Genomic DNA, 288,358 nt, shown 5'->3' with positions numbered 1-288,358 from the left:
AAAAACTATCAATGTTATTATTGATATTGTTTCACAGAAATCGGCGGGCAGATACAAGAAAAAGAGATTCGAAAGACGAGTAAAAATCCATAATAGACGCTCACGCCATTATACACGAACGCGAGATTAATAATAAATGGTGGCACCACATCACTTACGAAACGCGATAATGAATACAGGGCGAGATGAAAGCACTCTTGTTAGAGAGAAGACAAAATCGAAACAGCGAGAGAGATAGGAACAATGTCTGTATGTGTGTGTGTGTGTGTGTGTGTGTGTGTGTGTGTGTGTGTGTGTGTGTGTGTGTGTGTGTGTGTGTGTGTGTGTGTGTGTGTGTGTGTGTGTGTGTGTGTGTGTGTGTGTGTGTGAGTGAGAGAGTGTGTATGAGAGTGTGTGTGGATGTTTTGTGCGAGAGAGAGAGAGAGAGAGAGAGAGATACGTAAGCGCAAAGAATGTTGTGGTGAGGTTACATTGACAATAAATGGTAAGGAAGAGTGGACGTGCAAGGGACAGAGAGAGAAATTATTACGTACTAAAGTTGACGAAGGCTGCAGAAAAGAAGATAAAGGAAATTTAATGCTCGAGGATTTTAATTCTTCTTAGCTAGCATTGTAAGCATAAAGTTAACGTATATATATACGTATATATATATATATATATATACATATATATATATATACGTATATATACATATATATATATACATATATATATATATATATATATATATAGATATATATATCTATTTATGTGTTCCCGCCATTTTCACCGTTCGACGATATATAGATATACGAAGAAGGCAAGCAGACAGGCAGATAAAACTACACGCAAACCCATTAACACAGCATAAAAATAGACTATAGAATAGCAATTGAGCAAAAGAGGTTGCGAGAAGGTACGTGAGCAAGAGAGCGAAAGAAATAACAAATGTCCTAAATCCTTCAGAAACAATTGCAGGTTAGGTAATCACAAGAAAGAAGGTGGAAGCGCGCGCGCGAGAGCGAGAGAGCGAGAGAGAGATAGATAGAGAGAGAGAGAGAGAGAGCACGAGAGAGAGAGAGAGAGAGAGAGAGAGAGAGAATAAAATGCAGATTATGAAGATGGAAATAGTAAACATAATGAAAACAAAATACAGAGACAAGGATGATATATACGAGTGCCCACTTACCCACCGAGGAGACGAGAAATAGCATCAACTTGGACGGTTGATTGCCAGCAAACAGTGACTTGATGATGAGATCGCCGACGCAACAATGACGATTACATGATTAACATAGACGACGACGACGACGATGACGACAACGGCGACGGCGACGATAAAGATTAAACAATGGTATAGCGTTACTGGCAAATTGAGAAAAAGCAAGCGAAATATCGACGGTAGGCATGACGATGATGATGATGATGATAAATATGGTGATGCTGAAGAAGCCACGAATGACGATGATATCTTTATCAAAATGTGAATATGAAATAAATGAAATTTGTTATCTCTCGGAAGAAACATTTATTTCTTGCTTATATATATATAGGTATGCGGAAAAATATGTGACGTAAACATAGGTTTTACTAATAGTAGTAATGAAAATATGTTATAAGAAAAATAACCCTGATTTCACAAACAAATTAGAATGTCAATATGTTAATAAAATTACGACTACATATATATAACGATTTGATAAAAGTAACCAAAATGTAAAAAAAGATCGTAAACTGTTCTATTCAGACAAGGCAAATGCATTCTGGCTGGTGGTACCTACCAGCTTGTTTGGGTTAAGTGTCAATATGGAAGGTCCTTAGCGCCACGTTATTCGTTACACCCTGCTAAGTTCAACAAAATCTTCCACAAAAGACATTTAGTTGGCCGACTTTTTCATAAAAGTACACCTTTAAAAATAGGTTTAGTTTCGGACTCAAAAGGTCATTACTAAAGAGGGCCTGTCTGTTAAATAGGTATACGCTAAACGTTTTGCCGTACTATAATTGAACCCAGCAGCAGCTAAATATGAGCCAATTTACAGGCCGCTGTTTGCTTCACCAGTCCTTTGGGTGTAGTAATGCGGTATACGCTAACTAGATACGTTGCTTTACATACATATATACATATATATATATATAGAACCTCTTGTCCATTTAGACATACATCATGTTGTAAGGAAAAGAAAAATTAATCCAAATTGGTGGAGCCTTGGAAAGATATACACGTTGCATTAATTGCCCTGTATTTTGTAACATATTATGTTTGTAAATATAGGTATATAAGGATATATATTCTTTAGCGATGCTTAGATATTTTTCAAATGATCATTGCAGATTATTTTCGAAACACATGAGGCATTAGGGCACGAGCATGACTTGCCACAGCCGGTTAACTTTACTGATTAACTATCGCCTACAAAAAAGGTATGTTGCCTGCCGATTCACATACATTCAACTTTCTGTTGTTAGAATCATATTTAGGCAGTATATCGACTTTTTGCTAGTTATATCTGTCCTTGGCAACCTTGAGGATATCCAACATAGGTTAACACACTAAAACAAAAGTTTTGGCTTCAATATCTAAAGCCTTCTATCGGACATCGTGGCCTTGAGCCCTTCTGGCAAGGTTGCACAGAAAAGGGTCGATGGTCGTTTGATCGCTGCATGCCTTGATCTTTGTTTCAAAAAACAGTATCTCTAGACGAACAGGGACCATATGGCGGATGGACCAATATTTGTTTTCGGATGATGCATACAAAATGTACTCCTTAGCTAATCAAGTGGTATCCATTATTAGTAGAACTTGCATGTACGAACGTAAACAGCTTATATGATTATTAATAGTTGCTAAGTTCGCTCATGTGGCTTCGCGCGTACTTGTTCGTTGTCATTATAATTCTTGACTCAAAAACATACATAATCCAATAGAAATTGTGGTAATGTTGCTGTTGAGATAGGAGGGCGCCGGAGGCGGTGATGGCTGTTGTGGTGGCAATAAGGACGAAATCAATAATAACAATGACAACAGCAGCAACAACAACACTATGAGCCGGGACAACGTCAATAGCGACAAAGACTCTCGCTACTGCTTCTGGCGCAGGCCTTAAAGAAGCTTCTTCGAAAAATAGAAGGTTTCGTTTGCTGAAGAATCCCCACTTCTTTCATCCTTTTGGCTCTGCCTATCCCGGCTCGACAAGGCTCTCCAACCGCTGTTTTGTGTTTCGAGGTATTGTCCGCACATTCAACTGAGGCACTACACCCCGACATCCATGTTGCCTTGAAGGCTGGACAAAGCCAAGCAGGAGTCTGCGCTGGCTGCCAGGGTGACGCAGTAAACGCTTCTCCGAGTTACGGCGTACACAATACAGAAAAGAAGTCAGGAGCGTTTTTGGCAGTGTTTGTGTGGGCTGTCTCTTTCCTTACACCACCCTCCGTCTTAAGCACTGATGGTGGCGGCTAGCATGGGTTCAACGCGCAGGAGATGCCCAAGCGGATTGGGAGTATGGGGGCAAAAAAGCGGCCTGGCTGGGCCACAAGCGCATGTTTGTGGCCGCATTGCTGTCATTGTTGTTCTCCTTAAGGAAGCCGGCTTGCAAGTTCATTGGGGTAAAGCACATCGTCAGCAGGCAGTGGCAGACAGTGGGGAGCGACGAGGATGGTGACCAAAAGTCCCGCATGGTGCACTTTGACAATAGCAATTCCAACGAACGTCGGACGAATTGACTAAACGAACCAACGACAGTGGCAGCGGTTGCGTCAGTGGCAAGTGGTTCTAAAGCTTCGTGTACACCTTCCCATATTTGCTGTCTACGACTCAGCAGGTTCTTGCCTTTCAAGCTTCGTCCCGTCTAAACGAAATGCTTAGGCCCTCTGCTTATCTTACCCTTTTCTGCCTGCTCTTTCTTTACCGCTGGCCAAGCTCACCAGTGTCAACCTTCGTAGCGTTTTGTGCGTCCACTGGCAGGCACGGGCTCTGGAATTGGTTGACGGATGGACTAACGATCTAGCTGCTGCTGCTGCTTACTGCTGCTTTTACTGCTGGTTACAAAGCTGTTAAGTTATATTGTAATGTATCAATTCTATATGGTCAAAAAAGCAGATTTGTTTGTTTCTCCTCCTCCAGTCAGCTGCCGTTAGTACGTTTTTATGCTCGTCGTCATAATCGTTGGCGCTCCGTTATTGTGGTATGCGTCCTACCTTTGTTGCTTACCGGCATTGGCATTACCTGTATCTCGATTATCGCTAGCAGCGAAATTACCTGGCGTGGCTACTGGCTTTCCATCTTGAGCAAGCGGTAGATGGGAACAGCGGCATGATGGTCATAGCAGTGGCAAGGGTCCAAGATGCCTTTGAATTGAAGGAGTTCTCTTGTAAACGAAGAACTGTGAAGCTGGTAGAGATTGATAGTGCAAAAGCTTGGATAATGCCGGCCAGTACGATGCCGGTTAAATCCTTTGACTCATGTTCCGTCGGGAGCAGGCCTCGACTGTTTCTCAGTGTTACTCTTTCTCTTAAGGAAAAAAATATATATTCCCCATTAAGTGGAACATTAAGCAGCAGGAGAACCACCGACGCAAGGACTAGCCTTTAAAGGAGAATAGCTGGGATTTATTGCTCGTTATTTGTGCTAGAAATAACCATAAGATATCTTTAGGGATCTATCTGAGCAAAAAGACCTTATCAGTACACATGATATGGATAGCATATGCACGACATACAAGAGTGTAAGTGCTTCATTAAGGAAATCGGGAGTTGAATTTTGGCCTTAGAAACTTCTTTATTGCCGCTAGCTCTCAGCATATCGTCCTGATCGTCTTTGGGTCGATGTATAGGCTTCTATATATATATATATATATATATATATATATATATATATATATATATCTCAACACATCGGTTTATACTCACTTCGTCACAACATATACAGAGAGGTCAATTCTGCACGAAAAACAGACGGTGACGCTGCTTTTGTCTTTGTGTCTTTTCTAGTTACCAATCTGGCGAACAGGAACTGACTACTTTTCCTATAGCGGGCCTAGTTACTACCTAAGAACAATCGAATTGCACTGAGACCATAAATTGTCATCAGAAAATTAGCTTGATAAATAGCAGAGTATGAACATAAAAACAAATTAAGCATACTTAAAGGTAGGCAACGGTTAAACGCATAGAAGATACAAAACGACATTGCGAATAAGAGCACAAAATCAGGTGAGAACGAAAGGAGGCACTGTGTAGCCTCCTCCCTCTCTGTTGCCGCACCGTCGTCCGCAGGAAGCGCTAAAAGGGGCGCGTGGGCGGACAACAGTGGATAAGAACACCTACTTGCACAGTTCTCCCTGAAAGACGATAGATAGCCGAGTTTACTCAGCTAGCATTCCCATTTTCACTGTCAGGTAAGGTCAATATGGGCAGGCCCGAATTTGTGTCTCTGTTCCTCTCCGAACAAGCTCGAGGTCTGACTAGGTTTGTTGGCAGGCTCGTCGTACGTTCTGTTTAGCTCTTCACTGTTCATTCCAAACAGATACAATCGAGTCCACTCCGCAACATAACTAGTAGCGACGGTGAAATAGCATGCCAGGAGCGCTATTCTCAGTTTGACGATAATTGAAACTCGTCGTTTCCATCTTTGTACACTCTTCCGATGGAGCAAAACGCCCCGAACTTTATCTAAAACGATTTCAATCTGTGAACTCAATAGATGCTCATTTGTTGTAAAATGTAACTTTCTTTTTGTGTATATGCATTGCACTAAGATTGTTCAATAAAGCAAGTTGTATCATAATTTAGCTTTTATAAACGTTGGCCTGTGAAATGCACCAACTCTGTCTTCGACCAATTCGATCATTGAAATAAACGTTTTACAAAAACTAGCCGTTAATAAATTATTTTTACTACTTTCAAATAGTAGGGAATGCATGTGACCCAGTTAACTTACAAAATACTTACGGAAACTTGTACGGCTTTCACCATAGGACTCTTTATTGCTGACTGACATAGAAGCATAGTTTGTTTCCCTAATCGGTTCAGTTTCAGAGATAGATCTAATACCAGTATGAGCAATCGTAAAAAAGACTCTCCCATAACAGGCTTTTTGAAGTACTAACTGCGAATTTAAGTTAAAATCCGCTGCTGGCATTTTTGCTTACGAGCAGCTTAACTTAATCAAATATTCTCCTTTAAACTAATTTGCCTTTATCTAACATGTGGAAGAGTGATGATAATGGGCAATTTAAGACGTTTCTACAAGTAAATTTTTACGTTCTTAGTTCTTAAAAGTTTATTAAGACGGAACGTATTCAGATCGGTTACGTAATTGTTTAGTAGAAATTACCATCTCTTTTTGTGATCTTCACGGCTTCAAGCAGCTGTGGACGACAGCACTGGCATCGTCGGCTAGTCGAACGTTGAAGTTTAACCTTCTGGTTGTCAGATCAGGACCACATCTATGCAAAAGTGATGGAACATCTTCATGGTCCGTCCGATGTAATCTTCTCCTGTCCATCAATAGTCCTTGCTTTTCTTTATCGAATATTTTGAAGTTTGTTAGGGTTTTAGCAAAAGCCAACCCTTCACCAAACCAACTAACAATTAAAATCGTGTATTATACATCTAAAATAATAAAAAAAAAAAAACAAATTCATTTCAGATCCTCTATAGACGTATGTCGATTTTTTGTTTAATGTATATTTGTCTTGAAAATGTATATCGTACTACCACAGCTATAAGTTTCCAAAAGACAAAGTTCATTACGTGAGTCAGCCTCGGACCGATTCGGCAACGATTTCCACCACTAAATACATGGTTTCTTAGCGTATGGTTTGAGTTGAGTGGGCTGAACCGTTGACTACGACCGTAAAAATTTCTTTTTATTCATAGATCAATTCAGGGTATGTAACGGGGCGGATAGCCAAATTTCAAGGGCATACGCAAGTCCATGACTGTTCAGGAAGAATTCTAGATCAAATCCACCTAAAACAGGTGCCTAAGCATTGAGATATGTATCATCAGTTAACGTAAGATGAAGCTGTGTAAGACCTATCTTCATAAAAACAAATGACGATGTCTTTATTCTAACCATTCTGTGTTATGGAAGAAAGGAAATGCCTACTACACACCGTCGCTACTGGCTGGGGAAGTTCATTAAACCCAAAGCAGTACGGGACATGATACCGGTAAAGAAGGCTGGACTTAGTTCCGCCGGAATTCTACCGACTAAACTTAAACTTAGCCTCCTTAAGCTTTATTCTCTAACAGTCCGGATCCTAATTAACATTACTCCGAACTAGCATAAAGTGGCAGTTGCTTACCGGGTCATTTGACCGAGGTCATCTGTCGAGTTCTCCACCCTGCTCGACGCGTTGATACCCATGTGTCTTATTCGTATCTTCTGCGTCGGCACGCTCTATTATTCTACGGAGTCTTCGTATTCTTATAAGTTAGTCCCTTTGCGAAAGAAGTCCTTTGGGTTGAATGGTTCCTAATCGCCAGTCCTTCTGTGATTCGTAAATGTGTCGTACGAACTTTCGTACTTTCGAGGTCTTGATGAAGCGCATGCCGCATGCTTGACCCTGTTACCATAGTCCTCAGCAGTTGGAGTGCTTCACAGTCGACGAGAATGTGAAAGGTATCGTCTTCGCCCCGCTGTCATGCAATGCACACCGCTTCAATCAAAACTATTTCAACTTATCCTGAACGACAAGTACCTATTTCTGCGATAGAGTATAGAGAAAAAAGTTGGTACAGTCAATTTCATTTAAACCCCGTTAGGACTTTCGTCAAACCTTATTGATTGTCTCATATAAAGCGAACAAAAAAAGTGACCGAAGATAAGATTTGAGATTATTTCGAAGATCGATTACACCTTCGTGAGACCTATTTTTCTCGGTTCACGTAATATAGGCCAACGCAACACGCATACGGGTTTTCATCGTGCATGTCGTGCGAAATTTTCACATCGGAGTGTTCAGGTCGAAGGGGACTTTTCGAATGGTTATTGTTGCAGTGTCTCTTGTCTTGCACTTCTTGTAGTAGGAACACGTTTCCTTATTTTTGCCGTGTTCGTTTGCACGGAAAAAAACAACACCCGTATCAACGCCGTCCGACTGTCCCGTGCTCTCCGGCCCGCCTAAAACCTTTCTAGCATCGAATGGCCATGCTGTACTGAGAGGAAAAGCAGCAGAAGCAGGAAGAGATGAAGGCGGAGAAGAAGCAGCAGCAAGGGATACTGTAGTTGTAAAAAAAATATTTTAAAAGTTGAAATTGTTTTCGGCTCTGTCGAGTTTTAAATCCAACGACATTTTGCAGCAGGCTGTAACCGCCCGATCCGGACTCATTCCCTCTCTTCGAAAAATAGAAGGAAACCTACGTTCTAAGGAGTCGGTCGTTCCCTCAAGCCCTACTTTCTAAGTTGTCCTGTCCTTGTGCCATCCGTACTCCGAACCGACTTCGCTGCACTTCTGATGCTTTCGGCTAGTGGCCTAACTTTTTTAGAGCTTTATCAGAGAATAGACGATTCCACGGTCAGCAACTAGTTGTGAAACTATTCTCTTAGTTTCGTCCACGCTGTTCATGTACTGTGCGCCATAGAGCTGTGGCTGGGTGCAGTGGATACGCGTGAAAAATATCTTTAAGACTTCTCGGAATATCGCGCAGTGATTCTAAAAAAATGATTCGATAAACCATCACGATTTTCCCATCCTTTCTAAGGTTTTGTCAACTAGTACTATTATATTCATTCTGGACCAACAGTAAACATCGAAGGCTCGCAATACGGCTTCAATATTCTTAAGAAGACACTTAAAAATAAGCGTCTTTCGAAATCGAAATGTGCCTGGCCAATGAATCGCACTCTTCAAGAAAACGACACCCACACACGTAGCTCATGTATTTCGGCGACAAAACCAGAATTCAAATTTAACGACTGAGCTTCGTTCTTTACTGCGGATCATAAATTAATCGTATCTCTAAATAAACCAAATACGATATAGGTATAAATGAAAATAAGATACTTTTATAGCTGCAAAACTGAGACAAACTGTAGTCGATGCCACTGTAAAATTCCATTTTCACGGGCACCCTAGCCTACGAAATAACTACTCGGTACTCTTACGGTAAAAGTACTCGGTAACATAAGCCTAATGCTAATTCGCCACGCCCAGACCGTGGTCTTTGCCGAATTCACGTTTAGCACATTAGTTATACTTCAGACATTGTTCATATAGGCAGGTTCTGGTGGAGCGTTAATGAATTGCTAAAGAAAGACTCACGAGAGCGAACTTTTCCTGGAAATATGTACGCCAAGATTGATTGACTTTTCTCAATGCCCCTTCAAAATACACCTCACCTCTGACGGGGCAACCCGCTAGCAATTGCCCATATATTTCATAAATATTTTCTAAAAATTACTTAAGCCCGCCTCACATCTCGTCAACGTTTCATTTGTAGATAGGAGAATGTTGAATAGTCAGATGGTTCCTCCTGTAGTGCCGCGTACATATACATAAGCCGTGACCAAAGTTAGATTTGGATGGTACAATGTTATTTGCAAGCAATTCATTTAAAAGGGTCAACTTGGAGTCCCATAGATACTTTCTACTTATGTATGAGATTCATTGCAAAATCCTTATTGCAAGTTCATCAAAGTGGCGTTCTCATTACATGTCTTCCAAAGGCCGCTAGATACATTTTAGTGCTTGATCACTTTCATACAGTTGTGCCAGCAGCGGTGCTAGCGGTAGTTAAAGTCACGTGCTATGAAGCTTGTAAGTATCATAAAGCGAGAGGCAACATTGTCCATGCTGAACGGAAGTCAGGATTCGAATGCAGATCTAGTTTTTGTTCAGACGGGTTACCTTAGGCCTGTTATTAAAGAAACGAACAGAGTATTCCAGCTGTTTGAGTTAACCAGTATAATAATGAAGATCCGTTTCTAGTGATCCAGAAATCAGTATCTAGAAAAGTTCTTCCAAAGGCGAACGTACTCATCTCATTCGGTCAAGGGAATCCTCAAGCTTTTTCGTAGAAAGCCGACGCGCTATTAATTCGAGACACACAAAAGGAAATCTCCAGTCTGAAAAAATAGTGACGTGTATCTGGGGTTCGTTAAAAACTGAAATTGCCCATTTATACCTGAAATGTCGAAGTTTTGTTTAAGACTGGGGACCGCAGTGGCCGAATGGCCATAGGCAATACCGTTACTAAATATACTGAGCGGGCATTCTGTAAAAACTGAAAATTACTGTATCAGGAGACGATAGTCGTCAAATACACCTGCAATTATTTGTAGTCTTATACTGGTAATTAGCAAGGGGTCGTTTTTTAGATACCCACTTTGAAACGTCACGCGCATGAATTTAATTGGTTTAAAATCAGCTTAAAATCTGTCGAATATAATCTAATTAGGTTGACTACCGGGGGACCAGTGTCCCTCGTGTTTCTTAAAAAATTTCTTAAAAAAAAATTCTTAAAAAACTAAACAGTATTCATTCAGTACAATTTTATCCGTTTTATTCATCGTGCCATGTTTCAAAAAAAAGGGTTCTTCGATGAAGTTGCATAGAAAACGCACGTGATAATCTCTATGATTTTCTCAAAAGCTATAACGCAAATGTGCTTGTTCGTACTATTCTAACGAAAACGTACCGCGTTAGTTTGCGTATGATTACAGTATTTTTCTGGATTTTTAGCCCTTTTCTTTCGTTTATCGAAAATCAAGACGGTAGATCTTAATCAGGTCCAACAAATGTAGTAGTTGGCCCTTTTTTAAGGCCTAGGGTTTGTTGACTACAAGCCACTGACCAGGTTCGGCGTTCGGTTGCTGAGACTTTTACCCAGACGGTATGTATAAAATCCATATTGTGACGGAAGGCTTGACTGGGAAGCCTGCGGCTTCGGCTGCTTGCTCTGTTGATGACAGCGATATACCTGTCCGGTTCGTACGGCTCTCCTGCTGACCTACTTGACGTTAGACCAAACCATTCTTCTAACCTAGACGCGGTTTAATCCGGCACAGTCCTACGAATACTGCGCCATTTTCCTTTTTCAGTACATTTTGTCACTTTGCATCGTGTTCGCATCATACTCTAAAACAAAAAGTTACACTCGTAGAGCGCAAACGTTCAGTAGTTAGAACATGCATAAATTTGTACATATATAACTCGATCCGATATCAAATCTCAGATCTTCTGCGTCTGTTTAATAGTAGACATCTATACCATTTTTTTTTAACAAACGTTAATAATCTATCATTGGCCAATTTGTTAAATGCATGAAATTTATTATAGAGGAAATGCTGTGTTCGACATTTACGCAGATCCATTGTTACCTGAACAATAAATGAGAGCATAGTAAGAGGATATCAATCGGTGACTCCTAGGTTAGATAAAACGAAGTCTTCAGGAAGCCTGACGAGATTTCACAGGTTGCTTAACGCTGTGCGAAGTTCTCATAACGTAGTCTCTAAACATGTTACACAGAGTTTGCGTATATTCGAAAAGTTGCACGATTTCATTAGGTTTAAGTTAAAAGACGAAGCGCAACATCGTGACAATTTTTTTTTGAAATTTTTCCACCCTCCGCATCGTATCTTCAGGTTGCATAGGTAATTTGGACGTTAATTTACACGATTCTCCAAATAGTTTGAATTTTATCTATAAGATATTCGGTCGTGTCACCTTGACAAGAATGTACTTCTATAGTATATGGCTCTTTATTGCTATGCTAAAATGTGATCTTATCCTTGACGCGGTACTAGTAACGTTTCCATAAGTTTTAAGAGTTAAATCAACGTGATCATTATACGCGCCAATCTCTCTGGCTAGCTAAAATGGCCGTCTTTAACGCCGATTTGTTCGTTTTTCGTGGAAACAAACTAGAGCAAATATTCAGCCGTGTTTTTCGTCTACTCACCTTCAAACCCGGTAAAACTTCATTTATGTTTTGAAAGTGAGGCAGTAGCCTTCGTAAAATTATAATAACTCTATGAATAGATTTATATTTTGAGCGAGTTAATTTGTGCTGTATCAAGTAGGAAGGCAGACTATTTCTACTGATGGGGCTCAACTGACATGGCCCAACTGAAAAGCAGAAGTGGGTCCGTTCAAATAAACCGTACGATTACTAATCACGTATTCTGCATAACTAATCCAACGCTGAATGGTCGAGAATATTAGCGTTATAGCTAATCTAGATGTGAGTTTCCTGTGTTCGCCATTATGCTTTCCGGCTAATCAAATCAAATGAGCAACGGCTGCAACCCATATTCGCTGGCCAGTTTAAGAATAAACAAACAAAAGAAATAAATATTCTCGTAACTGCGCTTGCAGTCACACCGGTATGACTCGTAACATCGCAGACGTAACATTTAGACGGGCCAAACGCATTTAAAGTGCCCGGGAGACACGAGCTGAAATATAGAAAGAAGAAGCAAGGGAGAGGGGAGGCGACAAACTGGGACAGCTTCATAACAGCCTGACACCGCGTACATAATGTACCAAGACGTAAGGCGGCAGACAAGCGAGCCGCAGCAGATAGAGTCCCGCTTGGATAAAGGCTTTCCCGCCGACTCTTGCAACGCCACCACGGCACATCAGAGTTTATCGTGCATCGGCGTTCGGTCCGGCAGCACTGACAGTGCCAGCATCACGCTGTAGCGAATACTCAACATTAGCGCGTGCTACGTTCTCTGTCGCTTTACATAGCATCAACCCGAAACCGCCGTTCACCAACAACAAAATGGCGTCAAATGCTTACCGGCAAGCGGCGGCACAAGGGCCGGTTGGCCATCTAGACACGATACATGTGTTTACACTCGCTCGCAGTCATCGTCGTCTGCTCGTCTACATCTGGATACCTGGCTGCAAATGAATCTGTGACTTCGTGGCTGTTTGGTTGGATGTGACCTTGTAGCAACCTTGTGGTCGATGCTTTGTATCTGCTGTTTCACATAGCCGAGGGCATCGATGTTGTCGTTATCGTTTCGACGCTGCTACCCTGTCGAATAATTTATCAGCAAGTTGAGAAACAGCACGCGCTTGCATTGATACACACTAACCCGCATGTAGTGTCGGATACATACGAATAACGAATTATAACATTATTCTTACATACAAGCACCCTATTCGCACGTACAAACGGAGAGCAGCGATGGGGGTTGGGGGCGACTAAACAACAACAACAGCAGCAACAAAAATTGTAGAAGCAGTGCAAACAGCGGCAGCGAGCGAAGCAGTATTGCTTGCTGTTTGTATCGCCACCACACCGTCTGCGTCAGCGTCCATAACCCAAGGGCCTCTACTCACTCTGCCCCCTCCATCCCGCGTCTAGCCGCCCCCAGGGCACAAACCCTTCACCCATAAATCATGCCTTGTATTCACGCTCGGCTCTCGCATGAAGGAGATCTCTGACATTCGCTGCCGGCTTGGACGCCACGCTGCTCGAAGGCAGCCAGGTGGGCAGACGGCATTTGATCATGCAAGATTTACTGCGTTTCTTGTTCGAAGTGGCGCCGATTCTGTCACTACAGCACCTGAGCATCTGCTGCTTCTGCATACTAATATTCGTCGCTGTCGTTGTGTCAATTATACGTCAGCAGAACGTTATATTCCCATTCGACCCTGTTCAAGAGCACTCAACACCGAGCGGGACTAATGTTTGCTCGTCGCTAGCAGTAGAACTCGTAGTACAGAATTTATTAATGAATATTTTTTTTATTCTCTTCAAGACTTAAGTGACCCCATTCGCCCAGGCAACGATATGGATTACGACCGAATAATTATTAAACGAACAGCGGCAAGCCTTTAATCCCAGTGGATAGAGGAAGTGGTCTTGACGCAAGATGGGTTCATGACGTTGATTCGTTCGAAGATGAACTTTCTTCTATTAGTGTAACATTTCTTCTCTCATAAATACGCTAGTCATACGCCATTTATTAAGCAATTAGATAGGTTCATTGACCGAATCCTTTTCGCGGTCTGCAATGCCATTGTTCGCTATATTGGAGGCTGACCATAATCCAATCATAATTGAAATTTATTACACTTTTCACTGAGTTTGTTGCCGAGTCGACAAAGGAGCCGATGCTAGAGAGAGCAGTTTTGCAACAACAACAGCAGCTTGGAAGCGTTGGCAAAAACGGGCAGCGAGAGACGAGCTCTGGGCACAAAAACCTAGCGATTGTTATGACGCCGAAAAAAGCAGCTATCGGTCACGCACTCGCCTGCTAAGTCGATGTCGATCCACGATTTACTGCGGCAGAAAAACAGACATACGCCACTCTTCCATCCAACAAACATTGAATCAAAGTGGACATGTTACTAGCAGCAACGTTAGCATCAACAACACCTGTACGAACTACAGCTGCTGGGCGCTTTAAAAGTTTCATGTTTGTTGCCGACATGTCATCTACACATGGACCCCGAGTTCTAGGATGTTCAAATTCTGGGCCATTCCTTCATTTCCGCATCCCTACCGTCACCAGTGGTAGTAGTAGTTTAACTCATGTTTCCCATCCCGCCTTCTCTGCCATCGATAGGACGTTCCGAAGTCCACACAACCGGGATGGCCTGTGTTCCGCTGCTGACGGGGTGTCATGTAGCTTCTGTAGCCTCCGGTTGCCGTTAGTGCTTTCACGGTGCGTTGCACTCCCCGCTGTCTCCTCTGCTATCTGCCTGTAGAGCAAAGCCGTAAACAATGCAAGCAGGGGCTATATTTGAATTTTATTATACCGTGCCTTTCTTGTGTGTGCGGCGGCCGGCAGCGGTGGCAGATGTTGGCCGAAGAAATTGTTCCTCGAGCGCGGTTGCGACGACAGCAGCGACAATACCACTGGTAGTTGTAGCGGCTGCCCTCTCGGCCTTTTCAGCCTTCCCCAACGCTTTCCCTGAAGTCTTAGTCTTCAGTGGACGTTGCTGTGGCTGCTGTTAGCAGAGACGCAGATGCTGTTCGGCGCGTAACGGCGATGTTGGTCGTAGTGTTCTTGGGGTTAGCGAACAGTGCGAGACGACACTATGTACGTTGTTTGCTTGCTGCCCCCGCCATCTGCCTTATGTACTACTGCTGCTGCTGCTGCTGTCCCATCTCTTCGATCCCGCAGGCCGCCATCGTTGGCCAATCCGCTACAGATTCAACAAGAAGAAGAGGCTGTCGGAGAAGCTCTGCTATAGACGACACTGATGGTGACTGTGGCAGTAGTAGCTTCCTTTGGCTCAAATCTTGGACGCTAGTGGCTGCCACCGACGACTACTCGACTGCTGGAGTTGACACCTGAAATATGAAACAACGGCTGCAGCCGGCACAACAATGGCAGAAGCGAAAGCCCCGTAACGCTTGTGCAAAGCTGTTCACCGTCGTCATTTGCGTGGGCTGAAGGTTCTCTTCGTGGGATCTGCACTGTTACCCAAAGCCCAATATATGCTTGGAAACTAGATAGCATGTACAAACTAAATCAAATTATCTGTAAACACCGGCTAGAACAGATAAGTGAATCTACTTGTTATGTATTTATTTACTTTACGCTATTATAGGCCCGTGACGTTAGATCAAACACTTTTGAAAGTGAGCAGATGAATAGGTAGCTATTGCTATTATATTTTAATTAATATATGTCCACGGGCAAACCATGTCATAAGGTGCTAACTAACATTTGATATATTTGCATTTGGTTTACGTGGGTAGCTATACATTTTTATTCATAGCATAGTTAACTAAGCGGCGTGGTTGCGTTTGCATATGCTCGTTGGCCTCTGCCCATGCTTAGGGACTTCTAGGAAGACGTGCTAGGTAAGAAGTGAGCTGTCTCCCGGATACCCCGAGAGAGGAAATACCGGATATTTACAGCGAGTTATAAGCCCATCACCTTACAAACGAATTGATCAACCTTATCAAGTCAGCTTACGCACTTCTTTTTATTTTTTTAATTAGAAAGATAAAACGCAGTGTTGTGACTTGGCTTCATCGATTACGCATAGTGTACCCGCAATTGCGCACATGGACGATTTTTGGTACACCTTATACGATAGGATGGCGAGATCTGCCCGGCCCAACCGCAGCATCAATAGAATCAACAACAAACGCAAACGTGCAGGTATTCCATTAGATCCAAAAACAGCAATAGGCGATGTACGGCCTACATTTGCCGAAGTATACATTAACATTCGAAAAGGGACGTGTTCCCATGAAACAATCGCAACAAGACAGTGTACATGTTTCCGCGCACCGCGTTGTACGCAAGGCAATACTTGTGTGTTGTTCGAAGTGTAATAGAGTAATACATGTCGCCTGTAAGATAAGCAATGAAGCTGGTCTGCCAATTGGTCCGGCACGCAGATGCGTTGTAAGATGCGCTCAGTGTCAACATCAGACGGGTCAACAGAACAGCTTATGAAATGTTTGGACATGTGAGCGCTGGAGAATGAATCGAGGGATGGAGCCGGAAGAGCAAACATCAAAACTTACAAACAAAACAGAAACATTTGGCCCCGACGGCGGTGGCTGACCACAAAGTGCGAGATATCTCTTAGGCTCACTTACGGTCTGACTCCTCCACTCTTACGAAAAGCAGAGCTAATGGCGTGCGGCAGCATCGTGCAGCCTTTCGGTCTCGCGCTAAAAGTGAATCTTTTAAAAAAACGTCAATGGCTATACGTGCAGCGTCGAAAATGGACATAATATTATGTGTATAGCAATGAAGTTAATAATTAATAGGCCCAATTTCAGTGTTTTTATGGGCTGGTTATCGTGAATGCGTGAAATTTAAAAAAGGATAGCTATTTCCATAAGGCGGAGAGTTTTTCGGGAACGTTAACTGGTACCTCACTATCCGAATCAGAAGTACCTGTGCTCTCCGTTAGTTCCTTCGGGCAAAGCGGCGAATGATATTGTTAAGAAGGTAAGTCAAGGAAGTGCGGAATACTCGGCTTTTTCACCCTCGACATCACAACACCCGATCGTCAAGAGTGGGCTCTACAGCCATAAAGGTGAAATGGCCAGCAAGATTGTCTACAACATTGCAAGAAGGATAATACCTTTTTAGGCCCAAAAATCCGGACAAGCGAGAGAAGCCGGAGCCAGGAGATACTTAGCGAAGGGCCATCGATGACAACAGTACAGGAAGCCTAAAGCAACCAACCCAGCTAGCTCAAACGGACCCTTAGAGCTGGACGTTCCAGCAGACGAAACAAGTTCAAAAAGACGAATCACCGCCAGCGAAGTCACCGGTAAACAACTGCTGATGAAAAATGCAACACGAAGGCAAATAATTAGTCTATGACCAACGGATCCCACCAGCTTCAACGGTCGAGGACTTTGTGAAGTAGACTTTGTACGGAGGCCGGCTCCGGTATGCAACACCATGAACGAATCGCCCCCGCTGCTTGTGAAAATGATCATGATGTTTGAAACGAGCTCGGATTTTAAAAAGACGCTAAGTATTACGCTGTAGAGCAGTAAGGAGGCTACAATTCTGGTGGTCTCCTCCGCGCAAGCCCCGGGTGACATAAACATCCTCATGTCAACGGAAGCTTGAACTACCAGTCCTTTTTGACTTCGCGCATTTCTGACGTGTTTATTATTCTACTATGAAGAGCAATGGATCAAGCTGTCCTGATGGAAATATCTTCGCCTTCTGTAATCATAAGATAAGCGAGCGACCTTAGGGTGTGTCCAGTAGAGAGAAACGTCATTTCCTTGTATGGTCAGCAATTGAGTCTCATCGCAATTCCTATTCGACGTGCTGATTCAGAATCAACGTACGTGATGGCGCAAAAATTCGTCAGTTCAGTGAAGATGCTGCGTTCTCATTTCGCTACTTCTCTGCTCATTTCAACGCCCACTTCGATCAGCGACATTCGAGCCGCATTGCAACTCCTCAAGGTACGATTGCAGACTGTGGTTGCTGGGTAGACATTCCACCTCGACGACGACCTCTCTACGACATGCCTTATTGATATATTTGTGACAAGCGTTGATGGGATAGGGTAAAGTTTTAGGGCGATAACCATTTATTGTCAGAGGCCGTAAGCATTCGTGCCGGCCGATGGTGATAGACCGGATTATCAAGTTGCATATACGCAAATGTCAAACTTCGCAACACCTACATGTGGACAAGCTTCTGGAACGCACCCACGAGGTTCTGTTCTGTACCTGACCTGCGGTAAATGGCGAAGCTTAACTGCAGTATTTGTTTGAAACCCTCCAGTCTGCAGTGTACCCCCCCCCCCCGAGAAGCTCAGATTCATGTCCGAGAACTACCCTTTAAGGCCTGTTTTCAAGGTGATCTGTCAAAGAAGTATGCACTATACAACAATACTTTAAACGCCTGGAAACCCCTTCGATCCAGGACGTCAGCCATGCAAGCAACTAACTCGGCAATTTGCTCGATTAGCTCCTTAGATCTCATAAATCACTTCTCGAAAACTCTTGCGTCGAAGGATACTACGTACGGTGCCATTTTTTGCCGCACCATGAGATCTTAATGTAATGCAGTATCCTTTAATAAGACTTCGCAGTGCGAGAAATACAGGCTCCTGGGAGTCCACGCAACAAGAAAGCCGCTGGTCCACATATAATGCGCAAAGAGCATCTTGAATATGTTGTCGTTCTAGCATCGGGCTGTACGGCAGTCTTTAATAAATGTTTGTATACTCATAGGTTCTCAGCCCAGTGGAAAAATGGTACCCTGCTAGTGGTCGCTGAAGGAAAGGGTGATCCAGCTGTGCCATCATCGTGGCGAAGAGCAGCAAAGAAACGCGTTTGTTATAAACTGCTTTTTGGCTTACTGGCTAAAAGATTGGAAAGCTACTTAGAAAATGTACACATTATTCTAACGACGCGACATAAGTTCTAGAGGAAACCCTCAATAGAAACGGTGTACAGGATTCTGATGGTTGAAGTCAAGAGACCTCTGGCCAAGCCGCGTAATTCGCTATACGGGCTGTTCGTCAAGTTCAAGGCAGCCTTCGACTTGGCGCACAGAGATAAAGTTATACTTACGCTGGTTGAAGCGGTTGTTCCTATGGATGTGCTTAACCTTCTCGCTGCAGATATATAGAAAATAAAGTAACTATCGACGATGGAATGGCCCAACGCTCGCCTTTCAGACACCCAACTGACTTTGTTTTAGGGATATGACCTGAGCCTATCCTTTTTTCATTTTACTGAAAGGCCTTTTTGATCAACCGAGAGAGCGAGGAAGTTAGTCGAAGCCACCTCGTTTGCAGACGACTTAGCGGCTGATCGAATTGGTTCCAAATGCAGCCCAACTCACGCGGAAGTCACAAAATTGGAATCGATCGTTACGAAATGTGAACGATAAGGTTCCGAAGGGAGGCAGCATAACGGCTACTGACACCTCGTATCTCGCCACGTCGCCTCTGCTATTGGCCTTCTTTGCAAACGACACTGTGCACGTCACTAAAACAACTCAGAAAGTCAGAACAGACCGCATGGACAATCAGGTCGCTTGTCCTTCGCAACCGTTCTCAGCGTGGTCGACAGCTCCGATTGCAGCGTATAGAAAATCAAGAACCTCAAACAATTAAATTGCGTCAAAATTTTCATTACACAGTATCGATGTTGCGTAATACATTATTCGGCGACAGAAGCTTCTACCAAGAGCTCCTCATTCATTTATTTCTTCTCTATTTTAATGCTACCATGCGATACTTTTAAGCGTAAACCATGTATTCCGCTATGAAAATTGAAGGAGAAAATAAAAATAAGTATAGAGTAATTTTAGACTTAAGTAAAGATCAAGAATTGGTTTGCAGTTATAAAAATATAGGCTACAAGCCAAACAAAACACCCACAGCTATTTTCTGACCGAAATAATATTTTTTGCCTTGTCTACTCACGTTATTCGTAGTTTTAGTCCTTTTATATTCCTCGTTGCCCCCATATATAATTTGTATAAAATCATGCTGAACGATACATTTAAACTACACATTTAGAAAAATAGCATTGAAGATTTTTAGATGTTTGGTTACCTTAATATGACGAAATTGCTTGCAAGTTTATTTAACCTCAGAAGATAATTTCTGTTGCTTTATCTACTTTAACTGTACCCTTTTCACTACCACTTTGCTTGATCCTCTTATGTCTCAACTATTTTTATCGGACATCCATAATCACAATAAACTCCAAAACCTATTCGACACGTACCGCCTAACCTATTATATTACGCAGGCCATTAATAAAACTGTCATAGCAGGTTATATATATGTAAAATACCTTCCCTTCTGCCCGCGATCGGTCTCAGTTCAACGACAATTCGGCCATGTTTTACGAAGCACCAAGTATGCGTAGTGGATCTTTGGTTTTACGGAACTATCGTTGGGGTCAAGAGGCTCGAATATCTACTTAACCGCACAAGGACTCACGACGATATTTCGGTATATCGTATATGTGCCTTCTTGTACCACCTAATAACCAACGCTCTGGGATTAACACGCTTTGTCACATACATGCGACTGGCGTTATTATATTTAACTCTGTGAACGAAAACTTGCTTGAGTAATTTGATTGTTGGATATTTTACACGATCTATTGATGGTGATCATCGAATCTGCTGATATCATCGCTCAATTTTGCTGAACATCTGTGCAACATTCGATGAAGAAGTTCGAAATATACGGTAACACTGATATTCTCGTGACAGCAAACACTGCCTCAGATATTTACTGCAGGTATACGCGTCCCTGCCATTAAGATCGCTTTTTCTACTGCTGAACGCCATACTCTCTCATTTGATCCCGCTCTGAAGGACGCCATAGGCTAATCCATGTTTCGCGAATGGTGACGGCGTGTTCTAGGTCCTCTAATTCTCGCGTAAATTATTTTTAGAATGCATGGCACCAGGGCCAGATTCCATCTGTGCTGGACTGAAATGACGAGGAACACAGTTCTCCAGAAGCTCGTTGATCTTCGAGAAACTACAACTAAATCACTGGGTGTCAGTCTTTAGCGCTAACCAATATCTTTCTTTCTAAACTCATTCTATTCTAATAACACTAAACCACCTTCCACGGGTAAATAAACGAAGACTTCGTGATACGCCAAATGTCGTCTGCTCGTGGCGCCAACGCCCCCAAAAGAGCTTCGAAAAAGCTAAGCGAATTCCGTATTGGTAGAGCTTATCGAGCCAGTACTGCTTACCTACCCTGCATGAAGGAGATTTATTCTGTACCTATCGTAGTACGTTTTGCTTTCTAAACTGATTTCTTGTGTGATGCGGATAATTAACATTATTTGTACAATCTATGGTTGATCAGCTTCGGTTATTGGTGACGTGATAAAAGCTGAAAGTTCGGTCTATTCGGAGCTACATAACAATAACAAGTCGGCCCTTCTCGTAGGGACCAGTAGGATAGGGGGGCACATGCAGCGATAAGAAACATAATCAAAAATAGTATGCTTTGCATTCCTCGCGCTTGTCTACGGACAATCTAGGTCCAGATACCGTGATCTAATACACAATAGTGTAACATGTAATGATGAATAAGTATTCAGAGTGAACGGGGCTCCAATATTGTCGTTTAAGGATCGGATACGGTTGGCACATTGGGCCTGAACCTTTCGGAACTCTATCTTGAACTCAAGCTGTAGTCGGAATCTTATATTGTTTCCACCTAGTATAGTTAGTGGCTGAACAATACCATGCAATAAACCATTCAGCCTACATTGCATGCTTGATTCGAGTCGGCTGATTTGTACTAGTCAGATTTGAGATTGTAGTAGAGGAAGTACAGCCCTGGTGGGCAAGAGGTTTTTCTCAGTTGTTGCATCGTGCTGCTGGGTTCTATGTGTACTTTTATATTTCTAGTTCAAAACCACTATTAAAAGCAGTGAATTTGGGTTCATCTGACTGGGTCTCGACGTTTTCATAGACCTCTGTGATAAGATGTAACTTGTTTGTTAGTTCGTTTTCGAAAAAGCGCGCATCGCACTTGTCAAGCTTTTTACGCTTTGCTTGTTGAATTTGAGACTGAGAATATTTTATCTATATAGCTGCTGTTTAGATAACTCAATAGCCGCAATGTCTGCTTTCCGTCGGAGACAAACCCCGTACCCTTTGCTAGCCCAGTAGACAAATTTCTACCAATTCTGTACCTGTACGAAAGTGTCTCATCTCTATCTGTGCGTTCCTTCGGCGTTTTATCACATTTATTGGTCATGTACGCATAGATATTTGCTTCGATAGATGTTCTACTATTTGGTGACATAGCCAGTGTTTTCCTGATGTATCCAATTTGATAGTTCTAATAGCATAGTTATTACCCTGAAGCATTTGGATTCCGTAGAAAAAAGTGAGGGTTCGATCGTACTTTCTTAAAGTCGCTGCCAATGCGACACGGTGGTTTGTCGGAAATACTGTAGTCGAATTAGTTGGTTAGTGTCGGGTCGGAAGCTGCTTTTCAAAGCCTACATGAAGTATTGCTATATCACGTTGCTATCATGTCTGTCTCGTTAGGTCACCCTCGTACAGATCGCATCTTGTGCCGAAACAATGCCCGATATTTATAAACAATTCTGAATCATTTACAGATCGATTCTCTTTTCAGTACTTAACTACGTTATTTACCGCGCTGCTCCACGTGGGTGTCAGGGGTTTGGAGTCAATCGTAGGAGTACAAACAAAACTGGGTTCGCTATTTTAGTTCGGCTGACCTGTTTATTTGGAATATGTACCGAAAGGCTACTCTCAGTTCAACTTCGCTCTTAAGCAGGAGTTTATGAGCCCTAATGTTGTAGCTCTCTATACCACCTTCAGGCTCTAGCGTCGAAATACGTTTAGTCTATGGGAAAATAGTCTATAGGGTATTTATTGTTTGCTTTTATAGATTACACTTTATGAAATCCTGTGTATTCAGTCATGGTCTATATGATAAAGCGATGTCCTTCTCCGTTTGGCTGTGATGAACAGAATTCAGCCTGTACGGTTTATTTGAACAATTTTACCTCTGAGACGCTTGGCTTTGGGTGGCGGTTAGAACTTTACCTTCAGTCTAGGCGGCACTGAATTCGTTGTCATATGTCCAATCCTTCTTTAGCTAGCCTCCAGAATCACCTCCATTTATGGATGCTCTCAAACGTCCTACAAATCTTTTGCGGCTTCATTCCGTTCTAGATAACGAATGCGATCGGGTACCACCTTCTCACTGATGTGGACCCCATCGTTTATACAGGTATTTGAGTTGGCTGGTTTAGACTTGCACAACGTTATTTTGAAGTGCTATATGGTTTTACGTTCACTTCAACAGCCCAACCCTCATTAATTACTAGAGCTGGGTATAGATATTTTTCTTGAACGAAAGGACTAAGAGTACGTTCCAGTACGGAGACTACTATGGATTTGCTTCCTTTGCTCATCAGAGTAAATTCATATCGTTTAGTCTGATTGCCTTAATCTGACGATGATCTGCGACCAATATTTTTTTGGGTTGACTCAAATGCAGCCTATTTCGCATTTACTTCCGAAGAAAAAGTAACTGTGAAATGATTCGAGGCATCATTACCCAGAAGGATCGATTTTCGTGACTTGTCCTTATTTAGCAGTGCCGTTGGTATTTCTGCAACCCGTGCTTGATCGACTGCCATCTGATCCTTTGGAAAAGGAATCTTTCTGGTTAGCCTTGTCCTGCTGTTGCTTCGTCGGTATTCTCTGGATTCACAGTTGTTGATCATCATATAATGCTTTATGGAAGAGCCGGAGCAGCAGGTATGTTTGGGTTTTTCGGGATCAGTTAGAATCTTCGTTTACTTTTTCCCGTGCTTACTGAGAGCTTCCGGGCGTAGAGAAACCATTACGTACTCCGTGCTCTAATCGCTGCATCCTCGGTGAACTCGGTTTCTAGAATACTGAAGCCCTCCAGAGTGTGGAATGGCTTTATTTTCATCTACGCTGATCAAGGGACCAATCAGATGCAAATGACACAATGACCAGCTGACCACGTGCTGCAAGCTTTTATCGAGTTTGATACCGAATTTTTATGTCAAGTGTTTGATAATAATGTGCACTTTTTGTTAGGTAGTGCCCTTGAATAATGGAACTGAGATCTTCGAGAGATCATCAATATTAGCGGTCATTGTCACGTCTGCTGATCTTTTCATTTCCCGAAAGCTTTACCTTGTCTTTTGCTCTTCAGGAGTGCGGGATTCATTTAGGTACTAATGATGATATTGCATGCATACTTTTCTGTCTTAAAGCAAATCCTAGTTGTGATTTTCCAGACCTGTAAGTCTGTGAGACGGGGCCACATTTAGGGTTATTTGTCGACTGTGCTACACTTTTGTAGTCCGTGTTTCTTCTGCAATGTTGATGTTCCATTAAATAGTCCAACTGCTTCAAACGAGATTGTACATTAACGCATACGATTCACTGTCGGCTCTCGATTTCGCGTATTTTGCTCAGCTTGGATCATATTGGTGAACGTATTTTGGCAAATAGATGGGGGAGAAAATAGCTTTACCTTTTGCTTAACGAACATGGTTTAGGATTTGATTATTGACTTAATAGGCAGCACCTAGAGAGAAAAGAGCTCATTTACTTAACTTCAGTACGCAGGATCGGCTCACTGTGCATACGAGCAATTTGTATATCAATAACTTCCCGCTGACACATATTATCGAATTACGCTGTCTAGTCGGTTTATTTAAATTAACTTCTTTTTATCTAAATTGGAATAAAATAAACCAGAGTTGTTTATACCCTGACGACCGGTTACTGTAACGAAGGGCCTGACAGTACTGTCTCTGCGTTTGTCTCTGAAGAGCACGATAGGACCGGGCTTAATCTGAACTCTCTTCGCTACTTCCCACGGTCTGATCGTCAAGGTTCGGTGCATTCAATACATTTAGCTACGCTTAGTCTTACGACTACCCAATTTGCAGAAATTATTCCCCTTGTTAATCCACATTCTCTAGCTATCTAGGCCGTTTGATAGTCTATGATGAAGAATAGCGGACGTATTGACGATGCTTTATATCAATTACGCAAAGTTAAAGAAAAAAAGTAGAAGAAAAAGTAAATTGTCAACTCTGCTGGGCAGGTAGAAATTGATCATAGATAACTGTAAACTTACCCTTTGAGAAGACGTACAGAGCATGATGCATCTTGATTTCATCATATACTTCACAAGCGATAAATAGATGAACCCTATCTGTAGCAATAGCTAGGTTTCTGAAAGCAGACAAAGCGGTTTTTACTTTGAAGCCATGCTATTATAAATGTTGAATATTACATCATACGCTCGTCTTCACACGTAGGCCATGCTGAGAAAAACTATTTCAGTCGGCTTGTATATGAAACACATACAGGATTTCCATCACGTTCGATGTCACACTCACCTTAGACAAGCGTAATATGATCGCAGTGCTGTTTTTACCTTAATTTTTTGTCAGGTTCTCCCACTTTACCTACCTAATAACGTACATAACGCGCTCCTACTTTGTGCAACGTATTACCCATATATTGGACCTTAATACGGCATACATGTAATCACGTCTCGAGGTGAATAAGTGTTCGCCGCTTGTAGATTGGCATGCGTGTGGGGCAGGCAGGGGTAAATAGGACAGGGCAGCATGGTGGGGTCGCCGACGAGCGGTAGCCATGTTGCAGCACGAACCGAGCAGGCCTAGAAGTGTTGAGGGCAAGAATGTGCTAGAAGTAAAGGTAGACAGCAGCAGCAGGCGCACTGATGGCAGTAGTGGTGGTTCTGGGGGCTATCACGAGCAGAATCGCGTAGAAAGTGGCTGCTGGGGCAGGAATGGCGGAGCAGCTAACAGTCAACACTTAAATCCCCCATTAAGCCGAACTAAGTTCACCTTCGAGATACCCTATACCCAAGCCCCCATACACTGTCATCTTCTCTCGCCTCCGATCCTGCCCTGCCCTGGTCGGCTGAATCCACTACCAGCGGCACCACGTGCTTACTCTGCAGCTCTCCTAGGCTTTTAGATACAAAGGCCAGTAGGCAAATAGTGTGTATGAGGTGTGTGTAGGCCAGGCTGTACGCATTTGCCAATGTGGCTGTGAGTCCTGCCGTCCGGCCTAGCAATTCCAAAGTAGGACATTCAAAGTTTCCCGCACCGCGCCACCACTTCTGCTGCAGCCATCCTGAGGTTTCAACAACTGCATGCTTTGTTTTGGCTTTAGTCGAACCTGTCCTGGTCCCGGCTCTAGACGCGGCTCCAACTCTCACCAGCTTCACGCACAAGCCCGTTATCTTGCTTGCTGGCTGACTCATGGGCTCACCCACTCCCTACCGTCGTCCTCGTCGCTGCCTCTGAAGCTTCCAAAACTGTAGGCCACGAAACACCGACATTTCCCTGCCTCGACCACACGATCACCCACTATGGTCCTTTTGCCGCAACCTCTGCTACTGCTCCTCTGCCTGCTTGCCTAGACGGGGATAGGCGGTGATGTCACCTGCCACCATCTACCCATCTTCTTTGCTTCGTTAGTTGGTTGGTCTGTTCATTCATTACTTCATCGGATCCTTTGTAGCCAAAAGGATTGGAAGGGCAAGTACCACAGTGAAAGAGCGAGAGAGAGAGAGGGAAAGGGAGAGAAAGCGAAAAGACAGCCATTTTCTTTAAGCACTACGTTCACTACTGAAAATGTGAGTTAGAGCGGGTTGCTCGGCTCGACCCCTCACGGCCTTCTTTTAAGCGGTCGCATCCCCAACGGCCTCTCGCGCCGACCTTCTTTTCCTACTATCATACCACATCGTAGGACGACAAATTCTGTTTATTTCAAGCGAACGAACAGTGCATAGGGTTGGATTAGCCGGGTCGAGCTAAATGAGGAAAATGTACACTATTGGGAGACCTCGATTACTTTTCTGCAAAAGGAAAAGGGACGTGAAATGACTAGGCAGATAGTAAGAATTATTGACGGAATAAGCATAGTTTAGTAACATGAAAAAGGAAGCTGGAAACTGGGGTAGTAGGACAGTAAAGAAGAATAAAAAGCCAGCATCGGTGGCCATAAGTGTATACTGTTCTTTCCAAACAATCATTGTAGAGCTAAGCACAAGGACGGGTTAAATGTGCTAGGGAATGTTTACGACTTGAGGAAATATTACTATAGCAGCAATGCGGTATTTACAGATTTTTTAAGAATGACCTCTATTTGCTGCTTCTTTATTGCCTTTATTCCAAACTGTTAATCCGCATTGGGCTGGTCCTTTCTAACATTCTGTTGGGCTATGCTGTACAAACGGCGTCTGCTAGTCATACTCATGACACGTTCACCGCTCAAAAAGGGTATATAAATCATGATTCATTTTCTTGGACGTATTTTGTACACAATAGACCATAACATTGCTCACTTTTTCAAATAAATGGGCACAATGATGCGTGGAACACGTTTCTGATACACTCGCGTAACTATTCACGTTGTGTGGGCATAACCATTGAATCGTACTAGATAGTCAAAATATTCTGGAAAAACATTTTTCAACGGCATATTCATGGATAGGTTACGTTCATTATCCGATAGGTCTAATCGCAACAAATAAACTATCTATCGGATATTTATTAAGCAACAGTAGTTACTTGATCACTGTTACTAAATAAAAGCTCATCCGCTGCCACCATAGTAACACCGACTCAAAAACTCTACTGTCTGTTTAAATACAGTGCCCTTCAATAAATATAATATTATAAGTTTAACATACACGGTTCAGCTTACGTTTAGGTGAATCATTTCCAAAAACGAATGGTGAACGTAAACCTCTCTTCGATACGGTGGCGGTTCGTCTCATCATATTTTGCTGAATAGAAAGGGACAGAGTATCAAAGAGTTGCTGCCTACGACTCACCGTCCTTCACAAAAAGCGGGGAACTGCCGACACCCTCCAGGCTCTTTTTTCTACATTCAGCCTCATTGCTTTGCAGAAGCAGGACACGACGAGGCGTAGAATTGCTCAAATACCTAAGAATTCGTAGTGCACGTTTTGTTGTATACGATGTTGTATGTATACGACTAGTAGTGTTGGACATAAGGAATTGTCAAGCTCTCTGAATTACGCCCAGTGGACAGTCATGGCAGTAGCAAAAGTAGTTGCTGCGACGGCGCTCAGATGAGGCGAACAAGGCTGTCTAAGGCCAGTCCTCCAGCAGCTTATCGGCTTCTGCAGCGGCCACTGTTGAAAAAGTACAGCAAGTTGATGTATATGCAGGTACTTAGATTTACTGATGTGGAGAAGAGGAAGAGGCAAAACGGTGAAAGGCGTAGCTTTTGAGGTCCGTATCCCCAAGATTTGTAACCCTGAAAATCCCACGCATCGACTTTTGTATGAAGTAGTCTTCAGCACTGTCGCGGTGAGGTTGTCTATAGAATAAACAAAATTTCGTCTCTGTGGACCAGCGTTGACTGAGCGACCGTATCTCCGCACTTCGTTCGGCGCCGGCTTTCCGCTCGACAAGCCGTTAGCCCAGAGTAGAACGGCCTTCGTAGTGGCATACAACATACCTCTTGCATGGCGGCCAGCACGCGTGATTTTAGATGGAAAGCTATAGTTGGTGGCGTGCCTTTATGAGCATCTGATTTGGCACCAGTTCTTCGTTGCCGACGAATGACCAAACGTTAACCGCCCGTCATCCACTGCTAAATCCACTCTGCTGAGGGAGACGCAATCTTTACGGTGAAAGGAGCACGGCTAACGGGTACTCGGAGGATCACGGGCAAAATAGTAGATGAGCAACTGGGGTTTTCGAACTCTCGGTAGTGGTGACAAACGGTTAGTGGTAACGTAAGTACTTTAGGGGATTGGCCTGTTAGTATGAACTCGATGGTAACGACTGTAGCCTGCGATTGTGGTTAGTAGGGCGGGTGCAAGGGAAGAGGAAAGGCGGGCCATCGCTGGCATTTTATGCACTCCATAGAGAGGCGCGCATAACGCGTCGACCACGACACCACTATCATCGTACAACGTTGCCCCGGCAGCCGTCATTCCATCGCGTCCAAACTACTGCAAACAAATCAGTGGCTCCATTGTAGCCGAAACCAAGCGATTGATGGCCCATTTACTTTCTGCCTCTTTTCCTAGCGTTAAGGCCTTGGACTTGGACAGTGCTGGGGCTGCCTGCCCGCCCGCCCGCAGTTCGTACATATTTTGTATGGTCGACAGCTTCAGCGAGACCACCCAATCTCAGCCAGTTCTCGGCAACCTCTATTCTCAGAACTAGTCTTTCTTGCCAGCTTGCCAACTCTTTTTCGCTTTAGCTTTCTTCATCCACGCTAAGTTAGCCCCTACCATAATATACCTCCTTCCCACCGCAAACTCCCCTCGTCCTCCCCCTGCACCCGTGTGCCTCTTCGTTTTTCCGTGTCCTTACCGCAGCATACTCATCATACGAGCAGTTGAGTGTGAGCGGACCCTTGTCCGAGAGAGAGAACGCAAGACTCTGAGGCGAAAGCGCCAACAGGAATGTGCGATGTTAGTCTTGCGGACACTGTCAGTATACAGAAGCGGTTGATCGATGCCCGTCGTGAGGGACGGAGCCAGGGAAGATCTTCATCTAAGGTTGTAATAATGTGAAAGCGTAACCGCCCGAATATGTAGATGATTGTATGATGTAAGAAATAGAGTGATGCATGCAAAAGTTCTTGTTCGTTGAGACCATATTATCTCCTTGGTAAAGCCGTAAGACTTTTCGTCCTAATTGTGGTACGTTTAGCTTCAACTATAATTCACATAGACAGCGTGGAAGATCTTCGCACACTGAAGACTACAAGACAACTGGCCGCATTCCGCGTTTAGACCTTGTTGTCTCGATTTTGCATGCCCAGTGCGTGCTAGTTTGTGTGACGTTTGCAGCTGTTTGGAATGACCTTTCATTAGACCGTCATTAGAAACACGAATCGAATACGTATGTAGTTGGCTTCTTTTTATAGCTCGGCTGTTCTAAAATCCTGAAGATGAATACTGTATACTTGTCTAGGATTAGATGTGAACCACAAAGGATAACTAGTGTTTAGCATTAAAGAAATCTAATTGAAGAAGAGCGCTTCGGTTATATAATTTTATTTTAGTCATCGAAATTTAAATTGCGCGCCACACGAACCCGACAATGGTATTTGTATGTACGTGCTCCACAATTAGAACTGGATGTGTTTCAAATACACGGCTAACGTTATTTTGCTGAAATTCATTTTTTAAGGTATGCAAGCTGGCAACTAAGACGGACGACTAGATAAATTTAGAGTTTTTTTTTTAAGGACGATGGGTACTGTCACAATGGGGCGCGTATGTCAACATAAGCAGCTTGCTTTATTCACGCCCGTAACGATATAGATTGCTTAGTAGTTGCTGGAATAGTACTGGCAGAGAATATATAGTCTGCATACAAGCGTTGTTTTTACAATCCATCAATGCTCAACGTAAGTGTCGACTATCATTTATCGGCCAGCTAATTTACAAAGAGTCTCTACAACTTGGTATCGTGCAGATTATGGGTTTTAAAAGGGCTCGCACGAGCGCATAGCAACAACGAGATAGCTAGAAAAAGGACTGGGTGGGAGCTTAGAACTCTTGTCAAGTTTGTCGATGAGTCCGCTCGCGATTTTTAGCATAGTAACACGTACGCTCGACAACGCACACGTCGTCAATAATGCATAAGATAATATTAGGGCACGCGTGCTACAGCAATGTTTTTTGCTTGCGTGATAATGAACCAAAGCTAGGTGAAGTTTCGTTGATGAACAGTCATTGCGTGTTGTGGAAAGTACATCGTAGAAGACATTGAAATCCCAGAATATAGAAGGGCAAAATGCCGTCCTTCAAAACAAAAATGTAGTGGCAGAATTAGCAATATGCACACTAAGCACGCTTAATCACTGTGTTTGCAGCTCGATAATAGTATGCAAATATTACCACTTAGTTTTAATATAAGGCGCGTTATTTAATGATGTAGAACAGTTAATTTAGAAGCAAAAAATAGGAAACACTTTAGCGACAGCAGGAGCAAAGCAAAGAGCGGATTTAAACATACAGATTATAGGCAATAGACATATATGTCTAAGTTAAGTTTAAGAACCACACACAGAACACACATGTTCTGCATCACAAAGCTACGTTATGTAAAGGAGGACTAAAAAATAGTCGAACCACTCAAGCCTTAACAATTCGGATGGTTTAGAGCTACTCTTGATATAGATGCTTATTTTCTCTAATACTTAGCCTAATCACCTCAGAAAAACTTTTGAAACTTGGCCTGCTTTTCCTCTCTTTGTTATCTGTCTTTCTGTCTGGTTAGAGTCATCAGAGGATCTGTAAAACCTAAAGGACTCGGGCGCATGTTGCTGAAAATAATGAAAAGCATTACACAGATACTTTTGTCAAAAGGGCAACATTTCTAGCTCATTGCTCCGCGTGTGCATTTAATCTAGCACTGACAGGAATCTATTTTTAAACACACTTCAGTTATTCAATCGTGAGGTGAATTGTTGCTCATCATTGAGCTGAGGCACCGCATCCTTAGGACGTGCGTTTTTCTTGGTAGTAGTCGCGCCATCTGCAACTGTAATCATAATATGAGTAGATTCAACTAGGGAATAGTTACCATACCATCAATCCACGTAACACTGCCGAATGTTGTTGATGGTACGAAGCATGCATGATAGTCTTTTCCTCTAAAGAGCTATTTATGGGTCCTGCGTTAGTAGCTTTTTTTTATTTCTAAACTGGGATAGGCGTTGTTATGTGACTAGGTAGCGCTCCTAATTGAGCTAAATTAATATGGCAGATAGAAATTTCTTGCTCGTCTATAAAGTAAGAGCATCTTTTTTCTAGTTATCTCCGAGGACAAAGCAGTGTCTGAGTTCGATAACCTCGAGCGGCCCACCAACCCTTGATGGTTTGTTGCCAATGCCCTGTTAGCTCCATGCTGCGCACCTTAAGCTACGTTTTCCAATAGGCCACTGCCCCACCACTACCATCCCGAGTTTCGTTCGAGACAGTGTTAGAGGCAGAAGCGGCTACTAGTACAGCCGCAGGCAGCACCGGAGGCAGTCGGAGCCGGCCATTAAAAGTTGTGCTTCTTTTCGCCCCGTCGTCCTCCGCCGCTTGAACAGCTGGTTGCCTTTCGGCTTCAAGCGACTTCGCTAGCAACGGCTCCTGCAACGACTCTTTTGCCGTTGCGTTGCTTTGCTCCTGCTGCCGGACGCTACTGATCTATTTTAGCTACTTCACACGATGAACGCTGTCGGCCGTAAGCGCGGCACTATAACCCTACGTCCCCCTATCGCTTTACCCTTACAAGACATCGCTATGTGCGCGTTAGTTGTTTAAACTTGCGAACGGCAAAGGAGGCTAGCTGAGAGGGGGCAGCGGGCGGGGGCCAGCGGCCCTGAGCCGTCCTAGTAAGACCACCCAACAGGATTCTGCGCATCACCCTAAGCAGGAAAGGCGGCAAGGCAAAGTAACAGCCGACCAGCTAAAAGCAGAGGAGAGATCTTGATGTTTACCAAGAAGGCGGCTAGCCAAGGTAGCGCGAAGAGGCTTAGTCGTACTTAAAATAAAGAGGTAGACAAAAACGATAGCTCCACCAGCCTTTGTCCTTTGCGTAAAACGATATGTAGCGCTCTCACTTTCCGCCGTCTCTGTTACTGATGCCGCTACTGCTGCTATAGCCACTTTATGAACAGGCTTCTATGGGAGATACAGCCTTTTTTCACCATAAGCACCCCACTCACCTTCTGTTCGCTACTTTCTGCCTTCTGTATGTACATAGCCTAGGCAAATGAATGGGCATCTATATATTATGATTGCGGTGCGTGGTGACTCTGATTAGTATTAAGACTTAGCTCATGTTACTATCATTCTACTTAGTTTGTCCGGACCTATTTAATGGATCGTAAAATTGGACTAACTTTCGGGTTAAACACACAATAACTGCAATATGACTGTGTGTCATTACCGAGTAATGCAGTTAGAGGGAAAAACGTTTTTTGTTGCTGAGAATCAATGCTTAGTTATTAACGTTCTGTTTCTCCAGGGCAAGTCGATTGAAGAACCCCGCCGAAGAACAAGAAAGCCTTCAGCACTACAACAATTTTTTAAGCTAGTCAATCACAGAACATAGATTCGGAGGTTGAAGTGTCCAGAGCTGGCTGCACCTTATGAACCTAAACAGAAGCGGCAATCACTGTGATCAAGGTAACTACCGATAAACCCTGCGCTGCCTGTCAGCTCAATATGGAATACTTTCTTGAAGCACGTATTAGGACATTAGAGCGAAAGTATTGAAGATGAAAAAGAACAACAGCAACACTGTTTTCTACGAAATGAGTGTAGGACAAATGGAAACACCTGTGGTGTACTCTACGTAGATATTTTGGATAAAGCATGAAATAGTCAATTCCGTCCACCACAGGCGGATGCTCCGACGACAGAACGAGGTGGTAACGCTCAGTAGATTTCAACGTATCGGAAGGACTTGTTATTACTACATATTGCTACTAGATATCTCGAATTCCTAAACAGCTTTACGGATAAGTGATACGACAATCGGTAGCGGATTCAGGTCCATATTATTTCGGTTTCTCCCGTGCCTTAAAGAGAACGAGAGGTATCGTAGCTTATTTGACGGACGATGTTCTCAAACAAGCCACCAACAGCAATGTAGCGTAACTCAAATTATAAATGTTTAGCTGTCAAGAAGCGTGGCTTTCATGTTGAAATAATAAAAAAAGATACATTCAACATATACCAAAATATCATTATCTTATCCCTGCGGAGTAATAGTTATGCAAGTTTTTCGAGCCGTTAAAAGGTTCCCGATAACCCGAAAGGCGCATCCTCTTTATAGTCTTTGTATAAGACAAGCGTATAACATCGGCCAGGAGGACAGATGTTAACAACACTTCCACTTCAACGACGGATTATTTTTCCGTAATTTTTTTTTGTCTTCGAGCCGGGCCTTATGAAATCGAGCTTTAGCTCTTTAGAAGGTAGAACTTGATAAATGTCGCCATATCGCCAATTGTATCTAGATACCTTGCTGTTCTCCGTAACGTCAATTCAACGAGAATATTCGAATAGTGCTTTTAAGTACAAAGAAAAGATGCAATACATCTAATGCTTTTGTAGACTTTATCCATGTTTCGCGTTTACAGTTTTCCTCGGAACTGAAGTTACTTTATCCCTAAAACAGACGGATCATAGTTTGTCAGCAGGCATGTGCGGATGACGAAAGATTATTGCCATAATCTATAAAGCGACAAAAATCAAATGCAGTAAGAACTTTCATTTTATTTAATTAATTTAATCAGATTTGAACAACAGCAAACGCCGGTGGAAACAGTATTTACCCGAGCTCTAGTGGACATTTTAACATGTCGTCTCATGCCACATGTCGTTTTCATTCTATCTAAACATTTGAAATGATAAGTATACGCGTACTGTCAAACTTACTAATACATAATAACATTGATCATCTGCAGGACCATTTGCAGGATATCGGCCAGTACGTTGACATGTGCTATACACACATCATGCTCCCAATTAAATGAATATAGGTCGTCATAAAAAGAATACTTTATCATTGGTACTGTCATTACTGTGCCTTATAACTGGGCCGCGCTCGTTTCGGGTGTTGACTTGATCGGATTCAATTAAAAAAAAACACCCTTATTTACGTGTACACAATAGATTACATCGTAGCTTATGTCCTATCATGATTTACGTATAGGGCTTTGCAGCTGTTGTTGATGAATTCAGCGCATAGTACCTCTAGGAACAACGAAACGTGCTTAGTACCGAGGTATTAGAGTTTGCTGTTGCCGCTCGACTCTCGCAACCTACAGACGCTTTCAGTATCTTGCCACAAGACATTATGCCATAGTAGTTACCCTAAACAGCTCAAATCTTCTTTAATCGTAATAATAGTTATGATAATTAATAATTTTTCTAGTAAAAAGTTTGTTTTTAATAATGCACGGCTGTACTCTAGTACCATTGCCGTATCACGATGCGATGTGGTTTGTTCGTTGCACTTTTGTCAACGTTTCGTTACTACGAGTCCTTTGGCCAAGCCGCTTGTCTCGAGATCGCTGTTCAGTGACTGCTACTTGCTAAGCGAATGAACGTGCATGATCTTGGTGTGTGGAACGTGCAGCTACCAGCCGCCATGAAAAAGGTAGCCACCGTAGCGCCGCCACACGGCAGCCATTCAACTAAGGGATGCGTACAGGGAGAACATACTATAAGCTACCGTTAGACAGAGAGGCGTGCTTGACACACGGAGTAATTAGCGAACCTCTAGGCTACCCAGAATAAACGCTCATAGGTGAAGCACTAACCGAGTTGTCTGATGGCATCCTGATGCTTCAAATGTGGGAAAGTCGCCATAGTCACAGACCGTAATTGCGCTAATTATGAAGCTAGCAAAATCAGCAAAGCTATCGCACCTGAATCACAGACCCGGACGAGGAAATTATGCCGAGTGAAGGAACGCATTTTTAAAGATACGAGGTCAATTGAAAATTTAACCTAGCAGTTACGACGAGACACTTGGTGCGCACGCGCACAAAACTGAAGGCCCATACAGCGAGAGCGGTGTGAGCGTAGACGACACGAACGATTATTTCCTGTGTGAATTGTTGCCCGAATAACAGTCCGCTGTTAGCAGAAACTAAGCTCAGACAGCATAAAGGTATGTAGGCATGCTTAAGGAATTGGAACCGACATGGGTATTACACCGGCAGAGATCAGCGTTTATTTCGAAAATGCAAATGTGTATGACTAGCAGCACGTATAGGTAAAAGATGCAAGTATTTTGTATTTCAGTTGTAACCAAGTCGAGCATAGAAACTTTGAGTATCCTGACCGTCATCAACTGAGCACTGAGCAGCGGTAGCAACGAATGCTAATGACACCGTCGCGACCGGGTCAGCAGCGTTCGACGCAGCCCAATGTGCGGACGAAATGGCGGACTGGGGGCAAGCATAGGCCTAACGGTTACACTGCAGAACGCCGGCTGTCCACGTAGGGAGTGGGAGGACAGAAATTAGACGGACCGGAACACCTTGGCGCCAGTCTGCATTAGATGCCATTGAACTCGACAATGTACCCAAGTGTGTGTGACCGCGTCGCCGTTCAACGGAACCTACGAGATCGAACAAGCCGAGATTAAGATGGATATCATCGATAACAAAGAATGGCCGGTGAAGCTGGTCTCACAGGCGGCCATCACCATATTGGCACTGAAAACGGCTACAGGAACGAAACTAGATTTGAGACGAATGCGGCAGGACAGTTCCAAAAGGATCAATGGACCGTATCGCCCCGTAGGCAACTACGAAGTCAATTCGGCGGTGGACGGTTTGACTTCTTGTGAAACCGTGCTGCCTGGTGCGGTGTGTGATCATCCAACGCTGCCGAGTTAGAATTTATTCTACCACGAACGTTTGATGACAGAGACTGCACACTTGTCATTAGTTGTCAAGGGTACCCAGAACTTGACGCAGTTCTCTTCTACCAATCGACCGCTATGCTTTTTCGCAGAGGGACGTTAAGAAGGACGTTACACTGTTGCCGAAAACGGTGCTGCGAACGAGAGCAAGGGTAAATTCGGGGTACTGTGTAAGAGCGGTGTTACTCGTCGTGAACGACGGCTGAGTAGAGATAATGATTAGTGAGGGTATACTAATCAAGCGAGACCAATTTATCAGTAACGCTGGTGTTGTGCTATTCGCTGGGGAGAGCACCCGCGCTACCGAAACTAGTCAAACAACAGCCATGCGCGCTTATAAACAAATACAGAGATGTATTTGCAACGTCGCTGTTGGAGCTAAGACAAACGGAGCTAGCTGAGTTCGACATAGAGAAAGTTGAAGTAAGCCGCCCAGTAGCATCAAAGCCTTACAGACTGACATTGGACGGACGATAGGCACTGTGCAAGACCGTCAACGAGGCAGACATTGTCTTTGCGGCTTGCAAATGCGAGTCCTGCTTTTACGCCCGGGAAAAAATGGCAATTTCAAAATGATGACCTATTATCGCAATTTGAATGCACAGACTGTAAGGACGAACTTTCCGATGCAACTAATAGGCGATGTATTGGACACAGTTGGAGCAATAACTATCTATAACACGACTTGGCGTGAGCCTACTTCCAGACACCCATGAACTAGACCCAACAAAGGTAGCATTCATCGCGTTAGATGATTATTATGAACAGACAGTTATGGGCCTCTGTACTGCGTCTAGTCAGGTTCAGCAAATGGTGGCTGGTATCAAAAAGAAACTTCGTGACAATGTAATAATCCCGTCCATCGATGTCCTTACCATAACCAGCGACAGTTTTGATGAGCAACTTGTGACTACTGACCCTGGCTCTAAAAACGTTAAGTGCAGCGTAACCCACACTGAGGCAAGTGCCTTCAGGTCGCGCATGTCCGACGATTTTTCGGAACGGCTAGGTTCTTTTAGAAGTCGATAGAAAAATTCCCCAGGACCGAGTCGTCGCCAAATGCGCTGTTGAAGAACACTGCGAAAGTCGATTAATCAGTTCCATGTTGGCGGGTATTCAAGCGGTTACGGAAATGTTTGCTAAGCGATTCAGTACCAGTGAATTTTGAGATAGGACAAATAGCCGAACTCCATACGGATAGAACTAGTTTCGGTCTGTCGGTGTCATTCGGTTGTCGATGCAACAGGTGGACGACGAATGGTGGCTATTATACGCCATCAGCCGTTAGTCAAACTAGCGGTCGACGAGCTTCAAACAGTTAACGGCCGTATAAGCTGTTCAGCGGTTCTGTCACTTCTAACAGTTTACAGCAATAGTTGACTCCGCCACACCGCGAGCGTTGATGTCGGTTACCCCCCAGCAGACAGATCGCTCGGTTGTTGGACGCATTAGCGGAGTTCTCGTTCAAAGTCAAGCATCGATGGGGCATCGGCGCAGGCAGAAGTCATGACACTGCTTTTGCTAAGCGAGTTATGTTTGTGATTTTTGAAGATGGAGTGCCAACAATCCAAGCAGACGGCGAGTACATCATGAAAAGGATGGAGGCATTTAGGACAGATAAACGGCACAGGACAGCCAACGGGCAAAGCATAGGACAAAGCTTCGTTTTGGCAGAAACCGTGTTATATTAAAAACTAATCTATATGGACACTAGACAAAAAAGCGACCATTCATGATACCTAAGGTCATGAAGAGATATGTATGCATGATTTACCACGAAAAATCAAGACACCATAGCAAGGAGAACATGATAGGCGTTGTGCGTGAACGTTACTGCTTTCCAAAAATGAATTTTTTTTTGTCGCTCATGTGTGTGCATGCGTCGATTGTCTGTACGAAAGAAAGCCCAATGCTTAAAAGAAGGACCCCTCAATCCTAGTACTCCGGAAGAACGTTCGTTTAAAAAACTAATTGTCGATCACATAGAATCGTTGTTTAACTTGGACAGCAAAGAATACACTATAGTGTCAATCGGTGCGCGCCTAAAGTGGGGCGATTGAGGTCGACCGCGATAGCGTAACTGCTGGCGTTCCGGAAGAAACTATTCTTAAGGTTTGCGATGTTATAGTGCTCACCACGGATCACAGAACCACTTTAACGGCCAAGGCGTTTCAAGAGGTTATGCAGCAAAAAAGGGTACGGTACCGACGAATTTCGAGACAAGCGGGCAGACAGGTGAAGAGGCAAGTTCGGAGATTGCATATGAGCTGTGAGATCTCGAATGTTAAGGATCCGACATTTCGATTGCCAAGAGTGGAAGTCGTTCTCCGCGGTTACTTACCTGGAGGAGACAATTTCTTAGCGACCATTGACGAACAGCAAGATTTCGTATGGCAACCAGAAGAAGGAATTGAAACCAAAATCTGAAACACTATCACCGTAGCGCGAGGAAAATACAAGGAACAGTACGATAAGAAGAGGAAGCCTCATCAGAGCCTGATACGAGGCTGGAGATATAATCGTGGTGTAAAGACTACCCGTCATGGTGACATCCAGAGCTACCACGTCGCAACCGAGGTTTAGAGGACTCATGGTTATAAACATTCTGTCTGTTATCACACATTTCCTGCAAGATCACAGATTTGAGCGGTGAGCAAGGTCGCATAGGTGCTGCAAACTACTCGCAGATTCGACTATTTAAGGTTAAAGGAGGGAGGCAAGAGCCTCATCGAAGATGAGCGACAAGGGCAAACTAAATCAAACAAGCGTATTAAAGGCAAGTAAACCCCAATATAGATACAGCCAAAGCAAACACAATTGCCACTCAACACGACGAAATGCGCGAGCAGAAACGATCGGCCGTGAGGGAGGACGAAGTGCGATGATCAACGAAACGAGTGTCTGAAAAATTCGAGGCTTATGTTACGAAGGAGAAAAATAATCCTAGCAATAGTGACAACAATACAATTACGGACTGTAGTAATCATAACATATTGTAAAAAGGTCTTAACTAACATTGCAAACTCGTAGTATGATTTTCTTGTGATGATAGGAAATACGAAATATGGTTGTAGTGGCATAATAAGAAAGACAGTAACGTAAATAATTCGTCACGGTGCAATGATTGCCGAGAGAACTGATGAAGGCTACCAGTGCTATTCGAAGGGTCAGGTACAAATCCCCGTGGTAGATTAGTGCATGACATATTTGCCTATTAATCTTAGGGACACGTTAGGACACGTCTAGATTCGAACTCGAGCACAGACAGATTTCGTTCCGTGCTGGCAGGAGCCAGTCGTCTGATGAGTGCTTAACGACGATATCGGATGTAAAACTCAAAACATAAAGGTCTATCTACTAGCAGTATAACTGCGCAGCTAGAATTAACCTGATGGAGTCTAGCTAAGTAAAGGATGTGCCAAACATGCAGGCTAGCGGGTGCGGTCAAGAATGGATATTCGCGTTACGAGACGGCAAAAACCTAAGAATAAGTCGATATAGCATATACTGATACACCATTTAGGTTGCTGCTAAAGGACCTTTGAGTGATTCCCGAACATGTAAACTACCCAGCGTAATTCAACCGGTATCGTTGCAGTATCCGAGCCCTTTCTCCGGCCTAGGCAGGTATATACAGCCAGTTGCAGCGGCCATCCTTCATCCATCAGCCGTAGGCAATTTAAAGCAAAGGAAAACTCCATGTCCCATAGAAACCCTATCCTCCCCTGCCTTGTTCTGTTCTATAATTAGCAACGCACTTTTGACTTTGTCGCTATCCCTGTAGCTAGCTAGCTTTGAAAAAAAATTCCCCACACGAAAGGCCTAACAATTTTTACGAGTATTGTTATAGTTGTTTTGGTTTCCGTAAGTGCAATACCATCAAAACTTACATTTACATCTAACGTTTCAAGGCTGCAAAGGAGATCGCCTTTCGGCAGATAGAAGTGTTCCGTTTATATTTTATAGCCTTGTAGTGCTCATGCCAGCATGTTTGAATCGCTATGCCATATACCTGTTTATATTTGAATTTTTATTAACTCGAATACTTCTATGATAGAAGAATACATCAAGTCTAAACTAACTTAGCCAAGCTTGCTACATCGAGAATAAGATTAAGAGACCACACCGTAACGAAACATCTATAGTACTCTGAGGCAGAAACAGGTATAATTTTGAGAGCGTCTATATTTTGCTGCTTCTCACGCAATTTGAGGCGGACGAGTCTTTTTCAATGATCTGAGAGGAGCTTTCGTAAAGCTTCATTATAAACGTAGTATTTTTCGGCTCGCGTTTGGCTGACTTCGGACAAGTTCATTTCGCTACATCCTCCAGACTAGATTTGTGGACATTTCTGACCATCTAAATCAAGTACCCCCCGAAATAGCCAAACGTTAGATGATCGATAACTAGCTCAACTTCCTGCGAGAACTACTCGCAGATATTTGTAAAGACAAATCGTTCGCTCAAAAATCTCGACGCTCCCGCTGATGAAGAACTGCATAAAAAATCTCAGGGTACCACGTTGATGTCTAGTAGTCTATAAGATAGTTTTTTATTTATGAAGATGTTTTTAAATATGTAGTTTTGGCTTATCTAATACATATTTCAGAGAATTCAGAGAGTTCATTCACAGTAGAAGACAATCCCAAAATCCCTAGAAATAGCAAATAGAATTTGTTGAACCTCTTGAATACTACGATACGAGCTACAAAGTTTGCATTGTGTTCGGCGACCCCATACCTACTCGACTAGCGTTATCACATTCTGAGTCGGTTGAAGTTGACAACATTATTCGTGTCTTATCCATGTCTGTTTAAAGTTAGAAGTTAATAACTGCACGATGCTCACTTCAGCAGTCGCTTTCTATCTTTATGTTCGTAATACGCTTATGTGATGCTCACCCTTGTACAATACCTTTCGTGCAGTTCATCTCGTTGCCTGAGAGCGGTAGATTTTGTCATGAAATGGCAGAGAAGCATATCAAGTTGTGGGAGCTGCACACATTTCTCTCGTGTCCTCTATTCAAATTTTCTACTCATTTGATAGTTGTATAATGCACGAAAATAGATCACGTTTCGAAAGCGGCCATCATATGTAACATACTTCATATGCAAGTGCAACACCTAATGCTGCTGCTATGGCATACTCTCGCAGCATCTTGTACTGATGCAACGGGGCGGAGAGGGGTGGGGCAGAGTAGGCCGGCCGGCACGCCGAAGACCCGCTATTGGTACACCTTTTGGGCCATCATTGGTCGTAAGCTGGATGCTGTAAGCTTTACTAGCAGCATTGAGCGCCGGATGTGAAAATGTATGTCATGGCGCCTGCTCTTAAAAGATAGAAGCATAAGAAAGAACGAGGGGGCGGGTAGTCTCGATGGTTGGCGTAAGCAGGAATAGACAACCGGAAGCCCTCAGTCACCATGATGTATGAGACAGCGAACGTTATGGAGATATTATAATAAGATATGTGTATAGGCGTTTGTCGTGGATGTGCGGCTGTCCGCCTGTGCGGCGTGTTGCTGCGTATGATTTGCCCGCCCAAGGTACCTTGCTGCCTCAGGCAAACCGCACGACTGATAAGTGTCATTTATATATGAAAGGATAGCATAGATATCTGTATGTTTGTACGTTAAAGAGAACAGAACGACCAGGAAAAAAAAACATAAGGAGAATGGCAAAATAGGGTCACCTGCCTGTTTGCTCCGTCGGCCTAGCAAAAATAAGTACATCCAGCCATCTACCATCTAGACAAGGCTGCCGCAGAACTTCTTGCCACCCAATATTGTCAATTCGCGCCGCAGCCTTAATAGCTTTCTCTACGCAAGCCTGCGGCTCGCAGTCCTGACGAGATGACTCACAAGTATACCTGGCTGGACCGCAGGCTGACGCCTACTTTACTTAAATGGAGGTTGAACTATGTGCGGGCAAAAGCGACCCGAACCGAGTGATAGCTTGTGCCAAGCGCTACGAATGGCAATTTCGAATACGAGCTGAGAAACGACACGGTGTGTCATCTGCGCGTCACCTTTGTTCGGCTTCTCAGCGTCCTACCGTTGGCCGATTTCCCGACATGACCATGCCTCCGGCGCGTCGCCTCTACTGGCTGATTCTGGTTTGGTGGCGACCGCCGGTACCTCGCAAAGTGTTAATATACGACAAACACCGATCCGAAGGCAGGATCAGTCTAGCTTCCCCGCTGCCTGCCAACAGACAGGTGCTTGAATCGGACACGCCGACAAATACAAAAAGGCACGAACGGATGAACGTACTCGTGCAAACATATGGGCAGGCATTACATAGATTAGAAAGACATTGAGTAGAAAGTTGAAGTTAATTGAGACAAGCGTGCGAGCTAGCTAAGGCGGGCTGCTCGGTGGGCGGCCGAAGGGCAAAACGAGCGGCCTCTTGCAAGCTCATTGAGTCAACCGTCGTCTAGCGTAGTAGCGCGAAGTAAGAGGAGGTGAGGGACAAAAGGAAGCTGGAAAAGTTTCTCTCTAAGAAGTCTTTGGGATCCGTATATGCTGCTCGTCCTCTACCGTTCACAGCCACTGCTTTGTCAGATCTGCTGGTGTGTTACGGTAAGTGTGGCTATTGCCGCAACAGCAGTTCCTGCTACGACGTTTGTTGCCATTGCCTGTTAGGTTGCTCGATTGACACCTGAGAACGAGAACCGTTCACCTGAGTCAAAGTAGCAAGTTAGTGGTCGAGTTAAGAACTTTAACGGACAGCAGATCCGACTAGCCGGCCAAAAGGCGCGCTGCGACTTTTAGATGGAAAGGCAACTTTCAGTTTCCCTCAGTCCATCTTCCGTAAGTGGCCGGCCTGACAGCACTGGCAACGTGTTTTATTACACGTTTCATCTTACCTCAGCTGCGCCTGTCGCAGCCTCCAGCCAGGCCCGATAATCCGCGTGCTGTTTTTTTCCTTACCAGTTCATCACCGGTGTCCCCTAAGAGCAGCGTAAGTGCCTGACGGCTAAGCGGCCGAGTCAGCAGCTGCAATTGCGTTGCTAGGTGCAAATGCATTAGCATTCCAGATCTAGTTTTCCTTGTCATACAAATATGGCTGCTATTAGAATTCGCTCTTTTGACTTTTCAGTGTATGATATGATGGATACGCTATAAAAAAGACCGTACTACAGATTTGTCTTTCGCAAATGAACTACACGAGAACGGGCGGAGCAGACGTTCAGGGAACATCGTGCGAAGTGAATGGTGGAAAATCTAGTGTACAGAAGCGTTTCAGCGATGCCTTTAATTGGCCTTGGCGATATTCAGAAGAGTAAAATCTTTTCCCAAAATTATAATGCTTTCCTCACCGCTATTTCGAATTATAAACGTATACATACTTAGCAGAGCTGTATGTATGTAGGAAATTTCCAAAATTTAATTAAATCATTTTCGAGCATTGGATTTCATTTTTGCATTTTTCCCCATTAGCCTGAAGCAGATTACCGATGAAACACTGACGGAAAATGAACTAGATAAATGCAAGTATTCTTTTCCTCCAAACGGCACTTATTTGGAGCTATATCAGCGTCGAACTAATAAAAATCCAAGAAAAAAGTGAAGCTAGAAGGAAATCTACGTGAAGAATAATCGATGAAGTATCATCGTTTTGAATACGTATTTAACTGAATATTCAGTCTATAAAACTGTCAATTTCGGGCATACCTCTTAAGGAAAATATATATATGATAGCCAGTTGCATGTAATACTTATTCCGTTTGGAACTGTTTCTGACGGGTAGTTTTAGCTTGAGGTCAACTGTGTCTACGCCTGGACTCGAACCCAGATCACCTAACATATCTCTAAATCTAGCGGAAACTCAGTGCGCCGTTCCGAAGACAGGCTTAGATGTGCATTAGTCCGAAGACTGCCCGCATAACGCAAACTTCTTGTGAAGTTCAACAAACATCGATATTAACAAAAGCAGCGGCAACGTTCCTCCTCGTATATATTTCCACATGCATAGAGCCAAAGGTATGCATAGTCGCGCGAGGAAAATGTTGCTGGGTACGGAGGAAGCAAACGGGTAAAAGGTGGCTCGAGGTTCTGTTACAAACTGCATCCGTTTGCAAATCACTGCTTTCGCTCGGAAACGGTCAGCAAGCCGGGTCGCTTTCTCCTGCATATACGTTGGCGGGCTCAAGCGAAAAGAACAGGGCGAAAATAGTGAGTTAGGTATTCCGAGGCAATACGACGAATGGTGAAGGCCGAAAAAACGCACGACAAAGCGCTGAAGGCAAACGAGAAGAATGAAAAGAAGGAACAAACTCCCTGAAGTCACCTGATGATTGTGCTATGCCCCTGTGGTATCGAAGGTTAGATTAGCGCTAGGGTTACGAGATAGCGACCCGGTTGATATTCGGCGGTTGATAGTAGCATCACAAAACCAAAGTCATAGTCATGTAAAGTTTTACTTTTGCTTTCATTCACGCCCTATCTTTATACATCTTTCACTTTCCCTTTCTAGCCCATTGTTGCTTACTAACCGGGTTGGCCGAAACACCTGCTACTTTTAGGTGCTACGCTTTGCCTACGACTGTGCTATAAAACGCTTATGCGGAATCGTCAGTTTGTGAATACGGCTTCCTTTGAGTATAACGCAAGTCAAGAACGAATCAGCAAACCGCAAGTCAGCCGGGGCGCCTACCAGGAACTGCCACTGCTGCTGATGTTGCTGTTCGCGCTGTTATGGCCAAATGGCGGTGGTAAGGCTGGTTTTGCCCCTCGCTTTCATGCGATCATGATCGTGCGGCTTGGAATACTTGCGCTGCCTGGTGTTGGCCATGCTCTTCGTGGTAAGGTTCCTGTAGTTGCGCGTTGTTGCTGGGTGTTGCCGGTGGTAGCGTGTGTACATAGCTGTCGCAATTGTTTTTCTACATTTGTATGTATGCCGGAAAGGCAAGAAGGCAAAAAGGGGAAAGTGTGCGCTTTCGTAAAGCTGGGTCGGAGCTAGGCTAGCTAGCTGCTGTTAGTAAGCCAGGCCGAATTTTCGGCCGTTCAGTCTCTCGTCGATTTCAGTCAACCGTGTCATTCGCAGTGACTCTGTGTCCGTACGACGAGCAGCATCACAAGAGCGACCTGAACTAGCAATGAAAGTAAGCATCAACGTCAACCAATCCGTGAAACAGCTAGCGGTAACAATGATGCCTTACATGGAGGCCGATGTAGACGGAAAGTAGAGGGTAAGGATGCCTACTGGAGAAAAAAGGCGACAACAAGGGCAAGCATATAAAAATACTGCGGGCGCCTGCACTTCCAACGGCGGAATCGGTGGAAAAAGGAAGAGATTTTTAATGTGCTTATGTTATCGTGTTTTATTTACATAATGTACGTAACTGCATACATAGCAATAGCAGTATTTGCTTGAGTAGTATGTTTTGTCTCCTACACGTGGACGTCTGCTACTGCGACCACCATCATTTGTATTTGTTTACTCTGTATGTGCTGTTAAAGGCGGCTTCTCTTAACTACTTTACACGTGCTCATATGCCATGAGAACGTACGCTTCTAAAATAATAAATGTTAGAGAGGTACTTCTTGAGAGGTTCGATTCCCTTTCTTGCAGCAAACAAGAACACAGCTGCGATTATCGATCGCCAAAAAGGCGAAGCCTGCACAGATTTCGTCGATAGTGGTTGCTATACGGCCTGAGCAAAAGCCGACCCACGCTTTCACATTAGTTTTTAATTGATGCTGTTAATTGTAATTGTGAATCTAATTAAAACAGAACCTCACGTAATTTTCATCCATGAATCGAACATCTCAACTGGACATACATAATGATCGTTCTTCCTTCATTTCAGTAAGTTTGTACACCATATTGCGAAATACGCACTGGGTAGCAACTCGTTCAACGGATAAGTAGCTGGGTATAGTGGTTCTACAGTTGTTGCGTCTTATCATGTGAACTATGGTAGAGTACAAACAAGAGACTAGCAGTCAATACAGAGTTTCAACATCTTGCGACTTGATCGTGAACTTCATGCTTGTAAGCTTTTCCCCTCATGTTGGTTTGTATTCCAGCAAAATCTAATACTTAGATTGCCTAGATTGACGAGTTGGGTTGACCTTCGGGTGCTATAGTGCCGTATGCTATAGCTTGCTTGCGTGCATTCCAGTAAGCGACAGCAAGTAATCAGAGTGTATACACGTTCACATACACGTGCAGACACGCCTTGAATGATTTCGTGTTGTGAAAGCAGTAAAAGGCTGAAGGCCTAACCAGCGGATCGGCTTGCTACAAAGTAATATGTGTGTCGCAACTGTCGATACAGAACCTGCGAGAGTGTGTGTTCACTCAAGTTTTACCTATAACATGTTAACAACATAAAAGGTTAACGAAAGCTGCTTCTTTACCAGAAGCATTGGCATAAACGTGAAAATTCTAAGTTCCCTTGCCCCCTGGGGTCCTTTCACTGGTCGCCCCATCTTTTCTGCTAGTTCATGACTGCAAAATGAATGAGAACAGACAGAATAAAAGACTTGAGCAGACGAACCAGAGGAGTTGTGCTACAGATAAACAATGACGGCAGCAACAGTCATTGCTGCGATAACTTTACATTTCGCATGCCTTTGCTGGTGCCATTCGGCTTTCGTTCGGCTTCGGTAACGAGTGAACTAGAACAGCAGGTGATGAGGCGGATCAGGAGGTACACCTTGCATCTTGTCCTTTTGCGCACTTGGACCTGAAGCGGACAAACGGAAACACGTGACACGGTCGCTGCTAGGTTTATGCTAGTTATAATCAGCGGTGACCAGCGACCTCCGCGAGCGGCCAACTAGGTACATGTGCTGGACTTGTTTTCCTGCTGTTCTGCAAAGTAAGAGACTAGAGGCTGAAATAGCCAGCTTGCCTCACCCACTCATGCTGGGAAGACTGTTTTTCCCTACACCACCATCTTATATGACCCTATACTTGTACGATATTTAAAGGATTGCTTCATTAGCAGAGATGGGAGCGTCGATCTAGTGCGATGCGTCGCTGACTAACATGTATCAGGTGTTTTTCTCCGAAACGAAGCAATATCACAAACATAACTGGTATTGATGTCCATGAAGTTCGTAAAGCTCAAATACTCGACCATCTAGGCTGGTTTTTCCGGCACCACATGGATATGCAACACGAAGATTTGGTAAAAAAAAATATGATTTGAACGTCGCGCCGTTTCTGTTCTACTTACGATTGAACACAAATTGTACCTATCACTAAAGCCACTAAAAGTAAAAGCTGGATACCGCACACGATGGTGACTAGTTCATTGCTAACGAGCGAAATAACAGTACTTGACTTTTACTATCCAGTCATGCCGTAGAATGCAATACGAGTATTTGCAGCTTTCCTAACAAACTGTCAATAAAGCGATAACATTTTTCTGTTCACAACGAAAGTAACTCCCTTAAGAACTGTTCCATATGTCAAAATATAATCCCAAACAGAGTACACAAAGATGTCGTGGCGCGCAAAGTAAACTTTGTTTATCTGAGTATGTCGTCGTGACGGCACAGGTAAGATCCTGAACTCAATTTCCAGCTAAGGCATACATTTTCTTAAATATTCTGACTCCTTAATATAATTTTATATGCGTTTTTCAGCCGTACCATTAACCTTGCCATGTTCAGCTCGTTCAAAGTATCATAGCGCAGATATAATCTGAATTGTTTGAATAGGGCGCTCGCGATGATAGCTAAATCTATTGGATACATGTACTCGACCACATGCCGGGAATTACGACCCACTCGCCATGATCGGGCCTAGCTTTTCTTCTGTGGTTAGCTAAGGATACCTAATAGCAAACTCTTTGCAATAGGCTCCAACTCGGATATCTACCGGCTCAAAAACTCAGTAGATAGCCCACATTCTTATACGTACACTTACATGTTACACCTCTATTGCCCTATTGCCAAAAACAAAAAAGTTTGTCTAAATCTATATATTGGCCACGTTAAGAGTGATTCTAATAATGTTTTGTCTTATTTCTATTAAAAGCGCCATATCTAAGAGAAATCGGCTCATGCTCGAAAGCAAAGACGTATTTCGATGTTAAACTTTATAAGTGGAGTTCTAATTTGCGCGAACATCCCTAGATAGTTTTTATTAGACTGTGTACGAATATTGTAAAAGCTATATTCAGAGCTTCAGTCTGAGATAACAAGCAATCATACTGGAGAAGAGAGTTGGATCATTTCAGTAAGATAAAGAGTTAGCGGTAGCACTAAAAACTGGCGATGAGAGCACGGAAATGTAATAACAAACGGTGACAGGCCGCAGAGATCATAAACAAAGCAAGGTGTGAGATCAGCTCAACGAGATAACCAAATAAATCAAGTAATGCAGTGGACTAAACGAAACACGGTTGGGAAAAAGTAAAACTACAGATATCTAACAATAGCAAAAGTACTAATATTTATATACGAATAGGCGTAACAGGAACAGCTCAACAATGCAACGAACCCCCGCCATAGACTTAAACTTGGACTTATTCCTGTGTATAGTTCCACGCAGAAGTAATAAGTTACGTTACATAGTTTCTGCTGTATTCTACGTGTAATGTGAACCATGCGTGAGAATAGGTAGATGCTAAAACGTGTAAGTCTTGGTATCCATAAGCTTAAAAAATTGCTACATATGTGATCCGCTCAGTTGTTACACAGAGATAGAATGGCCTTAGTCGCTCGATCCATATTCAATAATGCCCCATGATATGCAGACTTCATGTCAAACGTATACTAGCTTCAACAGGCGCCTTCACCGTGCACGACTGAGCCCCGAGGTAGTATAAAGCGATATTTATGTCGACATGAATGAAATATGTTACATCAAAAGACCACGTTAGGTGTAATAATCCATGCAACGGTACGCTTTCATATCGTATGCGTCGGTTGCGATCTAAGCGTTGTAGGTGACGGCCGGCGACTAAGGTGGCTTGCTTCAGATTTGAAACAAGTCGCCGACGCCGGTAACGTATAGAGGGGTTAGGAAGCGTACTCTGCTGCAGCTGCTTGCCAACTGCTCAGCAAAGACGAAGAGGACTCGGTGAAAAAGGCAGTAACGCACAAGAAGGACACCACTTGGCTTTATTTGTTACCCCTACTGCCGGCCCCCTGAAGCACGCGCGGGTGCAGCAGTAGCTTATACGTACTAGAAGATTGGCAAACATGTTTCCATGCTGGACCAGACGTGTCATACTTAACTATGCTATTTGCTCATCATATACACATGAGCGTGTGAGTGTATGCTTATCATCTGTGTTTCCGTAAGGGTGCTTGCTGGCAATGGCCACCACGGCAGTAGCTGGAGGGCAGTAGGGCTTAAAGCGGAGGGAGAAGAACGTGCGGGAAAGGAGAATGTACGTAGATGATATGAAATGGAGAAAGTGGCAAAAAAAATAATATGAAAAAAAAAGAAGAAAAAAGGAAAGTGGACGGAAGGCTAAAGAGCAAGACTAAACCCGTCCAGCGAGCTAGCTGGCTGACCATCAGGAGCTGCTGCTTTTCAGACGCTGGCTGGCCTGAGACAAGAAGGCAACTCGGAGGCTAGCGCCGGCGGAAACGCGTAGAACGGTCATCGGTCGTAATGGGAGGAACCAAGAAAGGATGGGACGGCCAAGACGGTGACGGCAAGCGCAATACTGGTTAGAGCAGAAAAAACAGTTGCGGTAAGAGCAGACGCGGATTGGTGATCGGGAAAGTATACGAGAGATTCAGAAAAGATACAGAGAAGATTGCGAGACTACGTGACTCGACGTGCGACCCCACAAGCGCACTCACATAGACATACTCATATACATAAAAAGGAAAAGAGACAGTAGGAAGCACGCAGGCACTGGGTTGGGCGTACACGCACCATCCGTTTATAAGAATAGAGACAGCACACCAACGAATGAACGAAGGCCAAGAAACATGCTGGGCCATGGCGAAGCTCAAACTGGTTCTGTTCATAGCTATCTATAGACCCTATGACTGTCACCGAATGTCGCACCAGGCCAGTGGTAGTTGGATGAGCCTCGAGGGCGCTGGCAATAGGGTATTGCTTGACCTCCGTCTCCCAGCTCGGCCGGTCAGACACTAGCATATGACTGCCCAGCTGCTGCTCTGTGACAGTCAGACGAAGAGAAGGCGGATTGATTTACTCATAATATTGTAAACATCGTGCAATATTAATTAATAAGGTTTGTCGATCTGCTCCTCTCGTCCGAGTGCTGCTGCCAGAATATCAGACGTGGATATAGATATATGCGAGCAAAAACGGTGGATAGACGACGCAAGAGAAATGAATCGGAAGTTACTACAGAATCTTACAACCAGTATCATGCTGCTTCGATCAGTACCTATTGCTCGATGCCAGTCATTTTTCAGCGATACTATAGAACACTTTTTGCAATGCAGTAACGGCATAAATGATATACTCTTCTCGAATTTTCGAAAAATCTAAATGGGTTTTTCGGTAGCTTGGCAAAGAAACCCAGTCATTGCTGCCTCTAAAAATGCAACCCCAATCGAAATTGTAAGATAAGCCATAGATTGAAAGACCGAATGAATCTTCGCACATTTTATTTCTAAAATGAGGACAAAAAGATTACAAACAGCGTCGAAAATCAATAATACTTACCAGAAAATGGGTTTAGGCTCTAATACGAGGTTGTAGCGAGCTATTCTTATTTTAGGGTATATTCATTTTAGAGTAGTTGAAAAAAAAGTACGCGCGCCAATGCAGTATGCAAGACACTGCTTACTGATTTTATGCTGTATAGATAATGTTTGGTAATTTGGGAGCCTTTCTCCTCTGATCTGTTCCGATTAAACATAAAAATAATCGTATGGCGTAGGATATTCTATTATTGATCCGTTGGAAGAGATCGGACATAGGTTGCCCTGTTGCATTCCGTTTGTCGTGTAGGAAATCTGTCTAGACACGAGCGTTAGATGATTTTACCATACCTATTTATATTTAGGTCGAATGATAACGATAGTAAGCAGCAGTTGTCAAATCGTTTCACCCAGATATCTAAGTGAAAGTTTTAACACTAATATTAAAACTAGACCTGTACAAATAAGCAACTTAAATAGCAAAATAAGTCACTTAGGTATCATACTATTACTTCAATAGCAAATAGCCAATAATAAAGTTTATTTGTTCGCCTGATTAAATGCAGTTAAACACCATCCGTTTTATCGTTTTCGACCCTGAGAACGCACAAGGCTTTTGCACGCTAGGATGAACTTTGCAAATATCGTCCAACACTCTACGGGCTCTTGCTGGGTCAGGTCGTCTTCGTTAGCATTTGCAATAATGTACTTATGCCCTCGACCCATCGTTTTAAAATTCTTCTTTTGACGTCAATATTTTGCGTGCGGAGCAGCGTTTCTAACTTCATCGTAGCTTTTCCAGCGTGTGTGTAGGTAACTTCGCATGGGATACTATCTCTGTGTGCCTATGTAACGATTAGTAAACAATACCACAAAGTGGCCGTTTTAAATGATGAAGCATGCAGGCTGAGCTTTCGATCAGTCGACTGTAACAGACTTTGTCAACGGTCCGGATGGATGTTGTCGAGGGAACGACGAAAAGAAAAATCCTTCATATCGTTTCGAAAGGAACCCGTTATTTATAACTTTTTAAAAATTTCTTCAGCTTTTACTTAGATTTTTGAAGGTATGTTACTGCATTTGTACATAGCGTAGAAAAGAAAATGAGCTGTTACAGGAGGAGCAGATAGCTAAGGTAAGGATCTGAGAGCAGCCGTCACCAAGCAGAAACCGTTAACGTCACCGGGCGATCCCAGTTCGAAAACACTGATAGAGAACGCGCATTCTGAGAGTAAGAAATCGTGGAGAGTGCACTCGTTCGAAGTCTGGATGCGGTAAATTAGGACACTCCCGAACGCAGGCCTAATCGTTCAACAGCTTATCGTTTATTGCTTGAGAAATTAAGTGAGACCCACATGGTAGTATACAGCTCTGTTTCTTAATTGGAAACAATACGGGTTCATATGTTCATGATAAACGTTTAGATCTATCTCGCATGCTGGATTACCAACGTAAATTATACGTGTGCAATTAATTATAATTAACGGTAATGTTATAACTTATAGCGGTACGGTGAGTGAAGTCTTTGTACCAGTCTAATCTATATGAAATACAGCAGTTTCAGACAATTTAAGCCATAGCCAAAGGTTTGACAATCAATGCATCATAATAAATGCCTGATTGTATGCTAATTAATTTTTTTACTTAGTTGAGTAATGGACTTTCTAAGAGTCTAGCTTGAAACATGTATCGAAGCCCTACATGCGTTTCTTTCGTTTGTTCTTTCTGACTAAACAAACGGCGGAAACCGATTACCCTAATTATCAAGTCGTTTCACCAGAATCGGATTTAGTTATCTCATAATAAATGCCTCACCCTAATGCCTCTTTCGGTGAATTTCTGATATTGTTGATTATTTGGACGAAACGACGTTAGCTGTTACGGGCGGCCTTGTAAAGCTAACAGTGGGGAACGACAAAAAGTGTTCCTTTTCTTAGAACACAAACGTTTCCTAATATTATCAGCACTATATTTCGGCTAACTTATTAACTATATGAAACACTGACATTGCACTTTTTACGATCGCCAAAATATGATCAGAAGTTGGTGGAAGTGTCGTACGAGATGAGATAATTAATTTTGCCATTCGGGTGTGCCTATTGTAAGTGATAGGCGTTCCATGGTTCGGGCGTCTGTGACAAAAAGGAACAAGCTGGTCGCGTCACGTGTTCATGTTGTGGCCCGCCATTCTACGTAGAACTTGTCTGGTAGTTAGGTGTTATTCATTAGGAGCAAAGCTCCCTACTAACTTAACCCACGATGAAACGTTCATCCAGGACGCAGAGCAGTTACATTCGAAATCGCCAATTGATGAACGTTTCCCACAGTGCTAAGCTAATCATTAGATTCAAATAACGCGCTTGATATTACCTAGCTCTGCATGGCACTTATCAGTCAATGGCTACTAGCACGGGATGCAGGCAATCGTCACTCGTCTACAGCACTACAGTATCCCTAGTTTTCATCATTTAGCATATCGACTACGGAGGAGACGTACGTAAAGCTGCCTTCAAAAAGCTTCCAACAAACTGACTAATACGCTTAACATCTATGGAAAAAGCGGGTGTTCTGGCTCGATAAAAAAAATTCGTCATCATCTTTCATTTGGGCAATTAGCCTCTCTCTGTGAAAATGCGATTTCGATTGCCACCTAGTGCTGGTCAGGCTGGCGCTTTTCTTCGATTCACCATTCATGCACCCCTGACACGCTGCGTACGAAAACATTGATCAACTGTCTTGGCGGCCCAGACTATGTACGAACCCGCAAACAGTATTAAAATCAAATAATAATAGCAGTGATAGCTATGCATTTTAGTTTTTATAATATTTGTTTTCAAAAAAAACAGAGTGGGCCGACCATGCTTGATATAGGATAGTGCCGACATGGCGCTGTGGTCGGACCCGGTTATTCGAACCCATCGATAATGTGATTTAGGTATAATATGAATGAGATCTCTGTAATACATGTCTATGATTATATACATAATCTATTATGGATAGCTGGATTCCCCGTTAGAAATAAGTAGCGCACATAGATAAATAATCGAGGAATCGACTATTACATTAAGTGTTACATAAGTGACGCAATTGAGACTCGGAAACGCTCAGTGAGGATGATTGACATCTGCATGGAGGGCATACGACTAGCGATAGACACCAATCAAATAAAGACCAAGGTAAATACTGCTCGGCATGGTGTTTAGGACTAAGTAGAACTTCAGAGGCAACTGAGAGATTATTAAGAGATTGAAATACGGATTCCTTCCTCCGGCAAGCTAATGCCATGAGGTTCTTTCACTGTTCTCAACGTTGTTTCATTCGGCAAATCGTTGCATTTTTATTACTTTATATCTAGTATTTCAACGAAAGATTACTTGAAAATGACATTTTATCTCACTAGATTGTGTGCTTTATTTTTTTATTTTATTTATTATTACGCTTCGTTTACCTAAAAACAGTTCTCAAGTTATTTTTAGTCCGGTTGGCTGATATATTGCATATCTAGACAGAACACAATCCGCGAAGGGTTAAATGGACTAGAGCATGTCGTACATCCGTTTCAACGTCATCTATGTGTGGGTATTATCCGTACAGGCCTATTTTTAGGACCACTTCCCCTCAACTGGCCAAATCTGATGACATTTTATTTCATCTGACTTCGCATCGGCCAGGGGCTAAATGATAGTCAACAGAATATTAACTCGTAGATGTATCTATATCAACTACTCCCTTTTCTAATGTTGCTATGGTTGAGGCGCTGTCTCGTTCTAATTAGGGAACGGTTTAGATGTTTGCGTATCAGCCAGGCCAGATATGTAAGTTGAATTTTTCTTGGAAAAGCCTAAAGTAGTAGTTGGGCACGGAGGATAAAAACAATCGAAACAAACCAACGAAACTAATAGACGATCGGCCAAACAGCGGAATAAGGCAAGGCAATTAGGGACAGAGAATTACATGGCGTACAGTTGGTTCATACAGTATTACCATATTCGTTAGAACTTCCATGATTATCTATTAGCTGTGAATGCATATAACGGTGTACTCCAGGAATAAAAGAAAGCCAGTATATGCTAAGCGCTCATGCCCTCTGCATGACGCACAAGACACCAGTCCTGCTAATTCCTCTGTTGCATGAACATGTAGGTAAGCCCAGAAGAGTATGAACGCAACTTTACATCTTTCGTTCCTAAGTCACGTTCCGTCGTCAATTCAATATGGCGACTATAAGTATAGAAATAGATTTATTTGCCTTTTCAAGGTGCATTATTTTAAACAATATTTCTACAATCGTATCATGGCCACTTAATGCATAGCGAGCACTTTTTCTCAGTGAGCTAATACCAGAAAGAAAATTCCCATTCTCTCTGTTCATCATCTGCTCGGGCCACTGATTCAGAGGTTTGCAGCCTGGCCAGCCATGCTAGTTAGATTCTAAGCACTCATTCTTTTTTTACCATTTGACCAGACGGCAAGGCCAAATTGGTTTGTCTCTATTGTTGATTGAATCTGTACGCAGTGGTAGTAATGCAGGAAATTTACTACATTGTTCCGCCATATGCTACTCGTCACTAAGCACTTGGTCCGAGCTGTTCGGTCCTGTATGGAGTAGTGAAACGCCAAAGAACAGGGCTCTATCAACTGACTCGTTCCCTCAATGAGCTCGAGGCTTCCAATAGAGCAATGGAATCGAAGTACTTCTCTGCAGATGTTTTTGTACAAGTGCGACATTTGCTTCTGGTCCAACATAGTGCAGCAGGCGGTAGGCAGTCTTTAAATTGAGCCGGAATGTGAGTGCGCAAGTGGTAGGGAGCCGCGAGACAAGCGAACTGGCGAGGACGAACGTGAAGATGGAACAGCTTGAAACAGACAGGGACGCACGAATGGATGGACGAACGAACGAGCGGTTGGCGTGGAGGGGGGTGGGGGGTGGGGTAGTGGTGACCGGGCGCGTCGTGTCACAACAGCGGTGGGCACTGGCAGCGGCGCTAGTAGTATTAGGCTCAGCTGTCGTTGCGATTGGCAGTGTTTAGAAAAGTCGAGCAAGTAACAGTAGTAGCGGTTGTCGTAACAGTCATTTATATGGCCGTCAACTCCGTCGGCGGGTGCTGCCCGTGCTAGTGGTGGCGACAGTGGGAGTCGCTTAGAAGCGGAGCCCACTCGACGGGAGAACGACGGCGACCTTTTGAGAGGCTTTGTTATCCTCATGGACCAGGGTACGCCAGAAGGGGGTAGCGGTGGCGGTGACAAACGTTCTGCTGGGGAAGAAACCCTCAAAGCTAATTAACTTGCGGTAAGTGGCACTCATCCTACTGCCTCTTCTCACCATCTCAGTCAACCCTGTTAACCCTGGGCTAGCTCGTAGTTAGTTGGCCCCCGTTATTTCGTACCTCACCAAACAACCGACCGATTGGTAGGCAGATTTTTTCGACCCCGATGTCCCTGCCATTCCTATCTCGGCACAGAGAGCCTCTCTCTTGGTCGTCTGTTGAGCTGCCATCACTTCTGCAGTGGCCGTCGTCGGTTCGCTAGCTCACTTTGTGCTTCGAACAGCAGCGCGTTACTTCCCACTCACCACCACGATCGTTGCTTCTATTACTACTCCCACAACGTCACAATCCCCCCAAACCCGGTCGAACGCTCGTACAAACTTCCTCTGCGCAAAACTCGCGTCCAAACGATAGACAAACACATCTAGGGAAACGGCGAAGGAGAGACACGCGGTGTTTGGCATCGTGTTCCTGTAGTACACACAGAAAGCGCGGCACCGCAGCGTATAGAACTAGCACTCGAAGGAGTCACTTAGCTTCGCGGTTGCCATCGTCACTGTTATTCTCCTGCTTGTCATCGTCTACTGCACCAATAGCTTCTCCTTGAGTCATTGCCGCTCTCACCAACATTCTCTGTCTAATAACGCTCATTGGCTGGATGGGAATAAGCCGAAGGAGGGCGGTGGAGCAAAGGACGAACAACCAGGAAATGCGGGGCTTTGAAATACACGTGAAGGGTGACTATGGGAAAAGGAGTACTAGGGTTGGAGGCTGGGGCAAAACGGAACAGCAGCAACAGTCGTAGCAGCTAGTCGTCTGGATGTTGGATGTCTTTGTCCGTTAGCATAGTCTCCAAGTTCGCAGCCAAACGGCATTTTCGGCCTTTCTTTACGGGCTTTTGGGCGGCGGCTAGAGATAGGCAGAAAAGAGATGGTCATAGTAGTAGTAGTAGTAATCAGACAGGAGGGATCCTGGATGCGATAGGGCAACTTAGAGCGAAGAGGCCGTTGCGCGATTTCGGCTCCTTTTGGGAGTCCGCAGTGGGAAATGCAGAAAGTGAGTGCAGAACAGAAGGGGAAGTTCGAATGCAAAAGCGGATGGGGACGCTTTTGTACCGAGTGGATATCACCTTTTTAAGCAACGCGGCCCTCCGCGTTTTTTCTTATCTCTCTTTATATTTACCTCTTACCAGCATACCCTACCGCAGAGAGTCGAATCTTTAGTTTCCTCTCCTTTGCCCGCTCTTCCAGCCCAGCGGTCTTAGCAACCCAAAGACACCGAAGCAACGGTGGCAGCGCAGCACTCTGTCGCTAGGGGCTCATAGGCAAGACAGCCTCTTCGTAAGAGGACGGAGACTAAATCGACTACTGCTGCCACTTCTATAAGGTAACTAGCAGTCTTGCAAACAAACTTGCAAGACTGCCAGCTGCATCGGCGAAAGCCGAACGAGTAAGTTGTGCGGTGATGCAAACCACGCAAAAGAAGTAATGGAAACGGCAAAAGCAGCAACAGCAGAATAAAGAAGAAACGCGGCTTCCAGCAAAACCTCCACCATCACTGCTGCCGTCACAGCCGAGGTGGCAATGAAGAAAAAAGAGCTAGTTGGCAATGTATATGGGCATAGAAGGCGGCAACGACGCTGATTGGTAACAACCAGTGCAAACCAGCCGGAACCACTCTAAGAGCAACGAGAGTAAGAGATGAAAGAATCGCGGTAGAACATGCTCGTATTCAGGAAAAGTAGAAAGCATGTGGATAACTGCTGGGGCTGTGGAGGCTAGTGCAAAGTTTTTCGTGGATGCGGAGTCGGTTGACTGGTTAGATGGGCAGCTATTGCGTGTCACACGTGCCGTGCTGGTTACCTAGCAACCTACCAGACGGTAAATGCTTTTACCTGACTCATTCTGCTGACAGCCCTTGCTTGGTGAGTCCGCTGGTCTCTAGGTAGGTCAGATAAATATACGAAGTTCATTTTATCATTGAGGATGAGGTATTACAAAGAAAAGCGAAAAACGTGTCGGTCAAATTCATGTATCGATTTGCTTGTAGCTATAAAATATGGCAACCTCAAGGTATACGATGTCATCAGATCCATGTTTCAATCAATGCGTGGCTTAAAGCACTGGATCAAAGCTAACTTTTTCCTATAATAACGAGGTAACTTTTATTAAACATGAAGTAATGTCGACTCTATTTGGTACTGCTTGGAATAGTACATATAATTATACTTAACTAGGTGGTGTCAGCTAGTACTTTTAGATAAGGTCTGATAACTAAGGCAGTTTTGCTTATTCAGCTCACTGCAATACTACGATGATTTTAGCTCGTTTTTAGCCAAGGACAATTAAGTCTGTATGCAAAATAAAGAAAAGTCTTTGTTAAGCTAAAATAATGGGAGTACAAATAGAAAGACGTAAACCTAAAGTCGATTTCTAGAATATACTTAATTAAATAAGATATAATCAAGGAACAAAAATTATTAATTGAAGGTGTGGGTAGCAGAAAAGTTACACAGAGCTCGATGACTGATATTCACAGAATAACCACCAGCTTAAACAAGTCACCATCACAACAGACGTGGGATCTTTATTATTTTCCACTGGGAACGCCTGTAGCACCTTAAAGTTTAGTATTAAAGAACGTTGATCCACATTATGCAATACCTTTGCGTTTCTCTTTCTATAATTTGCGTCACCTTTCAGATAGATCAATATACACTTACTTTACAAATTCACAAATTAGAATCCATGTTGAACAAAAATAGGTTTGTACTCGAATTCGTTCTACGCGCGATGCGTTTTGCCCCCCTTAGATATTTTCCTTGTTTTTCATTAGTTGGTAGCCCTCTCTATTCTGAACCATACTCCAAAGTTCATCAAAGCCGTTGGGATAGTACTGAATAAACTCTCACTGGAATGTGTTATCTTTCCTAATCCTTTTTTACTGTACTCTACCAGAGAGCTTTTGAATGGCTACGGGCACCGTCACCAGGAATACGACGGTGTAGCGATTTTTATAAAACTTAACTCGCAAAAACAGATAGCTTTGAAACGTGTATTTTTTTCCTATTTATTACCTTTGGCCATGTCTCATCAAAGGCTTTGCTCGTAACGTTCTGCTTCTGAGGGCCGCAAGTTTGCTCGAAGAAACCCTATTTCGACCACACGTCACCTGGATACTTCGTTTCTTTAAGCCTCATCACAGATTTTGCCCCAACAGGGGAGTCCTTCGCAGAATTTGCTCCCATTTTACCTATTCCTTTTACGGGGACACTTTCGTCCAGTCAGTCAGCCAGCCAGCAGGCGTACCGAATTGCGAAACCTAAATAGCTCAAATAGGAGATCTGCCCTTGCAGATACGGCAGGAGTACAAAATTTGAATTTCATATGACCTTTTGCGAAATCCGACCCGCGCGTCAGCTCCTTGGTGGTCGACTCGGTATTTTCAGGTACGGAGGCAGCTTAAAGGATTTGAGCAGAAAGGCTGTCTAAAATATATTCACTAGAGGACGAACACGATAAAGAAATAGAGGAGGAAAAGTACTTGTAGCAGATCTACAGCGCACGCAGGTTGGGGATAGGTAGTAGTTGATATTCTTTTTGTACTACGACAAAAATAATAATGATAATAGTAATACTAAAAAATAATGCCAAAACGTAATAGTCCCTGACCAGTATGAAAGAAAACTCCGGAGGCCAAATCAGCAGGGTAATCAGATCCTCCTTACTTTAAGTTCATCTCTTAGTATGCCAATATTACTTGCCTTTTTTTTCACAGCTATCGATGTCATGGTATGTTTCGCCGACCCACTTACAGCTTTAACGCATGTGGCATAAGAAAAAGCTAAAGGCAAAATATTGTTTCTTGTGTGCAGTGATAGTGTACATTACGTTGAAGCCGAAAGGGCATGAGGCTAGACATGGGTTCCGAGGCTCTCCGGAACGATGGATGGGGCATCCTACACCCGAAGATGAACAAGGTAGCAACGGCAGTTGGATACGAAAAACGTGAACAAATAGCGTCCACCAGGATGGCTTTAGCACACCTTTCGTTTCTTCTAAGTCACCCGAAAGAGTTTATACATATGCTCCTCCCAAAAAAAGAAGTTCGTTTATTACAAAATAACTACGCGGGTTGGAGTAATTTTGCTTCAGTCGTCTATAGGGCTGTGTCAAACTCTCTTAAGCTTTCACCTTTTTTTTTTTACATTGACAATGTGCAAACATTTTATTTTGTTACCTCTGCGTGATACAGGCCTACATTCAGCATACTGGCACACAATGGGATGTCGTGTGATTTCTCAGAAATCTTTCCAGTTTTGCGTCCAATACTGCCGTTGAGCATTGCTTCAAACAAGTGGTTCCTTGCGGCATGAAGCGTGTTTAGGCGAAGTTTTGAACCTGGACCACTCTATGTGTCTCTCAGCTTAGTGGATGTTAATTAGCACAGCGTCAACTGCGGATATTTGCGACGCTTGGGAAAAGATCGGTCAAGGAGTTGCCGAAGACGTAGGGTCAAAGGAAATTGAAGGGCGATTCGTTCCAAGAAGTATTGGACCTTCGAGGATGCTAACGTTAAATGCTCAAATACAAAGGACATACATCTTAGCCGGTCAGTCTTTTACAGAACTGTTTATTTTAAATAACATGAGAGCGGAATTTTCGGTTCTATTATAATTTTATCACAACGATAACTAAGATCTTTGTCAAATTTGACCATTACGTACAATTTCCGGCACGTAAAAAAAAGATGAAATTCTACGGTTGCTCCGTCACTACTCAAAGCCCCCTCTGAAACAGGCGTTAGCGTGGCACTTACAACAGCAAGCAACAACGGAGCTTAGCGTAATCCCTACTGCCCGCGGCGGTACTGGGATAAATTTAGGACTGCATACACAGTGGCAATGGAACGACAGGTTGTTGAAATTACACCATACTGCTCGATACTGATAGTATCTCACAGTGAGTTAATACGATATTTACCAGTAGACAAACAAGTCTACTCCTTATACAACTATTCTACCGAACGCTCTATTTCAACACGTGTATATTGGCGTGTTAATATCTGATTATTATAATGTTAAGCATTAATAAAGATCATTCTATCATTACGCGCTAGAGTGACAAAACGACCTGAAACGTTTCTATTGTGCAACGGGTTTGTAGCATAGAATCCCTCTAGGAAGAACTATCGAATAAGGTTTTCCCTATTAAACCTAAGTTAAACCCTAGGTTAAACCTAAGTAACTTCGATATAGTTTCTCGACATTTCCTAAAAGCGTAACACACATATATATATATATATATATATATATATATATATATATATATAAAATTTCATTAAAAATCGTTGTTTGTGATGTTAAAGATCTAACATGTTATAAAGTTACCTCTAAGATTTGTTGAAAACCGAAACTAGAACTAAAGCAAATTTTTGGGTTTGCTACTTAACTCATGTACGCATACACAATCGGCATGTAAATTTCGCTCTAAGATTATTCAACTTAATAATACATAACAAGATGCAACCGCTGCCACATCGAAACTTCGATGTGGCAGCGGTTGCATCGATGAGCTTCGATGTGTGGTTTTGTGTTTAAAAGCTTGGACTTTACAGAAGAACAACACCGTGTGGTGAGCTTCCGTACTAAGATGTGATATATTTAACTGTCAAATTATACTATTTGTCGTGAGCTATCGACCAGTGTGTTTGATTCCGGCTAAGCGTTTGCCGATCGAGCCAGCAGATTTTCTAGGTGATCGATTTGTCTACGAGACACGTTCATCTGCTTTTTCCTGACTCATCATTATTGGGTTAACCTGTTCCTCTTGCTAGCCATGATTATACGAGGCTGTCCCTTATGGCTGTAGTAAACCAATTAATAGCAGAACATTAATCTGCAGATGGCCGGAATGAATCTAAACTACTTGTCGACCTATATGAACCTAAAATGAGATTAAGTAGAAGAACAAACTAAGCGATGAATTACTTACTTAATTACAGACTACTATTACACTAAATAGAATTTGAATTGGCCTAATTTACAGACCGTTTAGTACTTAGAGGCAGTCACCTCTGTATAGTGCCTTACGAGATCCCCAATGCGAACTATAATATTGTCAATATACGAAAACCAACATCATCTCACTGCATCGAACTTATCCAAGCACCCACAAAGCCACCTTAGCTCTTCCCGTAGGTAAGATGCTGCGTATAATACGAGAGCTTTAGAGAGGATAGTGACATAGTCATGACAGAGGTGGGCTGCTGGTATCTGGTAGCAAAAAACTAAGTCGAGACACAAAACGATCAAGCTAATCAACTCTTGATATCGTTTTCTGCGTATAATGCAATGTATAAGGTACTAAGGTATAAAGACGATGGGCGCAGAAAGCGTTTTATGGCATGACTCTTTAAGTTTAACCATAAGGTATCGAACCTTCAGTTCAATAAGTTATGTAGTATTTCATAGGCAATAATATATTTGCCAGAAGTTACCTCAGACCTTAACGAATTATGGTTACGAAACGGGGGTAACATCGGTAGAGATACATCAGACAAAAGCAAAGAGTATCGGTCAATTTAAATATATCAAATAGATAAAAACGAATGATAACATTAACAATATGTATGCTAAGCAATTATTGGGTAAATTTTCAAGAACCGCGTAACAGCTTGCTAACTGGGACACTTGGACGTAATAGAAGTATAATGATAAATAAAAGCGAACATCGTAAACATTTATATCTGTAACGTTTTGTTCCTTTCGTAGTTGAATTATGCATGTTAAGACGGGAATCGAGTTAGAAAGGTGAGGCTTTTAGCCTTAATTATGGTGTAGAACAAAGCGATGCAAATGAAGTTAGAAACGTAATAGGCCTAGTTCAACTATCGCAGGGATACATAGGAAGCGAAGCACTTACGAAGGCTATGGGATTGTTAGTAAAGCCAGTTAGTACTATTGGTTTCCTTCAGAAGCGGCTGCAAACAGTTCCCTGTTGCGCTTTAGGTAAAATCATTTCTGACGATAAAAGTACACGGCCCTGACAGAGGTGAAAATATTCGCATATTGCTCTCGGAAGATAGTAATAGTAGGAAAAATCGTACGGTTAAGAAGAATGCAATAAGTTTATTGTGTACGCAGACTGTTGCGTGTACTGCAGAGCCTTTGTCAGGTGGTACGCTGTCGTCTGCTGGCCTATGAAGGCTGGCTTTACTATTTTAGGGAGAGTGAAGTGATGTTAGTTTGAAGGTCTCAGTCAAATCGGGTCGACCATCTTGGTTCAGTTATATCACTGCTTTGTTCCCTTCTTGCTGCTGCGAGACTTCTTTTTTCTATAACATATCCACTTTCCTCATGGCGATGACGCAGCAAACGGTGCGGCATAGTTCTACACTAGGCCTCAAGGAAGGGAAAACGTAACGCGCCTGCTCACTTTATTGTGAGTACCCTTCTGTCATAGAGAGCGCATGATGGCAAGCTGGAGCCGACCCGTGCATCTGATGGAAGCCCGTGCTGTCCTCAGGCCATAGCCTATCGTTCTGAAGGGTCCCAGAGGACAGACCGCTTTGCAACACGCCTACCTAGGCAAGGCAAGACAACTAAGCAGAAAAGAAATGCGGAGCAGAGAGCAACAGCAAGGGGGCGGTGAAGAGAAGCGGCGCGATTTGACCAGCTCGCTGGCCAAGGAGCTGGCAAGGCAAGACATAGGTGAACTAGCCGTTCCTGCTCATGGGCTAGGAAAAATAGAAGTAGTCGGAGAAAAGTGAAGACACGAATTGCCTACTTGGAGCGATATTTTTTGTATGCAATACGCCGGAGAGCTAGAAAGCGGGCAGACAGCCAAATAGGTAGGCGAGCAAGCAAGTAGCTAGGCCGCAAGTCAAAGCAAAGGCGGGTATGGCAAGCCAAGCGATATCGTATTTGATGTAGTCGACCTCGACACACATTCGAGTGTTCTTGCATTTTAGTGCCTACGATAAAGCGGACAGTGTTCACGGAATATGCAGCAACGCTGAATGTAAAGACCCCATTAGGCTGCGGGGAAAGTGAGTTGGTACAACGGGTGGGTGTTACCACTACTACTCAAAAGGGCGGTGAAGTTTAGGGGATTTTCAGCTGCTACTGAAGGGTATAAGAAAGACTGGAAGGATTCCCGTTTGTTTTGTGCACGACCACTTCTTTAGTGTGTTGCTGAGCAAGGAATGGAGCAGATTGCACGAGCGAACGCGCTCAACTTAGCTCAATGCGAACTCACCGATATTCCAACTCTCTCCTCCCGCCACCCGCATCGTCCTAACGCAGGCACCTCCTAGACCGGACGTATTATATATACACCCAGTGTGCACCGGCATACGGATACAAATGCACCTATTCTTCCCTATCGCATCTCATATCGTGATTTGGAAAAGGGATGTGAAACCTCGTCGGTATGCTCCGCCTGCAGACCGCTTTTCGTCACTGAGCTACCACTGCTCGTTCGCCGGTTTCACCCCTCTTTACAGCCACTTTCAGCAGCCGTCCCCTCGCTCCATCAAAAAAGAGGCTGCCTCCACACGAGATTCGGCATAAACAGAGCTGCGGCGGCAGCCTCACGGGCCGAGAAGGGACGCATCTGGCCGGCTTCTTCGTTGGTTGCAAGAAGTGTCGAATGAATATAGCCACGGGAGGGTAAGCGTCTGAGCGACCAGCGTTATTGGGACCACTGCTACCCCATCGCATCCGACTCTACCTTAGCCATGTTCTCTCTTACGATGCTTCCCCATCGCGTTCCAACCGTTCATCGCTGGCTAAATTTACTTTTGTTCGTCGGTCCCCGACGAACCGTCTGCTGATTATAGATCTGTCTCCTGAGAATTGGCAGGTTCTAGTTGGTGTGGCGTCGTAGAGTAAAAGACACCGGGAAAAATCGGGAAACTGGTTTCCTCTCGAGCTCATATATACATATGTATAGCAAGAGAGAAAGAATCCCAGAGACAGGCATACAGATTTTTCTACCGACTTCTTACAATGGGTGTACGAGAAAATCTCAATTATTGTTAATTTTTTAATATATTGAATCTGTCCAAAAATATGTATTTGTATTTTTATACAGTAGACTAACTTTTTTAACTATTTTATGATGGCAAAGCCACTAAATTTTCACAATAAAATCATCGCGACGAGCGAATCTTTCCGTAGCGGTATCTTCGACGAATACTGTGCTAAGCAATTAAGGAAATCGTCTTTGTTTAGTAAGTACAGTCTTGGCAGCGTCCCGCACCGTAAACGTTGTATCGTCCTGTCCAGTAAGCAGCAACCTTCTAACAATAGCGACGAGGAAAGCAATTAAGCGTCCCGTTGTACAGGAAGGGCCTGCTAGCATCAAGCATATCATAAAAGATAAATCGTTTCAAAGTATAGTAAAGGATCTCTTAGGCAGTGTGTATACCCACATGCCTATCAAGGGTAAGAGCTGCACTTTTCGTTACATAAGCATCCCGGTAAAAAAAAGTCGAAAAAAAAAAAACGGAATTTCGTTGCACTTTTATTATTAGCTCTCGATACTTCGGTTTAACCGAAAGACAACCTAGGAAATGCACATAGTTACTATATGTATAGAAGCCGCTTTATTTGATGTGATAACAGCTTAATTTCGCCTGATACAAGAAACGTGTGTCTAGCTACGAACATCGTGAAGCCTAGGCCATTGACGCACGACACTAAATATGGTCATGGCTGAATTGCTTATTGAGTTTTTTGACCGTATTTAATTAATCATTTTTGGCATTTTGACTACAAATCAGATCAGTCGTAATATCATCCTTACATTAACTGACTTCTTAAGTTACACTTCAACAAATATTCTCACTGATTTGCTATTGTATCTATATGCAGAGGCTGGAAGGCATCGATAGGTTGTGTTAGGTCTCACTTAACCCCTAAATATATCCTAGTAAATCTTACTATGAGCACAATTATGTGTCTAGTGATACGTGCGTGTGTATTGCGTGGCAGAATCACGACGCTAGATGAGGTCGGATGTTCATTGTTAGTTGTTGTCCAATTTTTTGTAAAGTCTGTCGTCCCGGGGGAAAAATATCGCCAACGTCATTCTGCTAACTGTTTCAACTGTTTGGGGTCGTATTGACGCTTTTCTGTGTAGCCTGGTTTCAAGTCACAGGAACAACTTCGAAATCTTCCGAAAAAGCGTTTTCATCCACTAGCTTTCAACGTTGTACAATAAAAAAAATAGGTTGAAAGTTATTCTATAAATGCACAATGATTGATTCATTTACTCAACTTACACACGGTACTAATGGTGTTACAACGCTGGCTTCGGCAATGACGGTAAATGAAGTCAGTTCGTGACTAACGTAGATATCGAAGTTAAATACTGCGGATTTCAGATGAAGGTATTTAAATAGTGTCTGTCTAGTAGCGTATGTAGTTGTGCATACACTGATACGCGAGTAAATCTTGATTCTTATCTTTCTTCGTTTGTACGAATTCGGATGAAACGAGGTGAGCGCGTACTGCTTGAGGCCATTGCAACAAAATTAGAAAAATCCAAAAGTATATTAGTTCTTAATGTTTTAATTTATCATAACTACATTAAATGTTTAAGGGTAAATTCAGAAATAATGTGGGCACATGTGAAGTCGTTTACAGGCATACCTGAATACCCTTTACTACACCAATATGGATTGCACGAGTTGGATTTCTTTAATACGCCTGGGCAATATGGATTATTAAGATTGATAATTTTGGTCAGTTAAAGTGATTTTCAAGTTGGAGATACCGGAACGTTCAAAGTGCAGCTTCTCATGCACGTTGACTTCATGTATAGCAGTTTTTATTTATCTAAAAAAATTTATCTATAAAAAATAAAATTAAATATAATAGTAAAAAATGACGGTTGGGACGTCTAATTTGAGCCATATTTTTTATTTTTAGGATTTGCCCACAAGCAAGCTTGTGACATTGCATATCCCGTTTAAACGTGACCATTTCAGTGAGAAAGTTTTTATAAACTTTCTCTTTAAATAAACTTTAATACTAAAACTTGTATTACATGTTTTATTCGTATTAGCTTTTAGCCCAAGTGATCAGTGTAAGGTCCGGAGTACGAGAAATGGGTAGGAAATGTATCAAATTAAAAGTAACATCAACATTCTTGTACATATAAAAAATAGTTTTAAAATGTTGCCATTTATATTTCAAACTATGGCAAGACGGAATTGATACTCTCGAATCTAGTTGATTTAGTCAGATGATTTCGTTTTGCTTGAGTAGCTCAAACTGATCCAATAATATAACTTGAAAAATCTAATTCAAGTTACCGAAACCAGTAGATTAGTTTGTCCCATTAATGGCCGCGGCTGTAGCAAAGCTGATATCACAAACGGGTTTTACGTAAGTTGCAAGTTTGAATCAGGAGACAGCGCTTTGATATGGCCCAGAAAGACTCCAACGTCTAAAGTTGTGGCGCATTTTAAGGCAGAAGTGAATTAAAAAAGTAATACACATATTTCGCTTTTACAGAACTTAACGGCGGGATAATGGAAAAAGGGACAGCATTGAGCAGCTTGGCCTATCTAGCTAAACATCATCGGGTCAGATAATTAGAAATTCAAAGTTACACGCAGGCGTGTTTGCATATTTTTTTTTGCTATATAAAATCTCTTACGAAAACTGCAAGATAGAACTATTTAGGTAGTTGGACATGTTTAGGAGAGCCTGTTAACTATCCATACAATCAATTCTGTCCCGTTCCCTAACAAGACTAAATAGTAACTTCACACGTTCAAGGACTGCCGTGAGATGAAGCAGCAGTGAGACCAACTAAGGATCGCATTTTTCGTATACGACAGCTTCATTAAATCCCTTACGTTTGTCGTGCTATAGTAATAATAAGGAAAAACCTAGGCATGACAACCTTACATTATAACAGCTTTATGCCCAACGTGTCAACTTGATTGATTCTAAAAGTGAAGGTAATCTCAGCAAACTGCGTTTGGCAGGCCTTTATAGAATTCGTGAAAATTATAAATATTGCATTTGTCGCCTACACAAGGTATGTAGGGATAAGTACTTGTATGTACATAATTAATGAACGAGTATACAAAAAGCAAAGTAGTGTTTTTCTTCTTTCGTTAGAATGGCCTACTTATATTCGACGTTAAAAAAGCTGCAAACGCTAGTTCACTTCAATCATTTTGAAGAATTTCAAGGCTTCACCAGCTGCTGCTAGTGCTAAACAAGCCTACGTATCAGGCAGTAACCCCAGTAGTGCTGTTTTTGTACCTGAAAGTTTCATCTCCGCTCAGAGAATTGCAGACCACATAACCACGATCGAACCTGATCAGGCGATTACCGTCGATGCGGCCGGTCGACGGCCGATCGCATAGGGTCATAGGTTATCTGGTGCTCGGTCGCTCTCCTCAGGACCTTCTCATGCTAGCAGACTTAGCGCGCACTCTTCGAGAAAGTGTTCTCAAGTTAGCCCATGCGCCAAAAGGGAGAGTCTCGGCCGTCTCCGTACGAGGTCTTAGAGTCTTAGTTGATGACGCTGTCGAATGTCCCCGGCGCAGATTCGGGCGCGCAGGTCGTCTGGCCCTGTTTTCCCCTGCTTTTCTGCCATATTACCCTCCCCTTCCACTAAATTGGAGCCTGTTCGAAGGGCAGGTATCACCGGCTGGCGTGCGTCGGGCACATTTTGAGTGCGCGTCGACTTGCGATTTCTGATACGGACATCGAGGTAGCGGCGACTCAGCAAAGGCACGTCTAATTTAGATCATCGCTTCGGCCAGCTTATATCCGCCAACTGACCATGCGAATCTACGGCGGATGACCTCGGATCGAAGATTCAGCCTAGTGCACGCGCAAGTTGCCGACAGATTCCCTGCCCCCGGAATACTTCGTTCTGCTTTCCCCCTCTAGACCAGCTTCTCTCCCGTGGAACTCCTGTTGAATTTCGGCTAGCAAGCCGCGCTTGTCGACTCGATGCGCTATCGACAATCTAAAGTTATACGGCCTAGCTAGCAGCTTGACGTTTCCAAAGTACATACAAAGTATGGATGCATAACTGCCAACGAGGAATGTAAGCCGTTTACAACTAGCATATGAAAGGAAAATAGATAACGCACTACGCCTAGGGGTGTTTAAAGGAATATCCAAGTCGATGATGACATTCAAATTCACGACGCTTTTAGTGGTGGTAGCTGTCGTAGTACAGGTACTGGCGCAGGATGACCTAGGAATTTGTAAAGTTTGGAAAGATGGGACTGGAGACCGGAAGCCACTATGAGCTTTGAGGAAACGAGCAAGATTGCGAAAGGTTCAAGCTAAATTGCATGAAAGTACTTAAGAGAAATAGATGCCTACGAGGAAGATGTAAGCGTCAGAGGGGAAAGCGCGATCACTAATTGCGTTGGACGAGAAGGGCGCCTCGCATCCCCTCGGGCGCCGCCATCATTGTCTGAAGGACGCGGCTGGCATCGCTGCCGTTGTAGCAGCGAGGAAGAAAGTGAGGACGGAAAGATGGGACACAGGCGTCAAACAGTCCCTTCGTACTTACCTACTACCGAACATCACGAGCCGACGCACGCACGCCAAAGGGGCATATGCAGCCATGAAGAAGCACACGGGCAGCCAAGAGGGCAGACAGGTGGGAGCTTCTTGATGCTGCAAATACTGACAACCAGGTTTCTTTAGAGACTAACTGCGGGTTGATATGCGAGGCAGGTTAGTAACGGGCACCTAACCTGTCTCGTCTCCGCATGCAATGTCTACGGGCGGGTAGCAGCTGGTGGCAGTAAGCTGTCTAGCCTAGCAAAGTAGGCTTAACTGTAAGGCGTTGGAATAGCATCTTGCGTTATGCAATGCTGATAAGATAACTGCCGCGGCTACTGTTGCTGATACTAACGGCACGCCACACCACACGCGTCCCCACGTTTTCACTCCTTGCGCCCTGTCATCGTCAGCTATCCTTGCCAACACTGCTTTCCACATACACGCAGGCACCCCTGCTGGAAGTGTCCACCGGATCTGGCTGCTCTAAATTTGTCGACCTCTTAGTTGTACCTATGCACACATATAATAATACACATACACAGCGCAGGATAGTACAAATCGGACCCACTTAGACGGACCCTTTGTCATAATGGGTACATGTTTATTTGCTATCTTCGAAACAAGAATAAAGCTAGTTCCCTCTAGAACAAAACAATACATTTTTCATGACAAAAACAATGTCTCGCATTCGAAATGTCGAGTAAGGACTATCTATTGTTCAAAGTAGGTGCGCGAACTAAAGCATGATCGAGTTTAAAAAAAGCTCCTCTTTCCTTTTTGTTTTAAAGCTTAAATTCAGTGTCTGAGAAATGTTTTATACGTGGCGTATTTGAGAAACACTTCAGCCAATTTACAACTACCAATATCGCTACTGTTAAAAAGGTGTTTATGGGTTAAAGAAGGCGGATCAGTAACGTAGCTTAAGACCTACTATGGTAGTTGTCATTGTAAAGCATAATGATTATATTAATTACGTTATGTACGATCTTTAGGACTTAATTAATGAATTACTTCTATTCACTGGCTTCGTTTCCATATATTCTTGGGAGCTGCAAGAGAGGTTCGTCCTGTATAAGAGCTGGAAGGCTAGAAATTTCAAAGAGCACTACTAGAGAGAATAGTAATATTGTTTATCAACTATAGTGTTCAGACAGTTTGATTACCATTTACACACATAACGAACAACTAATACTGCAACTTCCGACTTTAGACAAATAGGATGCTTAGCGCTTATATGTATATATATATATATCTTATCGCTTATATATATATATCCTCTAAGTTAGCAACTCACACACACACACACACATATATGTGTCATAAATGCTATATTCGACGGTCTATAGCTCATTAAAAAATAAACAAAATTTGTTTTAATAAACACGAGTTCGCCCATGCAAAAACCTCCCGATTAAATTACCTTCTGCTATTACTTCTTATCCTATTGTAAATTCACGTTATGTTCAAAGGAGAAAGACACACGGTAAGCCTTAGTAAATCACACATACATAATCACCTTAATTCGGAATGTGCACCTTTTTTTCAGGATATATATAGATATATATATATATATATGTATATAGACATTTTTGTTTTATATAGTTTTTCCTTATTGCTTACGTAAGGATTGTGAGCTCAATTTAATGTATCAATCCTAGGAAAGCTGTCGAGGTAAACATTTTATGAATTTCCCTGGTTGAGTTACAACCTGAAAACGGATATATATAATTGGTGTTTGTAATTGTTTTAATACTAGCTCTTTTCGCGTAAACACAAGGACAATGTTCTCTTTTTGTGCCCCCCCTCTTTTCTCTCTGTAATACAATTAAAATATGAATGTTGATAATTAACGGTGACACTTCAACTGTAACTTGTATTTATGCAAACTTCTACTAAAGGCAGAATCATCCAGGTTTAGCTTTGCCTAGAAATATTCTGTTATGTAGTCCCTTCCACAGGCTCGTAGACGCTTCCTGATCTAAAGATTTGGATTTTATAGAATTCCAATATTAATTCGTTGAATCCGCCGATACGTGTAGTGGACTTACCAACAAAGTCTCGAAAAAGCTTTAATTATATTGGATGAGCTTTAAGATGAAATGGGCTTGTCTCTTTTAGCAAACTTAACACGGACGATACCGTTTGTAAATCCAATCCGTGTACCGTTACCTGATAATTCCGTTCCTTGGGCGTAACTGGCTCGAAACCATTCTTTGGCCATAAATGTTATACACAGTCTTTGGTTTGTACATGATCGGGCCGAAAACATTTAGCATACTACCGTGCTTTTTTTTTATGCTAAACACCAATGTGAACGTGTCGCATGAGAATCGAACAGTATCTAGTAAATGAAAACACGTACGGTTAAATGGCAGAAGATTAATACAAAGTTCCAGCCACTTTAATTTCATAAAAAAAAAAACAAAAAAAAAAGCTATTTTTTGTCGGTCGCTATCAGACTGTACAAAGGCATACTACAGTGAAAAAGAATTGAAGATGGCTGGACAGTGTTTGCTTGCGTCGCAAGTACGCAGACAAATGGCCGCGCGTATGAGTAAGGCGTTTAAATATTGCGAAGCTACGTATTTTCACAACTCTGAACAGTTAACGCTGGACGAATCATGCTCTCGAAGTCGTCCGTAAAGGGAAATGGTCATAGCTTCACGTTATTCGAACTAAGTAATGCGACAGATTAAACCCTATTGCAGGACGCTTTGTAAATAGATGAGGTTTTGCCGGTAAAATGAGCTGCAATTGCAGCGATGTAGTATACGCTAACTAAGAGGTAAAGTACAACTTGGAACAACTGTACTTTACCGTGACTCTAGAAATTGGGCTTGTTTTAAGTCTGGCCTAAATAAACTAAGCGGAAACGAAGTAGGGTAAGATTGAGATGACCTTCAGTTATTTAGAACCTCCCAATCTGAACTGATCAAGGAGACGAGCACGCTCCTAGTTTAGATACATGTATTTATGCACTCAGAAACATAGTTAACAGCAGATGGACGCCTTGAGCGATTTTTCGAATGAATACGCAGTGTTGAATTATAAACTTGCAGCTTCTAAAGGATACACACTAAACTTTTAACGATGCGACAGTTCTTGTAAAGTTAGCTTAAGTTAGGAGAAATTTTGCGTCGAAATCGGAAAACTTATTCAATTAGGTAAAGAAGTGCACTGTTCATCGATACCACCTTACCCAATAAGGATATTGGTGCACCTTACCGAAATTCAGCTACATACAAAATACGATCTAATTAAATTCGACATGTGTGCTTTCGACAGCCTAAGAGCTTGTATGTCAAATATAAACATTAGCTGGTCGACATATGGGCAAAGGGCCCAAAGCGTGATCAAATAATTGCTCTTTTTTTAGCTCGGTAGCATGATGTTGCCTTTTCGTTCTGATTGCTTACTAATGTGCTGGCTTTGGTTTTTCCCCTCTGGTTAAACTAAAAATAATCTGAGTGTCGAAAGCTCCAAACCGGGGCAGCCGGTGCCGAGCTAACTTCAGTACACCTTTGCCATGCATTGGGTCCTTGGCCGGGAGCCAAGACCGACTCGTCAGGCCCGATGGACTGTTTCCTTCCACAGCTTCGAAGGAGTCCATTAAGAGACAGCTCACGTCTTTGCGACAACCCAAGTAAGCAGTAGTCGATTATGTGCTTTCAACTTGGCCATCGGAGCGTGTGAGAGAATATGTGTCGATGCTATTGATTAGGACGCGGAGAGATGCGTACTTGCTGCTTCGCGAGAGAGCAAGACATATGTATGGAGAGGGAGGGAGAACGAGCTGAGGGAAACAGACATGGGACGTCGGAAATACAGAGAACCCGCAACGCTCCGTCCAAGCACTTTTATCCCTGACACAGCACCAGATCCCTGCAGACAGACCTTTGCCCGACCACTGGCCTTCAGACGGCCATTGGCCCACGGACACTCCTTTTCTGACCTCGACTGATGGCAGCGGTGGCGATGCTAAGGCTCATGTGCGTCAACTCGACAAGAGTGTCTATACGACCGTTTATGCCTCTGCTGTCCCTGCTCGTACCTAAAGCATTATATGAGTTCTCTGTATATGCACACATACCTACGTGCATAGGTTGCGCTCTAGTATCGTCGTACAGGGCGTAAGATGTGCCAGTCAGTGGTGATTCTGTCGCTACCGCTATGGCCCGCTTCTCTTCTTTAGATACATCGAGGGGCAGGCATTTATGTGTCCGCAAAGCGAGGGTGCTCGCTGGTCATAATCGTTGGTGTTGCTTCTTTGGGCCTGCGAGTCTGTAGGGCTCTATGGTACGTTCCTGTTCGCTTATGCGTCGTGCCCTCTGTTTGACGACGTTTTGCGTGATGGACGAAGGGGAATCTAGTCCGTTATCGCCGGCTGGCGAATGGGGACTGTCGGTCGCCGGCGCCTGTCAAGCAGCAACATCTTGTCGGCGACCACCTCCAAAGATTCTGCCAGCATCCCACATTCGGCAAATTCTTTCATTTTGCGTGTTGCCTATATTGCAGTATGTTATAACCAGCCCTACGGGCCTCGCGCCCGCGCTTCCGTCAGGATAAATGCGGGACAGGCAGCGTAGGGAAGAGTAGAGGATGAAACAAATGCGACGTTGAGCAAGCGAGCATTTTGTGTACAATGAACCTAACAGAGACAGGCATATGAGCGGCCAACGACTATACTAGAAATTCTGTTCATCGGCAAAGAATAAGAATCAGAAGGACGATGACCGACGGGGGAGATCTCAAGTTCGCTCCTGGTAATCTCAGTTGTTTCCTGGGAAATGGAATGTGGTCCTCATGACCTCGCCCTTTGTCCTCCGTGTTAACTAGATTCTCGGTCGCCGACAACAACGTGTCACTTCCTGGGGGACGTAGAGGGGATCTCATTGCAAAGAGAGATTAATGCGTCGAAGGGAAAAGAGATACCCAACACGGACATTAATGCCGACTTAACGAATCTTAGCCTGCTAATCGCCTCTAATGAGAGCTTGCCCGTTTGTAGTGGAACTTGTCGTATCTTTGACGTGGACATATTTTCTCTCCTTTATTTTGTTGTCTCATGCCATACAGTAGTTTCGTCTCTGTCATATTGTAAAATCGCATGTTGGACTATAGAATCAACACTTGTGTAAGGAACGTGCGGAACACGGTCAACGATTTCAGTTTAGATTGAAACCGCAAAGAGACCTCAAAGAGCAACCTCTTTTGGCATACTTTTATTTTCAAACTCCCGATGAGACGGATCTCTCACTTTTAGAAAACGAATGCTATTATGTTTTTCTTAGAAATAAATGTCAAACTCGAGTGTACTGTTTGTAGGAAAGTAAATATCTTAGAGTCAGCACCCTGTGGGTTTACGATGATATCTTTGATTTGATATAGGCGAAGCCCCACCATACTGAGCTTAGCTTTAAGGTGGATCAATAGGATATTGTCTACGCGGAAAAACGATTCAAAATTGCATTTGGAACTGTTGTATGTCTACCGATACATAAGAGGTGAGCATATTTATGAGATCTTCGTATACCGTACTGGAGGTTATTATCGCGGTTATTCTGGTTGTGGCTTTCGTCTAAAGAAGAGAAATGGCTGAACCAGTTGACCTTCAACGGATGGTACGGGCCTCCGAAAGTCTACGTTACGACACTGGAGTATGTTACGAATGCCTGATCGATGGTTCGTATGTCAGGTTTTATACGTTTTACGCTTGGCTAGTCATGACTTTTGGAGAAACGTCGAAGCTACCATATTTCTGTATGCACTGCGTAGAACATACAGCACGCTCCGGCGGCAATGATGGCTACCTTTTTAGTTGCGTTGACCCACTCCGTTTGTCTCATTCTAGTAAGACGAACTAGTTCTTTCGAGCCGCATAGGAACTGTAATATTCTATCCCCTGCAATCATACTCGTATTGAATTGAAACCAAAATGTACTCGCTCTTACGAAAGCGTGAGCGCTAGCCTGAAGCCACGAGCAACGCACGACATCCATATCGCCTCGTCTTTACCGAACTTCTATGCAGTCCATGGAGATGCCACAAAGAGAGTCGTCCTGTAGTGCCGACACCGCCGGAAGTTTTGAGCGACGCTTCCTCCGAGTTTTTGTCGTCTGGCTCCTTTTCACTCTTCGAAATCTTTCGTCTTCGCTGTTCCTACAACCTGTCTGTTGGATATTTGTATCGCTTCCTTCAACAGCGAGCAGCAAAGAAGGCTTTACAATCAAAGAAAGGCGGGCGAAGGCCAGCGTGATTCTTGACGGCTAACCAGTGTCAAGCAAGCAAATGCGGCCTATAGCGCCGTAAAGTAACAAAAGGAGGTACGGTATGGCACTAGCGGAAGCATACGCGTTTGCTCCAACTTTGGAAAAATCTTTGTCTAGCCGTTGTGAAACACTACCGGGATTCCCAATGGCTAGACAACGGGATTCTGGTGTACGACGTTCATGTGACCCTATGCTAGGCTGCATCGAGCCAACTGTGAATACATATTTGTCATGTCGCTTGCCTCACGCTTGGCATTTTTGTCTCTCCGATTACTAAACTGAACGACTGGGTTCATTGCGGCCGCCTCGCAGTTTCGCGGGCTTTTAAATTTTCAGTTTTACCCGACGTAACCATATCGAATAAAACACCTCTTTTCGTGGCAGCTGGAGCACAACAGCATTGAACTTTTACAGAAGTAGTGTCCGGGACATCAATCTGGGAACTTACGTAGTGCATTCCTGTATGTTTATTAGTAGGCGTCTTACTGTGTGATCTACTTAGGTTCCAGCTGGTTGCTTGAATAATGGAAAAAGCTTCCGATGTCTGTACCCAATATCTCTGTAGGCATGGTTTTAATAAACAGGAATAGCTTCGCAGATTTCCGATATTCAGCGATCTCAAGCGAAGTGTGAGACGTTATCACGAACATTTAAAGTATACCCTACCAACTAACCTTTATTGCATTTATCTTAGGTCAAAAATACCAAAGCCTAGTGGCGGATTAATGGTAATGGCTGAGATAAATCTTGCCACTTCATTAAAGCTGCCCTCAAAATAGGGGAAGAAATTGCAACATTTCGCGCTCACCTCATCTTAATCAACAGGAGAAATGGGCAGTGTGAATCTTACTTCTATATGTAGCTTTTTGCTAGAATATTTGCCGTGCCTAATAATCTATGGTACGGAAACGTGTCTCTTCAAAGGAAAATGTGTGACACACCTGTTACTTCGAAACAAATGCCCTGGATAATCGGGATATTCCCTTGCTAATAACGAGATGTTTCATAATATTACATGCTGGTTCAGGCTGAACCCGTTATTACTTATTGATATTTATTAGTCAAGCAAATCAAGTACACTTAGCTGCTTCCCTTAAATCGTGCTATTCTGAGCTGCAGCTCTATATGGGGTTCTGCTGTACATGATAATATTGACCGACTCAAATAAGGCTACCTAGAAATATTGCGTAGTGTCGACTTTAACCCGCCTTCCCGTTCACACAAAATATCTGCATGGGGCTTTCTTTGAATAACAACTGTCTCCTTTTCTCTCTAAGGTATTTCGAAACTGCTGCAGAAGGAAGGGCATTTACCGATGCGCGATGCAATGGCTTTTCATCACGAAACATATGAAGGTTCGAACCGTCATGTAAAATTCAGCTATCAGATTTTGTCTTCGTCTGTTTATGTAGAGTGGCACATGATTCGAGTTGTAGTATAGCAGCTATCGTTCACGACTTATTTTGAACCAAGTTACAATAATTTTCGTGCGCTTGTGACCATATATGGGCTCGTATTGAAATTACGAAAAGACGTTACGGAAGAGGAGCGGACTCTAATACCCAGATTCATTGAAAAAAAGCGATCGCGATGAAAATTCGTTGAATGGGTTGGAATATCGAAGTATGTTGACCATATAGATCAGAAGGTGAATGATAGGGCGTCTGTGTTGTGAAAAATAGGAAAACGGTGCAAAACTGCAGTAAGCAGGCAAGCTTATTATGACGGAGCTTCAAAAAGGCCCATTTATAACGGTTTCTCAACGGCGTCTGAGGCCGCGTCCACAAAAACCCTTTAACGTCGTATCAAGATAACTGTTGAAAATCAGTCAGAAAGCCTAGTTTACGGAACTGCTAACAAAAGTACGCGCGCTTCAAATGGGCTAAACTGTTTCAAACTTGGACAGCCGAAGTCTAGGAAACGGATTATTTTTAAGACGAATCGCATTTTGAGTAGTAAGTCCCCTAATAAGACGTTCCGACGAAAGATTCTACGAATTCTCTGTAGTTCAATAAATCGAAACATCCGATAATGTCGGTCATGATTATCTATCAACGTCTTGCTAACGAAGTATAGGGTCTGTGCCTTAAATTTCGTCACCAAGATTACGGAAAAGTATAGAATAATTTAGAAGAAAAGCGCTGCTTCAGGTACGGGCATGGTGTCTGGATGGATGCTATAAGCTCATGAATAGCAAGGTAAAGTGTGCCTTTGAAATAGTTCACTATGTTGAAGTGTATGGCTTCGAAATTCACTTCAATTTGAATCCAACCAGAAGCGGGTGACATTATGTCAAAGGACGATTCAGGCTCGGGTAAAGGACCACGAAAGGATTGCAGTTCAAAAACATAGTGTTCCAAGTACGGGTGCGGGGCTCCAATGTATCGGATAGCGGAAGTGCGTTTGGAATATCCGACACCTAATTGCAACATGATTGCGGTCAGGAATGGGCTACTAAACACTAGCTTTAATACCTGTCTATTCTTCTAGCGCAGTTAAAAAATCTTCTCTAGCGGCAGGGTCACGAGTGCCATCACTAGAAAGCAGAGGGGGCAGTTTTTACGCATAGACAAAACGCACATAGATATTTAGTTTGGGTGCGAAACTATCTATCTTCAGTACAACTCGATAATGTATAAACATTCTAGTTCGCCTTATTCTGTTCGCAAACTGGTGTCTGTGCGATTTTTTCTGTGCTTGAGAGCTTAAATCGATCTAGCTAGACATCTACTCACCGCAGTCGTCAGCTCTCATTTAATTCTATATACGTTTCGCTTAGAAGTTACGCTATCTAAATAATCTAATAGATAGGCAGACAGACAGACAGCATATCTTATAAGGCATAAACACACAGTTTCTAGATTCAAACGGAATGGAAAATAAACACAGTTTGGATTGCAAGATTGTGAATTTTAAATCACTGTTGACAGTAATAACGCGCGCCAGAAGCAGCTTTGCGAAAATTACCCATCTTGATGAAAAAGTTCGACCATCGTGTGTCGATGGTGGTAAGGGTCCGCCTTTCGGGGGCAAGACATTTTTGATCGTGTCTAGCATCACGGAAAGCTACTTCACACCGTACGTCTGCATATGCTTGCAAACATATTCAAGCTCTTGATAAAGATAGTTTGCATAGGGAAGTTCAGAAGTCTCTGAAGCGCTGAATTGCTAAGATTCGAAAACGAATTGTGAGATTATGTCGTTGAAGGTGGATAGTCGAAGGCAAACGAATTCATCAGACGACCAAGAGAGTTGGGCGTGAATCACTACGGCAGGTTTTCAACGATCCCGGAAGCGTGTTCTCAGATGCTGATGGTGATAGGAGCTAGCAAAGAATGCCGGTATATAGCGTGTTCTATTAGGTTGTTAATGAGACCGTGAGCCTTGAACATGGGTATTCAATAACTGTTCCCTTCAAAAGCAGTACCGTATCGGCTCAAGCCTCAAAGTGTTTTTTTCCTTTTTTTCCGATGATGTATTTATGCTATTCATATTTAAACGTACTCATGCAAATAGATTGCCATAGTTTCGCATTCTACGCCTAGAATAGTTGTTTTGAACTTCACTTTTCCAATGAAATATCATCATACGCCTCTGCGGGTGCCGTTGGACCGCACGGCCCCCGTCCGAACAACTTTGATGACAGTAGAAACTTGTTTGAATCTGGTATATGAAATCGCGTATTATTTTTATTGGGATGGTTTTGCATGGATTCTTTGATGGGTGGACCGTGAATCCCCTATTCTTCAGCATGGACAAGTGCTGATGCATTAGGCCATTTAAATAACAAGATCCTAACATTTCAGGGGGTAGCCTCATCATACGCACCTCAGTATAGAAGGTGCAATCCAAATTACGATATTGATGACACCCGTCTTATAGTTCCACTAGTGGCTTCTCTCCAGGAAAATATTCGCTCGCGACCCAAGATATCGCTGCTTAACGAGGCAAACAGCCATACGCTCTATCAGTAATTTCAAAGACAAAATCACTGGCAAGTGTTTTGCTTGCTGCGCACATATATTCCGCTTACTCAGCATATATGTTAATATTACTTTGTCGCGAGCACGGATATGACAAGATTTCTCTAACTTGCTTTAGTCAAACGTTATTTAAATTTGTAATAGCCAAGCAGTGCGGAAGTTATTGACCTGCTCTGTCGTGTGATGGAAAACGTTGTGGGATTTAATTGCTCAGCTGTCTATTCTTCACTATATTAGCCATTATCATGAGAGCATTTAGCCTTTTGTTGAAGTTGTGCTTAATCCTAACATTTCTCGTCAATCTGATGAGTTTGCCAGACTGGTAGACAGATAGGTACGGTGACCGCTGCGAGAACAGTGGTGTGTCAGGGATTCGAACCCGCTAAACAGCTCAGCTCACAATGCAATCATTTTTTTCACGCCGAAGATACGTAGATTGAACGAATCGCCGTTCGTGCTCGCTGGCAAGCCTAGTTTTTTTAATACGATCAATCCGTTTAGGACGAAATGTGCCTGAACCATTGGAAAGTCCAATGGACTCGTATCAGCCAATAAATGACCCTACGCTCCATCCGCCACTTCGAAACGCATCTGATAGACTGTGCCTAACGCGATGTCGTGATAGAATGACGAACATTGGCTGGCTGCCGGCGGATCTGGAAAAGATTATTAATCGAACTAATTGTAGGCAATCGCTTTGGTCTGCACTTAGCTAATGTTTTGCGGCGCAATTCGTTCTGCGCCACTACTGGCCGGTGTGTATTTTGAAGCGGCGGCGGCGGCGGCTTACGCTTGGTTTTCCACCATGGCCGCCCAGTGACGGCGGCCGCTTTGGTGGCGCCGTGTGTTGCTTATACTGCATATGTAATACCAATAATATCGCGAACCTTAGCTGTAAGCAGACGTCGCTCAGTTACACGTGCGCTACATAGAAACACTGATAAGTATCTACAAATTATAGATGTAGGTATTTGAGATACCATGAACAGCACGAGTCGCCAGCGACTGATTACCGGCTAGCTGCCGCAGGCCTGGCATAGAGCGTAATCATGAACTAGCATAGTTCAAGGCCTTTACGATAAGCACGGCGCCAGCGACGGGGCAGTAGAGCCAGCCAACTTCCAACATCGCGACGGTAGTAAAGAGTACCGCCAATGGCAATGGCGGCGTTTACGTAGTGACGCTGTAATGCGACATATGAACGACCTCATCTTCAACTTGTCTGTAAGCCATTTTAATGAGACTTGTAAATCAAATCGGCCAGGATATCATTACGGCAAAGCTGGAACCATCGCCTGCCAGATAGGAACCTGTACATGACTGACATCGTCGACACCATTTTTGAGTGTACGCACATATGCATAGTGTCGAATGAGTAAAGCCCCTTCCTCACGCGTGGCTGAGTCCGAGTTCGGACTTGCACATGGCTTAGAGCAATCGTGTAGCCACATTCATTTCCAACGCCGTACCCATCGCATAGCCTCATTGTATCCAAACCGCTCCCGGCTACCTTGTTCCTACACTCTCATCTCGAAAACAACCAGCCTGAACCACAAAATAATCTTGATCACGGAACAAGGAAATACAAGAACGGCATGTCGCTACTAGACACGTTGGACGAATCTAGACGTTATCTATTTATGTAACATTTTAGATGGTGCAGTGTGGCTTAACAGAGGCGAATTATTTTTTGCTATCAATAATAGGTACGGTAACGAACCACGGTGCACACGTACAGCATCCGTAATAAAGGCTTAAACAATTTTTGGCCAGTTCCTCACACTTGATTCGGACGATATGCATCTGTGTACATATTAGGCCCTACCTTCCATTATTGAGGTACTCGTCTAAATCGAACATAAGCCGAAATTAGACGCGTTCGGCCTGAACCTGAGTTACGACGGCGAATTTGTTGCGGTTTTTTTATGACCTCCGTTAATTCACTGCATTTTTCTCAGCTACCATTTCTATTTCCCTATTGCAAACCAGACCGTTTCACTAAGCCGGTAAATTACTCTATTCAAATAATTACATCACACAATTTCGAGTAGCCTAATAATCTGTCATTCAGATGTCCTGCTATAGTGTTTTGGTCTTGTTACTGCCTTGTAGCAGGTGTCCTACTTCACAGCATCGGCTAATCCGTCATTGTGGTGCCGTTAAACTATTACCCATGCGTATATTGCGCTATCTCAACAGGAAGCTAACCATGAATGTTAGGCTGTTCGAAGAGCCACGTAAGTCAACATACAAAAGGGTGGCTGTTTTCTTAGGATTTCCACCAGAAAATGTCACATTCGGCCTTATGGCAGGAAACAAAGTTTTTTTTTCGAAGCTAGTTCATCTCTGTACCTGCTGTGTTGAACTGAAAAGAACGCTTAGTAGTTATCTAAGGTGATATCATTTTAGCCTCACACAAAAGACACTTCTTATCCATGGGCTTCTCTTATCGAACTATGTCTAGCTAAAAAAAATACAAGAAAAAAACGTCAAAAATCGTTTTCAAGATGATCAGTAACTCACACATAAGTTCTCAAATGCTTGATTGTCTAAGATTGCTTAACTTATCGTTTTTTTTTCTCAACGAGCGAGGTCTATGACGACGAATAAGCAGGTGACTAACACCTGTTACACGGACCCCTTCATTACCTAGCTAAGAATAGCAACATATTTTTTCGGATCGCCTATCCATTTTCAAGCTATATAATAAATTACATAGCTCTATTTATGCTTTCGTCGTTTAACGATTGAAATACAGGGCACTCTTCAAGGTCGTTTGTGAAGGAAGATGTGTGACTTGCTTTGGCTTGAAGGCGGCTCAGAGTTTCATGAAAATCTCCAAAAAGTGCCAGTACGGTCTGTAGCATAAGAAAGCTCTCCGTTCTGTATGGATCCTACTCGAACTCACAGTTGCTACGAAAGCAAAAGTATCCGCGGTCATTTAGGTTACTTGCTATCCTGTTATTGAGTACCATATACACGTGTTTGTCCTAACCAAGGCAGGTTTTAAGAAAACATTAAGCACAGCCTAAAACGTTAACGCTTAAACGTTTATGTCGGTGTTTACCTGAATTGCAGCATCACTCTCCAGATCAACAATGTCATTGATGCGCCATGTGCAAGCAACTTCAGTGGATGTAGGAGGTACGTAACCTGGAGATGTCATTTTATTTCCACTATCGTTTTCTATTCGAAATATGAATGTAAACGTCAGCACTAGCATTTTGCCGTCATATTTTCGGTAGAAAAGCTTCTGTGCCTCTTCGGAAAGCGTAGGTTCGCTTTATTTGCGAAAGATCGGCTTCGGCTTCAAGAAATTGTTTCTAGAGATATCAATAGGCCTTGCAAAGGGGTAAATACGTCTGAATGCGCCAAAGGCGTACCTAACGTCAACACGAGACAAAACAGTATAATATGATAGAATATTCAGTGTAACGCACATATAATTAGTGAGGCGTGGGCTGGCTTGCCAGCACCATTATTCGTGTTTGTCAGATGAAATTTCAGTAAATTATTAAGTTTAGTTAATAATATCAAAAGCTTTTTTTCATCACATTTTTCTATTCTGACATTTTCAATAAACCTTGTGATTTTTTTTTGCGATGCACGTAATACTACAGTAAGGTAAATTCTACTCTAAGAAGAACGAGACTGAATAAATTACATAATATGTTGCAGGAACTGGAATATATTTACTGAGTATAGACCATTTTCGTATCATTTTGTTTTAAGATTGTATCTTTGATGAACAGGCCGTTTCGTCCTTGTATCGTCTTTGTGCATTGCTTTCGGTAAATCAGCTAGTATTCCGTTGTGCAATATTTGCTATTGAACGATGGCCGTGCGGCCGAATCGTACCGACGAATTGGCATACTAATTCAAACATCTAGCCTTTTGGGATAAAGTGAACCGTTACATCTGTCATAAACGCTATAGACGCGACCGATCACTGCTTTCAATCATTAGGTCATCGTGCCCTTCACATACTTCAATCACCGTGGCCCGACCAACAGACGAACTGCTTGTATTGGTTCCGAGTTTTTTCGGAAAAAAAAACGACTAGAAAGTTATCTGACGGCCATTGGTCCCGCTAAATCAAATTTGCTAGGTATACGGTCTTCTGTCGTCGACGTAACGACACTAGCCATTCAATATGTGCTTGAGAAATTTCAGTCTCAACTATACTGAGTTACCCTTTGCAGTGTTATCTTCGAGGTTACTTTAATAACTATGATGTGCCGCAGGAACATTCGTATATAATGAACAGTCGACTTCGCAGTAATTGTCTTTCTATAGATATACTGAATGCGCCACTTTATCATCAACAATCGGTCCTTGCGTACCCATTCTCTGAGCACTTTTACGTTCCTGTGCTCCGCATATATGTCTATAAGTATCAGATATATCCACACGTCTCAAAAATTACCTTGGCATAGAATCAGAATTATCTATGCCACAGTGCCAAGATAAACAATGAACTTAAAGGGAATAGTGAAAGCGCTATTCCAATGGAAGCTCAACCTACTATGGAGCATAATCCTATGGAATCTATAGCGTGGATTAGGAAAATCAATTATTTAAGTATCATTAGCACTTTTACGTTTGCATTTCCTGTATCTTGCCCTTGTTGGCCAAGAGTCTTACACAACTGACACACACGATCGCGGGCATTTTACCACCCTTGTCAATGTAACTATAAGCAAGTAAAATTCAACCGTCGGAAACTAAAAGTGCCCCTAATCATTGCAACGAAAAAGCACGCTATTACTCTGACGCTCTGATTGTAAGGGGCTGGCAGTTTATGCTTGACGTCTTATCACACATTCGCTAAATATTTCCATTTCCACACCAAACGAGACTGAAAGCTCTCAACGTGAACACGCCGCTTGTTTACTATAAGTCTCTAGGCAAGCAATATGATGCGATATTTCCTGCAGATTTTTCAGACAATGTCTACTGGTAATACGAAGTGATACGTCAAACTGAATTGCGGGGATGCCGTTCAACTTGTACATTATATGTAGATTCGTACAACAAAACATCTAAAAGCTTAGATGAAAGATTTTCGTCTGCAGCCGCTTCCATAATAGGACGAACAACTAGTGGCCGGTCGAGGATGGTCAAACGATTGACGAACCAACCCGGGCTGTTTGACAGCCGACGGGCCTAGCGACTAACTGACTATTGGACTTCTGCGGCAACTACAGTCGAGTGGAAAGCAACACGAACAACTTTAGCCCTCTATCCTTCTTCTCGGTTATCTTCGTCTTCTTGTCAGTCTTTGAGCTATTCCGCCACTTGCAATGTTCTTGCCGTCCATTGGCCGCACAAACCCCTCTACTCTTTTAGTCTCACGAAACAAGCGAACTATCCCATCGACGGGCCAGCAGCAGTGACAGTAGCCGCAGCGACTTCTTTCCTTGGTGTTCTCGTGCTTCGCCTGCTCTCACTCAGTAAACCCGCTCCCTCTAGAATCCCCTCGATGGTACCCTCCTTCTGCAGCAGTATGTTCACCACTTCCATCCACTCGCCGCCGCCGCCGCCGCGGCCACCGTCAGCGACAGCTAGCAGGCAATAGCAGCAGCTGTGAAACAGGCAATACTACAACCCAATGCTATGACGCCCCCTTCCATCTGCTCCACGCCCTTCTCCGCAATCCTCCTTCGCCCCCAACGCCTATACGGCTATACCGGGCGATTCCGCAGCCCCGAGGCTGCGGCTGTGTCAGCCGCCGTCGCCCTACTTCTGTTGTTATCGGTTGAAAGCAAAGTTTTCTCGAACGGTTAGAGTCTTAGCGAACGCTACTCGTTTTGGCCGCCCAGCCGATGCGGATGGAATCGGATTTGAGTAAATCCCGCCCGGCCGTCGGCCCGTCTGGCAGCTGGCCGAACCGCTAACTCGTCGCCCTCTACTTTGTAACGTTCGTCGGGATAAGGGTGGAGGGCCGGGCGGTTTGGGAAACAGTGAGGAAACCTCTCATTTGGTCTGAGCAGGCTTACAGCAGAGAGCTTCGTAGGCAACACTGGTGGGGGTAGAAGCGGAAAGGGACGAGACGAAGCCGGGGACTAACGCTTCAAAGGGGGTATATGATGAACAGAGTGGTGATAGCGTAGAATCGGGCCAACTTGGAGTAGCCCACTGTAGCGGTTAGGCAAAGGGTGAAAAAAAAATTTTCTGCCGTTGCTGCTACTGTTGATGCTGAGAAGGGAGAGGACAGCCGAATACTACGATGCACAACAGTAGGTTGGGTCGTCGACAAACTCCAACAACAACAACAGCGGTCGCAGCAGGAGCAGAAACTTCCAAGAGCTATGCTGCACCGTTCCGCCGGCGTAGCTACCCCACCTCCTGCTTCTCTTGTTCTGCAACCCTCATGTGTCGCAAGATGTGTTTACTTAGTAGTCGGTAGGAGTGGGTGAGAAGGCAGATGCTAGTAAACTCCACGACGCAGCGGGAATCAGCGAGAGGCTGGTAGCACTGAGACGGGAAGTGGTGACCGTGAGTGGGATGTCATCAGATGGCGAACGACTTGTTGCTGCTGGTGACCACAGACCAACTGACACTTGAAAGTACCACTTCAGCTGCACCAGCACAGGCGTTAATGCTAGACTTCCGTTTCTTCCACAGCCGGTCAAGGGTTCTGCAGTGCAGCGGGTGGAAGAGCGACCGGAAAGATTGAGCGATACGATCGAGCGAATCAACAAAAGCAATCGTAGTCTTGTTGCATGTTGGCTGAGTTGTCGAAAACAATCCATTGGAGAAATTCGATGATCGAACGCGTGATATTTTTTCAAGTTTAACATACGTCTAGGGAAGTGACGCCAACTATTAGGTAGTATTTTATCTATACGTGTAGAAATCGATCGTGATATGAGCTCTCCCGATCTGCAGAAGGCGTCTCTTATGCATAAATCTGCAGAAACACAGATGGAAATATATAAACTGAATACTGCCGAATATCTAGCGTGTGCATACCTTTAGTTTTTGTCTTCTAGTTTTGCCCGACGGCGTAGCCAAAATAAATGTACTCGTATCTTAGCTGTATAATCCGAAACCGAAATAGGATTGGTTTAAGTCCGACGGGCCGCACCGCGGGCAAAAAATTTGCCCAAAAAGTAGTATAATGAATAAGCTTTGCGTCGATGAGCATTTTCTTTGATTACATTTACCAAAAAGTCTATGTAAATTTATCTAACTATGTTCACGCAATATACATGATGTTAGAGGAAGCTGAATTAAATAATTGGCCTTAGTTATTAACTGGTTTTTTTTTAAACTGTTTCATTCACACGGAGGAATCATGAACAAGTTATGGCTGTGAAAAATATATTTAAAATAAGTGTGTATTTTTAAAGTTCTCTTTCCTTTATATGGATACAACCGATGTACGTTCGTTCTAGTCGATAGGGTGCAGATGTCAAGAAAACCAGAAAGCCAAAGTAAGTCTGCGATGAGTACTGTGTTTTATAAAGTTCCAGCTTCAAAAAGGCAACAGATGAATCACCTGTCAAGACCATCTATTTATACTTACGTTCATATATACTTATCGTCCACGTGCATATGGCCCTGTATTCACAGACACCCATGTTCACATACACAATAGACACACGGCAAATGTTATACTCTGCTAGAGGCAAACATGTTTCTTTTGTATCTAGAAAGTTACTTAGCTTTATGAAAGAACAACCAGGCTTCTTCCAAAGACGTCCTTTGAGAAGGAAAGTTCTAGATAATTTTTTCTTTTTTGCTTCAAGATGGATGTCGCTGTCTGAATTTACTAGAGTAAGACTAAAAGTGAATTAGAAGTAACGTCTGCTCGAAACCGTCATACGTTGCTTTCTTTTATCCCCAGCGCTACGGAACGTTTTATATTGTATTTGGCGGAATAAAAATATCCACGAGTAACGGCAAAAAAAATTCGTATTAGAAAGCGACTGCTCTGAGCACAGTAGCTAATAATGCTAGCAGTGGCAGAAGAGATCTCATCTTGCTTCTTGTGTATACTACAGAAAATAGTGGTGCAGTGTTATAGCAAGCATTGCTTAGACGGGTGAAAACTGCGCCACGAACAACGAAAAAGCAAGGAGTCCAAGATGAAGCCTACTCCCTAGCACTAGCTTTTGGCTTAGCAAACTTGGCTGTTAGAGAAGGACACGGTGACTGGCTAGGTTGTGGCGTGTCTGGGCCGTCTTGGTCTGACGGCTGACCCGCCCAACTGATCAAGCATAACCTAAGTTTGTTTGTCTGTTAGCCGAAGTAGCTGGTTGTTGGCATCTGATAATGACAGCGTCCAACAGACGATGGCAGTAGCGACGGCGGCAGCGCTGTATCGTTATGCTTCGTATTGTATCCAGAGCCATCTGCGGCTAGACATCTGCAAATAGAGACGGCCTGTATAGGCGCACACCGTACTGGTATGCTGCCGTGGTGTCGAAGCTGGGCCTTACGAAGCAAACGATAAGGCCGCAGGTAGGACTGCCGCTTCTCCTACTGCAGCGAAAAGCCGAGATGCGATTTGATTGCGAGCTGCAGACTCGCTTCTGTCGTTGCTGCCTTCGATGGTGGAGCTCCTATTCCTGCTGCTGGCTGGGTCGTTAGCACAGTAGAGTGGACAAACCAACGACCGAACGACATAATCTCTCTCGTCAGCGACAGAACCAGTGGCGTCAGGCCATTGCGGCGACAGCAACTGGAGTCGGAGCCAAGAGTAGAAGTATGAGAAAGACGCATACCGACAAAGAGATCAGCAGCAGCAACTCGTTTCTATTCGCACCATTACCCGAAGCTTCTGTCAACGACTACGTATGCGTCGGAGTTCGGCCGTACACTTCTGTCAGGTTGCAGTAGATGTGCTCAGGTATTCGGCAACGCTTATTGCACTGCTGGTAATTATCTCCGCCATCTTTGCGAGCGCCAAGAGCAAACACTATTATACAGACATCTCTTTATAAATACTTCACAGTTATGGATCGTCGCTGTTACCTGAACCGTGTACTACACGGCAATATAATCGCCAAGAAACTTCATAAAGCATACGACCAGGTCTAGATCGGTTTGGGAAGTACATGCGACATCGTCATTAATTCGTACGAGTTGAATGACTCAACTCCGGTACCACAGTAACTTGGTGGTAACTTAACAAACTTATTCCACGCTAGTAAAGAATATTATTTTATGATTTACGGGCCAAAGATTATGATACTTGTGAGGCACATGTATACTAGATAAAATGTACGAGCGAATGAGTGGTTTCTTCAAAAGTAGCTCAGGCCGTGCAGGCCTTTCTATTATTATTTATTATTAGAAAAGCGTAGCACGTCTTTCACTTCGACTTGACATTTGGTAATTTGCGGGTCGTGCAATGCGGGAAGAGTAAAAAAAGGACTAGATAAAAGCAAGTCAGATATTATTTTCGAAGAGCTTCATTCTGCAAGAATAGATCTATAGAATTATAATTCTATTTGTGTTTATTACAGTTGTTGTCGCTATATTTAGTGATATTAGTATAAGCTGAAACATAACAATCCGGCGCAAATAAGGTTGTTGGTTTCTCGGGGTACATAACAAAATAGGAGTATCATGGCTTCGGCGAAAAGAAGCAGTGGTGAGCCATCTACACCTATTGTTCTATGGAAGAACTCTGTATATGTAAACAACAGAAAATCTAAACGAAATACCTAGCAAGGTATCGGGGATCATGAAGAAGTGCCAACTGCTGTAAAGGACCCGGTGAGAAAACCTCTCTGCAGAAGCGCCGAACAGAGGTTGAGGAGGCGCCATGTGATACGGGCAGCGAAGAGCCGCAACAGCAGGTCCGACAATTGCATCAGCGTGGGCTGGACCGGATGACTGGCAACTTTACGGCTGAATAGTAGACAAAGGGCTGCTGTTGAAGATGACAAGAGCTCAAGAAGGACTGAGAGAGTAGCAAGAGTATTCCGCCAACATGCAAGACAGATTGGAGGCGACGAGAGCCGCGCCACTCGCATTCTTGCCCAAGGACCATTGGAATGAGGACATGCAAGTTGCTCGTGCCAGCAGAGATGCTAGCGGCCAAGCTGGCTAGTGTAGAATGGCTCCAGAAACCTTCCTAAATCCAACCTACGTTCTTCACGCGTCGTGGTGGCGACGAAAGCGATAACTGCTTGTGTCGGCTGCCTGAAGGCAGGCGCACTCGCCTGCGGTAGTGACGCCCTGCCCAGGCGCTGCTGCCCTTTGCTACCACTGACAGCGGAGGCGGCACGACACTCCTTAGGACCCTCGTCAGCCGTTTGTAACTGTCATACGGCGTCGACGTATGATTGCGTGACGAAACGCTGCTCTGCTCGAGATAGCTGCCGCCGCAGAGTGTAGTAGTAGCCGCAGGTAGAGTAAAAAGGAGTGAATAAAAGGACGCAAAGCAGCAACTGCAGGCAGTAGGAAGAACTGGTGGTTAGAGCAGGGAGAACGCAATGAATCCAATGGATATCAACAATAGCTGAGGCCTGCAGCGAAGGCACGAATATTGGAAGACCGGCAGAGGGTTATAGCGAAAAATTGGTGCAGAGATAGCAGAGCGAAGTGGGAACTGCCACATATGTGCAAACTTTTAGCGTTCTAATCCTTTTACAGTGGCGATGACGCCCGCTCTAACAGTGTAATTCTTAGTGGTAGTAGTCATAGTGCTACGGTGATCCGATGCCGGAAAAAACAGACCAAGTCCTTCTACAACATATATATAGCTACCGCGGAGTGTTAGTGGCACGGAGAAGTTCCTGAGCCATGAAAAGTCGAAGTGACTTCTATATCATACATCAATCACCGGTGCGACTAGCACATGCTGGCAAAGTGAGAAAAATCGGTGCTTTGTCCCGAAAATCAGGACTGCTCAAGTAAACTTGGATTGCGATTACAACTGTAGCTTATCTTCCTAGCAGAACGGTTAGCTACGCGGCCTAGTGCCATTTCTGTATGCATTTATGTTGCTAAGAGGTTTTTAAATTGCGTGGACCAAATATGGCTTATTCGGTTGAATTGATGCATAAAAAAACATATACCAAAAGATTACCTTGGTTGGCGCTTTTGACCAACTCGACTGCCATCGACTGTTGGAACCTATTATAAGAAAAAAGCATTGTTTCCATATTATTTTTTTTTCTAGAAAAAGGGGTTCGTGTGTATTTTTTCGTTCACGAGCCTTTGTTCTCACTTTTAGGCATTTTCCATAACAATATGGGCCTTAGCATGTGCAACTGCTGTACCAATGAGATGCATTGCACTTATGCGGTGCGAGTTCAATGCTCGTAATCCTCTGTCCTTGCTTGCTTTAATGATATACCGTTTACATGAACTAGAACTTATCTATCTGGGTAAACGCATTTACATATGCTCCACGATATATGCGTGTATGTAGGAGAAAATATACGACCTAATAAGGGGATGATATACAATAAATCTTAAGAGAAATATCCTAAGAACACGGTATCAATAGTACTATTTTGTTATATGTAAATTATTTACGTAACCACCTCATCGAAATGTGTCGCTCGTCGAAGGACACGTTTCAGCGCACTCTATGGAACCACGTGCCACGCTATAGTAAATGGTAGCCTTTGAAAATTTCTCGTAAAAGGGATTCGCACATGTAGAACTATGGCAATAGGAGCTTGCTAGTTGCACGCTACGTTTCAACTGTGCAGACTTATGACACGCAGGCAGACTAGAGGGATGCTATTGTGAATACTTCGTTGACGACCTTCTAATTGTAACGTGATGGAAATTTCAAGCCAGGTTTCGTATTGTGGAAAAGGCCGTCTTCAGACTGCAATGCGGTAGATAGTATACGTAATATTTTTACTTTATAAACTGGCTTAAAATGTTACTCTAAATGTTGTAATGAGGAAAGAGACAAAACACTGAAAAAATATTTTCGGAAGAGCGGTCCAAGCCCGAACAACAAATCCGAACTGCAATAAGCAGGAAGCTGTTTTTTTTTTTTTTTTTTTATAGATTTTAGGAAAAATCAAGTTAACACACTAATACCTGTAACAAAATTTAAAAAATCATACAAGTGTTTTTCTACCATCTTTGAGAAGGTTCATTATTAAACAAACTTAAGAATTTCGAAAGATCTAAGACTGTTCCTGCTAGCGTTCATTCTTGTGGAAATCAACAATATTATATTAGAGTTTCAGTAGGCACTTGCTACGAATAGAATTTTACCTTCAGAAGTATCACACGCACGCAGCTCGAGCTTTCTTTATCTTTTATTGATATCTTAAATATATAAGAAGCAATTTCTCCTGAGCAGTTCAAAGTTGTCCAGCCCTTCCAACGACCGTCGTGTTCGTCTTAAAAAGCACTAGATCACGTTCTAAATAGTGCACTCAAAATTATATGATTATATCTATACCTCAGTACCTTGTATTGTCTTCAAGGATGTAGACGTTTTTTTTTTTTTTTTTTTTTTTTTTGGAAAAGTCAGCTTTATTATATCGGATGCTGCGTATAAAGTATTTTTTCTTACGCTTTGCCTGTATCTAAATAAGAGCGGACATTTCAAAAGCTTTTCGCATGTGTTGGACGCGTCATTCTTAACGGGCATGATTATTCAATAGAATTATAACAATTAAACTTTTAATTCGGAACCTAAATTACAAATTAGTCGTCTGCAAAGTGTTCTTTTTTTTAATTCGCAAATAACTTTAGTAGTATCTAGCGATATTGGCAGGTGTAGCCGAAGTTCTGTTCAAATGCGTTACGCTTTAACAGAATTAAATTTTCGCTCGACAGCAGGCCAAAAAATGCAGAAGTTGAATAAATTCTAAATCTTTTTCGAATGTTTAAAAGTTGCTCTAAAAGACTAATCTAAATCGTCAATTTCCAAAAAAAAAAATACATTTTTCATTTTGCTCCGGCGCGAAAACGTTAGGCAGTAGCTTAGATTGTATACACAACGTACATGCTGCTATCCATATCCTGTTATTGTTCTCCTAGCAATAGAAGGACTCAAACACACTGCTGCTCTGTGTATCATTACCTACCTTTCTAAGGATCTAGGCTAAATTCTAAATGTACCTATTGATTCGAAGGACAACAGAAAACCATGTGTTAAAGGTACGAATTGAAGGCTAGATTTAGTAAATGGGTATCAAATACAAGTAGATCCAGATACGAAAATCTAAACTTGGCCATCGTTATCTATTCTCACAATTAACAAGATAATACTAATAAACAATATATTTTTAGCTTTTGTCATGTATTTTTAATCTATATTTTTATAGACAGTATATTTTTAGCAAAAAGATTTCAATGTTAACGTTCCCTAGCCTATATTGAATCTGAATTTGTGATTCGCAAGATAACAGCACAGATTTTGTTACACAGAAAAACAAAATAATGACATTTTTCTAACTCTGTAAGGAAAAGCTCAGTGCATTGTATCCCCACCAGTTTGATAGGTTAATGTTCAGATGCTCGCTAAAACGGTATAACGTACTATACCACGCGATTTGCCTATCGCGGCTATATAAATCTTTTTAATGATTGGCTGTACCCGCCTATTAGCACTTGAGTTACCTGAATTATAATCAACACTCTCTTATTATATATTTTTTTATATAAATTCTTATATAAATTATAATCAATACAATAGATCTCATGACATCTATATAAGCTTTACGTAGTGTCTCTTCGGTAATCAAGAATACATTTCTACTCTCATGACCGTTTCCAGATTACGGTCTTTTAGGATTACCCTTCGCGCTAAAGTGCTGCCATATTAAATTTTCGCTAAAATGTCCAAAAAATGTTTTTTTTTTTTTTTTGCTGTGGAAACTTCTGCAGCAATGAGGTCCATTGGTAGTCATGCGGCGGACGGCGAACTAAACGTCGCCCAATCCAATTCCCAATTACTAATCCGGCAACACTGCTAAGTATTACAGAAATACCTCTTAAAAGATACTCCGAATTAGCCCGTCTCTTACACCGACAAACCTTAGAAGTAATTTTTGTTCAATAAAACCTATCATTTGGCAGAGACACTAGTATTGCTAGTCAATACAGTCTTGCGAACGCTGCTAGAGTCTTTTAGCGTCTAAAATGATCGTTTCAAAGAAATAAAATATGGACGCGGTTGTTCCGAATATATTACCAGTAAGTGGTCTATCAAGTCAAACGCAACTGCTCCATGACCAAGTTCTAAGAAGTTCAGTATATGGTTATTTGGAAATTGAACCCCCTCGCATCATAGGGCGAGGCTACAATTAAACTTGGCAGCTGATTACGTAACGTATGGTCTGTCGAAAGAAGCTTATTTCCTTATTCATAAACTGTGAAATAAAAATGGATGTGTATTTGTTTCCCGTTTTACCTAATCTTGATTGTTTACCCTTTTACCACTATACGCTATACTGAGTCAGAGAACAGATGACGGTTGAGAGGTGGTTATCACTGTAGATATGGCTATAGTCAATAGATGTGGTTTTTTCCTTAAACAGAGTTCGGCGTCTGGTTATTGTCTGCAGCCATATCTGTACCGCAACTGTAATTTGCGTTTTCGACAGAGCGTTCTAAATGTATGCACGCTGAAGAACGAGAGTCAAGAACAATTACACTAGATGTGGCAATGCGCCTCGAACATATTTAACATAGACGAAAAATTGTCGATTCCCGTGTGACGCAGTCAACTGCACAGCAGAAACAGCAGATGTAAAACCGTAAATGCCCCAGTGTATGATTCGCGTGCAAAGGCATTATTTTTTGTAATCGTTCCATATTGAGGATTCGGGCTAAGGAAGAAAAATGGGGCCGGGGGCATAGAACGGACTATACATTTTCGTATTTTGTTAGATTGTTCTCATTCAAGGGAGCGTCTTGTATGTGCATGTGCCTGATAAGCATGTATATTGAACATGTAAAGTATCGACATGCTTCTGACATAATGACTCAATGGGCCGTCAATAGAGGGCATAAAGTCAAAAAGCTGTTCAATGGCGTCATTCATAAAGCGTCGGCCATTTAATTTGTAAACACCTATCAGAGTAGGCTCTCATAGTTGCACAGATGCGTTATATCTGACCCAAATCTGACTTTTTACTTAATTATTATTAGATAAAGTATCTTTGCAAAACCAGGTACTGTATCTGTAAGTACTGCAAAAATGCAGCTATTTCCATTATGATACGAATAAATAACGGATAGCGTTGCACTATCTGTGTTAGTGGTTATACGTGTTTCTAGCGTAACATAGTATACGCCCAGATAAGTTTAAGTTCAGCAGGCTCTACACACCTTCTATGAGATTATAGCGATACTTGTTTCTAACAAGCATTAGATATGGGCTAGATTAGCTATTAGATAGGTACAGTTTGAAAATCTAAAAGCAAGATCATCATAGATATTATTTCCTAGAAATAATCGACCGATAACTGATGAGGTTGTGTTTAATTAAAATGTTTAACTTGTGTGCCACTTAACGCGAACTTACATTAACATATACGTACAGAGTTTTACAAGGTTATATATCGAAGATCTACAAACGCTACATTCTAGTTTTGCTGGCCCTTTTAAGGAGCCAACAGGCAAAAGTGAGTTCTAGTGGCAAGTTTCCTTTGCCAACGGTGAATTCGTTTACGCTTTCTATCAGTAACCGTCAATCCTCAACATTCAACTAGTTGTCTCCAGCACCCGACTTAGGTAAATGCATCAGATATGTACATAATAAAACATAGCTAGCTTCCAGCTCGGTAAACAAGCTGTTTGTATGTGTGACTAGTGAGTGGACCTTCTGTCCGCGTGTGTGTCCATGTGTACCCCAGTGTGGCATAAACCTTCCAGTGCCTGCGAATGGTGGAACGGCGACGACTTCGAAGAGGTTGTAGAAGCGACTAAATAACTAGTTTGCCAGCCAATGAACCTGCAAGCGTCCATACAGACGTCCACCGTATGGTTCCTGACGTACCCATGTATTCAAGGTAGCTATAACCAATCCGCCTTTTCGCTCCCGCAGACGTGTGATCCTCGTCCATTCGACCGACCGTTCTATACCACACCTCCAGTTTTAAGTCTTGTTCACAGCGAGTATTCGTCTACCCGTTGGTAATGTATTCCTGATTGTTCCCCTGTTAGACGATCACTGCCGGGCCGGGCCTGCCCCGCCATAGCCCTGTCGGTCTCACTTGCCCATCGAGTACGCAGCACAGGGAGATTTACCAACGGGCCCGGCCGCACAGCTAGTTGGTAGACAGAAAAGTCTAATGCGAACACGTCTCAGTTTCTAAGAAGCGTTTGTCCTTCTTCATTTTGGACCACAACGGCCTCTGCTACAAATAGAGGCTAATGCATACTAACAAAGACATGAGTTAATTATATATATATTGATCGATGTTGTTTATTTATTTTTTGTTTGCTGCTTGGTTGCCTTCATCTCATCTGGCCTTGAACTATTGCCTCTACAGTACAGCGAAGCCTGGTACAGAATATTACGACCTATTCGTTCTATCTCATGGGTTCCTTCTAAGAAAATAACCCGTTATCAACTATGGACTACCAAGTCAATAGCGATATTTGACCGAGTATTGTACCTACGATTGACGCGAATATCTAAAATGATTCAAAAAGCTACAAATGCAAGCAAACCTAAGAGAAGCGTGTATCCTGAATGCTGTATATAAAACGTGCAATCATTGTTTTAGTTTTTTTTAAGAACAGTAGACTTACAATTAAGCCTAGGCTCCATGGCTCATCATCGACTATTATACTATAACGGCGATTATGTCCTGTTGTTTATCGGATTAACGCATCGCCTTTGCAGAATAGGTATGGTCGACGGTCGCCACGTGACACTTGACTCAGCAGAATTCCACTGTATGGCAAGAACGGGTCGGCGACCTATAATACCCACTTTGCTTCTTCTACGACTGCAATACTTCAATAGACCTACGATTTGTTCTGTCATCATAGGTACTAGAGCGAGGGCCTAAACTGCCCTATTTAATAACGAATCTGCAGGTTGAATCAACGTGACTTTTCTTTGATTAGCTTGCTCTTCGTTAGACTATTTTAATTATTTGGTCCGACAAATGGATATGCGTTTGATTCGTTTACTATTGAGCCGTATTTTGCACGGCTCGTCAAAGAATAGCCTGAAGCTTCTTGGTGTGTAGTACCTCACTATTTCAGAGTGAATCACGAGCGTTCTGGATAGGACCAATCAACGTTTTGTGCTTGTACTTACCAATTTCCGTTTGAACCTAGCAGGCACTTTTCAGTCGGCTCACGACATTGAATGCACTATCCACTAAATACAATAACTTCAACAAGAACTCATGCTATTTTCAGATCGGCAATACTAGAAAATAAGCTAAGTTCTTAGCCAGTTGTATGTGTTAAAAGGACGTTGGCGTTTTTGTATCAGACGAAGAAAAGCTATTAGCTAGAAATAGCTTGGTCGCAATCGCGAAGGGCTTTCCCGGCAAACCCAGTGCATTAGCCCGTCGGTAGCTCGTTATCGCAACACAAACGAAGGCCTAAGACGAATACATTAGCAAGAACTCTAAAAAAATATACCTCTTTTTCCATGCTTCATTGGTGTCGATTTTGTTACGACTACTATTTTTCGAGTGGGATTTATAGTTTACTTAAGACCGAGGTGCTGATCAGAAGTGCAATAAACTTCACTCAGCCACCACAGCCGAGAGGTGCGTTTCGTCTTTTGATTTATTATAGTCATCATGCGGTAACGATTTAAATGTGTTTACGACTCGTATGAAAAAAGCTAGGTATCGTAGTAAAGTTCCTTTTGACTAAAAGCAATTCACCATGCAGACGTCACGGTGCACAGCCAACGAAGGCACAAGCATCGATCTTAGAGAAGCTGAAGAAGTAACGATACTACAAAAACAATTCATGGCGAAACTTTGTTAGCTTAATTAGTAAAGCAGCCATATCATTGAACTTAGAAAAAAAAGGCCATCTTTTGCTACGATCCTTTGATTCAAAACCCTCTATCATAAATTTGCAAATGATGTAATTAGCTTTGATCCCTTTCACTTGTCTGTGTATCCGTGGCACTTCCTTCGCTATTAGGAACACCATTGCTATTTGCTAGCTTTACAGGCTATGGGGAAGGTTATCAGAGACTAACTACAACTTGGGGCTTCAAAGGAGCCACTTTGAGCAATTTATTATCTGTGTTTTGATAGCAGTTTATATTTACTGTAGAAACAAGTGAAAGAATCTATACAGAGTCACCTCGGAGGCGAGGACAACGAAGTTTTTGTTCTATGACGCACAATTAACGCGTTCAACAGAATTACACAACTGTTTGAATGCTTTGTACGTGCCAAAATATAGAATCCGACTTAGTTACATTAAATTTTATGTTGTCAGTTGCAACGGTTGTCCGTGATATAATGGAGAGGGTTGCTGTGGACCAAGGATTACATCGACCATTTTTATGGAGAACACACATAACGAGGTCTAAAGGTGAGACGATGGTAGTCACTTCTCTGAGCCATTGTCTGCGCTAGGCAATCTGCCAATCCTTCATCAACGCTACCCTCGCCGTAACAGGCGGTCATCGTCGGACTTCTTCGACCCGTGAAATGGCCATATCCAGGGGTCTTTTTATAGTTGGCTCTATGAACTTCTTTTGATTCTGATCGCTACTGAAATCAAGGATTCCTGAGGTAAGTGGATTCGTAACTTTCTCTCCAAATGTGTCTTTCAAGTCGTAAAGGTCGGTTCGTTGGCGACTTGTTATAGAATGGCCGGTGGCAAGCTCGCTATCTGGCATCGATCGTAGATGGAAGAGCACAGCAGACCGCGTCGTGACTTTCATATCGGCACGGATATTGTGGCATGGTCGTCAAGGGAAACGGCGCTCTAAGAAGAGATTATTGTCAAAACCTACTAGAGTATGTGGGGAAAAAAGCGAAGCATTGCGTATTAGCGCTTCAGGAGTCGCATCCGAAATGCCCAGCAGGTCTCATGTAGCTACGGGTGCTGTTGCACTCAAGTACCGATTAAGAGGGACTCCATGCGGAGAAGATGACGGCCGAGGGACAAAGAGCCGCGTAACACCTATATTAGGACAAAATCATTTGACTTGAAACGAATCCGAATGGGATAGCTATCGTTGCTTGCAATACCCTTATCCTATTGCCTTATCGTTTGGCCGCAAAACTGCAGGTTTAGGAGAGCTTTAGGATCCGAGTACTCGGCGACCCTCTATTGGTTAGCATCGCTGTTTTAAGCACGTACTTTTGGCGTTGGCTGTCGGCTCAGTTGCACTAGTACAGCGACAATAGCACCACGACTCGCAGCCGTTGGGAGCTGCTATTTCCATCGTAGCCGATCTAGCAATGATCGTGACCGTGGAAGCGCATCGAAGTCGCTACTCGGTTCGCTCCTTCTAATAAAAACGTTAAGTTGATTTACGAGTAACTCCCTCTGCTGGTTCTGATGCTTCTGGCCCAACACCAAAGCTAGAGGAAATCACTACGGCAATCTATGCACGCGACCGTGTAGGCTCTCGGGTGTGGTTTATACCCAGACATCTCTCTATTTTTTTCCTCTTTGTTGGGCGTGTTCCGCCACAACCCGTAAATGCCTCCGTTCTCAGTTCCTCCGTGTCTAACCTCATTGCCATTCCTATACCCCATTGCGCCTCGTCTACTGCGAAAACTGCTACGACCGACAAAGCTAATCCCCAAGTGACTGCCAACCAACCAAACGTTGTTCGTGTAAACTCACTTTTTTTCACAAGGTTTTGCTACTAGCTAGCTTCCAGTCTTACAGTCGTTCAGCTTCGAGCTTCCTCGCCGTTCTTCCGCTTCCTATTCGTCATCTGAGTATCCGACCTCGATCACTTCGGAAAGTCCGTCCGTCGGTCTCTTTTCTCCACTTAGATGTCTTTTCAATGCGCCACTCACATCAACCGTGCTTTTCTGCCCGTTTCGTCCTTTGACTCGTTCTTCCTGCCTGCATTCCACCTTGAACCTCGCGGCCCTGCTTGCGTCGGACGTCTCCTCACTCTCCACATGGATTTTACAGCCACCATATTTTTTTTTGTTGATTTCATAGGCTAGTTTCACCTTTGCGTATTTTCCAATGTCTTCCCCAAGCCTCACTTTTTCTATTGCGTCCCTATTTTCGACTGGTCTCGACTTAGCCACGCTTTTCAACCTCGCTATGCAGCCTCCACTCAAGAACTCCACAACACTCGCCACCCCTGCACCCACGCTCTATGCCCATTTCACTACCCGCTAGCGGCTCTTCGTAGTTGTAACACGCCGAGGTCGTCCGTCTTCGTGAAGGACAGACAACGGCTTCAACCGTCCGAAAGCAAGCGAAACGGGGGCGGCACTCAGGCAGTGAGAACTAGCACCTCAGTGCCCCTTAGCAACAACGCTTCAAGCAGCAGCCCCCAAACCAGCATCAGACCCAGCAGCCGCACTAGCCTACCCAAGCCTATCCACACAGTTGCACTATAAAACGACGACTAGGGGGTTAGGCATACGTTCACTGTTACATTTTTACTGCAGAGCAAATACGTGCCACAAGGATAATCGAAATTTAAACTGATACTTTTCCCCAGCCACCAACGAGAACGAAGAGCGAAAGAACGAGGGAAGACAGATGAAAAAATCGGAAAGCGAACGAAATGGTCAGAGTGTGTGTGTGTGTGCCTGTTTGTCCGACAGTCCGAGATAGAAAGAAAGAGAGAGGAGGGGGGGCACGCGTGCGAAAAACAGATAGAAGAAAGCCAAAAAAGAAATAGCAAAAAAAGAAAATGGTAAAGAGAATAACAGCATCAGCAGAAGAAATGGATCGGCCATGTCGTCCTTGCTAGACGCCCTTCTGACGAGGCTATGTAGAAGTACGACCAGCGTTATGACCCGAGCATTTTCCCAATCTGGCTTTACTTGCATCTTTAGGCAAAGAAGTGCTAACATTTCGCTCCCTCATCTCGTTCGAATTAGAAGGGACCTTCGTTATGTTCTGACTTTGCTATGGTTATGCGCGTCAATCACCTATTGCAACTCTAGCTCATCATTGTATCGTATTCTTAAGTGAAAAAAGCGCGATTAAATTTAATTCAGGGATAACTTTTAGCTATAAACGTTGTCATCGGTGCAAATAACGCTGAGAGAGCACCTAGAGTATCTTGGTAGGTAGTTTACTAGTCAAACCTGCCAATAGGGAGTCTTTTGAAATTAATGATTTTACCAATACGTATACGGAGTCACAGTAAAAAGCTGTACACAACAGTACAGCGGATACGAAAAAATAGCACGCTCGCCGTTTTTAAATCACTCGCTATAACGTGTTGGAAATAAAATTAGTCGCTTTTATCTGCGTATTAAGTCTCCTTTATAAGCAGTCAAAAAAACCCGCAGAAAATCGAGCTACAATCGCAGCAAGACTACATCCTCAACGGCACGGTAAACTGTAATGACCTCGTATTCGGACCTTATATAGAACGCTCGAACTGTCAAGGAAACTTGAAATTTCCCTAAGATTTGCGCAAATTAGAAAAAAATACCGGATGGGTAAGCTAACGTGGCTGATGTGCGTACGTGTATTATCGAGAAAAGACGATCTTCGGCAAGACAGCATTAGCTTAGCATGGGTGCTTCAATACCATCATCCTGATTTGCGCATAGTTCGGAAAAAAGCGCCAGCGACAACATCACTTTTGCTCCGAGCGCCATTTCAGCGGAGCGAGTGCAGCCGTACAAAAATCAATGGCCGAAGCCGGCCAAGTCTGAGGAATCAGGGCATCGCTCGTGGACTTCGGTCGAACAGAGGCGAATCGCGTCGCGAATATCTGCCAATAGTTCCAATTATTGGGAATTACGAAAGCGAGCAGCCAGGCAGGCAAGCAGACAGGGAATTATTAATAGTTTTAGCGGGAGTAGCAGAAAGAATACGAACCTTATCACCCATCTATCCCTCTATATGTAGTCTGCATATACGTTATCAAGCTAAATAGGTTTGAAAAAAAAACAATAATTAGATGCACGAAATGTGTGCATCGATAGTGTTACATCAACGCCATTTTTTTTTTTCGCCGATGCTCGCGTCTTATTTTGTAGACAGGACGAAAACGGGGAATGAATAGCTGCTTGGCCTGCCTTTGAAAATCTGACCTAGTTCCAATTTTCAATTCCGTAATCACTCTACAGTTGATACAAATCTGCGACCGGGGCTCGACACAATTTGTAGTACGCTTTTTCCCTCAATCTACAGAATGCGAATATAAATAGTGGTTTTAAACGTATGTCAGGTAAACGCAAGCAAGCAAAGCATGTTGGAGAAATCAGGACGGCGTCAGGGAAAGCAGAGCTGAAAACCGATAGAGTAAATTGTCCTCGCTCGCTTTAAAAAAAATTTAAATGGTGATCCACTTATTTGAGCATCGGAACCTATCACTAACATGGCCATTTCGTGAACAAACCACGACGGCGGCACTGAATTCTATGTATATTTATCTCTGTTAACATGCTCCGTAGATATTTTTCTACGCATGAGGCGACCTAGGCTAAGCCGATCGATATGTTTGGCGCACGTAGGGAAATTGTGCCTGCTTCCGAGTGACAATATCTCTGACAGAGCCACTTTTGATCGTAGTGCTAACAGCTGATCAGCTGCAACAGGTAAAAAAACAGCTTGTTTACCTAATTTCGAAACCTTTTCCTCAAACGAACTTCAAGCGCGCTTTTGATAGGAACCATAATGATAGACACATAAAAATATTTCACTACTTACAAAGTATCTAATCGTGATTTAGATTATAGCTTCGATTTCCGGATGGTGCTGAAGTCCAACAAAAGAAATACTAGTCGGAACAAAAGGATTGACCTCATGTCACCAGTTTATGCCAGAATATTACGCTAACAAAACTGGACCAACTCTATGAGCTTAAAAGATACAAGTATGTATTCTTTGTCTTTTCAGCTACTTTTCCTGTCCTCTCAGACATTGAAACTGTTTACCAATAATACCTTTTATTTACACCAGTCAACTGTTAATCAGAATCAATTCTCTTCTCAAAGATGCTTTTTGCTCTGTAGTGCCTTTTCTTTCCCGTTAGGGTCCTAACCGTTTAAGAATCACTGAATGGAAATGTATCACAGTCCACCGGTATAGAAGCAACGCCTTTGCCCCCTACCTACATCCTTCCCCACCCGCCCGCAGGCTCCGTGCGGCTTTTTCACCGTTCCTAATCTTCGGATCACTGTACCACTTTTTTTTGCAGATGTCTGAATGTCTGAGAGGCAGCAGCTGCGACGGGGGTAGCATCAACAAGAGTCTTTTTTATACTCATCTGTATTCTGGTCTTTACCGTTATCCTTCGACCACTTACAATTCGAATGTCTCACATTGATATTGTTTTTACTGTGTACAAACGTATTTTCAAGCTACACGTATAGCTATATATTCAGATAACGATAGTGGAATAATGATTGTTTTTGCTTTGCTTGAAAGTATCGGCCACCTACGTATAGTTTTTGGCGTTCGTGAAAATCTATAGTCTATTCAATTTAGGAAAAAAAACATGCAGCAAAAGACACCTTTTTTCCGTGTACCGTCATTTGGTTGGATTGTAGTTAATCTGCAAATATGTCTCTATGACTATACGGTGTTTAACACGTAATAAGACAAAATACTCAACGTGAGAATTGGCGAAGCGGACTAGTGTCTAATGCAAGAGAGCAAACAATGGTACGAAGTAGGACTTAAGCGGCTGAGAGAAATGTTGTGAGCGTCCTGCGCGACGCGCCTCTTTTACTCCTTTACAGATATAATAGATACATTGGTCTTCAAGATGGGCGGCGACTATCGCCAGTAAAAGTTGCGAAGTGAATTCTCGCTAATGGACGTTTTCGTTTTAAAGTTGCGCCGAAGGTTAGAAAAAAAAAAAAAACGTTGTTTTATGAGGGTAGCCACATTCAGAAGGTTATAGGGTCGATTTTCTGTTCTCGCGTAAAAGTTTCCAATATTCAATTTTTTAATTGAACTTCATTTAAAACATCTGACTTACCCTAATGTGGTGAAAGCCTAATGTGAGTATCGTTACACGTACATTGCTTACGATGAATGCACCTACCACTATTGTTTCCCTACCAACCTAACACATCGATACCCATAATTTGCTTTTTATACCCCGAGTAGTTTCAATTTAAGTCCCATCGATTTGAATCGTAAAATGAATAGTAATAAATAGATCACTGTCTATCTATCTCGGATACTACACTCTCGGTTATGATACTTCTCAGGTTCCTCATAGGGAGCGTACATTTCCGACAGTACTATATATAATTATCAACGTTGCCCTTCAACTCAAGCTTGCGTATCAGGTCATTATAATAAACGGTATCATTGAATAGCTGCTGGTCTCATTGAGTTGAATTGTTCTTGTGGGTCTTGCTTTTTTAGCACTCTATGCGTAGAAGAGAGTTATCATAAGTGGTTCCGTTCCGGGGATGAGATTGAACTCGACGCGATCCTTGTCGTGTATCGTGTGCCCTCATGTTTCCATTGTTGAGGTAGATAGCCGACCATCCGAATGTCACAAGTGCTATCACCACTGATTTGCCCGTTTCTCTTCGCGGGCTGAATCTCCCCGTTGACCGAAACATGCTGGACGTCTGAGTCGCTCTTCATCATACTCTCGCTATATAGCGACGTTGCTCGAGCGTTGGCTGCCACTGCTGTATCGCTAGCAGTAGCAAAAGTCGCAGCAATAGTATACAAACCATATTGCTGTTGTTGGTAGGGGCATTCATTGCATGTACGTATAGGTCAATGTTGAAGCGGAACTGGGGGGGGGGGGGGGAACAGATGGATCTAACTGTGTGGAGCTGTAGAATATGCTTTCAGTCCGGCCATTTCTGCAATGTTATACACTATATCGTGTGTCGTCGACACTGCTTACCGGTCAAAAGAGAGGTCACTTAATAGAAGCAAAACGTGCATATAGAACAGGGAGACTTGCACGTAGTGGAACATACATCTCTGAACTATAACAAGTCGCCTAGTTCAACGATAGACTAGTTTAGGTTCTGCGTCCGATGAGTTCGTGGGCTAATCATCGTTAGCAATGAACGAACTAGCTTTGCGTAGATCTCAAGCACAACTGCAACGGTTAAACCATATACGCCACACCCTTTTGCATAGGCATTAGTGATATTTGAATTAAGCTGCTGACGGCTGTTCGTAAGCTTCACTCGTGAAGCAACGTCGAGCGCAATGATCGCGAACGTTTTAATCGACAAGAAGAACGCACAAAACGATACCTAAAACGAATCGTCACTGCAGATCACTTACACGATCGTGACGAAACTGATTTAGTTCGTTATGTGTCTAGGGACGGTCGCATTGTGTGTACAGTCACAACTGGGAAAATCGAAAAGTTTGTATCGTTTATATCAGAACGTACTTTTAAAGTTGCCTACGTTTCATGGATAATTTGAGAACCCTACCTATCTGCTAATCCGTCGGCTTCACGATTCGAGATCCAATACTAGTTTGGGTCATGATAAGAGAAATCATAATCATATAGTAAGCAAGTTTGCAGTACACGGATTTCGTTATCTGGTTTACGGACTACAGGCGCACGATAAGCAAAATGGAAAATGTATCCTTGATTGTAAAATGACGCGATCTCGATGTTACTCTGAATAGCGCAGTTATCAGTGAATCAGCTCGATAGACTAAATATCTATTGGAATAAGGCCTTTAACTATGCGTCGATATATTTATTACCGGTTTTATCATGTATATATATATATATATATATATATATATATGAACTGTGAAAAGAAATGTACTTAATTTATCTTTTTTTACTAAGCATAACTTCCACACCAAGTAGACTATATCAGCAACTCTAATAAACCGTAATTTTGTTCTGAATCTCGCTGAAACTAACTAACTAACTCCAGTTACGTAGGTCAACTGGTCTGGTCCGTATCGCTAATTGTCAACTGGCACGCAATCCAACGTGCCACAGCATACCGTTTTGCGTACTCGCGCCCAGCGTCACTATAATGCTTGTTGCACTTGCACGTTACGTGTATGTACGTGTTATTATAAAAGTATAAGAAGAAACCTATTTTTTTGGTGGTTTCTCATAAATGGGCTACGGTCCATGCCGTACGCTTGCAATGATAGCTCTGCAACTTTAAGGTAGGGTCTCGTTGGCCTTATCCAGCCCGGCCAGCTATCCGAAAGATGTACTTTGAACGACGTTATTTTATCCCGCTGAATTGTCTTCGTTCATTCGACGTGGTGACAAAACGAGGAGACTACAGTTAGATTGTGGCAGGCGAACGGCAAATCAGCTTCACTGTTACTGTAGTTATGTTTGTGCTAGTCCTATTGCTGGGATATTCGTATACTGCGTTGCTGTTTCACTATTTCCTTGTGTCACCATGACAATATACAGTTTACGTCAACGTAGGGGTAGCATTTAGGGAAATTTCGTATTGCGAAACTGTCTACGATTATTTTAGTCTATTACCGAAACCTTAACCTGTATCTTGCGTGCACGCTGGATAGTTGAGACAATGTTCCTGATGAACTATAATAACCCAGCGGCATTCCCATAGTGAGAGACTTTTATCTGTGTCTAAATAAACGCCATTGATGAGACAGTGACTCCTTCAATGTACAGCACGGCTGGTGGATTCAATACATCTTGGATATATTCGTTGTGTTCCAGTGATAACGCAGTATGTACCATGTTTGTCCGCTAAATTTAGGGATACGTGGCGGTCTAAATTTGAATCCGGGTGTAGGCACACTTCGTTTCGTGTTGGGAGCCAGTCGTCTAAAGTAACGCCGACTTAGCTACCGGACGTAATGAGCGAAAGAATGAAAATATTCGTTCAACACGTTTCTGCGCTTCTCCCGATGACTGCTACGTATTTTTACCATTGCGCTAGTTTTCCTTTACATTTTTGCATTGTCTCTGTACAAGCAGGTAACATTGGTAGACTGAGTGGCCTTAATTTTTATATACAGAGCAACATGGTCACTTTGTACAGGCTTATAGATGATTCTTAGCTCTATTCCGTATTAGCCACTAGCATGGCTGTTATCGTTAACATTGTTGATACTCGGCACGTACTTTTCGCTGCTGCCATCGCGGCCATTACGGCAGCATTTGGATCTTGGCCATTCATTTTTCCGCGTATCTTGTTTTCTAAGTCGTGCAAGCCATGTAGACAAGTCAGAATGCGCGAGAATCGTTAGTACGCTGCAAAGGATAGCGGCGGTGACTACTTAGCAACGTAGCGCAAACTCTCGTAGACAGCCGTTAAGCAGGCGGTTGGTAGCGGCAGCAGTGGGTTATGATAATTTCCCCTTTTATTACGCTGCGTCGTCGTTGAAAGTGAACGGCCTGCTACGTCTTCTGACAGGTTCCCTCCCAGTTTCTGCCAGCACCAGCAGCCGCTTTATAACGGTCGGGCACATACTGCCCAAACTCGGTACAATCTCTGGTCTAACTGTCACCCCGACCTTCTGTAGACATTTGGGTGTCTTTCTCAGTCATTTGCTCGCTTTCTCAATGTTCACTCTTATACAAAACGCGTCTATTTCGCTGTATCCTAGCTGTTTCCTCGCTCCGCCCCCCTCCTCCCTTTCTCTGGCTCTTCTGTATTTCTGTCTAACGTCCCCTTTACCCCCCTTTTCCTGCTTCCGCCCGGCGTGGAGTATCTGAACGGTGTTCGTGTAGCCGGCGAACGACGACAGAGACGCCGCTCTGCCTCACTACCTGCTACCACACTTGCACACAGACCTGTGTCAGAGGAACCTAGGCCCAGGAAGCCGCCTGCTGCTACTGCTGCTGCTGCCTAAGGCCTGATGGCTTGCTTGCCTAGATCTCTTTGCTGGCACAGACAGTTCGCTCAACTCTGTACGATGTATGCTGTAGGCTACGGCTATAGTGGTTGTGGGCTGCAGGCTACACCGCTGCGCTGATAGGGGTTAAACTTTTCCTGAATAACAACTGGCTTAAACTCCACCTGCTCGTCGTGGCGTGTTTGGAATTCTATCGCCCTGCTGAGCAGCCAACCAGTCAACCCACCAACCCATTGACCGACCGGCTTGTTTTAAAGTAAGCTCACTCATTCCTGCCGCACCCCACCCCCATCCTCCGCATCCCTTCCTGTGGTATAACAGCCCCTATCCGTCCATTCTACAGCTGCTGCCGTCGTGTTCGTCATCGTCCAAGTTGTTTAACCGTACAGCCCTTTCCTCTTTACTCAAACCCGGCAATCTTTTCGGCTCGTCCCATCCAGGTCTTTTCTCACTGCTCATGCTGTAGAGTTAGTACCCGGCCGTTTCTGCCTCGTTCCTAGTCAAAGTACCGACCCGGCGAAGCTGACCTGCAAACCCAACCTGCCCGTCGGCTACGAATCACCACTGCCAACACCGTTGTGCGTCGCCACTGTCGCGTCGTTCTTCGTTGGCAGCAGCGGCGCCAAAACGCTGCATAATTTATCTATATTAGGCTTAGTTTGGCTGAAGGAGAATAGAAGTCCAGCGCGAACGACGCTGCACTGCACGAGACAGGGGATGTCGACAAAGGACGACGGCGACTGCGGCCGCAGCGTTAATGGCGGTTGCAGAAGATGACTGGAGCAGAAACCCGTCGCCAGTTCACTTTTCGTCGGATTGATAGATAGGGGGTTAGTCGCTGGACGACGGCCATGCTGTGTGGTAGAGGACTGGTGTTGGGAAGAGCGGGGAGGTGGCGGGAGCTAAGTTTAGAAGGTGCCACGCTGACGGTATTTGCGTATCCAAACGACGATGAAGGTGTACAGCGAATACTACGGCGAGGACGACTAGCCAATGCAGAAGACAAAAGGGTAACGTATCGACACGACGGCAACAGAATCGATGGCAAGGCGAGCCCGTTTTCCTGACCGCACCTCTGAAGTTGTTTCGGAAGTACTTTAAACAAGGCGACGGGAGTGAGGTCAGAACGGGATTGGTAATAGCAATAGCATTAATAGTAGTATCTTCGGAAACACAATAATTGCATCTTTAATTGGAGCTAGGCGCAATGTATAGCTTCACATTGTAGCCGTGGTAATTGCAGTAGCTTCACCGGACATCAAGTTCGAAACTTGATGGTTAAGGGAAAGGAGATGACGCAAACGTCACGTGGTCGAGCACACGAAGACCTAAGCGCGTATATAATGGACACGTGCTACAGGGTTGGCGTATACTCGCGATAAAAATATTCGGCTAATTTACCCCGGAGAAGAAAAACAGATCTAGCAGAATGCGTTTTCGAAATATATACACGAAAAAATAACCGTGTTAAATTGCGATACGACTATTACTTGTATGCCTGTTTCGCTAAAAGCTAGACAGCGATCTTTCTAATAAATGATCCGTTGAAACTTGAACCTAGATTGAATCTATGATGTCTGATAGGAACTAATGTAATCTCTCTGTTGTCTGATTAAATCTCCAGCGACGTTCGTCCGCCATATTCTTCTATTATGAATAGGTGATACATTTGTTTGCCTCGTTCGTGCTGTTAATGGCATGACGCGACCCATAATTTAGAATTCAGTAAAAACAATGCGTCAAATTCTATATAATAAAGCTTTTAGCCTGAAACGCTAATTGAGTAACAATACGATAGCAACAAGAATATGCTGATTAGAGGAGATAAAATCTGTACGGCACGAGGGAGGTGCACTTACGTTGTTCGAACGTTGACGAAGAGAGAACATACTTTCGCATGAGCGTGATTGCAAGCCTTATGAGGCCTACTTTATAACAAGTCAATATTTTTACAACGGTGTGATCAATACTTTTAACCTGTTTAATGATAATAATAACAATGGCTACAACCAAATGCTGAGAACGCGAACGTCACCATCAGATCAAGGCAAGATTATTACGCATGATATATGTAGGAAGGGTAAGAGTAACGATTAATGCGGCCTATTTCGATATTTGTTTCTTTTTCTATGTGCAAAATACGCCATTAACATATAAACAAAAACACTTTTTGCAGTGCAATCAACAGTGTTTTGGGGATCTTTAGCAACAGCCCACTCATAAAATTTGCCTGAAAACCACGTTCCGGAGTAATAATAATAGTACTATGAAATATATAAACGTAATGCCATATACATATCTGTATATATCCGCACGGCGACATATTGCGTATAGTTTATTGTCAAACGATCCCTATGCTGATAACCATTATTCCTCACCACTTAATCTTATAGATCGTCGCAGCCATTCCTCACGAAGCTACCAGTTGTGTATGAAGTGGTAGCGAATGGCAAAGTAGTACGAGAGCATAGACTTTAGGATTAAAAATTGTCTTTCTGACTGAATAATTTCCATACGAGCGTGCAGTACAATCCACGCCACTGCTATGGTCTACCTGCTGTAGAAGTTTAATAGGAGGCCAGTCTAATCACATGCGTTCTACTCTTTTAGGACGAGAAGGGCGAAAGCAAGCGCTTGTGGACGCCTTTGCTGTAAAGATTAATTTCCCTTCCTCTGTCACACACTTTGTCTGAACAACTAGTTCAGATTAAGCGCCATCGTCACCGTTGGCTGGTTAAATGTCGCCGCTATCGTCAGCGTCGTCGTGGTATTCTTCAATTCGTGAGTTATCTGTTGTTAGGTGGTTTGGTCGCCCATCTAGACAGAGCCGCATGCTTTGCCCCGGAATTGCCGTTAAGACGAGCGTGTCACGAAAGAAGAATCCTACCGTTGCAACACTTCTCGATCAAGCTTTGCGTGAATAGGCAAGACGAACCGGAAAGCAAAGGCTGCCTGCCTGCCTGGCTAGCTAGCTGGTGAAGAGAGAGACGCACCATCGAGTCAAAGAGTTTTTATTGGAAGAGTTACTCGCTTGCTACTGCTGTTGTACGAACCATTCAACTCTTGCGCATTCAGCTTTGTGCGTCGAGGATCAAACAAGCTGGCAGGCAGACAACAAACGAAGAGACAAGTTGGCAAAATAGACGGTAGTGGGCAAGCATCAAGAGCGGCCACAGGAATCGAAATTGTAAAAAAACGTCGTTGTAGACGGTGCTAAAGATGCGCCAGCCAGTACGCTATTCTCGGCTAGAATCGAAAGCCGCCGTCGCCAGTCACTCAATATGGAACGAGTTGCCGCCAATGCTACTGCCATCGGCACGTCTTTATTCAATAGTCGTTGCAGTGATCTGTATCTGTGATTTCGTTCCGGGTCTCGCCAGCCAACAAACATGGTTAGATGGCTACTTGCAATCAGCGAACACACTAATCACTGCCTGTGAACTACCTACCCACGCCTCCATAAACCTAGACCAAGGGAGATGGCCCTGGAATGTCCAAGTGTTACCGTCTCGTCATGGTAATGTTTTCGCAATGGCGTCAAATTTGCCCCCGGTTAGATCGATTGAAGGAACATTGATCTCTTGGAAACACGTGCTCACTACTTCTATCGACATCGGACCCGCCTGGGAAAAGCTTAAAATACGTTTTCGGACTAATAATGGACAAGATCTCTACGTCGACGTAAAGCGACGGTTTGTACTAAATGACACTACGCTCGGCAATAGCAACTTCGCCATTCTCGAACTGCAGAACGAAGTAAACTATCCAACATTCCCAAAAGAAATCAAACCTGTATGCATATTGTCCCCGATTATTTTATCGAATAAAACAAATGAACAGCTTGTCGATATGCGGCCAACGTTGAGTGCCTTCGCGAATTCCAACATCAACAACCTCTGTCAGGTGAATGTAAAATTTATTTCTGAAGAACAGTGTCACCAGGAGCTTGAGTCACTTACAGGTACGCGCGTCAATTTATCAACGTTCGTCTGTGACGACAATGACAAGTGTAATGATCTCGTAGGCTCGATCGCCATGGTTCAAGAGAGCGACGATCAGCGCTTTCAATTCGCAGCAATGCTCACTTTCGTCTACAACGAATACGCCACGGGGGCCAGTTATCCATCGCTTTACCAACGTCTCACTACTGAGCACATAACTTGGATCGAGCGTGTCCTTCGTGCTCGTAACTAAATAGAGCTGCTACAGAGAGTCATCAAGGGATTTGGGTTTATTATCGAAGAGGTTTGAATAATCAGAATGTGTCTCATTGAAACTCTATTTCATTGTTTTGAACAGCATTTGACAAGCAATATTAATAAGGGCATAGGTTAAGTGAGCGAAAAGCAATTAGGGTAGCTTGCTTGGTGTTTTACCCATGACGTTGTTGACGAGGTTGGACAATGATGATGATAGATGAAGTCTCTCTGCAATCAACCTATCTTAGTCTTCGCGACGACAGAAACGACTGGGTCTGCGTACCCCTACAAGTTTTCCGTTGATATGTTCATTATGGCCTAAGAAATAAATAAATATCGTTAATCATCGCTTGCCGTCTTACGACTGGTCCTTCTGCTTCTTGGGTCGCTGTCGCCGCTGTAATGCACTGCGCTGGCTAGTAGAGCTAGTCTATCTCACCCTTGTCCATACTAGCCCTATCCTTACACTGCCAGGTACGCAGCCTCTATTGCTGTCAGAGTAGCCTTTTTCCTGTTTATTACCCAGTCGTGATTAGGTTTATCCTGGAACAACGGGCAACGGGGAGAGCAAGCAACAACAGGAGAGGTGGCAAGTCTCGAATAGCTGCTCCTGCTACTATCTGAACTGATATCAGGTGCTAGCTCCACGCTGACGACGAGACGTGTGTGGTAAGCGCCTACTAGCGCTCTCGTTTCTTAGGAGGGAAAACCAAGAAGACACAAGAATGAGAGGACGAAAGAAAATGTCAGGCGGGGGCCAGGGGGTGAAGAGAGAGAGAGAGAGAGAGAGAGAGAGACAGGTGGAACTCAGAGTAAGGAAGGAAGGAAGACCTAAGCCGTAGGCCTGGCGACTTTAATCGGGTTGACCTGACCGGCCGTTTCGGGTGCCTGCCTTGCACTACGCAAACCAACCTGCCTCATGTTTTCGGCGTTGCACATGTATGAACCCCGTAGCTTCCTTCCTTTCTATAGTACCCCTGACTAACCCTGCTACCCCTGCGCCCGACCTCTTCCAGCTTACTGTAACTCTATTCGGACTATTCGGACGGGTCAGCAAAGGCGGCGAGCAGGAAGCAACCGCTGTTGCAACTGCTTACTTGCAGCCTGACCGAGCTAGCCGGATACACGACTAACTCGTCGTTCCGCGGAACTACTCCCCGGCTCCCCTAATATCGCCTACTCAGAACGACTAGACCGAACAGAAGCAAAACATGGCAACGAAGACCAGAGGCCTTCTAGCCTAATGTGGGTTATGGAGCAGCCACGTTTCGTCCCAGCCTCCGTTCGCAGACTCTTTAGTTCCCTCCCGTTTTCGGCGTGCCTCTTTCTGCGCCCTAAACTCCCCGTCGCCCGTAAACGAGCTACTTTATTGAGTTTCATTCTCCACCGTAAAAGTAAATCGAAAACAGTGCTGTCGGTAGGCTGGCCAATCGGTCGGTTTCTCCGTTGACTGGAGGACGTTCCGTGGCTCGGCTGTTGCTACTACCCTCAGCTACAAGAAGAAACCAGAAGAGAGGTAACTCTCGTTTGGAGAGCCTGCACCGGGTGAAACAACGTACTCGCATGTTTCCAATATCAGCTAACTAGCTCTGTGTAGCTGCACAAAGCAGTACGGTCCGCCGCACTGTTTTGGCTCGACCTTTGCGGTACTTCGCAAGAAAGGCAGGCTGTGAATACGGCTATTGGCCGAGCGCGTCGTCTGGTTCCACGAGTTTATGATCAGCCGTTCTGTCTGTAGAGCGATTCGTGGCAGAAATTGCGAAACTGAGTTCGAACTTCGTGAGCATGGGAATACTTTGTTCCGCCATGAATAGCAATGCCCGGAACACACAGACAGTAGAGGTCTAAGTGTGATTAAGTAGAAAAAATTAAGATGTAAACAATGATAGGAAACTGTTGCTTGAGCAAAAACTTGTAATGCCAGCGATGCTTTCAGGAGACAGATTAAGGCCAATGAAAATTCCTCCTCGAGTCCATAACAAGCAAACAATTGTCTAGTTACAACTATGCTTCTTAGTCTATTAGATATTATTCATAATTGCTTTGCTCCTAAGAACATAGCCGCCGATGCCTGCAGTGTAGATAATTCGCAAAGAACAAGCTACCCGTATTTCGTTATGGCAGCAATGCGCCAAATGTACGTACCGTTTCACTTTTAAAAAAACCAATTCCGTAATCGGAACATCCACTCAACTAATGATATTCCTCTTAACACGTATTTTTGTGTATGATTTTGCACAAGTGCACGTATTCAATGCACGCTTTGAGGACATAAAGCAGAGTTGAATTGCGTAACTGCCAGCTTGGTTTTGTCAGTGGTTTTTGATTTCGGCTTTCTAGCAGATGAAACTAGGCCCGAATCGTATTTTGGCTCTTAGCGGAGACGCTGAATAGGCTGGCGTAAAAGCGGCGGAACAAACGTGTGAAGGATGGCATTCACAGATCTAACGGAAAATGCAATCACAAATAGAGCAATTTTAAGTTCACAGTTCCGCAAATCATTTATGCAATTGTCAGTGATCCTTCTTCGTATGAGAACTCATCAACCGAGCGTATGTGCCTTCATCTCTATCAAGTTCCTAGTATTTAAATCGGTTCTTCGTATGTTGACGATCAGAGATAGATTTTTTCCAGCATGTATATACATCTCGCAAATGTATCCGCATCGTCCTAGCTATCCTTCATTGCGATTCTATACTTTATATCGATAAGAGGCCGGATCCCCTAATCGATGTTTTCGTTCACGCTCGTGCTCGTCGCAAACACCGAAGACCATTTAATATGTTTAGAATAAACACGCAATATCACAATATAGCAACCATAAGTACGGCTGAAATCGTCCATTTATAATTACCAGACGAATGTAATGCTATAAGCGAATGTACCATCAGGCATGCTACGCCATTTGACCTAGATGCCCCCTGTCTACGAACATTGTTGAATTATCTCGTGTCGTATCCACAATAGCTGGTGGTCAGAAAAGCCACTGCCATATGTGCTTAGCAGTCGCAGCCCTCTCTAACTTGGCTAGACTAACGGTGTGCTAGGTGACAGAGTGGTTTGACGAATAGAGCTGAAGTTCCTAATCTATTTACAGGCGTTGACTCGTCCAGAGAATCAAGGCCAGTATTTGTTCCTGCTTTGGCAAAGCATTTTTCACCGTATGTGTAATTAAATAAAGTATTTTTCTTATTTTCCCAGTACTCAGATTTGGTTTGAAGCAGTGGCGTACAAATCAGAGGACTTGAGATGCGTACGTTGCTATGGTACTTCCACTGCAATGCAGTTTTTGTCTGATACTTTTATGCATATTTTCCTGACGATAATTTTCTCGGTGCGTAATCATTCCGTTCCCCGTACTTCCGTTCGCCTTTCATTGCCGTTTTGACTATCGCATTATATACCGTTGTGTCGTATAAAGTATTGATAGCATTTCTTTCGGAAAATGTCTGTTTTCACAGTTTCGAAGGCCATAATTGTAGCAGACAAATAACATATGCATGGTTGTCGTATTCGGTAGAGCAGTTCAATCCCACTCTATTTAGGGTACGAAAATCTTCTAACGTCTTTGATGAAAATTGTCTCCAAAAAAAACAGTCTCTCTCTCTCTCTCTCTCTCCTTCGATGCCGTCCTTTTGTTGATATTTCATCATCTTTTCTTTTACTTCAAAAATATCTTTAGATGATTTGGATGAATAATTATCTGAATGTAAGTCGCCAGTGCACACATACAAGTAGACAATCGCACGTTTGGTGCGATATTTGTCTTTCATAAAAGGTTGCCCCTCTTTTCGGTTCTAATAATAGAAAAAATAGTTATTTTCGCTAAAATCAAGAAACTGTCTAGGCATCTCGGTGTGGTCGTGACGCGTATAGCTATATGGATGAGAACTAAAGTAATTTGGTTGGTTCAAAGCGGTCTTTTCAAGCTAAAGCTCAATGTTTCTTACCACAACAAAATAGGTACCACGATACGATAATAATTTTTGGTTCTTAACATGTATCTAAAGCTTTCTTTGAAATCACGTTTAGAAAAATATATTCCGAAGACTTGTATAATCAGAACTGACCTGCTGCACGGGATGCTCCTGCTAGTCCTAGGACAAGCGTAGGTCTCTTCGTCGCATGCTCGCTTGAGTTGGATGAGATCAGAGCGTATCTTCTGAACAAGCGAGTACTGCATATCAAATAATTCCACTATCCACTGATGTCAGCTTCGCGAATAAGTAGGCGGTCACAAGGGGGCTTTCATCAAGCGAACCATTTCTGTCTACTAAAATTCAATCATTAAGTCCACGAAGACCTATTACAAATATGACTAGTTCTGCTAATCCTAAGCTCATCTGCCAGACTACTCATCTACTTTTCTGGAAGTAGTTGAAATCCTTTCGTCATCTTCATAAGCGTATATAACGCTCGATAGCGACAGGTTCCATCAGCGATCGGACGACCGGTGGGGAATAGCCATCTGTTAATGCTACCAGGGTATGCATCATCCAGGAGCTCATTTATGACTAATTAAAAATCTTCAAGGTTACATCGGAGGCTTGATCGTGAAGAGACAAAGCTAGAGTGCGTTTGCCAATTTGCTGTGACGAATGTGAACGATGCCGGGCGTTTCCGCAAACGCCAAAACGATACACGATTTTCGGCCAACGAACTTGTCCTTCCGAAAGCGATTTGACAAACAAAGATTCATTCAAGAATAAAATCAAGTACCTTATAATGAGGCCAGGTATTAAACTGAGTTTCCATCACCCCTCGGACTAGTTGCGTCTGGAACGGCGTGCAAGGCTGATATCAGTCCCAAACACTTCCACAAAGCAACGCGACAAGTTCTTCCTTTAATTATTCGTCTATGTGCTTTGATTTATATAGCGAATCAAATCTGGTGGTGCGTCGTGATGATTGAGCTGTTTTCGGTTTAAGTAAACAGTGCACTATCTGCTGTTGTTATATATGTGTTATAAGTATAGTTTACCACCTAGCTTCAAGACACCGTGGATAATTTGTGGGAAATAATTAATAGATTTTTCGAATACTGTCCTAGTGTGGTTGTTCCCCTATCTTTGTGTCCAATAAGGCATTGCCCCCGAAATTTAGTTATAAAAATATGCTACAGCGTTTTAATAGATAATATAATAGTTGAACTAAACACGCACACATAGCATAGCGACCACAGCAACGGTTATCTGGGAAACATGTCCCCGTAATATAACATGACTACCTGCTATGTGAACCCAGACATATATGTGTTGAAATTGATGGATTCACACAAAAATATCCTGGCTCGGGGCATAGGCCATCTAAAAGAACAAACAATACTCCCATTGAAGTTAGTGATTATATTTGTACCGTACGCATAGATAAAACACACAGGTCTATGAAATCCACTCTAACATGATTCAGCATTTGGTGGACTTGAAGCTACCCAAATCTATAAGGAATACGCATGCCTTTAGCTGCATGTTATTTTATGGTTTTCCCTTTAAGGGAATGGAAAACCCTTATTGGTTTTATAACTTGAAAGACGGACTTTCCATCCAGGTAATTTACTTGATTAGCAGTATAAGTTTGCCTACATAATGAAGCTCAATGCACGTCTAGTATGTACTTACCATTTTGTTGCTGACCAGTTGTTTTCCACCACGATGCTTCACAAGCGTCTGCTAATGGTAAAGTACTATACTTTTTTGTATGGATGCTTTTTATTGCTCTTCATCTGAATAGCGTTTTGCATACAAACGAGCAATCACAACGTCTAAGTTCCATGTATTCTATTAATATCTATTCGCGACTAACATACTCGAAATATACTTAACAGTTTTTTTTTTTTTTTCTCTTCGTTAGGCCAACGTAGATAAGCGTAATAACGGTTCCGTTCACTCACTGGCAATATGAACGTGCGCAGAGTTTTACGTGCAGTCCATTCCATCCATAATCCACATATACTTATCTCCATCATATATATAACAAATGCATATATGCATGAAAGATGCAACCGTATATAGCTTTCCTATGTACATTTGGCCTAAGTGGCGTGTCTGCCTGGCATTGCCACATCGGCCGCATACTGTATAGGCAGGTTGGCACGCAACCGGAAGGATTTGTAGTTGAGGCAACAGCTGTGATTGGATAAACGACCTTTACATGCCTATTGTGTTACGGGACGATTTGGTCTGCGAATCCTGAGTCGACTAACAAGAAAAAAATCTTATTTGTCCTTCTCGCTTTTCCCGTGCTGATGCATGAGGGTTTGATGTATATCTAAATAAAACCTAGCTAAATCTTGTCAAATATCTACTACTTGTCTCCAGCATTCAATCTTTGTTTTTGAGTATGTGAGGAAACGAGCAAGAAGGAAAGGAAGAACGTTTCTTTTTCTAGCCTTTAAAAATCAAACTCACGTCTCTCTAAGAGTTTGTTCCATGCTTCAGAGCTTTTCGTGCGTACAACTTTTCGTTGTGTCTATGATCGAAACGTGAGAGAAGAATATTATATAAATGGGAATTTAGTATAACACTTCCGTATAATTTGTTTTTATCATCAATATCCTAACCAAAAAACCTAGCACGGCATTTAGGCATTTGAACACTAGCATTGTTCTGAAGTAAAGCGTATTTGATTCAGGGCAACTATATATTTTTAGAAAAAAAAGCCTACGAACAAACAGACAATAACCGCTATATGCTATTATATAATTACAATCTTAAAGTAAGATTAGGATAGAAGTGCACAAGGGTGGAGTAGGCTAGGCTACTTTTGGATGAATAACCTTAACGTGGCGTTCGGAACGCCATGCGCACACACGGAGTATATTCTAGGTAATTAACCCTATAGCCATAGCATGCCCAATTAAATCCAGGTATATCATTATATCCTAAACTGTGTCAAGGGCAGAGCCGAAAGTTAGGCACCACTTTTGCCAAAATTCATACGAGCTGCGGTGGCTGTCATTCCACCAGGACACTGAAATGCCTTTCCCACACTTCCTGCCAGTTTTTGTCTTCGAAGATGATGATGATGATGATGATGCTAGTTGTCCTTAATTATCCGTCTGAAGCTGTCGCAAGGTCAATGTTCTGTTCGTTCGGTCGCTCATCCTGGAGAAGTTACCAAGTGCTTGATATTGCATTTTCAAGTATGTAAAGGTCTTGTTCTTCGCCATTTCTAGTGAAGATTCGTTAGTGATCGTTCATTTTTTGCAGTATCTGCAATCATTCGCGTTGCCGTACGGCCGTAGGACGTTCCAGCGTTCGACAAAGCCAAATCTGATTGTAGACGTGTCCCTTGCCTTGCCCCCTTCCCCGCCTTCTGTCCCCTCTTCGAAATAAAAATTTGGTTCTCCACGTATATCGGCTGACACTTGGAACCTCTTAGCCTGCTTCTCTTCGAAGTTATTGTGTCTCAGAGCACCGCCTTCGCTGTCGAAGTGAAGTAGCCTTGCGAAATAAGTCTTCTCTGAATTCTCGTTTCTGACGCGTTTTCGGAAACGCTGAATAAGTCTCTAACGCAAGCGTGGCTGACAGCATACTTTTAGATGTCTGACGATAGTACGCTAACAAGTTCGGACGATATTAAAAGTCGGTGATATTCGAACCCGTCCGTCCTGTTAGCGTGCGCGGCACCATTTTAAGTATCGTAGTGTCAACCGGATCGTTCTAGGACAGAAGCTCTCTACTTGACCACACTGTTCTAGGGAGATTGGCTGACTCAAGACATCAATGTAAATACAGAATATCCATCTTGGATAGTCTACTGGGTAAATCCTACGGCAGAATAGCCTCGTCTGTAACCGGTCAACTCCTATGCGTTCTTCTTTTGGACAAATGGCACATATAATCAGTGCGTTTCACGGGATTTTAAAGTATGCCGGTGCATCGTAGTGAACGCACACGAAACGAGCCTTTTTGCACTTCTTGCCTTCCTGAACACTTACTAAGTATGACGCTTGTCCCGAAAGAAGGTGTTGACCTTAATTCATTTGTTCGGTCCTTTGGATCGTCCGACAAGTTTTATAAACATTCCATTTGACGACCCTGCTTTAACGCAATAGGTGTTAATGTCAGTTGAGAACGGCTTATCAGTCCATAGTGCTAAAAAAGGCCAGCTAGGCACGTGACTGAAATGAACCAAAAAAGGACGTCAATAACCAAGTTCATTATACTGAATGCTATTTTTTTTAGTATTAAGAAACCTTGAGAAAAATAGAAGCGAAATATTTCTGCTTTCAATGGCTATTCAGATTAACGAATGAGCAACCCTGTATTGGATACAAGAAAAAAAATTAAACGTTTCTATATAAAGTGGCATAATTTATGCCTTATCGTGGGTTCTTACCAACATTTCCAGGCAAATATACCAAATACGCCAATAACACCGAGTCGGCACTAGGTCTGAAAGAACGTTATCTTAGAGGATTTTCCTATAGTATGGTCATCTTTTAGTCCTCTACGTGCGTCGTCAATATATTTATTTAAAACGTTACTTATGGCTTGATCCATCATTGGGTCTCAGTCGGCGGAAGTCATATTTTGCGAAGGGTGACTGGTTAACTAATCTGCTAGCAAGCAAACAGATTAAGTACCCCGATGCACCGTTCCTAGGACAACTTACTAAAACTTGATAAATTATAGGGATATAAACAATACTCCTTTCCATACGCTTGTTCATTGAATACGCTTGTGGGTGCACAGCTCGTTTGCGAGAGAAGACATTTCACATAATTGAAGGCTGGCATCACCGTCGATTGCTAGAATAAGGCAAGTCTGCTTGGTTGTGTATCGTTAATAAATCGTTTTAATAACCCGTATCAAGCGCTTTCTTACTTTAAAATAAAGCACTGTAACGGAGGTGATCGCTTCGGGTATATTCAAAGCTAATCTAGACTGTGCCTTTTTTTTTTTTTTTCCAGAAACGCAGAAATTACATCTAAATAGTGGCGTCCGATGACGTTCAGTAGTCAAATGTTCTTCGGAATAGTTCTTTTTTTTTTTTTTTTCAATATTCCGTATAGAAAATTTTTTCATAGGACTAAAGCCACCGTGATACAAAGTAAACATAGCTGCTTTTAAATCAAAGATGAAAATAATGTTAAACAAGTTAGCGGTAATCGAGCTTTTACATAACGAGCTGAGTATTGGAATTGTCATAACATAAATGAAGGCGAAATGATTCTATAATCTCTTAGCATAATTAGTGGCCCTCTTTAGCTCATCTGTTATAATCTCCGTCTAAGCGCCCTAATGTTTAGCCAGCCTGTCTCGATTTGTCATATAATATGCCGAATGAAGCAGAGTGCATGGAAATCTGCTATTTGTCAGCCTCACATAAGGAAGGTTATGCCTGCCGTTGAGTCGGTCGGGTAAGTTTGATGCCACAGTAGAATCTCTTGCTTCCCAAGCAGACGTCGGACTCTATTTTCATTTCATAAGGGAGCTGTATGTGTTAAGGCAATTATTAGGACTCATGCTGTAGCGTAACTGACTTCTCCAGAACGAAAGAGATTAGTTGTATTTTAGAATTGGATTGCAGGTGGATATTCTTTGGCTAACGCACTGCCAAAGTGTCATGACAGGTGTACACTCTGTGCAATGGAAATGCTTCCGGCAATTTGTACCTAGCGGACCCAAGGGTACTGAGCGACCCTTGCGGCAGCCCAGGCCGAACGCATCGTTATGCTTAGCTTGTGTCGCTATCGTTGCGATGGGATCAGTCTGTGTCGTGCAAACGTTTGATGAGTATCTACTCTATAAGGTTCAGGTTTTTTTTTATCGAACATGATTTTTCTTCAGAGGCAAACACCTATCTCTCACGTGCAAGCAGACCTGTGTGTATTTCATCATAACTACAACCCCGCTAAAGGTGACCTTGATTTGTGCTGTTATTGCTTTTAAGCTGGGTGACTAGTTTCATATCGGTAATCATGATCAATTTATTATTTAATTTACTCACTACTATCTCTTGCTTTCGAAACCTCCCCCATTGTACGATAGGGGTGTTCGTGGCGAAGAAATAAATGTCATATCTCATAATACTCTGAAAATGTTAATAAAAAGGTTTAACCCCTTGACATTCTCAATGATGAATTGTGGGTCATCATAATGGCCCTGTTATAATAGAACTCATTCCAACCAATTAGCTGCAATGTGTTGTAGATGCCGGCCTGCTCATACTGTATTCGCAGGAAGCATTATACATTTATAGTATGTGCAACGTGATAGCACGCCTTCGAAACAACGGCGATCTCCATCTACCTGTGCTAGAAGCCGACCACATTTTTTCCATTCGGTCCGTTATAACATATGACCGTATGTAATAATAAATGTACATATATATGTTGTTCTATCAACGAATATAAATGACTTAAGCAGGATTATGGATGCAGACAGAGCAAGGCGCGAATAGCCTCTGACCGATCCTCGAGATATACGATAGGCGAGAGCGGATGAACATTTCTGTCACTGCCTCACAAGCGTCACTGGTTCTGTAGTATCGCTAGATTTCCGAATCGGTAAATTACCGTATCAATGTCGCTGTAATCGTTGCATTTGCGGCCTACCGAACGCGTTGCCGTCGCCGACCCGTCTGCCAGCTAGCGGCCGCCTGATTCATTAATCAACCTCGTTTACTCTCTGCCCGACCCCCATCATCGGGTTCAAAAAGCTCTGACCGAGCCAGCGACAAGGGTTCATTGTTGCACTTTTGACACTGATCGCTTCTTGCTAGCCTCGCGGACATTTGGCTAACCTTCACGGTGGATGGCTAGCGTTGCTGACTGTAGAAAACAAAGGACGAAAGTTTCTTTGGCGTTCCGCGCCTTCCTCGTTTATCTTCCCGCTGTATCCCGCTAAAGCGTTAGCGATAGCACTGGATCCCTACCATGTGTAGATCTTTGCGAAGCTTTTACTCGGAAATCGCTTCTGTTCTGGCCGCTGTGCTTCTGTCGGAATCTTCGTCTTTTTGCATTGACGTAAATTCTTCTGTGTCTTGTGTTTATTGTGCACGACTCAGCATGCGAGAAGCACTTATGAAAGAAAGGCTGTATTCATGTTGAAACACACTGAATCCACTTTGACTCAGAGCCTTGACGAAAAAAGTCTACAGCGTCGCCGCACAAAAACACTAACATGATTGTTTTGGAAATAATCTGTGCAACATTTTTTATACCGCACACTTTAGATGATCCAAAAACAGACGGAACAAATAGCGTTGATATTGTGTTTTCAGTGGCGCTTCCTCAATAGCATGACGCATTATTCACGCCGCCTTGTCATTATACGTACCATAAGGTATTTCAAACGAGTGTTGCGATAGCCTGAAGGAAAAAGCGTTTGTCTCGAAATTTGTGAGATCGGCATCACCCACAGGATAAAAGAAGTTTCTCTCCTACTATGCATTACCTCCATTGGTCCGTTCGCCTTGTCAGCTGCGTGTTAGGCAATTAACTTAGAAATCAAAACATAATCTTTTAAGATAGTCTTACCTGTACGTCAGTCCGCTGAGCATTTCTTAGCTCACGCACAACACGAATGCTGAAGTGAGAAATCTGCTATGATGAAATATGCGAGGAAATTTAAAGCCGTATTATACGACTAGAATGACAAGCTTACTAATAAAAGGCGCCAAATTCAAATTTATATGGTATCTAAATACAAAGGGATGTTTAACCTAATTTATCCAAACACAGTATTACGATATTGAACCTGAGATTCGGCACTGGGGTTACCCCCGTGTCTGAGTCAACAGTTACAAGCACAGCTATTATTATTCTGGTTATTATTAAAATCTGTGGGGTAGTACTGCTGAAGATAATACGTATCTGATGAAAACTATTTATATACAATTGTAAATATGATAGCACAGTAAAGAGCTTCAGTCGCATTACGTACAAAATCCATTTTTACTCAACGCAGTGACGCATAAATGTACATCTAACAAAAGCGTTATTATTATTATGGTATTCCTATGCATTAAGCAGAAATTGTTATATGCGAAAACGACCATACATTTAGAAATAGCAACATATTACCGCTTTTGCCAATGACTAGAAGGTTCTTGATTCCCAAAGGCGACATTCAACGACCGCAGAATGGAACATGAGTCAGGCTAGGTAGCGCATTTATTACTTGAATTTGTGTCAATACAATTTAGTCTGTCACTACACCTGCCGATACGAGCCCGTATGTTTTGTAACCTATCATCATACATGTAAACAAATATCGACCTTCAACACAAATCACGCCTGATGTAAGGTCAATGCAAGGTATTTAGCTAGCCAGAAATAGCTCTCTGACATCACTACCGATGATCTTTGCTTGCAATCCTATACTTCCTTATGGAGTACTCGTCAAATGACGGTACGCATTAGCAGTCAATATCGACAATGTTCCAGCGACGAAGTACGCCAAAAGACGAGCTGGAATAGTATATTGTGTAGGCGTGATTTTCTGAGGCAGCCATGCCTATACGGCGGCAATCGTGTGCGTATATGCCTATATCTCATCTCCTCTCGTTCACGCCCTGTTTCGCTTTTATCTCTCTCTCCTTTGTCCCACATGGTACGTTGCATGTTTAAACCTGCCCGCTCCCAGTACACAATAGCATACTTAGCAATGAAACGCCTGCGCGCGGGCGAGTGACGGACCAGCAGAAGCAGTCGTGGATTGCCGGCGTCAATGCTCTGGTGCACAGGGCAGTTTCAACGCCACGGTCGGAGCTGAGACCGCCATCTCCGAAACAACGCATCGCCACCGCAGGCGGCGGCGGTAGCAGCAAAAGCAACTTACGTACCATGGGCAATGGAGCAGACAGCTGGCCGGCCGGGTTGGGCAGTGAGTTAGCAGAGGCCGTTAGCGGATATGGCTCCGCTATAAAGTTTCTCATTAGAAGCTCTTGCTGTTGGTTCGCAGCCCGGCGTAGCGCCCGCTGCCAGCTCGTTCGCGAGCTACCGTCGCCGTAGCTAACGTCACCACTGCCGACCGCTGAAGTGACTTCCACCGGCGATGGCGTTGGTGTCGGGCCACCGGCCCCCCAGCATAAAGCCTCGATTTTCTCTTCGTTCCCCTCCCCTTGTTCGAGGCTGACGTTCACCGAAGCGGCTATTACTGTTGCTTGAGCTGTTGTTATCATAACGATAGCAGCACGAGTGTTAGAACGGGATCTGCAGAGCTTTCCCGTGCGGGGATGGGACGGGACGGACGGACTTCGAAGAGACCTTGCTTCGGATCTTCTGGGGGAAAGTGGCTACCGAAGGACCACCAGCTGCGCAAGGGACGGCTATCAGAGCAGACTGGTGCTGCGTCAGTTTCCCCAGCCTGTTCCTGCCCGACCGACAGCCGAACCTTCGCCGCCCTCTATGTAATCAACTTGGTTGTTGGTCATTCAAAGTGAATGAATGTGTGTGTGTGTGTATCCGCTGACGTATATAGGTCCAGGTATGTGTGCCGTGCTAATGTCCCACTACCGCAGTTCCACTAGCCTTGGCTAAACGGCTAGCCAGGACAGCGTGGCGGGACGGGCAGGAACGGTGAAGGCGAAAGACGCATGCGGGATAAGGACGGGTCCCCCAAGGCTTCGGATCTTGCTGAAAGCTGACTGGTTGGCTGGCTTGTACCGATGTATTCAATTACATGATTATATGATCTTGCTCTGGCTAGTTCAGCCAGCCGGCGGCTGACGCCGCGGGGCCCGTTGTTGCAGCGCTGGGGGTGAGTGAGCACGCAGCCACGAGTGTATGAGTGCGCGGCAGCATTGCTTTTGTCTATACTTTAATAGCCTATATATAGTGTAGATGTAGATAGATGCCCATGGCGACAAAGGCGAACTTCAGCAGGACTCAGCAGGTGCTGGACACCCAATGTATAGCCCGCATTATCTACATGACCGTGGGAGGCACCGCTGGCCGCCGCGTCCACCATCAACCACTTCGACTGCTGTCGTTAGCTACATTGTAACCGCCATAAGTACTACTGCTACAGCCGTTACTACTATCAGAGAGGACGCTACCTACAACTATGCATTTAACTAGCGTCTCGTTAAACTTGATGTTCTAGTAGATGACAGCTAACAGCATCCTTATTCATTCTCCGCCCCGCGTTCGGTTCCTTCTTTATCTACCGTTTTCCTTTTTTTCCTGCTCCGCTGTCTTCGTTACCTTCGTCCTTCTTTATTGCCATCGCTCCACTCTTTATTAAGAGTTCTCACGTCATGCACGGATGACGTGAGCATGAAAATGCGGTGACGTACTCATTCACGTTGGTAGCCCAGAAATTTCAGCTGATAACCGCCCTACATATCGTAAGAATTAATGTTCTAAATGTCTGTAGCCGGCGTCTAGTTTGACCCGACAGTGTTTAACAACTGTTATACTGACGATAAAAGTGTCACCAACTTGACAAGGGTTGTAAGTGGCCTATAACGTTTGTTTACGAAGGTTATGCCGCTACCGCCGGGTTCGGGTCTAGCTAAAACTAAGTTTTTGAAACTGCATATAGTAACAAACGCGTGACCCAAATGGCTTACTGCTAACCTACGTGCAATTACGGAGACCCCTTTCTGGCAGTAATCTAGAAAATAATTAAGAATACGTAGAAAGTAATGACATGAAACAAAGGTAGATTTAGCGTATGCCACAAACAGGTCGCTAACGTTTTATTTCACAACCTGTAGCAGTAGATAATAATTGTATTTCTCTACGCCACGCTTGTTGCACGCAATACACACTAAAATGCGTCGGAAACAAGTCATTAGATAACGCTGAAGTCGTGCTACCGTTATAAAGCTACTAAAAATTGCTAGCTGTGCCTTCCGGAAACTCGTACGGTCACAGGTGCATATGACTTCACGTGTATATGCTTCAGCTTTACGTGTGTGTATGTCCAGAATTAGGCTAGTGTATGATACCCAAAAAACCGCGAGAACTTCCTCTACAATAAATTATATTTTCTAGACGGGAAGCGTTGTTCTAAGATAACGATCGACGCAGCTTTCGTGGGCCTAAACGCATTTTCATCAATAGCGAGAAACGTACCATCCGTATAAATCGTCTTTGGTACTGATATTCCTAGTAGTAGTAATAATGTAACGTAATATATCGAATCCGGTGTTTTCGAACAGAGTGACGTAGCTTCTCGCGGCTTTATGTAGTCCCAGCTTGTCAAGATCACTGGCAAATATTCTATTAAAACGCTTTTACAAGAAGAGGCAATTGATCATACTTTAACGATATCGGCCCGGAGATTAGACAAGCACAAGTGTTAGTGTCAAATCAGAGACTTCTTCTTAGAACATAGTTTTTACCATTTAGTAATTGCACCGTCACAGTATTTCACTTCTGGATACTTCTTTGCGCTGACATATACCCGTATATAACGTACGTTTCTATCAGTCCCAAAGTCACTTCCATTCAGGACTTTCTCGGGCGCTTACTCGTGGCTTCACCACCCATGAAATGGTAACCTTTTAACCTGCATGAACATACTGAACCCTAGTTTTGGGTTCACACACCGAGAAGTTTTGGGAAACACATGCCTTGCGTGTAATCGGTACGTCGCAATATTCCCAGAATGTTCCCAAATGTTCATGCTTCATGAAGAACTATTCATCAGAACGTTCATCGATGGTAGTGAACATAGGGCTAGCCCGTCTCTGGCTGATCAGATTGGGTAAGACATGGAACCTAATAGAACGCATGTTACAGTCTGATGACGGATAAATAACAGCTTGAGGAAACAAGTTTACAAAAATATTTATCAGAGTACTGTTCAACTTGATTCTGACCAATCCGAGTGAGACCGATTCTGCCAGCCAGATCGATATCGTAAGCAATCATGAGCTAGCTACTGTTTTCCCCTTGAAACGAACTGGAAAAAAAACAGCATTTTGATACGTTAAGTCAACTAATCTAGCAGAAATTAGTTTATTGGGCCAACGATTCTCTTAAATTGGAACAACTGGATTTTGGACAATTGGATAAACTGGAAACAAATTATCCAAATTGAGTGTATAATTGATCTCCATTGCTGTAAGACGTTGCAAGTTTGTCCCTATTAAATAATAATTTACGTATCTAATTTAAGAGTAGATATATTCATTGCAGATAAACTGACCGGTTTCTTATCTACAAATGTCCAAATTGTAATTTCATTTGGTACATTTGTAGGAAAATCGTTTCGCAAAAATGAATCATGGATTTTTTGTAAAATTGATACTTTTATTTCTAATAGGATAGCTCTGATCCCGGCTTATCGAAACGCAGCCGTGCAGATCCTTGTCCAATAAACACATGGCCCTCATACATACATACATACATACTATACATACATACATACAGTAGATGGGTTTTCAAATCATGAACCCTTAGTGATCGACCTCACAAGACAAAGCTGTATGAAATATAGATATGAATCGAGCGCGTCTACCTTAAATTGGAATATGGGCAAAGGAGGTTTAAATGCATATATTCACAGGGCACGTGAATTTCTCACGATGTGCCTTTACTGGCTGCCTTCGAATAGAATATTTTCTGTGTGCATGTAAGGCATACCCGCTCAATTGAAAAGTCGCTAACAAAGAAATATCTATACAGAAGCCTATAGCTATGACAAATCGCGGGGACTCAAAAAGTCGAAGAGTCTGCCTTTTTTTCGCTCAGTCTAGTCTCATTCATATAGCTGGTAGTATAAATATTCACACAGGTCCAGTACATGATCAACAATAGTCGAAGCCCGTAGCTGCATGAGCATACGAACCATGGATATGGAGATTTAATCGCGGTCGGGTTTTGGCAATATGATTAGCTCGTTGCACGAGTGGCCTCCTCATGTTTGATGGAACTGCTCGTATCTAGCTCGCTGCTTTGGATAGCCAGGTTTTACATTGCTAGCTTTACGTAGTACGAGCGTTTAAGCAGAACCCCTATTTAATCGGTTGTGCTAAGCTGAATAAGCGCCCTGCGAATAGGTGCATATATTGTAATTTTGTTATAGAGCTTCGTTATAGTCGTACGTAATGTTTGCCCGGCTTCTATCTATTGCAGATCTTGAACCGAGGGCGACAGTAGATAGCCTTTAGTCATACGAGTGGTGATAAATTATGTGGTTGAAACTTGCTTCGAAACCGTTATAAAAATTATGGACTATCAGCGAGATGTTTAACACTTTGATCCTCTGCGGCCTCGAGCCCTTCAGAAATAACTTACGATAGGGGTATGCAGCACTTTTAACACCGCAAGGGGGGGGGGGGGGGCTGTATAACTAATGTGCATAATGGCCTGTTAGCCAATTCATTAATTCAAACTAAGCTTTCCCGTTCACCTTAAAATAGTATAATATGCTCCTAGGTGTCGTAAAGATTAATTATTTATTGTTAGTCTTCAGGTTAGTAAAGGTAGTCTAATGCGAGAGATAATAGCCGTCACCATATTTGCTAACCTACCCTTGTCAAACAGCTACCGTAGATTACGATACACCAATAGCACGAATAGACAAATTTCACAAATCTACGAGACAGCCAATTCGAGCATGTAGGACGAACGCCAGCGCGATACAAACTGCAGTGTCCTGTAAAAGCCCACTGAAAAAGCTTACAGACTGTTTGAAAATTACCACATGCGACTATGGCTAACCGCAATGCACCAAACGTTACATAAGTTAACCTAAGCGTGGCGGCCAACTAACGTTGCGGGATATTGCATATTTATAATACCTCTCCATTATACATCCATAATAAAAACACTAGATCATAGGGAAGTGAGCTTACTTCGAGCGTCGCCTCACTGAATAGGCGGGCTGATAAAGTAGACGAAATTTATATAACGATTTTACTATGGATACGAATAGCATCCTCTGTAACAGAAAGGACCATGCCGCGTTTACTTATCGATAAACGACGAATCCATCGCGTATGACGTTCCAGTAAATCTGTCTAAATTGCGACGAGTCTGTGGGGAAAGTAACATCCCCGCCAGAGCTTCACCGTTCGATAAGGTTAATAGTGTTATGATAAGATTAGAGCTATTCAATCTTAACAAAATGGGCTACAGCTCTACTGCGATTTTCGACTAGTGTTGATAAATTCACAATCTGAAAGAGTTGGTTTCGTTCAAGCAGTAGTGCAGAACCGGCTAAATCGTTTGTTCTTCGTTTTAAAATACTAGTCGCGGCCCAGCCATCGTGTTAAATGTGGTCGTTGTATCTGTTCACGTTATAGCATCATAAAGTACCTAGTTATATAAAACAGAACCAGCGATAATAGCAGTTCATTAACAGACATTGGATAGCAGCAGCAGCAGCAACAACTGTCAATACTTATAAACCTCAGGACTCGAAGACCAGCACGCAAGTGTGTGGGTTAGGCCCCGTGGAGGGCCAGGCCTCTCAGCAGGTACGACGATACCGAAGCCCCCTAATTACTGAGTCAGGCGCCCAGCTAGGACAACAATAATAGTTTATAACGGCACTCCTTTCTGTGATTCTGTAGCAAGTTAAGGGTTCCTTTGAATCATGCTTGCCACTTCCGGGAGCGAAATTGAATGAGTGGAGGCAAAGCCAGTTGTTGAACACATCAGGGGGTCAGGGAGAGTGGTGGTGGGGGGTTCTCACTAAAGGGTCAGGTTAGGCCTCGCACGTGGATTGCAGTACAAGCGAAATGAGTAAGGGCAGTCGTCGTTTATTAAGAGCGTTGTATCATGTCCGAACCAGCGCGAATACCAAACGCCACCGATTCGAAGTAATTACGAAGATCTTTGGAAGGTAACCAGGTGATTATAGCTTTATTTAATAAACCCTATAGACGCAGCCCCTCCATTTAATGAAACGAGCAAGATATCGCTTACCATGTACAACCGCCCATCTTGTGCAGGCTAACTACATTAGTCAATGACCATTCAAAAAGTATTAATGTAGTAGAACGCTGCACATTATATCACTGGTACGGGCCGAAATTGCGATTAAATAACGAAGATAGGTACGACCCGAAGTAGTGCCGTTGATCTGGCGCCTTATCGGCTGACGTACGCGTCAGAACGGCTGCGTGACATAGCTCTTGCGGGGGCTATGCAGAGCTAAGTATATCGTACCACTACTTCCATCCTGCGCCGCCGAGGCATTATGGGCAATACCCGCCCCGGGGCCTTGGGATAGCGTCGATAGATATTACTTCATTAGATTATTTGAGACATTTGCGCTAAACAAATCAGTGACTGAATTAATCGGGCCGAAGTCATTGATATAGCTGACATACATTTTCATGTTTTCTTACAGCCCTTCGTTGCATAGCTCTCAGAGGCTTATTGATGGATGTGATCCTCTCGCCATAAGCTGCGCCAACGCAGCGTTCAGTGGCCGGTAAACACGCTGGCCGAATTTACTTGAAACTGCCTGCGTGGCAGGAAAGATTCCGTCCTGGTAAGGGCTGAGAGACCTTATGCGAGGCCAACAACTAACCGAGGTGTAGTCGTTACCTACTGCGCGAGAAGTGGCCAACAACAAGAGAAAGAGGTTCGTCTTACTGAGTTTCAGCGTCGGACGACCTAATAGGATGCAGAAACGCGGCGCACGCATAGGGAAATCAGGAGCATCGATCGAACGATTGAATCGTACAGCGTAAACAAATGCTCTTTATTGTGCATTAGAGTTAGCTATGGTTAGTCGCCAAATGCAGTGGTAGCAAAATAGAAAAGATCGATTATACAGTCACAACGACACAGCACCTATAGACGCGGTGACGTGAAACTATGGCGGAAAACAACTCTCTCGAAGAAGAGCTTATTGGCAGCGTTCACTGATGGCTTGGCAATCTCAGGCAGAACGCTGAGGTATACCAGAACTAAAGTTAGGTAATGCATAAAATATGAAAAGAACAAATTTTGGGTTTCACTAATTTAAGAGTGAACAGACGACTCACAATCCTCCTCATGGTACCACTTAAAAGATCATAGAGTTTCTAGCCAGAAATTGTGGAAAATAGGGAACAGATAGAAAAACCGAACGTCTCACGGTTGACTTCACTTTGATACCTGATTTTTGCACGAAGGGCCCGGGCTAGTACGGAATGCTGGTTGTATCGCACCACCTTGTCCGCTCCATACCATTAATGCATTTCTGTGAACAGTATACGCCGCACGTTGTTACATGCGATGTAGCTGGTCGGGCAGACCTACAAATACTGCACAAGCACCTAAGGTGCGCATAGAAAAGGGGCACTCAGAATAGGCGTCTACTGACAGCAGTCATCGTTAGCCATTTTTGAATCAGCTTCAAAGTCTCATTTTAGAAAACATAAATATAAGACTTTGTTTCGCTCCAAAATCGCGACTACTGACTATCAACTACTTCAACTATTCCTTTTCATCACTGTAATTGCTTAGTAGCTTTCTGAATTCGTTTCTCTGAAAAGTGTTACTATAATCCGTTATCATGTTGGCGCGAATTTTAAACACGTGTCTAATTCTAGTCAGTTGTTGAGACCTTCAATATTATATTGATAAAAGATAAATAATAGACAAATTACGCTGATGACAACGTGTACGGGGTGCTCGAAACTTTCTGGGTCGCGCAACTGTTAGGTAATTTTGAAAATTACTGTGATCCTAGGATTTAGAATAGATAGATCTTGCATTGCCGTAACCTCACTGTTTTCCTTTAGTTATGAATTAGGTAACGTTGCTCCTGTCGTAGCTCTATTATACTAATACTTATTTTACTTTTATTTGGTATTATACTAGCTGGCATTTCTACACTATAGCGCCACTGACTTTCTTAATGCATTTGCCTTAAGGCAAATTGCCTTAGGCAGCATTCGCTTTGCTCACTTTGTTTCATTCAACATATTCTTATAATGTATCAATTTAAGGCCACTTTTTCATTAGATACGTGATGTAGTTCCTCTAATACGTCTGCTTATAGAGAAACGATAGATAGAAAAAGGATAAACTAGTAAGTTAGTTGTGTAATAAGAAAGCGAGCCAACCTAAAAAAACACCTGCGGTTTCGATGGGCGATAAGTTAATGGTTAAAAAAAAAGTCGTCATCCCGCCTCATATCTCTTTTGTACCATTGCGTTTTATATACCGCAAGTAAACCGACGAACTTTAGAAATAACCTCATTAGATCTGAGGCCTGACACGTTAGCATTCTATGCTAACACTGAACTACCACATAACTAGGAACACTTAAAACGCTCAAACAAATTGTAAAAAAGGTTTTAAATAAGGAGCAGAACTATTCATTGAAGACATCCTTGCATGCATGCATGCATGCATGCAGCTGATCGGAGAAAGTGTTTTCCGGATCAAACATTATCCTTAGACGCATTATTCCCAGACCAGACTGGGTTTACGTTGCTTTCAGCATTAAAAGGGACTCAAATGCGAATCCGGTCGATCACTACTAGTAACAGGTCAACTTCAGCCAATTAGCAGCTGGGCAAAAGCTCAACGTTTCTAAAGGTAACCTCGCTACCAGACTAACCTAGCTGTTTTCAACAAAAGGCCAAACCTCAAAGTATTCAAATGTACGTTTCATATTTTCAAGTGGGCGGCTTCGGGCCACGTTTTACTTTTTTGGAAAGTGCAAACCGAGTTCTGAAAAGCGTACATCATGTTTTCTATTGAAAATGCAATAAAATTCCCACAAATAGCAACAATATTGAAGAAGGCTTTAGAGACCAGACCATGAGCTAACATCGACTGTACAAAGAAGTACAAACCGCTGTGCAACAGACGAGAGACCCGTAAATATAATGCTTATCCTAGCAGACCTGTCAGGGTGAAAACGGACAAAAATGTAGAGAAGCGAAGCAACTCATGTTAGAAGATCGCCGAATAATCCTCAAGAAACACATGGAGAAGTTGTACATCTCACACGAGTCACGTCGGACATTTTGAAAGATTACTTGGAGACAAGAAGGCTCACAGCAAGAATTGTATCTTCAGACCGGCATTTCGAGCAACTGAAAACCCTTCAACAGCTGTCTCAGACAAAGCTTGACGCACTCAAAGAAGATTTGGATTTGTTCCGGCGCGTCATTACAGGTGACGAGATTTGGGTGTACCGGCACGATGCAGATACACGACAGTGCACCGTCTCACACGTCGCTACCTGTGCCGTATCTTTTGAAAAAACTTTGTGTCTATGTTAGCTTAGTTTGCGTATTCACCAGATCTAATTCTCGTCTGACCCTTCCTCTTGTCAAAGCTCAGGCAATACTTGAAATTAAGAAACTTTGAGACAAAAAAGTAAATAAACGAGAACAAGGCTGGGATCTGCTTGATTGTGTTTGGAAACTGTTTAGAAAGCTGCAAAAAAAATTGCTGTATCTGTGCGCCGATTTTGGCGAGAATCGCGGTAAGATGGGTTAGGCAAATCAACTAGGCCATTTTGTTAACACAAACTACATAGGGTGTCATCAATTCCGTACTTGCTCAAACATTGTGTTCAACAGCGAAATTTAAAAGAAATAGTCGACAAACGCCTATTTCGAACATCTCCACAATGTCAGGTCCATGACGAGACATGAACAATTAAAACCAGAAAAAAAGATACCAGAGATTAATGTTGCCTTAGGTACCAGATTAACTTGTACCATTGCAAAAATCACATGACGCTAGAAGGCTACTTATTTTGCATACGTGCGAATACACTGAGTAATTAATAACAATAATAGCCATAGCAGACACCCAGAAAACAAACAAAGCGTTAGGTAAGGAAATTAACTAACACCCGCTATTCAGTTGAGTCCAAGACGAGGGCCTGAAGTGTACTTACTTAGGTAATTAGCGGTTACGTGAGACCAAACCAGTCAGTAGGTGTAATAATACATACATAACAACATGTTGTACGTAGGGAAGGCAGGGTACAAGGACCAGGGTCGTTGTTTACGCTCGAAGTTGTTCAACTCCCGTGGTCGAATCGACGACGGGCTGCTGTTGCGACGCCTCGTTTTCGACAAAGTTTGCAATTACCGTCCTGGGCTGTATACATCACCCTCAATGCCCAAACCGGCACCGGTACTTGGCATCCTATTCGAGTTGGCAAAGTTGCTCGAAAAATGAGGGACAACCAGCCTCAAAGACGAGAAGGAAGGCAAAAGAGATGGCGTGTGGTCATGTTGGTCTCTCCCCTAACGAGGGCAGCTAACGTCGGGGTTGCTCAAAGCACTCAACCGGTTCAGCAGGGTAAGCTAAATGCTACGGACGGGGTCAACACCGAATGCTAAGCGATCAAACCCGTCCCCTCATCACAAGCCGCCTAAAGTACAGAGATCGCCAAGTCCAGCTCGGCTGCCCCACCCTCACTTTCCCTCCCTCTCTTTTCCCACACTTCCGAAGCGTTAATCTAACGGTTGCACCTAATTGTCAATTGCCCGACGAGTGAAGATTTCAAGAAGACTGAATAAGTTTTTCCCCCGACACAACAGAGCCCTCGACTCTCTCTCTCTCTCTCTCTATCTATCTATCTATCTATCTACCTCTCTCGCTCACTCACTCACTCATTCGGCAGCTTTGATCGCAGTTCAGTAAGCGCTAAGCCGTACGGTGCCTACTCGAAACTTTCGTTGTAGCTGCCGCCGCCGCGGTCACCATGAAAACAGAGCGCGTGTCTTAATCCATGGCAGAGCGGGATCACATGCACTTTGGTTTGGATGACACGCATCGTTCGATATTACTATCGTCACTGTTACGCGTACCTGTGTCCGGTTTATTGTAATTTTAATTGTGGATTTCATTAAGTTAAAATGATTCTTTATGCCTGCAGGGCGCAACACCTTTAATTAAGTCTAGTGCTCAAATGAGGCTAAAGTTCACATTGAACAAAATGCACCAATTCCTTTGGCTTCCAGTTACCCTCCGAACAGCCTCCCTTTTTCACAGGAGCCAGCTCCCCCATCGAGCTTAAATGTTGCTCTCAACAAACAGGACCAGGTAATACCACTATAAAGCGATGGCCGGCCACACGGCATAGGAACAGATTCGCGCAGTATAGCGTAACGGGCTTTGCGATGCTTGGTGAGGGGATACAGGGGTCTGGACATGGGTGGTTTTCACGTTGAAATAAACGAGTTTACTAGTCTGCCCCAATTGGTGAGCAGATAGCTGCATAGTCCCGTGTGGAGGCCGCCTTGCAACAACGAAACGGAGTAGTCTTTGTACGTTAATTGTTGTCAGCCTGCTGTAGGCAGGTGCCAGTGACCTCCATGTAAGCCTTGTAGCTGAATGGAGACTTGTACGGCCATGTTTTGCCAGATCGGAATAAGACCAGCCCCACTGGGTAAATTGGAACTATTCTTTCCAAGCATCTAGAATCAGTTTTTATGAAACAGCTTAGATTTAAAATGTAAAAAAAAACATACCTACTTATTTTGAAGCTATAAACAGCTGGACACATTTCAGTTTCCTAGAGGAAAATTTGTTACGTACCAAATCATTCTACATATTCGATTTAAACGGAGAGCCATCCACGTGAACTAGGGTTGTTTATTTTAGGAAAATTGACAAATTTGAATGATGCATGCATACGTATATAAACATTCCATATACATATATATGTATATATATAAGGGTAAACGCCTGGTGTCGTACAGTACAATGACTGCTGCGCATTGCCGGCGAGGCCAACTAAATCTGAAAAACGTCAGGTTTACTCGTAAAACCGTTGTCCTTGCTCTTCCGTTGAATAACTAGAGCAAAGGGAGCAGTAAAGAGTAGACAGCGTGGGAATTAAACAAATTAGTCTAATTTATTAAGCTAAGACAAATGACTTGTTTAGCTGCTTAGTAGCTTCTGGTAATCCGGCAGGGCGTCATTCTTTTTTTTATTCACCACAGGCATACTTCAGCCTAATCGTAGACAGCATATCGCGGTATGCCGTGTGCATAGTTCTACAATACAAAAACCTATCAATTTCTCTTGAGCTCAACGACGGCCGCACGGAATATGACAGTAACATCGTCCTTGTAATGATCACGGGATCCACTCTAGGTTGATTATAGGTTGACAAAACGGCCCGTTAAAAAAGAAAGTTTTCATTTTAATTTATGTAATAGAACCTAGGCCAGGCGAAGGTGTAGATCGAACTTAACAGAATAGACAAAGTAAGTTGACTGTTCAACACGGCATAGCTAGACGTGTCTACTTTGTTAATAAGACACCCATATAGAGATTGCGGTCTTACGGTAACATACTATATTGCAATAAATCACTCCAGAGTAAAACGTTACAATGATGAGAGTAATATTTTGCAATTTAATTAATTAAGCTACATTTAATTTGAGTCGATCCCCCCGCCCCAAAGGAAATTGCTTGTTTTGTTTATTTGTCATTAGAAAGATTGCTTTGGGCAGCTTCTCAAGACGGAGGAAGACATGCCTCGCCTTGTGAAATCAACGCGTTTATAGAAAGTTACGGTCAACCTGAAATAGGCATTCAACTACTATCTGTGTCACTCACTACGCTAACGCGTGCGGTTTTAGTTAGAATGCTCTTCCTGTATGTAATCTCGCAATATTGCGTACATAACTCAATCTATACGTAATACTTATATCAAGTGGATGGTTAGATGGGTTGAAAGCTGAGCGGGTCTGCGAAGAGCTGACACTTGACAACCGGAAGAGCTCTGGCGGGCATCGTCCACGTGTCTGACGTTTGTGGCATCACCAAGTGAATTGAATTGTCTGTCCGTCACTGAACAGGCTTTTTGTCGCCTCCGGACACACTGGCCTACGGTCTAGCCGAACTACTACAGGCCCCGCACTCACTCAAGCGACACGACAACCCGATGGCCATCGCCCTACCACTGCAGAAACTGCCATTCGGTCGCTCTTCGGAAAACGCAGTAGCGGCAACAGAAGCAGTAACGCCACCTCTACCACACGCCCACTACCGTAACCGCATCGTCTTCTGCGACCTTTGACTTCTAAGCATCCGTTGCTCCTCCGAATCACAATGCTGAGTGCTCCGTCACTCTGCCAGTGAGCTAATAGTAGGTTGGCAGGGCCGACCGGCCGCCTGCCAGGCAACAGCAGTAGACCTACCACCATCACCAGAATGTGAACTGACTCCTCGGAGGGCCAGTTTACTTGCTTCTTAGTGTGCCAATTCCTTCAGCCGAATGTCTCTAGGTGGAAGACTTGGGGCTATACGCCACCGACTCTGATCACCACTGCTACTAACGGAGCTCCCTTTTCAACCCTACCCCCTGCCGTCCGCTTGCCTCGTCCTTCGGTTTCCTTCCTGGCGGTTTCTCTTCCAAATAACTTAACGCCCCAGGCTTGCAGGGGCATTCAACCGACATAGACACAACCGAATAGCGCTCACTTCTGGCCGCATGAACGAAGACTAGTCCACCAGTATTTCTCTAGTTGGAAAAGCTTAATTGTGAGTAATAGCGTTGGCTATTGGAGTGTTAGTACCAGAAGGCAGTAGCTTTGACAGGACGGCGAGAGAGGGAAGAATCACGGAACCGCACTGGCAGGGATCGACTTCCTCCACCGCAAGCGACCACCACGACTAGCCGTCCTGTTGCCTGACCCTCACTGGACCATCAAAGTTCTGTGCCATTCATTTCCCTACACTGCACGCCGATGTCAAACGCACTTCCAATTGGCTTCCCAGCCGACTTGTCAGCCTTTGCCTTTTCAGTTAGTTGTCTCAAGGTTTTACACCCTCCGCCGTCTCCGGGTTAATCTCGGTTGTCAGCGCAATGAATGACCAGGCAACACGACTAGATGGTCGTAAACAATGACCAGAATACGAAACTTTACCATTCTGTATTCAATTTTGACCATTATAATAGCGGGGATCTCTTGATCCGACGTCCCATATCCGAGTGTTGATCGGCCTACTCTTCCACTGCGGAGCTCGAATCGAAGGCAATGTCCTATCAATGTGTGCGTTGAACTTGAACGGACGCACTTTACAGGTCTTAGGACGAATTAACAATACAGGCAAGTGCGTGCGACTAATTAAGTAGTGTCTCATGAACTATGCATACAAGGATGTTTAAGAAGCTTGGTTTTCAGAATGTCACATGGCCCTCATATGGATGTAGTGTTCTAACTGCAATTATGACTGAAGGGCGCGAGTCATACGTATCCGAGAGACTTTTCGTGGTGCAGTAGAAACATCAACGATCTGGATTAACGCATCTCACATGTGGAAAATATATAGTAGAGCTACGGACGAACCTGCAGATAACCTTGGTATAATAATATTAAGTCTTATTAAACTTTGGTTAAGAATACAACTTGTCACCTATATATATATATATGAGCCTGTCTTTAAACATGGGTGGCCAGTATAGTCGTGACACTTCAAACGAGAACAAGATTATCCTCACGACTCAAACGAATGAATAGAGCCGAATGCTATGTGAGACATTTGATGATGTAAACAGGCAGTTTCGAAAATTTTCTTTCACCATTGCCGGCCAACGTCCAAAAAAGGCCATCTAGAAAGAAGGCCCTCGTGTACAAATGGCAGCGCTTCTAGTAACTATCCTAACTAACCAAGTAAAACGGGTCCTCATACGAAAAGAGTGAAATTATTATTTAGATTACCAATAACCAGCCTTCTAAAAGCCAGATTTAGTCATAGCCATTGAAGGAAAAAAAACTACGAAATTAGGTAATATTTATCATTTTTCTGATTTCGTTTGTCGGTCTGGCCAAACCCACAAAACCTTTTTGCTAGCAGTTGCAAACAGCGGTGTGGTAATTATGTCATATATACCAAATTAGGACATATGTACTTTAGAGACAGCCACTTTTGCAGATAGATAAAAACCAGGTTGTACACTAAGGTCAAGAAATGGGCGACCTTGGGCGATGTTCTGTCGAAACTTAGCCAACGATACCGGTTCGGCCTGACCGACAACGGGAACCGTCCCACATTGCAGGATAGCCTAATCAGGCCAGGCCAAGCTATCATATGCTCGACGAGCCACTTCTTTTGCCTCGTTAATACACTAAGACCAACTTCCCTCAGCTGTTCCCCCACTCCATAGTGTTTCAATCATTCTAGCTGCATAAGTTACACTCATAAGAACAATAATAAACAGTTGCCCATTATATTTCGTAATACAATAGGACAGCGAAGTACTCGCGTGCCTGTCCTGGGTGCCGACGACCGGATCTCCATGTCAGGCCACAATAAGGCATATAGGCTTCTACGAAATCTTATGTGTGCCGTGCTCTATCTTCGTGACCGCACCCCACTGCCCTCCGTCTTGCCCCTGCCACGCTAGTGATTCAGTTGGCACAAGTGCCTGCCCATATCGTTGGCCATGGATGATAGCAAACAAACAACGGGCCTTGCGCCTAGATTAATTCGCCTAGCAGATTTCCTATTCGTGGCTGTAAAAAAGTAATGACAAGAACGAAGGTATCCCCAATGATTTGTATGCAGACGGCATTATCTCATCAGGTTGCCACAAGTTATTCGTTGCCAGCATGTGTACATACGTATGCACATTTTAACGAACGCACACAACTATTTCAACACACATACTTTCTTAAACATTTTGATCAAAATACTTGTTACTGCTAGAAAGTTTCTATAATTATCCTATTCATTGAACTCTACACGCATTGCATGCGCACAAGACACAGTATATAAAAATGGTTGTAAAACATTTACCTAATACCAATGGTCCTCGAGTGCATTCTGCTGAAGGCAGGTAACCGTAATTATAGCAGCGTGTTCCGTCCGACCAAGTGATTCGATCAATCTGAACTTTTAATGATGGTGCTATTATATGTATATTTCCTTATTTTATTAATCGGTCTCGGATCTCGAACAATCGAAGGTTAAAGGCTTAACTATATTACTTCGATTTAAAATTGATTGGAGAATGAAGACGGCTCATTGGAATAAACAACTATTATGGCTCCTCTACCGGGAATTGGTCTGTATTCAAGTGCGCATATATATAATGTTCGAGAATGAATTTTCCTATATATACAGTTTTACCAGTTTTTTTTCCTGTAATACGCTTTGTATTTACATACTGATTGAGTAGCACTTTTATCTTGTTTGAGAAACGCGAACAAAATTGTTTGCGTTTTAAGCCAGTGCTCTCTACGTATCACTGAGAGATTTGTTTAACTTCGATAGGATTCCTATGTCAGAACCAACTGCAACCGTAAATTAGCAACGATGCTGGGGTCGTTCGGTGACGCAAATCTTCCATTAGAAGATCGCGTAGAAAAGAGGTGCTTTCGACTGTGTAGTCCAACCAGGTCTAAAGTCGAATCCAACTAAGTGTATTAAAATGATGCCAAAGCATTTTTCTCTCGTGTAACTTGAGTGACGATATAAATTGACCTGTTTAAGCATAGAACAGGTTATACCGTGAAACAGGTGGCATGGCCATGGGACAAAACAGATTGCAAATTATATTCATGTATATAGACGTAAGGGCAAGTTTATAGAACGTTATGTGTGAAATTGTTTTCCACCCAGGTCGCCGTGATCGGCACGAAACTAAGCTTGCTAAGTAGTCAAACTGCCCATAGTTAATGTGCTGACTACATACATTTTTTTTATACCTGGGCAGAATAGGTTCTATACTCTCAACGTGGATGAGTAGGAGACGAGCGCAGCCTTCAACGCGTGGTCTGAATCCTGTCTCATTATCCAGCCCCCTTTCTTTGTCGGAGTAGTTATTTTCATACATGAGCATCAGGCGAAAATTTTCTTTCAGCAAATCAGCGCAATTTATGGCAAGTACTTAATACGGGAAGATATTAGATTGAAAAATGAATGAACCCGTTTATACCTTTTAGATAAAATAATAATTATGAAATGCATACGATGGAGGTGACGCGTTAGTTTATTTTTGAATCTATTATGAAATGTAGAAATGTTCAGTAATACTAAGCATGACAACTAGAATATGTGATTGATGACATACATAGCTGTCGGTAGGTACGAATGTCCTAACGGGACGTGTAAAACCCAGGTGTGTGTTGTGGGCTGCTGACCTTTAACCCATTCTCTCTTACTTTCTGCCGAAACCAAGCTGAATGTGAAATAAAGAGGGCGCACAAACCGAGGCTGGAGCGAGATTGAATGCGATGACGACGGGAAAGTTGTCGTTTAATGTGTGCTCGCCTCATGAGTGACGCAGATCGGGGGTTCCAGCAGCAACGGCAGGGGGCGCCAAAACAGGCTCAGAGAGGTGGATTCGGCTATTGGCAGTACTCTACTTTCGTTGCTTACTTGATTCTTCTTCTCTCGCTTGCTCTCTCGCATATCTAGCAGAACCAGCAGCTACCGCTAAGCAGGCATCGCCGCTGGCCGATCAGGACACAGCACTGGCTCTTTGCCTCAGTGCCAGCCCCATCTTTGTTGGTTCTACTCTTGCAGAAATAGAAGATAATGGAAAAATAAGGCCGGATGCGCCATCAGTTGACCGGAAGATGCGCCGGAAACTACGGTGGCGTCCCTGGTAAAGGGCATGCATTGGCCGGGAAGGTCAGCGACATTGGCTGACAGCGGGCATTGGACAGCGAGGTGGGTTCGGGGTAGGATCAGGTTCGAGGGATAGCAGCGAGCAAGACTAAGCAAAATCCATGCGAATGGCCGTGGGGTGTTAAGGCAAGGGCCAGGGGGTCGCTAGGTCGAGGAATAGGAAAAAGGATGCACAAAGAAAAGAACTACTATCGGCTACTTGTAATGGTAGCACTGCAGCCGGTGCTTCTGCTGTCATTCAGTTTATCGCCGCATGTGCAGAAACTGGCTAAAGACAGCTGGTAGAAACTCAGTATACAAGCGCGGTGGCGGTCGACATAGATAAAAATACTGTTAGTGCTGGTAAATTGGGGTACCGGTATTCCCCTCTAGTTGGTCAGGACCACTTGGAATGACGGTCCTGCAGCGCTGCTAGTATGAAGTGCAACGATAACACGCTGTTCAGCTGAAGATGGTGTGGAGAGGGAAGGAAGGATAGGGAATTATATTCAACGCCTACTATGTAGAAGGAGGGAGAATTATAACTCCTCCACTGGCCTTCTGACAGCATAACTACCGCTAGGTTAAAACTGCGCTGCCATTGTCTGGTGAGTGAGTGCTACGGCATATGTTGCTAACCAGTATCAACTACACTTCAGTTGACAGGTTTGGTCGAGCAGACCGATGGTTATAGGTGACTATAGAGTACCAATAATAACTTGAATCCTTGTTTTAGATTCATGCTAGCTTGAGCCTGCCTGACAGCCGGTTCACAGTTTACATGTTGGTTTACTGTTATGTTAGTACCGCAATAAGCAATAGTCACACGACAGCACTGATCGCTTGATAACAGTAGACAGGAATCCGAGCGCAGCTAGCCCCTATGGAGCTTCTGTGAGTTTCTCCAGTTTACCCACTTCGTTTCCGCCTGTCATCGTCTTAAACGATGGGCATCGTGTATGCACTCATATCCTTCGTGCACAAGTGCAGCGGCAACAACATTTCGTCCTTAGTTCAACATTTCGGCATTAGTCCTAAAACTAAGATTTAATGCTGGCGGAAGCCAAAACAGTACTATTAACTATTGTATTTCATTGCTATTTATAATAATAGTCGATGTAATATGTATTACTTCGTTGCCTGTCTCCGCACAAACCCGTCCAGCGTCAGAATCAACCATCGCACGCTGACTAAACGCCATGAGAACGATGTAACATTTGTGGTGTCGTTGTGGTACAGGGGGGGGGGGGGTAAACAACCCGCTGTTATCATCTCTCGTCGTTGTTGTCGTTGCTTAAAACACAAGCATTATAGTGATTAGCGATAGTGAACGCAGAAGAAAGACAGCAAATTTTACTTTTCGCAGTTGGACACTGGTAAACCTACGGTAACAGGAACAACGACAACAAAAGCAAGGCAATGGCTACCATTGCTCTTTATGCTGCTATCGGCTACACCTGGACAACTGCGATGACCACAAAGGACTCTTCTACACATTTATACGCACCGGGCACCGCCGTCACACCATCAACGGTGATGGCACCAGTAGGCGGTAAACTCTGCCGCTTGTTTACAGGTCAGTTGGCTTATCGGTCGGCCCGCCTGCTGCCACTAGTATTCCCGTGACTGAGCTTAACCCTTATAAGTTCGACTCGGCTTAAAACTGCCGTACATTTGAGGAACGAACCTTGCATGGGAGAGCTCAGTGCTAAGCAGCAAAGAGCTAGTAGCGAAGGCACCGTCGTGCCCTGCTGCAAAAGTTGCGGCGGCGGGACAGCAGCTGCTGAAGCATGGATGTGAATACTGCGGGCGCCTGGCCGGGTGTGGGTGATGCAGAAGCTTGGTAACTAGGAAACAGACAACGCTTTGCCGCTCGTACTTGCAGCGAAACCGAGCAAAGTAAGAGCTAACAAAGCGGGTCCTTTCGTCGCTGTCGAGCAATAATGTCCGGAAATGGTTTGGGTCCTGCTGAACGAAAGAGAGAAGCAGGGCGAAGGAAACAGTGAGCGACAGGCTAAGTTTCCGGTCACCACGGAGGGAACCAAGCTCCCTACCGCTTTTTGATGGCGGTGATGAATTCGCTAACGGACTCGATGCACGCTTGCCGGCTGCCAGCTTCGTTGCCACTGCCGGTTTGGCATGCCAATGCGTTTGTGTGCTGTTCTTGTTACTGCATCAACCGCTGGCTGTAAAGGTTGCTGCTGCCCTTGTTGCTGCCGTGGTTGATGTTTTTGTTGTCGCCGTTGTCATCGTTACCTCGTTGGCAACTGCCACGACTATCGCCATCGCTATTACTTTTTCTACTGGATACAATTGTTTGTCGTCATGAGGAAACTGCCGGTGTAGAGCGTCAGAAACTGGTCCCCATCCCTGAGTGGTTCGAACGATCCGGTCTCTCCGGCGCGCGAGGCGAACAATAAATCGGCTTTTTACTAACCCGCACTGCCTGGATCGGACCTTCTGATGTTGAGGCACCTGCCAGGTGTAGAAACTTATTTAAGGCAGGTCCATTAATATCGACCTCTTTACAGGCTTTCTGAGGATCGTGTGAGCTATCTTGCTAATGGCAATTGGGAACAAGAGTCGTCTATAATTTCTTTGATAAACACTGATGTCTATTTCCAAAATACTTCACTACTGATAAAAAAAATTATACGTATTCTCCGCTATGACGGCCGGCTTGCTATAGGGAAATTACGCAAGGAAGATCAACAATTTTCATGCTTAAGGGTTAAAAATGAATTTTTCAGTCTCTAGTTATTTGTTTGTCGTAATAAATCTACGCTTTTTAGAATTCGTGGAAAGAAGTTAAAAATATTTTATAATGTAGGTCTTTTTCTTTAAATCAAAGCGCAACTGGCTTCTGGAGCTTGCCAACTTGCTCTTGGTGTTCATATTGACACTCCGTAAAAGCAAGATTATTGTCGATACCAGCGTGCTAATAGAACTTTGAAGTAGTTCGTACGTTACAGTGCCCTAAACCGGCTGGTAGGAAACGCATCATCTAGCACTGTTTTGGTAGCTTCAAGGCCGCCGAGCAACATGGCAGTGCCTAAAGCTGGTTTGGTCAGCCCAGGAGTGAGCTGCTGTCTGGTCGGAAGTCCCACCGATAGTCCCATCAGGATATGTCAGCGATTGATTATTGGCTACAATGGAAATCCCATGACCCGTGGCTGTGTATAGCTCCTTAACTGTACGAATTTAACTAAGGCTACGACTAATGTTTTCATAAGTGCCGACTTTCCTATAAGAACATGTTAAATAATAAGTGGCGATTGTCAGAGGACACGTGCGCGCAAAATCGACGTAGCGCACAGCCAGTCTGCGAAGTAGACATTGACGGCAGCAGTCTCAAATGTGTCACATATGTGCCTCTGTAGGGGAACAAGGCAAGGTACGGTTTTGCTAATACATAGTCGAGAGCCTGTGTGGAGCAGATCGCAGAAGTCTAGCTCAGTCGACACGAACGAAATGCTTAACGAGTCACGCTTCGACGCTAGTCGTGTCTGGACCTAGTTAACGGTGGCTCCGCAAGGTTTACGGTCGACGACGTACTAGTGAAACGGGACTTTCACGACTTGATGAGCTTGAGTAAGCTACAAGCAGCGTCGGAGGTTTAAGACTAGATAGAGAAATTTTCTAATTTGCTGATTATAATATAGGTTTTTTTGCTTCGTAACTAAAATGGAAACGCTTCGTGAGCCATGTTTTCGTTCTCAGTAACCCGTGCTCGTCGCGGAACAACTAAATGTCGCTGGCGTCTGTTTACGGGCCATTGTTCATGCATCCCTGCTGCTTTTTCATTGATAAGAAGTGCTTTTGTATTTACCGAATGATATGCATTCGGGGCGCGGCTGCTTGGGGCGGCGGCTGTTGCAGAACTGTAGTATGTCAAATACGATACAAACAATGCTTTCCTAGTTGTCGGCTACGGCGACTGAGACGACAGAAGCAACGGTTGCTCGAGGCTCGGTGGTGACTACAGAGGCTTCAAGGTGATTATTAGTGCGAAACAGCTTGTAAGGTTTACACTCAGACATTCGAATCATTCAGCATTCTACGTGAGTTCAGACACCGAAATCTCGAGGGTACCCGGGTCAGAACTGTTGTCCCTCTTAGACACATAATACCACTGGCTTATAGTCGGCAGGTTTTACAGGGCCGTCACACGGCCGCAGACTAGGGATTTATGCCGCATCGAACGGACCTCCGTACAGAGTCGTAAATAGTCGCCGAGCCCTTATTGCAGGAGATGCGGTTCCCTGTGATCAGCAGTCTCTCCAGGAGATACGACTATAACCTTTCCCAAAATAAGGCGGTCATCAGGTCCAAACGTGTTAGGTAAGCTTCTTCTGAGAGACAAGCCGCGATTTGCCCATAAGCATAAGGGAACAGTAGTTGGTACCATCTGCGTAAACCGACTACAGATAGGCCACTGCAGCCTATGTGACCTCTGAAGTATAATCAAAGACATGGAGGTGATACGGCGTAATCCCCTTACTAATTGTGTTTTACTAGAATGAGATTTGCATGTCGTTGGTGAATAGTTTAGGGTAGGTAAGGAGCAGTGGAGGAATCAGGTTATAAGTTTCTAATTGAGCTGTTTGTTCTACACGCATTTTTGGTAGAGTCTAACCGGTTCAACCGAATACCTTTGCGACAAACCGCAACATGAGATGACTTATAGTACGCGACAGGTTGGTGGCTTAACCAGCGTCAGAAGATTGTTATATAGGAAACCAGTGATTTTTCCGAAAGCCATAGCACTCTCAGGAGTACACCGAACTGGCTGTGGCTTACGTACTGGCCTGATCAACGAGATAAGTGACGATTCCTTGCGCGTTGATTTTCCATTTCGCTAATGGTATAGTAGCGAAAACGAATCATGAGACGGCATTCGCGATAAGCGAAAAAGCTTCCGGTAACGAAACTGCGCCGCATATTATCGTAGTAAAGCGAGCTGTCTAGGCGGTGAGGTTTACTCGCTGAAGATATGATCGTTGCCAATAGCGTTACCAAACTCGAGGCTGTTTTTTTACGTGACCCTTCTCGTTTGGAAGCTGCAAGCATAGTAGCCCTTACGGTGTAAGGTTCAACCAGATTCACCATTATTTATTAACAGATGATGTCATCACAGCTATCTTATACTGTCATAACATAAAAATAACAAAATTTAGGACACAGCGGAAGAACAATATAACGCAGTCCGCCATTTTTTTTTCTCATTCTGTAGCGGTAACCACTTGGGCGAAAAACATGTAATACGCTCGATTTGATACATTCGACTGTGTTCAACTGAGGTCAAGTACCTCTTCTACGAAGCCAAAAGACATCACCTCTTTAATATGGTGATCGAACGTTTCGAGCGTTCGTCTTTTCGAATTAAGACGGCACAGCGCGGTGTTTCCACTGTGGGGTGTTCTCGTTATTGAAAGTCGCTCAAGCAACAAAAGTGTGCAAGGGCAGCCATCGTGAAAAATCGTTTAGAAAAGCGTCGAACTCACTTATTCCTTGAACTCTCAATGTATCCAGTGTCGAATTTTGATTTGAACAGTTAAGTAGTTCTATATATTTGATGCATGCGCGCAATGTTGGCCTGACAAGCTACAGTCTGAGAAGGTTCACTAACCGTCCTGCGGAGCTTTACCTATCGACTACATTGTATAATACGCCGTAGGAATGATCGATACCAATGAGCAAATCCGGGGACTTCAGGTGGCGGGTTATTGTAAAATGTCTGATCAGCGACCTCAGCACGCCACTCGAAGGCGGAAGACGTTTGAAATCATAGCTGTATAGTAAGACATCGATCTTAGTCTGATCGTCCTAGTAACTGACGAGGCGAGTATGATATTTCTGGGCCGCAATCCTATTGCGGCTAACGGGTGTCTAGAATAACAACTGGCACAGCTTCGGATCGGATGCTTTGAGGCTTTTAAATGGTTTCAAGCATAAGGAAGGTTGCGCGGTAAAAAACAACCGTCCAATTCGGTTGTTACTGTGAAAAATGTCAATGTCGGCTCAGTTGTGCGGTCGGCGGCGGCGGCGGCGGCGGCCTAGTGCACGTGCATTTTCCGTGCCACGACCGGCGCCATTCGTACTGTTCGACGATATGATAAACATTCGATTCTTCGCTCGTGTCTCAAACAAGAAATTTCCAAGCATAACATCACCAATGTCGTTTCGTATATTGATCATTAAAAGGCGTTGAATTTAATTCGGTGGTCGAATGGAGAGCTTGCTATGGCATATGACTACTAGTACGTTGCAGAGGGGCGTCAATGTACGCTTCGCTTTCACCATCTCTCAGTAATTTGCTTCAAAAAAATTCACCCACTTTATTTGCGTCGCTTAGTTAGATAAGTGGTTAAATTTTCAGGCAGTTAACCAACATTGCCAAATTACAGGCATCAATCACAGATGTATACTGCTCCAGTCAAGCCGTTAGCCAGTATCCTAACGCATCCAGAACGGTGTCTGTATAAGAAAAGGATAGCTGCTTACCATCGGTAGGCTCTGAACAGGATCTGGCAGCCTTGCCGGTGTGGCGACCGGTCCCTATTGCCGTTGCTTCATCGGTTTTTACTAACAGCATTTGTAAATGTATAAAGTATGGACAACTAAGCTTATCGACAAATAATCGTCCTCATGTCCAGTCATCCATGGTTTTCTTTACTTAGGCTTTAGCCTAGATTTTTACCGATTTTTAACACGATGTTTTATTACTGCATGTATCAACAGTAGGGTGCCTAAATATCTTACTCTTGTTAGTATTAAGCATAATTATTGTGTATTTTGCAATTGCGTTCAGTCACTTCGCAGCGTGTGGCTTGGCGTCTACCTAATTTTGAGTCAACCCTTTAGCATCCTCTGGCATTGATTTAAAAACTGTCAGAATGAGTTTTACTGGTTCTATGTGAGGTTTCCCCAATTGACCTATCCCTCAGCTAAGAAAGCATATTGGCACGTTCTGACCCTATTAATCTTTTTCAAGTTATTTTTCTATTTTCATAGATCCTCAGTCATTGTCTGCCATGCCGACATTTGAACTAGCGTTGATTAGCACGCTAGTGATTCATGGTTACGATGGGAAAGCATTCCGAGAAGCGTATTAGTCATCCCAGCCAGTGCTGGTTCCCTTTTCATGGTTTCGTACATGCCAATAATGCGCACTGCTTTCGTAACAAAAATCCAAAGGCTGCCTGGAAACCGGAGAAAAGAAAAGAAGCAAAAAAAGTCACTGCTCACACTAACAAGCAGCGGTCATTCTCGGGGGATGACATTGAAGGGGAAGATTTGAGTGGACGACGACGAGTGAGCTTCGTGCTTTTTGGGGCAATGGGCCACCACAGCCGGCTTCCGCCGCGCCCGTACCATCATCATCATTATCCCTTTTCTAACTATCCGTTAGTCGTATATTCGACAGAAGTTCTTTCCTTGCCAGCCTGCCTGTCCGTTCCTGGCCTCGATTATGTCAATATAGCTCAGGGCACTTCCGGGCTGATTTCCGGCCGGCCGGTCGGCCACAACGGCCAGCGAATTGGCAGGGCCCTCCGAGCAGTTTGAACTGACCTGAAGCGACATTGATCCCTCTGAAAGCACCCATGTGGCCCAAACATACCCCGTAGAACAGAGACAGCAGGGAGTGAGCGATGCAGAAAGGGACAGAGCAAAGAAAAGGAAAGAAGGACGAACAAAAAGTAATCGTCAGAGAAGGGAAAAAGGCAACTTAAACATTCTAATTTAACCTACATGACGTGTGGTCGTCGTATGTTAAATAAGACCTACCTTAGACCCTCAGCTTTCCACAAAGACTTGTACTTCTTGCAACGTACATGACAGGACGAAAAGAGAAAGACAGCAAATAACGATACGAACTCAGCCGTATATGCTTACCGTGGTACCCAAAACGACAGTGGATCCTGTCGGGGTTTAATTTTATATTTATCGTAGAAATGTGGAAACTCGTTTAATGCGAGCACAAGTTGGTACGCATGCTTCGACTTTTTATCTGTATGAGTCAAATCAGTATTCTTGGAAGGGTAAAAAATTTCAGGCGTGCCTTAATACACTGTTGATCAGATCGTGCCTATTTTTTTTTTATTATTGAATCACACACGCCTGTATAGTAGAGCTGCCCAATTGAGATTACTATTTCGAGCTAACGGATGGGGTTGTTACGATGCTGAAGCCTGCCAACATCCGCTATACTAACGTACAGGAAGCTTGTTACTGACAGTATGATAAAGGGCATCTTTAAATGCCAGTAACGTGAAGGGCGTGATTATACTTGTTGTCGTCATATATATGTACTTGTTAGCAGAGCCGACGTTGAAATCATAGTAAAGGCCAGTGAACTTTTAAGCCCTTTAAAGCCATACCATCTTGACCGGACTAGACTTAATGTCGATCTATAACAAGGTACACGGCTCTGCTTTCATATGTTTCGACCCTGGCTTGACTTTCAAGTTCTTTTTTTATACAGCCCAGCATAGCGCTATCATATAATAGTTACGACCTCCCATTGGTCAAATGATTTTCGAACTGTTTAACCCCCTACCGACGATTGTCCGTTACCAATTACAATATAGCTTACGCTGACGAAACCCAGCCTTGCGATTTCCAGTCGACCACGAGCCAGCTGTAACGATTAATATGTGTTTTTTGCTCCTACTGATATGATCATCTGCCCCTGCTTGGGGTTTGAATTTGTGCCCCTACAGAAGTACTCGAATTGATCAACATCAATCAGTATGAATGTACAAATAAAGCTAAACGCCTTAACGGCCTCAATATACAAAAGCCGAAGTAAGCATGTCACTTATTTTAGAAACCAGGGTACACCGGAGAGATGTGGAGAACAGCTAACGCTTTAAACTGGAGGTTTTCTTTCGTCTACAAACGAATATAATATTTACGTTAGCCTCTTTTGACCTACTGGACTTTCAGACTTTAGGAGCCTTAAAAATGATTGGGTCCTTCGGCTTGTACTAGTCCAAATTTAGATCACCTGTAGTTTTGTGTAATCCGTACATGAGCAAGACGACTGTCACCATCACTATCAAGATTACTCTTGTTATATTTTGTTGGTTATTTTTTTTAATGGAAATATTGGTTTGTGAATTCGAGTGCTAGCTAAAGAAAGTTCTTTCACGTATCCAATTAATGGCTACATGAAATAAAACAGTCTGGTAGAGATACTTCCACTAACCGCACAACTGTGATTTTTTTCTATAAAATCGATATTTGCGAAAAGCGAACCCGCGTTTACTTAATTGAACATATTCTACATGTCTGCAATTTGTATTTTAACAATAAACAAGTGATTAGAAAAACAAGTTTTAGCTTAGGAGTTTGGACGGTCAATGAGTGTATGCAGGAAAGCGTTTTAATTCTAGACATAGTACAACGAACCGATCTGCGTTTGTTGGTGAATGGTTTGAAACCGTTGGTTTCCGAAATGGTTGAAAGCTCTGTACGCAATGAATGCGTGATTGGCATTATATTATTGAATTGCAAACATCGTTGCCCGACCAGTCCTTTGAGTTGGTAGCCGTGAAACTCAAACGCTATCATGAAAAGTGTGAGATAGTCTTGATGATGTCTGTCGCCGCTATTTTCACTATCAATTTCTATCCTGACGTAGTACTTATTTGAGGGTCCTTACTTATGAAAAACTTGTTCGGGCTTACTGGGAACAAGGTCACAGACAAAGCCAGGTAATACAAATGGACGGAGAAATATAGATTGAGGTAACCATACCTGGCGGAAAATTAATTTCAAAGATTCCACAACGAAGTGTGCTACTTCAACCAAAGACAAAGGTCAAGGTTAACACATGAGGTCCTACTCAAAGTCCAATTCGGGAGTCGAATCTTTACGGAAATGAGTATCTGATAGCAGGATTAGCTTGGTGAGCGCCTATAAGCGAAACATGTAGACGTCACTAGCAGTTTTAGCTGTTGTTGTATACTCTCCTTGTATTTGAGGTCCGTGAAATAGACTAAAATGCAATACTCTTTGTTCTTAAGGTTGACGTAATTAACTATTGATAACAAGCATGCCCGAAACCAGAGCAGGCGGGCGTCTATAGAACATTAACAGATAACTCGAAGTCAGATGAGAGCCTCAAAATTCCCGTCAGGGAGCAGGATGTCAGAAAAAAACAAACGAATCTACATATACCACAGTGATAAATCAATAACTAACACGCGCTTCTGAACCTAACGTCTCAGACACCACTAGCACCCACGATTAAATCAACGTATACGTACTATTAAAAAAATGTATGCATACACGTAATATTAATCTATTGAGTGTACCAGTTTCGCCTCATCTCCATTTTCTCACCCGTTCAACAGAACAGGTGCCTAAACATTGTTCTGGACCTATTCCAGCATTCAATACAATTACTTCGATCGCTTCATTGGAGCCTTAGTTGCATCAGTCATATACAATATTTAGGCAGAACAATCCAACGCCAGGTCCACTGTGTCGAAGGACCGTAATTGAAGAACATGAACCTTCACTTGATAAATTTATTTTGACGTATTGTTTACCTTTACTCGTTATTCATTCTCTAGCAATAAGTCATCGGAGTCACCATTTTAACGTGTAGCATCAAAGACATCGCTGGTCTTATTTGAGGTCTCTCCAACAAACCTATGAAACCGCATGGCGACTATACTAGCAGCTGTTAATTTTAATAGTAATAATACCTAAGTATTAATATCTGATAGTACTTTTAGCCATCGCTGAGACTGCGCGCTTGTTAGTTATGGTTACTATGAGCGGCTCAAAGAGATGCGTATTTTCCACCCAGAGCACGCCACTCCTATTAGTGGGCATTAAATGTCGGGAAGTCAAGGACACCCAGGGCGTCTAAACACTAACTGCCACTACTGCTTCTGCTCTTTAGGCTAATACGATTTCCTTCAGTGTTGGCCGATACTGTTGCATTGGATGTTACGAGTCGTCGCAGGCTACGTATAGAGAGTAAAGTTAAAAAAAAATTAGCTGAATCAATTTCCGGCCTTTCTTTGTGTCCCGTTCTGTCGTTTATTGGGTCTTGCTGAACGCCCATTGCAGTTGACTGGATGTAAAGCTCCTCTGGTAATCATTGGCTAGGTCGGCTGGACAGGATGCGCCGTACACTATTATACTATTAGAGCATATTATTGTACGTCAAAATTAATTAGTACCGCTTAGCCCATCGACTAGATATACACACAAAGAATCGTGCTGGGTGGCCTTTTATAACGGTGTTTAACGTTTATATGTTTGCTAGGTATTAAAAGCCTAATCATGCTGTAATAGAAACGTGGAAGAACCTACGCGTATTTTTCAACGAAGAGGAGATGGAAAAAGCGATTTCGGAAATATCTCTAGCAGTACTTAATGAGCGCGATATTCGGCGCTGGCGTCATCGAAGCTCGTCAACTACTAAAATGAATCTATTATAGTTGCTCATATTACCATGTGGTTGAGTGCAACATTACATTTAATAAGCTAAATTTTATCCCTACTTACTAGGTACTTGTTTTAGAGAATCAAGGGCATACCAGCAATTGCAAGAATAACCAGAATAAGACCTATACACTCTAATCAAAGATGATGTTTTATCCAGATCACTTATTCCTTCTTTAAGAATCGATCAGTCATCCTTCCCTTTAAATGGCTGTGCCGCTACAAACATTTACTATAGAAGTCAAATACCTCGTATTGTGAACACATTAACTCATTTAGATTGAGGTAGTGCAACGAGGACTTCTAGTCACCTGACGGTAACATGGAGACTAGGTAACTATCCCTAGTGTTCATCTAAATAAAGCAATGGAAAAAGAGCGGGCGGGAAACATTCCATGCAGGGCACGAAAACCAAAAGAGATCCGTTGAGTGGCTCTGTTTACTTGAATAATCAGACATGTTCTGTTGCAGTATAAGCGCGAAGACAGGCGCAGTTCAACGATGTTGATTTGTGCTTCGTTACTCTATGGATGTGGGAGGAATGGGCAAGGAGAAATTTATGAAACCTAGACGTCGATATGCGCCCCAATTTATCGTTGTTTAGCTTGCTTGTTCAGAGGACACTCAGTAACGGCAGCCAGTATCTCACTGTAGCGGACCAACGCACTTCAAATTGGTGCCAACAAAAGCAGGTGCATTTTTTTCTCTAAAAAAACCTACTAAAAACATAAAACAAAAAACATATAGTAGAAGAGCGGTCGTCGTGTTGTAGCAGTGTACGTCTTCTGTTTTTCTCAGGAACGGCCCACTTATAGGAATTAACGGTGACGTTTAATAGCCTATAATATAATAATAATAATAAATAAGTCTGCGTATGGCCGATCACTACACTAGTCATAATGTGCGAATTGTATCTTTGATGCTAGACGGAGCTGACCGATTGATTCATTAGGGACCAGCGTATCAGGAAAAGGTAAGCCGCGTCTGCATACCGATCAACCCAAATCCTGTGGTTTTTAGCTTATGATCCGTACAAAACTTGTATATGCTATGAATATCACTGAAATATTTATTCTTAAGATTTCTGACGACAACATGCATATGCGCAGCTTGTTTCTCTGTGAATTTTAATTTTGTAAAAAAAAAATGTTTCTGTCGCTTACTCCGCTTATTTTATGCCATTTGCATCAAAAAAGTCTGTGTCTAGCTTGCTCTTCTAATTATATGGTGAAGTCTGTCTTAGAAAAAAAACTTTCGCGCCTGCAAAAGATCAGTATGATATGCTGTATTGGATATATGTATTTAGGGATAGAGTTAATTGTTTTTATTGCATGACATTTCAATCTTACTGCTGCTATTATCACAATTATTGCTGAATGGCCCATGTTAGCTCAGTTCTAGAGCACTATAATGATTGAAACACGTATGAACATGTGATTCTGCGTGATTCAGCTATATTATGTAGAGCCTAGCGGCTTGTGTATGCATGGCTCTTGAAAAGCCTCTATGCTAGAGGATAGTGAGTCCTCTGAGTGTTTTTCGGCGTGGTCTCCGTCGTTATCCTATGTTCTTCTATTTCCTTTTTAGCCCTTGGTTCGTTTTCATGATTTGTTTACTTGTCGCCTATTCGTTTAATGTGAGAGAGACTATCTTGTCGACTGTGGTCACGGGGTGATAGCAACGGGAGCTTTACGATAAGAACCGGGTAGATGCATTCTGAATCCATAGCGATCCTTCGTGATACGTTTAGCTTGTTCCTTTTTTATTCTGCGTTCCCGATTTGATTATTTTCATTCCCTCTATTTTTCAAGAACCCACAGACGCTTCAATCGCTCCGCCACTCTTCTTTCCCAACCCAGTTGGACCAATAAACCCAGCTCGGCTTGATCTTGTCCTGCGCTCAGTACCCTTAAGCTCGCCTTTCCTACGTGTCCAAATTCTCGAGGCTCCGTTCCTTGGCTCTGACCTTCAGCCATTGCTTTTCCTAAATCCTAGCTAGCAGGCAGCTATACGTACTTAGCTGCCTTACTAGATTTCGGTTGTCGTAGTTTTTCTTTTCTTCGTCTTTTACTCCCCTGTGCTGCTGCTGCTATTGGTGCCTGTTTGCGGTACTTTTACGCGCATGCGCTTCTCTTTCTATAGTCTGGTCACTGTTCTAGCCTTAACCAATCTTGCTCTCTTCTGTCCATCTCCGGAATCATGATGCGTACATCGTTGTCTACGGGAAAGTCACAGGTCGTGCTTCTCGCCCAGGATAGCACATTCGGAAGAACAGTGTCAGCAGTGGCAACGGTATTCGGCAATGAGGTCTAACACAGCCTGTATAACAGCAGCTGCAACAGCAAAAGCAGACCATCCACGATAGATATCCGTTGGCAAGTGCCCTGTCACCCGGACTTGTAGTTGACGGTAGGCATGCAGGAGAAACGAAGCAGCCCCCGTTGAGGTAAGAAACGAACAAGCAGCTGGCCTGTTGGGTGAACAGTATTCTGCACCTGGTTTAACAGCTTGTTCCCAATACTACTGCTGAACTGCCAGGCACAAAACTGCACGGCTCTAGGCGCCCACATCAGCATGCTTGCATGGGTATCGCTACGAGGAGAAAAGGAAAATATGGGACAGGAGAGAATATGAGCGAAGATTAAAAGAGCGTGCTAGCCACAGGGAGATAAACAACTGAAGAGAGTGAGTGAATACAGAAAGAGAAAAAAAGCAAGTACGATAAAAAATTGAAAAGGAAAAGAGAGTGAAGGGGAAATGTGAGGATCAGTGAGCACTAAGGTCACCAAAGCCGCGTTGCGATTTGGCCGTAACGATGAGCCATGAGACTGATGAGCTTCATTCAGACGAAATCACGTTGGTAGCCCTTGAAACGAAGACAGAAGCACGACTGGCTAAAACTCCGATGTCACTCCGGCCCAAGCCCAATTATATATAGCCACTTAAATAGGAACTAGCAAGCGTTCATACCATACCTATATACTACGCCTCCCAGATCCAGCCAGCGACGATCCCCCCCGCTTTAAAAAATTTACTTCTTTACCGCTTTTGCAATAGCGGTAATAGCGGCCGCTGCTTTCCATAGATGAACAGGAAGAACAGAGATACGGATATCCTGATCCTAAACGAATTTAGATAGGAAAAGAGGTCCAGCGGACCTTAAGAGACCAGCGTAGCTAGTAACGCTCTCTCGCTCTTTAGCTTTCTTTTAAAAGAAACTCGTTGAATCGAGCCTAGATCCGAGATAAACTTCGAATCATCTAAGGATTACTTCAGCGCCCGGACCGTAATGAGCACATTGATACTACCGTCTGCACATGTGCAGAAGTGGAGGCCTCGACCCTTATATCACATAGTTGTGGCCAGAGTTGCGACTTAGTGCTGTAGAAATCAAGTTATAAAGCTTTCAAAGAATGCGCATGCTTGAAAAAATTATCGATTTTCTTTTAGCCTTTCTTATATCTTTACCTTTATATATATCTGTATATATTTACTCAAGCTAGGTTTCATTATTTATTTGCTTTTGTTTGACGTTGTCATTCGTATGTAAAGTAACAATTCAATTATAGCAATAGCGAAACGAAGAAGCGTTCCGACTGAACAAACATGGTGTCAACTAAAAAACGTTGCGCATTGAAACACACAGATATATAGAGATATATTAAGTTGAAAAAGCGGTTATTTTTTGACAGGAACTACTATCGTACACACTTGTTCAACTCAACAGTTGCCGAACAAACAAGACACAGAGGCCGTTATTATTCGCTGCCGTTGAAGTCAATGGCGAATATTCCTTCTATAACGAAGCATTCGCACCGCCATCGCAGCACCAACAGCAGCAGTGGTACCCACAGAAGCTTTGTCTCTTTATCCAAATTGAAGGATCTGGGCTGGTCGAGTTTCGCTCGACGTTTGGCCACCCACAACCGCAGACCCAGTAGCGGTAACACAAGCCGAGGTCGCTGAATATATGAAAAACGAGAGCCTGTTGCTTTGCAGCGCCTGCCTTTTCTGCTGTTTCTTTCAAAACGATCTCCTTTCGCTTCAGTTCTCGAGAATTTCTATCGCCCGGGACACCCACTTTTCGTCTACGGTAGAACGAGCAACGGAGGAGGGGAAGCTGCGAGCGTTAGGGTAGAGGTCTCCACGCATCACTCGCTACAGGCCAGGGTGTACAAGCTAGCACCTAGGTTTAGCGAGGTCAAGAAGTATGTTCCAATGCCATTACACGTCATGAAGAAGTCGAGTTGAAGCAACATCGCGTCGATTGGTCGGTCGGCCTACGGTCGTCCAGAGCACTGGGCCTTCTTTCCACAAGAATGCCTTGCTAGCAGCTTTTTTGCTTAGCCCGTTTAGTGTATGGCTGGCCCAAGGTTGCCTTTTTTCCTGATGCTGTCCCAAACCACCAACTCTCGTTCCCCATTTTGTACGCCGCCGCTGTCAGGCCTTCGGGTTGTTTTTGAGGATGACTGGTAGTGACTCCTAGCTGAAACAGCAGCACTAGCATAGGGAATATGGATGCGCTAACAAGGCGTCCTTCTTCGCTTCTTCCTCACCCACTCGGACGTTATCTCAAACTTGCCTACATGGGTCCTTTTTGGGCCTCCTGCGCCCTGTATGTTTCGACCTCCTACTACTACTGCCATTACTGCAAAGGTTGGCTGCTTTGGCTGTCCGACCGCTAGCACAGCGATTTATGTCCCGTGCACACAAAGGAGCTAGTGCTTCTACAAACCTTGTCGCACCTGACAAAGCCTAAAGGTCAGCCGAACGACCGTCGATCTACCTACGGTTGGTAGCCGTCAAAACTAGACCCTATTGAGATAACGAGCAAAATGGTCTGCCAAGAAAACGTCAAGTTTTCACATCGATTCGAATCGCGTCGACGACAATGCTCTTAAATGTGTATGCGGACTTCCGTGTGTGCGTATGCGATGTTGCTGGTGATGGCCATTACTTTATGCCCATTTGTAGCTTCAGTCTCCTTTTTGTAATGACTGTACAGTTTATTAGAACAATGGAAAAAGATGAACTGGAAACTAGATAAAAACGTGCAATCAACGTTTCTCCTGTAGTGTGTAGGTGATATTCCTGCATAGAATAGGTTATACTAGCTCTTATTTTGCTTGTGATTTCGCTCGAATCATAAATCACATGTTTTTTTTGGCCAATAAAAAATATCTACAGGGTCTACAAGACACTGGAAACAGTATTGAACGCTATTTTAAATAGTAAAGCTGCAAAATGTATTTTTGTTTATTATAGCTATGTATTGGTAGTGACCTTGTGCGACTCCATAGCTAAAAATTCATTAATTAACTAACTACTTTGGCGCAACTACAATATTGCGCTGTTTCTGCCAAAGCTTACGTTAGCTTAGACGTAAAATGTATCATCTTAAGTTACATATTGACGCTGTAACTAAACTTTTTTTTAATCAGACGTCATAGCTTTGTTAGCTAACCTTGTTGCGTTAACATCTCCTACCTTTTGACTTTGAATCTTGTTCTTCTTGGTGCTTAGGTATTATTATTGTTATTATAACAACAGCTTGGATCTTGTCTTAATTTGTTATTGGTTGTATCTAAAGACATACGGAGCTTTGGACTGTGCGAATATTGTATGCATTACGAGGATTTTGGGAACATCATTAAGTTCGCTGTCTACTTTCGTTTACCGTGTATGCTGATTATTCCGAACGTATTCTTCCCAAGCTTAGTAAGCTTCACGGCACACATTGTTTGAACTTGGGAAGGTGATCTTAAACGTAAACAGCATAGAGCAGGACTTCACTGGTATTGCAGGCCTCTTCCTGGCCGACTGCATTTAAATACCCACTACATTGTCCTGCCGTTTTCTTTCTTTTTCTTTTTATATCCTTCGACGATATAGTTCGACTGAGTGAAAGTCGATCAGCGGCTGTGGGAGACGAATGAGATTTGCTCGCTTCGCTTCATTGCGACGGTTACTATAAAACCGCTTGAGAAAAGAGCGAATGAGATCTCTACTTGAACAAACAACGATTGCGATCGTACCGGTAGAGGCAGTGAGCATTCCATCGTATCTATCGGATCTATGCCGAAACAGGAACATCTTTGTAATTTAGTTTCATTAGCACCAAGAAGCACTGTCAGAGCCTTGCTGGCCTCGGGGCTCTTCGCCTTTATCGGTTTCTCTCCTATGTGACATCCTTGGCCTCCAGTCCCTCCCCAGCAGCACAGTGGCATCATCTCATCCCTCATTGCCTCACTGACTTTCTGACAGAAACAGCAGCAGCAGCAGCAACAGTTGCAGCAGTGATAGCAATAGCTGGCTGAATGGGTAGCATGGTCGAACAATAGACGACAAAGCAAACACGACAATTCTTAGCTCCAGTTGCAGACTGGCAGAAGCAGAAGTATCGGTGGCGGCGAAAGAATGAACGTCGCGCGAGATCGAACAGACGACTAGAAAGACTTCGAAAATATCAATACACCTTTATGTTGTTTCGCCGGAAGAAGGGACAAGCAAGGTCTGGATTCCACGTAAATTCGATAACACTTCGGCTGATTGCGTCGCCATCCCATTTGTGAGCCAGCAGCAGCCCGCTGGCCGCCGCCGCCAGCTACCCTATCGGCTGGTCGACAAAGGGTCCTTGGTTAGGTTTGTTTCGCAGCTAGCAGAAGTAACGAGGCTCGAGTGAACCGAAACTCGACCCAACTCGTTCTCTCGCATCTAGTGTGCTACTCTGATTCCGCTGATACAACCGCTGCCCTTTTTGGCTGTCAACGTCGTCTTCGTTTTACCGTCTCTATGACGCTGACTTTCACGCTCATCCTCTTTCGTTCCTTCCCTCTCTCCAGATCTTCGTTCTGTCCGCCGTTCGTTGTCACCTAAATGTATATTTATTACATGTAAAAGACCAAGCAGCATGCAAAAAAAGAGGAACGGCGCTGGAATCTAAAGAAGAGGAGTATCGAAAGAAAAGAAGAAAAAAACAAGGTAAAAGAAGACTTGCAAGAAAATTAGTTGGGGCATCGGGGCGAAAAAGACAGAGCCGGAATTCCTCCTGTGCAGTTTTCTATTCCGCAAAGAAGGGGAAAACTGACCCTACTGTGTAGCTGCGTGTGTCTGAGGAAATAAGCGGAAGAACGAGAGAAAAAGTGGGTACTGAAAGGAAGCAATGGAAAAGCAAATGGCCACCAGGCAAAAAATGGGGGTGAGAGACAGCTTCTACACTCTGCATTGTCGCCTTTCGCGTGTCTTTTTTCCGTTAGAATTGGGAATTGGTAAGCGAAGAGCCAGAGGCTGAGAGAGTGAGTGGGGAACAGAGGGGGAAGGGAAGGTAGAAACGGGAAGGAAGTAGAAGAGAAGAGCTAAATGTGAAGCGACTGGCGAGCCTGTGAGCCAGGTGGAGCCGAGGAGTCGCTACGAACCAGTCGGAGTAACCGACTTGGAGCTTCAAGGCTAGCTGAATGGTTAAGAGGGCCAGCGTACCGCACCGGGTGACTTAAAGGGTCTTTACCTTGATAAATGAAACGACAGCTCGGTTGCCCCCCTGGTCTGCTTTGCTGTGACTCCGAACTGCCTGCGTGAGCGGGCAAAGGCAGCGGACGCTGGACTACCACCTAACCCCTTTTCTTTCGATATTTCACTTCCCCTCACCCTCAATTCATTTGCCTGATTTTCCTTCACCCTTTACAAAGGCCGCATCTCGGGTCGCTTTTAAGTTCCCACGGGCACACCGATTGGTGTACGGCCACTCTAGCAATAACCTTAATAACACAACGCGAGGAGAGAAGGAAAGAGGTGAGGCAAAAGACAACGGCAGAAACGAAAGAGCCCGTGGCTTGGAGTGGAGGGAGCTCCGTACGGATACGACAGGAAGTCCCAGCGGTTTAAGGAGGCTATTGACAAGAGTGGTATTAGAAGCGGTTGCAGCAATCGCAATACCAATAGACGAGCAGTAAATGGATTCGAATGACGCCACAAGCAGAAGGTTATGGCTTCTGTTATCGTTGTTTGCATCATGACCGTAACGTAACGGGAAAAGACGCATATAGTCGCAACGGTTTTTAGTCGACGACCTTAGAAACGCATGGAGGAACGTACACCTTCCCTATCGTTTTCTACATTTTTCTTACATGCGTAAATTCTCGCCACTCTTCAACATTCATGTCCAGCAGATTGCTGAAGAACCACAAAATTATGTTAAAACAAGTTATTGTATTTCTATTGTTTTTAACTTTTCAAATGGCATATAACATTGACTGCATGTTGTGCTATATACGCGGTAAACACTCGATGAAGGTCCAAAGAATGCAACTACACAATAAAGAAAGAATTATCGTATAATGAACCTGAACTTCAAGCTAACTAAGCTTGTATTTGTTTTTTATTATTGTGACGCGTATATTTATTTCACTTTTTTTAATTGAAAGTACGATTAGAAAAAAAAGGGGACTCCGATGGTGAGCGTGTACGCTACTCAGCGGTTCTGCTTGCACTTATTATACATTTGTCTAGCAATGGAGTTTCTATTGAGAAGTTAGCATTCAAAAAGGGGGCAACAATAGGGCACATTCGAAACACAGATTTAATTTGTTTAGCATTTTCATTCCAAGGTACTGTGTATTATTCTTAAAAATAACATTGATACCAATCATTCGGAAATACAACGATGTCAAATAATTAACCACCTACTAGGAGAGAATTTTGTTATTAGACAAATATATTTAGCTCGGCAAATAACCATAATTATCGCCAATACCCAAAAGGCAACTCATTTCACAGAATTTTTGGAACAAATTTAACGTGGCTTGAGAGCAAACAGAACTGCTGCCCCAAGCCTGTAGTCTACTCGAATTTTTTTTATCTCAGCTCCTATAAATAGAAAGAACTTTGTTTAAAGTATATCGATATGTACGCGTCTAGTTACGATTCTAAAATAGTAATTCGCTGTCAAGGAGACCTGTATGAAACCCCCTTGGGGTTCGTAGCTAAGACAGATTATTTGAGTAATTGTACCCTGCTTGGCAGTACCGGAGCTTCCGAGGACCCCCTCACATCATCCCGTAATATGAGTTCATTTGTCAACATGAACTGATAGAAACTAATATATAGGAAACTCGTTTCACTCATCTCGCCGTGTGCGGTAGTTTGCGGTCAAATACCTGCAAAGCCGTAGTGTGCTTCAAACTACTATAGGTCTAAAACGCGACATAGTCCAAGGGATATTCCGTTCCTTCCCGTTCGTTCTTTTTGTATAATTACAATTTCCCTTCTTTCGGATATTACATCCTATACACTCTCTTGTGGATCTGAAAAAAGCGAATTGACTCACATTTATCATGAAACGTTGCCAGAAAGAAGGGAGAAGAAGAAATGAAGGAAGCAGGGTTGGGTTTCTTTCTATTTAGCTCCTCCTCTGTAATGGCTTGAGGAAGAATATCGACAGTTCCTAAAACTGGCCGGCCTTTGTCTGATAGAGGGTAATGAAACACTAAGCACCTAACAATATGTGTGGATGAACTTGATATGGCCGATGCAGATTCAGCGGAACAGCTTTTCTGGTATATATTTACTCAGGGGCACAATTCAATAGTTGCCAATTTCTTTCACAACTTTGGATAAATAATATTTAATAACGGTAAGATTGGAATTTTTAACATGACCTACGATTCGTTATTAGAATGTAAAGTACGTTGTTGACAGTTGACGCGCGCGTGGAGCAATGTACTTACGACCTTGTCTACAATGACTTCATATATTGCTGTATATGAAACTAGCGTATCGACTAACATTCTAACCCTTTGCCCCTGCAGTTCAGAGAGCAAATTTCATTGAGTAGATGTTCACCTTAGCTGCATCCAACTTTCTTGATCTAACTGAAATACACAGACCATTGAGCCAAAGAAATGATGTACGTGTACACCTCAGTACCTTCGTTTCGCGCAAGAAGTAGCGTAAGCTCATGGCATATAGGCATTCTGTGGGTGCGTTGTCCAGTGACAGATCCCGAACATGGGTCCTGCCGTTTCAGACCTAATTGGTAAACTTTATATCGTTTAATATATTGGTACTGCACAAACATTTTCGTACAAAACCATTTTAGAAATGCTCCAATGCTATACTTTCGTCGTTTTAAGAACCTTCCTCAAAAAATACCTTTACCATCCATTACCCAAACATTACGTTATGCAACAATTTGAATAAGAATATACTGTGGGAATATTCTCAAAAAAAACTTGGTCGTGCATACCGTGGTACAGAAAAATGCATGCTAAAAAGTCTGTTTAAGTAAGCGCTAAATTTTCTCTGGTAGAGTGCAATGGCAATACTATAATACTTGCCGTATGTACACGCATATAATAACCAACTGGGAAATAGTTTGTCACGTTTCAGCTGTTATCTACTTTTTGTTACGATAGCTCTCGGTACAGAGTTATAATGCACTTTTTGTAAACATATATATATATATATATAAATGCTATGAAATATATTAACAGTATTAGGGTAAGGATGAGCACTCGCTCATTAAGAAGGGTATGCTTCTAAAAAATAAAAGGTTTTTATGACCAGATTTACAGTAGGATCTGCCTACTACGATTAAATGTAAACGGTGAATATTCTTAACTTAATAAATGCCATGATAATTTAATACTTCGCCGAGTCCAGTCATTTTTTGTCTAAACGATTGCGTTTCAACTCTGCTTGTCTATTGTAGCATATTTTACAATATAAGTACAATAATAGTAAAATGTAAAAATTAGCTTAAATCGTGTCACAACAATAATGTCACAAAAAATTAATATAAAAGGCAACCTTACCGATACAGACTCAAGCGTTGTACATCAAGGATAATTGTTAAATAATCAACAGTGAAAAACTAGTGCAACTTCTTGAATTGTATTTATTTTACTTTTAAACTTCCGTGTCTAGTTATCTCGGAGATGCTAGCTAATTTATATTGAGCTGCTATTGCAAATCAGCTCAACATAAATTGCTCGTTTGACATCATCTGCGGAGAGCTTTGTTTCACAAACCGCTTTTCCACAAGTATTTTCACAAAGAAAAGTTTTTGTTCAAGTTAGAAATCAGCCAACGTGCAAATCATATGGAAACTTTGAATTTGCACACGAAAAAAACGCTCATTGTTTGAAACTTCAGATCACTAAAGACCTGTCGGGCAATATGAGAGATATTCTATAAAATGCCAATAATACGTCAACGACGTCAAAGGATACGGATGGAGGCTGCACGGGAGAGGCCGCGCTAGCCTAATTAGTCCTGTAGTAATAAGTAATCGAAACAATGGCACTCACAATAATACGGTGCCAAAGCACTCGCCCACTGGATCTAAGGAGGTGTGGTTCGTTAGTAACTTCATTTACGTAAGGCCGGAGCCATTTTTTAGCATAATAGAGTTATTAGTTTGTAATATGATTCACGTTACAGATAAGAAGAATACGATGATTGGTTGAGAAAATTTTAATTATAGATGATCATCTATACTTCCTGTTAGCTTTTCGTGAGGATATTTTTTTCACGTAAGTATTTCTTAGATAGATATCACAAGGAACTTCGTCGCGATTCCAAGACAAATTAATTTATCATTTATATTTAAACAGCATAGATATATATATAGACAACCGTTACCTCTTGAATGCCGAGTTAAAACTATTTCGGTTATCCTGTGTTTCGAACAAACTTTCTTGATTGTGCTTTCTATGCTGAGCCTGGGAAGCGCTTCCGTCTCTGCAAGCTTGATGAGCCCTTTCCATGCGCCTCCGCTCCATCTGAGCCGCATCGACCACCATAACAATCATCAAACAGTCTATGTACAGACGGGGAGGGAACACAACATTGTGCCAATTCGATATGATGCTGTTGTCATTGGACAGCGCTGTAGTTTTACCGGTAGGTGGTAAAACTACATTACCATGATAGTATTCAGGTAGAAAGCGCAAGGGGAGGCTGTTTACCTAACTAAATAGATAACAACGTATCTAATTAACAATAAAGTTTTATCTATTTTGCTAATTCGATCAAACGTGCTGCATGAGTGTCAGTGAATATCCTCTTTACTACCTACTATGAGATTTCTATAGCCAGTGTGCGTGAATGTGATATGCTGACATCAGCCGGTGATCGACCGCTTCTGGCGCCACGTCATGACGCTCCTCGCCGACTCCCTTGTCGTGTTGGTGTCAGGATGCGGTTTTTTTGCAGGAGGATCGATCTTCTTCATGAAGCAGTTGTTCAAGAACTACGAAATACAGGATCGACTCGTACAGCTCTTATTTGCAGCGGTTTTCACGTTATCCTGTCTAATGTTCGAACTTATCATTTTTGAAATTGTAGGCGTGCTTGAGTCGAGCTCACGGCTGTTTCACTGGAAGCTTATATTGTTTACGATGCTCGTGATGCTCATTCTCGTCCTGCCATTCTATATTGGCTGTCTAACTATACAAAATACGCCGTTTGTTCAGACGCAGGCTGCACGAATCATTCTAACGATTACTGCCTATCTCATCTTCGTATTCGCGTTTTGGAAGGTGGGTGACAATTTTCCCATTCATAATCCGAAGCATGGCATTTTCGGCATGGAGCAGGTGATCTCTCGGGTTGGCGTTATTGGAGTGACGGTGATGGCGTTACTTTCTGGATTTGGAGCAGTCAACTATCCGTACACATCGATGGCGTACTTTATGCGACCGGTTTTACCGACTGACGTAGCTTCGTTAGAAAAAAAACTTATACAGACGATGGAAATGATTGCCAAAAAGAAGAAACGCATTGTGCTGGGACTGAAGAGTCAAGCCGCAGCAAATCGTTCGTTTAGTGGACTCTGGGATGTGATTCGAAGTATGTCGATCACTCCGACTGGACAGTCGGAGAATATTGGCCAACTGCGTCAGGAGGTTCGCGCACTCGAGGAGATGTCGCGTCAATTATTTCTCGAAAACGTCGACCTTCATGGGGCACTTGAGCGAATCGAGTGGTCAAAAACGTTTAAAGGGAAATACTTCAATTTTCTCGGCTACTTCTTTTCGGGTTACTGCACGTGGAAGATCTTCATTTGCACGATCAACATAATTTTCGATCGAGTCGGAAAAGTGGACCCGGTAACGCGCGGGATGCAAATCGCCGTCGACTGGATAGGTCTTAACGTCGACATCAAGTTCTGGTCACAACATATCTCGTTCTTGTTAGTGGGTATCATTGTCGTAACTTCAATTCGAGGGTTCCTCATAACGCTGACGAAATTTTTTTATGCGATTGCGTCCTCGAAATCGTCAAATATTATTGTTCTCCTTTTGGCCCAGCTAATGGGCATGTATTTTGTATCATCCATCCTCCTAATGCGCATGAACATGCCACCAGAGTATCGAAGCATAATCACCGAGGTTCTTGGTGAGCTACAGTTTAGTTTCTATCATCGGTGGTTCGATGTGATCTTTTTGTTCAGCGCGTTATTCAGCATCTTCTTCCTCTATCTAGCGCATAAGCAGGCGCCTGAAAAAGATGCTATTCTTTAAACATAACCCTCGCAATCCAAGATGCAAGAATAATTTATAAATTGCTACGATTACTGCTACTATTATTTTCATAGGTTGTATAAATATATATTCTGTGAATGCGGCTAGTGCGTATTCTGAAATCAGCGTATCAGACCACGCCATCTACGCATTTCACGGAAAAAACGCAAATAACACGGGCAACAAACGACGGAACTAAGGCGCAAAATAAGGATGGGGTGCCTTCTTGTTTTGTAGGGAACAGAAACTAGTGCAAGCCACTCGTTAGAGGTTACCAGGACTACTTCGCGGTTTAAGCGCAATATCTAGCCGGTGTTATTGTGTATACTTATATGTAATTTTTAATAAATGTGATATAAATTCTGATAAATGAGAAATTAGTGCTCCTTTTCAAGGTGAGCGTAGTTTAGTTTGGAGCTTTTAGAGAGGTAGTTTAAAACAGACATTTTCAGTAGAATTTTAAACATCTTTTTGGTTTTATCAATCACCCTGTTGTAGATTTATTTAAGTTTTATTTTATATCCGGTAATTATAATAGCTATACATCGATCAAGTTTTTGAATAAAGTTTAAAATTAGGCTTAAAACAACGTAAATCATCGTCAACGTAAATAATCTGCCAGATAGAAACATCCTAGCTTTTATTATGTTTCGGTTTGCTTCAAAACCTTATACTAGTATCACGATGCTGGATTTTCTGAGTACCATTATTTCAAATCTGGGGTAATTAAAAATGTCTAGTGTACTTAAGGATAAATTCTTCATAACAGTTCATTAGTACTTCTTTCGAGATCAAAGAATTCTATGCATTTTTTTCTAGCGCTTTTAAAAAATCTCAGTTGAATTCTAAATTTGTCAGCGCAGAGACAATTAAAAAAACTTAGTCGTAAGCTATACAGCGCACAAATATTCGACCTATGTCGAGCAGGCACAAGCTGCTATATAAATTATACCTGAAGCATCTCTTGAATCCTCGAGGCACAATTGAAGTGTCAAGCTTCATGTCACCCTGTTTGAATGCTGCTCTGTTGCAGGCCATTGAGTAGAGATGGCCGTCCCACTCGCTCTAAAAATGATGTTTTTTTTTGCATGAAGATACTACCTTAGTGCGAAGATTTGTTACTATTGAAAACTTCACGAACATTGCCGTAAGAGAAAAGGCCGCTGTTATTATAGACTCTGGCTAACAAATCAATAAAAATAGTAATTCACACCAATCTGAGATTGGGTTACTGGGTCAATATATTACATTTAATTTGATAGATTCACAGTAGAAATATAAAAGCTTTCAGGCATGGTACGCTAGTTGGAAGTTGTTTAATTTTTTTTAATTCAATTAACTTTTTATTTATTAAATAGCTGAATTTAATTTAGTTAACTAAGCACGTTTGATCACGCGTTACGTTGGAAACTGGCTTCGATTTATCCTGCAAAACCATAGTTATTTTTCAACATGTAGCAATCTTGCCCGGACTCTTTATATAAATCGCCGGTTTCAAGAATGGTATACTGGAATATGTGCTGGCGCACAAACACAAATTAAAACATTCATGAAGTATCGAACTGTATTTTATAGAGAAGTAGCAACAGCGATAAAGAAAACTATAGGTATCAGATAATACTCGAAGCCATCTCGATGTGCTCAGTATAAGAAATTGATTAGGTAGTGGGTGAGCCCTATCTTTGCTTACGAGTACGACTTCATCAACTTGATTTTATCCAGTTGTTTTGAAAGCCTTCACGTCCTGGCTACATAACGACTGGCCTAACGAGATTCGAACTCAATTTTGCTTTGACATAGAACAGGCGCGTATCAACATAAGGAGTACGCACGCTATGATCTATAATACTAAATTCAAGCTTGAAAGAGTGAAGCGTCGAGTGGAAGCGGAGACTATACTAGCTCGACTCTTTTTCCCAAAACATATCAAGACATTTTGCATCCTTGAAGCGAAGTGCTACCTCCTGTTCTAATGACCAATAATTTACATAGCGCTTTAAAAAATAGTAGTATATTATGCACTGTTTCCCATAGCCGATTAGAACATCGCTGTATTACGGAATAATGAATTTTCATTATGGTACTCCATTTTTTTCGAGCGTACCTTATGTGTCACTTACTTGATCGCTTGTAATGAATTTCTGAGGCTAAATGTTGTGTAATGTTTTGCGTTATTGACTCGACTACGGTACAGGCAGCGGCGATCGAATACGAACAAATGCGCGATCAGACTAGTTTTGTCGTACAATTAAACGTTTCCTTCCAAACAAGTACGTTCCGCTTCCTTCACTTTGTACCTCTGAACACTATAGGGATAGGGTATGCTCTGTATTATATTATACACCTATCCCTTTATTGATTCACCGTACCTATTAATACAAATAACTTATGGTATGATTGGACGAGCGTCGAATAATAAACTTAATTATTCCTCACAACTATTCACTCATCGGCGTCAGCATATGTGAACTAGCGATGACGACGACAGTGTCTATAAGCGGTAAAATATCACAGAACGATCCGATTAAATCTTGTTATCATGTTCTAGCAGTAATAACAGTGGTTTTGTCGACTGATGCTGAAAGTTTGGTTTGTCTAAAATTGAACGCCTTACACTGTGTCAGTCATGATGTGCGAAAAACAAAGATATCGATAGCTCTGTCGTTGCCGATGATGATCCGGAGCATGTCTGGCGCATGCCAAAGTGGTGTTCGTCCTGTGCGTTTTGATAGCGCCACATGGTAACAGCGAACAGTAATCGAGACTCGAAGATTTGGTCCAAAAGTTCTAGTCTGAGCGATTGCACAACACTAGTAATACACAGCTGTTGAAAATAGCAGCGAATCGTGTCTAGCCGTCCGTAACATATATTGGCATGTAAGCGCTGGTATAGTAATCTACCCCTGTGCGTGAATGTGTGAGTGTAATAAAAGGGAATTATTCTGGTACTTTTAGTTGGTAGGTGTACATCGACGCGATTCGGGAAAGTATCGCATTGCCTCTGTCATAGGCACGGAACCCGCCTCTTTGCGCAGCCCCGTGAGCAGACAACAGGATAAGGCTACGCAAGGCACAGAGCCGATTAGAAGTCAATTTGGAGATAGAACATTTCGGTGGCGTGGGCGGCCCGACGGCAGTGGTGGTGGTGGTGTCAAACAACGCTGCCTCGTTTATTTCATCGTTCGAGGCCCCAGAAGCTAGCTACCACCCCCTAAAGCTGAATCCAAACCTCAGACTCAATCTAGTTTCTACTGTTGCTGGTGACGGCTATAGAAGAACGCCATCCTCCTTCTGCAACGCGCCATTCATGACTGCTTGTCGCTACATCCTCTTCCTGCGACGCTATTTTCTGTGCTGTCGTTCGTTCCGGAAATAACGCAACAGCCTGCACCCAGAATACAGGGCAGTGGCTTCATGGCCATCCCCGCTGGCTATCGTCTTCATTCCATCTTCATGCCCTTCGCTAGAGTTTCCCTTATTCTTTCGTAGTGTCCCAGCATCGCCGCAATAGTATCGGCCGCGTGCATCTTTGATCTTCTCTCTTTATCCAACAAAGGACTGCAGTTTTGCCAGTAGATCGTTGCCTGAACGAACCGACTGGCCGGCCAACATGAAGGTTGTTAGGTAGGTTTGTTAGCCTGACCTGTTAGCCGGGTTCGGTAGTGCCTTTTTCGTGCTGCATTACTTGCAGACTAGACCAACCAACGAAATCCGGAGTTGGATAGCGAAGAAAACTACGGAACGCATCTGTATCGTTGCTACTCTAGAATGGGTCTTTTTCTCTAACTTTGTCAAAACGATGAAACGCTTATCGTAGTTATAGGAGGGCAAGAAAGAAATTTGGGGTTCTTCTATGCTGGACATGGCGTGGATAGCTGAAGCCGTGCCTGAAGTAAACTGAAGTTGAGCTAGTAGTCCCGGGGCAGTGGTTGCTGCTGTTGGGAAGGAGGCGACTGCGGAGGGAAGATCACAAAATGTTTCTACGAAGTGAATAAAACAAAGAACGAGGAAAGCCAGAATCATTGCTTTCGTTGTCTCCACGCGCGATTCCCTGCCTGCCTATGCGGGACTACTTGTGCGTATGTATGCATGTATTGAAGGAAGGAATCTACGTAAGCATGCACCAAGTGTACAATGAGTTGATATCTGAACTGAGGGGAGAGAAGTGGCTGGTAGGCAGGCGCGAAACAAACAGAGAAAATGTCAAAGGAACAATGAACGATTGGGAGCGGAAAACGTGCTGTTTAAAGAACAAAGTAACGGCATTATCTCTCTTCCATTCCGCCTTTTTGTCTTTTTCCCACTCAATTCGTTTGTGTAGGTTCATCGTACTGGTGTACTTTCACGCCGCGGCGTTCGCACGCAGATGATAGTGGCAAGATTCGACAAAACGAATCTGCAGAAGTATCTGCACCAGGGTAGTAGCAGAAGCGCTCTTGTAATCTCGAATGTTTCCACTTTTGCTTGCTCGGTCACTCGCATGCCCAGGCGGCGAGTCTGGCAAATCGAAGCCGCCCCTTCCGTCCTGCCGAGAGTCTTCAAGTCGGGATTAAGGGGACTTGCTACTCAATTGAGAGAGTCGCAACGCATCCTGCTCCATGTCTTGCCGCTTGTCAGGATGCAGGCTTGACTGAACGATGCCGAAAGAGAGATTGCACGAGTAACAAGGAAAGGCTTCTCACAAGCATTACCACGCCACCAAGTTTCTTAACTGAAGATCGCCACGCTTCCGCTAAATGATGGAAAAACTTTATACTGCCAAACTTTCCGGCCTTTGATTGCGGTTAGATGCCAAACGGCATGATGATTATTGTTTGTCGGAGTTCTTGATCCGAACCGGACGCCGAGAATACCCGTTACTGCAGCACTCTTAGCCCATCTTACAATGGCATACCCACAACACAGCGCTTTGCCGGAGCGTGCTCATTTCTGCGCGCTGTCTGCTATATAGAACGCTATGTTTAGCGGCAGGGTGTTTTACTCCTTAAATTTACAATTTATAGATAGTCTATGATTTTGCGTATTCACCGTTTGATTCTGTTTGAATGAATTGATTTTGCCTCTCAAAAATCAGTGCTCCAGAAAAACTTGAACTCTTCGGAAAATGCACTGTCGATTATGGAAAGTATTTTAAAATATTTAGCTTTTAGTAATTTAGCAAATATATTTCATTTTTATTTGTGCAAATAAACAAAGTGATTTATTCTTATTACACACTTGAGATATAAAATTTTCTAACAATACGTCGTACACTCTTGTGTTTACAACCGTGCTGTTAGTATCTTTATTATTATTATTGACATATAAAATGGCAATGGCGCCTGTAATGTTTTATTCGTTATTACTAATGATCTGGTTGCCGATCGTTCTATAATACTAACAATGGATTCTACACTCAACAATAAAATCTTCGTGCCGTCCTATATAGCGGGAACCGTTCAGATGCTCAAAATGAGGAAGAACGAAATATCTACTAAGTCGGCCAGAAGACTAACAGTATCGGTAAAAGTTGGCGTGATTAAATGAGAAAAGCTTTTTTCAGTGATAGCTTCAATCTAGCGAAGCGGGCGTCACCAACCTCTGTTGTTCCTGGCGTGGTAAAGAATGCATATTGAGTCAGCACCAAGCTTTGTCAAGTGATGCTTTAATGGTATGTAGGTAGAACGAAAAACAAGCACCGAAAAATATAGCAAACAACTAAAAACGCAGGTCTCCTTTTTGTGCACGTATTGTCTATTTAGTAGCTGAGGGATCTCTATATACCAGCTTCTTTGGATGGCGACAGAAATTAAGTGATATCGATACATTTACTTCTCGTAGTTAGCTCAGTAGTATTTAATAGGTGTTAATGTCCGATACTAACATTGCACAACTGGCTTCCACCTTCAAACCTGGCCCACTACGTGCAGCTCGTGATCGGAACTGTATGTCTTGGGTTAATAAAATGACATGAATTTTTGTGGGTCCGGTAAATCAGATCATATTTGCCATTGAGCAAGCTGAGTTAGCAGGCTGGTAGGACGCAGGCGAAGCAACAATGACCACGTTTTTTAAACAGCTGTTTTAGGAGTTCGCAGGGTTTGAGCACTACAAAGAATATTGAAAATGAACGTTTTCCAAATTTTAATTAAACCTAACCCGCAAATCCATTACGTTTCTTTTTACCTGATTTGGCTCATACCTAAGAAGAAAATTCTAAAGTTCTAACTGGCGAAGAAATAGTGTATTTATTTGCGTTGACTGCTGTGAATAGTAATTTACTTAGTTTTTTCAGAAAAGGCTAAAGCCATTGTTATTGTGCCCTATCCAGTTATCTGTAGAAAAATATGTCGAACTGCCGATATTTCGATCCTTGATGACCTTAACTAGCACTATTTAGAGCAACATGTGATGGAATTCAGTAAGGACCTAAGAACTGGCCTTATTCCGCATACGACCGTGACTTGAAATGCAAGATGTATATTTCACAGGGAAACGGGCAGACAATTTTGCGGGACAGTGCTTCTCAAGTAACTAAGTAGTTTGGGCCCTCCTTCCGTGAAGTTTTTAATGTGAATCTGATGCTATTCGAATAATGTGATCCAACAGAAGTTAGCTGCTAACTTAATGACTGTTTCAATCACGACGGCGAAAAAAATGACGAAACGAGAACTTGAAAATAGCTAGGATTTAATAACAAACTAGCGATGACTATCTATCAGGTATCAAAGTACGATGACTACCTTTTCGTGGGAAAACAGTATTGTATTTTTGCCGAAATGTTCTAACTCACCTAGACCTTGTACCATCCACTTACGTTTTTTCTTGCTGAATCTAGTTAAGAGAAAAGTATTCGATCACTAAAATGGTATATAAACGTACAGAAGACAATGTCGAGAAAATAGACGCTACTTTTTGGAGGAACTAGTTGCCAAAACATAAGGAAAATAGGACTAATGGATGACACATTATCTGATAACTACTCTCAGATAAAGCTTCAGGTTTCGTCGAAGGAATATGGGAAATCGGAAAGGGTTTGAGCGTGACTGTGTTGACACATCTAACTTAGCATTCTTAAATTTGCCGTGCTTGTATAAAGGCACCGACTATTATGGTATTTTTAGGACAGTTAGGGCGGATAATTGGTATATTATTGCAGAATGTTGATGAGTGCAGCGCAGGAAGTGTTTGGATTACAAAAACTTTTGTCTTTTCCTTTGCCGTAACCTGAAGAAATTCATCGTCTAGGCCCTGTTCGTCGTCAAATAGACGATGCCGCGCTGAGACATAAAACAAAAATGTACGTAGCCAGTAACGACGAGCAAGTAATGAACAAGTGGGGTTCGCGGGCGGTGTTGTGCGTTATTCACAGCCTAGCAGCGGCTGCCACGCCATACGATGACCCCCTTAAACGAAGACTGTTTTACACTGTTCGGCGTATCCCGGGCGGCAGAATCGGCAGCCGCTAATGATTGCTCGCAGGGAGTTGATCTTTGGAAGGTTAGTTTTTAGTTCCCAATTTCCATGCGCTGGTCTTCAAGGGTTCTCGGCTGGCCTTGCCTTATCTGTTTAGTTAGACTTCGAGCGATAGGCCGTGACTCAGTCTTTAGCTTTCTCCCGGTCCCGTCTCGCGTCCTCCTCGAACGTTCTGTCAATGAGAAGCGCTCGACTCAGCTAAGCTAGACCGCCGCAGAGCCTTGTGAAGGAACGGCTGTAGCAGCATTACCCGTTTCCTTTACTTTTCTGAAATTATTATCGATTTCAGCATTGCCAGAACTCCGGAATCGACATCAGCAGCAGAAGCGGTCATAGTGGCAAGAATGTGTGAGCTGCAACCCGGGTCGTCGCTGTGTGCAGGTGTGCCTGCCTGCCTCATTGCCAGCGTTCACAAGTCTTAGTCACTTTAACCCCAACTTGGCAAAGCGGCTGATGTGTATGGGGAGGATTCGCTTTGTTAACGGCATCGAGCCAGCCGGAATCGGTTCAAGAACAGCTTTTGGATGGCTGCCGGTTTTCGACTCCGTCCATTCATTGGGTCGATAGTGACGAGAGAGCGAGCTGAAGGGTAAGCGTTGTGCGGCGATAGTCGACTGAATAATTAGTTTGTTTTCGCTCGCCCCTTTCGTGTCTAGCTGACTGTATGGTTGGATGACTGCCTAGCACAGCCCATAGGTAAGGTCCGCCGACGCTCGTCGATCGGGCTTCCGGATAGGTCGATGATTGTTTACCGGATGCCAAGGCAGCAGCGGTGCACGAGCTGAACAGGGAGCCAAGGCGTGCTGCAGTAGTACCATACCGTTGAGCTCCCGACCGCCCACAGCCGCGCATTCCACTGGATGACGCTCGTTCGTTCGCTCGCTGTTCGTTTCCAGCTACAACCACTGACAGACAGCCGACGCGTCCCAACACCAGCTCAACAACTTTAATAGCGACTGCCTGGGTGTTATAAGCAGACAGTTGCAAGCATCATGTCGAACCTTGCTTGTCATGGATTGAGGAAAATTGAGGAACACGAGACACTGTAATTAGATAGGTTGCGGGCGCAGGAAGGCAGGAAGTAGAGAATAAAGCTAATGTGTCAAAATAGCAATCACGACGCTGGCACTATTTTATTATAGTTAGAAATTGTCTGCTTATTATGCACATGCAACTGTACATATTTTATAGACCACAGCTGTGAGTTAAGTGGCTAAACGAAATTGTCCTACGACATTAAGCTGACTCATAGAGCGATATTCGCGGATTAGACGACACATGGGGGAAGGTCTTAGTAGGCAGGAAGCTCTCTTGTTTTTCATGCGGATTTGTTTCGATAACAGCACCCTATGGAACTTATATATATATATATATGGGTAGGTCTGTGAACGTGTATTTACAGGATACGATAGCCGTGCGTATCAGCAGTTGTGAAGCTCGGCAAGGCGTACTTAAGCACACCGCCCTGTTCATAACCATATCTGGTATCGGGGGTGGCCACAATCTTCCACACCGAGGTTCACGCTTTAGTCTTTGCCCCTTTATAGTCCCTCTATGCTCGACCTCTTGAACCCGCTGCTTGCTACCGCCACAACTACTGCGTCTACTATCCCGCCGCAGCCTTCACTACCCAACGAGGCAAGGGCAAATAGGCTGAGGCAGGCGGTTTAGCTGACGTCATTAGACAGAGTTTAAATGGCCCCCATATACTTTCTTTGACCCATTAAATTTATAGTCACAGGTCCCGCCAGCTACACGGGCTGGTAGTTTGCGGCTGTATGGCATACGACCCCGGAGAGCTACAAAGGGATAAACCGGGGCCGGAGGTTCTTCTGTGCAAAATAAGGGTGAGCTCGAACGCCGATCGTCCAGTGCTGGGGCTCTGGCACGCGTCGACGGTAAGTCACCAACCACCCACCCACCCACCCACCCACACGGGGTAGAGGTGTGCAGCAAACTGGCAAAAGGCTTTTGGGGGCGATATGGCATTGTTGCACGCATGCTTCTACGCTGCCCGTACCGTATACTCGCGTACAGGGATAACCTCTGATAGTCAGATCGCACTGTCTTTCCTCTTTTGATCATAAGTTAGCAGCAGTTAGTGGCCCATTCAGTGATACGCCAGTATATATTCGTATAGTCTCGCCAACCTGTAAATAAATTGTAGGCATCTATTTAGTTCTAACGGCACAGTCCCTCAAGCGCAACAGATGGTTTGCTGTCGCATTTTACTGAAATTGCCTAGTAACGAAATTTTGTAAGATGTTTGTGCTAAACGACACGTGTAACGTCTCTGGCTCTAAGGCGTTCTTGTTGCCCTACAAACACTAATTAGAAATATGCGCACAAGTTTGTATGGGTACGAGTGAGCACTGATTGTAGGACGAGTTACAGCCAGTAAGTACTGTTCGGATCGTCTTCGTGGTCACTGTTGCTTTTGAAGACTCTTCGAACTAAAAGGCTGGTGACTTGCAGCATTTGCCGCTTTGCTTAGGTAGAGTGGCGAAAAGCCTTGTGCAAGATAGAGGGCCTGTGAGCAGTCCTTCAGAGCTTCAAACCAGCCAAAGAACGCAAAACTGTCTAAGACGCATCGTGTAGTGCGAGGGTGCGATCTCTAGGGACCTTGTCGGCGCACAAGTCTGACCCAACTATTCGCACGCTGGCCATACGAATATCTTTTGGCCTCCTGAGCTACAACGGAATCTAGTATAGGAAGCATTCAAAGGTGAGCACTGACGTGACTTTAATCAGCAGGCAAGTTTCCCAGAACGAGACCTCTACTTGATTCGCCATCAATGCCCCAATATCACGCGGCGCATTGTAGCAACACCTGAAAAGCAATAATAATAATAATAATAGAAAACATTACAGATACTCTAATCGACAAACGTGAAAATGTCGATGTTTAGGTAATTGCAGGATATAGACAACTTCTACGTTTTGGCAAGCAAATGCGGTTCAGTATTTGAAACGTAATATTCGTGGTACAATCGATTTATATTACAATTCCCATACAGAAGAGGTAATCGAAGATTTTCAATTACTGATCATTCAGTGTAACGAATTACTGATTTATTAATCTCGTAAAAATATACAACAAAATAGGTCATCTTTGAAGCTATGTTTAGTGGAAATTAATCTAAAAAAAAACTACCATCTACATGTTCATACCAGGTAAAGGGCTATATATAGGATCTAGATCAACACCGATATCTTCTATTTACTGAAGATGTGAACTCAAATGAAATGCTACGTACAAAAATTTTGTATCACGAACAGTTGCCAAGGGGTGGCTAAAAGAACCGATCCAAACGCTAAATATATCACCCATCCAGAGCCATTGCATAAACATCTAAAGAGAGAACTAAGTGAGTAGCACCTGGAAGGCGTAAAGGCGCAAACAAGGCCACGTTCATCAATCTACAATCTAATCGTGCCAAAAGATTCTGTCCCTGGCGGCTAAGCAAACAACCACCTAAGTCAGACGGTGGGCAATAGCAGAAATACATAAATGTAATGGCTGCGATCGCTTCGAGCACTATGCATTTGCATCAGCTTCTAGTAGGGAGTACTGCAATCCAGGCTGAATACGTCTCTCTCTACCTCTGTAGACGTTTGAGCTGCTCTATGCTACAGGTCGCTCGAGCTCGCTTACACAGGCAGAATTGTTTATGGCAGCCAGTGGTAGCCGGACATGCTGGTTATGGAAGGTTAGCTACTGAATGATACGGTAGCGTCATCACTGCGCGCGTTTAACGAAAGGAAAAGAATTCAATGGGGGGCGATGGAATTGGCAAAGGAACGGTTGAACAAAGATGTACTTCGGCGGAGATCGAAGGCAGCGGAGAAAGATGGAGCAGACAATCGCTCGAGTAAATGAGCACAGGCTAAACGTGTGTCCCGCCATTAGCCAGCAGCAGCAAACAAGAGGGTAAGCATCCAAAGGAAGGCAAGTAAATGAAGGCCGTCAATACTATTGACGTAACGAGAGGAAAGAAAGGAAGGAAAGGCCGAAAAGATGAATGTTGACTATGTATAAGAAAAAAGATAAATGTAAAGAACTGCGAGAGTGCCAAAACGAAAATGGGCCCAGCGAAGGTTATTTCCGACGGTTCACCAACTCATCCATAGATGGTACAAGAAGCAGCTGAAACTGTAGTGGAAATACAATGATACCGAAATATCAGGTACTGGCATTTGAGAACAACCAATTCGAACGCTATCATACAACATAATAGTTAGGGTAGAATCTATGTTTTGCGTAGATTATGCAAAAATGATTTGAGATAAGGTAATGTTAAAGCAAAATTTTCAAGCAACCATATGTGATCGAATTTTCTTTAACTTTTTCATCTTGGTGAAAATCGGCTTCCTGGCAAATCTAAAAAGTTTAGTTATTTCTGGCGAAATATTTCTTATATAATATTAAATTCACTTCGACCTATAAGACAGTCAACCTTAATTTTTATAATGTGTTCTTAAGCATCGTATTAGAAGAAGTACGCACTTTTACTATCTATATTTCGATGATGACGTATTTACCCTGCTGCCGTAGAAGCCCGGATTACGATGGGATTTAAGCAATTTTTCTATTCAGAAGTTGTTGGTATTTAGAAGAAAGTGGGACTTTGTCGGGGCAGCGTCTGGTGAGCATGTGATGGGTGATAAAAAGGCTTGAATCAGCTTCAAGGCAAAGTAAGTTTGGCAATTTTGCCTTATTGATCTTTGCGGTATAAGATCAAGCGCTGTTGTTTGAAAGGTGTATTTTAGCTCTGTTCACTAGTTTTAGCTTAATGTCCCCCCTGGTTGTTGACAATGCACTTCAGCAGTAATCGACAAGCCAAAACTCATGAGGCTGGAGTCACCTTTATTGGAGCAGCAAGCTGACATCATAGGCTTTCACGGCTCTACATTTGCGTTATGATGACGTCCCACTAGTTCAGCGCTAGTCACAGAAAATCCACTTTTCATTTCATCAAGCTGAATGAGTCACTATATATAGCCTGAGAGCGAGCCTTTTTGCTAGATGTTTTTGATCTTGATTATCGCTCGAGTTTTAGTACTTTTTCTAATTCGTTCATTAAGTTGAACAGGTGTGATATTTACGCATAGTCTTTGAGATGACTTGGAATCCAGTGCAACTTCCAACTCTTCGTGATTCAATTTTCCGAAAAACTTATTTTCAAGTTTAACATTTCCTCTTTGGAAGTAATAGATCTTTCATTAACAGAAGGTTTGTACAGTGTGTGAAAACCACTTGAATTTTCTAACTTTTAGGTCCCTCTTACAGTATGAACCTTGAGTAACGGTACACGAAAGAATGCTCGAACATCCTTAATGCAAAAAACAAGTGGTACAAAATATTCAACTTCTATTTTTTTCCTGTCATTTTAAGAAGTTATTTCAACGCTACGTCTACTTGGCTTAGACAACGTTAAAGCATTATCTATTCAATTACATTATTGAATTAAATATAGAATTACTCCGTAATACTCGTATCATATTTAGCTAGCTAGATTCCTTCCCTTGGTGCAACTACTAAGCGCATTTTATTACATTTATTTAATCTAATCGGACGTGCGGTCTTAATGTCCGTATTACAAAATCTCTCATATTACTTTAGGTAGAATTTCATTTCTTTAGCTCCCCTGAGGCAATGTCTTTGTTCGCCATAGCACCACTTACAACATTGTCCTCGAAACCTCCGACCTTCTCACGAAAACCGTCGTACACACAACAGACCCGCAAGTAATCACATAGCCAAACGATTCCGAAGAGACGCAACAGCTATACTTTAGAGAGAACTCTTTTTGCTCTCTAACTCATGGCTAGTGCAGGTAGACACGGGCGTAAAGCTAGACTGGGCCAGCGACCACGCCCAGATAATATAGTGGCCCCACGTGCGCCAGTCGTATTCCAGCTATAGCGCGTTCTTTGTTACCATCGCCACAATCGCCGCGTCTGCAACTGCAATTCGTATATAGAAATATTTGGACTGTCGGAGCTGTTGTAGCGCAGACAAGCTAGCTAATTACAAGCAGCTATAGGAGTGATAGCATTTTACATATTACTAAATTGTCTTCTACGGAACCGCTGGCGCCGGGCTCGTTGGGTCTTTGTGGGCTTTGCCATAGGAAAAGTGCCTCTGTAAGTGGCCTAGTTGGCTCCCGTTGCCGACACCCCTGCGATATTTAGATGCCCAACTGGGACCCAACATGAAAACAAACAGCGACTAAATGAAGCAAATATCTAAGGGCAACTATGATGCGCCCTAAGGCTAGGAGCAATTTGAGTTCAGGTAGATAATTGACGGTGTTGGGAGCGCAGTTGACGTGAGCGTCGTCCGTTTCATATGTTCGAGGAAAATTGCATGTAGCGGTTCGATGTTTACGCCTCTGCTCAAAGCCAGTATGTGGAAGCATCTGTTCTACTGTCTAAGCTGAAAAGGCAACTGCGAATGATGAAGATCATGGTGGCGCGTTCTAGTCAACAACACATCTATACCATACGGAATGCATTTCAATCCGACTGGAGACGCTGGTGGTAAACGACGAGTCTTAAAGGCTTTCTCTAGTTGTAAATACCCGCTCGTAAACAGCAAAACTTGCAGCTACGCCTTTTAGCCAAACCGATGCGACATGTAACGAAACGACCTGACGGTGCAGCATCATATCGTTATAATGTAACGCAAACACATAATACGACCAGAAAGGCATATCGCATGAATAGCGGCTTAAGGAAACCTAAGCACATGTATAAACGTGTTTCACTACGTGCCTGTTTTTCACAGGGAAAAGAAGACCTAACAAAGTGAAACGAGATCTGAATTTGCGATGGACATTTCGCCGCACGTTTACAAATGACATCGTGACGTGGCTACTTATAGACGAAATTATCATTCTTAGTAGAGAGAGTCTTTATTAGAAATAGTCACTCTTTCTTTATTAGAGTATAAAGGCTATACAACCTGAATGACCACTTGTGCGTATTATCAAACTCGGGGAAAGTAGCTTGCTATCTTGCTAATTGCTACGACAAACAAAAAAACGTCTAAATACCTTTCTTTGTCAGATGTATTTCAGGCAATATGAGCCACGTTAGGTCGGAGTCGGTGTACTCCGGAGGCTGAGATTTGGCAGTATTGAATGCGCTAAAATTGTTGAGGCACCTGTATTCAGACTTTAGATGAAGAACGTACCTTGAAGACAAGTAAAAACAGTTCTCCGAAAATCCTCTATTTCATAATTTTATTACTACAAAGGCATAAATATTGCCCAGGTCCATAAAAAATGTTTCTGCTCCTGCTTAAGATACGATTAGATATTAGAAGAAACAAGCCAAGGATGGATCTGTCGTTTGAATATGAAATATAAAAAACGTTCCTCGTAGTGGTCGATCAATTACAGAAAAAATAGATGAAATCCCTTAAACTATATCTGTCATAAACAAAGCTAAATATCTGTCAGTAAACAGTTTATAATTATCTGAAAAAACTGGATGTCACACGAGCTGGCCCAAAAAATCGTACTTGACACCTATGAAACTTTATAAAGCCAAAACGACATCGAGCCAATTCTATAGTGATCGTTTCCGCATGATGTGCAAATAAGAATAAAAAATGAAAAGTGTGCGTCGTCATCTGTGACAAAGTCGAGACTAACACTAAAGAATATCTGTCTGATAGATTAGGCATTATGAGTTACTGCCGTCTAGCAGAATAGTTAATTTGGACCCCCCCCCCCCCCCCCCTATCGTCAACAAGCAGCAAGATCCCAAAAAACGACTGGAGCTAGTAAACAGTAAAGGTGTTGTCTTCTTTTCTGGTAATGCCAGTTTATATATATTTTTTTAGCTATCTGAGGAAAGTTGTGAAAATCTACGTAGTAGACCACCATCAGTTTAGGCCACTGAAGTTTACACTGATGGGACTACGCTGTGACCAGAGAAATGGCAGGAGGTTATCGACTGAATATATATATTATGTAAGAACATTCGAAGATACTGGTTTTAGGTACGTTTACATGTACATAGACACAAATTGCACTAAAGTAAAAAATGGTTATAAATTTAATAAGATTTTTAAATTGTATCATAATCTGTGCTTAAAATAAATTAGTTTACTCTAGCGCAGATCTATTGCGAACGTGAATGCGATCTCTTTACAGGGTGTACGCTATCATGTCCGCTATAAGTTGGCTCCTTCTTCAGAGGGTGGTAAAGAGCTACTATAGTTGTTGTGACTGACGAGTTAAAAATCGAGTATTAGAAAATACAGTTAGTTGAAAAGATCATCTCATAATTCTTCTTGTAGTCCGAACAATAAACCCTGCGTCTCTATCATAGCTGGATACCAGTCTGATATCGATCATCGTTGTTGTTATCATTGTAATAGTAGAAGTTGTCGTCACCTTCCTAGTTCCAATAGTTTATCTTATCGTATTCAATCATGTGTATCCATCTATAACAGACAGTTCTAGCGTGGTACCTCAGAGATTCAGCTACTTGTATTGGATAGGAGCCTAAGTAAATCGCGTTTCGCGTTGGCCGCCTTCTCTGATTCGTTGTGTGCATTGGCGGCTGCTGCTGCTGCTGCGGTATTCCGAGAAATGATGTCAGGGATAGGGGACACCGGGGACAACACTGGCAAATAGGAAAGCAGCAGAAGGGCCGGGATGGAGACGGGGCATTGTCGCTTCCTCCTGCAGGACAGAAGGGCCGCACGCGCGGGTCTTCTCGTCATTCGCTCGCCCGTCCGTTCACCCACCTGCCTTTTTCTTTTTTCTCGTACTGCCCGAAAGAAACGACGTCCTGTTGACGCAGCGAATATTCAATCAGACTGTGTACCCGAACGCACCTCCCGCCTCATCCGCCGTTTCAGCCCCAATTGCTTGCCGGTCCCCCATTCCTCCTTATATCTGCGTCTTTCGTTCCTTCTCACTGAAGCTTCGCTTCATCTTGCACCTCCCAAACCTGCAACACAAGCACACACACACACACACGCAAGGCGTCCCACTTTCCAGACCTGATCCACCCGTCCGTCCGCTCATGCCTTCCCTACTACCTGGTCCACCAAGCCGTAGTCCTGTTGGCAATAGCAGCGAGTGACGTTCGTGTTTGCCGCTAGGCAGCTTCGGAAAGGGCTGGCCGCTAGCTCGTTTCTTGTCTGGCCTGCTTTGGTGTTTGCTACATTGAGCTATTACGGGGAGCTACTGCGTACAGACAGCTAACTATCAACGGAAATCAGGAGGGTGAGCTGGCAAGTAAAAAAAAGAACAGCAGGCAGAAAAGCACAGAAATCGAAGGGTGACGAAGCTGACTGCGTAGTGGGGTAAGACAGTTCCTCCCGGTAGCTCTGTGCTTTATGCACCCACAACTAGGTATCAGAGATGAGAGAGGCCACAAAGTCGGCACTGAAATTGGTAGAGGAGCGGACAGGATGTATGAGAGAGGGTACCCTGGTGCGCCTGTAGGTGAGCGCGAATTGGAGCGTCGAAGAAAACGCCGAGGGTGTCGTAGTACGAAAGAAGAAGAACGTAGCTGGTTGGCGGTGGACCGATGGATAGGCAGACTGCTGAGAAGATAAACAACCACTAGGAGACAGCGGCCGGGTAACGCTGGATCCTCTGTAAGATTCCTAGACCAGAGTCCTGGATAAACAAAAAGCACCAGAGAGATCTCTCTGACCAAAGTCTCGACTATGCGGCCTGAGTGGTTGGCTGAAAGAGACGCCCACAGAAGAAGTAGGACGAAGCAGGTTACCTTTCTGACTTCTTTGTTTCGGCCGGATCCCCTGCCGAATGCAGAACTGTACTATGGACTCTGCCAATCCGCTATTGCTAATGGATCTGTTGGCGCCACCAGGTAACGCGGTCAAGGAGATACGATACACCAGCCAACTCAATCACCACGCATCCTACAGCTTTGCTGATAGCTTCAATATACTCTAAGAATAGATCGATCGGGTCGTGTCTGCTCTCCAACCTACAACGTCAGTACTGCTTCTACGATTGCTGTCTACCTGCAATGCACCCTTCTCCTTGCACTTGCAACGTGCTGTTTGTTGAACGCAGCGTTAAGACCTTTTTTCCTCTTCAACACTGGGCCGTGGTTCTTAATGCGGTCATAATATGTTGTCTGTTTTTCCCTTTCATTCAATCTCATTCTCTCATGTCTAAATGCCCTACGATATGGTTCTACTATCAAACAAATTATTCCTGTCTGTTCAGTTTTTACTCAGTTTCGAACTTCTTCAATCGTCTCTCAGCTGTGGTGGTGCTAACTGTAGTTCGAGGCCAGCACACGTCTCACCGGCTATATTAGGTAGAAACAGTTATTGGGGACGGGGAACGCGCATCGATTCCTGCGCTCCTGCACCGCGAAAAAGTACCATTGCGGCCTAAAATATCGTTATGCAGACTGGAGCACAAACACGCCCTATACATACATTCGAACATCATAGGCCAATAGCCGGAGACCTGTTGATAGGGCAGACCCCAAAGACTGTACGGCATTGTTGGATAAATAAGTGAAAATAAAGAGAGGCAACAAAAGGAACTGGTATTTTTCACATACAAGATCGCTACAGAATACTGTCTATCATACTGGCTTCTGCTGTTAAATCTTTTTTTACCTTCATCTAGAGAAGGGGCGAATTAGATAGCGAAGTAAACTTGAAAGACGGACTTGCACCTATAAAAAATGTACGGTGAATTTAAGTCGAACACAGAAAGGGCAATGAGACCGCCCAGTTTTAGACCGTTTTAGGATATAGTACCAGTAACGAGAGAGTAAGCTTAGCCTCTTTCTTGGCTGGGGTGCTCTAAGAAGTTTTCTTTTCACGTCAGGGTGATGTACGGCATAGTGACCAATCTGCAAATTCTCGCGAAAACGCACTTTCATACGGAAAAAAAGTAGCTTATGTCAGAAATGCAGAGATGAGCGATGACTGCTGGCCGTCCAATTTTGTTCGGAAAATACAACAAAACAGAAACTGTTAAATGAGTGACAAGGGAATAATTTAATAAAAGTAACGAAGGCCCTAATTGGATAATGCTTGATATAGTTATACCTTCGAATGCTACCTCTCGGCCCTTTTGAAGCTGATAGAGGATCGCATTTAGTCATTGTTCACCATGTCGACGGTAAAGGCAAACAAGGTTTTTGGGGGCTGTTGCTATGTGCGATTGTGGCACAAAGTGGACTAAAAGAAAATGTATCTAGAACAGAAATCATTGTGATGCCATCGCAAGCTCCTTGCCGTAAACTTCACCGTAGTCTTTCTCCTGTGCTACGCAAATACTGCTAGTGCTTTTGCCGGAGAGGCTGCCTTTTTTACATTTAAAAGCCACAGCGCTGCGTGGTTATCTGCAATCACTGCAGCCATTGGTTGGTTGCTTGACGACTTTACTGAAACCAACTAAGCTTTGTTCTTTTACACTAAACCCTTTTTAGCACTCGACCCCCGCTTCTTTTTTCTTCCTATGCCATTCTCCATTTCCTTGTCGCCATCCCCACCTTTCGGACATCTCTCGTTGCTGCTGCTGAACGTAGCAGTTTCTATACTGACTGTGTGTGCACTTGCGTCCGGGCGAGGCTGATGCATTTGCGAGACGGCTTCCTTGCCAGTTTCCGTGCTTGCCTCACCGTGCATCGTGTGGTTCCCGCCTCGCGTTCTGCCTTGTGGACTTCGTTGGCTCAACTTGAATTGCTGCTACTTTAGCTGCTGCTACTTCTCGCCGCGTTGGCCCGACGTACCGGTCTGCGTATCGGTGGCTGCAAAACGACTTCTAATGCTCAAACGTTATTGCCGAAACATACAGCATCGTGGGGCACAGCATAGTATGGCTTTCCGTGCAGAATACGGCCACTGCACGCGGTCCTGGGTACTGACTGCCTCGCTGCCCCACTCTTCGTATTCTTGTGCGTTCGGCGACGTTACCCCTCGTATGCCCTTCTAAAACTCCTGTCCCTTTCTAGCCTTCAAACAATATCCCAAAAAGCGCTCTGCGCTACTCGTATGCCCACGTACCCCCTGACCCCCAGATTCGTCTGTTTCGCCAATCGATCAGACATTCGGGGCAACCTGCCTGCCACCGTGAAGACTTTAACATAAAATACCGAAAGAAAAGTATCAGAAAAGTTTAGAAGGCCTGATGCTCTCTTGGAGCTCTCTCTGTTTCTCCTTTCAGGCCACCTTTTACATCTTCTCGCCTGCTTCTCATAGATATCGTGTGCTCAACTCCGTTACAAGCGGTGCTTGCTTTGAAACCGTCTTTACTCCCGTCAATGGGCACCAATAACGTTCGCGTTTGTCTGGCGACATCCTGCTAGAGAATCGGCGAGTGGCGGTCGATGTATTTGATGTGGGTGTAGGTCTTCCAAAGTTCTCGTAAACGTGATAGCTCACCCTTGTCTCTACTTGAACACAATTGTCGTACATACAGAGAAAGAAGCCGAGCCTTAAGGAGGTCCTGTAAGCTGCCTCTAGAACTTGGTTTCGACTGCAGGAAACGAATAAAAAAGATTGATTGATAGCAACGAATGGCATATGTCCACTGTAATCGTTCAGCGTCTGAAAGACCCTCGCAATATAATAATCTAGGGATTTGCACCCGTTCATGCGTGTTATACGACATACATGTGCACATATAGATATATTATATAATATAATATACTGTACTTGTAGGGCTGTACTTGACAGCCCTACATATCGACACATGACGTAAGTGGAACGGACGTAGCTTGTCTAAACCCAATGTGCACTTTAGTTATTAGGCTGTTACGAGCAAATTTTGAAATTGAATAGCTTTTAAATTAGAATGATGATTTTTTATTATGTATTAGAGACTTTATTTTTTACATACTTGGCTTCATAATCCGGTAGCCCCCCCGGACAGCCGTAAACCTATCACTTGCGTTTTCGTGTGTAATTTATAATAAGATACGCTTGTCCACTAGTTGCTATTTTTAGAACATGGACATTATCATACGGACTTAGGTCGGGAGAATAAATAGGTTTAACCTAAAGTTAGACATTCTTTTGCTCAGCCCCGGAAGTAATGAAGACATGGCAATGAGGTCTAGCGTTATAATCAAATAACCGGAGTGCGTGCTTTCGATTGCTGTGCAGCGCTTCATGAGTCTCTTGAGGAGCTCGAAACAGCAGGTTGCATTAATTGTCTCATTTTCGGCAAGTATCTCATAGTAATAGGTTCCCTTGATGTTCATTGTAAACATGGCCGTCGCCTTACCTCCGAACCTACTCGACACTCACCGAACTCAATTTCTCTCCAGGGCGACGCCATTCTTTCGTCCTTCTCCTGCTGCCGGTAAAAGTTGAACCACGTCTGGTCTCTTGCCACCGTTCGCTTCAAGCGGGTTTCTTGTAAACTAAATTTACGAAAATGCCACGTTGAATACACCATATGCATTTCCAAGAGGCTTGGAATCAATTCACAGGGGACCCATTTTTACTCAGTTACTCATTTTCGATACTTGGGTCATAATTTTGTAAAAAAACAGTTTTAGTCGATTGAGCCTTTCGACTTTAAGCTCTGTTTTCGTAGAAAGCATTTTTGGTTGTAGCAACGTGTCCTTGTGCTTCGGCTTCCAACATCTGGTCACCTTCGCGCTGGTCTTCAACTTTTAATTTCCTTTCTTGAAACGTTTGCACCTTTTACATACTGTGCTTTCCCTTAAGACGTCTTTGCCTAAAGCCGTCACCAATCTTCCATGAACCTCCGTGGCCAGGCCTCCAAGAACACTGTGGTCCACGAATAGTGAAAACTTAACCAGTAGATGTTGATTTTCGAAGTTAGAACATGTTTTTCTTTCTAAGCTCATTTCGCTTGTTTCTACAAGATTCTTGTCACCCATAAGTTTCTAAAAGTCTGGAGTATTTACAGGCCAAACTAAAGGTTATTCAATTTCAACGTTCGCTGGATTCGCTTGTAGTTGCCTAATAACTATATCAGGCTATAGTTATGTTTAGGATGGGAACATGCCTAAAAGGAGTACAGCAAGACTCAAATTTAATTTCCCAGATATGGTCATTATGTAATACCTTTATCGCTTTTTTACATACCCATTGTACCATAAAGAATCGACGCTCTTATTTATTTCTACTTGCGAATTAAAAGAAGTAACATCTACTTTTCAAGCTGCTTGTAGGCAGTAAAGATATCGCATCTAACGACTGAAGGCTCTGTCAGATGTTAAAAAGGAAAACTTTGCCAGCTAGGAAGAGAAACTTTCTAACTATATAAAGCGAAAAGTAGGTTTAGACTTACTCTACAAATGTAATTTTTAAACTTAACACTAAGAAACGGTCCTTGAGCTGTAGCATGCTCGCTACGAGCTCTTTAGTGTCGCAAAGTAGGACCGAATTGAAACCACCGGTTGATCTTCAAGTTTATGCACATGTATTTTTCCCTATTCGGTATAAATTATTTTTTTTTAATCTGTAATTTGACCATATATCCCTGATTTGATAACATTTTCGCTTTAGTTAATAATATTAGTAAGTAAAATAGCCGATCGTTTATCTCAATCCAGCCAGGTACTGGGTTAAGTTTAGAAGTTTTTTCACGTTTGCACAGTAGTTACTTTCGTGTATGTATCCAAGCCATGGTTGTTATAACAATTACATTATAATCAAATGATAGATTCCAACACCACACACGGTTCGAGCAAATATGTTAGATTTGGTGGGCTTTCAAACGAAAAGTGACCCATCGTAGTCCAGTGTTCCACACACAAATATAAAAATATAGGAATAACATAGTGGCAGAAAATACACGTATTCAGAAGGCTAAATACTACATTAGCTTTTTCTTGGAAGTATATTCGTAGCGTATTTTATAAGGCCTAAACGAGCCTAAGAAAAGTAGTTGATGATAAATTATGCGTTCATAGCCTTCATGACAACATTTTTTCATTCACAATATTTAAGCAAACTCTAAATGTGACGGCTTCTTGCGTGACCGTACTTTACAAAATCGTTCTTAGCATAGCCGTGTCCTTCGCAGCAATTATATACATTTACCTGAGAATCAAAGAGATCTCAAGGTGCATTCGGAGAGACTGCAGTGCGTGAGCTACAGCTTTAATCTGTACCAAAATACGAAACAGAGTTTTGTTTACTTAAGTAAATGGCCTCGTTGTATGCTTTATTAATGGAGGCCGCCATAACGTGAAGAAGCACCTCTTCTGTGTTAGCGGCCGCTATTCATGTTCCACTTTTTTATATTTCGTTTAGAAGCACACTCTCGAACCTCGATGCTAGTGTAAAAGCTGTGAACTACACCGACAATATGGCTCATACCACTGGGAAAGCTATAAAGTTCAACTTTAAGCTAAAAATCTCCATTTGAAAGCTGCTCTGGGTGAAGAATAATAGTCATAATTATATACTGACAACGGAAGAAGCGGCACAATGCAACTAGTTTGCAGTCGAAACGTCATGGAATGATCGACGAGAACATACCGAACAATTAACATTTACCAGATATCGTTAGTCGCGCGTCCAAAAAAGACGAATTGAATATCTCACTCGATTATTGCCAACATGCCTGATCTATAAATGAAACTATCTGAAGGCTGGTGGTGCCGATTTCATAGAAAAAAAAAAAAAAAAAAAAAACAGTCAATATAAACTCTAACTGCGTGTTTTTAACACACCTTTTTGTTTATTTAGAGGCGTAAATTGAGCAGTCGCCACTCAAGTGGGAGAAATCTCACACTAATCAGACTAGTTCAATTATCACTATTTTATAGCTGGTCCTACGTTTTGCAAACGTATACATTAAAGTCACCCCTGTCATTCCTTTATTTATGTATCATAAGACGTGTGTCAAGCGTAACGATGTCTGGATTTGTCAACCTGTCTTCATGACGAACGCCTAAAAGAAAGAATCACGATCAACATAAGTACGCTGGATAAGTAACAAACCTTAGTTAACGAAAAAAGATTGACTAGTAATAAATAGACGTCTGTCCTATTAGAAAAATCTAATTTCTTAAATATCCTTTGAAGCCCTGCAAGATTTCACCAACCATGCGTTCAACAGATAGAAAATATCATTATTACATTAGAGGAATAGCATTATATATGCTCCTAGTGAGCGATGTCATATATATATATATATATATATATATATATAATTCACAAATATATTTAACTAAAAGATGTAGTCTTTTTCTATTTTTTCAAATAGAAGAATTGAAATAGAAGAGATAAGGTTGACTACACGCTAGTCTCTCAAGGCAGAATGCCTAATACTATAAAGTTTGCTAGGGTGAACTAGCGAATGCTAGTCTTAATAAATATACATTATGTCAAAATTTATTAACTTAATTTAATTATTTAACAATTGAAGACGTAGATAATGTGTTACGTGAGCCTTCTGCTGAGCTTCGCAGCTACGCGGTGATCGCGACAGGATGGCAACGTGTGCCTATTTAGCACTGACAACCGCTGATCTTTACAATCCGGTAAGCTGCCGCCGATAGCTCTTTCGCGCGATCCGTTGTATTGCTGCTGACTTCGTTTGGACTAACGGTTCTCTTTCCACTGCAGTCAGCGGTGCTGGGAGAGGAGTCAACTGGGCCGGTCACTGGCGAACCAAGTGATGATTTTCTGAAGGGGTGACGAGGTTGCGCCGCAAGAGCACGAAAGACGAAGTCCAAGATGGCGGCCCTCCAGCTTAATGTGTAGCTGTCTGTTTGCATCAATCCGCTACCAGGCGGGTTAGTATCGAAGCATCGTTTGTGGGTCATGTGTGAATTCGAGTCCACTGGAATCGCACAGTTCTGTGACAGGTTTCATCCGGCAATGCGGACTATAGTGATGTGGTTGGTATAGCGAACTGCGTAAATATCTAACACGTGCAGAAATGATGGCTGTAATCGCACTATTGAGTTTCCGTGACTTCAAACCGTGTTCAGTAGCAATCGCTAAGTGACAACATAGAAAAGTCTGCCCACCTAGAAGGGCTACTGTGAAGTTCGTGCATTGTTAGTCTTGTGTTGGCGTTGCGCGTAAAGCCTCTTTACTTGACGGATTATGATGAACGCACTTGTTACAAGTCGTCTAAACAAAGATGTTGTCTAAAGAAAAAGGCAATAACGTAAATGAAATCGGAATATTTATTTCGTGTTAATGTCAGGTCACGCCGTAGATGCACAAAGAATAGTCTACGAATGGTACTTTGTTCTACAAAAAGGCTGACGTGCTACTTTTTTAGATCGCTGTCGCAATGTGTAAATAGTTGTAAAAGTATGTGTAAATAGTAGGACAAAATCCGCGTGAGCCCAAAGATAACTGAATATAATATACTCATACATCTTCATATAGCGTAACATACGACTGCTTCGATAATGTAAAGACAGGATTTTAACTAAATTAATTAGACTTTCCTTAGGGTAGGCGGTGTTTTGATCAACGCTAAATAAACGTACGTTTGTCGTATACTTAGTTACGTTGAATACGTCATAACTAGCGTACAAAGTGAAGTGTCATCGAAAACGAACTATTCCTGGTCAATTAAGCTTCACAGCAAAGAGCGTGATTTTATTATGATGGCTCCCTTTAGCAGAATGGTCAACTCCAAAAGGCTACTGCTGACGGTAAACAAAGCACACGCTACCGAGATTTCTTGTCTTTCAGCACAGCCATACTCGGTTAGGCACTAACTTTTTCAACGGAGTTCTTTTACGCAATTTATTGGGTTGGTGAATACCGAAAAAGTAAACATTTCGTTATTTCGTTCCAGAGATCAATCACTTGGAGAAGTTTTTGAAAGTGCCTAATTCGTCAATCGCTTGGACCGCAACGTTCGTTGGAAATGTTTTTATCTACGAAAAACAATCAGCATGCATAGTATGCCGCCGAGTACACAAGCTTCTTTATTTCTTCGTACATATTATATATATGTGTAGACATATATATTCATTTATGTTTTCCTTGATTTAAGTTCTTATTGCACAATGCATCGAAACGTTGTCGTTGATCGATCACCTGACGATCCACCCGTTAGTCCTAGCTTCGTTTATCAGACACACTGTATAATAATGCATTAACTTATTCCTATGTTAAGGTCACGTGTTGTTTAGCGTCGCTCGTCCTTTTCACTTATCTGACCATTCCTGTGCCATCATATGTTACCCTGGCAGTGCCGTGGCGATTCCCTCCCACCTTCGGGTCGTTCAAATGCGTCAGTGATGCGTAATGGGGTAAGTGCTCTTGGTGTGGACAATCTTTTCGTATGCATAATACGCATCGCAGGGTACGCGTGTTGCTGGATAGCCGTTCGATCGAGCAGATCGAAAAAACCTTCACCTCGAAATGACCATCAACACAATGAGACAGTGTTCCCTTGAACGAAGAAGATGGAGTAGAAACCACCTGTCGACCTTTCTCGATCTCATAAAGCTATAAACCCATATTAAGCTAGCTGTCCAAGCAGCTAGCCAGCAGCCGGAGTACAGTCTCATTTACTATTTCATTTCACATTATAAAATGTAGTCAGAGCGAGCTAGTTGAAAGGGAACAGGAGGCAATGAGAAAGACGGGAACTACATACAATAACCATGTTAGAAATTTCGCATTAAACTATGTCGACGAGTTTCATCTGACTTGCGCCGTGAACGTGTCAGCTCACCCGTGCCATGGCCGAACAGATGACGCCAGTTCTGCTCGGCGTGCTTCTATCGGACGGACATCCGGTTCAAAATTCGACTAGTCAGAAATGAGCATCTTGTTCCATCGAAGGCTTAATAGCTTCTTGCTGTGTACAATGGTAGATTGACTGTTTTTACAGTTCTGGAAATTGGCTTTGTTTTGTTTTTTGTCTGAATAGCTCCCATCTGTATATCGTCACGTGTACCGTTAAATCGACAGGGGCAACAAGCCAAGAGGCAAACGTTGCAGAACGGCCATGAGAGTAGTAGTACTACTGCTACTACTACTATAGTTACTACTAGTAGCAATAGTACTAGTAGCTAAACCACGAAGACATCGGGGGCGGGAGAAGGCCGGAGGAAGAGTAATTCTGACGAAAAGAGAACATTGAGACCGATGCGAAATGAATTTATCGTGGCCTTTATCATATGCAGTCAACACAGCAGGCTTTATATGCTAGTATGCCATATACTCGAGTGGCATACTAGTTTATGTTTCACACCGTCAAGGCAGTAGGTATACGTGATACGGGACTATAACTAAAGCGCAGAATAACAACTAGTGAACACCGTTATCATGACTAGTTGAATTTGTGGCCAAAACAATTTGTTTTGAGAACGTTTCCAGCCAAAGCTCATGGTACAGCGTACGCTTGGATATAGAGTAAACAGCGTAGGCATGTGATAATGACAGAAGGGCCAACGAAGACTACAACAGGCAACGAAGGCCTGGGTTTATGCAATAACTGAGTATTCGAGTGCAAACTCGACAACCAAATCGAACAGTCATAAATAAAAAAAAAGAAGGCACGACCATTATCTTTACTCCAATAAATGTTTTGATAATGTTCTGGTTCGTATTTAAAATATCCTCTTTCCAAATAATACTATACTTTCAATATATTTCTTAGATATCCACTGCAGAGCCGCCAATGCACGTGCAAACTATTTACACTGGGAATCTTCACAGCAATCTAACATATGTGTGCTTATGCATGAACGAGAGAGGTGGGTGGGGGCTGGGTAGAGAACGAATGCCCGTTCCTACGGCATGCACAGAAATTGCCAACTGGTTTCATTCTTCATTGTGAACTTCGCCCTGTGAAAGCAGCCACCGGCGTTGCTGCCAGCCACCGTCAGGATTATCACGTACAGGTGGCCACGTCATCCCAATACCACCTCTCCTTTGCTGTCCTCCCAGTTTTAACCCAGTTGTCAGACGAGCACGCTGTGCGTTTAGCTGCCCAGGCGCTAGAAAATAGCGACATGTCAACACATCTCTTCTCTAATAAACTTGCTAATAAGCTGGCTCACTCTAATAGTTGTGTTGGATGAGGACGTTTGAGTGAACAATGACATTCCAATTTAGGAGCGCTGTACTACTACGATTCGGGATGGAATTCCCGTTTCTTCTACCACCGTCGTCCTTCTACCCATCATTCCCGTTTTACACTAAGTCTACAACAGATAACGAATTGCACGCTTTTTTCCCTGTGCCTTTCGTAACGAAGTGCAACGCACGTTTATGTCGAACTGAGCTGCCCGATAGGCCACACGGTATAACACGTTCAGTCAATACGCCTATAAAATGGCTATCGGTTGATGGACCAACATTTCGTCCACCAGCGCCGTAGATATATATGGTTGCGCATCTGATTTACTAACATTCATAAATATCTATCAAGTTGATGCTAGCAACATAGGTTGAACTAGAACAAGTTTAGTTCGGGAACGGCTCGTTGAGGAAAGTAACGGCTCAGGCGCGTTTATTAACGTCTGCTCTCATCCTTTCCCTGCCTTCCGTTAGTGTTACCTCGCTACGTCTCCAACATTCCCATAGCGGCCTTCTCTCATTCGTTCTAGCGAGTTTCTCGCTTTTTCATTCCAGTTGGAGCAAAGTGGCGGTTACCAACGAAGCGTGGCCTATAGCACGTAGATATTCGCATATCTGTGGGTGCGTCGTGCCAGATTTTTGTCGCTCTATTACCACTGCGAACGGACTGACCAGTTAGCGTGCCAGTAGGGAAGCTGATCGGTCGAGCGAACAGCCTGTACGAAGTCTAGAGATCCAGTGCTTTCCTCGCCTATGCAACTGGCACACATGTGCGGCCATAATAGCATTTTTCATTCGTCGACATTGCACCACCCCATATTACAGCCAATGGCTACTTTGGATCGGGCTTCCGATCAACTATCCGTGCTGCGAGCACTGCCAACGGCCAGATAAGCTCACAACCGCATATTCCGATAAATATTTTCATTTTTATGAAATACCCAAAACATAGTAATATAATGGGCAGCACAGCTAGCTCTTCATCTAAACAGGCGATTGATTTTTAGCTCAGAAGCATCTGTAATTTTTAATTAAATTAGACACGATCGTGTGTACATATGCAGAGTATCGCAAACGCAGCTCGATTGATTTCTTCTTAAGTAATTAGGTGTGTAAATAGACGAGTGCGTTCTGACTATAGAAACGAAAATGGCACGAGCAACATAGAATAGCACGCGACCGTCGTCTCTTTCGCTCAAGATAACGCTATACGTTTTCAGTGTGGTAACTTATATTTGTCATTGCATGCAGTGGGTTGGCCCAGTGAGTTTGAGCATAAAGTACAAGAGCCAATTCGCATATCGATGGTGTGCAGCAACTCATATCCATTTGCAAAGGTACTGTGCCACGTAAGACGTTTCCATTTCGTGGCCAACTCCATAGATTACATGACTGAGAAAGGAGTGTAGTTTCACACTTGTTAATGTTGGTGATTTTGCTTTCAGGTTCCCGCAGGTCTAAATGGAGCATTTAAATCGGTCGATCAGTTTCCGCCAGCAGGTCCTTGCCAGAGCGATAATTGCTCAGATCGCAGTGTCCGTACTATTAACGGTTATCCCTTTGACTGACGGCGGCTGTGTTTCTCCTCGCACTATCTACCCCTGCAGGTGCCGCGGCTCAGATGGTTATGGTCTCAGTATCTATTGTGAAGAGGTCAATATCGCGTTGTTGTATTCGGGAATAGTGCGACTACAAAGTACTCCCGTTTCACTACTTGAGGTGGTCAATGCATCAATGCGGCAACTCTACGGCCCCATGTTCGTAGGGCCAGCCATTAAGAATCTGACGCTCAGAAATGGAGATCTGCGCGCTTTCAGTGCGGAAGTACTGAGTCCCCTTAACGAGACGCTTATTAATCTCGATTTACGAGAAAATGCGATCAAGGCAATGCCTATCGAGGCGCTGAAGCCGCTCAACAAGTTGTACTCTCTCAATCTGTCTCACAATCAAATCGAAATTGTTCCCGACCACGCGTTCGCCACACTCAGCGCGCTATTCGAGATCGACCTCTCGAATAATCGCATCAAGAGTCTTGCCCCGATGGCGTTCGTCGGTCAAAACAACCTCGAGAGGCTGCATCTTCACTTCAACGACATCGCCGTGTTCGACAAGAACACGTTTCGAAATATGAGAAAGCTCAAGTACCTCGATTTGGCAGCCAACAACCTTGACAAAATTCAGAAGACGGATTTCCAGCAGCTGACTGGCTTGTGGATACTGAACGTCTCGCACAATTACATTAAATCGATACCGAGGGCGACGTTTGTTACCAATACCGTTCTTCGCGTCCTAAACATATCGTACAATGCACTTAGCGAAATCGACCAGAACACTGTCAAGGGTTTGAGGTTCCTTCGCGACTCATACTTCCGTGGCAATCGCATTACTCGCGTTGATAAGAAGGCTTTCGCCGGCTCGAAACACATTCGAACAATCGACCTTGCGTATAATCGCCTCCAGGACATTCCCTACGAACAGTTCAAGGAACACCAATGGCTCGAGCGTCTTTTCCTTAACCATAATAACATCTCACGGATCGCGACACAGGCCTTCAGCCAAATGTACCAGGTGCACATCGATTTATCATACAACAATCTCAGCTTCGTCGGCAACAGGTCGTTCTCAAACGTAGCCAATATGACGATACTCGACCTATCACACAATCTGCTCAATGAGATGCCGAACGATGCGTTTACGGACAGTGACTGCACGACGCTTAATTTAATGTTTAACAATTTTACTGACATCACCAAGATACCGATAGCCAATTTAAGTTCGATCAAAGTTTTCAATGTCACCTACAATCGTCTCCAAAAGATTGACAGGAGAGCGTTTACGAAGACACGTCTCTACAACTTGGACACGGCCGACTTCTCCTATAACAATTTGTCGGACATCAGTGGAAATCCATTTGAGAAATTCGCTAGTATACGGTTCCTCAATCTATCCCACAACTATATCCGAAAGGTTAGTTTTTCAACATTCGGTAACCTCCCGACACTCCTTGAATTAGATATTAGTCACAACAATATTTCGGATGTGGCCCATTCGGGCTTGGCGACATTGGGTGCTGTTCGAGTGATCTACGCACAGTATAACCGAATCCATAAGATGTTCGCCATTCCGATAGCACTCAACGAGCTCCATGTACAAAATAACGAATTGCAACAGATTTATCCAGGCACAATCAACGTCATGAATTCGCTACTTCGCTTGTATCTGGATAACAACAATCTGACAAATCTCGTTCGAGGAGCGTTTGACGGACTCAACGCGCTACAGGAACTGTCGCTCGGCGGTAACAATATCACCGAGGTTCCATACGAAGCCCTCGAGGTTATGGCGGCGATCCAACATCTCTACCTCCATAACAACAGCCTAACGCTAGTAAAGAAACGTGATTTTGAAAAGTTTCCAACGTTGCTTAACCTACGCCTCGACCAAAACCGCATCTGGAACATCACTTGCGATGCGTTCGTTGGCAGCATCCAGTTACAGCGGCTAAATATGAGTTACAACAATATGAGCGAGCTTTCGCCCACTGCCTTAACTGGACTCGTGTCTTTGAGGGTGCTCGATCTCTCGCATAATCGACTGCGGGGTCTCCAAAACAAGACCCACGGACTCCTTGATGGCTTGCTCTCACTGGAGTACCTCAACGTCTCAGCCAATGATATTGGAACGATCTCCGACAAGACATTTCCACGGAACCCCTACGTTCCTTACCAGCTGAAAGCAGTTAATATGAGTTCCAACTTTTTATCATACATACCTGTTCTCAAACAGCCATCGTTGCAAAAAGTTCATGTCTTTGATCTGTCAAACAATTTGATCAATCAGTTGGAACGAGGCGCTTTTGCAAACCTTACAGACTTGCGACATTTGTCGCTTCGAAAAAATTACCTGCAGATCTTGCGAACAGGCTTTCTTGATTTGCCTAACGACCTAGTTGAGCTAGATCTGTCGTATAACCGCCTATCTGAGTTTACGCCACCTGCAGACGGCCTGTCGCCCAATATGGTCCTGTTGGACTTACGGCACAATAACATCTCAAGAATTAGCACGAACCTTTTCCCGCTCGTGAAAAATCGTCTCCGCCTGTACTATGCAGGTACGTTTCCAGAAAAAAGAATTTACAAGTAGCGCTTTTTTGACGCCGAACTATAAAATGACGTTATTAATGTTATATATTAGGATTTTTAATGGGCGTTTTGTATAATATTCATAAACGAATTTCAGTACATGTTCGGAAAGGTCAGCTTGTAAACCCCCTCTGCGTTTGGTAACCAACGTTGCTTACATGATATTTTAATATTGCTGCTGAAGCCAGCGACCGCTCTATTTGGGAGGAAACAAACTATCTGTAGGGATCTTGTGGCACTAAATTATTCACGTTAAGCTAACCGTAATGACATAAACCCAACATACGAAATATGGCCTCGGAAGCAGGATAGTAAGAACTTTGTTTACGACACCATCTGTTTTATGTAACTTTCGAGGTAAAGACTTTGGCAGGCAATTCTATGGTCAAGCACATAAGCTATAATCGATTATGTATAATTATATAACACTTAATCATATATTACCTGTTCCATACTTTAGCTACGCTCTCCATAGTTAATCCAAGATATACCATCTTCAGTAGAGGAGGTTTTCTTTTCAAGGAAAGGTTGAGTTACGTCTACGCACACTCCAGTGTATCCAGTCTCGCATTGCACACCAGTATAACTTTCCAATAAGGTTTTTCTATCGCAATGTTAATCTGTAGTAATACATGTAGTCTCGTGAGCATATCGCTGCTATATTTTTCCTGAGACACAACGAGTTTTTCTTCGTAGTTTTTTGTTGTTTTTGGAAATAGTACTTTATTTCATCGTTCGATAATAGTGTCTATGCGTAGAGTTTGACTTAAGACGAGCATTTTTCACGGTTCGCTTTCTATACCTTAATCTTTATTACGCTTTTCGTTTACGCTGTTTTGACTGTCGGCACTCCTTTGCTCCCGCCAGACAATCCGTTGCATTGCGAGTGCTCACTGGCATGGCTAGTGTCCTTTATCCAACGAAATCAGCGACCGCAAGAAGCTAGCCAATGGACAAATACGTTCTGTGTGAGTCCCGCTCATTTAGCCGGCAAGGCATTTAACGAAATTGCATTGGAGGGCCTTAATTGCGACGGCGACCCGACAGAGCAGACTACGGGGGACGTAACGTTCCGCTTTATACAGGTGAGTGGTTATGTTCTGTCATCACCCAACTCGTAACTTCCGAATGGGCTAGCGTAATTATAACTTTTGGGGCAATTTTGCACTATTTTAACGCAAACAATGGTATCGGGAACCGGCAAGTTCCGGATACTATCAAACTCCGTGTGCACAGATTTCGCGGCACACATATGAAGTTCGTCGGTGTTTGCAAATTTGCTAATGGAATGTTTTTATTATATTATTACTCTATTGTACGGCACCTTTTTTTCTATGCCGTGCAATCGAAGGAAAAATATCTCTGCTAATTTTATATACTTTGTATAATGTCCTATTTGATATTGAATCTTTGAGAAATGAGTCTGGTCAATGAAATGCTAATAAGGGCAGGTCGCGACAGTATATAATGTGGGCCTCGGCTATTTTGTACACGGCTTCAGAGTTCATCTTCGTGTCGTAGTTTCGTTGTCTGTCCCTATTAGCTGCTCTAAAAACGTCAGTCGGGTTTGTCTTTAATAATTTGCGATGGCAGCAATTAAGCTTTCATTGTAACAAATTCAAGGACAGACCCTGCTGTCAGTCGACGATCGATGGCAGGGTATCGTAAGATTCAATCTCTAACAAACCCTGTCTGCAGAAATTACCTCGGGGTTATTTTCGCGTAAACGCCACGAATGCGGGTATCATATCAGAGGAGATAGAAGCCGAGGAATAACGCCGTCAGCATCGTTTTGAAGGAAATGCCGCGTCAGTCTCACATAAGTCCATGCGGATCGCCCCTAAGGTTCTTTAACGTCCCATCGTCGATGGAAGGTGTCAATCGGCCGCCAGTAGCAGCATCAGTTCTGCTATATAATTACCTATGCATGCGTAGATGTGTAGAATAATCAACGTTGAAGCTTGCGTATTCAGTATTTGTCTACCAAACGGGAGTAGTCCATACATCCATTTACCGATAAAGCCGATTGTATGTTTAGTATGGAAAACAAAAAACTTCAAAGCTCATATAAAATTGACAGTAAAACCTTTTAGACGGTCATTTTCGTTTTCTTTCTATGGCTAACTTTAGATAGCCTTGTTGTAGATAGAACCTGTCCTGCTAGTAGATTATTAGAACGTGTATATTTTTATCACTGTCCTTTGCAGGTTGGACAGAGGTTCATCGAGTTGCAGTTCTACGTTTCATCTCGTCAAGACATCGGGGGCTTTCGCGTCGAAATCCGTTCATCACAAGAGGCTTATCTGTCGTACGAAGCCTTTATACCGTACAACAGACGATTTCACCGAATACCGCGTTCGTCGATTCGTACAAGCCAAGAGGTCGATATGCACACGCTTTGTGTATTGGCCACTGATTCAGAAAACTCAACAAGGCCAATTGCGTCTCGTCATCAATGTCGAGTCTTGTATCAGGCCATTGGTATAGCAGTAAGTAGGAAAACGCAACCAAGCCTAGATGTAATTGTGTTTGCTATTCTTATGCTAATTCTCAACGGGACGCGACTTATCTAAGTGTTTTGCCATCAGACGGATGCATCCAAGAACAAGTCGTGTTTAGCCACCAGTAGTAGGCAAGTAAAATTTGTTACGCACTGTTATGATATATGAAAATTGACTGTATTTAAAAATGTTCAAGTGTGAAAATAAAACGAAACGAAAAATATCGCCAGGTAATTATTTCTTACATTGGTTATTATAATGGTAAGAGCGCCTATTCGGATATGTTCGACGGCGTCTCGTATCGGGTTCGTGGGGTTTTTTGCGTCATCGCAGCTTTTTTTCGTTCGTCATCGAAATATACATACGTAATTCTTGTAAAGTTTTACCGAAGACGACCTGCAATCCAGCATATACATCCAAAGAAAGAATTCAGCATGAGCTGGCACGAGTTACCAATTTATATATGGTGCTATGCCACGCTGATATATAATACAGCGTTATCTAAGGAATAAATGTTGTCCGCACGCTACAACAAGTACTTGCTCTCAGGCCGTGGTCTTGAGCTGACATCTGCCGGCTGTTTTATCTTCGAAGTTATTGGTTTAATAAGAACTATTTGCATAACCACTTAATGGTGGTCAGTCATAAGCGAGTGATAACCCGTGTTACATTAAAACGGTAAAGTTTATTTAACTAATAAGCCAGATTAGATCTTTCGCTAAGTTTTGTGAGTCGAATTGCCTTTCACTATTTTATAGTATTACTCTGACCACACTTACGGCTGCCTGATATCCGATCATTTCTCAGGCGTTTGTGTCTCGCAGGCAGAGCGCGAGATTCGTGCGTGTTCTGTATGATGGTGTGGTGTCATAACGGCGGAGAGAGTGAACGTGAATTGAACAGCCAAACGACGACGGCTTAGTCTGATTGGTTGACTTGTTGGTTGGCAAGTTTTTGCCCCCTGCTTGGAAATAGCTTTCCAGAATTTATCGTACCCTCCTACAGATTGCCGTCAAACATCTGGAAAGCTGATGGAAAAAAAGCACAAACGCCTTATGCGTGGAAAGTTGGGCCGAGCGGGTTGGGGTACGCTATCTGCCTCCTTGCTGATAGATGCGCGAACACTGACTTTGGTTTCTGTGATGGCTGCAATGACAGCAGTGACGGTAGAACATACTGTGCAAGCACAGCGCCGCACCCGTTACTTCATACCTGCACAGGCGGGGTAAACTAAGCCTGTTCGATTGTCCTTCGTCTACCCCAGCCGCACCCAACACATGCGTCGCCGCGTTTACACTCGATGGAGCTAACCAGATTGGACTGGTGTATTTTCCCTCAGTCCTCCGGGATTTCCGGGACCTGAGAGTCCCAGAAACTTGTCGATAGGCCGTCTACGACAGCGACTATAACCACCATCACCAGTGCCACCACTACTACCAGTGCAATTGCAGCTGACTGCTTTACTAGTTGGCGCGCCACTTCATGAGAAGATGGCCTGCGGGAAAGGCCACAGTATAGTCAGGCTGAAGGAAAAATGGTCACTGTTGGTTCCATACCGTTGGGGAAAGTGAGGAATCTAAACGACGAATCGAGGGAGTTTTGGACCGTCCGTGGATTCTATCCATACTAAACGGTGGCAAACGCGGAGGCTCTCTCCTAGTAGTCTTTCAACGGAAAAAGCTCTTCTTGTTGGACGACCCTAAGCAGTCAGCTTGGAAGTGCACTGAGCAATGGAAAAACGTATTGGACTTGAATCGTTGGTCGAACGGATGTGTTCAAGCAAAACTAAATCCAGCGCAGCCTCCGGCTATTCGGTAGGACCAATTGTTACTATTACTTGTATCGTCGCTGATCCTACCATGCTGTCCTACAGCACCTTTGCCGCTGCACGGAAAGGCCCACTGGGAAGGGGGGAGGGGGAAGGGACTTTCGCGATTTTCGTCACTACCACTCCCGCAAATAGCAACCCTCATTTGCTACAGTCGAACGAAGACAGGAAGACGAGCCCATACGAAATGGAGGAAAAGTAACAAACAGTGTAAATGGAATAATATAAATCTAATATGAAACGCACCGATACGATTGAAAGCTGATACAGGACAAGGGTGGGGTTCGTCGAAATGGTCACTGCGTACAACCCGGCGGGTTGTCTTCCAGCTCAACAGTGGAATAGCAGCGCCGTCTAGTCTCAGTTACACCCAATCAAGTGTATCTCACACTCATATACCCACACAGCGCAAATGGAGTAAATTTTGCTATAGCACCAGTCTGCTCGTTGATTCGTAGCCTGCTACACCAGGAACTTTCTCTAGCGGCCAGCATCAGCGAGCCCGCGACGATGTGCGCCTCTTTCCGGTGCAAACAGTATTTCATGCTAAATTGAACTTTTGGGTCGTCGAGCCTTGCGAGCGGCTTGGCACTCAGGTGGCACGCCTGTTTGAGGGGGGTGCCAACTGACTGCCAGCCGCCGATTCAGGGTCAATGACAATCCGACTGTAGAGTGGCCACTGTATACTTCTATGGCAAATTGCGGTGAATATGAAAGCTCGCGCCTTCGCTTGCAGCCTGACTAGCCAATTGGCCTTACTTCTAGCTCAGCCTTAACCAACACCTAGAGATACTGCCGGCGGATATCAATAAAGATATGTTATTGATATTATTCATTTTACTCTTGTATTTCTAGTTCGTCCGTTTTTTTGTTATCTTTTTAGAAATATCTTGTTCTAGTTTTTCGAAATTTCGCCGGTTATTATTCGATCGGGCTACTGTCGTATCCAATTGTGATGCAATCTGGTAACTGTGGCATTGAGCAGGGAATAATGAATTCTTTAACGGACGAGCGATTTGTGGCCATGTTAAAATGACCTAGAAGATAAAAGACATCGTTAACCGCAGCGCCCCCAACTTGTATGTAAATGCAGTTTAGTCATTTGTTTGGACAGTGAGCGTTGTTAGTTAGTGTTCGTCCCGCCAAACGTTTACCTATTCAATGGAGCATCAATGAAGACAATCATCAAAATCGAGCATTTCTATCTATTAATGTCGAAGATGTCCAGGTAAAGCCTCTGCGATCTTTTGCCCCCACTGTTTGTGATATTTTCTGTTTTACTTTCAAAACTGAGCCATTTACGATGATTGAATGACGAGAAGCGCGTTTCGCCATGCATAGATGCACGCAAGCGTCGCTTCTGAGCCACCTGATAACATTTGTGCTTGCAATCCGGTAATCCCTTGTTTCGCATAATTGGGAAAAACAAAAAGAAACTAGAGTAGCAAAATCACAACAACGAACGGAAAGAACCTATAAAATGCGTTGCATATCCATGGACCAGCTTGTCGCTGTCGATCACTGTGGCTGTGTGTCATGACGATTACGACGACCACGCCAACCACAGTCCCAACAGAGCGGTGTTAATTCGATACCGCTTCAGCTATGCCTTGCGCTGCTCGAATCGCCTAACAGATGAGCGTATGGATGACTATCGTTCGCTCTGCGGTGCAGAAACAATGACAGCTACAGCCATCGAAGCAATCTGCAGTTGAGGATATGTCAGGTTAACAGTAGGCCCAATGAAAATATAGCGTCGACTGAAATATACGAGAAGGTTACCGAGGCCACTGACACGAATAGCTGTAGGATCTGCATCAGCAAATCAGTGCAGGGTTACAGGCGAATAAGGCGTCAGGGAGGAATTTTGCGAGAACACCATGCTTGTGAATTTAGCACAAAAGGGCTTGTCGCTGGTGTAGCGGCGAGCCGTAGCTGGCTCGTCGGCTAGTTGCCAACTGTAAATAAAGTTATTATTGTTAAGGCAACACCTGCTATTGGCTCGCTGTTTCGGCACGCCTGCCGTATTTCGTCTCTAAGTAAGTATGGCAACTACAGCTTGCCGGCGTAGCAGCTGCCGAAATAGTCGGTGACTCGTTGGAAAAGAATGGCCAGCTGGTCTTAAAGGTCTCGACAGAAAAAGGAGGCCAGTCAGAGCGTGTGTAGAGGACGTGCGAACTGCTGCAGCACTCCGTGGATGGATTGCGATAGAAGGAGAGGTAGCGATGCCGTCATGGAGGCGCGAGGATAGGAATGAGGTGGTTGTCTAGGGAGGCATTGCAACGGAACAGGTGGCGCCAGTACGTGTGTAGTCAGAGCCAGAGCAAAGTTGGTTCTTTCCCCACTTTCCCTATTATGCTCTGGTTGACTCATATTGCTGCCAGCATAGGAAAGTCCGGACAGGGCCGGCAGGCACAGATTGAACCCGTTCGGAGTCGGCACTTACTTCGTGGACGGCAACTTTCTTTAATAGACGTGTTGTAAGCGGGGAAGAACGCATGTTTCGCATGGGATGCTGCTTTCGCACAGCCGTAAGTTGACCTGCTAAAATACGGTATAACCTGCAATACCCCAGTGCTCGGGTTTGCCTGTGCGACACCGGCGCATCCATGTTTTCAGCGGCAAAGCCTCTCGTTGCAGCGTCGCCACCACTGTTACCACCTTTTCGATCTCTGGCAGTATTTCCTAGGTAACGTAACCCTAACCATAACCGACGGCAGACGAAGGGGTCCAAACGAAGAACAAAGGCACGTTCTGCGGGGAGCGTGTTCAACGGTGAAGTAAAAGGAGGTAAGAAAGACATAATGCGCGCGCGCGCGAGAGAGAGAGAGAGAGAGAGAGAGAGAGAAAGACATGGAGAGAGGAGAGCGTTCGATCTAAATGGGAAGACCGATAGGGCGAGGGAAAGACTGTGAGCGCCTACTTTTTTCACCACGAAACGTTTTATTGTTGATGCTAGCCTGGCGAATCCTTTTCACCTCTACGCTACCTGTACTGCTGCTAATACTTATACAGGCGATGGCACTGCATGGTGACGCCCGTAGGTGGAAGGATATAGACGAACACTTCAAGGGTTTCGTCTCGCTTGCCGCATGGTAGAAGGGCAGGAATTAAGCAGAGCGGCGGCGACAACAGGACCCGAGGCCAACAAGGGGTAATCAAGTGATTCGAATAAGAAGGCTAGGTACCGCAGCACTTTTTGGTGCCGTTGTTGCCGGTGCGGTAGCTCATGCGGCATGGGTAGTACGCAATTGCTGTGTGAGTGCATGGGAAAGAAGCAATGGATGGGGCTCTAATGTGTATAGGGGCGGCACAGGTCAGACACGAACATTGAAGGAAGACAAGGGGAGAAGGCCACTAGAAGGCTGAGCATGAGGCAAAAGTTATAGTAGTTGCGATAGCTGGATTGCAGCGGCGAGTGGTTGCCAGAGAGACTGTATTACAGGCCAGTACTATTTGCAGGCTCAAAGCAGCGTGCGAGCTGAAAAAGCAGCTGAAGTTGGAGTGCTACTGCTGTTGCTACCAAATGACGATCATTATCTGCTATCAGTAACGGCCGGCAGAGCTCTGGTCGCATGAACGAACGGCGAGGAGCCGTGAGAAGTCTTTTTATCTCCAGCAGAGTTTAGCTCTCGTAGGCCTCCACGAGTTGTTTGCTGGTCAGCCAGCAATCACTTTGCTGAACTCATCACATCGACATCAGATGATGCTTGTCAATCATTCGGATCGAGGAGCAAATACATGTCTGTTTCGATTGACCTTCCTTTACTTTTTTCTTTCGACTACCAGTAGCCGTAACGGCAGTAATAGCAGTAGCTTCCAACTTCGACGAGACTCCTGCCCCTCCCATCCGATGCGTTTTTCTTATTGTTCGTTCGTCCGCTTGCTGTTGTTATTATAAGCACTCGCTTCCACCGTTTCTATTCGAGATCGGCAGCGTCCGTGCACCGCGCCCGTTATTTGCGCGCCTATCAAACGTTGCAATGCACTGTCGTCATCTGGGTACGGACGATTACTGGTGAGTACCCTGTCCTTAACACCTCCACACTGTTCGCCGCAGGTGCACGCCCCGTTAACCAAACCCAGACTTAGCTCTTTTGTCTTGACCCGCTTTTTCCTCTTCTCTCTTTAATGGTTACTAGTGTTTGGCACGCTTTTTTTCTCACTTTCCTAAGTAATTGACATCTACCACGTCATGTAGGCGGGCGCCTATCCCAGACTGTCTGACTGATGCCGGCTGCCCTAATATGAGAGAATTTCTTTGGCGTTCCCAACGTCGCTACAAGCGTAAAGACCGTCGCCAGTAGCCACGGTATCAGCAGCGGCAGACGAATTACTACTAGCGGTAAAAAGGGACGTCGTGGCGAATATAAAAATATCACTAAAACAAAGACCTGTCTATCTGTAATCGTCTTTCTCTATGAGTGGTAGTTCTTCAATCCTTTTCCCCTTTTTTCGATGGCTGCTTTTGTTGCAATTTCAACAACACCTGGAGAGATACACGGGAAGCGATACACGAAAACGAACTGCAGGCCGGTTAGTATTTGCACTCGTACTGTTTCAATTCGCAAGTCCTATTCTGTTGGCATTTGGGCTGCTGTCTCGTTATTGCTCTCTGGCATGGCTCGTTGCTCTCTCTCCCTTTGGCCCGATTGAGGCTACCACGGCGATGTTGCTCCATCAGCTATGCTACCACCTTAAACCAAAAGCAGCCTCAGTTACCGTATCTCGTAAGCATCCTTTTTACACGGCAGAGCGGTCTACGCACTGCAGTCTTCGTCATTATTGTGACCATTACGATTGCTGCAGCAACGGTAGGTACCACCATTTGGTCGCGCTCGCGTATATTCGTCAGCTGTGCTTCGAACTAGCCTTGATAAATCCAAATGGTGCGTGGTTGGCGATCATTACCTTAGCAATGGACCTGGTAGCAGTGAGGTGGAAGTTATAGCTGTCGCCAATGCGATATATAGTTAAATGGAGAGAATTGACCCTCAAAAGATCATTGCACATGTTATATACTCACGTACATTAATGATATATATATATATAATTAAGGTATGTGAGTACATATATATGTGAGGATGCTTTGAAATTTGTTTAGTAGGATCCTTAGTCTCTATCAGCAAAACCACTTGGTGGAAAACATCGGTAGGCACACAGATAAAGACAACGGAGCAGCGAGACTCTAGCAATTTGACGAAGGAAACATCCAGACCCGCTTGTAGTCCTATATGTTGTGGTTTTACTGCAAGCCCACGTCTAGAAAAACTCTAAAGCAAAGATAATGTCAACAATGTGCAAGAACTGTAGCCAAGTGAACAGCTTTGACCATAACAGAAAACGCGTACGTCAGTCCCATCTTTCTCAGAGAATTTCATATGCTTCAGAATGGCAAAATTGTCCAGTTTACACGTATTCTACGCACCAGAAAAAAAACACGGCAAAAATCTTAAGCAAGAAATGTAAAGTGAGAAGTAAGGTAAGAAGCGGAAGCACTAATGCTTTTGCATATGTAAATTACACAAATCAACAAAAACCAAACGTCCTACCAGTTCACCGTGATATATATAAATCTGCCCGTTCCAACGAAGCTGACGATTCTTTGAACCTCTTACCATTCATCGAAAACAGAGTGGTCTAGAGAACTACTTCTAAATAGCCATTTAGAAGTAGTATCGCCATTTCCGTTTTGAATAACCACTGCTAACGTATACATTATGTGCAAGCAAAAGCATAAACCGTAATTTGTACAGGCCTGTGGCATACTGCGCGAAGCAGGTATCAATTTGACGGACGTCTCAATGACGCAAACTATTTCATCAAAAGTTGCTTAGAAATAGTACGTAGAATAGCTTAATAACGAAATTACTACTGCTTGGCTTCTCACAGTTCGTCATAAAGTTAAATAATACAAAAAACGTAACGAATCCTTAAATTCGGATGACGGAAATCGGTCTAACAAGCAAATAAACTTCAACAACTGCCAATTAATAGCACTAATATTAGATATAATGCTAAGCTTTGTCATTCACGCACTGATAACGGTGTCAACGATGTCGTCAATACAGTATCAAGACGGACGGCCAGTTAAAAGTGGCAAGAATCTGTTATCTAAAAGATAGCGTTACGATTTAGCAACAGAAGTGGGGGGGGGGGGGTCGACAAGCTCCGTACTTCCGTCAGCGCGGCATTGACAGCAGGTATATAGGTAGTATTACAGCAAATATTTTCAGCGCCTTCGTTTTTGAATTGTTGCAGAAATATATATAAATGCGGACTACGAAGCGGTCAGGTTTAGGACATGTCCTGTGGTTGCGGAGCAGCGCTTATTCGCTGTGAGCCTTGTGGCAACCTGATTATAGTATAAAGATCTGTACGTTCTGCAATTTTCTTCATGGCGTATATAACTTTATTGTTGATTGATACAAAGGGTGTAAAGAAGAGCTTGAATACTTCGTAATCGTGCGGAGCTTTTATTCATAACACTGCTGGTAACATTAGGTTTTGATTAGGTATAATATCGATAACTCTTATCTAATTTTTATCGACGTGTTTTGTATCTGATTAGGTGATGCATATGTTTATTTATTATATTAGGACATCCTTATCTGCGCTACGGGTAAAGGGTAATGCTATCGATATATTTGCAGGTCGTAACGGGCGCCTGCTAATGCGACCACAAGGCCGAGAACTGCGAGTAGTAAAACAATGAAAACTAAAAGTTTCAATTACAGAACATCGTTCATAGGGCATAGGGCTAAACCTTCTAAAACCGCTAATATTTCACCGAGAACTATCCCAGTCGCTTTCATTTCTTTTTCTCATAGGAATATCGTTGGCACTAGGCAGCCAGTCAGTTTGGCCAGCGTTCACATTCTATCTCTCGACCCGTAAGGCCATCAAGGCCTTTACTGTCGTATATAATGCCGAGGTGCTGACTCGACATCTGCAGAGTCCACCTCTGTATCCTGGGCTTCCTTTTAGCCCCTTTCTTGTTTGCTCATGGACTACGTAACAGTTGCACTTCCCACGTATAAGCACTCCTTAGGAAACGGTAGTTCTTTCTTAGTGTTCTCGACACAACCGGGCCTTGTCAGACCATCAGCGTTACTGTTCATACTCTACGCACCATCGGCCACTCTGGTTCGTCCTGCTACTCAACTCTGTCGGCTAGCCGGTACGTCGTCCTTCTACGGCCATTGCGTCCCTATATGCAGTTGCGTTGTGCACGACGATACACTATAAAAAAAAAAAAAAAAAAAAAGAAAGAAAGGGGAAAAGGCCTCGCACACAAACGCACAAATCGCAGGGTTCTTCTAGAGTTTAGTGGTAGATGTTTGTGGTCTATGCAGTGCATCACGAGGCCAAACTGTCTATTGCATACGAGATTCGAGGACGGCTAGGTTCCTGGGTGGCTGGGGAGGCTTTCGGATGTGCAGAAAGTAGAAGATTGCAGGGAGCAGCAGAACGCTGAAGAAGGGAGAGACTCATCGCTTTGACTTTTTGGATACATTTCTACGGTAACCATCTTTTGCAGAGGGCGGGACAACGGCCAACAAAAGTTGAGCGCTTTCTATATAGGAAACGCTAGCAGGCTGAAAGCTAGGCAACATCCGTCTTTCCGATCACAATTCACAGTCAGTAACTACTATTGGCCGCGTAGTTGACTGCCTGGAAATTATTAGGGTCAATAAAATCTGTGTATATTTGCGAGCAACGGAAGTTCGAATGAGGTTCGGTGGTGAAGATTGGCTTCATGTATCTGGTAGTACATGCCGCCACTGGCACCACCACAGAGCTGTGCATCAAAGCTCCAAAATGAACGTTCGGACGACCTGAATCGCTCAGGAAAAACAGCGTCGTGGTGCAGCACGACTGCATGGAACGTACGACTGTAGAGGATGAGCTGGCGGAGACAGAGGTAGTAAGTGGTGGAAGCGGTCACGCGGATGCCATGTTAGTCACAGTAGCTATGCAGTAATAATAGGAGCAGTAGTCGTCGTAGTCCCGGTAGAAGACAACGTGTAATGTATCCCATTTGTGTTCCATCGACCCTTCAAATTTCAGATCCTCTCAGGCGGGAGATTTCTGTTTTGCGTGCTGTCCAAGTAGCGGATGTTGCTGCGGCCGGTAGAGATGCCACAGCCGCCGGTTCGCTTTCATCTTCCGCTTCTTTTTCTTCGCGAAAGTTGTTTAGCGGGGAGAGGGCGACGGCGGCGGGCGGATGGACAGAGGTGGTTCTCGTTTGTGAGAGCTTACCACCATCCTCTCTCGTCGCCAACGTGCTTTCAGAATGCATAAACCAGTTTTCTCCCTCTTTTTGCCACTACCGGCCCGTAGGGCCTGAAGACACGGGCGGAAAGCCACTGGTGCCGCTGCGAGACGAAGACGACCACTAGCATAAGTGTACTGCGTTCGCCTAGGGCTGTTCGAGGCTCAAGGAAGAAACGACCGAACGAACGAACGAACAGCGGACGACGACCGTAGAAAGGGAGACGGCAAGTGAAGGAAAAGTGCAGTTTACTATGGCGTCAATGTATGCCGCAGCTAAAATGTGGTGGGGCTACTAGATTGGCTAAGTTGCAATTTCCACTACATACTCCTTAAGGCAAAGAGGTAAAGGCGTAAAGCGAACGGCACCGTCCTTCCTTGCACTTCTTCGGAAGGCTATCTGTCCAGTGGTGTGCGATGGTCTCAGGAGACCGTGACTAACTAGCGCGCAAAATTGGCTTCGACCTCCTTCAATCAAGGCAGCTCATTTCTCTTTCTCCCATTCGTTGATTCTCTCATCCTTTCCCTCTTTCCCTCCCCTTTCTCCCTCTCACACACACTCAGCTGCATCAATATTTATCCCCATTTCTCGTGTTGGGCAGACAACTCGGCACGATCAGGCTAGTTTTTCTATCCAGCCTCTTTCTATCGTCCATGCTTCTTTTTCTTGATCTATCCTTTGCTGAGTATGGTGCCCTGTCGAGCACTAGAGCTCGCCGTATTCTGTGTCACCGTCGACCTCTTCTATGCTGTCACCCTGTCCTGTCTCTCTGCTCGTTGCAGCTGTTATATTTCTCGGACGGCGAGTCTTATTGATAAGTACATTTATAAACAGAGATTTCTTTTCCTTAAACGTGAGCAGCGTTCTCAAATAGCGCAGGAACGTTCCCTTCTTGTCCCAATTCCCCCTGAGCTCCTGGGTGCAAGCGAAGCTTCGGATAAGAGAATGCTAGAAAAGAAATACACTTGCTGCCGCTTCTGTTCCCAGCCACTACCGCATCTGCGGTAACGCTTTACAGTAAAAAAAAGAAAGATGGAGCACAGAGCTCTTCTTTGTTCAGATGAAAAACCTTATATGTGGCCGGCGGAGTTACCTACGACCGTGGCTATCATCAACGAACTGCTGTCGTCGTCATCATCATTACCGTAGTCCGCGACTTACGTTGCGCCTTGCCGTAAACGAAGCAAGGCTAAGCCGTTCACGTTGGTAATCCGCCCATCAATGAGCTAGTTATAACTTCGTTCTTTCATCGATATGCTTATGCCTATAGTGAGAACACGCCGCCTGTTTAAATTAAGTATCGCAATAGTAATAAACTGAAGTTACTAAAAATTAATGAGCCATTACTTTATGTACTCTTTCTTCATAGTATCACACATGTTGTAGTAAATATGTCAATGGCACAGGTCAAAGTAACGACCCCTCAGATTCACTTAACCGGAGGTTTAGTTTAAGCGGCCATAGCAAGTAATGTTGCTATATTGTATGTTACTAAACCTATTAATCCTGTTTAAGCAACAACAGTTAACATGCGTTTATTGTAGAAGGTAGAACTGTTAATCCTGGCCAGCCAATGCTAAATTTATTTGGTCTCATTGATACGGTATGGCGACCGTTCGATCTTAAGAGCTTGTTCATGTGTTGACTTAGTATTGCTGCTGCCACTGTCAGAGATGGCCAACTGTACCTCCTCGTTAAACTATTTGCACTCATCGATGTCTGAAGAATAACTAGGGGCTTTTTTGCTGCCTCCTGCACTTCAAGAGCATCATATCCCATATCATAACAAGCTTTACCACAGTTAACCGAACAGCTTAGTGTGCGCACTGCATAAATGCTCGCCTAACATCGCAATATTTCGACATGCTGTCGGGTAGCACGTTTAACAGGCCCAGCCGACCAGCCTAGACACTCGCGCCATTGCCCAAACGCAACCTGTTTCCAACCGGCAGCATGTCTCTGGCGTTGTCCCTCGGGATCGCCTGCTTCCTTTTCTACGGCGCCACCGCCTCCGGCCAAGCACAACACAATTATCAACTTTTGACATGAACGCCAACGCGGCGTCTGTGTACAGCGTGAGGCCGCTGCCTTCCTGGCGAAGGGGCCGCAGCATCGGCCGAAAGACTAACAGACAGCCAACAATGCGAACGAGTCCATCTGATCCCTTCAGTTCTCCTGGTTCCATTCCTTTCTCAACGTCAACTCGATGATGAGCTATACGCGATATAGCCGCGTGCTAGGCATTGGCTAGCGAGTGTCGTTCGGTTTACGTGGCACTGTGGATTGTCTACGGGGCAGAGGTGTAGAGGAATGGAGAGAATCGTCGGAAAAACTCAGATCCGCTTCGGGCCTCAGGCAAAAATAATTCTTCGCTTAGCTCCTTTCGTCCAGTACGCTCCGTTCCCTTCTTGCTGACGAACTTCCCTACCTGTAAAACGCAGGAGAATGCCTGCACACCGACCGCATCGTGGCGGTCAGTATGGGGTCTGGTCTACATCAAACAAATGGGACAGTGAGCGGCGCGAAGTGTTAAACGACAGGAACTGAACGAAACGTCAGTGGCACAAAAAAGAGAGGGTCTGCAATCGTTTCGTAGCCAAAGCACAGAGACGGTTGTATGGCGCAGGGTCTAGATGAGTCTGCTTATGATAGGGTGATAGCAGGCCACACGAAGCAGAGCTGGCGGCGGTGTCTTTCAGCTGGGTGTGGGGGCTTTCTTTCCTCCTACCTTATCTCTCAAGACAAAAAGCCAAAACCATGCCTAGGAAGGCAACGTGCACTGAAGGTGTACTAAGGTACAGTACAAAGCAGTCAACGACGGCGACTAGTCGCATCGGGAAGGCAAAAGCTGGAGGAAGAGATGTGAGAGATAGAATGCAAAAAATGAAGAGAGAGCCTTATTGGATTAAAGAACTACTGCGTGTGATGGTTGTATGAGTGAGGCAGGGGCGGACTGGGAGCCTGGACGGCAACGGGGTGGCAAGGGGCAAGAGAAACTTCTCTTTATGTCTGTCCTTCCGTCGCCATTTATCGGTGTTGGGCACACTACTGCTTAAATATGGTCACGTCGACCAAGTTAAACAGTGACTGCTACTGCTGCCACTGGCCAAGACGGCAGCGAGCAAAACAGTCGGAAGAGAAGCAGCAGCGTGCGGAAGCAAAGGCCTCGCAGGGCTTCGGGAGCGGAGGTTTTCTGGGTTGTTGTGGAACTGAATCTAGAGCAAGCGAAAGAGGGACAGATCACATCTCGCATCCTGTCTAACCCGTACTAGAACCCACATTCGGTTGCGGCATCATTGTACTCGCACTAAGGTTTTCGGTTGCCTTCACCCAGTTGCCGCCTCCACTAGCGTCTCTCTTTCCGCCAATCTTTGTCTTCTTTTTCGTCTTTCCTCCCGCTCTCTTCCTTTGTCCTTCTTTCTTTCTCCCTAAGAAGTGTTGTGACCGCGAACAAGGAGCAATTCTGGAAGATAGACAGATGGACAGATAACAACGGCATACCAATGCGCCTTAAGCAACGAGCGAGAAGCACACCAGCGCATCCAGCAGTAATCACCACAGCAGTAGCGGAAACAACGGCAGCAGCAGCGGAAAGGATAGGGTGGAACAACATGGCTCAGGAGCAGCACCGGCAGGAGTCTTTCGACACCAGGCCAGCGACTGGAGACTGGCAAAACAGCAAGTCGGCGACGCAGTGATCTTCCACACCCGAAACTTGATAGCAGTCCTGTGCATCGTCACCATCTTCTCCTTTCCACATCCGTCCCTTTTTTCATGCCATTTTGTTGGCTTCGTCCTTTTTTTGCACGGCAATGTACATTATCCTTTTTCGTTCCCCACAACCTACGCTCCTTTTTGATGTCACTGCACACAGTACGCAGTATAATGACCCAGACACGAGTAGAACCGAGTGGGACGATATCTAGTCACTATACACACAAACTCGAGCGAACCAAAGGAACAAAATCGCTTATGGGCTGAGCGATGCTTGGTCCCTCAAAACGACGTTTCTTACCCATGGCAACTAGCATCAACAACTTTCAGCAGAGGCTGTTCTTGCTTTGGCCTTTCTGTTAGCTTTTCTCGCTTACTCTCTTCTTTTTTCCTTTATATGCTCATTTTGAATTGAGCAGTTGAGCGGCGCGTCAAAATTGGCCAGAAAAATACCAGACAAGCAGTGGATGAAAACGAAAAAAAGAGAAAAATTACTTAACACCAAAAGATAAACCAATAATACGTAGTTCACCGAATAAAGGGGAGTAGTAAAGCGCAGTGTGTGTACGCGCGTATGTGCTTGTGATAAAACGTGCGTCAGATAATATTATAGGTCACTCAGTGCCAAAGATAATTTCGTAATGTTAGGGTATGTAATTAGCGGCAGAAATCGTAAACGTGAGTCTTTAGATCAATTCCGAGCTTGAGAAGGAAGTTCGAAGTAAACGAAAACCCATTTGAAGTAGCTTTTTCGGAAGCTCTGTGATAATTTAATTTGTTCTTCCAAGCTACGATACGGCATAGTCTGTTTTAATAAAGGTTGTTTCCGACGCAACTTGACAACGCAAATTGAACTTGTTGACACTTAATTCAAATGGGAAACGACACAAACGATAATTGATTCGGGGCTTGTGATTCCAATGGATAACGCGTTCGAAAAGCATCCAATTGGTACTTACCTAATGGGTATTATTTAATAGGTTAAGGTTACATGTCTCACCTTAAAATCACCTCGATGCTCTAGTTCTAGGCGACAATGAAGGATTCTGAAATTTGTTTATAACAATCATCAACATGTGTGTACGATATTAGATGGGTATGACGAAATGAGTCCTGCTCCTAAAAATGTAGAAGAAATGTATTTACTTCATTATTTTCATTGTCCTGAGCGCTATTTCCGGAAGCTTTACTGAACATTGGCACAGAGGGTAGCCGACGTTAAGCCTATATAAAAAGTAAAACGATCCTAGTTAGGTTTATTCTACAAGATAAATTGTAGGTTATTTTTGTTTTCACTTGGACCTTTCGTTCCAACTCAGAAAGTAACATTAAATAACTTACAACAATAGATTAAATTGACAATCATTTTGCAATCTGATTTAAGTGGTAAGACGTACTAATTCCCTGCAATCTGAAAGTTCAAAAACAAAGCTAAGCAGAGCAGCGAAAGCGGCGTTACCGTGACCCAAACGGTCCCGATGCTTAATGTAAAGGACATGGGTACTCTTTCGAGCAGCCCTTCACCCGGCTGATGTGGGTAAAGCATTCTAAAGAAAAGGCTCTGAAATGGTGGCCTGGGTGATAAAGCGATTATTATGATTTCGCGCAGCAATAAAACTTATAATGAACGGAGCACTTAAGGACACAAGAATGAAGAAAAAATAGCTTAACCCATAGCCTATAACGATGATTGGAAACTTTTTATAGCAAAGTGAGATTGACGGCTTGCTTAACTGAACTATCTATCTTTCTTAATTTCAATAGTTACCCGACAATCGGTAAATTTTCTCTTCTCTGTCGGATTACCGTTTCAAAAGCATTCGTAGTATCAGCAGGTATTAACCAGAAGGTCGACCTCTCGGATTTACCCCTCCAACCCATAAGCCAAGGAGCCAATATCATGCTGCCTTATTCTTTAATACAAAATGTAGATTGTACCTCAATTAAATACTAATTGTAACAAATATATAGTGGAGGATAGAAGCAATCCCTGCACCTGGGATCGGCGAGGCAGACAAAGTGCAATATTTGTAACATTTATCCTTTTTCGTTTATTAGCCATGCACTGCGCAACTGGACAACAACAGCAGTATTTAAGTGTTCGACAAGATTCGATATAAGACAATATTTTACTTCAAACCTGGCTCGCTTCTTTGACCATTCACGTAACGAAAAGCATCGGCTGCCGTAATCGTACTTGAAATGATTGTCCTTTACCTTTAGTTCTATAATAGAAACATAAGCGATTCTCAGAAAATCCTTTATATTATTATGCGATCTTGGCCAAATAATGGCAGAACGCCAATTTCTTACACTGTTAAAGCACAGAATGGCCAACCCATGCTTCTTCTTGCGTTGCACAAAAGATATGCTTTATTTAACGAGTAGGATAAGTTATCGTATTTTGACTACTCCATGTTGGAAGCCAAGTACGATGTGAAGCAACTGTGAGGCAGTGCCGTAGCCCTGATGCAGCGAAGGTGACAAGCCTGGTTAGCGCATCGTAAGTGTTTAAATGGTTCCAAAGGGCTCGACACTTGTTGCAGCTTCAGCCACATTTGTATGTCGTCGCCGACGACAGTGACGTAGGCGGAACTGCGTCTAACGGCCTAACGGCAGCTGCATCACAGCAACGTTCTTCCTTGCGTTCGTTCGTTCGTCCGCCAGCTTGACTGCCCTGCATGCATAGCTCTCAGTTGTCTCGGGCTTCTTCGCTTCGTAAAACTCATACCCGATATATTTTTTATACTCGTCTTTGCGCGAAGCTTCGAATACCCGCCCCATGTGGCATCGTCTGGCTTCATATAGATTCTCCTCACAGAGGCAGTCTCTGTTTCTCTCTCGTTCGTCTTTCTCTGTCTTTCCCTATGTCACCGCTCGACAGTTGAAGAAGGAGGCTCGTAAGCTGCTGGGGGATCGTTCGCTTGCCGGACTGCGTGACAAAAGGGGTGGGTAAGCGAGTCTCTCTCTATGAGAGGGGTGCACACAGGGCGCCTTCGTAGCCGACGGGGTCGACCGAGCATTGGGGAGGAAATAGTATAGCCTGCAATGAGCTAGCAAGCCCTGGTTACTATCGGCGTCTTCGGTACGTCCTGTCCACTGCGCCTTCATACCAATGTCCATCCTTATCCTCTCGCCCCTCCGGGCTCGACAAAACATAGGGCTATGTCTAGCACTGTGAGGAGTTTTAATTCCAACCGTCCCTAAGACTTGCACTGTACTGCATAGGAACACCTCGACGAGTACGGTGTCCGTCTGGGGGGTTAGCACCAACTAACGGAGGTAGAGATTCTCTCTAGCAATGCAACATACGACGCTACGAAGTTTTGCTTGAAAAGCATAGGAAATAATGTTGTCGCATTAGACGTAGGGGGAGGCCATGACCAAAGAGATGAAAATAGTATAGCCGACGAAAGGGGAGGAGACGAGCGGTGAAATGTTCGATTTCTGAACTATTCGCATATGCAGGCACAGGGCACCAAACAATTCTTTGGATAGATGAAGAAAAAGCAGAAGACTACGCTGCATGTCTGCTATACTTACAAAAGATTATTCTGTCTTAATGCCATTCTTATGAATATGCGTTATAAAGGCAAGTGCTGCTCAAGCGTTATATGTATTTGGTAATCATCATATATGGAAAATTCAATGAACTCGCAAGTTGATGTCGGCGTAAATTGTTATTAGTTTGTATGGAACACAGAGAGATAAAAGAGCTGATGCAAATAGTTGGATATTTACTTGGCAGACGACAAAAATACAGTCGGTACAATTCTGTCTGTTTAACAAGACCTTTGTTTTTTCCATATGTATTGTAAACAATCAAAGAAAATAGTGCGGAGATGGATAAATCGAGAGTAGTTATTACAGATTAGTTTAGAATTGAGCATATATACTTGGTTATCGAAAAAATCGTGAACGTTTTGAAGCCAATATTAGAGCAAATATATCTATATTTTAAAAATAATATGACTAAACGAAATACGCGCAATTTCAATCGATACTCTTCTCTCATCGTTCTCTAGTAATACGTTACGCCATCGTTGTATAATTTCTGTATGTGTAAAGTAATTACGGCAATTGATCTTTGCAACTCTACATTGGGACGAAATTGACACCATCAAGGAAGTTTGTGGAGGATATCCGGAGGATACGTTAAAATTTCCTATTTGAATTACCTCCATTTTTGCCGGATGGCTACAGATAGGCACGTGATCTGGCACTGTCATGGCGAAGATCGATAACTTCTCTGCCCATTAAGAGACTTGCTCGATTTTAAACAACAGCTCGTTATAATATTGTTATGTGTTCACAGTGAAAATTCAATGAATTAATTGTTTTGCGAGGCGGCGGCCTCATATTGCACGGTCTCTCCAGGCCCACGAAACACATTGCGTCCTCTTGTTCAGCGCCAATCTAAGCTTTGTTACAGATTGCGCAGTACATCTTCATGCACATTTGCACACTGTTGTCGTGTGTGACTTACTACTCTTCATCAGCTCGGATCAGCTGTCCTAGAAACGGCTCAATTTTGTTGCGTGTCTTTGAACTTTCGCAAATGGAGGAAAGATCGAGTGTTGGCTCTCGGACGTGGAGTCTTTGTTGTTTGGAAATTGCTTGGTACTAGATGCTTAGCTTTCCGGTGATATGGTGGCTACTCACGCGTTAGACCTGCTCAGTTTTCACAATAATTCCATCGCCTCTTTTTTGGTGATCGGTTGACGACTCCGAAGAGCATCCTTTACAGTGGGTGAACTCCCTGAACGAACCATCTTGAGAGTAGTTCTTTCGATAACGCATTTTAATTATAAATAGCGTAAACATTTGTAACTTTATAGTAGTAAAATTGTAAAGTGAACGAACCTCTTTGCAGAAATGCTGGTCAAAGGAGCAGGCGAATTGTCAGTATGCCTCTATTTACGCGAAGTCTGAATGCAGACGTTTCAACAATCTTCGCACATCTGCTTCGGCTAGATCTCAGTGTTTAAATGAAACCGACTTCAACATCACGAGATTTTTATTACTTAAAATTCCGCTTTTCAAGCCACTTAAGAAGAAAAATGGTCAGTTCTTTTTTGACAATCTACCTCGGCAGGATTCATTGTACATATGATGCATCTTAGCGTTACTACTATACTGAATAAGTAAAAACGTTGGTTAACATCAAATACTAAAATACAAGATGCCCGCTACTTGATGTGTCATTCTAACTGAATATAGAATCTGACCACGATCAAACGCTGTACACACTGACACCGTGATCTAGGTTAACTAGGCCTGGTCTGATAGAATAGAAAATTGCGTTACAAGGTAAAGTTGTTCTTAGATGTGACTTCAACGGTCCGAGAAGTCTACAAGTGAGCTCATCTATTTATTTTCATTCTGTCTATTTAACAATCAATAACCTCGCATTGTGGTGTGTGGCGAAAATGATCGATGTCAAGAAAACGACGCTTAAATTTCTGGAACTCACTTTTTCCATCCATAGTGAATTTCAGTCATTTTAAATCGACGTTTACCAGTACATATATGATGTTGTTTTTTTTTTTTGAAGAGTAGAGAGGTCCATAATCTGATAGATCGTTCCAAAAAAATCGTCCGAGAGCTTTCTCAGTTGGTTACAACTTAACTAGACTGCTAAATGTAAAAGCATCGGTTTATATGTATGTACATCAATTAACTTTGCAACGATTTCCAATTTGCCTTGTCTTCATTATAGCGGCGAGAGTAGGAAAAGCGGCTGAAATGTTCGGATTTGATTAGTTTATTGTTGCCCTGCTTCAAAGTCAAGTGTAACCTGCCATTTATACAGATTTCGTTCATGCCTTACATGCTCCCGCAGGTATTTGCAAGAGATTCGGAAAAGGCGTCCTTTGGGGTGACTTTTGCATTAAAAGAATAGAAAAATAAAATATAACGAGCGCTTTCTCCGAACGCGTTATACCTTAAGTAGCATTCGACAAAATTGCTCTCGTGCCTGAAATCTTGTTTCCACTATTCTTCGTTAGAGAAGAATCAAAATATATTCTTCGTGGCATAGTAGGATAATCAATATATATTGTAATTATATATAATTATTATTGATCACTATTCACACGGGATTCGGGTAAGACTTAAAGTTTCGAATAGAACAAGATTAAATATTGGCTTGTGGCTATTGTTACACGATCTGCGTTGCAGCGAAAAACTCTCCTTAGTACTCCCTTTTTCACAAATGATCTGTGTTATATATACGCGCTGGACCCTACGCGATCCGAGTTCGGATCCGCTCGCCCGGAATGTCGCTGGAATGCTTCTAATATCTTGTTGCACTTCCTCTGTAATACCGTTATAGTGGACCTCGTTGTTGTCTTTTGTTACAGCTTTCTAACGGCCCTATTTCGGGAAGTCCATAACATTTTTCTAGTTATTCTATTACCTAGCTTCGATATCTAATTGCCCCGCTGTAGCAATTTTAGCGCATTGTCAGTCTTTCCTTTTTTTTTTTCAATTCATTTTCTAGGAAGCAGGTGCATATCTGAATATGTGCAGGTACAAAAATTTAATAACCATTATTGTTATCAAATTTTAACTCAATAATAATAATGGTATAATAATAAGTAATAAAATGAATTAGAAAATATATATTCAACAGATACAATAGGTCGTGTTTCTTAATTGCGTTTTATATCTTCCACAGCATTACTTTGTGTAAACATCGGTTTCAACAAAGCAGATCGTTAGAAGAAATCATTTATTTACCGTCTCCTTGGACTCTGCCTCTTCTGTAGTCGATGCTAATGTTGAGCCAACTAAAATTAAATACTGCAGAAAGATAGATAGTTCATTTTTGCGAAACGGTTCTGAACGTAGCTGTCCAGAGCATTCGATAAGCAAAAAATTACGAAGTTGGCCCAGAGAAGATGCATTACAGAATGTAAGCAAATATGAAACGCGTGTCGTCTGCTCAAAATCAGGTCCGCCATAGAGAGGTTTATTCTCCCTAGCTCGATCACACTTAACTTAGTGGGTAACGTATTTGCCTGTATAACGGTGATACCCGACGTGAAACTCGAAACATAGATAAGCAATAGGCACAACTCATTGATAGCCCAGTGGGTAACGTGTTTGCATACTTGTGTTAGAGGCGCGTGGTGGTAGTTTGGGTTCGAATCCGGACGCTGACGCCCTTTGCTTTGCGGTAGAAACCAGCCGGCTAATAGAATTCCTAGCGGCCGTGTGGAAAGTCTGTGATGGAAACAGTTTATATTTCTGGCGTTATTAGTATCAACTCATAGAGGCAGTGCAATGGATTACAAAATGCCGAATGGAAGGGTGGTCTTCGACGTCCATAGTAGCTACACTATTTTTTGTAGTAATTTCGCGCGTCACGCGAAAGAAAAAGAGCTCGTGAAGAAACTCTTCGATAATATTAATGGATATCGATAAATTCTAAATTGAAGTAAATAGGTGAATTATATTATAGTAATTCGATTCGCCCCTTGAATATACAGAAAACCCCCCGATAGTACATTTTTTAAACTAACGGAGAACTTTATCATTTCGATTTTTGCCATAAATGTTCGCTTATTTTGTGTGTGTGAATGCATCTCAGTAGGGTTTAAATATATAGTGTCTTAACGTATTTTTTGCTACATCAAGTAGCTAAAACTTCCATGTGGGCCAAAGTGCAATTTCCACGGGGATACTGCTTATCGTAGATTGCATGTGATACAGGTAAATTTTTGGAAACACGTCTTGCTGTGTTACCTTTCCCGCCGACTGCTCTGAAAGCGAAGTCTCAACCCTAACCCGTGTTAGCCTCTACGAATGTAATCGGCAACAGTCCACTTCTTACGTGAGTAAAAACGCGACAGTGGGCTCTGCGTTAAGGAGAAACCTGAAGGGGCTGCTCAGTACGGAGAGATTCGCAGTACCGTGTGCTATTGTTGCACTTAAATGAGAAAAGCCGGCAAAAGAGAACGACTATGAGAGAACGCCATGATCGAAATTGAGTAGACGCTTGGATACACACGATCACAGCATGCACGTGAGAGGCTGCGACCTCAATCATCACGTTTCCATAGCTTCACGTAACGTTAGCAGACGAAAAACGAGTGAGTTTCTGACAGCAGTTTCCGACAGCTTCGTGTCAGCTATTTACGAAGCTATATAGCCCTATTTATCTAACTTACGTTCATATAACAAGCATAGCTGCTAGATATGTTGAACACGCTCTCTACACACTAACTGAATATTGCCAGTTCCTAGAACTTTAAACGGTGAACGGATTCTGCCTTCTGCGAATTCCAGAGTTCTTCCAGAAGCCCCACTATGTCGATACCGTTGCACAGACTAACTAGCGCCGCCTGGCGAGGCTTTGGTAAAAGAGGGAGACCACTCCACTTCCCCCGCTAGCATGGCCGGCAAATTCCCCACAGTCCACCTTCCCTCTACGCTTATCCCTATCCCTATTTCCGCTGCTGCCACTGCCGCCGCGTCGATGTTACAGTGTGGCTGTTGGAGCGGCGGACAGCAGTCGGCCGTCTCCTGTTCGCTCGTTCAGACCGGGGTAGTTTGCGACATTGCCTCGTACAGGGCTAAAGGCGATGTCGAAACTTTGCGAGCTAGAGAGTGAGCCTTCCCCTTTCCACTACCCCTCTGAGCGGAGCGGATCGCGAGAGTGGTCAGAAGCACTGTCGGAAAACTCTGGAATACTTCCTGGCTGCTTTGCCTTGCTCTGGCCTTACTCAGCTGGCCTGTCTGTTTAGTGCGCTCGCCGCCAACTTCGCTTCGTCGCGAGCTGGGGTAGTTTGCTGCCTCTCTACGTTGGATTATATCGGCAGCCTAGCTCCGGCCCATGGCTGCCATTAGGAATAGCAAGATTTTTTGCGGAGCAGAAGCTTATGGCGAGAACACTGTAGCTTTTTTCGAACCATTATCCGTCTCGAGATGATGATATATGACTGAACATTTCAAACTGTTGATGATATTCGTCAGGGACCTCAGGAAATCAGATTTTGTTTTACTATTAATTCAATATATATTTATGTACACAACATGGCTTCTGTACGGCCATGCGATTATAGTTTTAACGTATACGAGATCGCAACACGTGATAAATGATAATAAAGATATAAAAAGTATATATATATATATATATATATATATATATAAGAGAGAGAGAGAGAGAGAGAGAGAGAGGGGGGGAGAGAGAGAGAGATTCGCAATCAGGATTTTGTTATCCTGCACGCATAGGCAAACATCGAAATGTACCATAGCTAGTGTTAAAATTCAATGGTCAAAACGATTTGAGAACTGGTGCAAGAGGAAGTTCGCCTGAAGTACAAAGGAACGAACATATAAATAATAAACGTTTTCTGTGATATGTCTTGCTCTCATTAAGGCAACGGTAGCAAAACAGTGTGAAGTTTTTAGGACCAAATGGTACACATGATAGAAGAGATATTTTATGATTTATCTGTGCGACAAAGCAAAAATTGTTTTTTCACTCGTTAGATTTTTTTTATAAAACTAGGAAACTACCAATTATGGCGCAATTGTTTTCAATCTGTATCGAAGATTGTAGGGTCTAGGTGATGAGATGTGAAGAACTAAATAAAACGCCACCAATCGGCCTCAGAACCCTTTTCGATTTTAATAATTTCGATTATTAATATCTAAACTTCTTTGTGAAAAGTGGATACGAAATCAATTTCATCTTTGATTGAACTACTTTTTCCCTAAAATTGGCAATTTTCTCATTTTTAAAATTCTATTATATTTTAGTCCTTTACTTGATCGCTGCTGTTCACAGTAACGCCTTCGTTAACGCTAGTTAATCCAACATTTATATAGATAATTTGAGTGAAATTACACTGCCTATTATTTTTTATTTATGTCCGATTGTACTTTGGAGGACATTTTTTTAATTTTTTCCACTTGTTCGCAACTATTTAGAACTTATAAAAATGATGGATGTTTCTTAAGATTTCAAAGTGTATTTAGTATTTTTTGTAAGCACAACGGAAACCTACACCGCGCTATTGTTTGGGTCTCGAATACAGAAGGAAAATACGTAAGGATATTATTAAGAAAAGGACCTAAAATAAATCTTGATATACATCACAGTAATAATTCGGTGCAGTCGTGGAAATGGGTATACTTCAAAGTAGGTAACAGGAACAAATGAAATAATCGATTAAACCTAATAACATCAACCTCAGAAAATCCGCCTGATATTTTTCGTTCAGACTTGAGAAAACTACTGAACGACATATATTTCATGTTTCCTTTAATCCAGTTAAAAACATCCAGGTAACTGCCAAGCTGTCAAAAACAATAGCAAGTAAAATAAATTTGGCAGACTATTTGCGGAGGTAGTATGTCTGTTCATGTGCGCACAGTATTTCCTTGAGTCTTGCTGTGTTGTTTATAAATTGAAATACTGACTATATAATGATGCGATACGTGTGAGCTTAGCCGAAAACTCCGAACAAGTTACAGGACTTTCAACCAGATCAATTCAACATAGAATATTTTAATTACTTAAATGTTTTAATTTATTTTGCCTAAATTACTATTATTTTTATTTTTTGACTATTTGCCCTTAATTGACAACTTTTATTTAGACCAATTTAACCCAGTAAACCAAATTGGGTAAAAATACGATATGTTATCACTTTCCCTTGTGAACAAACCTTAGACGTGAATGTTCCGCAAGAAACCTTACCAAAGACTACCGAAACCTGTACCATAGTAAATATATCATAACATAGGTTTCATCTTTTAATTGTGCTAAATATATTAAAAAATGTTCATAAAAAAAAAGTTCATTTGACTTAACAGATCGTAGGAAACTTAATCTTACAACTCAAATAGGTCAGATGTTTCATGCTATTGATACATAATGGAGAGTTTAGCGTTTTAAGAAGGTACCCAATTATTTATAATTTTTTAAAAACCATACTCCATGTATCCAGTATTTAAGCTTACGGTGTTCGCTGAATTTATGGTTCAACTGAACCGATCCTAAAAAACTGTTCTACGAGGTGTAACCGTAAGTATCCTACTAAATGGTCTTAGCGGCAACTGACCAGTGCGAAGTTATCGAATCTTGTTTCCATACTTGATTTCGAATTCAAACTTTATTGCTCAGCATTACGTCATGTTTAGCCCAAACCTAATCTCTGTCATGTCACTCGTTTGCAGAAACATAGACCTCACTCGCGTTCGTGTAAATCCTTCGGAATAAATATAGTATGTATACCTTTATTGGATCGCCAGCGGAGGTTGAATTCACTAAACTCTACAGGGGTAAGGTCACTTAATGTAGCATGGGGATTCTTATGCTAGCCAGTGTACTTGTATGTATATATATATATATATATATATATATGTATACTTGTATGTAGAGTAGTATGTAGGGAGCACCGGTAAGGTAATGTCTACAGGAACACGTAATAGCCAATTTGAAACTTGTCCTTCTAACGTGACTACACTAAATTAGAAGCGGTCTTAAGCCATTACGAAGATTATTTGATCGTAGTACAAGTAGTTGATAGTCTTCATGTTAATTATCAGATTTTTTATAAACTTAAAAATTTGTTTTCTATTTTGCTTTTACATAAATCCAAGAAAAATATTCGGTCAGGTATGAATATTGTACGACCTTAGCATATTCTAATGTCCTTTTCTCTTTCTGCAGCAGTGATAAAAATGTAGTTAACGAACATAACCTATATAAACAAAAACACTAGTTAATTCATTTCTAATAGATCATTCAAGTTAGCAGATAATTCTGTCCACTGACTTAGTCCGCGACACTTTCCCGCTTCTGATTGGTATCTCAGTTCCTGTTGACCTTGCCGTTCCTATTAATGCGTTACCCTTGTCATCCTAAAGTTATAGGATCACGCTAGGTGCTGGTCCTACACAGGTTCGTCCATCAGGTAAAGGACCGCAGCTGCGGCGAGTTATCCGCACAGCTGGCTGACGTCATCCGAAAATGAATCATAATGCAATGGCAATATTAGCAGGAGTTGAAGAAGATGACGTCGGCGAGTTGGGATAGTGATAGGGCAAAGCTTCTGCTGTTTCCAAATAGGGGCACTTTCATTGCTGACTCCATTAGTGATCCTCGTGACCCTTGCCGACCCAACACCAAACTTTGCACTGGGACCGAAATGTCCAATGTCAGTACCCAACGCGAACGGATGAACGGCCAAAAGGGCTTGCTCGTGCTTTTACTAACAACTATTGCTGTTCCTTCTTCATCTTCGTATGCGCGCTCCTTGTTTCTGATCTTTTTTTTGCTGCGAAACTGTCGCTAGCCTTGCAACCGGGACAAATTTGCCGGTGGAACCGACAGCCAGCCGCCCAACTGGTTTTGCGCTTTGCTCCCTGTACTTTCTCACTGTAAAAGTATGTATCCGATATGCCGGCTTCTTTTTCTCGCCTCACAGGGCTGCCTTTTGCTTTTTGCTCGATCGTGGTGCATGCAGTCGACGAGGGCCGACTGTAGTGTTCTGCACACTAATAATACACAGCTGTACCAGTTTTCGCTGTATAGCGCTACATTGGCTGGCAGCAGAGCGCTCTGTGGAGCAGCACCTTTGTGTGATCACAGAGAGGAACTGGCAGCACATTAGCTTTGGCTGTTATGCCCTTCACAGTACTCTATACTCATTTTAGCTGTAGTGAAAGAGGTAACAGCAGCAGCGACATCGACGGAACCAGGGATCGCATTTAGCTGAGGCAGCGCAGCCTGCAGGAGCCAAGGAACGCCGGTCAGTGGCTATGATAGCTAGAGCAACAGCAGACGGACAAAGGTGAGCTGGGCTTGCGAGACAGGCGCTAAAGAAACGTATTAAGTAAGCACAATACAGAACCCTGCCCAGCAGGACCAAGAATCAGGCAGCCCCCCTTGGGCTGGCTGATACCGCAACTCACCTTTGTAGCCTGGCTGCCCCCCAAAGATGCCTTCTTCTCCTAGTCGTTGGAAGCGAGTACCGACAAAGGCGACCAGCGACCGGGCTTGTGGGAAACGCTTCGGACTCGTAAAGGTGGCGACCTTACGTTGTTTCGTCAGCAAGGAGCTCCCGACGTTGCAGGAAAAAGCAGTTGTGGGGCAGCAGGATGGAAGAAGACAGAGAGGTTTCGAGGTGGAGACGGACACAAAACAATATATATATAACAAGGTACGGCACGGACTGAAGGCCTGACGATGTCAGACTACAGCAAAGCTAGAGGAACGCAAAGTTCAAAAAACGCAAAAAGGTACGTTGATGTTTAGCGTAGCTCGCGAACGACACGTAAAGAAATATAAGCACAGGTTAATAAAGGCGCGTGCAAGGCCAAAAATAGGTAGCAGTGGTAGCAAAATTAGCATCTGGGCCCTCTCGGCATGCGCGTGTAGAATATATTATGGCTGTACCTCTAGTCTCTATTAAGAAATGTAAAAAAATCACAATGGGTACGTACCGACCCACATTTGTGCTTTACCCACACTTACGATGTAGCTTTTTTAGGAAATATCATCCTAAAACGGACCTAGCAGCTTTTTTATAATACTGCATCACCCAAATTGTTGAAATGCTTCTTTTTCAAGCTCGCTTGTTTTGTCCTCTGAATCCTATTTAAAATCCTCTGTACACCGAGAGCACTCCATCTGTCCCTGCTTTCCCTTAGTTGGTTGGTATCTGACTTTTGTGAAGGGAGGTGACGATTGACAATTGCCCTGTGCTGCGTACGTGTATTATTCGCCGCTATCTCGGCATATCTGTAACGCTTAACTAGCTGAGTGAAAACGTTACACTGGATTACCAGAACGATGTCCGTAAGGCGCCTCTGAACCTTCCTTAAAATCTGCAAATGGACGCGCTTGCTTTGAGAACCGAACTTACTTTGCTTCGCGGGACTATTGCAATTGAACAGACAAACTGGACTGCATAAATCCAAAGGGCTGAGAGACAACAGGTTAGCCGAAAACGAGGGCGCAAGTATTTACCGGGACTGGCCAATACCGGGACTGGGTCTTGTCATACGCCGTACCGCGGTTAACAGAACGATTAGATTCGGATCTAGAATTGGAGGGCCGGCCCAAGCAGCGGCAATAGCAGCTGTTTGCTTTGCAAGATCCAGAACAAGCCATGGCAGGCGTGAAGGGCCTGAAGAAGTGCTGCTATCTTCTGCTGAGCAGGCGGGCAGGGAGCCCGCACGAAACGCGGATGAGCGGCTTCCACAAAAGAGAACGCGTGTATATTACGCGGATGCTGCTGGTAGAAGTAGCCTCAGCGGAACTGGATGAGACTGCTAGCACTTGACAGTACAGCGGAGTAAATACTAGATGCTACGGTTGGTGATGCAGGGACGGAGAAATTTGAGCCGGGCACTCATGGAGGCCATGAGGCGTGCAGAGCGGCAGCGAAGTAAGGCGACGAGCATCAGCCTTGCATCGGCGGCCGCAACGGCGCTGCGGTAGCAGGCTATAATTTCAAAGACGTTTGCTTCTTGCATCGAGCTGCTACATTCTCCTATGGTACACCCGTTCTCTTTGCCGTCCTCATATTTGCCTTCTCCCCAGAGCCGTTACCCCCACGCCCTAAAACTCCCTTTTCTGTTTTGTGTTGTGAGCTGTAAAATGTTCGTTGTTCTTAACTACGGCAAGAAAATAAAGAAAATTGTTATTGCGTTCAGACGATCCAAACGCTCCAGGACGCGCTTCCTTTAATTCAGCGCGGCGTTCGTTGGTTCCCCGACCCCCTGTTAAACCCCATTAAAGCACCGTAGTGGCTGCAAACGCTGCCTGCAACCGTATTGCCAGCTCGGCTACGCTCAGCTCCGTTTTGTTCGCACCGCTCTGTTCGGCTGCGCGGTGCATTCCCTACGGAGAACTCGAACGCTCTCCAAAATGAACCCTTGTTTTTTCCCGAGTCCTAACATGCGCTGGTCCAGCTTCCACAACCTCTCTCGTGCTCCAGTTTTCTTCTCTCCCTCTTTCTTCCTTTCCCTTTCTATCGTCTTCTTATTCCTGCGCTCTACTCCTTTCTGTAGAGATTTTGAAGAACACAAACTCTTACATCTAGCAGAAGCTCGCGTGTGTTTTCGTTTAGCTCCCGAGTCCTGCGTCCGAAGCTCTCAGCAAAAGCTCCCACCACAGCTCCGTCACTTCAAGCTATCCCAGCAATGTTTGCTTCAGGCAAAACACCGACGACGAACGCGCACGAGCAACGTATCTCACACAGTCGATGCAAAACAAATGGATACGTACGCATGAATGCAGCTCTCTCCTGTTTCTACTAACGCATATATTCAAGTCGGCAGGCCCACAAGCCATAGGCACGCACCAGTACGTTCGTACAATTCGAACAAGCTTACTTTTCTCTGAGGCGAGCAAAAACGCAATCGTTTCTTCAGCAGATGTCCTACTATAACTCCTGTCCCCGTACTTTTTTCTCTGTGCGGAGACCTGCGATTGTACGAGAAGACGACCACGAAAAGGCCAAACGCGCTCCCTCTTCGTGTTAGACGACACGCACGCATACATACGCCCACACGCACGCACGCCCACACATACACACACACACACACACACTCAGACACACACACACACACACACACACACACACACACACACACACACACAGACACACACACATACACACACACACACACACACACTACTATTGCTTTTTTACGTAGACTGGTAAATCATAATATTCGTTATTTACATAGTCTATAGGGACTTTTTATGGCCAGTAACATTATAAGCCTAACACAATCGATCTTACAACACTACACAAATATGATTCTGTAGATTGATAAACGAAAACGAATTGCTATACGGTTCTCGAGAAATAATATCTATCACTTTGGCCTAATATCATCAGGCCGATTTCGTAAGTTACAGAAACCACATAACTTTCTTGTAAAAAAAACTATATCTGCATATGTATATCTATAATAAATCTCATCTTTCCTTCGCTTGAAGTCTGGATATAGTCATGGGCATAGCCAGCTCATGTATAGAAATTAAGGGTTGATATCAGTGTGTATCGATGATGTAAACCTCATGAAATGATGCCAGTTAATAGCTGGATTTAGGACGTCATTGTAGATCTTCATAGAAGTCTACACGAGGTACGAACATAGCGTGTAGCGAAGGATAGCGGCATCCATTTGAGTTGTTACTATCGAAAACGTGGGTTTTGTAAATTTAAAATAAACAATATGGCTGACATTGAATAATATAGCAATAATATTTTTAGCTTTGAAATGCCTATTTATCTAATTTTTATACTTACCGTAGGAGTGATTCGCTAGATAATACATGCACGCGCTGATCTATGATGTTGATTCAGCAAAAAGAAAAAAAGTCTATCTGCGCCACTTGTACCCATTTTGTAGACTAGATTGGGGATTTGGGTCAACGATAAAATTTTGTCTTTCGTTCGTCTTGGAATAGAGCTGATTAATATAACTAATATACGATAAATTATATTAGTATGAAAAGCGTCGAAATACAGACGGTTTAAGTAGAATTCGATGCTTGGATTATGTATTCCTATTATGCTATAAAATGAAAGCATTTTGGGAGTGATGAGGGAAGCAAATACGTATTAGATTGTCATTGCCAGTCAAGCCATAATTTATTTGTTAAGACAAGAACTTATTTCGGGTCAGTTGCTTATTAGCAACTGGTGAGGACAGCCAATATCGTTCATTCTCTCGCTATTCTTTACCCACCCATTGTAAATTCCTATGTATAACCCGTTAACTCAGTCATGAAGATACTGTCAGCCCCCTTCGTGCCGTTCAGCCCACGAATCGCTCTGCTCGAAATGGCAGTTCCGGCCCATGCCTTTTTTCCTGCACTGTCTTTCTTTCTCACCGCCTTTCTTTTTGTTTCTCCAGCCTTCTCAACTGATTATACGCTCTCAGGCGTGCTCTTCTCATTCGACCTTCCTAACCGCTGTCTTGCCTTATTCGATAGACCAACAGACAGTAGGCCACTAGGACGGCTAGTAACGAAACTTAACCGCAGGTTTAGCTTTCGGGCGCTTTAGGGCAACTTCTCTGTTAGCCAAACAACTTCGTTAGTTATGTGCACCCATTGATCAGAGATACCCACCGCTCCGCGGGGAACTCCAAGGATGGACAGGCTGGAAAGCAGGCCACGGTACGCTAGTCCTGAACTATGTTGTGATAGTGATGGAAACGGTTTTGCTTTTGCTGTATTCTTCCACAGCCGCTGTTGCTCCTGGCTGGTTCCTTCTACGGCTAACTGTAGCCTGCGCTGTGCCATAGTCCACAGCAGCGGCTGCCAGCAGGCTGCTTCTTGCAGGGCGTACCCGTTGCTTGCAGTGGTCACAAACACCGTTGGCGCTCATGGTGATAGCATTGGAAGGAGTAGTTGCGTGTTAGGCTCGTGACGGGTAGGCTTGGCTGGTCGGTTCGTCGACGCAGCAGCTACCCTTGGGTCCCTCCATAGCAGCTTCACGGCTCGTTGCGGAAGTGTTCAATTATTCTTTGGCTTCGCCAGCTTGCCGTACAGCCAGCGACCGAGTTCCACCGATCGCCATGAAGAGGGGCGGCCGTGGCTGCTGCAGAAGAGCGCTGCCGCCGGTTGTAGCAGGATTGGCTCGAGTAGTAGATATAGTTGTGGTAACTCCAAGAGAACGGGAGTGGTAATAGGTCGGATAAACTAAAAGCGGAGGGCCACGGCGCAAGCAGGCTACTCTACAGACAATGTGGGACAAGCAACCAGAGTCGACCCAACCGCGCACACCGCTAAGGCGTAAGTGGGTCTAGCCACTACTTGCTACGAATCCAGTTCCCTTCTACTACAACAACTACTACACACCACTGCCGTTACAACTTCTCTATAAGTGTCCCCCAACCCCTACATGCCCCCGCGTGTGCTCGGCCGCTCGCGCTATCCTCTGACGATCGCAAGCGCTTAAGCGAGTGCTGATGAAAGCATTTTGTAGTCGTGCACACGAAAGAAGTGGTTTCGTGATGCGATTGGCTCAATTCATATCGTCCTATTCCGCTGCACGCTTCCTGTCTGTCTACAACCACCGTTATTGAAAACAGACTGCTTTCCGTAGCACGAGTAGAGCTTATTTAGGATGCTAGCTAGATAATTATTCTAGATATAGAAAAACACGCTACAATCACGTAGGAAGAGCATAAGGGTGAAGTTCGCTTTGCTAATAATAGGGGCTTATTACAGTATTGTATATATGTATGCTTTATGTAGCCGCTGGTAATATAGTATATTTCCTGTCAGGCGCATACGATCTCTAAAACGTTGTAATATAATTGCGCATTGATATTATGACGTGGTTGCTTTAAACAGGTGTAGCGTTGATATTGAGGATGAATGAATTGTAGCTTTTGCGCTTAAGCAAACTTGAAATCGATGGCATCTGATAGTGGGGCTTTCACGTACGCTATCTTGATGAACTGTAAAGTTAATCTAAGTTATAACATACATGATTTATGGTAAACTACTTATAAACTAGCCTTTAACACAGCGATAAGTGTAGGGTTCTACACAATGCAAAAAAATATAACAAAGTATATAATAATAAAATAATAGTCGATCAACTAAGAAATACTAACGTCTAGTTTAACAGAACTATGCCATGATGGGCTGAAAGGCAATATCCAATAAGACATTTCTGCCGATGCTATTTGCACGTGGAGATAATTTTATATTGGATTAAACAAAAGGTAGTTTGACAGGGCGTATAAGTTCAGGCCAATCACCATCCATTAGCTTCGGTTTCAGGCCAATCACCGCCCAAGGCAAATCCCGCCCATTTTAACGCCTAATTAGACTGATATTAGTTTTAACGAGACCTGAGGCGATATCTGTGGGTGAGCTTCACCAAATAGAAGGAGAGAATCAATCTGTAAAGTTTGAAACCGCGTTTTACTCAGCTCAGTACACTCTGTTTAAAAGGCCAATGACTGAGGTTCGCCTTAAGATCCCAATCACACCTCGTTTTGAAGCTAAAGGCAGTGTATGGATATCGCCAATAACATTATAGTTTCGCCTTCGTTTTTGAGTTTGTTTTTTTATCGACTTAAAAGCTTTCAGCCTTAGAATGCAGATGAAATTGCGTTTACCATATTGCATTTAAGAAGAAGATTGTGTTCTCTTATTTTCAGAAGATTGCATATAGCCGTACACAGGAAAACTGTTTAGCTAAAGGAGGAAAATCTATGAAGAGACTCGAATAGAATTTGCAGGTACGAGTTTTGCAAACATGTAGGATAATGCTGAAGTCGAAGCCCGTGCCACATGCTGCGTCCCTTCCGGATACGAAACGTTTACCACGAAAACCCACCTTTTTGCAGCTTAACCTCAAGTTCACATTTGACACAATGTTGGAAACGGCCTTAGATGATCGCCAGAATCTGAGAATTCGAGCATTGTCAACACCAGCGTCTGCAGCCGCCTTCGAACTATTTAGATCAGACGCACCATTAGCATTGTCTGTGCGCACGCACGCATATACGTGTGAAGGGGTGTGCTCTTCTGTGGTTCTTCGTCTGTGTGAGTAAGTCTGTGTCTATGTGTGTGTTACATATTTATATCTAATTCCTTGTTGAGTCATTTCCTTATCAGGCCATAAAGGTACGGATCACAAAAGCGCGTATTGAACGACGAAGCAGCTCGGCCAGACCCGTCCTGCAACTTTGCCTCGTTCTACGTCTCTGGGTGCAACGCTGTTATCAATCACCAGCCATGAGTCTTCGTTGCTACGATTGTATGTTGAGGTCAGCTTATAAAGGGAAATACGGAATTGCATGACGGGACTGCGGAACCTACTGATATGATTCGTTTCCTGAGAATCGCACAGTACTTGAATAACCTGTGTCAAGCAGGTAAAAGTGTGGGCCTGTAGTTCGTGCCGCCCATCGTTAACTCGCCGACGGATCCATGTTCATTGGTAAATAGCCATCCAGTTGAGTTTCGTCCCTCCTGCTTTCTTAAATATTACGACATTAGCAATGGCCAGCCTTGTAAATACGTGAGATACATTCAGATGTTGGTTTATTTCCTTCATATCATCGTCCTAGATGTCATTTTGCCTTTCCTCTTAGGCCTGACAGCATTTTGATTTGTTAGAGGTGAATAAGAGTGAGCGCGAGAGCGAGCGAATTTCGGAAACAGAAGGCATGACAGAACAGGAAAGGGATAGAGAAGAGCCCACCGCAAATGACTGCCACCTTCGCCAGGAGGGCTTTTTAACCAGATATCTTGCCTTGTAGCTCGCCAGCGGACGCCACCTTTTTCTCCTATCGGAGCCGCTAGTAGGTAAATGAGGCAAATGGCAGCAGTTCGCTACGACGGGCGTCCTTTATTTTCTCTTTCGTTCTATACTCGCATTGCTGCTTGACTAAGCTGCAGATAAGCAGCAGCAAAAGAAACTTTTTTCATGCTTTAATTCCGCTACTTAACACGTTAGGCATTACTACCCACGAGTGACTTTCGGCATGAAACGAGAGGTGTCTACGCTCATATACGAACCTAGGTCACCGCGTGGCCTTGTGTATAACATGCAAACACGTTACCTACTCCGCTATCACAGGGACATATCACCGGTAAAAACAGTTGCAGCGGCAGTCAACTGCCACGGGCTGCCAAAGCGAAACCAATAGCATGACGACGACTACCAACATCGTCATCACCAACTACCTCTACAGCCATTTGGCCACCGGTATTAGCTCTGAGTGGACAGGTGCCGGCGTGCTGTGTGCTGTACAATGTGTGAGAGAGGTTAAGAATTGGCCCCATGGGACTTGGACGTCTTCAATGGCACTTGAGGGGGTCGTTGGTGGCGAGGTGGCTTTGGCGCCCCGATAAAGACGTGATGGTGTGGCTGCCTAAGCTAACCGTGACCTAGAGCTGGTGAGGCGTTTGCCTGGATATGGCCAGAAACTAGACGGTGCTGGCCACAGCAGCAGTTGCTGCCCCATAGGCGCTTGATACCCAGCTTGCATCGGAAAGTGATCGTGTGTTGTGCTATCTATGTATATTTTGCCCGTACAGCCATTAGAACTGCATTCCTGATCTGAGTCCTCAGGTCACTCCACGTACCATCGAACAACAAACACAACGAGATAAGATACGCAGCGGCCCCACACGATAACCAGCCATGCACGTTTATGTTGCATTCGTTTGCGACCTTTGAAAAAACAGCGTGCTTAACTTGCTTCCCTGCCGATGTCACCGTGTTTTCATTGTCAGAGCAACTAATTTCGAACAAGCTGTCCCTACTTCCTGTAGTTGTTCCATGCCATGTAATATCATCAAGCCCTGCAGGCGGACCTTTTTCTTAGAGCCGATACAAAGGTACACCATTCTTGCGTAAGTTATGCGTTTATTAAAAGTTAATTACGTGGAACGTCTAAAAGGTCTAAGTTTGTAACGAACAAAGTCGTGAAGGCTCATTAGCAGCATGCGTTGAAGCTATCATCGTACTTTACGTTTTTTGTTGTTTGAAGTGTTATTATCGCAGCCGATTAGCCTACCCCCAGACGGTATATGTAGATAATTGATCCGATCATGCCTAGAAGTTATTACGCTGAATCATCATTGATCGAATAAATAAAAAAATATATTTTATGTCTAAATTTTTTTGATTATTTTTCAGATTATTATTCAATTAATTACCTGAAATATAGGGTCCTTTATTAATGGATGACTTGGACGATAACACTGGAGAATAAGTACAACAGAAAATTTAAGAATCAGATAGTTGGTAACTTGAAAGTTGTTTTAAAGTGGCAAGATCTCATTCAGATACAATATGCACAGCCTTTATATAAGAAACAATTGAGCTTTGACGCAAACATCGGCAAATTCATGGAGTGATGTGATCCCCTTATGTGGAGAATTTATAAAACAATTATCTTTTGTTGTTATTTCGTTTTTTCCACGAATTGTTGCATTCGTGGAAAATATCTTGCGAGAAAAATGTTTGACACCGTCTACGCATGTGTTTGGAGAAGAACCGCTTTAAATTTAACCTCAAAGCACTAATGGCGCAGGTAGAAGAAGTCAAAGACCCGGGGACTACTATAGTACTTATTACTATAAGTACTTATTAATTAATTAATTTATGTTTAAATTGTTATTTACCTACGGTCGATGATCGGATCACAAAATATTCATATGACTACGAGAATATGAAAGTACGGAAACTTCTATTAAATAATTTGTTGGAATCTGCAGATTATTTGTGTTGAAGAAAACGTTCGGTATGTCACAGTCGTTTGCAGACGCCTAGTGGCTCTATGCTGTTTATAATCTAAAAAGAAAATAGGTCTTAAATAAGTACCTATGATTAGAAAGACAGGATTTAAGTCAGTGATCGTTCATTGGCAGAGATTTGGAGTCTATTTAACTACGAGCCAGTTCGAAGAATTATCGTCTCAGAAGAATTATGGTAAAATTTACCTGAACAAAAAACTTCAATAAAGCTATTTGCACGGGATATTCACGAGCCTCTTTTTTGGCTCGTGCTGAATGGGAGCTCAATACTTCACAACGTTGATTTAGACGGACTTTGTCACGTCGAATAGTCTTGGCAATAATTACAATTAAATAATAAATACAATTACTTTAGAATAAGCACCTCACCTTCATGGATGACTATCCATGATAACATTAGGAAATGATTCAGGTATTTCAACCTGATAAGAGTATCTCTGTCCCTGTAGGCGAAAAAAGTACTAAACATATCGTCGAGATTTGGAAATGAGGTTTCAGGCCAAATCTTCTTGTATCTACTGCGTCCGTTAATATTGCCTCCATCATAGTCACCTTGTTAAGCCTGCACAATACAAAAACAATGATAATCAGTTCATTACGAAGTTTTTCAATCAAGTTTCTGAAGTTGCATAGAACTAGGAGCATATATGCTAAATGACGGACATCGACATTCAAGTTACATCTCTTTAATTTAATTTGGAGATATTAATGCATTTAGACGTCTTTATGTAGATTGATCTCAACTTTCTGATATCTTCTCTGTTTTTTTCACACTTGAAAAACTAAATAGCCCTCAGATTTTCATCATGTTTCGTCTGCACAATAGTAATAAAGATAAACAACAAACAACTATCGTATAAATTAGAGTAGACGCCATATAAATGTTTGCTACGGTTTAAATTATACTATGGTATATATATATATATATATATATTGGTTTCGCTGGTGACCTTGCTTTTGAAACAAGCAACTAACTACACGAATACGAAAATTTTTCGAGGAAAAGCTACTCTAGTATGCTGCCATCAACCTTCCAGTTTTTAACTAGCGAGCTGAAAGGTTTGCAGCTAGTTTCAAGGTTACTCCTGGTCTCAAAACCCTCGGTTCGCTAAGCCATAGAACCCAAACAGGATTATTCCAAACCTCACGAAGTTGATGACAGTCTTACTTGGAAAGTTCAGATATAAAACTCAGCGGCAGAATGTCTATTGGTTTTTGCAGCATAGTGAAAATGTCTTCTATTGACAAAAGAATCAATGTATGTAGAAAAAGCTGACATTCATAAGTAAATTTGGAGAAAACTGATGTACAATATTTTTGTCAACGTCCTTTGAAGGCCGTGCAAATATTGACTTCTTTGAGAACAGTAGTTTTCTATCTACGACTGCGGTAAATATTGACGCTACAAGCTATCGTAGTGGCTTTCGGCAAGACGCGCATCCGCTACGCTCGGCAAAACACTATACGAGCTATTGTGAGGGTTATGATCGTTTGCTTTGCCGTGACAAAATATCAGCGGTTTTGGATACTAGGTTCTCTAGCCTGCAGTTGAGCGTGTACGTACGCCAATACAGTTCTTATAAAACGTAATGTGGTGTAACCTTTGCGTTAACCTAGAGGTTGCGTTTATTTATCTATTGTATGTTCCGATTGCTGAAACACGAAGCCTACATTGTATGAACTTCTTTATCAAGCACCTAGATACACGGCGAGTATTACGCAACGTTTCAATTACAATATGCTTACAGAGGTTATCGGAAAATAAGCTTCTTTGTTGTTGGCCGAAGGTATTGTCAGTTTGATCAATGGCTGACAAGGGATTTCTTAGGTAATGCTGCTCTACAACGCTCGTCTGTTTATTTTCATTAGAACAATACAATACGAAGGTCTTTAATTAAAAATCGAGCTTAACTGGGCGTTCCTAGCAATGTAGACTATGACGATTTCATACGATCCGATCGAGATGTCACTGCGTAGCTTAATAGACTGAAAAATTAAATACAATGTATCTTAGTACTTATAGCTTGTTTTAATATTCTCTAGCTGAGCCCTCCTGAACTCTTGCAAGTAGTAGCAAAGATGCACGAGACAAATTTCCTCTGTCAGCTTTCCTATTTAAAAATCGATTTTATTTAGAATTTTTTTTCAGAAGAAGATTTTTTTTTCAGAACACAGAAGAACTAATGTGCCTTTTTAGCGTTGGCATGACTGACGTAAAACGAATGAAGCGTTTTTTTGCCTAGAATTGTATATGAAATTTTACTGTCTTTAAGAACTAGGCTCGAGGCCTTACGCACTAGGACTTCGGCAGTCGTCTAACGGCGACTGTCATGTCTCGTAAACTAGCGGAATTTACTACGGATTTCGCTATCATATTCGCGCTGCGCCAACGCAGATACATTCTCCCGCTTTTTATGTGGTAGTCTTGTAATAATATATATCCTTACCTCGCTTGTATATATTATGTACGAAACATCGGGATTTGGAATTTTTCGAATAACACTAATAGAGCGAGTGAAAGCTTAAGGTGACAGATTAAGTCCCCTAAGAGACTGCAGAAAAAGCAGGCCTCAGGCTCAAAAATATAATTATTAACCGTAAACGCAGATGTGAGCGATCATGTAGGTGGGCTCGTCACGGACTTAATATATCCAAAAAGAGTGTTTGACTCTTTATACTTAGGCTAAGTGATTTTCTTTTTATATGTGAACTTGTTTTTATGGTTATTATTATTTCAAAATTAATTATTTGTTTGCTATTAAAGAGATTTGTATCTGTATAGACGTTTCTGCCTGTAGAAGCGCGTGACTCTCTATAACATGTTGGTGGGTTCTCACATTTGACAGAGCAGAGCCTTAGAATTATAATACTATGTACGTCTGTATGTAAGCGCTTTTGCTTTCTCCTCATTCATGTAAGAAGATTAATGGGTCACGGGCCATCAACACTGGGAAGAAAGAAGTGCTAACGGCTAACAATAGAAAATCCAAAAGGTTTTTTTCCAAGGTGCGACTTCTGCTTGGGCTGCGACGTCTGCTATTTTTGCTGCCTCTATTCGGCCTGCCGTCCGCCTGTATCTTACGCAGACTCGCTGCACGGACAGCAACATCCGATTATTCGAGTCACAGACCTTCTCATCTGACAAGTACCTACATACATCTACCGGTTATATCTTGGTATAGGGACACAGACAAACAGACGTAAGTTGGACACATTGATTCGCACACGCACATAACACACATACAGACACACTACACATACACACCGTACCATTCAGCCACACCACAAAAACATCAAATGAACAAAAACCCACCAGTACCCGCCCGAACAGTCTTTGGCAGCTGCAGGAGAATGCCGATATATTAAAGAAACAAATAGGGACTGATAGAGATTTGCTGCGGCGGCTACTTCTAAGCATCGCTTCTGGTGGTACGTGGACGTCGAAAATGGAGCCAGGAGTGGAGGGAAGAAAAAGAGGGGAAAAGGGTCGTGACAGCTGAACGAACCAAGATCACAAAGGCTGGCTGTGCTGGATGCTGGTACCGCTTAACCGCCAGCAGCAGGACAAGGGTGTAGCAAGCTTTTAGTGTGCGTTCGCTAGGGAAGCGAATAGAGGTAGGAGAAGACGACGAAGAAGCTGGTCTGGGTTGAAAGGGGTCGGCCGCAAAAAGACGAAGCGATTCGCGGGAAGGCTTCCCGTCCATCGATCCGTCCTAGTCAAGTGCTTTAATACGAACTTCGGTGGCCGCTACTTTTACCGTAGTAGCAGCACCGCGCCGGAGCAAGTTTTAGGCCCCGTCGGTCGTTCCGTTACACACTTGGGCGCACGGTTCGCGGCCCTATGACTCGCTTTGGCTTGGCTGGACGACTCGATTAGGTCCGTGAGCTACGGGCTAGACACGGCCTGTACTGTACCAGTCGTCCATCTGGCTATAGACCTTCCCTCATACACGATGGATACTTGCTGGACCCCTCACTTCTCTTTACTCACCGACCGACAGGCTATAGGTTGGTAGCTGGTCTGTTCCACGGTGCTTCAACTCTCTTAGTTATTATAATGGTGTGCTTCGTACCTGCACACCCTTGCCGTTGTGAGAGTTCACAGTGATAGCAAATAAGAGCCAGTTCCTAATGATATCGACGGCAACGGTGAAAGGCAATAGAGGAAGGTTAATTTCGCTAGTTCGCCCTTTCCCTCTCTTCGTACTGTTCTGTATGGCGGCTCTCGGGCAGGTGTGGCGATCGACGGCGTTAGGGACGGTGGCGGGGGCGTTCAGCCATGCCAACAGCTTGTCCGGGGTTGATAGGGCCGTTGGCCCCACTAGATATGCCCCTTTCTATCGTGCGGGGTTGGGCGGGTCACATGCGAGATACACTGAGATGGAAAAAAGGCAACACGAAAGATAAAGTTAGGGGAGTATGGGATAGCTTGTTATAGAAAAGAACGTCATGGAAGGGAGTCGCGAGAGTGGCGGTGGGGAGCGGGATTTACCGAGGAAGTCGTCTGCAAGACGAGGAAGAAGGGTGGAAAAGCTAGAAAGATGGGAATCGAGGCCAATAGGAACACATCGTGGTATGCCAGTGATGCCACGGGCACTACACATCAAGGTTTCGATTTATCTAGCCCTCGTTTTTTCTCCATGGTACCCCCAGTTCGTTGGGTTTCCTAGTCTGATCTCGTTTGAACCCTGGTTAACAGCGCTGCGGAAAACTACGCCCCTCTAGTCTTTGTCATGGCGCGGTCTCAGGAAGCGTGCGTCCATTTCCAACCGGATCGAATAGCGAGTAACCGACCACGGAGGAAGCAGCAGTAGTGGCTGCAAGAGGATCAGCTCCGAAAATTACCCCAAACCTCCTGGGCACTGGCTAGGAGCTGGCTTGATATCTGCATAGCTGGCCAGCGTGCAGACTTGGGATTGCAAATTGGCACGCCAGCTCATACACCACGACCAGCAACCAGTCGTAACGATGGTGGTGTTCGACCTGGCGGTTGGTTAATTGATAACACTGCCGCAGCTGATACAGCCAGTGGCAAAGCGGCCGACACGGATGCTTTCCAGTGGCTCCCTCGCCGACTTCGGCCTACCTTCCCGCCACCTCACTCATTCCGCCGATTCCGCTGCAGGCGAAACAGTGACTTGTCCGTTGCGTGGCCCATCTGCTGGTTCGTCCAACCACTTATTCGTGGCTCGACTCGGTTAGACAGCTAGTTTGTTCTAAGAAAAAGACAGGACGACGACGGTGACCCATTGCCCGATGCTAGCCGGCGCCAGGCCGACTACATTACGCGCCTCGGGGTGTAGACACCAAAAACAGATTCCGCTTGGCAACGAGCCGCAAGTCCCCGGTCCTAACGCACCTTTGAGGCAGCTGGAGCGGCTATAATAGCCGCTGTCGTAACTCACGAAACCACTCGTACATCGAATCGGACTGACAGCGATCGCATCTTCTATCACTATTACTGCCACTCCAGCCACGTCTCTCTAACTCGCCGGTTGGCAAAGCGGCATTCAGGACCATATCCACTGCCGATCAGACGGTCCGATGATCAGTCGAACCAGCGAATGGACAATGGACAAATGTAATCAAAAACTCTGAGGCCGTTGGCAACGATACTAACTGTAACCGCGGTGGCAGCATCAACATAAAAAACAGTACCAATCGGTTAAAAACAATAATGATAATAACAATGAAGTTGAGTTGACAGACCTAGGTCAGATCAGTGGTTCAGCTACTTAGACAGGACACTCGGGTGCTGCCCAATAGCAATAATAAACTGCACAGAAATGAGAGTTGTTTCTTGCTTCATTATTGCCTGAGTAACCCATATTACTACCAATAGCTATATATATTTCGCGGCTTGATGAGACTGCGAACCTATCTGTGGCCATCCAAACAACAGGACTGCAGGAGGAAGCCAATCGCGGATACGTGTTGCCGGAATGGGTATCAGAAGAAGCCAGTTTGACCTTCTCTCTGGGTTAGGTAGTGCCTTGCGAACAACGGCTATACCGGTGGATAGACAGCTACGTTCGGCCATTCGGGATCCGAATCTCAACGAAAGGAAGTAAGATGACGAAGAATAAAAGGTCTATACTGCACTGCTTTCACAAGAATGAGACAAACGAGAAAGGCCTGCGAAAGAATTCAATGAGATAACGACATTTCGTACGTGACGACGGCCTTGTTGGTTGGCGACGAACTTGGCTCAACGGGAACGCGGGCAAGCCGCATCACGAACCATTATAGGAGAGTAGTTTATCGGTAACTGGAAGGATAAATGAGATACATTGTGTAATGTATCCAACAACACATACGATACACGACAACTATATATAATAATCGTGTATTAGAGGCAAACGAAAACTCTTGCCGTCACCCTCGTTACCACAATAACATATGAATGGATTGATGAAAGTGCCAATAAAATTTGCATAAGGGAGAGTCAGCAACAGCAGAATAGATTTGTCTTCCGCGATGCTCAGGCGCGACCCTAGGAACGGCCGGTGTATTAAATTGTCGACTTGTTAGAGCTCAACGCAACATCGGTCTATTGTTGAGTAAGGTTGGTGCTCTGCATTGGTGGAACGGAGAACCGTCATAGGCCAGTTACTCGAGAAAGGAATACGCTGGGCAGTATACTGATGACTGGAAGCCGGCTGTACAGACGAAGCAACGAGCTTGGCCATACAGCTATAGCTGGTTTTCCTGTCGACCCAGTGTGTCGGTCACCCGCCGATCCAGCCATCTACCTCTCCTAAATTCTGCTCCGTCTTAGTTCCCATCTTCTCAACTACGGCGGCCGCTGGCATCACTAATGACCCCTTGGTTCTTTTCTTTCTCCAGTAGTTTGCCTCATCTTGCTCTAGCCAACTAGATGACACCAGCGAGTTAACCGCCGGTGTCCTCTATTTGGCCGCAGGTCGCTGGACATCAAAAGCTTCCAATTGCCACCTCACTTTCCTGTAGAACTAGCGGCTACAGGAACAGCCATCTGTTTTTCGCGAAAATGTTTAAGTTCTGCTTGAGGCTACCTCTGCCTTTTTTTTGACATTTCTAGTTCTTCCTGGGGTTGCCTTCAACGACTCTGACTAGCTGAACCTGATTATAATACCCACTGAGTTAAGGACTTAGAGCTTCAGTCCTCTAACACTCACTAGCGACGACTCGTCTATGGAAGCCAGGCCAAACCAAGACGGACCCTAACTTCCTCGGTGCCGACTGCTCAATGGTCGCCTCAACAGATTCTTGTTTTTTTCACGAAGTGACATTTTGAGTTGGTGGTGTCATAAAGTCCTTGTCACCCAGCTCGCCTGACACGTGGTGAGGACACTGAGCAGCGACGATGTTGCTATCTGCTCACATGACGAAGGATCTAAACCTATCAGAATTTCAACGCTATACCCCTATCCACTTAGGTATGCTATAGACTGTCGCAGCGGAACCAAAGGGTCCATTGTGCGAATAGAGTCACGGCTTTCACCCACCTAATAGATTATGTTCCATACTTTCGGTATCCTACGGCAGAATTTGAGGTTGGTTGACACCGAATACGCCATTGCTATCATTGCTTGCACGCCTTTACAGCAGCTGCCTGTTTGCCGTACTCACTGCTGTTTCTCTTCTTGATTCACTGCGTCTTTGAAATCTGTTCAGCTCCGCCACCGTCTATTGCTCAATTGTCCTCGACGCCGTTGGACATAAATGTCGAAGAAGCTATCTTTTGTCCTCTTTCGTTTTAGATCAGTTGTAGTAACAGTACAGAAAAAGCCAGTGGCGAAGTTGAAACCCTGAGAGCGAATTGCATTCTCTGTGTAGGAAGGCCAGGTGTATGTGGCTAAGTTGTGGGGTAGTCAGCCAGTGGTTCACGAATAGGACACAGCCGGCTCTACCTTCACATACCCCAGTGGAGTAATGCTGCAAGCGGCTGCCAAAGGGTGGGGAGTTAGAACGCTTTTACAGCTGGCCTTCGTCGAAGCCAAAGCCGCCGGAGTAGAATACGGTGAGTGATTCAAGATCGAAACGTGGTTTGCTCGCCAATCGGGGAAGTGTCGGGAGATATGGAGATACGTCGGAGTGGAACTAGAAGCGAAACACTACTGACAGGTGAACAGAGAGAACGGGCCCGCGTGCAAACTGGTCCAGGAAGGAGCTCGGTAGTTTCCTCCGCCCAACGAACAAGCGAGCGAGCGAACGAACGACTATATCTAGCAGCCTAGCTAGCCAATACCCCCACATTTCTATACTGTCCCTGCTACTACTGCTGTCGCCGCCAATAATCAAAGCTAAGCAAGAAACACATCCGAGAAAAACGAATGGAATCGAATGAAAAAGAGGCAAACCGAGCTTACGAAAAAGACGCAAAAAAGATTGAGAACAACGAGGGACCGCTTTATACGCAAGTGGACTTGGAGCCGCTCTGGCTGAAAAGGCTCTGAAGAACTCCTTCTCGACGACCCCTCTCGGCTAGTTTCGAACGGCTATAAACTAGATGAAAAATGCGTGTCAACGTTACGATGGCAATGGCAAGCACCTTGAGCAGTTCACGTCTTTCAGCAGAGGCAGTGTCTGTTTGCGCTTAGCGAATTGGCCATGCTCTACTGCTGGATTTGTGTCGAGTAGCAAGTCTTTCTGCCTTCGTGCGTCTAGGCTCCACGTTCGCTGCCTTTCTTCTTGTATGTATGTGTATTGCACTCACTTGTCTCTGCTATTCTTTTCTCCCAGCCGTTGAGTTTCTTCGACCCCTGTCCTCGCAAAGCAGACAGCCGAACGAACGCGGCAGCAAGAGCTAAGACGAGAAGCAGAAAGGCGCATTTTCTGACGTTGATCTGAAACGGATACGCTCACCGGAGAAGACAACGATAGAGAAACACCGGCGGTGACAACGCGATTCCGTTTATAACCTTTTGTACGAGAACGGACAGCAGAGAAAAAGTAGAACAGGGCACGTACTTACCACGTCCGTCCAGCATTGGCATCTAAGCAAGCGCCATAAGACGCAATTGGTATAGGGTTCGTCGACGATAACGATTTTAACTTTAGTTCAACATACTATAACCTCTAAAGCCTCGTTGCCCTATCCGCATAAGTATGGAATGTAACGATATTTCATTTTTGCGGGTGCCGCTTCATTCCGAGAGGCCGTCCAGCAACAGCTTACGTAATACTTCTTATGATAATCTGGCTCATGAAAAAAAAGCATGTTTAACAGAAAACACCATATTCCACTGAACAACTGCTGCTGTCTATATTTATAAATATATACATATATATGCACCGCTGTATATATACCATACAGCTGCTGTGATTGTTGTATCCGTTATCGGCATTGAGGTCAGTTGGTTTTCAGTAATAGACTCGATTTTTATTTACCACCACGATTGAGAGTAACTACCATTCTAAACGACTTCAAGACTACTTGTAAGCTGTGTATGTCCCGAAAGCCATATCAGATTGATTAAGAAGTAATGCCCGCTTCTCTTCAAATGTTCCCTTTCCATTGGTTGTTTATTATACAATATGTGAATGTGCTCTCTTCCCTTCATAAGCTGTTAGATGGTAATCTAAGTTCAAACATGGCACCTGTTTAGTGTGCGTATCCTACTTCGTTCGAATGGAGCAAACAACTCTTCAATTGGCCAAGAAGATCAGCTGCGAACACTCGACAAGCAACAGGCACTTCGAACCTGTGAAGTTGTATCGAAATAGCCCGAGTTGCTGAAAATTTCGTGGATAATAATAAAAACAGCTGAAGTTCGGGTACTTCATCAACTGAGTGAAAAGCACACGAACAGACCAGGATTTTTATTGTCTCTCCCAAAATCTCGCTCGACGTGGAAAAAAATATAATGAGAGGCTCCTTCGCCGAATTGCTTAATAGTTATCAGTCAAAGAAAAACAGTGTCTCATCGATCGATAAGGAGACGGGTAGCTTCGAGAAATAGGCCGGAGCCCAGACAGACCGTCATAAAAAACGACTAATGTGTGGGTTGTGAAATCAAACCGATCTCATACAAATGGGAAATGCTCGAGAAAGGCGAGGAAGAGGTAACCAAGTATGTGGAATGAAAATTATTCTATGGATAAGACAAGGGACCCTTCGTCGCGACAAAACCAACCCATACGCAGCAACCTAAATGGAGAACTGAACGACTTAAACGGTCCGATAGAGCTGATACATTTGGTACTATTAGAAAAGTGGGATCAATGTTTTATCTCCAATTAGTGCCTCCCGAAATATAAATTTTTAAAACATAAATAAAGCTGTGTAGGAATATTGTATATATATATATATATATATTGTTTATTAACATAGTGAATCACAACCAGCTAAGTTTAAAAGTTGTGCATATTTTTGAGGGCTATTCATTAGTATAAAATTCGTACAAATTTTATTTAAAAAAAACGACAGAATTTTTATAGGTTAACCAGATAGTTCAATAATGATGCAAAGTTTAGGAACTACTACCTAACTACTTTCATATCCAATGCATTATTTAAGCTTCTCTAGTTTCGCCTGAAAAATGTATCTTCATATATTCACAAACATTTCTGGTTAAGTGAATGATAGCAAATTTTTATGGCAAGCTTATATGCAAGGCCCTAGACAGAAATCTATGCTTATTCTACATCAATGAATAGCCCTTAAAGGGTTACCTTATATTTATTTATATTTTTTAGAAAAACTTTTTTTTCTATTCAACTACTTCAGTTATCGGCCGGTGTTTCTAGATAGTCGAGAAAAATGCTAGGTCTAGATCTGGCAATTTAACACCTCTACCTATAATTACATATTTGCTGTACTAATTCTGTTACCCTAGTACTGTAGGAATATCAGTTATTTATGAAAAATAAAACGGCCAAGTACAGCATAAAAACAGGCGATCGTGTTTGGCAGGTCCAAAAGAAGCACGTAAAATCTGACGAGACAATGTTCCATTCGCGCCCCAAATTCTCAACGAATCTCAGATTTCTCGCTTGTGCGTTCGTACCATTGCTCTTATAATCTAAATCAGTATTTTCTTCGACCCGTTCGATCGCTCGTTCTTTCCGGTTTTAAAAGTTTGGTAAAAACGAACGGGGAACGGATTTGAATCTGAGGTATTGGTAAAAAGGCACTTCTTGGCAAACATCTTTTGACGACGTACGGATGGTACGCAACGGCCCACGCAGACAAGGCCCACATATATCCCAATAGGGAATGAGCGAAAGTGAGTAAGAGAAGAGAAAAGCGAGAGACCGAGTGAGAGAGAGAGAGAGATTAAAGAAGAAGTAAAAAGTAAGTGAGCAATTGAACGGGCGGGGAAATAGGGGAAACATAGGAGAAGTGACACAGCAACGGCAGTGGAAAACAAGCCGCAAGTGGCAGTGGGCAGCTAACAGGGACCAGAAATGGGGGCCGTGGCTCCAATGGTCGCTAGTGTAAATGCGAGTTTGAAATACAATTCACGTGAAGGCGATAAATTCTTTAGGGCCATGGTTTGGTGGAGCCGACTGCTCCGGCTGACTGCTTTTCGTTTGTTCTCGTTGTGGCACTTGGACTTACGGGTTCTCATCCCTTACCCCGCCTAGCAACAGAACGCCTGCACACACTACCCCCACTATCCACGCTTAAGACACCCTTCGCATCCTAGACTTTTTCGATTTTTTCTGTACTTTTCGTCCGCCTCTCAGTTTCCTGCTGTAGGTCTACAACCATATCCTTGTTTGTGGTTCAGCTGGCCTTTTCTCGCGAAATAGAAAGAGAAAGGGATAGAAGAGGTTCCTGACCGGCCAGCGGACGACCAGACTGCCGCTGTCGCCAGGCATCGCTGCGTCAGGGTGTTAGCAGGGTGCTGGAGTACCGCCGCATGCTGAGTAAGAAGCTATAGTATAATAGCATTTTCCGGCGGCAAGCCAAGAAGCTGGCAGGCAGACAGGCAGGCCGGGCCTCATTGTTCGTCCGTTCACATGCTCTTTTTGGAGCACTGTGTATGTGTGAGAATCCAGCTTCGTCTGAAGGCGTTGTGCCATACATTCAGAACCGATTCTCTATGTAGTGCAAGAGTTGAAAAGCTGGGGCAACTGGCACACGGGTTGGGTCTAAAGGGGAACGGGTCGGGAGAGAGGTAAGCGAAGAGGAATAGCAAAAAAGTGTATCTATTTGCGGCCCGGTGCTTCGCTTCGGTTCAAAGGTGGAAGAAAAAGTACGAGACAATTGACGGGGATAAAAAAGAGCAATTTGTTTTTGTGACTTATGGCCGATTTGTAAAAGGCAGTCTTCGTTTTACGTTACGAGTGAGTTCTGCTAGTACGAACTTCCGCTCACGTGCCTGCCATCGAGTGTCCGTGTTCTTTCGTATCTGACGGCAACGGCGGCGGCAAGAAAAAAACACCTCTAATAATTTCCCTGGAAATCGCATCACGAACAATACGAACTCACATGATTGTCGATTTCTGGAACTGCAAGCAAGGCAAAGAAAATGATTTAAATTAGAGTGACGTACGTTGCCTAAAATAGTACTCATATTAGTAATATTATCACTGTGAGATCATCGTATGTGGGGTCGACAGGAGGTTCCACGATAGCTGGGAACGCGCTCAGTATTGCCAAATACGCACATTAATCTACAATAATAAGTAATTTTGAGTTTACCTTTTATAGAACGATATTGATTTGCTGATCTTTTTCAGATTCTTTCACTATGCATCCAATTCCAACAATATTAGTTTGGAATAAAAGTATCCACACGATATTACTATTTTTACTAAAATACCTCAGTTTTCTTCAGCAAAAAACTGCGGTATTGTCAGCTCATCTGCCTGATTTCCTTTGTAGCCATATGATTATAGAAACCTCAAAAACTGATTAGGCCTTGAACTTTAACAATTTGTATTGCTGGAGCGAAGAGATATATGAATTCGGCAAAATTCAACAACCCAAAATACACTTTTAATACTACCCAATTCTCAAAAGAATGTGTTAAAAGTCAACAGTATAGCTGAATTATGCTGTCTTAATAAGTAATCTGGATTATACAATTAATTCGTAGGTCTTAGACGAGTTGACCGAGGCCCCTGTTTTTTATATGGTGGGCCTGATACCAAAGAAAGCGCACACACCCGCAACGCCTTTTAACCTATACATCGAATAATTAATAGCAGGAACATCAAAACAACATTATAGTTATATTGAGATGCGGTCGATAAACAAGCTATAGCAATTTGCTAATAGCGGTGCACTGGCTAATGTAGAACGAAACAGACATCTAGATCCGAGCTTAGAACGACAGGGAACGATTTGCCGAAGCCAATAAAAAGCCTGAAGCTTTGTTGTGCGACAGGCAGATAGGTACCTCACTTATTTGCACTCACACTTCACCTGACAGAAAGCGTTACAGGATGTTTGTTAGGACGAGGCAGTACGATACTGCAATATAAGGGTATCGCAATGGGTTGCGCTCACGTTGTGGACCAGAAATTCTCACACGGGCTATCATTAACGCTATTTGGAGAGGAGCATCTAGAGTTCGTAAAGAAAATTACTGCGGATATACGCTTACATGCAAACGTATGAGTGCAGTAAACCTGTCATAACTGCAAAATATTGACAGGAAAAAGCCGTTTCTAGCGCAAAGAATAACGGTAAAGAAATGGGTTCGACACAAGGGATAGACGATGACCGTTTTGAAGTTCCCAGCTGGCATTGCAATAAAAAAATATTTTCGCCGCGACAATAGCGACCACTTAACCACTTCAAGTCAACAATGTCATGGCACGCGCGTGGATGGTCATTATCGACCGAAAAGGATAACATATAAGCCAGAGCAGATGACCACGAAGTACAAGGCGTGGAAGAGCGCCAAGAAAGATTTGCTAAAACTAAAAATTGATGAGCTGTACTCGTGAAACCATCATGAATATACTTCGCTACCTTCTCTGGCTGAGCTCGTCATATATCTGTCGCTCCATCGCTTTAAATAATGTTCTACACAGGACCCTTATGTTAGGTTAATGAGAAGAAGAAATCAATCCTTAAAAGTCGGACGTAATATGTGACCGATTCGGAATCCGATTCAATCTATTTAGAAATAATAAATTGGCAACGAGAGATCGTACTCAGGGTAACATCTGACCAGAAATATTTGTACTGTCCGGTCTGTCGTCTGCTACACTTTAAGCTAATTTAATGTATGTTATAGCTGTGCCCTTTTGCCCAACGTATATTATCGGCACTATAGTGGATTATACATTATTAAGCTGGAAAAAGATTATTCTATTTTTACATAGCAGAACCCGAGACGACGATACTGAAAAGGACGAGCGCATCAAACGGCCTTTGCAACAAACTTTGCCCCTTGAACATGAGCTTACCTTGTATTCCTCGTGAAATACAAATCCGATCAGTACCTATAGTGTTAATAGAGTAAAAAAGATCGCAGCAGCACTTAATTGTAGACAGTATTTACTTACTTTATTGTTAGTTAGAGTATGCTCATCCTTCCATCTCTATTTAACCAAACCTATTGTCGTAGCAAAATTTACAGGACCGCATATCTACGCTTGCATTCATGCTAAGTAATTCGGTCACCGTAATTTGTGACCCATTGATGCAGGTTCGAATTTAATTAGATTGCACATGAATGGACAGAAGCAAGGCACTAGCAGCGGAAGAAATTTTGAAGTCATTGTGCTTTCCTGTTCTATATATTTACGTAACTTGCGATAATGTTTCATGTCTGTCGACAGTTCCGATGATGTAACATCAAGTAATGTCTATCACAGATGTTTTTCTATATTGTGATTAATTCTAAGTTAATTACTATTGTCGATATATAAGTTATAAAAACATTAATAAGAGGTGCGCACATGCGTCAGCTAATAAATAAGCAGGATAAACCATCGATCAAAATGGCAGAATTTTTAAGACTGTGGCGTTTCACCGTCTATTTCCCTCATGCGCTTGATTATGGTATCATAAAGCTGTTCCTTAGCTTTTATCGACCAGAGGAAGTCCATGTGCACAAAACCAGCATGAGGCAGCTCTATGGCGGTGTCCTTGTATAGGTTGTCCCTGAATCTCTCGACAACTTTCCGCCCGTCGCGAACCGAGATGAAACTATCGTTTTTCGCGTAGAAGATCAGCATTTTCGCACGCACGTTTTGCAAATTGTACGCCGGAGGACGAGCCTAATATAAGTAATGCGCAGAACGCAACAGATCGGGGAACAAATATCGTTTAAAATTGACTTCCGTTCTATTCTGAAGTTTCAGCTGACTGAGCCCACAACTTATTATATTATTTTCTTTCATTATCGTACTATTTGTATTTTCATTATACAAATCCGCGAGACGTAATCGTTAGCTTTTATTGAATTGCACTTAACGAGCAAAAGCTACTGTTAGCATTCCTTTAAACTTAGTTACTTTAGCGGGAAGCCCGCGTAAATTAATATGCTCGGAGGTATCATATCTATGTGTGTGTGTGCGACACTACCTGTGCATATGTACGTATAGAGATTTATAAAGAAAAAGAAAAAGAGGTTCTTCAGACGCTTAAAACCGATAAGGCTCGTCAACGAGGTCGAACATAGGAAAAACACTCAAAATCAAGTGCAAAGGGGACATGTTACTCGCCGTTCCGTAGGCCTTTATATTTTTCCAAGGGTCCTCGAAGTCGTAATAGGCAAATCTTTTCGTTTTGTGAAGTTGTATATAGTGCTTGAGATCATTAAACGTCGTCCCCGCCGGAAAATGCGTTGAATATACCGCCAGCCGACTCTGAAATGGCGAGCGCAGGTAGCTAAAGTCAGATGAAAAGATAGGAATTCAGCAGGCTATAGACAGTTCAAACGGGTTAAAAGCCGTAATAATGGCAGGAAGCTCACCTGTTACTATCTCACCATAATTGCCGACTGTGAGCTTCCGTAAAGCTATAAAATTCATTGCCACTGTGTGACGCCGATCCAGCTGGCTTTTGTTGGGCCCTCCGCAAATCGTAGGGTGGTTCAGAATTGGGCTTTAGCTGTTGCTATGCGCTAAACGTTACTGATGAGTTCAAACGATTTAGTAAAAATCCAATGGCGTTTGTTACATTTACATGACACACGATGTAGTCAAATAGAATCAGGTCGAAGGTGAGCAGAGGTTACCACATAAATCAAATAGCGGGGCTGCCGTTCGATCCCGATACGTATTATTACTACTTCAATCAAACATATAAGGCGGGAATAAAGAAAATAAATTGACTAGTCCACCGTTATAGTTATACGAGCAAACAAGCCTGAAATTTGTTAAAACGTTAACTCGTAATCAAGCTAATTGCACCATATTTGCATATATATTATATCTGCCTCCAACCAGCATAATCTAATCCCGAGGGATTTTATGAAAATTACGGTTTAGTAAGTTTACTCAACTCAGCCACCAGATGGCAGTTTAATTTTCGTAAGACGCATCTTCCTATATATATATATATATATATATATATATTTTCGCTTGGTACAAGATAGGTCGCAATAAAGAAAATATATTGACTATTCGCTTAATTGGAAAACAGGCTTTGAAAGCAACACGATGGATCATTGATGTAAATTAATGGAGTCTGCGGCTTTTCTATTAGTATTTAAACATCTGTCTACATCTTGTCATGTTCTTAAGAGACAACTGTTACCTTTTGCGTTTTTTTATGTTTTCAGCATAAGTGTTCAGAAGCAAACGCAGATGACCGTGATAAGGCCGAGTACTGCGGAGAAAGCGGCAAAAATATCCGGATCATTTCTTGTAGTCGACATTCTAGGGTTATCCATGACAGATCATCCGACTAGCGCGACAAACGTAGAAGCCATACAAACAGCAGGCTGCTCAGCAATACTTGGCTTAAAAACTTTATTATCTACGCGTAGTTGTAAGCACTCGAATCGCTCAGGTATAGAATAAAGATAAGCCGTTTCAACCTGAACACTTACCAGATCTAAGACGGCAAGATTAAGCCGCTAACTGATCAGAACAGGTACAGAAATTTCTGTATGCTTTTTTTGGTAATTACCTGAGAAAGCGCTTATATGTGTCTCGTATCTTAACTAAAACACAATGAGTACAGCCCACTTATGATTTATTATTTATGAATTTTTCATCACGAGAGCAGTCGCCTGCCCTTCGAAACATGCTAGGTATCCCATCCAATGACGTGACTGAATTTTAGAAATGCGTTGGATCGTTTTTGCTTACAAGACCAGTTACCCATCACCTTGTCCCTTTCTTGCTATGATCCCGGCAAGATATTCGATTTGATGCCATCACTCTCTACTGCTTATATGTATGGACAAATGTATGTAATAGACATAAGCGTCTGCCAAAACAAGTTTGGACATATCCTGCATATTCCCAACCCGCACTTGCCTCCTCACATCCGTTCTAGGCCAGCCCATCTTCTTCTCCTCCCCTTTGCCTCTGCCCTCCTTTTTGTATCGAAATGATAGCAGTTGATCGGAGACGAAGCCTCATGCAGAGAGCGTCGAGAAGCACCCTAGGGAAACTACTCGCACACAAACACAATCCAGCATCGCCTGCGTTCTGGCACGCGATCGGCATATCGTGAAGTTTTTTGGACAGCGACACGACCGGGGAACAACCGAGAATAGCGACGACTACGATGCCTCAACTACGAACACCACGGAAGTTTTTCAGACAGGGGCCTTTTCGGCCACCAGGTGAGTATAACGGGCGCACAAGAAAGCTCACCAAAAGGAAGATCGGATAGAGTGTGAGAAACGCTTCGCGGGGGCGTGCCATTACCAAAAACATATAGGTACGACTGTGGGTGCGTTAGGCACCTGCCTTGAGCGGGTGGTGCTCACATCAGCCGCTGATCACCGTGATCGTGTGAATTGTTAGTCGTGGATAGCAAAAAGAGATTCCGTTCGAGAGAAATCTCTCCAAGGAGTAACCAACGGTGAGGATCAGGATTAGGAATACAACCCTTGAAGTTCTGAGTTCGCTCAATTGCAAAGAACCCTTTTCGACCCCGCCCCGGCCGTTCCTCTACTGCTTGATATGCTTAGCCGCCACTCGCCAGCCGCCGAAGCTACTTTTGCTCTAGCGTCATAGAAGACGGATGCGCATGTATTCACAGAAACTCCATTCCGGGCAGTGCACAGCGACGGTCGTGTTAAAGGCTGACATCGGTGCAACGCGGTGTGTGGGGTACGGAGTCCGCTAGGTGCAGATGATGCCCCTGCCACGGCCAAAGAAAGGAAGACGACTCAAAAGTGCCTCCCCTACCGGTCCGCTCCCAATGCAGCCATTGCCGCAATGTCACGATTTTCTGCTTCCTTTTAAACGCGGAAGAACGAAAAAGGGGAGAGAAATACATGGATGCAGTGTAGGGGAGTAGCTGTAGCTTCTAGGCTGTTCGGCATCTTTTCCTGCGGCTTTCGCCGTTGTGGCTCTCGATCTAGGATGAATCATTCACTAGAAACTCTGCAAGTGTCACCGGCCAAGCGATATATGCAAGTAGCGGCGCCAGCTAGGCGCCTAGTAGCTAAGAGCAGCGAGCGCGCACGGCCCGGATCATCCTTCTAGACGGATCTTTGAAGCTGCAACACCGAAAGCGTCCTGCCATATCCTGTAATAGCAGCGGTAAGAAACGGGATCTGTGAAAAATCTGGCAAGCTGCGACAAGCCCACACAACGAACTAGCAACGCGGCTAATGTGGCTCTAAGTGCCGTACAGAGAACCCAATTGGGGTTAATAAACCGCCAGCGTAGATACTCATAAATGTAACAAGCTTTGAGAACCTTTTTGAACTTACTGAACTTTCTCGCATTAAGATCACTGGATTGCACTTTTATGCGGTAAAATTTTCAAGGTCTAATTTTCACATAGATTTTTTTCTTTTAATCTGACCTAGCCTTTGAATTTAGTTTGCCAGCAAAAATTAAGGCAGACAATTTCTACCCGCAATGAGTGCACATTAAACACCCACTGCAACAACGATGTACGTAAACCGAATAAATTTGCTGCACACCCAGAAAACAGTCTGGGGCGGTACAGTAGCAGTTTTCTAAGTAAATAAATGCCCCCCTATTGCTGCTGCTGTTCCTCCAGCATGATGCGATGTGCAATTAAAGAAATAGTCCTAGAGTTTGTAAACATTTTGGAAAAATTCTGTATATATAACAAAGAATGTGACTTTTTACTCTCCACAGTTCTTATGTAATATCACACCTCAGAATCAGATTAGTATAGACAAAGGTTAGTCTGTGTTTTGCATTTTCCACAACAGGTCTCAGTTTTATTTATAGTAAAGCTCCTGTGATAGCACGCGTAAAAGAATAGGGGGAAAAATAGGAAAAAAAAAAGACGTTGAATTCAATATTTGGACATAAGTAGTTTACAATATTTCTTTCAAAACATGTTTTAGCTTATAGTAAATGTTATTATATACAATAATATAGGTCTAGAATGTACGATAAATGGTTACAACGAATAACGGCACCTATGGTCTCTTAGCCACTTTGTCTATTCAGAAAAGGAAAGCCCTAATGCATATGCCAAGTACCGTGATAATTATGATGGAACGCCAACGGTGATCGTCCAACATCGACGGGCATATGCAGGCCCACTTCCTTCGTAAGTTAGCACAATGTGACGGTGGCCCAGACACCAAGTATAATCAATCTAGTTAGCTAAAGGCCTTATATGCCCCAAGCCTAAAGAAGTGATTTTGTCTGCTTCCATATGACGAATTACGCGTGCCAAGAAACAGCAAATCATACAAAATGGAGATCCTCAGTCTTGTTTACTGAATTTAAAAATGTTCCTTACCATGCCATGATATTGCGAATCACCGTGCTACGCTCCTGTATTTCGGGATTAATGTCCAGAGAAAAGAAAAACAGAAAAACTAAAATTGTCTAGAACACAGCGCCATAGTGAATTTAGACTATACAAGTTTTTTTTATACCTTAAAGTTGATTTTTTTTATACCTTAAAGTTCAAAAGTTTGTTTATACATGTGGGCAGCTCTAGCGAGTTGGAATCACTCATCGGAGCTGATTCCATCTTTCAGAGATACGAAATAAATATTCAGCTCTGTATGTGTGTAGAAAGTTACGGTTAATATTGACAGAGCAAGCGCTTCATCAAGTTTGATGGACCGCTGGTGGCAAGCAAAGCCTATAGACTAGAAATTTTGCTTTGGCAAACGGATGGGTTAACCGATACGATCTGAATGATCTGGGCAAAGTAAAAGAAAAAAAAAAAGATACATTGTCCTACCTCTCTAGTGAATGCACCAAATATTTACTACTCGTTATGCTCAAGCATTTCGATACATATGCAATATTTTGTGACATCGACTTTGGTTTCACTGAATTCGCACGGCAGCAATAGCATTTATTAAGCACTATTTCGTTATCATGGTAGTAGTCTGTTTTTAGTAGTTTTATTTGTGAGTCAGATTGTTTCTTTATCGCGAAAGAACACTGGCGAACCGTTGGGCTGGGGCACTCCCAGAAGCTGTGTATTGATTACAAGGAGTTTATATATAAGGTATAAATGTTATCTGTAGCTGTTAGAGATAGTATTTGATAAAAGATAAGGTTGTATTATTGTTATATCTTCGGCTGCATGTCAAAAATTCCACTATGCTGTAAGTATGGCATAAGGGAACGAAATGTTTACCAGTGTATAAGTTTATCGATCGTAGTTATTGCTAACTTATTCTTCGAATTGTACCTGATGAATGTTTGCCCAAACTTTGAAGTTAAATGAACGCTCATATATATATATATATATATATATATATATGAGGGATAGTGGTAAAACACCTATTAGCTGATGTTTTTATGCTCGAATGCCTGCCAATTGGTTTCACGTTGGGCTTTGTCAAAGCTTAGAGCTTTGATAAAAATAGCAGGTATCTCTGAATAAGTAAGACCTGTCTGAACGGACTGTTTCGCAGAACAAGTATTTGCCTGATGTACGTACCTTATTATGGTGTCCACTGCTTGTGAAGAAGTTACCGGAGAGATCATTCGTGATAGGGCACAGCTCTAGCGAGCAAAGCGTTGGGTTCAAGGTGAAATAACTGGGGTCGTTGTGAGCATTGCTGAACAGAGGGCCACCTTCGGTAAGAACATCAACAGCATAGCTCTTCGGGGAAACAAATATCAGCATCGATGCACAGCAAAGTTCAATAAATAGCATTGAGTCACTACGCTATTCGCAATACACTAGCCTATGTTCGCTAGCGATACGACGACAGTCGTTCGTGTTAGGAATCATTGTCAAGAACAAATTTTTAAAATTGCTTCAACTTTAATCGTTATCATTTGTTGCGGGCACAAATAGTCAGTAAAACGCTTGAGCGTAGTCACGCGTTACGTGAACAATAAAAAAAAATTTGGCTCTCTATGAGCATGAATACGTCAAGTATGAAGTGGTCCCTGTGCGTCGTCGATGAAACGACTTTGCACGTACTCTATCTGAGAATATTTTGTAAACGCCATCCCTATAGTGCTGATAACAGTTGGGCTTAGTCTGTGACATTCTCAATTTCCGTTTCATTCTACCATTTCCTTATTAAGGTTTACATTTAGGAGGAGGTCTCCCACATGTTCCTAAGCCTCCCCAAAGCCTCTTCGATAGCAGAACCCAGTCTCAGGTATATAGCTTTATTCGGTATAATACCACAAAAGTTACTATAGTTTCGCCCAAAACAATCACAAGCCTCATGTTACGGCCTAGGTTACTCTTCTAAGTTGACTTTTGGCTAAGTTTTAGCGTTGTATCAGCCCTTGAGGTGCACTATGAGTCTGCCCCATCGCGAAATTGAGGAACTAAACTGCTGACAACAAAGAGAACGTAAGCAGAGATTCTAAGCTATAATCATATTTCCAGAAACGATGCAAAGATACGCCTCTAAGCACTCATTCTTTTATATATACTTACAATTACTGGATTACTAAAAAATTTGACGATATTTTGCAAGAACTGACTCATACCGTCGAGATATACAACCGGTGCGAGCATTGTCGCCAATCGAACCTGTGAAATATTTGCGCTCTGTTATTAAAAAGATTACTAATTCCGGCTGCTGAGCCGGAGACCCCTAGTTCAAATCCCGCGAGAGAAACACGTGTTCCGGTCAAGCCTTAGACTTATGGTTCTCATGTAAATAGATGAAGTGCATTAGAAAATATGTATAATACTCATGCACAAATAAAGAAAAAAAATATATATATATATTATTAAGGCATAATTTTTTATCCTGATTAACAGCTGTGTAAATTGAATTTTGATGCTTTTAGGGCTTCAATGGCCTCTTATATGAATAATTGTCTCTTTGATGACGTGAGTACATCGTCACGTCAGACATAAAGATCTTTTCCATCTTCATACCTTATCGTTGTAATCTGGTTTCGAAGCGAGCATTGCTATGGTAACCGTTGTGCCCCGTGAGTGTGACATTAAATGAAGATTTCGGTGGCCTGTTGTTGTGAGGATGTAGTCGATATTTGCTGGTAGATCGAATGCAGCTAATTCATCCCAACTGTACGTTAATAGGATTAGTCGTTGTCCAGCGTAGTAGCGAGATGTAACGTCAAATAAACAAGATGTGTTAGAACTTAATCAAAATTAAACACCATCTAATCAGAACTTTTACTTTAAACAAACAATCACAGTTGCCAGGTAACTATACACTATATACTTTTAAACTTTCGATAGGTAACACCTCACGAAAATGACCAAACCACTCAGGAGTCAGGATGAGATCTATATGACCCTCTAAACAGAACAATGGGCTTGAGCTTGCATAGTTCTGCGTGCATCAAATATTGGATAGATTTGGCCAGTTCCGGCATATCTTTCACTCATCCGATCTTGCGTTTGATTGATAAAAATGCCAAAGCACGGAATTTAAGACCTGTGTTATATACACACCCGCACGCACACACATATATATATATATAATCAGACATCTAAATCCGGGCTTTTTCTTATGAGTTGTTTCTAAGACTGTACGTAAACATAAACAGATTTTTCGACGAACTTCCTTGCATTAACTGGAAGTGTCCTCTCTGACAGTCATGCTTATTCAATGTAATCATTGTTCATCGTGACTACATCTTCATTTCAGAACTTGAACAATTCACTAGTTATTTTCGAAGTACTCCTTCCTCAATTGTCAAATAATCTTTCAACAGCGATCGTGCGTCGGGCGATATATTACATTCGAAAAACTGCAGCAGATTTACTTTTGAGCTGATAGCAAACGACAAATGCAGAAGTTTAAAAATGTCAGTGAGTAAAAAGAGGGGTAAAAGACAAGACAGATGCAAAACGTCCATGCAAAAAAAGACCGTTGACTAGCTGGCTTATCTATTATTTAATAGGCAATTTATATTCTATCCTTCAAAACGGCCGCTGATTTCTACCTAAATTATCCAGGTGCGACAAGAACGCATTTTTGGCTGGGTCATTCTAATGAGTTTCGAGGCCTTTCAAACATTCTGTTCGCTTGCTCCCTACGAATATTCCTCTGATTTTTCAGAACGGTGGCAATAGTGTAAACCGTCAAGCGAACAAATAGATCATTTATTATCTCAGTGAAGCTTTATTCAGACTGAACGTATTGGATAATAGCTGATTTTCGCTGAAATTTCGTTAGCAACGCACCGTTGTTCGTCATAATCAGTTTACCGCTGGCTATTTCTGCCTACTAGGAATAGCTGATGAACGCATGTCCGCCACAATAAGCAGCCCGCTAAATTTGGCTGAATTTTCTATATGCGCATAACGACATTCTCCTAGACAACCTGTTCCTGTCTTATTCTTTTCAAGTTGTTTCCTATACGATCCTATTCTTTATGTCTACAGCCTTATGTCAAGCGCTTTGTTCACTTTAATATAATATTTGCGCATAGATTTACGTAGTGGACAGCTACTGCTGGTCTAGAGCTGCTTCTTGCAAGGCTGTGTCATACGCTAGCAAATACATGTATATTTATCTATTAGTCTTTTTTTTCATTGGAAGAAACGTAGAAAACGTTGATTTATATATTCTTTCGTCGCCGAGGAAAACAGTATTAATTTAATTTAACAATTATATTAAATGTTTACACAATGCATCCAAAAGTAATTGATTATTATATGCGTACCCCTATTTTTTGTTCTAATTCCAGTCTATTGAAGGCATCAGACAAGCCTTTATCTACAGAGGAAACTTCGAGGTAGACGAGCACCGCTGTCTGAAAGGGCCTTCTCACTCGAATTGTACATACAACGTTGACGCAACACGCCAAGTTAGTTTTATATGCAAGAAAAAGAAAATACATACTCTGGTACTTAACTTAAACTTAAAAGAAGAAGTTTACTCAATATTACCGAACGACTACGAACGGGAGCACAAAGTAAGCGACTGGAATTAATGGATAGAAGGTCAGAGGAGAACTAAAGAGCGGGATACTGAGCAAACGACAGCAGCGAAGAGTGGTGATGAGCTAGAAGTGACGCCGAATTTTAGAGGTGCCTTGCTCGGAGAGACGGATCCGATTGGGTGTACCTGTTGACGTACATCGTTGTTGAGCAAACAATGCACGAATCAGCACAGGGCCGCTCTTAAGTAGCGCCGGAAGCTACAACTGCACTGTTGTCGATTGAAGACTGCCTTCTTATTCCTCAAGCACAAGCATCACTCTCAGCAGTACTATGACTGTCACCGCTATCTCCTCCAATGACTCGTCGTTTAAATACGATGCGTCCCTCAGGTCGAAACTCACTCGGAGAAGGGCTTACCACAGCGAAGCGGTGCCAAAAGCACCAGAAAAAACTTATACAGATAGCTCGCTAGATACAGATGAGTAGTGGGCATGAGCAGTGCGACTCATTCCGTTGGACGGCGCAGTAACTTTTTGGGGAGTCTATATAGCAACAAGCATGATGCACGCATATTAAGCGGCTCAACGACGCATGCGCCTAACAACAATTTTATGGAGCCAGATGACGAGAGGGGTCGAGCCAGGAAGCTAGAGGCGAGAAAAAGAAGCAGGTACCCGCTTAAGTCATAGCAGAAAAGCCCTTAGGACATATCGCAAGATGTTGGACTTTGTAGGTGAATCAAATTTGGAAATGGTTGGTATAAATAGGAACTCCTGTGTGTGAGTACGCTTTCAAGGCAATAAAATGAAACTGAATACAAACCGAATCCGTACCTTTATTCGTGGTAAGATAATGCAGAAGATCGGCCTACATGTATATGCGTCTTACAGTAATTTTTCAACAAATTTGAGAAAAAAACTATTTCTTGAGTCATTATTTTTAGAATAATGCGTCACAAATGCCTAGGAGGTGGAATTTGGTGTTTGTTAGATAGACCATTTTGAACTTGTAAGTTTCTTTAGCGCTGAAATATCAAATTTTACGCATGGAAACGATTTAACAATTTTAGAAATCCATTAAATTTAAAGTTCTGAGTTATCACTTCTGCTGCGAACGCTGACTTCCGAGGTTGAAAAAACGTCGACTACAAGTTACTTTTGGAACCAATTATTTCCTCCGAGTATTCGCTGTCTTCACGGTTAATTTTTTATATATAGAATTATTCGCTTTAGACAGCGTAACTTCGATGATTGGAAAAGTCTCTAGCATCGACTCAACTACGAAAAAGAAATTATAAAGTCAGCGCATACAATTCGAACCTGGGATAGACAATTTTCTAAAGCAATGATGGCCAACATCGCAAATTTAAATATTGTCTGCGTATTTTAATAAGTAAACGTTATATGTCCCTGTAACCCGTTAACTCTGTACTACTCGAGCACCGTTATGTTTTTCTTTTATTTCAAAAGCAGCTGCTAGTAGCTACGTAGCTAGCACGCTTTCAACATGGTACACTCGTCCTTCAATAGCGCCGAGACGAGTTCACCTCTGTCGCCCTCCTAATGTTAGTTCCGTAGCCTCTGAGTTAGAAGCTAGGCCATAGCGGCAGCGCTACCGTCAAGTCGGTAGATCGGTTCGACAATGGACAAATCGCATCTTCTGCTGTCCATCCACAATTGCCATTACCTCTACTGTTTCCTAGCGGGACACTTTGCGGGGATCGTACGAAGGGCGTTCGCAAGAGGGAGAATGTAACAACATGGGTCCACAAACTCAGCCTAAGCGACAGCCAGGGCCAGGCTGTATAGGCCGCTTTAATAGTCGCTTGAGCCAACCCTAAACTCCCAGTCCGCTGCCAGCCAGTACTCCCATCCGGTTTCCTCTTCGACAACGGTGAGGTCAGATTGAAATGGAAACTTATTTTAGGCAGGTCACCGCTGTTCGACAATAGCAGCAAGACTCTGCGGCCTCTAGAGGAGAAAGGCAGCCAGACTTCTTCAGGTGTCGATCGTATTACTACTAATATCGTTTGCCTAGAAAATCCTGAGAATCAATACATAGTGGAAGCTGAAACTTATTTGTATGTCGTGATGCGCCGATGTAAGTGTTTCCTATGTATATGTTTCACATCAAGCCCATCCGTCGGAATCTGTCAGGAAATTCATCGACATAATTATGCACTTTGATATAAGTTAGTCCTCTACTGATGGAGGTAAAAAATGTCTGTTATAGAGCACAAGTGCGCTAATTACAGTTATCATATATACTTACTTTGTAAAGCTGAAGTACTTTTTTCATTTTTATACTGTAATAGTGTTTCATCGAATCCGGCTTAGCATACGCATGCTAGTCTTCAGTTCTGTAAAGTTACCTGTACATTCGCTTTGAGGCGATGCTTAAGCGCAATACTGGACTGGTGTTTAACTTAGAACCTTGATCCAGTTTCATGTGTTGTGTGAATGAAAAATCTCGACGAGGGCACTCACGTATATTCGTAGAATCTTTGTCGGGACTTAGCAGAATCACTGCTGTAGATATTGCCCCGTGCGTTAAGCATCCATACGTCGTAGCCGGCATCCCAAAGGATAAAACCTGGGAGGTAAAAAAAAATACAATCAGCTCAAGGCTATCATATAATATAGTATTTTTGGGTGAATATTTTCAACTCGCATAAACTGTAGACAACGTACGAGTGTTTTTTTTAAATTTTTTTTAGCAAATACAGTAGCAGATTTAAGAATTAAGATTTAGATCAACTACTTTAATGTGTACAATATAGATGCAATAAATGTGAAGCCTTTAACAACAAACGAAGGATCGCCTTTACTGTCTTAGGAAAAGGCGATAGATGGAAGAATTAGCCGAGATAACAATGGTTCGTAATCGTATTTTCAGACCAGCCGTCCCAAGCGAACTTCACTTGAGCACCGTCCGAAAAAAAGTTTGGAACATTTAAATCTGAACTGAGAAAGATCGTTTCTCTCTCGAGAATACTTTGCTAATTATTCCTTTTTTAGTACCGTTAACACCAGTATAAATCAGTCGCTAAAAGGACCGATTTGTGTAGCGGAAGTAGATAGATGCTTGAGTTGCTACCTGATGCAGTTCACGTTGTAGAAAACCAATTCGTTTCAAGATATAGACGTTGTCAGACGCTGCACCAGAACCAGCCTAAATAAAGTCCCATTATATGTAACATTAAGGGAACCCAATAGATGTGGATTCTGAATTCTCTCTTCAGTCAATGCGTCTAATGGACTAAGTACCTCCGTAGTATCTTCTGAACATTATATCCAAATGAATATTCCATTTCATAAATCCAAATTATTTACTCCAAGAAGCTAGGTGTGCCTCGTTGGAACGGTGATTCCGGACGGGCCACAAGAACGTGCATCACGGAGTTACGTAATCCTAATTTGGGTCGCCCATTTGGAACTCAACTGCGGTTTCTTTGATATCCCCTAAAATGATAAAAGTCAGCTATATACTGCTATTATTGCTAAAGTTAAATATGAATAAAAACGTGGCCTCTATTTATTTGGATTTAGATATCTGGATTATTTGGTTATCCTTCTTAAAGACTGGGTCTGTTCAGTCAGGCAGAACCGTGAGGGTACTACAGTTAGATAGTGTTTGTGTGTATAACAAGCGTTGAGCTAAACTACAAAAGAGCTACGGATGAATAGAATCATTGTTATTTTCTTGATAGCATTCCATAATAGCGGACTTCTGCTACTCTGCAATGCACTTTAAAACTAATGTGACATGACAATAGTGATACAATGCGGCCTAGACGAGAGGGAAGGAAGAGGAGTTAACATTAGTATTTGCGGGCTGAATAGTGGACCCTTCGTGACGGCTTTAATCGGACGCCTCGGCCACAGGAACGACCTTTTAGGAAACAAGTGTGCGGTACATTGTAGCTCTTATCTTCACATAGCGCACATTCTCACAAAACCTGACGCGTGTGCTAATTCAAATTTGTACGTATTTCTTTGGCTGTGAATAAGATGCGCCGAACATCAGGTAGAAACGAGTGGTCAGCGATCTTCGTACTTGCTGATCGTCCTAGTAAATTTGTTAGTGTTATTACGCGTCTTCAGCCCGTTCAACACGCACACGTGTCTGCCTGTGTAATGCATGAAAGTCGAGTTCTTTCTATTCTATACTAATCAAATATGAGTCCACGCTATAATAGAAAGTGACCCCGACAAGCTTTGAAGCTGAGCAACTTATAAACTGACTGAGCTAAAGTGATGACTTTCAATATGTGTTATAAACCCTTTACTCTATTGTTTTCACATTTGCCCCCAGCGTTCTGGCAGCCTTTAGATAACTATATACCCATCATACGCAATTTTTCTCTCTATGCCTTCTCGAAGTAAATCGATAATAAGAAGCGCTTGCGAAATAGTTGCCTTTTTTGGAAAGCCCCGTAATCACACTGATTTAGATCGGATGAATAAGCAGGTTGAAGTTAACGTTGGATAATCCTTCGCTCAATTCAGGAAGTGCTTGTGGCATAACAATGAGGTCTGACGTTGTTATGAAGTAGTCAGACTGCGCGCTTTCAATTACAGTGCCAACGGTCCATGACTCCATTGACAAGCTTAAGATAGCAGACTGCACTCATTGCTTCATTTCTGGCGAGTAACTCATAGTAGCAGATGTCCCTGATATCCATTGTAGGTACTGCCATCGTTTTACGTGTGAACCTACTCGACACCGCCATCGAACTCGATTTCTCGCCTGGACGACGTTATTATCTTGCCTTTTCTCTTCAGCTGGCGGGAAAGATTTAACCATGCCGTGTCTATGGCGATCGTATGCTCCAGGTGGGTTTTTTGTTGATTAAAGTTTCGCGAATTGCACGTAGAAGACACCACACGCATTTTCAACTAGCCTGGAGTCAATTTATAGAGACCCATTTTTTAGTCAATTTCTACATTTTCAGTATTTGGGTTACAACTCTGTAACATATTTTATGTAAAATGCTAGCTTTGGCCAACAACGCTTTTAGACATGAAGCTCTGTTCCGACGAAAGGCCTTTACGATTGTGGCAATGCGTTCTTGTCCGTCGGATCCCGACATCTGACAATCTCGTCACCTAGCTTCAATACCAACCTCCGTTCGTAAAACATTTGCAACATTCACGTACTGTGTTTTCGTTTAAGGCCTTTTTGTCCTCATGTGTAGCGTCTTCACCAATCTTCGATAAACGTCTGCAGCGCTGTGGCTTGCGAACGACAAAAACTTTTTTTCATCTGAACTCATTTCTCCTAAAGGAAACTCAACTGGATTTCATTCACATGTTTCTAGAGAACTAGAGTATTTATTATTACAAAATTTCGTCTACTAACAACGTGTAGCTAAAAACTGTTCAATTTCGAAATCCATAGGGTCTGCTTATAACTGCCTAATATGCGGTAGAAATCATCGCGAAAGTAAATCATCTCAGAATACAGTGATAGTTAACCCCCACACACACACACACACATATATATATATATATATATATATATATATATATATATATGTATATCTGCCACCATTTTGAAGCCGTCTTTAAATGGCAATCGACGTAATTCCTAAATAATTCATTCACTTACGCTATGCATATTGGTGTTACATGTCGCATTGCAAAGTATAAAGGTGTCTCTAGTAAGGGCTGCTGGCATAGAATTCCCAGTCGACTTTGGCATACTTGTCAGGAAACCTATTTTTTCTCTTTTTTTTTTTACAAAGTAAGTTTTCCCTTTTCACTTTGTCATCGTTCCCTTCCCTAGCTATTTTCATCTCTTCGAGTTTGAACGCTGTCGACCTCTTTTCGGCCCGCTTGCTGACTAGCCTGCCAAAGGACAGACACTAATAACCGGAAACAAACACGCAAAAACCGGAAACAGCCTTCTTCTTTTGATCCCTTTTCGGTAGTCCTTTATATAGGAAAATGAAATAGAGAATAGAGACCCTTTGACATCCCCAGCTTCCATCATCCGTTCCCATCACCTTTTGCCAACCAACGAGTGCCAGCCCGGTCAGTTCGACTCTCTGTGCCTGAGAAAGGCGAGTAGTAGGCATTGCTAGCAGTGTTTCCGGTGCTGCTTCCATGTTTGAGTGGCTTCTGTGCTGATTTTGACGTCCCTGCATTGAGCTACTTTGCCTTTCCTCATGACTATTCCTTGTAGCCGGCAGCAGCAAAAGTAGCCGAACCGTTTGCTGGCTGTTCTTTGCTGCTCAACTGTACTCAATCCATCCTCCGCTCATTATAATCATCACTTCACCGTTATCGCCGTCGTTGCTCTTCATGTTGTTAGTGCTAATGTCGCCGCCATTCTCTTCCACAGCCTCATACGCGACCCACTGACTATGAGACGCCCACTCCAATCCCCCGTGAGGTGTCATCCCTTTCAGATCTAGAGCTTGACGCCAACTTCCCTCTCGAGACCGTGGTGAGCAAAGGGTTGAATTCGACTTCGGTCTGCCACGCAGAGCGAGAGAAGCCAAACCACGAGTCTCGAATCTCGACCCTAGACAGCCGCCGCTACTACTGTGGCAAACGCCCCCCTACTGTCTCAATATATATATATATATATATATAGCAGCCACTCGCTGCTACATTCGAGTCTGCCTATCTTCGCGGCAACTGCACTAGCCACAACAGAAGCAGCAGCTTACATACAGAAGTGTGGAAAAGAAACTCAAGCACGTGTTAAAACACGCCGTGCAACGCTGGCAGCTTTGTGTAGTGAGTTATACAAGTAGAGCAGCGGAAGGTGAGGGTCGAAGAGAGAAGCCCCGTCTCTTTCGGTGAGAAGTGGGGCAAGGGCACTTCCGAGGAGGAAGAACGCCAAGAATCGAGTGCTGCGGTGGGTCCGAGGTTGAACTAGCTTAGCGTACGCTGCTCTGTATGGTTCTTGAGTGCTAAGAATGACGATAGTAACTCATTCGTTATCCAGTATTATGGTTAGAGGTCACGGTTCTTCTGCCATTCCCTTGCTTTTCCCCTGTAAACCCCTTGGCCTGCCAAAATTCCTATCCTTTACTCACTCTTGTCACTTTACCATCTCTCTTTCAATTTGCATTTTCTATGACTGACATATAATAAAAGCAAGAAAACCATGGCTAAAGCATATGCGGAGACAAAAAGGAATCTCGGCGTACTTCTCGCTCGTTACCTTCTTGAGCCGACCGTTTGCTTTTCTTCCCTCTTCTTTTCTACGCATGCCAGACACAACGTTGCTGATCATATTTCGATGTTTTAGTATAACACTGGGCAATGTCAAGCAGTAGTACTTTATAGCGTTCGCTTATATGAAGTAGACTTGTCGTCTAAGCGACAGAGAGGAAAAGACAACATTGGGGGATCGCATGGGTAAAAAGCGACCAAGGCGATGACCTCAAAGGAGAAAGGAAGCACCGGGCGAGGCACCCATTATTCTGGTTAAAAGATAGGACAGGATTGGAGTGTCTACGAATGTGACAGCCGTACGCGGTGGACTGACTTTGGTAGCCCCTGGAGGTATATCGACAAGCGGTGAATAACCGTCGGTTTTAGGTACCGGCCTTTCTGGCAAGCTCTCAAAAAACACATTAACTCCATAATCTTTCACTCCTTCTGTTCTATTTGTAGTTGTTTATTGTGAAAAAGTAGCTACATGTCCGGCTAGCACTCTGACTTTAATGGAGTTGCTACTGTATATGTATTCACGTACGTCCCTATGGGCCGGAACGTGCACATAATTATACGGTTGATCCCCAATGAAATAAACTCAATCAATAGTTACAACTTTCAAGATCAACCGCGCAGCATCAAAGCGATGAATACTGCGTTATTTTTTTTACATTGGTTCTTTACGTATTTATAAAGACTTTATCGCAAATATTTTCGAAAATTAAAGATGACGAAAGACGAAATTAAAGATGTTGTAGTTCAGCAATCCATGAGCTGCTGTAACCAGATTTCGACGAGTCCAACAGTAATATCCCGTGCTATTATTTCATATTTTGTAAAGCTGGCGCTTTCTATCTCATCATCAAACATGGCTGTTATTAGCGCTGATCAACTAAGCGGTGGCGTATAGACGAGCTGAACCCGTCTGAGTATTTTATAGTAGTGTTGCATGCTTCTGCACGCAAAATCTCAAAAGAAGAAAAACAAAACAAAAGTGCTAAAATGTTTTATGCCTCCAGCATGTGGACGTTAATGTTTTTTCCAGGTAGCTGAGGGAGAATTTCCCGCTGTCATGGCGTAAAATCGGTACAAATAATCGAAAAAGGTATATTACGAAACTGCAGGACCTTGCAGTTATTTAGAAACTCTTAGAAAGTTGATTCGGCGCATACCATATCCTCTAAAGCAAATTAAGGTGCAGTAGACTCGTTGTGTCGATAATAATGCTTCGTCGCCGACTTAAAGGGGCCGGATTCAAAGGCAGCGAACCTGTCAAGAGACCTCGGTTGAGATGATTGAAGAAAACGAGCCTACCCTCATTGGACAAAATAAGTCAAAAATTGGATCGTTAGGAACTAGGAAAAAACCTGTTTTTTAGACAAATTTGATTTCAAAAACGAAATTTTAGAAGGAAAAACACTTATCACGCCTTCAGACGTGTTGGCGAACGATTTCTGAAAACTGCGTCGTGCCGGAAGTCGAACATCTATTAAAAGTTATAGATGTGTGCCTATGATTTTTCGTAAAGGCACTGTGATGATACGTTCGTTTTGCGCAGGAAATACTAAAGCAGTAAAAGTGTACTGAATTTATCGAGGGCAAGATGCTACCTTAGATACGGGAATGATTGCCTGATGAAAATTACGTTTTCATGCACGATGGCGCATTTTGCCGCAAAGCTCGAAGTATCCCTGGGCTATTTCACTCAGGTGCTGTCATAGCCTGTTAACTCGGTGCTGGCTTTGAGAAAGTCAACAAATAGCAGATATTCCAAATCTCTATGGAAAAAATCACTAATGTGTGGCAAAAGAATTGATCTATAGCCGAAAAACAACAAAAAATTGCATCAAAAGCATGCTCCAAAAAGCGTAACGGGAGGCGTTGCAGCGAGAGCCGTAATTATGTGACATCGTTTGACAACAGTTTGAAGGCACCTGCCGACCCCTTTATCGCTATCTATGGTGCCAGCCTAAAATAGAATAATATCTTTTTAGAAGCTGTTTGGTAATTAAAAGATTAAATTATTGAGTTTATTTAAGTCTATTTACTTGAGCACCGAATAGGTTAGAACAGGGACGCAACTATATACACGGCTAGATAGAGAGATATGCGGCCAGGGACAAGTTACTAATAAAACTAACACAGAACAACTCGAAGTTTTCAACTGGCGTAACGGAACAACGAATTACTGAGATACGCGAAGATCTGTATGTTTTATAGGAACTCTCTCTATACACTGAAAACCCTCAAATACTGAATAGCACGTTTCCGATCTATGAAAACTTCTAGTGGAAAAAGGCTAGGATTACTGCTCGTCAATAATGCACAACTAATATATTCTTCCTAATATGTACTTTTAATTTGTATCTACTTTGAAAAAAGGCGAAATCCACCGTTTACATGAAATTTACCGCTATTTAATCTAATACAGGTCTTAGCTTCCCTTTTACAGACTTTGAACATTGGACTTTACCCAAACTTTGTGGTGGCTGATTGGCGACAAAATCGAAAGATGAACACATGACGCCATGCTGAAGAACAGCTGGAACAGCCCCTTGGCGCGGTATTCGATGAATGGTAAGAGTTACGTTGTCTTTAGTAGAAACCTTGTGCACTTCTACAGGATACCCTTTGTATTTTATGTAGAATGGCTAGAAAACAAAAACAAATCGTTAATGACAATTGGGTTCATGGCGTGGTGATACAACAAGAATACGTTCGCGCAGTTATGTATCCGGTCTATTTGAAAATGAGCTTTACTCTTAGAATTTTTGGCACTGGTGAACGGAAAAAAAACTGCCCTATCGAAAAATAGTGTGAGCTTCATAGTGGGCCGATATAATCAGATATTACCGCACCTTAACATTTTGAAGGGACTAGGCAAACCAGCTACTAGCAGAAGCCGTTTCTGTAAAACGAGTTGATTTTTCTTTGTAGGTTGGTATGTTTCTTGGGTAGGTAGCAAAGATAGAAAAAACCACGCTCGCCGTTAGCTTTTTTATGGCTTAAGATCAACGAAATCGCATCGCGTTGCTCAGCAGCTATATCCATTATCATTCTATTTTCAAGCTGAATATTTCTCTTTACTATCCGTTTCGACCTTGCAAACAACCCCTTTTTGGGTTGTACGCGTTCTCATGCCATTCCCAGATTACTTGTTATATATACGAAAATTGGCTACTCATTTTCCCGTTCCGTTCTACATACAACGCCTTTGTAAGCAGCGCTGACATCAGGATCCTTGACGAGTGTTTGCCCGGCATTCTGGATGACGCCCCGCGCTACAGATATGAAAGGATCGCTGATGACCTTGCTCAACCGTGCGGCGCGTCGAATAACCAAATCGAGGATGTTAGTAATACCGGGTAGCGAATGCGGTTGGCCACAGCACGTTTCGACCATAAAAGCTACCAGTGACAGCAAGCTAAACATCACTGTTCGATCAACACGCATTTTTTCTTTGTTGAAGTCGGCTTTCCACTCAATTGCACGCAGCCACGTCGCTCGGCTCGCTGCCAACCGCAGACAACACGGATCAACGATGCTGGAAACACACAATACTCGAGCGGCGTCACGCAAAGTTCCCCACCCCTCTGCACGACGATTGGTGCGAACCTAAGGCACAAGAGATGGCCAAAGAAGGGTTATACAGAAACGTTTTGACATCGCGATTCGTATGTAAAGCTATACGAAATTTCTTGGACACATATGTGTAGTAATTAAGCGCGTGCATGTAAATTACGGAGCGTAGGTGTTCACATTGTAAATATGTAGTTCTGGGTTAGAAACGAGTCATGAAATTAGTGATGCGCTGAGTGTTGGGCATATGACCTGATTTTGTTAGTAAGATAAATGTTCAAGTAGCATTTCTCTGAGTATACGACATCAAAATAAGATTCTAGTGTAAGACTAACTGTTTCATGAATGCTGCGTTTAGACGTTGAAAACATATATATACATATGCGGCATCTTCCAAATGAATGTGCATAGAGCTGACCTATATCATGGTTCTACGCGTACGTAGGTTAACTATCAACAGCTATTAGGTTGAGTAAAAAGTATCTGTTCGTGTCGACAGATGGCGTTAGCATCAGATAGGCTGATTATGTCTAGCTGAAACTTCCAAGGATGACTGTCTTCATTTTCGGGCGCATGCTTTGTTCCTTTCATAGAACTCGTATCGTAAGAAACAGTAATAGAGCCGAAAAAAATGTATCGTCAACATTGTCTGCTTCATATTTTCGTGCCGAAAGAATGCTACCAAGACTATTTGCGAAATCGAAGGCGGACGCTCCGTAAGCATTACGATTTGCCGATTTTGGTTTAGATCGCTTCAAAACATGAGATTTCAACTTGAACGGTAAATCACGCTTCGAACGGCCGCAAAACGTAAACGATGACGAATTACGGGCACTCCTTAAACAAAATACGGCCCAGTCGATCCGAAAGCTCTCTGCACAGTAAGGAGGGAACAAGATAACTGTTGCATTAGGGAAGATAGAAAAGGAAGAAAGCTATGCACATGAATGGAAATCATAAGAAAACTGACAGTATATTTTTCGTCACCTTCCATACGACAAAAGAGAAAGTCATACCTGAGCAAGATCGCTACCGGCGATGAAAGGTTGGTCTTTTACGACATCACTGAGTGCCAACCGGAATGTTTAGACTTTTCCAGCTTGACGCCATAAAAATATATTCAAGGTGGAAAACTGCATTTCTGCATATGACAAGGGGTGTTATGCTGCGAGCTACTCAAATCCCCAGGGAAGAACTAAAGAGGACCGTTACGTAAATGAACTGATCGGTTTGAACTGACAGAAAAAACGTTCTAGCAAAAAACGATGTAAGTCTATATTGTTGCGTAATAACGCGACGTCGCATACTGTTTTGATCACCCAGCGATCGCTGATAGATTTCCAATAAAAATTTTACACTACCCGGCATACAACCCGAAGACAGCTCCGATTATCATTCGTTTCGGTCAGTGCAGCCTAGTCAGGAAGGCAAACGTCCTAGAACAGAGGCCGAAGTCTGTAAATTGGTTGACGAATGGGTCGCTTCCGCGGGCAAAATTTTTTACTTCGCGAAGTACGTCGTTTGCTAGAAAAATGCGCGAATCTCATAGGAAGCGAATGTCATGGAATCTTTCTATTAAAGCTAATAATATCAGAGGATTCTTATAATAAAGCTTTCCAATCTTAGCTAAATTACTGAACTTAGAAAAAAAATAGTTTTTCTAATTTTTTTTTGCATTTTTCAAATATTCAAGGTTACGCAACTTACCACAGAACCACCATGTAATGTGTTCAAACGAATTGTACCCATCACCGAGATAAAAAGAGTCACGGGAAACGTAACTCCGTTTTGTAGTAGTCTCAGCAAGTGGCGTAACAGAAAAGTCATTTTGTTACGCCACCTGCTGGACATCTTGTAAATGAATTTTTCTATACGTAAAAATTTTGAAAGGGCATCATGGCACCACAAAACCTATCACTAAAACGCATTCCTCTACAAGAAAGAACTCAATGTTCACTTTAATTTTTTCTTCTAAAATATTTATAGATTTATACGATTATCGTTGTTTTTTTACTTGATCTTTCTCTGAAAATCGCTATTACTTCTAACAGTTACTTGAGAAAGTATCATTAAAACTGTAATAATCATTAAGATACTCATGATCAGCATTCCTACGTAAAATTCGATCGTCGACAATTAAACAGGAAATACAGGGAACTTTGAATTCCTATGAGTTTTTTTACTTAAGCTCAAAGTGGCCGTGGTCAGAGAAGATCGATTGAGTCAGACTAACCGTAACCCCCCATTCAATATTCAGGCTAAAACTTGGCTGCTTTTTGTTTCGTGCAAGTTGGCTTAAAGATCGTTTGGCTGAGTAAAATCTTTTTGCGATCGACTTTCCTTTCGAGAGGATGAACCGAGCTTCGAAATCAGTAGCCACGGCTACTTATCGAAACCAACCACAATGTGATTTATAACTAAAACAACGAACAGCATCAATAATACCGTCGCTGACAAAGTTGGTATCAATAAAGTGGCCGTATGTCAGAAGCTTCGCCCAACAACTGTTTAAGAACTAGAGAGCACCTGCTAATTGAGTTGATTTTCCAGCTATGGGCAAAGTTCCTAAAGGAAATGGGATTTTCAACCATTCGAATACGTACGAGCTCTCCGTTTCACCCAAGCAGTGCTGTTGGCGGGCGATTTATCGTTCTTCAGAGAAAAATCTTCCGGAAGCGCGTTCATCTTAGCGTACTCAGCTAGCACGGCAACGCCGTTAAAGGAGCAATAGCGAAAGTAGACCGCGACCAATAACGAAGGGCAGGTAATACGTTCGATCGGAAGCAGTGCGACCTGTAGAATTTGCCTTTTATGTTGCTGAAACATTATCTTTCACTTACTTGCTTCAATCAGTAGGTCGCCGGAGGTACAAAGTATCCAAAAAATCATGCGATTCTGAGGTAAAAGATATTAAAAAAATAAACCCATGAATGATAATCTCGTGTGTTGCGTTTTTATTTCTGAAAGTTTTCAAACCCGTAGTAGAGAAAAGAAGAAGTGAAATGCCTTGCAGGGCTACGTATTTTCGGTAAGAATGGCCGCCCAGAACAATTACTTAAAACGTATTGCTGAAAAAGTCAGGGGCGACATTCATAAGATAAACAAATAACGTAAGCACTCATTATCCTTCGATCAGGTTAATGAGGCATAGGGCGCTGAAGAATGTCATATAAATAAAAAAAAAACATTTATTTTCATTGCTATTAATGCTTTATGTCCGATCTACATTCACCTTTTTAATTTTCTATTATCAGCCCTTTAAATAAAGTATAACAATTAAGTCTATGTACCAAATCAAAGGTATGAAGTTTATTATTATAAAAACTCTGTGCGGATGAGTTGAGCTAGCACTGATGTGAGCAATCACAGGTGGATAGATGAAAGTTTAACATCTTAAACATGTTCCAAATGACCTACATTAGATGTCTCAGAAATGGACAGATTTCTTGAGTAACTGTGTACTGGCTAACTAATTGTACGTTACTTATGTTGTGTTTGCATTTATTTACTTAACAAACTTATATTATTTAGAACAGGAATAATCATAAAGTTGCTTAAAGTCCGTACCTACGATTGCTTATTTTGAATTAGTGATCTTCCTGCTTTATCAAGGACGCTGTTCAGAAGCATACACACTTCGACTAGGTTATCTACGGGCTTGATTCAGGCTACAGCCATTTGGCTGTAGCTTGTGAGCAGACCGTGATCCGGAAGAGCTATCCTCAGATTGGCCCATCGTGCGACTCGTCTCAATCTACTACTTTATGTTACACGACTTTTCTTTCCCTATTCTCTTGGCGCTGGCAGTAGTATAGCAAACTTCCTTGTCGTAACGTCTTCGCCGTCATTTTTAGCTCGCCGCGAATGATTCTTCAATAATACTTAAGGCTCTTGCCAGACAGTTGTTCGGGAGAGGAGTTCCAAAAATCTGAGCGTGCCATTCATAGTGCAAAAAGCGCCGACAACTCCTAGCGCACTACAACGTCTTAAGGAGCAGCAGGAGAATAGCCGAATTGCCTCAAACAATAGGATTGAATCTTTGATACAAAAAAAAGTGAATTTTCCCTTCCTCTATGCACATCGTATCGCCCGTTACGTTACTTAATGAAACCACATGCACGTTCATGCCGTGGTCAGTGATATTGTACCTGCCAAGGACCCTTAACGACACCGATCAGGATGTGCAATAAATATTGTAAGAAAACCCATCGAGTTTTGCGCTCCGAGATAGCTGTCTAATGTAATAGTTACTGGCAGTTGTGGCGTGACAACCCAAAATGTTTTTAGATGGTTGACCTAGCATCTACTAAGCCCTCCCTTCACCTATCTATTCTGAAAGCACCTAGCTTATACTGGATATTTCCAATTATTTTTGGCAATGAGATCCAGCTTAGAACCATACGCCTCCGCTAAGACAAGCTCTTACGACAGAATCAGATGGATGCCATGGTTTGATGTAACCGAAAACCCGCCATTTAACAGCTGGCTGGCCAGCCGACTAACTAGCAAACCAACGAAAATGGCCAGATGCGATTAGGACTACAAACACAATCGCGTACGTCAGTTCGGATTCATTCAGCTGACAAAAACCGACGACCTTAAGGTCAGCAGGCAGCTGGTTCAGTGGTGTCTGCCTGCTGCAATGCATCTTCAATGAGTCCTTTTCAACTAGGCCAATCACTAGTAACAGCCTCAGCGAATGCTGTTTTGCGACAACAACCTGCTACAAAACCCACCATTCAATCCAGCGCTGGCTAACACCCTGCAACGGTATCCTAACAAACGCCGTCCAACCACGGCGTAATCGACGTCCATAGCAAGTGCTATCCGACGATAAGGCCCTAACCGACAAACGTACTTTTACACCTGATGAGACTTGATTACACAGACAAGTCGGGCAGAGCCTGCATACAAAACATCCCTGTTTTTAAACTTATAGCCCACACCACCTCTGCCAGCGGTCATGTAGCCAATTGCAAAATCTGTTTAATTCAGCACCGTTCGAACCGTGCTCGCTCCCTAAGTTTCACAGTCCCATTTCCCAAGACTAACGGCCGAGACCAGCACGACTTCAGGAGGACTATTGGCGCTGCTAAACCCCAAAACAGACAAATTCCCGAAACTCGCTAAGTGCTGCACATCAACCATGTTTACTTTTTTCATCACAGTCCCCAAGCATGCTGACACACAGCTGGCACAACACGCTAAACTTATAACTTTTTACAATAATTATACGACGAGAGCGGGAACTGCTCTGTTTAATCGGATCGCAAGCGAAGAGCATATACCCGATTTTATGTCATCTACTAGACCTCAGCTGCCTCCCCAACCAAACTTCTAAATCGACGGTTTCTCTACTTTGCAACAAACGCATGCAACATAAATGGCATAGTATCACGTGCAGAGCAGGAAGCACCTGTTAGTCAGAAGCTGCTGTCTAATCTATTCTCTGGCCACCAACAGATACTTCACAGCCGACCGTAGGTCGGCGCAACCAATGAGCAGTCAGCTCTATGTTTTCTGAACAATGACTAACACTTTTCGTTCATTTCTTTCTGAGCGATTTATAAGCGGGTTACCCGTCGAAAGTTTGGCTGATCACTCCACAAAGGCATTTTGAGCCAATTTCTAATTACTAGATATTATGAATAGATTTAAATAAGTAATGGCTCGAAGGAGCCGGGTTTCGCGGAACAACCGTATGAGAGAAGACAATTTTTTTTTGCGTTTTTAAGCCTGCAAAGAACGAGAGTTGTGACAGGATATAACAAAATCAGCTCACGACGTCCCTGTCCGGAAAAAGGCCTTTTCTCTTCAATCGAGTCGTTTTCTTTGATTAGTTGACCTTTATAACATTCTACATAGTTTTAGAAACCTAAAATAGAACATTTATTTTATATTTAATTTAACACTTGAAAAAGCCTTCTTTTCAAGAATAGGCTACATATCACAAGATTCAGCGGGCTGAATGCCGTCAGCTCATTATACTTTACAATTATAATTAAACAAGGCAAAGGACCGCTTCTCGTTGATAGTAGCAAATTGATACAGGAGACGCTTACTTTTGAAGCATAGTAGTAAAACAACTGTAGGAGAATACCGTGTCATTATTGTTCATGAGAAACCTACTTCCTTGCCTTCTGTATCCTTTTTATAAAGGACCATTAATTCTTGATTCCATAGATGTTTTTAACACTCTTAACTGATTATTGAGTTCCTGTTGAGTATAAGAAGGATTTATAGTCCAGCCTGAATGCTTGAACTTCTTCGTCCTAGAGATTCCTGGACGTTCAGGTCCTCAATGATCATCATCGCCAATAAAGCTATTTATATAAAGTATAGGCTGAACATTTATTCTTCCACTTAGTATCCCGATCGTCAGTATTTCAAATGAAAAACATGATTTTCTGATCGAAACAGATACAATCATGGGTGTGCACTGTAAAACGCTTGCTCTCATTAATTGTTAGTTCACATTTGGACGAATTATTTCGCACTACTATCAAAAAAAAAACCTCACTCAATAGTTGTACAATAGCATATATAAGAATCACCAGAAACATAAGAGGATGTGGTGTCCTATATATATATATATATATATATATATATAATTTTCGGCAGCTGGGTTTGGGCCAATGAAAGACTACAATCAAAACCTCATTTTTGGGTCAACGAGTTTTTATGACTGAAACATAAAAGACCAAGAAACATTGATTTGTCAACTCTAGCACATAGCGTTAGAAATTTAAGTATACATGTCCAATATTAAGTATAAAAATTGTTAGTAAAATGCCCCTCTGGATGCCACGAATTAAAACAAGCTTTGTTTAGAGCAACTGCTTTGTCACGATTAGATCCTACTGTTAAGATGTTCGCCTGATTCCTTGGGACGTTCACTCAATAAACCCGGGACCTTGTATATTGGAGCTTAGGTTCAAGACTGATTCCAACATAACCTCGAACAGAGGAAAAAACAAAAAATCAGACAAAAGAATCTCATTAATGGTTTGTTCTCTTCCATAAATATTCCTTGCTCTTATCATTCTATCTCTGGTACGTCTGTGCCACAGTTTGCTACCAGCCATTAATCGTTCTGACAATGGAACGGTCGGACGGTTACACGAAGTAGTCTAAATTCAAAACCGGTCCTATACAGACACATTTAGTGTCCGGCGCTAGTCGCCCGAAACAAGGCTTAGGGCAATAAAACCGGACGTAAGGATTCGTAAGTTTTCTATTGCGCTTTGAAGCACTCAGGTATCAAGTCCGAATGTACTTATTTGGCCGACATGTTGTTATTGTAACTTTATAACCTACTGCAGTTACGTACTTCTAACGTACGGTGGGTAGCTTTAAAGGGACAACGGAAGAAAAATGGCTCGAAATCTGGCTGGATGACGACATATCAGTGATACTAAACAGCAACTGTACAGGTGCACGAGTAGACGAGGGTGTGTATGTAAAGACAGATTAGAGGAAACGAGTAGCAACTGAATGGTAAAATAGGCGGTACATCATTTTGTGGTTTCGTATGATAATTCACAGTTATAAAGCTGTGATTTCAATTGACAGTACTTCGGCAGTACCAATCGAACCCCAGGATATGATTGCCTAACGATAGCAGCTCAATACTGGCTTAACACTGGGATATTAAATACGCTGCACCTAGGCCAATCACTCATTCCAGATTATTCTATGGCATTTGACAGTGGTCAGACCCGACTAAGGGTGTACTATATACACACGCAAATATCACTATAAATGGTGTACTTAGTCCGTATTTTTATATCTGTATACCGTGAGATAGGCGTGACCCCGATTGAAAAACATACATATGACGTTTACACGATATATTGACGTTATTATTACGAGTTTGCGATGTACCAAGTATGAAATAGCACTTGAAGTCTTAACAAACAAGACTCTCAGAAGAGCTGTTTTGTGTTAGCGAACCAGCTAAACTCTATTATATTATAAAAGTTGTCCCGATGATGGCTGAGGTAATAGAGAGAGGCTGATGCCATGAGTTGCTTAAGCGTAGGTTGCGTATTTAAATCTTAAAATCCACGCGAAAGCTCTTCTAGGAGATCGTCTTCGTTAAAAAGTGTTTATCTACGACCATGGTTTGAAATCGTCAGGCGCTCTCGGGCGTTCTAAGGGTCAGTCGAGGACGAAAGGCACGTATTGTACAAGGTTCAGTACTGCTTAAATTTATTGCACATTTATGTCCAAAACGCAGTGTCAAGTTATCATTGGTGACATCATTTAGTGACAAAAAAAAAGTTAAGAAATGCAATATACTGGGTCATGCCTATTTGCCTGTCTGTCTCTTTTCTCTCCACTAATCTACTGTATCATCATTTCCATCAGATATTAAGTCATAATGGAAAACAGATAATAGGATTGACAAGCTGAAATATTATTATTCGTTTGCGGTTATAGTATATGCGTTGCCGTACGCAAAATTTTTACGTATTATAATAAACATTATGTGAAATTGTGAATCCCATTAAAGTTTTAACTGTGCATATTTCCATATATAATTTTCAATTCGAAAGCCAATCTGACACTTATATGTGTCAACTGAATCTCAAGGTTATAACATAATGAACTAATTATAAACGCCCTAATTCGATTGAGTATTTTTCTAATCATATCTATGAGCTCTATATATTTTCGTTTCATATGGACGTTTCTTAATCGAGGGCTATTAGCTCGCCTATCTTACACAGGCTACAGATACAAAAATACAGACGATGTACAGCATTTATAGTGATATTTGCATGTATTTTTAGATTTAAGAATCGTATATATATATATATATATATATATATATATATATATATATATATATATATATATATATATATATATTCCACTTCCGTCATGTGAGCAGACCGCTGTTGGTTTCCATACGTCAAACAGCGATTTCGTCTTCAGTTACAGTGTCCATTGAACGTTTTGCGGGCAAGAGGTTATACCTAATGCTACTTCGCGCCAATCTAGCTTCAGTCGGCCGGATGAACTCTACGTGCACAACTGCTTTTTATGACTACGAAACAGCTTTTGCCTAGTTTAGCCCTCTATGTGTCTAAGCTCCCACCCTTTTCCTTCCCTCGTTCAGTATTTCTCACTGGGAACAACCCTAGGGGCATAACGTGAGGCAGACATTGGCAGCGACCCATTTGAAACAAGCGGACAAATGGGGCGCTCCTTGCGGGTAGGTACGTTTCCAGGTAAGATAGAGACTCCCCAATAAGAGAATTGCTAAGCGCATGTCCCAGATACACGCTACACAGAAGGAAAGGAGCAAGGACTTGTAAGGCTTAAAAGCGTCCCAAAGGACTAGGACAAGGGAAGAGGTGGCACTGAAAGTTGCTGCTGGCAGTACGCCAGCGCGAAAAGCCGAGATAGCAGTTTCTTCATCGTGAACCACTTGTACTTCAGTGCCCCCTAGGTTCCCCGCAGTCTCCTCCCTTTGCGTCACCAGCGGTAGCAGCAATAGCAGAACTAGAAGAAGAGCAAAATGGGACTGAGCAGGTTCAAGCCAAGATCCAGCATGATCGAGCATAGGACATCTAACATATAGTTCGATGCTGACCGTTTGCGTTAGAAAGGCGCTAAAAACGGAAAACGTAAAGTTTGTGCAGGGTACGGGGACAACTGGAGTGGAGTTGGAGGGTTGTTCTATAAAATGACGTGACAGATAGTGGACGGACTACGTCTAGTAAAACGAACAAGGACTAAAATATGAAATCACGTTTTAACAGCGTGCAATATAGGATCACGCAGTGCACGAGACGAAAGACGAGATACTGCATGATGGGAAACTATATAGGTCTGAGAAATTTATTGATAACTGGAGCCTATCAGGAAGGAATGATGGCAAGGAAAAACTTATCGTTACTGCTTCTTTCGGCATCAATATACTGCACTGAAAAAATGTACCTCGTGAAATTACCCTTGAACACTCCTTTGCTTTGTTATAAGTAACTTATAAATAATATTAGCTTGAAAATAAGTTCAGGCTCAAATACTGGCGCGGTGCTATCTTATATAAAACTCCTAGCTGCGACTCGCGTACATCAGTCGGCCGGGACACAAATGGTTTTACGAAACAGAAAACTTACATCAGTTATATACAATTGGCATGATACCCTCAAACGAGCTAAACAAGTTGCATACAGTAATGTGCGCCGGCTTTAATCGTTTAAAATCAGGGTCAAAACATCCTTTTTCCACTCTGCACCAATGGAATAACTATCCCAAACGTGTGATTACATCTTTGTATAATATGAATAGATGCGTGTTCACGCAAGCATATAATTCGAATTGTCCAGTTGGCGTTCGGCTAGCCATGGTCAACGCGATGCTTGCTTTCAGTTTCTACATATGTACATTTTTATTGGCAAGCCATAAATCCTGCACATAGGTCCTAAATTCGGTCACCTTTGAAAGAAACAATGCCTTATCGCGTGTGCTTGATTCGTGATGCCCTCTGCATACTGCATAGAGTATCGGGGTCATAATAAGTAAAACATTGGAAACGACGCCATGAATTTGAATATCATAACTAGTGTTAAGCGTTTTGTCAACCCCCCGACAAAAGTGTCTACGAAGAGGAAACGTAAATTGTGTGGAAAGTAGTTTTCGACGCGTGTTTTAGGTTAGGCATGATACAAGCGATACCAGAACCTTTTATAGAAGGTACGTAGCCAATCAGGTGAAAGAAATACGCAGAACCTAAATTTTCAATCTGTTGTCCTATTGTCCGGCTGAAATGGCTTGACGCACGTGAGAAGTTCGTCAATTCGGACAAAACAAATTAAATTCCTGGTTCGAGTCCGTAAGTGGGTACATTCACACGTAAAGGCAACATTACTACATAATTATAGCAGTTTACTTCGCTTAAAAATACATAGCGAAACGTAACTTTATTTATTTATTTATCATTCCACCTCGCCAGGGTGATAATGATGAAACAATGGCGTTATTTACTCTACAGATTGCGGTACAGCTTATTGTTCATTTTATCTATTACTGTATAAATATTAAAGCTAATGTTTAGTGTAGATAGCCTACGTTCAAAATTAGGTTCGTCTTTAAGTCAGACGTTACTTACCTATTTCATCTAACTTGGAAATTTTTTTTCCACTTGCCGTCGCAGCGGCGTACGCTAATGTTGTGTTCGACAATTCCTGACGTGCTTTTTTCACCACTGCGATCCCAGACTGTGAACTCCTATCATTGTCGATGGGCGGGCTCACTAGTTGTCAAATCATCGAACTTCAAGCCAATTGGGATACATTGCCAGACTCGTTCATCCGTCCAGACTCGTCTTCGATACGTCCCTAGATAGTTCGCTCGGGAGTCAGGCAGTTTTTTCTACCCCGTTCGTTACCGCTTTCTCCTTTCTGTCTCGGCGAAGAACAGCGCACGCACGCACGCACGCACTCACAAACGCTCGCCTGTTGTAGCAGGGAAGAGCGAGCGCAGAGCAGCCGTGGTAAGCACTCATAACCATTACTGGGGTTTGTTTTGGCGTCAGCGTCGCTATCCGTAGCGCCGTACACGGCGCACTGTCGCCACTAGCGGTCGAAGCATTAGCGGGAAGAGTTTCAATGACAAGGGTACTGTTGATTGATGTTAGTTGTAGCTTGACGGATTCAGCATAGTAACAAAATACAACGATCAGAAAACGTTTCTGTAGCACCGATTCTATCGCTATATGTATCTGGCTCTCACTTCGGATGTCCCAAGGTGGAAAGATGCGGATAGATGTAATGGGTGACGATGTACTGGACCGATCCAGTTCTGTAACCTTGAGGTAGAATCAGTTCAACAAGTAGGACATGTGACTAACTAATGCCACTCAAAACCCATTTTTTACTTCGAAGGATTTGTCTACTATCGTATATAGCTATATTACAAAACTCTTTTCAGATAAATTATCCTTCTGAAGAATGAGCATCATGGGCCTGTCAATATTACTTTCTTCAGAAAGCACAGTATTTACAGCAACGACCCATTTAGATCACCGAGATCATTTACGAGCTGAAACATTTCCTGCGCGCGTCATCAGATGTACGTTCCTATGACATGCGTTAAAGCGATTGCTTCTGAGCACTCAGAAGGAACTAGAAGTTACAGTGCGGCCGCCGACTGGTATCGGACAGAATCGGCGTCAACTACAGAAACTTCATTACCAAGGGCAACCGTTTGCCCAGTCGATGTTAATATAGGCGTCGTCCTTAGATATGTATACATATATGTGACACCCTACACGTGAGCGTGGTCGTGCCGGCCTGCGCAATCAACGAAAAACAGGATATTAATCAAAAGAGAAGGGATGGAGAAAGTGAGCTTACTGATCTTTATAATTCACATTAACTACTATATATCAGATCGATCATGCGACAGTTAGACGATTCATCAGGAGCCAAAACGTAGAGCCATCAGGATCAACAGACATTTGCCGCCAACGACTGGGCCCTATGTGGCATCAGATCGTCAGATACATAGTGTCCCATTCGAAGCACTACTTCCTTCATTTTCTGGAACGTATAAATGCGACGTAATAAACGTAAAGAAGTTAGCACGATGGTAGTCGCTGACATCAGTACTCGCAGTGTAATAACGTTGTAGAAAGGACACGTCTGCTGTAATTTGTGACAGATTATATTCCTAAATATGCGATACTGTAGAAACGCGATCTGCTGAAATATAATCGTTATAGATTGCGCCAAGTCGTTGCGTGCACAACAGCGCCTATGCTGTCAACTTATTACCAAGAAAACATTTTCACAGAAACCTGCTGGTCGATTTGAATTGTGCTCGTTGAAATATGGCCTAATAAAGAAGGTTACTAGGACGATTAACAGCGATATCTCTATGACAGCTTCGTAGAAAGCGTATTTCCGTGCTTCCTGAAGGATACACAGTGCTCTAGATTCGAACCCAGTCACAGACGGGCGTCGTATGGAATGCCTAACAGCGATATCGGACATGAGAATCGAAACACCGAGGTAACGTATACGAAGATAGCGTAGGATAATCAATTGAAATCTAAATTTCTTCGTTCGCTGCGAAGAGTTTACTCCTTCGTCTTCTTTTTATTGAGCCAAGCATCTCAAACCTATACAAAATGTCAGCGTAGAATGAAGATCAAAGCGGCAACGATAATACGCCGTTTCAACTGCTTCAATTTATCGTGACTAAGTCGTTCGTATTCTGTCCACCAGCCGTCATAACCCAGATTTGACATATTAAAAATAGTTCGTAGCTGATACCGAATTCAGCACAACACGACCGTTTGTGCCAGAATTGTGTGTGTACGCAACGGAGCGCTACTCATTAGTTAACAAGTGACACAGCCCCGTAATGATTTGGCTTTTAGAGGCTAGCAGGGAAAACGTTCACGCGGTATACGGGAATCGGCAGCTGTTGGGAGTCCTCCAACAGCTTCGCTCTCACCAAAATCGTTGAAAAATCGAAGATTACTCGTATTGCGCACTCGTATTACTCGTATTGTAGAGCACAGAGTCAATAAGGATCAGAGGAATTTCGCTGGATCGTTCTGTGGACAATTATGTTATATGCTACACGTTGTCGAAACTATGACTCCTCAGTAAATGACTATTAAGGCTAATACGATGTTGCAGATAAACGTTGCCGATTCCTACATATTACTATCGGTTATTGATCGTCCATTTTTGTAATTTGAAAAAGTTTTGCCAGATTTATATTATAGGACAGACTGTTCTCTGCTAATCATTGGCAATATAGTTCACTTATCAGTCTATTTCGACACTGGCGCATTGATGCCTGAGCAGTTTGTGTACCTTTATTAGAGCATTTGGTTTGAACGAACGTGTCATGTCAACAATGCAACATGCAGAACTCATATAACGACCGTCCATGCAACATCTTGTGAACTTCGCCGATATATGTAGCGTTCGAAGAAGCGGTACCTCAAATCCGTGCCTTAGCTCCTCATCGTCTCGATCGCTTTCTTTCATTGATACTCGACCATTACTTATAAACATAAGAACGTGTTCAGCCATCCGTGGCTTTATTGTTGATCACATAACAACAGATCATTTAATTGGCAGTATTTTTTTCATTTTTTTTTTTTGCAAAAACATCGTATTTTCCAGAAATCTCAAACTACAGCAAACGGTTTACTCTGACCTCTGGAACATTTTCGCTCCTTACCATTTTACAGATAGTTACTTGGCTCACTTTTTGTACGCACTTCTATCGGTTCATTACAATTGTAAAATTAGTCATTCGATCGTTTGATTATGCAAACTTTAGTCGAGTTCCCGCATCAGCTTCACAGATGTTGAATATACAAATGAAGCTATTTCCGTTACTTCGATCCCATCTTCACTCACTGCATTTATCTCATTGCCTCTCTAACTAGCTCTTCGCTACGAAATGTTTGGAATATAAAATCAAAATGGAAATTTAGCTATGTAAAAAAAAGTCGTCGACGACGATGAGAGAGGGTTCGGTGAGCGAAACTTCAATCATTGGGTTACGTGAACCTTCATACGGAAAGTATGTTAAACAGAGACGAACGTTGTCGCCAGCGCTTGCTAACGCGTTACACTCGACTGGGTAGCAATATGATTTTTTACACGCTTGACAAAGGTTCGACCTTCAGTCACCACTATGTAATCCGACTTCCTTGTCGACTAGCGGAGATTTGAACAATTCGATTTAATTCGTAAAAGTCCCGATTAAATGATTTTTAATTACCACTTCCCCTTTAGTCTCTCCCTAACTGTAACCTGTGTCGATAGAGTGGGATGAGTATCGAGAAGGATAGGTAAAAATACGTGGATTTTAATTTTGCTAATTTTCTTGGTCGCTGATTCATCGTACTTGTTTAGCTGGGCGACCCAAGATGAAAGGGCGAGTGGTAAACATTTCCGGCTTATATGGCCCATATAATGGCAGAACATCCTAATATGTCTAAATTAATCCTGCCATTATGTATCAGGCACGTTATTTAGTACCGGACATAATCGCTTGTCTACTTTCACCTTCTTGTTTTGCCAGATTAAGGACCGGATTAGAAATTAACACCAGTGAAACACGTCCACATACTTATTGCTCACACAAAAAACACATACCACGATGACACAGGCATTGTATGAAGGACGGACGGTTCTTAGAAAACTAGGTGACCTAGAACGCAACGGCGAGAGACAAAAAAAACACAGTGTCTAATAAATGATTTCAGGACAGAAGGATAGCAGATGCTAGATCGGGTAGTGGCATTTCAGGTCTTAACAGTATTACTATGACCTGATGTTCATCGTTAGGCCATTTTTTATTTCGTTTAAAAACAAACAAAACCTTTTTCTGGATTATTTAAAGTTTTATGCAAAGTTATCTTTATTGCTTTGTAAGAAAAATAATTGCGTGCCGTTACCGTGACAGCAAAACGCTTCCCTTTCCGACTGAAACATGTTGAAAAGCCATTCAAAAA

At 43.1% G+C, this 288,358-nt stretch overlaps 4 protein-coding genes and 3 long non-coding RNA genes across 16 annotated transcripts; 5 read left to right on the top strand and 2 right to left on the bottom strand.

Moving 5' to 3' along the window:
- Positions 1–54,302: 54,302 nt before the first annotated feature.
- Positions 54,303–183,371, top strand: LOC111254148 (uncharacterized). Of its 3 annotated transcripts, XM_086974036.1 has the most exons (8): positions 54,303–58,180; positions 60,131–60,235; positions 60,511–60,867; positions 77,358–77,435; positions 83,142–83,207; positions 154,500–154,720; positions 154,955–155,001; positions 156,258–159,228. In XM_086974036.1, exons 3-6 carry the CDS (start codon positions 60,690–60,692, stop codon positions 154,502–154,504), a joined length of 327 nt encoding a protein of 108 aa, XP_086830162.1. In that variant the 5' UTR covers positions 54,303–58,180; positions 60,131–60,235; positions 60,511–60,689; the 3' UTR covers positions 154,505–154,720; positions 154,955–155,001; positions 156,258–159,228. The 3 variants fall into 3 exon arrangements, 2 of the variants coding, with proteins under 2 accessions (XP_086830162.1, XP_086830161.1); XM_086974035.1 differs by lacking the exons at positions 154,500–154,720; positions 154,955–155,001; positions 156,258–159,228 and adding an exon at positions 182,075–183,371; XR_015316381.1 differs by lacking the exons at positions 77,358–77,435; positions 83,142–83,207; positions 154,500–154,720; positions 154,955–155,001; positions 156,258–159,228 and adding an exon at positions 61,056–63,002 and having other exon boundaries at positions 54,358–58,180.
- On the top strand, positions 165,864–167,925 carry GPHR (Golgi pH regulator). The gene has a single exon (XM_022814262.2). It carries the CDS (start codon positions 166,181–166,183, stop codon positions 167,546–167,548), a length of 1,368 nt encoding a protein of 455 aa, XP_022669997.1. The 5' UTR covers positions 165,864–166,180; the 3' UTR covers positions 167,549–167,925.
- Positions 168,841–176,121, top strand: LOC147754478 (uncharacterized). Its single transcript, XR_015316382.1, has 3 exons — positions 168,841–173,198; positions 174,761–175,027; positions 175,293–176,121. It is a non-coding gene; the product is annotated as an uncharacterized LOC147754478 (long non-coding RNA).
- A 7,256-nt stretch (positions 183,372–190,627) lies between the features above and the next one.
- LOC111254159 (uncharacterized) lies at positions 190,628–219,822 on the bottom strand. The gene is made up of 3 exons (XR_002674952.2): positions 219,653–219,822; positions 216,475–216,520; positions 190,628–190,902 (listed from the first exon to the last, which is right to left on the bottom strand). It is a non-coding gene; the product is annotated as an uncharacterized LOC111254159 (long non-coding RNA).
- Positions 191,635–201,880, top strand: LOC111254158 (uncharacterized). 8 transcript variants are annotated; one of them, XM_086974031.1, is made up of 6 exons: positions 191,635–191,749; positions 192,775–192,881; positions 193,099–193,234; positions 196,460–199,125; positions 200,024–200,241; positions 201,364–201,880. In XM_086974031.1, exons 4-6 carry the CDS (start codon positions 196,476–196,478, stop codon positions 201,727–201,729), a joined length of 3,234 nt encoding a protein of 1,077 aa, XP_086830157.1. In that variant the 5' UTR covers positions 191,635–191,749; positions 192,775–192,881; positions 193,099–193,234; positions 196,460–196,475; the 3' UTR covers positions 201,730–201,880. The 8 variants fall into 8 exon arrangements, with proteins under 8 accessions (XP_086830157.1, XP_086830160.1, XP_022670448.1 ...); XM_022814713.2 differs by having other exon boundaries at positions 191,651–191,854; XM_086974030.1 differs by lacking the exon at positions 191,635–191,749 and adding an exon at positions 191,861–192,278.
- A 257-nt stretch (positions 219,823–220,079) lies between the features above and the next one.
- Positions 220,080–224,839, top strand: LOC111254489 (uncharacterized). Its single transcript, XR_015316383.1, has 4 exons — positions 220,080–220,220; positions 220,348–220,537; positions 223,191–223,570; positions 223,767–224,839. It is a non-coding gene; the product is annotated as an uncharacterized LOC111254489 (long non-coding RNA).
- Positions 224,840–252,170: 27,331 nt separating this feature from the next.
- Positions 252,171–272,733, bottom strand: LOC111254641 (lipase 3-like). The gene is made up of 8 exons (XM_022815698.2): positions 272,488–272,733; positions 271,754–271,931; positions 264,595–264,700; positions 260,129–260,279; positions 259,679–259,774; positions 258,716–258,880; positions 253,360–253,503; positions 252,171–252,912 (listed from the first exon to the last, which is right to left on the bottom strand). The coding sequence occupies exons 1-8, from the start codon at positions 272,731–272,733 to the stop codon at positions 252,646–252,648; spliced, it is 1,353 nt and encodes a 450-aa protein (XP_022671433.1). The 3' UTR covers positions 252,171–252,645.
- Between the last annotated feature and the right edge of the window lie 15,625 nt (positions 272,734–288,358).

This window comes from Varroa destructor, unplaced genomic scaffold (genome assembly GCF_002443255.2).
Source record: "Varroa destructor unplaced genomic scaffold, Vdes_3.0 BEIS01000007.1, whole genome shotgun sequence".
NCBI lineage: Eukaryota > Metazoa > Arthropoda > Arachnida > Mesostigmata > Varroidae > Varroa > Varroa destructor.
This window is presented reverse-complemented; position numbering and strand designations above follow the sequence as displayed.

Coding starts and splice junctions, on each gene's coding strand:
- LOC111254158 (XM_086974034.1), top strand. CDS start 196,476: ATGGAGCATTTAAATCGGTCGATCAGTTTCCGCCAGCAGGTCCTTGCC. Junction 199,126..200,023: donor TCTCCGCCTGTACTATGCAG/GTACGTTTCCAG, acceptor TGCTCCCGCCAG/ACAATCCGTTGCATTGCGAG. Junction 200,242..201,363: donor TAACGTTCCGCTTTATACAG/GTGAGTGGTTAT, acceptor TGTCCTTTGCAG/GTTGGACAGAGGTTCATCGA.
- LOC111254641 (XM_022815698.2), bottom strand. CDS start 272,733: ATGCGTGTTGATCGAACAGTGATGTTTAGCTTGCTGTCACTGGTAGCT. Junction 264,701..271,753: donor TCAGCCACCACAAAGTTTGG/GTAAAGTCCAAT, acceptor TTTACCTCCCAG/GTTTTATCCTTTGGGATGCC. Junction 259,775..260,128: donor AACCAGATTACAACGATAAG/GTATGAAGATGG, acceptor AATATTTCACAG/GTTCGATTGGCGACAATGCT.
- LOC111254148 (XM_086974035.1), top strand. CDS start 60,690: ATGTTAATTAGCACAGCGTCAACTGCGGATATTTGCGACGCTTGGGAA. Junction 60,868..77,357: donor AAGGACATACATCTTAGCCG/GTCAGTCTTTTA, acceptor TTTCTCTCTAAG/GTATTTCGAAACTGCTGCAG. Junction 83,208..182,074: donor AACTTCAGTGGATGTAGGAG/GTACGTAACCTG, acceptor TTTCTTTGTCAG/ATGTATTTCAGGCAATATGA.
- GPHR (XM_022814262.2), top strand. CDS start 166,181: ATGACGCTCCTCGCCGACTCCCTTGTCGTGTTGGTGTCAGGATGCGGT.